Raw genomic sequence first — 288,358 nt, forward strand, 5'->3', positions numbered from 1 at the left:
GACTTGAAAGGAATTAACTCAAGCGAAACTCCACTTCTTGTCAGGACAGATCCAGAGATGCACACCGCTGAGATCTGAAGGTCCAGGGACACTCAGTGTGACACCAGCTTCTTCACAGAATAAGACTAACCCATTATCCCTCCTACACTGCTGTAGTTATTTTGTTCCACTCCTTACACCAGTTCCTTCCCAAAACTCAAAGGGGGGCGTGGTGGGGCTTACAGAGAGGATGTTGGGGACGCACAGTATATCAATTAAAGAGCTTGTTTTGTCCCCTAGGGGGGAGGTAGTACTGGTCCAAATATTTACATTAGGGCCTATCAGGGTGACGGCTGGCTGGCAGAGCGGAGAGATGGGCCATTTGCCATGGCAGAGTGGCCATTAGCCAAGCTAAATGGCCAGAAAGAATCTGGACTAGACAGGTTTACTCACAGGGCCAGTAGACCGTAGCACACAGAGCCGGGCTGGCCAAACACATACACACACACACACACACACACACACACACACACTCATGCAAGCATACACATGCACACACACACACTCATGCAAGCATGCACATGTATGCACACTCCAATGCATGTGAGCACACACACACATCACATACACACAGTTGTGTAAAGTAAGGAAGTAGAAATATTTTGTTACTGTACTTAAGTATTGTTTTAGGGTATCTTTATCTTTACTATTTATATTCCCGTCAACTTTTACTTAACTAGAAAAAATATATATAAACTCAGCAAAAAAAGAAACGTCCTCTCACTGTCAACTGCGTTTATTTTCAGCAAACTTAACATGTGTAAATATTTGTATGAACACAACAATATTCAACAACTGAGACATAAACTGAACAAGTTCCATAGACATGTGACTAACAAAAATGGAATATTGTGTCCCTGAACAAAGGGGGGGTCAAAATCAAAAGTAACAGTCAGTATCTGGTGTGGCCACCAGCTGCATTAAGTACTGCAGTGCATCTCCTCCTCATGGACTGCACCAGATTTGCCTGTTCTTGCTGTGAGATGTTACCGCACTCTTCCACCAAGACACCTGCAAGTTCCCGGACCATTTTTGTGGGTGGAATGGTCTTGGATCCAACAGGTCCCAGATATGCTCAATGGATTTGAGATCCGGGCTCTTCGCTGGACATGGCAGAACACTGACATTCCTGTCTTGCAGGAAATCACGCACAGAACGAGCAGTATGGCTGGTGGCATTGTCATGCTGGAGGGTCATTTCAGGATGAGCCTGCAGAAAGGGTACCACATGAGGGAGGAGGATGTCTTCCTTCTAACGCACAGTGTTGAGATTGCCTGCAATGACAACAAGCTCACTCCGATGATGCTGTGACACACCGCCCCAGACCATGACAGACCCTCCACCTCCGAATCGATCCCGCTCCAGAGTACAGGCCTCGGTGTAACACTCATTCCTTCGACGATAAACGCAAATCCGACCATCACCCCTGATGAGACAAAACTGCGACTCGTCAGTGAAGAGCACTTTTTGCAAGTCCTGTCTGGTCCAGCGACAGTGGGTTTGTGCCCATAGGCGACGTTGTTGCCGGTGATGTCTGATGAGGACCTGCCTTTACAACAGGCCTACAAGCCCTCAGTCCAGCCTCTCTCAGCCTATTGCGGACAGTCTGAGCACTGATAGGGATTGTGCGTTCCTGGTGTAACTCGGGCAGTTGTTGTTGCTATCCTGTCCTGCAGGTGTGATGTTCGGATGTACCGATCCTGTGCAGGTGTTGTTACACGTGGTCGGCACTGTGAGGACGATCAGCTGTCCGTCCTGTCTCCCTGTAGCGCTGTCTTAGGCGTCTTACAGTACCAACATTGCAATTTATTGCCTTGGCCACATCTGCAGTCCTCGTGCCTCCTTGCAGCATGCCTAAGGCACGTTCACGCAGATGAGCAGGGACCCTGGACATCTTTCTTTTTGTGATTTTCAGAGTCAGTAGAAAGGCCTCTTAAGTGTCCTAAAGTTTTCTTAACTGTGAACTTAATTGCCTACCATCTGTAAGCTGTTAATGTCTTAATGACCGTTCCACAGCTGCATGTTCATGAATTGTTTGGTTCATTGAACAAGCATGGGAAACCGTGTTTAAACCCTTTACAATGAAGATCTGTGAAGTTATTTGGATTTTTACGAATTATCTTTGAAAGACAGGGTCCTGAAAAATTGTTGTTTTTGCAGAGTTTATATACTTTTACTCTGATATATTTCCCCTGACACCTTCGTTACTAACTACGAAATCTAATCAATCCTGAAGCTGGAAGAAAAACATGAATCATGTTTGAAAAAAGAAGCAAGCAACGGCGCACCCATGGGTGAACTTGTTTTGCAAGGCAGTACTCGACGACATGCACCCACCGGGAGCCTGTCACTTGTAAAATAGTCATCCACTCAGCAGTACTTTGTCCAAGCATGTCCGAAATAGCACAATCATGTCTGACATCGCTTTACCACCACCACCTCCTGATGAGGACGAACAACCTTGGCCGTATCAAAAATAAATGTTTTATTTTCTCGGGATGAAGGATTCATCCTACATGATGAAATGTCTGTTATGTTTACTAAAAGTTCAGGAAATACTAGCGTTCAAGAACTCGCCATCAATTTTTTTTTAAACAACACATTGAGGTAAGCCTACTGTTAGCTTTCCAGCTAGCTAGAATGATGTTAGCATGCTAGCTAACCTAGCTAGTTAGCCCACGTTTGCTAATACAACAAGCAGTGTTAGTTAATCCTAAACCTATATAGTTCACTAGCTAGTAGCTACCTACTTTAGCTGGCTAAAATGTGCCCAGATTCGGAAGCTTTGTTAGCTAATGCAATAAATATACTAACTAGCTAGCGTAGTAGTTTCCGAATCTGGGAACATTTTAGTCCGCTAACGTTAGTCTAGCCAAATACCTTTTCTCTGAACACCCCTGGTCAAGCTAGCTAGCTAACATATTAACATTCGAATTGTAGTTAACACCCACTAGCTTAGCTAGTCGTTTTATTATTTGTGTTAGTTGATAAAGTTGTTCTTCTTACCTAGCTAATTACAGTAGACTGCAAGAAGATGGAGCTTTATTGGTGTTACAGTCCATTGGATAGACCCTGAAAGTCTCAACAGATGCTCTGCAGCCCTGGCCTGTAAACGGTTGAGAGTCTCACACACCTTTGTTGGCAGGCACCCTAAATTACATATATTCTGAGTTCAAAGTCCGGGGTAAGATTGTGAGAACAACAGACAATGGCTTTAACTTCTTGAAAGCTTTCCAAGTTGTTGGAAAAATTTAAAATAACGGGGCAGTTGATGCAGTGGGTGGTTGTGGTGAAGCAGCTCAGCCAGAACAGGAAGATGGTGAAGAGGAGGAACAAGAGAAGAGTGAAGAAGTGGAGTTTGTGGCAACGATCCTGAATGAAGATGATGGTTTTGAGTACCAGCTGCCAAAGCACAAGCGCTGTGCTTGCCACGTACTCAATTTAGTATCTACAGTTGATGCCCTGAAAGCTTACAAAAAAAAGTGTCCCGTTCAACTTTTGGCAAGTGCCAAGCACTTTGGAACAAATTAAGAAGATCCACACTTTCAGTTGAAATGGTTGAAGATGCTTGGGACCTCCAGTTGCTGCACCCGAATGCTACAAACTCCTGGTTCATGGCTGTAGAAAGACTCTTTAGGATCGTCAAAGACAAAGAGAGGTGGCTGTCAGAGTTCTCTGCACAGACATCTAGGTTTGAATGTAAGTAAGGATGATGTATTCTTTTATCATAATTTAAGGTCTTGAATGTCTAAATCTGTTGCAGTATTTCCTGACCCTTTGTTTGGGGACTAATAACTGTTTCACATATTGTATCCATACACTATCATTGATCCATTTAGTCAACTACTTATCCAGCCATTGATTACTTTAGTTAAATCAGGTGAACTAGTTAGTGGTCCCCTTTGTATAGGGTTAGGAAACACAGTATTATTGTTTTGTTTTTTCACACATTCAATCCTGCTGAACTCTTCTTCCTCACTGAGTATGCTGGCACCATGAGCCCAGTCACAAAGGCCATCAACATCCTGCAGGCTGAAACCAATGTCCAGATGGGCTGGCTTCTTCCAACAATCAACCTGCTGATCACTAAACTTGACCGAATCAAGTTGTCGATGAAATACCGATCCTCTGGTGGATGAGCTACAACTGGGACTGAAGAAGCACTTCAGCCACATTTCAAGACTCTGAGCTGATCGCAAACATAACTGCGTGATTTCTATTGTCATCTCCCTTGTATTTCAAGAATGGACTACATCAAGGACCACGTGGAAGAACCCTTGCTGCAGCTAGGTGATGGCACCAGTTCTTCAGATGAGGTGGACTTCTTCTCTGCCATGAAGACTTCTCAAGCACAAGAAAGCTCCAAACAGCTGAATGGATACCTGGCCTGTTCAGCTGATCATATGGAGTCGCTCAAGTCCGTCCCTATCTCTGAGGCTAACCACACCCTTACCTGCCTCAGCTTACTGTGAAAGGCTGTTCAGCATTGCAGGACTTGTTTTCACCCCCAGGAGAACAAGGCTGGATTCCAGAAACTTTGAAAATTCTTCAACTTTAATGCTAGCAAGCCCAAGGACAGAGATGCCTTATTCATTTTGTTAATTTACGTTTAAAATTCACATGTTATAGGTGTCCTTGTTACAAAGGCATGACCTGACACACTGATTTTTAATACAGTTCCATCAGTGGTGTCATGACTGTCCTGTGAGGATCAGAATGGGTCAGATCAGCTTGGTTATGGCTGACAGTAACCAGACCTTCTCTCACCAACAGGAGCGGGAAGGAGGGAATTGGTGTGGGGGTTTTGACACCTCACGCCCTGTCGTAAATTTAAGTAGAAGAGGATTCTCTTTTCCCCTCCAGTATTGGCGAAAGGAATGTAATTTGTTAACAGAATGTTTCCCACCGAAACTCTAACACTAAAATGGGATACTGGAACAATAATTCTAACATAAGAATGTGGGGAATGGTCAGTGGGGAGCTATAGAAAACAAAAGTCATGTTGGTTTTTATTTACTGACGTCATTAAAAATGGTAATACTGGGAAACTACAGTATATCCCCTTTATCTGTCCAGTTTCCATCCAATACATTGTGCATATGTTGGCAGTTGACGTCACTCTTCAATAACACAGACCCCAAAGCAAATCCGGGGGAGAAAAATAGGTTTATTCAAAGAGGAGATGTTATTCTGAGCGGTAGATGTTCATTCTCCCCTGTTCTCAGTGATTCTCTCTTGTGATTCTCGCCACAGAACAAATAACCCAGCCCTAGCCTCTGGTTGACCAATTAGAATTCCTTGCAATAAACCTGGGCCAATGGCCAAATAACCTGTATCCTATTTCAGGCTCAATATATAGACAAATTCTTCCCATGTCTCTGACCCATTGATCATTAATCCCCTATTACAGAAAAAAAAACTATTTCCATTGATCGTAAGTACTTTATTGACTTTTAGTCCTCTTGAGAGTTAGTACTCTATTAACCTCTCGTCCTCTGCGTTATGTATTTATCTTCATAAATATAAAAATATATATAAATATAAAAAACATGAAAAAATAAACAGTATAAAAAACATTAGCAGTAAGCATAAAATCATTCACATTAAACACCTTGCATTTCTATAAGATAAAAATAGCATATTTTACTTGCTGTTACAATAAGAAATTGATTTCAAACAAAGTTGAATAAAATAAGTATTAACAGGTGTAATGATGATGTCCCTTATGATTCCTACCACATCCTGTATTAGGTGGAAACTCACCAAAAATGTTTTTGTCTACAGGACAATAATATTCAGTCGTCCTATTGGCAAGGTAATCATTCACCAAGTCCTTTATAAGTGACCAGCTCTTCCACACTGGTATCAGTCCCACATAGATAACTATTAGAAATTATACTCTGGCAGTCTGCCGGTAGTAAGGAATTCTTCTTCTGTTCCACTGGTTGATAAGGACTTCACTAATGAACACTTCACCGTTGATATTGTATCATGTCAAGTACAGTCCTTGAGTCAAGGAATATTGCTTCAGCTTCAAATGGTAGATTCTCATAACCTGTAATGAAGGAAACAAAAAAGTGAAAGTAACATTTCCTGATTTCAAGAGAAATGGATGTTTCATGCAGATTTCCCTAAGTAAGCATGTCTGGATTTTAAGAAAAAAGTTGGTCATTTCACCTAGATATCCCTAATATGATGACTGCGGTGTACAATATATAAGCTCATCAGGTTCTGATGCTATGCTTCTTCACCCGAGATTGGCTCCTGATTGCTAATCAATCAGTTCTTTATTCTCCAGGCTCCACTTTGTTATCAAAATGGACAACCTTGCAAATAGTGACATGTATCCATCGTGATTTTCCCTGGACTTTTACTGCTGACGTCGTTATGAGAAAAACATGATAAGGACCTTCCCATTTTGGCTCTAATGTCTCTGTTACATTTTTTTTACCATCACCCACTGTCTTGGTATTACGTCATGTCTCCCCTCGGGAGTTATTCCCCACGCCTCTTTTACTTGTCTGTCTGCTTCCCCTACTGCATTAGAGAGATGCATGCAATAGTTAAGCATTTTGTCACTCATAAAGTGAACGTCTGCTATTCTCAAATCTAACGTGCCTGGTAGTGACATGGGTCGACCTGTTACGACCTCAAATGGACTCAACCCAGTGGTTTTGTTATGCGTTGCCCGTATACTACATAATACCGTAGGCAATGCATCCGGCCATGCCATCCCTTTTTGATGCATCTTTGAAAGTCTCTCTTTCAAAACTCGATTTGTGTGTTCGACCTGTCCACTCGATTGAGGATGATAAGGGCAGTGGAATTGCCAGTCTATGTTCAGAAGACGAGCTACCTCCTGACACACTTTCCTGTGAAATGAGTGCCTTGTTTGAATCTATTTGTTCCGGAAATCCCCATCTGGGAATATTTCTCAAATCAGAATTGTAGCTGTGTGTTGTGCAGTTCCTTTCTTAGTAGGGTAGGCTTCAATCCATCGTGAGAAACGATCAAGAACGACCAGCTCATCTTCATGTCCTTTACATTTGGGCAGCGTGATGTAATCAAGCTGTAGATGTCTGAAGGATCCTGGTGGCCCAGGTGCTCGTCATGTCTATACTTTCACTCGTCCCTTGTTGTTGTTTTCCATACAAATGTTGCAATTCGCCACAACAGCCTCAGCCTCTTTCCGCACACCAGGATTCCACCATTTGCCCACAAAAACGATAAAATATCTTGTCCACACCAATGTGTCCCAAAGAGTGGATCTGTGTCACCAAGTAGGGTAAGAGTGCATTTGGCGCTACACAAGGTGTATTTCCTAATCAGTTTAGGTGACAGAGGTGTTCTCTTGGCAGCTGCCTTGGCAGCTATGTCAGCCAAATCATTACCTTTACTCTCGCCTGTAAAGATTTTTTATGTGCTTTCATTTTCAAAATTGCAAACTGTCCAGGTAACTGGAGAGCATTCAGTAGAGCCATCACCTCTGGTCCATTCGTCACAGGAGCTCCCAGAGATGTCATAAATCCTCTGTTTTTCTTTTTTTGGGGTAACACCAAAAGCATACCTTGAGTCTGTGTGGATTTTAGCTGTGTTTCCTTCAGCCTGTTTGTATGCTTCTGTCAAAGCCACCAACTCCGCCACCTGTGCTGATGTTCCTGCCGGTAATGTGTCTGTCACTATCACATTGTCCATTGTAGTAACTGCCCAGCCTGCATTCCTCACACACCCCTCCACAACGCTTGAACAATCTGTGTATAAGATAAACTCAGGGTTTTCCAACGGATGACTCTTAAGTATGTTTAATATCAGGTGCTTCAAGACTTACTCAAGTAGTATTCCAATTGGTGACATTCACTTTTACTTGAGTAATTTTAATCAAGTATTGCTTTTGGGTACTTTTTCAAGCACTGCATACACATACTGTATACATGCGCACTCGCACATACTCGCAGTCAATGTAGTCAAGAGACAGTATATAGTCAAGTCGTCTTCTGACAACTTGAGAATATAGTAGGGAATGTCCTACAGAACCTAGTTCCATTATTAAGCTAATTGAAATAGTGACATTTTTAACTCTTTGAGGTACTGAGTAATATGTGCAGACCTATAGACCTTGAAGGTGTTCAGTGCTTTTAGACTTCAATTAAACATTTTCTGGCCGCCAAAGGAACACTTCCAGGAGCAGTCGCCGCTGCCCTTTCCCATTTTTCAGGCACCTCCTAAATTGATTTCATTGAAATTAAGAATTAGAAAAGCCATCATCATTCACCGGCTGGATCACTGGTTCAAAGGGGAAATTTTAAAAAAAAGCCTAAAAATGTCTCAGTCCAAAAGTGCATACATGTAGTAAAGAAGCTTGTTTCAGTTTCTTGTATTGTGGTGTAGAGTACCTCCCGCCTCCCCTCGACCCTCCTTTCAAGTGTTGTGCTTGCTACAGTAGTGATGCACTTTCTGTCTGTAATGGTTGGTCATGAATAGTCCGTCTCCCGCTTGGCCCTTCTCACTGGTGGGAGTGTGGTCAAAGCCAGGCATTAGAAATATCATTTTTTCTCTCTTGACACCAGTGGTGATTTTAGCATGTAAATGTGGTAACACTACACAACACAACATTAAACAATACATGAATTGCACTATAACGGTGACACACGGAGCCCACAAACTGTTAGGGCATACATGCCTTGTCTGGCAGCGAAACAGTTCATTCAGCCTCATTTACTGCCTTTTAAAAGAACATGTCTGATATATGGCTGACTTGTTTTAACAAATGTGGTTTCTAATGACAATTGAGATGTACAAACTATGGCATAAGGGGATGACAAGCGGATAAGAGGCAATCCGTAATTTCGATGAAGAAATGAATGAGTTCTTACAGTGTTCTCCCTGTACACCAAGTCAGAACCGTAGGATAAATAAGCAGACAATGAAAGCACTTACAATATTCAATGATTACATTTCTCTAAAACAGGTTATAGGCTACATGTGCACCACCAAGTCAGAGCAGTAAGTGAAATTAAGAGGGGTAAAGAGACCAAATTATTAGGGTGAGGCACATGGGCTACTAACACACTTACTTTCTTAGTATACATCTATAGTATACATATCTCCCTGGCATATGTGGCATAATATTTAAGCATTATTATACAATAGATGCGAAATGGCATTACTAGCAATTCAAACCGATAGTCATAGCTTTAACTTGCAATGAAAACAACTTTCTGACAAAATTAAAACGTATGATATCTAAAACTGTAGCTAGATCCTTACCCGTGTACATGGATGAAAGCTTCACGGCAGACTGCAACCCCTTTAATTACATTTTCAGAGTCAGAGAGAACCAGCATGGAACGATCGTCCTCCAGAAAGTAGTCCATCTCAACTTTTTCCCACTGACCTTTGTCGATAGCGCCTGATAATTCAGGGCAGCAATGTTATTGAGAGCAGTAGCAACATACAGTGCCTTGCGAAAGTATTCGGCCCCCTAGAACTTTGCGACCTTTTGCCACATTTCAGGCTTCAAACATAAAGATATAAAACTGTATTTTTTTGTGAAGAATCAACAACAAGTGGGACACAATCATGAAGTGGAACGACATTTATTGGATATTTCAAACTTTTTTAACAAATCAAAAACTGAAAAATTGGGCGTGCAAAATTATTCAGCCCCTTTACTTTCAGTGCAGCAAACTCTCTCCAAAAGTTCAGTGAGGATCTCTGAATGATCCAATGTTGACCTAAATGACTAATGATGATAAATACAATCCACCTGTGTGTAATCATGTCTCCGTATAAATGCACCTGCACTGTGATAGTCTCAGAGGTCCGTTAAAAGCGCAGAGAGCATCATGAAGAACAAGGAACACGCCAGGCAGGTCCGAGATACTGTTGTGAAGAAGTTTAAAGCCGGATTTGGATACAAAAGGATTTCCCAAGCTTTAAACATCCCAAGGAGCACTGTGCAAGCGATAATATTGAAATGGAAGGAGTATCAGACCACTGCAAATCTACCAAGACCTGGCCGTCCCTCTAAACTTTCAGCTCATACAAGGAGAAGACTGATCAGAGATGCAGCCAAGAGGCCCATGATGAACTGCAGAGATCTACAGCTGAGGTGGGAGACTCTGTCCATAGGACAACAATCAGTCGTATATTGCACAAATCTGGCCTTTATGGAAGAGTGGCAAGAAGAAAGACATTTCTTAAAGATATCCATAAAAAGTGTTGTTTAAAGTTTGCCACAAGCCACCTGGGAGACACACCAAACATGTGGAAGAAGGTGCTCTGGTCAGATGAAACCAAAATTGAACTTTTTGGCAACAATGCAAACGTTATGTTTGGCGTAAAAGCAACACAGCTCATCACCCTGAACACACCATCCCCACGTAAATTAACTATTTTATTCGTATTTACAGATGGTATGCAGGTTTGTTATTAAGGCACATGAACGTTCACATGTTCGGGACGGCATTTCTGCCCAAAAACGCATTTTGATTCAAATATATTTTTTACGTTCAAATGGCTCTCCTGTGAAGTCGTGACTTGCGACATATGCCTAGTTTCCTGAATCAGGTCACATTTTACATCATTTAATGAAGCAGCATGCAATACATTTTTGGACTCGCCTTGTTGTGCTGTGCTCACTTAAACAGGAAGGTGGCGCGGCAGTCCTTCATGGACAAACGTTGTAATCAAAGTCTGGCATTCTCTGGATGTATGGTGCTTTCAAAACAACTGGAAACTCTGAAAAAAACAAGGTCGAATCATGATTACGGCATTGATCTTCAGGTCGTAGCTCTAGAAAGAGGCCGGATTTACAATTCCGAGTTGGATGACTGTTCAAAATGTATTTTCCCAGTCGAAGCTTGTTTATTCTCAACACCCCAGTTGTCTTGAAACTCACTGAAGTCAAGTTTTTGCAGTTCCGAGTTAACAGTTGTTTTGAGCGCGGCATAAATCATGCTTCATTGACTGCATGGCCAATGTTGAATGTTTATCATTTTAAACTTGGAAAAGAGCCCCTTAATCCCAGATTTGGGAGCAAACAACCACTGTCACTGATTCCTTCCCACCACTCATTGTTGAATTTGCGATTTCCAACTTGTTGTGTAATGTTTATGTCCAATGGCCGATGAGCACCAATACATTTGATCTATAATTTATTTTCATATGACAAGGATTAAAAAGTAGATTGTCGACTTGATTCATGATGATGACTGCTAGCTAAGATTTTGAAAGTATGATGTTGACATAATCAGTTCAATCAAAGCTACTGTACATATAACGTGACTTGACGTCATTGTAACTGTGGCCAATGACCTTGAGCCTTCTTGGATGAGCCTTCTTAATGTAAATCTATGGCAGCACCCAAAGGGCTTGTCACACCATGATCTGTTTCACCTGTCTTTGTGCTTGTCTCCACCCCCCTCTAGGTGTTGCCCATCTTCCCCATTATCCCCTGTGTATTTATACCTGTGTTCTCTGTTTGTCTGTTGCCAGTTCATTTTGTTTGTGAAACCTACCAGTGTTTGTTCCCCTGCTCCTGTCTGTATCTTGCTCCTGTTTCATAGTCCTTCATGGTTTTGACCCTTCTGCCTGCCATGACACTGAGCCTGCCTGCCGTTCTATACCTTGCCCCAACTCACTGAATTATTGACCCCTGCCTGCCCTGACCCTGAGACTGCCTGCCGTTCTGGACCCTTTGCACCCTCTCTGGATTACTGACCTCTGTCTGCCTTTGACCTGTTGTTTGCCTGCCCCTGTATGAGAAATACACTGTCTGCATCTGGGTCATACCTGAAACGTGATGAGGCTAGAATTTTCAAGGTCTACCCTTAGCACTGAGCTAGGCTGAAACACCTACATTTTGTTGCTGCCTTACTCAAGAAAACTAAAAAGAGACCATGTTTGTATGCAGCTTTATTAACTCAAAGATACATTTTTTCTTTACATTGTTTGCAAACTGATATGACAAAATAATGCAAAACAGGAGAGCCCCCATTTTTGCCCGACTTGCCCTGAATGACGCGTCGCCACTGCTTGACACGTCGTTTGACATTTCTTAATGTCGGCTTCCAGAACCAAATGTTGTGTGTTCGATTGCCATCGATAGCTATATGTTTTGTACGATTTATGAACTTTGGCTGGCCAGGTTTCTCCATATGTTAGGTGTAAATGAGATGTGTAAGATACTGTTTAGTAGACACAGTGCACTCCTAGCCCTCATTAGTGACCTCATCACTGCCCTAGTTTTGTCGCACCTGGACTACTGTTCAGTCGTGTGGTCATTTTCCACAAAAAGGGACTTAGGAAAATTGCAATTGGCTCAGAACAGAGCAGCACAGCTAGCGCTTGGATGTACACAGAGAGCTAACATTTAAATATGCATGTCAATCTCTCCTGGCTGAAAGTGGAGGAGAGATTGACTTCATAACTACTAGCGCACAGCTCGGACACCCATGCATACCCTACAAGACATGCCACAAGAGGTCTCTTCACAGTCCCCAAGTCCAGAACAGACTATGGAAGGCATACAGTACTACATAGAGCCATGACTACATGGAACTCTATTCAAGTAACGGATGCAAGCAGTAAAATTAGATTTAAAAAACAGATGCAAATACACCTTATGGGACAGCGGGGACTGTGAAGCAACACAAACATGGGCACAGACACATGCATACACACACACACACACGATAACATTACGCACTATACACACACATACACATGGATTTTGTATTGTAGATATGTGGTGGTGGAGTAGGGGCCTGTGGGCCCATCGTGTGTTGTGAAATTTGTGAATGTATTGTAATGTTTTTAAAATGGTATACCTGTGAAGGGGTTAGGGTCCCAAAGACCCTCCCCATTATTGATTAAGGGGACCTTAAGATTCATATGTTTTGCTGCAGGCCTTATAATAGATACTGTTGCTGTGTGTCTAAAAACTCTGCCACTCTATTGCACAAGCCATCTGTAGTCTTTGTGATTAAGCCCTAGCTGTTGCAGGAGTGTGCTTGCAGGCTAGGTCTGAGTTAGACAAACTAGATAAAGAGAAGTAACCACTGTCTGGTTTTAACATTTTGATCTTATGTGACAGTGGACAATGCTAATGAATTCAGAGAAGTTACTGTACTAGGTTACCTCAGCATATTGCTGTATACATACATTGACGTAGGTGATCATACCACTAGGGAGTGATCACATAAAATCAGCTGCGCCCTTAGGTGGTGTGCAGAACTTACTCAGAAACATATAAGCTGTGTTTCCATTTTCAACTTCTGTCTGCAATTGCATTAATAAAGATTTAATTGATTTACCTAAGCTGCCTTGGCAGCAGCTATTGAGGATCCATAATAACTACAAATACAAATGCCCTGCTCTGCAGTCTGCATGGAGAAACTTCAGTCATTAATCCCTAACATGCCTTACTGTCTACTGATGCTCACCCATGACCCCAGAAGCTCAGCCCAGGATATTGCTTAAACATGTATATAGGATATTGTATTGGGTTAGATTATCCAAATAGGACGAGGATGATTTTGTTCATAAAAAATTCTAATGTAATAATAATAAAAGTAAGAAGAATACACATGATAATGATAAAGGTAATCGAATATTATGAAATTATTTCAATAGCAAAATATTTGCAATTATTTGTCCACTGAACAAATACAATTATTTTGAAATTCATCAGAAAATATTTGCACTCGACTAGAGGAGGATCATATTGTGTGGTTTATAAATCCCTTTTGAAATGAGTAGTAATTGCTATATAATACTTGCATTGTTATCTACTATATACAGATGTCAGTCATAGACTACTAATATAAGACAAGAAATAGGATTATAATGTAATCCTGTTCATCTCAATTATAGTATTTACTATGGAAGTTAACTATTTATATAGATTTTATTGAACATGTCAGAATATAATCAAGGCACATGTTAAATTCACGTAATTGCTTTTTATTTTATTTGGAATGTTTTATCATATATCATGATTATGGATATTTAATATCAATAGAATAATGAAGAATATCCCTCTTGGGTCTAATGCCATTATTATTCTTCCAATCAATGTATTTTGGACAGAATCTGCCATGATTTATTATTTGGTCATCACTGTCATGCGGTAAAATCAACTAAAGAACAAATTATAGTGACGAGACACAGGTTGTAATGCTGGTTAAAGTTTGTTTGAATTGAAGAGCTTGCTCATATTTTAAGATTACTCAGGAAAACAAGACTGGGCAACCAATTATAATAAGGATACTACTGTCAGAAGACTTGGGAAATAATGAAAGAAGTGCTTTTTATCCCCTTATTCTGCTTGATTGGGTAGGTTTGTTGTAGGTTTTCTTGAACATGCACTAGATTGCGGTTCGTTGAGCTTTTTCCAGTGGAGTATGCATGTCTGAACTCACATGCCAATCTCCCTCCAGGTATGAGAAGTGCGTGGCCTTTCACAGACCCCAGGGCGAAGCATTTTTAGAAAACGGAATTGCATATTAGAGACATATGGTGCCGAAACACATTTTGGAAATAAGCTGTCATCAAATAATCAAATCAGTCATGTTTCAGAGAGCAATAACTGAGGTAGACAAGCAGATATGGCCGGGACCCTTCCTTGTGTGGTTCCTTTGTGCTTGGTCTGCGCGTGGACAAACGCAACCTACTTACTGTTGCAATTTGTAAATTGTGGTCAACAAATGTGATTCACATAGGAGAATTTTGAACGTTAACAAAAAGTTACGTTTTGATCAGAAATTCAACAATTAACCTTAAACAGTTTGGTGGGTTTATTTCCTATTTTAATTTGAAACAAGGCATATAATTTCTTACAGGTCAGTGGTGTGTGAGATGAATTCATCAATTCTAGAAGGATGGACATTCCAGATTAACCATGCTATCAAAAGCACTGTAAAATGGCCATGTTGTTCATATAGTCCGATTTTTGGTCTGTTTTTTTTCTTCACCTTGCCAACATCAGTCTATTTCCAAATTTACTTTCATCTGTTTGTTTCCTGTCATACTATTTCTGTATTTGTCAAAATATCAATATTGTCTGTAATAAAAACACCACATTACAAAGAAGGAAAATGTAGAGGGTTATACAACACTCATATAACTGTAAATATGAGTTTACTACGTCTCCTTTCTCTAGTCAGAAGTGTGAACAGTATTGTCCCAGATAAGGCGACTGGCTGCTGATCAATTCCCAGTGGTCCAGATCTGCACTTAGATGAATTAATTAGAGCCTTAGCTGAAACACTGGCTATGTGATGCACACTATGCAAGCACTAGGAAAGACAAGCCAGGCTCCCTGTACCCTGTCTGCACTCATCCCATCAACGTCAACAGATCGCAGTGTCCTCGCAGTGGAGAACAGCCCAGCAGATAGAGAGAAGGAAAAAAAACATGCACCACTCCGTCCACCAAACCCCAGGCTCTGCTTTTTTTAACCCACGCCTCCGCCTCAGCCTGCGCCCCCGCCCGACCCAACCCTCCAATCCCAACCCAAGGCCATGCATCCAGGCTGTGCATGACAGCTCACAACATCCCCTGCCACAACTGTTTTCCCGTTGCATCCACTTCCGTGACCCTATCAGCAGCTCAAAAACCTCCCCGCCTGCATTCCCCTGATGGAGTGCGCCTCTCACTTTTTTGAACGTGTCAACCATTTCTGTGTGTGTGTGTGTGTGTGTGTGTGCGCACGCATTTGTGTGTGTATCTGTGTGTTTGCCTCTTCCTCTGTGTAAAAAAGAGGGGGAAAAGGGCCATGTCATTCTTCCACAACTTAATCAGGAGCTACACACAGGAGCGGGCTGCTGCAGCATGGACCTCCCTGATCATGATAATGAGGTCCCCTGGCAATGCAGTCATTGAAGTATAATTGACTTGTTCGTCTCTTATTTTCCTAATAGACACTCTGACCCAGAGCACGTTTATTTCGCTATGAGAAATGTCAAGAAGGATTGGAAGTTTCCTCAGCGTGCCCATTAAAACTGAAGGCATGCCACCCTGTCTCGGGCCAGCCAGGGCCGCCATTGGCTCCCCAGTTCATTATGCAGATGCCAAATGTAAATAAATGATTTCCAGATTTCCTAGGATTTGGAAGGAAGATGTAAGGAGAAAAGCTATAAAAAAGGGGACTGACTGTTCAGAACATACAACGAGTTGTTTCTCAGAGAAATAAATAATATATAGGTAATAATTATAATAAGACATGTCCCTGACTTGAAAACCTGGTGAAGCGCATTGATGTTGTTATAGCTACGTATGTCCCTTTCCTTTCACGGCGTATCAGAATCAAACAACGCCGTGGATAACATTAGGGACCAAAAGCAAGCAGCAGAGCAGTAAGCCGGGCAAGAGTAGAACCCAGAGACCATGGTCACATGCTTGTGGATCTGAAGGGGAACAGCTGTGCAAATCAGTAGTCTACCATGCTTGTTCATCCACCATGTCTTTTTGGGCCAGTCCCCAAAAAATATTTTGTACCATATACCGTATTAAATTTGTTGTTATTTTACGATATATACAGTATATTATTTTCCTGAAGAATTATGTCTTCTGTTTTTGTTTTCTTTACATACTGTACCATTTCCCTGATTTGCCTGCAGTGATTTTGTTTAATTTGTCAATTTTGGGGGGGTAATGTGCAGATTTCAAGAATTTTCGGGCTAGATCCTTGTTACAATACATTAATTTGAATGCTGCTTTATGTGTACTGTATGATATTCATATGCAATGCATTGCAAGAGATTCAGACACCCAATAATGTTGATATGACAGTGTAGAAGTTGCTTGTGGTTAACCTTGTAGAAAAGATTTCATCATGGTGTAAAAACCTAAAGTTTTGTGTTTTCCATTACTGTAAAGGTCAACACCCATGGTTTTTCCAATGTAAAATCATTGGGGTCATCATCGGTATACGATTTGCTTCTAGTGTTGTTTCATGTCCTATTAGAGAATCCAGCAACAGTCTGGGCTCTGTTCTCTTTCTCCCTGCTATATTAGCATGTATTAATGAGATGATTGTGCCTGCCCCGTGTGTCCCCTGAAATGGTATTTTCTGATCAGCCTTTGACTGATCGTGACACTGAGTCGGTGACGGTGCGGGGACATCATTAAAGTAATTACCACAAGCTCTAGTAGTTGCAGGCAAATAATTCCGCCGGGGTAATTTTTCTGCTCCACAGAGGGGGGAAAATCTCATTTTTTACCAAACATGTCTGCTGTCTGTATTGTGACAGCGATCAAAGCCAATCAGATTCCCTTCCCTCTAGTAGTATTGTACAATCTGAATAATGGCTAAAAAACAGAGAAGGAAAAAAGTGGCTGTTTTTACACACACACACACACACACCTGCTCGTACATATATGAGCATGAGAAGAATAGGATGTAATTGCAGGATTATAATTCCAGTAATGGATTGTTCAGAACTATCTGAAGGGGTTCCTAACTCTGTAAGAGGAAGGCTGCTAATTCCAGAAGGAGCACTTCATCCTATATGTACTGTGTGTCAGTAGTTTATGGAATGATCACATTTTATGACAAACACGAGGGGCTTGGTGACAATGACAAAACTCACCGATCGCATGGATATTGATGGAAGTGCTCTGGGAATGGCTGGATGGAATGGTGGCCGTTTCAGAGAAGGTTTCATTTGACCAATCCCATTTCAAAAAGGCTGCAGACGTTATGAAAGGTGCCAAAACCTTTCTCGTGCTGCAGCTTTGCTTTCCTAACATTGGTTATATATTTATTCCGCTAATGTTGCTCAGTGTTGGCAAACATGCAGTAATGACAATGATGATCATATTCCATATTTTTCAAACTGAGTTTTGATTAAACTCTCCCGAAGCCACTCAAAGGCAGCTTGAAACAGTACTTGAGCGAGCCGGGCACCTATTTGTGATATCACTGAAGTGCCCTTGTGATGGCTTTCCTCATTCGACGGTGTTCTTGGTAAACCTCTATTCAAAAAAATGAACAATCCATCTAGATGCAATTAATGCAAAATAGACCGACGGGGGAGAACTGGTGAAAGGAAGAGAGATAGAGAAACAAAGAAAAGCAATAGTCGTGTGACTGTGGAACACGGATCATCAAATGGACGTGAGTGTCAGCGGCCACTTCAGACCAGAGACTGGGAGAACAGAGTGTATCCAGACCCAGAGGATCAACCCTGAATGCACACAGGCTAATAGTCTAGCCATTCACATGCCCTATATGAGAGCACACTCTCTCTGTGTATGAGGCCAGCTTGTGATTTGGGAGGATATCTAGCGATTTTCCCCTCAAATACAAATCAAACGTTCAATGTGTTTTCATCGCATTTTCAACTCTACCGATAGTTTTGTCACAAAAACTGTTGCGTTGAATAGCAAATGTGCCTACTCTGATCCCATCATGTTGAATGAATAAATGATCTGTCTGCATTTATAAAATTGCATCACAAATGTCATTCGTTTTTTTATACTATATGACTTTGCTCGCTTAAAAACTGTGGATGGAAATGTGGTTAGTGTTTTGCAACTAAATGTGATTGTTTGGTTTTAAGCAAATACGTCTGTCATTTAATAACCCATGACTAGATGGGAGAAAAAACATACTGATCTCTTTCATAAGTTAGATCAAACAAAAGAGCAAATTTACCAACATTTCTGAATATGGACATACAGCGTTATTGACAGCGTTAAAAACTCTTCAATTGTATCATTCGTTTTCCTCCATGAAATCTCAAATCTTTCCCACAAATTATCAATTTCAGCCAAGAAAACATGCTTAGTTTCAATGACATTTTGTCACAGTGTGTGTGTGTGTGTGTGTGTTTTGGCGAATTGCGGTGGGGGGGTCACAGATGCTGTGGAGTGGTTATGCTGAACAGATGTTAGTTTGTGCCCTAGGACCTGATCTATGGCCTGGACGCAGATATCAGGAGGTCCAAGAACAGATGCCACCCGGACCACTGTCTTAACCTCATTCCTATCAGTCTGTACACACAAACACGCACGCACACACAACGTAAACTGACACAACTCAATTACATCCATAAAATCCACACTGTGTGAACCTTGCAGGAAAGAATTACAACAGAGCTACTTCAATTATTTTACAAACTTACAACAACTATTCAAATCGGTGACACGTCATTGATATCGCACATAGGAGACTACTCAGGGAGTCTACTCAGGAAGCCTACTCCTAGCACAAAGCTACCACTTCAGATCATTCAAAAACTTTCACCAACTTTTCCCTTTGTGGCACATGAAGTCATCAGTAACTCATATAAAGTGGGACAATGAGATCAGTATTTTATAATCATAAAGTGAGGTCCAAGTAAGAAAATATGTTTGGGGAATGTATTCTAATTTAACTGTGGAACTTGGATAAATTCCATGTATTGTGCAAGCAGATTAAATGTTTTATTCAGTTTGTTTGCTTGGTACAATCATTTGCTATCAAAATGGAGAAATCTTGTTTTTTATTTACTTTGACTCAATGGCTTAACTGAGGCCATATTTTATAGACTTAACACAATAGAACCCTGGAGAAGATGCATTGAATGACGAGCAAGGTCTTTAGGACAAAGTATACCACTGTACTTATATTTGAATGTGAGGATTCATGTACATGTGTTCAGGTACCTAAACTTGTGTTGGTACCTTCCCAGCTAACAACTAAAAACATTTTCAAAAAGCACTTCAGGGGAAAGTCCTTTAAATATTAAACCATGACATTTTCTTTGTTAGATGATTTCTCATGCTAATAATGTTTGAGGCCAACCACATGGGACTGTGAAATATTCCCCTTATGTTCTCATAATGTTTTTAGTTGTATTTGTGGTTGGAAAGGATGAACACAGATAGATGGATGAGGTTGGGCAAATGGCGTTGTCAAAGAACCACTGTGTACTTTTCTGTGAGTGTGTGTGTGTGTATGTATGTATTTCTGTGTGTGTGTGTGTGTGTGTGTGTGTGTGTGTGTGTGTGTGTGTGTGTGTGTGTGTGTGTGTGTATTTGTGTGTGTGTGTGTGTGTGTGTGTGTGTGTGTGTGTGTGTGTGTGTGTGTGTGTGTGTGTGTGTGTGTGTGTGTGTGTGTGTGTGTATGTATGTATTTCTGTGTGTGTGTGTTCATACGTGCATGCGTGTGTGTGCACGTGGGCACGCTTATAAGTGTTCTGTGTCTGTCTGTCTGTTACCGCCTGTCTGCCTGTCTGCTTGTGTGTGAGTGGGAGCGTGTGTTGAACATGTGCTGGCGTTCTCAGAGAAACAGCAGGGCTCTAATAAGGACTAGCCCTGGATGGCAGCTGGTAAACTCTGTCCTCAGAATAGGTGTCCTTTATCCACACACAAAGGAATGCAAATTAGCCCCGGTACAGAGTGGAGGCTGAGAACGGATCCACATGGCACACACTCTTCCACGGCTCGAGAGCCGCACCGCAATGCAACTTCCCTCAATAAAAAGAAAACAAACAGGACAAACAACAAGGCCCACCCGTACAGCTGTGTGTGTGTGTGTGTGTGTGTGTGTGTGTGTGTGTGTGTGTGTGTGTGTGTGTGTGTGTGTGTGTGTGTGTGTGTGTGTGTGTGTGTGTGAAAGAGAGAGAGAGAGTGTCTATCTGGGCTCACTGGGTAATTTTCTTCTCTATGACGAGGAGTCTAGAACCTATTCCTGCTGCTCTCTATACACTTAAACACACACACACACTTAAAGCACTTTATTCCAAACCCTACCTGAGAGCTGACTATTGAGTACCTCCTCGTGCCGTCACAGGATGCCAGTGCTTTGGTTCATTTCAAAATTACACTCTAGCTCCTTCATGGTAGTAGTCTCAATGTGTGTAAATGAACTAACTATGTTAATGTAATGCCACTTTAACCCAAAAATCTGCTGGTTTTCTGGTTCTTCTAAATATCAAGTGCTCCTCTTTACCCATATTCTGTATGTTCTACTACAGGCTAGACTGCTTCAGATTTGTTCAGCCTTTTTTAGAATGATTCCTGTTTAGATTTATTCCATGCTAATTTATGCTGGTATTCATCCAGAAAACAATCCAAGGCCTCCTGAACAACGCGATGAAGGCAGTGTAGGTAACAAAGGTTCAAATCAAATCACATTTTATTTGTCACATGCACCCGAATACAACAGGTGTACAGTAAAATGCTTACTTACAAGCCCTTTAACAAACAATGCAGTTTTAAGAAAATACTTTTTTTTAAAGTAAGAGATAAGAGTAACAAATAATTAAAGAGCAGCAGTATATAACAATAGTGGGGCTATATACAGGGTATACTGTGTCCATGCTTGTGTGTGTGTGTGTGTGTGTGTGTGTGTGTGTGTGTGTGTGTGTGTGTGTGTGTGTGTGTGTGTGTGTGTGTGTGTGTGTGTGTGTGTGTGTGTGTGTGTGTGTGTGTGTGTGCGTGTGTGTTGGATATTAGATATAGTTCGGCATCTGATACCAAACACTCCAATATTTCCCTCAGGAGGAAGTTTGTTTTTTGCTTTTTACAAGCTTTTTTGCTTGTCAAAGTCATAAAAAGATACATTCACACACACACACACACAAAAAAGACACATTCACTCGCCAAGGTGACCCATTACGGCAGTCAGTCAAAGACATCAAAAGAGAGTTGGAGCTGTTTTCTGGGTGGTGGAGGAGAAGGAGAAGATGGGATATGTTCAATCTCTAGGAGTGTCACTTTATGTAATGGGGAAGTGGTGGATGGTATTCATCCAGCTGAGAGAGTAGATAGAGAGACTTCAATGAGACGTGGGTACTTACAGCACATATGGATCAGAACTGTGAGTGGGACTGGAGGTGTGCATTGGTGCTGCTCTTCCTCATTCAGACCAAGGAAAGTACTTTCCTTGATTCAAACCTCCAGGATGACTTCAAGAACATCTCCATAATGCTACAAGACAAAACTCTCATTACATGTAATTATAGACAGCCAGCATTAAAGCACGGGGGAAGAAGAAAACCCTCCCTCCCTCTCTTTGTCCAGCCTTCAGTACTTTCATCCCCTCTCTCTGCTCTAGAGGTTTAGAGAAGGGTTGGATGGGGTGGGGTGGCTATTACCTCAGAGCAGACACTGATCATGGACACTGATGCTTTACTGCACTTCCATTCATATGAAGTGGCTCACTTGCTGGCAGCAATTACTGAAAACTGGGCCCTCTGACTGACTGGCTGACTGAGTGACTGACTCTCTGTGGTACTCCTTGTTTTCCTTTCTTGATTTTCTCCCCCGTGTTCCTTATTTCATTACATACTGTGCAACAGGTTCAGTTCTACCTGTTACAATTGTAGAATACTGATCAGTTTGTAGGTTTATATCTGTAATCTTCTTACTCTATACTCTATACATTTCTTTTAACACTATGAGCTAGTTTTCCTGGACTAAAAGCATTTTCAATTGAGATTCTCCATTGAGCTAGTTTTGTAGTCCAGGACTAGGCTTAATCTGTGTCCAGGAAATCTTCCCTATAAATTACACTGCACTATTATATCTCAGTGTAGAATACTGTTGAGTGTGTGGGTGTTGTGTGGTGTATGTGTGGTGTGTGTGTATGGCCTGCTCCCTCTCACCAGGCATTGGCCCTGCCTAGGCTGGTGCAACAGGCAGGCCTGTCAACAGCAGAGCAGAGCACAATGGACTCTTCCTCTGGCTGCCTTTGAATATGTCACTCTAGGCACAGCATAATCAACCCCATGTCACCACCAGCTGTTCCCACAGGCCAAATTAAAATAAACAACGAGGAAGGGATAAATCCAAGGTAGAAAAAGTGAGAGGGAAAGAGTAAGGAAAGGACAGCGCTTGTGCTCAGTGATACAAAAATGAAATTGTTCAGTGTCATTTGGCCTGTCAAAGCAGCCGTCTGTGAGGGCTGCATGTTGAATGGAGGAGCGGGATTAAGCACAAATTGAGCTGGCGATTGAAGTAGAAAGATGCAGACTCCTCTCCTCGATGTCTCTGTGCATAGCTACGGGAAGATGGGTGACCAGATTTAAAATACCCCAAATGCGGGACACAGGATGATTTTACGGAACATTAGTGGGACAAAACATTTGGTTGATCTCAGGGATTGTAGAACAGTTAGGAAGGGAAACTGTTCAAACGGGATTGAGTGAAGTAGCAGCAAATACAGTGGGGCAAAAAAGTATTTAGTCAGACACCAATTGTGCAAGTTCTCCCACTTAAAAAGATGAGAGATGCCTGTAATTTTCATCATAGGTACACTTCAACTATGACAGACAAAATTAGAAGAAAAAAATGCAGAAAATCACATTGTAGGATTTTTAATGAATTTATTTGCAAATTATGGTGGAAAATAAGTATTTGGTCACCTACAAACAAGCAGGATTTCTGGCTCTCACAGACCTGTAACTTCTTCTTTAAGAGGCTCCCCTGTCCTCCACTCGTTACCTGTATTAATGGCACCTGTTTGAACTTGTTATCAGTATAAAAGACACCTGTCCACAACCTCAAACAGTCACACCCCAAACTCCACTATGGCCAAGACCAAAGAGCTGTCAAAGGACACCAGAAACAAAATTGTAGACCTGCACCAGGCTGGGAAGACTGAATCTGCAATAGGTAAGCAGCTTGGTTTGAAGAAATCAACTGTGGGAGCAATTATTAGGAAATGGAAGACATACAAGACCACTGATAATCTCCCTCGATCTGGGGCTCCACGCAAGATCTCACCCCGTGGGGTCAAAATGATCACAAGAACGGTGAGCAAAAATCCCAGAACCACACGGGGGGACCTAGTGAATGACCTGCAGAGAGCTGGGACCAAAGTAACAAAGCCCACCATCAGTAACACACTACGCCGCCAGGGACTCAAATCCTGCAGTGCCAGACGTTTCCCCCTGCTTAAGCCAGTACATGTCCAGGCCCATCTGAAGTTTGGTAGAGAGCATTTGGATGATCCAGAAGAAGATTGGGAGAATGTCAGATGAAACCAAAATATAACTTTTTGGTAAAAACCCAACTCGTCGTGTTTGGAGGACAAAGAATGCTGAGTTGCATCCAAAGAACACCATACCTACTGTGAAGCATGGGGGTGGAAACATCATGCTTTGGGGCTGTTTTTCTGCAAAGGGACCAGGACGACTGATCCGTGTAAAGGAAAGAATGAATGGGGCCATGTATCGTGAGATTTTGAGTGAAAACCTCCTTCCATTGGCAAGGGCATTGGAGATGAAACGTGGCTGGGTATTTCAGCATGACAATGATCCCAAACACACTGCCCGGACAACGAAGGAGTGGAGTGGCAGTCTCCAGATCTCAACCCCATAGAAAATCTTTGGAGGGAGTTGAAAGTCTGTGTTGCCCAGCAACAGCCCCAAATTTCAATGTCCTGGAGAATGGGCCTACCAGCCAGTGTATGATCTCCAGATCTCAACCCCAATAGAAAATCTTTGGAGGGAGTTGAAAGTCCGTGTTGCCCAGCAACAGCCCCAAAACATCACTGCTCAGGAATAGATAGGATAAAGTAATCTGCATTAAAAGATTTAGATGCACTATTGAATGGCTGTTCCACTGGAAAATACCAGCAACAGTGTATGAAAACCTTGTGAAGACTTACAGAAAACATTTGACCTCTGTCATTGCCAACAAAGGGTATATAACAAAGTATTGAGATAAACTTTTGTTATTGACCAAATACTTATTTTCCACCATAATTTGCAAATAAATTCATAAAAAATCCTACAATGTGATTTTCTGGATTTTTTTTTTTTTTCATTTTGTCTGTCATAGTTTAAGTGTACCTATGATGAAAATTACAGGCCTCTCTCATCTTTTTAAGTGGGAGAACTTGCACAATTGGTGGCTGACTAAATACTTTTTTGCCCCACTGTATGTTGAATGAGCAACTAATAAGCACGGAGAGCTTCACACGTTTGATAAAATGACATATCTTTCAGTCTAATACTGCCATTTACTTACTTTTGTAGCTCTTTATCAGAACAACACATTTCACTGCACCTATCTGGTAGCAATAAAACATAAATATTTTTTAAACATGCTTTTTGTAAGTACCTTAGTTAGGCCTACTGTCCTCTTCAAGATCAGTTGGAGCAAAGATTATAGACATACTGACAAGATACAAGTCTCTCCGCCCTAATGATGTTGCCCGCGCTACAGAGGTACGCTAATACAGGACTAAGTCCCAGTGCACTACTTCTGTGAAGAAAATAAATATATCTAAAAAATACATTTTATTTTTTTATTTTTTTTCATTCAGATTTTTCAGAGGGTGCTGCATAACCCCCAGCACCACTACTTCCCACGGCTATCTCTTCTGTGTCAAAAGCAGTGCATCTCCTCTGTAGAACTGGTGGTCGACACACGAAGGCCAGAGAATTGTTATGACATGACCAAAACATAACCTGCTCTAGTCCATAATCCAGCTCTCTCTTTTACGGGATAATCTCATTGGATTTTCCCTGGTAAATTATGATGTAGGAAAACAGGCACTGTGAACATTCATCAACATTTCAGTTTCCATATAGATGTAAACATGCCAGAGTTAACAGAGAAGCTCAAAGCCCAAAGGCAAGGACATAGAGGGAGACATAAACATTCACAAGTAGCTTAAAAAAATAAGGATTTTAGCAGTTATTGCAGCTATGTTATTTGCAATGAGAAAAGAGGCTGAACAGAAGGAAAAGAAGACCACTGGCTAACATTGCTCTTGATAATTAAATAATTATAAAGAAACCTATTACAAACCTATACCGAGTGTTTGTCATAACGGTTATAGCAATAAAAGGTTGTCCTTGGAAAACTCACAAAGGACTTGAATGGGAATTTGAGACAATCCTAGACAAAAGATTTCACATGTATGGAAGCACCATGTTTCCCGTTTTTTAGGTCACAGCCAGGTTAGTTTCAAAGTAAATGTAACATTTTCTTATACCTGTTTCAAACTTCCAAAATCAAAGGCAGTATATGTGCATTTCCTTTTCAATTTACCCTCAGAGTATGTACATAATCCAGTATACAGTATAACACGTTTCAGTATATTACACGGTTCATCATGTATTGGCCTTGTGGCATGGTGACAACTCTCCACCCTCTTGTTAAGTGCCCTCTCACTATCCTCACTAGCACAGATCTCCTGTGATCTCCTGTATTTCTGAATAATACTGACAAAACCACCAAAATGATGATATATGCATTTGCCATTGATTTTATCAGTTCTCTTTGGTACTCTGGTATTCCTATTATAATGTGTCTTTTAGTACAATAGCCAGATATGGCAGGAATAAAGGACAGCCTTTCTTCTCCTTGTCAAAGGTAGGCTGTCTTCTAAATTACTTCTTCTGAAGTTAAAAGGCCATGTGGCTAATCAGTCTATTATATGGGACTAATAGATGACCAGTAATTGCAACTAATAACTTATTACTCATCTATACAAATATTCTAATAGCATGTATTTAGAAGGCAATTTCTTATATGGGAAAAGAAAAAAACCTTTTCAGGAGCCAGACAGAGCAACACAAAAAAAAACTGCCACAAAGGAACCTTACAACCTGTAGCATGTTTTTTTTTCTTAGCAGGATTAATATATAACCTCATTCAAGTCATCTGAAACCCCTGTCTCTTCTTCATCTCTACCACAGCAGCCTCCAGGGCTTTGTTTGGTTGTCCCACTTGAATGAGGCGGTGCAGGGAATTAAATATAATGTTCTCCATCCTCTTCTCTTCTATTTCCCGCTAGGCCTTTAGATAGACAGACTAGTGAGGACCAGAGGAGTGGACAGAGACACTGCATGGCCATGATCAGGGAACACAGCAGTACATTCTCACAACCTATGTGTATCCTTATCATGATCTCAGGACGGTGGATTCTTGATGCCTAGTAAAGATGTATTACTTAGGGGTATCATGTATCAGGTATCAAGGTAACACCCAGATGCAGACCGTGTCAAAGTAACAATGTTTATTACAGCAACAGGGGAAAAGGTACAGGACGGAAGGCAGGCTCAGGGTCAGGGGCATGCAGAGTGGTCAGGCAGGTGGGTACAGGGTCAGGAAGGCAAGGGTTAAATACCAGGAGGACAAGAAAAGAGAGACTGGGGAAAATCAGGAGCTGACACAAAAACGCTGGTAGACTTGACAAACAAGACGAACTGGCAACAGACAAACAGAGAACACAGGTATAAATACACAGGAGATAATGGGGAAGATGGGCAACACCTGGAGGGGGGTGGAGACAATCACAAAGACATGTGAATTTTAATCTACCTTTGGGCAGCATGTGCTGGCCCTGCCACCCGAGCAGTTGGGGGGGGGGGGGATAAGTGAGGGGGGATAAGTGAGGGGGGGATAGGGGGGACATCCCTCTTTCTTTCTACGTGTCCTTGTTTTGTATGTCGTGTTTTGTATTATTTGTTTTGCACCCAGAACTCTGGGTCTTGTTGTTCCTGTATGCTCTTTTATGTTTAGATAAGTATTGTATACCTGTCTTGTATACCTATACACCATTCTTGTGTGTGTTTAGTAAAAAATATTTGAAACAAAGTGAAACAGACAGGTGAAACAGATCAGGGTGTGACAGTACCCCCCCCCCCCCCCTCCCCCCCTCTAGGGGAGCCACCTGGCATCCTAGCTGGGCTCATAATCGGCAATGAGTGCTGGGTCCAGGATGTCTCTAGCAGGGACCCAGCACCTCTCCTCCAGGCCATTACCCTCCCAGTCAACCAGGTACTGGAAACCCCTGACTCAGAGGCAAAGTGGGATCTCTGGGCATGCGAGCAAAATTGAGCTTCGTAGGTAACTCACGGGCTGAAAGCTCGTCATTGACCTCCTCCGATACGCCATGCAGGAACATATCGAACAGTGCCTCTTGATTCCAAGCACTCGCCACTGCCAACTTGCGGAAATCCATTGCATAATCAGCTACACTGCGGTGTCCTGCCGCAGCTGGATTAGTTTCCGGGAGGCCTCTCGCCCAGAGAACGGGAAATCAAAGACCTTCCTCATTTCTCCCACGAACCCCTCTAGACTAGCGCATATGACTAGCGCTGTTGTTCCCACACGGCAGTAGCCCAGGTGAAAGCCCTCCTGGACATCAGCGTGATGAGGTAGGCTATCTTGGAGAGGTCCGAGGGGAAGGAGGTGGGCATCAGGTATACCCTCATTGCGGAGTCGCCTCTTCACTGTTAACGTTGAGACTGGTGTTTTGCGGGTACTATTTAATTAAGCTGCCAGTTGAGGACTTGTGAGGCGTCTATTTCTCAAACCAGACACTCTAATGTACTTGTCCTCTTGCTCAGTTGTGTACCTGGCTTCTCACTCCTCTTTCTATTCCGGTTAGAGACCGTTTGCGCTGTTCTGTGAAGGGAGTAGTGCACAGCTTTTTATGAGATATTCAGTTACTTGTCATTTCTCGGGAATAGTCTTCGTTTCTCAGAACAAGAATAGACTGACGAGTTTCAGAAGAAAGTGTTTTGTTTCTGGCCATTTTGACCCTGTTATCGAACCCACAAATGCTGATGCTCCAGATACTTAACTAGTCCAAAGAAAGACAGTTTTATTTCTTCTTTAATCAAGTATGTTAGCTGTGCTAACATAATTGCAAAAGGGTTTTCTAATGATCAATTAGCCTTCTAAAATGATAAACTTGGATTAGCTAACCGACATTGGAACACAGGAGTGATGGTTGCTGATAATGGGCCTCTGTACGCCTACTGTATGTAGATATTCCATAAAAGAATCTGCTGTTTCCAGCTACAATAATCATTTCAAATCAAATCAAATCAAATCTAATTTTATTTGTCACATACACATGGTTAGCAGATGTTAATGCGAGTGTAGCGAAATGCTTGTGCTTCTAGTTCCGACAATGCAGTAATAACCAACAAGTAATCTAACTAACAATTCCTAAACTACTGTCTTATACACAGTGTAAGGGGATAAAGAATATGTACATAAGGATATATGAATGAGTGATGGTACAGAGCAGCATAGGCAAGATACAGTAGATGGTATCGAGTACAGTATATACATATGAGATGAGTATGTAAACAAAGTGGCATAGTTAAAGTGGCTAGTGATACATGTATTACATAAGGATGCAGTCGATGATATAGAGTACAGTATATACGTATGCATATGAGATGAATAATGTAGGGTAAGTAACATTATATAAGGTAGCATTGTTTAAAGTGGCTAGTGATATATTTACATCATTTCCCATCAATTCCCATTATTAAAGTGGCTGGAGTTGAGTCAGTGTCAGTGTGTTGGCAGCAGCCACTCAATGTTAGTGGTGGCTGTTTAACAGTGTGATGGCCTTGAGATAGAAGCTGTGTTTCAGTCTCTCGGTCCCAGCTTTGATGCACCTGTACTGACCTCGCCTTCTGGATGATAGCGGGGTGAACAGGCAGTGGCTCGGGTGGTTGATGTCCTTGATGATCTTTATGGCCTTCCTGTAACATCGGGTGGTGTAGGTGTCCTGGAGGGCAGGTAGTTTGCCCCCGGTGATGCGTTGTGCAGACCTCACTACCCTCTGGAGAGCCTTACGGTTGAGGGCAGAGCAGTTGCCGTACTAGGCGGTGATACAGCCCGCCAGGATGCTCTCGATTGTGCATCTGTAGAAGTTTGTGAGTGCTTTTGGTGACAAGCCAAATTTCTTCAGCCTCCTGAGGTTGAAGAGGCGCTGCTGCGCCTTCTTCACGATGCTGTCTGTGTGAGTGGACCAGTTCAGTTTGTCTGTGATGTGTATGCCGAGGAACTTAAAACTTGCTACCCTCTCCACTACTGTTCCATCGATGTGGATAGGGGGGTGTTCCCTCTGCTGTTTCCTGAAGTCCACAATCATTTACAACATTAACAATGTCTACACTGTATTTCTGATCAATTTGATGTTATTTTAAATGGACCCAAAAAAATTGCTTTTCTTTCAAAAACAAGGACATTTCTTAGTGACCCCAAACTTTTGAACGGTAGTGTATGTTTTTCAGCTCTAATTTTACATCTTAAAGGGACAATCTGCACTTAAAACAATAACAAACGGCACTCCCCACCAATGTTTTGGTAAAAAGCTGAGCGATGGGGCTGGAGAAATTTAACCACTCTCAAATTCATAGACAGAGCTATGGATGCAAGGACAGACCATACTGTACATGATATCAGCATTATAGTTTAAAGTGTTTTTATGCAATACAGTGTTTGTCTACATTCACTTTGTTTCCAAACATTGGAGTAAAATAAGCTAATATTTTGGGTTCTGACGGGTATGACAGTTGAACTACGTTGATGAGGAATTTACAGAGCATTCGGAAGGTATTCAGACCCTTTGACATTTTCAACAGTTTGTTATGTTAATCAATCTACAAAACAATAACACATAAAAACAGTTTTTTTTTACATTTTTGAAAATGTAAAAAAAAAAAAAACTGAAGTATCACATTTACATAAGTATTCAGAACCTTTACTCAGTACTTTGTTGAAGCATCTTTGGCAGCGATTACAGCCTTGAGTCTTGTTGAGTACGACACTACAAGCTTGGCACACCTGTATTTGGGGTTTCTCCCATTCGTCTCTGCAGTCTCTCCAGAGACTCCTGCATTGTCTTGGCTGCTTGCTTAGGGTCGTTGTCTTGTTGAAAGGTGAACCTTCACCCCGGTCTGAGGTCTTGAGCGTTCAGGAGTGATTTTCATTGAGTATCTCTCTGTACTTTGCTCCTTCATCTTTCCTTCGATCCTGACTAGTCCCCAGTCCCTGCTGCTGAAAAACATCCCCACAGCAAGATGCTGCCACCACCATGCTTCACCGTAAGGATGGTGCCAGGTTGCCTCCAGACATGACGCTTGGCATTCAAGCTAAAGAGTTCATTCTTGGTTTCATCAGACTAGATCATCTTGTTTCTCAATGTCAGAGTCCTTTAGGTGCCTTTTGGCAAACTCCAAGCGGGCTGTCATGTGCCTTTTACTGAGTAGTGGCTTCCTTCTGGCCACTCTACCATAAAGGCCTGATTGGTGAAGTGCTACAGAGATGTTTGTCCTTCTGGAAGGTTCTCCCCATCTCCACAGAGGAACTATGGAGCTCTGTCAGAGTGACCATCGGTTCTTGGTCACCTCCCTGACCAGGGCCCTTCTCCCCCGATTGCTCAGTTTGGAAGGGCGGTCAGTTTTAGGAAGAGTCTTGGTGGTTCTAAACTTCTTCCATTTAAGAATAATGGAGGCCATTGTTTTCTTGGGACCTTTAATGCTGCAGATATTTTTTGGTACCCTTCCCCAGATCTGTGCCTCTACACAATCCTGTCTCGTAGCTTTGCGGACAATTCCTTAGACCTGATGGCTTGGTTTTTGCTCTGACATGCACTGTCAACTGTGGGATCTTATATAGACAAGTGTGTGCCTTTCCAAATCATGTCCAATCAATTGAATTTACTACAGGTGGATTCCAATCAAGTTGTTGAAACATCTCAAGGATGATTAATGGGAACAGGATGCATCTGAGCTCAATTTTGAGTCTCATAGTAAAGGGTCTGAACACTTATGTAAATAAGGTATTTCTGATTTTTATTTGTAATCCATTTGCAAAAATGTCTTAACTTGTTTTGGCTTTGTCATTATGGGGTATTGTGTGTAGATTGATGAGGGGGAAAAAATATTTCATCAATTTTGGAATAAGGCTGTAACGTAACAAAGGTCTGAATACTTTCCGAATGCACTGTAGATATATTCTTCAAGAGTCAATGGGTACATATCATTAATTTATATGTCCAAAAATGGATGTAGCAACTGCAGATTGACCCTAGTTAGTTGTATTAGTTGTCTCATTGCAGACAGATGCCACCAAGTTTGGGACTCGACACAGATGTAGTGATATAACATACACGATTGACAGGATTCACAATCCAGTCATTAATTGGCACCCATGTAGTTTCTGTGAGACTTCTGATTTGATGTGCCTGAGGTGCTTATACTCTGTTTCGCTTGCTTTTATAATATTCCCTTGTAATACTCCTACACAACTTTTCATCTTGGGTCATTCTACAAATGTCACATAGCAGTGTGTGTACAATTCATTCTTCATCTCACACAACTTTTTATCGCTTCGATTCAAGTAACACTGAACCAAGCACCAGCTGTTCCCGGATGACTTTGTGATCACGATCTCCATAGCAGATGAGAGAAAGACCTTAAAAAAGGTTAATATTCACAAGGCCTCAGGGCCAGACGGATTACCACGATGTCTACTCAGAGCATGCGCTGACCAGCTGGCAAGTGTCTTCACTGACATTTTCAACCTCTCCCTGATCCAGTCTGTAATACCTACATGTTTCAAGCACACCACCACAGTCCCTGTGCCCAAGAACGCCAAGATAACCTGTCTAAATTACCTGTAGCACTCACATCTGTAGTCATGAAATGTTTTGAAAGCTCACACCATCATCCAGACACCCACTCTAATTCACGTACTCCACCAACAGATCCACGGATGATCATCTTTATTGCACTCCACTCTGCCCTCTCCCACCTGGACAAAACGAACATCTATGTGAGAATGCTATTCATTGACTACAGCTCAGTGTTCAACACCATAGTGCCCTCCAAGCTCATCACAAAGCTAAGGACCCTGGCACTGAACACCTCCCTCTGCAACTGGATCCTGAACCTCCTGACGGGCCACCCCCAGGTGTTAAGGGTAGGTAATGACACATTTGCCACGCTGATCCTCAACACGGGACCCCTAAGGAGTGTGTGTTCAGTCCCCTCTTGTACTCCCTGTTCACTCATGACGGCACAGTCAGGCATGACTCCAACACCGTCATTAAGTTTGCTGATGACAGAACAGTGGTAAGCCTGATCACCAACAACGACGAGACAGCCTATAGGGAGGAGGTCAGAGACCTTAGTATGGAGTGCAGTGTGGAGTGCAATAGAGATTGCATCATTTGTGGATCTGTTGGTATGCAAATTGGAGTGGGTCTAGGGTTTCTTGGATAATGTTGTTGATGTGAGCCATGACCAGCCTTTCAAAGCATTTCATGGCAACAGACGTGAGTGCTACGGGTCGGTAGTCATTTAGGCAGGTTACCTTAGTGTTCTTTGGCACAGGGACTGTGGTGGTCTGCTTGAAACATGTTAGTATTACAGACTGTCAGGGACAGGTTGAAAATGTCAGGGAAGACACTTGCCAGTTGATCAGCATCTGCTCGGAGTACACGTCCTGGTAATCCGTCTGGCCCTGCGGCCTTGTGAATGTTGACCTGTTTAAAGGTCTTACTCACATCGGCTACGGAGAGCATGATCACACAGTCATTCAGAACAGCTGATGCTCTCATGCATGTTTCAGTGCTACTTGCCTCGAAGCGAGCATAGAAGTAATTTAGTTTGTCTAGTAGGCTTGAGTCACTGGGCAGCTCACGGCTGTGCTTTTCTTTGTAGTCTGTAATAGTTTGCAAGCCCTGCCAAATACGACGAGCATCGGAGCCAGTGTAGTACGATTCACTCTTAGTCCTGTATTGATGGTTTGCCTGTTTGATGGTTTGCCTGAGGGCTTAGCGGGATTGATGGTTTGCCTCCGGGTCCCGCTCCTTGAAAGCGGCAGCTCTACCCTTTAGCTCAGTGTGGATGTTGCCTGTAATCAATGGCTTCTGGTTGGGGTTATGTACGTACAGTCCCTGTGGGGATGACGTCATCGATGCACTTATTGATAAAGCCAGTGACTGATGTGGTTTACTCCACAATGCCATCGGAAGAATCCCGGAACATATCCCAGTCTGTGCTAGCAAACAGTCCTGTAGCTTAGCATCTGCTTCATCTGACCACTTATTTATTGACCGACTCACTGGTGCTTCCTGCTTTAGTTTTTGCTTGTAAGCATGAATCAGGAGGATAGAATTATGGTCCGATTTGCCAAATGGAGGGCGAGGGAGAGCTTTGTACGTGTCTCTGTGTGTGGAGTAAAGGTCGTCTAGAGTTTTTTCCCCCTCTGATTGCACATTTAACATGTTAGGTAAAACGGTTTTAAGTTTCCCTGCATTGAAGTCCCTGGCCACTAGGAGCGCCTCCTCTGGATGAGCGTTTTCCTGTTTGCTTATGGCCTTATACAGCTTGTAAAGTGCAGTCTTTGACAGCTACAAAGAATATAGATGAAAACTCTCTTGGTAAAAAGTGTGTTCTACAGCTTATCATGAAATACTCTACCTCAGGCGAGCAAAACCTTGAGACTTCCTTAGATTTTGTGCACCAGCTGTTGTTTACAAATATACATTGACCACCACCCCTTATCTTACCAGAGGCTGCTCTTCTATCCTGACGAAAAAAGCGTAAAACACCCAAGCCAGCTGTATGTTATTCATATCTCTTATTCAGCGACAACTCGATGAAATATTAGATATTACAATTTTGAATGTCCCATTGGTAGGATATACGTGCTCATAGTTTGTCTATTTTATTATCCAATGATTGTACGTTGGCTAATAGGACCGATGGTAGAGGCAGATTACCCACCCGCCGTCGGATCCTTACAAGGCACCCAGACCTACGTCCCCGATATCCTCCATCTCTTTCTTCTGCGAATGACGGGGATGAGGGCCTTGTCGTGTGTCTGGAGTAAATCCTTTGCGTCCGACTCATTCATGAAAAAATATATATTCTTCCAGTACGGGGTGAGTAATCACTGTCCTGATATCTAGAAGCTATTTTTGGTCATAAGAGACGGTGGCAGAAACATTTTGTACAAAATAAGCAACAAATAACACTAAAAAACACACACAATAGCACAATTGGTTAGGGGACCGTAAAACGGCAGCCATCTGTTCCAGCGCCATTATCAGCAGTTACAGCGGCGGGCCCCGGTGGCAATACATTTATAAAACCAAAATCTTACCTTGACTTGGAAGAGTTATAGTATTGGATAACCTTAGCCAGCTAGCTAACATAACTAGCATTCCTCTGATAGGTAGAAGGACGTCCGACGGAAGTCGTCATAATTACTGTGTAAGTCTATGGAAGGGGGTGAGAACCATGAGCCACCTAGGTTTTGTATTGAAGTCAATGAAAATAGCGGTCCTCCGGCTACACCATGGTGCTACCCTACAGAGTGCTGTTGAGCCTACTGTAGACCTTCATTTCAAACAGTGTTTTAATCAGTTATTTGGTGACGTTAATATATTTAGCATAGTTTTATCATAGTTTTATCTAAAAAGTATCTAAAAAGTATCACTTGTCACTTGCATGAGTATCACTTATCACTTATCACATGTTTCACTATTTGATTTTTTTTATGTGTAGGAAGGTCCAACCTTTCTCCTCTGAGGAGCGGGGACTGCAGTTAACATGTATACAAAATGAAATTACTGGGGTCTTTTTGATGGGTGGGAGGGTGGCGGGGGGGGGGGAGAGAATCACACTGCTTTACTAAAATTACAATATTGTAATATGCCATTTACGTGCAGGCGTTTTATCCACAACAGCGAGACAACATCATTTTATATGTGACTTCAGTGGGAATCGAACCCGCAACTGGTGTTTCTAGTGCCATGCTCATACTAACACAGGAGCACTACAATACAGAAGTACAATACAATACTGTGAAATACAGTACATGATTACAATAGAGGTGGAACGTGTAGGATCACCTTCCCCATGAGCGTGCCACCCTCCTCCAGGCCATGGGTGAGGCATGCAATGACATCAATCCAGATCTACAGTATGTCAGGCTTGGATTCTCCATTAATTCAACATAAATTATACAGCGATGTCGATGAGAGCCTAGACCAAATTCTCAAGACAAGCTTGATGCAAACTAGTGCCCGCTAAACGTTACGTTTCTTTCATTCATATAATTTGTTTCATTTGATTATAGTACACCTACGTTGTAATTATATCTGAACAATACATGATTTTTTTTGTGTCAAGGAAAGATCTCTTCAATGATCACACCTTTGATCACACATGGGATAGAAATTATGGAAATTTGATTTTCAGTCAATTTTGATGGGTGTTTCAAGTGTATTGCCTGATGTGGAAACGGTATAATGTACTGTAATGTGCAGTACTGTAGCATATTACATTCCAAGGGGAATTGTAAAACATGTATTTAGCATTTTTTGCTATTGGATTAACTGGTTGTTAAAACAACTACATTGAGAAGATACAGAATTATTATGTTTTGATGATTAAATCAATGTCCTCATGGCATTTCACAGTACAATTATATTTTGGATCAATGGTGGTGTTAAAAGATGTTTCCATGTCACGGCCGTTAAAAGAACTGGACCAAGGTGCAGAGTGTTGAGCGTACATTTTCTCTTTTATTCGAAATGACGCCGACAAAACAATAAACAATGCAATGCAATGCAATGCAATGCAATGCAATGCAATGCAATGCAATGCAATGCAATGCAATGCAATGCCGCTTAAGGCTATGTGCCATCAAACAAAGTTAACTTCCCACAAACACAGGTGGGGAAAAGGGTACCTAAGTATGGTTCCCAATCAGAGACAACAATAGACAGCTGTCCCTGATTGAGAACCATACCTGGCCAAAACATAGAAATAGAAAATCATAGAAACGCAAAACATAGAATGCCCACCCCAACTCACGCCCTGACCAAACCAAAATAGAGACATAAAAAGGATCTCTATGGTCAGGGCGTGACACTCCAAACAAAATTTATGCACAATAAAAAGTTTTGAACATAGGACTTGCTGCGTTACAAGTGTAACCAGTTTGGAGTTTTGTTCTAAGAATTTAGAAAATTCACCACATACTTTTGAAAATAGCACCAAACAATTGAAGTTAACATGGTTTGGACAGAATCGAATATGGCTGCGGTTGGATAAGACATTAAAAAGTATGATTGAGGGCTGAAAGGCAGTCTACAATAGGAATGTTTAAAGGGGAAGGGCCCCCCAAAAAACATTGGAAGAATATAGCTCCTGCTGATCAATGACCTCATTTAGAGCCAGCAGCTCTTTGAAAGGCGGTGAGACCAAAGAGGGCCGCCTCCTTTTCAGAGGGCCGATAACAAACCAACACCAGACACCCAATAAAGAGACTTCCACTTCATTTAAAAGCAATTAATATTCTTGGCTGGCCGGTGTGGTCTCTTTGGTGTGGCAGGTCTGTACACGCCCCCTGCACTGTAATGGAGTTGACTGGTTAACTTTGTGTCTGTAGCCAGTGTTGCTGCTGCCTGAGTGAGAGCACTGATGCACAGTCTGACACCGTGCTTAGATTTGGCTCAATGGGCCTGTCTCACACCCCACTGCACCCCAAAAGAGAACCTTCTCTATCTCCCTCTCCCTCTCTGTCTCACTCTTTCTCCCTCCCTCTCTACCCTCTCTCTTTCTTACTCTTCTACTCTATTTTGCTCTCTGTGTTCTGTCTTGCCCTTTGTTTCCCTTCTTTCCATTTTTCTCACTTTCTTGATCTTTTATCTTCTTTAATGCAGAAGTATAGCCCTACAGGGATAGGGTTTACATTTTAACAGTATATTATCCCAAATGATCTGTTTGGCTCAACAGCAGGCCTATGCCTCATACCAGAAATGAATGAAAGACGGACTTAGGGCTATTATGATGGACCAACTGTATGTGTTTTGAAATTAAAGTTAACATACACACCTCTGCACTGTTTTCAGAAAAGGCCATAGTTTAGTTCATCACGGACAAAATGGATAGCTTACCTTCTATATTTGTCACGCCTGCTCCCGCTCTCCGTCTCGGGCACTCAAGGGCACCAGGCTGCCCTTCAACATGTTCCTCAGTTTGTTCCCTGTGTCAGCATTGATGCCGTTATTTTTCCTGTCCAGACACTGTTCCTGTTCTGTTTCACATCCATTGTTTATTAAATGTTCACTCCCTGTACCTACTTCTCATCTCCAGCGTCGATCCTCACAATATTGGTTTATTGCTAGACAGTGAGTTAAGGTGAACATTGAGCTAAGTATTCAAATAGCGGAAAACAAAGCCAAACCTGTATAGGCCTGCCGGTATTCTGCATCTACTTCAAGGTCTTACGTTCAGACATTTCAGAGACTATAAGAGAAAAGTGAAGGTTGGGATGTCTTCCAAACAGTGGAAGTTACTAAGAAAACATGATCTAAGATTATGGCTTGAATGAAAATGTACAAATGATGGTATTCTGAGATCTCTGCACTTAGAAAATACATTCTGTATAATCAACAGGTTTTGCACGAGTAGAGATTTCCCTCCTCATGTGATGTCATGTGAGGAAATAATTGAATAGACCAGTAAAAAATCATTTAATTTCAAACTATCTGCCAATATTGTTACCCAGAAATAATTTGTTAAAAGGAAAGAACATCAAAATGGCTTTAATGCGCCTTTAAGTCTCCCATTGGTATCATTTAATGATTTACGTGAATGCCTGAGTGGCACACGCTTATCTCAAATCTGAATCTCAATGCACCTTCTAAGGCAAATGGAGCCATTTTTTCGTTTCTCCAGGCAACATAGATTACGGTGTTTATTGCCCTTTTAATTACATTTCGGTGCCATTTTAAGATTATGAAATTCGTTACCCTTTTAATTACAGAGTGTGTGGCGATGTGTTAGCTATCAGTCAAACTGCACAAAAGTGAAACCAAAACTAACCTCAATTTTAACATTAGGCTTTATTCCGAGATTTTATTAAAAGTTTAGGCATTAGGGTTACATTTGGGCATTCATTCCGACTGATTAAGGTTAGGGTTAAGGTTTGGGTTAAAACAAACACTCAAAATTCTAAATGAGTGCCTTAAGCTGAGATTGAATCTGCGATGTTCAGAGATGTAACGCATGATTTTAGCCTATCCTCAACCCTTTCGTCAAGGCCCTAGCCTGTTGTGAGCCGACTTGATGATAACATGTGCCGAGTAGTCGGACAAAATGAGTACCTTAACGGACATGGGGTATTTTCCAGATATGATTATGATCAGAGTATTTTTTGTAATTAGCCGCATCTCTCTTATGTCACTCAAACATGTGTGAGGTACTCTAAATGCTCTAAATAATTGCTCTTAATAAACCAACGGGCTAGTTCTGCTTTCTGTAAAGAAATGGGCGGGCTGTCGGTTGATCATAGTATTACGATTGGATAGAGCGCAGTTTTAACTCCATTCAGTCGCAAACTCCAATCATCGACATTCAATTTACGATTACGAATACGAGTATAGCCAGATCGGCACACCACGTAGAGCTCTTCTACCCGACCCAAGCCCGACGGGTCCCAACACTATACATTGGGTTAGGGCTGGGTAGGGCCTGTTTTTCATCCATAACTAGGGTACTCTAGTATTATTTTCAAGAATTATTCAATTAATTTTGAAGCTTCAAACTTGTCAAATATATGACCAGAACATTGTCTGAGTTGACAGGAGAGATTATTTGACAGAAAATAATGATGTTCTGTGAGTTTTGTTTGAGTTAAGAGTGACAAGATGTAGCTAGCTAACAGCTAAGAGGTCTCTCACGCTTTGTCAATGAGCAGCCCAAAGCGGGCTGTTGCTATGGATACTCACACATGCAGAGAGTGCATGAAGCCGGGTTAGTGCAGGGAGCAGGGGACAGATAGAGACGAGCAGCTAATGGAATGGATATAGTAGCAGAGGAAGTTGCTTCTGATTTTGGGTTCGTGCACGGCTGGGCCTTAAATTTGGCAGAAGCAAAGGGGGCCCGGGTAGGGTAGGGCCTGAACGTCATGGGCATGGTTAGGGCTCAGGCATCAATTTCATTCCCGTGTGGCGTGCAGGGCTCTCATTAAAGGCACTTGCATTGCCCCAAGTGGACAGTTGGAAATTGCCAAGGAAATATAATGCCAAGTGGTGCCCATAATGACTAGTGCGTAACCACTGGAGTTTGGGCTTCTTTTTTTAATCTGTAATGGAGTTGGCTGGGCCCTATTTGTGTATTATTTAAACATCTGACTGATAATACCAGTTTAAGGATGACTACCTTTGAAAATAGCTGCTGTCCTAGTAAAAGCACGTTGAACTAAATATAATAGCATACCTTGCCTTTTAAAATAAGTTATCGATGAGCCTTGGCTTCATCAAAAACCACAGATAATGATAGTGTTCTTTCACTTCAGGGAGGGAGTCCACTGAGTGTGTGTTGATTCACAGTGCATTAGCAGAGTAGCCTGGCTGTTTAATAGGCTGAGGGTAATGAGGAAATCAATGGGCCACATTTACGCATCTTTAGCCATGCCCACGCACACGCACACACACACACACACACACAGCAAAGTATAAAAGCAGACAGTAGTCCTCAAACCTATGGGCCTCATATTGAATTCTTCCTCTAAGTTAGTACCATAGTAGTGGCCGTAATGGCCCTAGAACATACCCTATAGCCATAACTGTATTGCTCATAGATTAAGCACATTGATGAGATGTTACACTCCTCTACAGTCATGTGGTCAACTGCAACCAGACAGTCGATAGCAGCCTGTAGCTGCCGGCAGGCTCCAATTGAGTCCAACCTTTGACCCACCCGTTAGTCGATCCGAACCCAACCTGGTACTTTGAGTGCCTTTCACTTGTTTGTATTTTCCCTTCTTCCCCAGTAAACAGGTTGGTCAGTACATGTTGGTAACCAGCTTTGTTTGGAGTGATCCAACCAAGGTACTCAGTCTTGAAAGTTGTAATGCTAGAATGCACAAGGTGCAATTTATTTGATTTTGTAGTGCATCATCAGTTTTCCTCTTGTCATGTCAGTCTTTGTGTACCTTAGAGAGCTATTGTAACGTTCTCAGAAATGTCCAGATCAACTAGCCCATATCAGCTAAAGTTTTTTGCTAGGTTTTTTTAACCCACAGATTATGGTGTAATGTTTGAGTCACTCAAATATCAAATGAATATACGTGAGACAAGGCAAAATGTATAGAATTGCAAGAAAATGAGCTTTAAAAACTGCTAAATGTTCTCTGCACCCCATGACAAAATGTGTAGAATTGCAGAAAATAAGCTTTAAACCTACAACTAAATAGAATGGAGCCAGAGGGGATGGCCACCGTTTTACGGGCTCCTGACCAATTATGCTATTTTGTGTGTTTTATTGCGCTGTTTTTAACTTTTTTTTACATAATGTTTCTGATATCATTTCCTATGACTGAAAAGAGCTTCTGGACATCAGAACAGTGATTACTCACCTCTGTCTGGACAAGGATTTATTCATTTTTTTACCCCCTTTTCTCCCCAATTTCGTGGTATCCAATTGTTAGTAATTACTATCTTGTCTCATCGCTACAACTCCCGTACGGGCTCGGGAGAGACGAAGGTCGAAAGCCATGCGTCCTCTGAAACACAACCCAACCAAGCTGCACTGCTTCTTTACACAGTGCGCCTCCAACCCTGAAGCCAGCCGCACCAATGTGTCGGAGGCTCAATAATACGCCTCTACCCTCCCTTCCACTGGAAAATGTGCAATCACTGAAAAATAAATGGGAAGAGCGCCGTTCAAGACTATCAATGTGACATTAAAAACTGTAATATCCTATGTTTCACCGAGTTGTGGCTGAACAAGGACATGGATAATATACAGTTAGCTGGGTTTTCTGTGCATTGGCAAGACAGAACAGCAGCCTATGGTAAGATCTGTGTCTCTATATTACCAACAGCTGGTGGGCGATCTCTAGGTTTTGCATGCCCGCGTTGGAGTACCTCATAATAAGCTGTAGACCACACTATTTACCAAGAGAGTTTTTGCATATTTTCTTTCTCTGTCTATGTACCACCACAAACCGATGCTGGCACTAAGACCACACTCAACGAGCTGTATAAGGCCATAAGAATACAAGAAAATGGTCATCCAGACACGTCGCTCCTAGTGGCCAGGGACATTAATGCAGGAAAACTGAAATCCGTTTTACCTCATTTTGACCTGCATGTGACATGTGCAACTAGAGAGAAAAAAACTCTGGATCACCTTCACTTCACACACAGCGACGCATTCAAAGCTCTCCTTTTCCCTCCATTTGGCAAATATGATCATAAGTCTATCTTCCTGATTCTTGCTTACAAGCAAAAACTCATACAGGAAGTACCAGTGACGCGCTGAATATGGAAGTGGTCTGATGAAGCGGATGCTGAACTACAGGACTGTTTTGCTAGCACAGACTGGAACATGTTCCAGTATTCATTCGATGGCATTGAGGAGTATACCACATCAGTCGCCGGCATCATTAATAAGTGCATTGGCAACATTGTCCCCACAATGACCGTACGTACATATCCCAACCAGAAGCCATGGATAACAAAGAAACATCTACACTGAGCTAAAGTCGAGAGCTGCAGCTTTCAAGGAGTGGGACACTAATAAGAAATCCTGCTATGCCCTACGACGAACCATCAAACAGGCAAGTTTCCAGACAGAACTAAGATCTACTACTACTACACCTTCTCTGATGTTCGTCAGATGTAGCAGGGCTTGCCAACTATTACAGATTACAAAGGGAAACCTAACCGCGAGCTGCCCAGTTATGCGAGCCTACCAGCTAAATCCAATCTATGACTGCCCTCGAGGCAAGCAACACTGAACCAAGAATGAGAGCACCAGTTGTTCTGGACAACTGTGTGATCACACTCTCTGTAGCCGATGTGAGTAAGACCTTTAAACAGGTTAACTTTCACAAGGCCGTAGGGCCAGACAGATTACAAGGGCGCATAATCAGAACATGCGCTGACCAGCTGGCAAGTGTCTTTCCTGACATTTTCTACCTCTTCCTGACCCAGCCTGACCTACATGTTTCAAGCACACCACCATAGTCCCTGTGCCAAAGAACGCCCAGGTAACACGACTATTGCCCCGTAGCTGTCACATCTGTAGTCATGAAATGCTTCGAAAGGCTGGTCATGGCTCACATCAACACCATCATCCCAAAACTCTGGACCCACTCTAATTTGCATACCGCCCCAACAGATCCACAGACATCGCAATCTCTGTTGCACTCCACACTGCCCTCTCTCACCTGGACAAAAGGAACACCTACGTGAGAATGCTGTTCATTGACTACAGCTCAGCGTTCAACACCATAGTGCCCTCCAAGCTCATCCCCAAGCTAAGGACCCTGGGTTTGAACACCTCCCTCTGCAACTGGATCCTGGACTTTCTGATGGGCCACTCCCCAGGTGGTGCGGGTGGGTAACAAAACATCCGCCACGCTGACCCTCAACATAGGGGCCCCTCAGTGGGTGCGTGCTTATTCCCCTCCTTAGTCCCCTCCTGTTCACTCACGACTGTGTGGCCACGCATGACCCCAACACCATCATTAAGTTTGCTGACGAGACAACGGTGATAGGCCTGATTACTGACAACAATGAGACAGCGTATAGGGAGGAGATCAGAGACCTAACAGTGTGGTGCCAGGACAACAATATCTTTCGTAAACTTGAGCAAGACAAAGGAGCTGCTCGTGGACTACAGGAAAAGGAGGGCCGAGCACTCCCCCATTCACATCGACTGGGCTGTAGTGGAGAAGGTCGAGAGCTTCATGTTCCTTGGTGTCCACATCTCTAAGGACCTATCATGGTCCAAACATACCAACACAGTCGTGAGGAGGGCACGACAATACCTATTCCCCCTCAGGAGGCTGAAAATATGTGTCATGGGTCCTCAGATCCTCCAAAAGTTCTACAGCTACACCATCGAGAGCGTGCTGACTGGTTACATCACCGCTTGGTATGGCAACTGCTCGGCATCTAGGACCTGTATACTAGGCGGTGTTAGAGGAAGCAGGTAGAATGTTCTCTCTGCTACCGGATGCAAGCGGTACCGGAGCGCCAAGTCTGGGACCAAAAGGACCCTTAACCTTTTCACATGTGAGTTCCAAATATCTCTAACGGTCACCTCAGCGACTGTTGTTTTATGCACGTGATGTCAGAATGCACTCACTTTTTTCGAAAGGTGATTATGCAACAGGACACATGCGGCCTGCTAATTATCTATAGGCTGTTTCAACTTGTCTTTTCAACATTATTTTCCAACAAGTTATATTTTCTAACAACAGTTTGAATAGAGGTGTGTTCCACCTCCTCATTAATTCACATAGAAGTAGCCCATTTCAGTGTTGCGGACAATTTATGTTTGAGGCTTTACTGAGCCGGACAAAACTTCGAGGAGAGCCTTTCCCCATTTATTTCACAAATCAAGTATGCAGACGTTTGCACAGATTTCTACGAACTGGCAAATTTTCTGGCTTGCGCTCACAATATTACATTGTTTTTTTCCCCTTACAAATAAAAACTTTGGACATCTGTGCGTTCCTATCAAAGTAAGTGCTTTATTTTCTGTATATTATGTTGCCGTTTCTACTGTAGCATACAGTATGTATGTATGGAGCATAATGTATTTACAGTTTTATTCACATGTTTTCAAGTGCTGGTTACAAATAATGCATTCTGATTATTGCATAGATTGTAATGTACACCTATGATGTGTGCAAAATAGTTTTTTGCTATTTTGTTGTACTGATTCTAATGAGCTAATGCTAAGCTATTTGCCAGCTATGTGTGGAGCCATGTTAGTTGACATACAATGCATTTTGGGTTTCATGTAAATGTCTGTCAGACCAAAGAAGTTATAATGAGGTGAGCGAGGGTTTGTTCATTTTTCGAGTAAACTTCCGGAAGTGAATGAAGGGATGTGAACAATGGTAGATGACACACCCCCTTTAACATGCATACAATAAACAGACCAAACTCATCTTGTCTCCTCTTATTGTCTTTGGTTGATGTGAAAAAACAAACATGGCGGAGTGCACAAACTACCCATCGTTGAATTATTTTCAATTTCTAGAAAGTGTTTTACTCAATTATTTCGATCAATGGTGAGTTCACCCATGATGTGATTAATTATAAATAGTCATTGCTTTAGCTAATTCATATTGTAGTTTCTGTCAGCCAAGAGTTATAAAAATATGCCTGCTTGTGCTAAGTCTATCTTTCCACAGTTTGCGCTAGGACAAATGTAGACTACATTTTCCCTGTTTAGATAATTGTGTTATGCTGTAGATACTTCTGGGAATGTCTGAACATTACATCCAAAAATAAACTGGTCACACATTCTGGACTTAACTTCGTATGGGCTGTGTTTGTATAAAATGTTTCAGTGTGGCCAGCAGTCTGGCGAGCTCAAATGCTGACTGTTGCCTCAATCGAAACTGGCCGTTCTAAATAAGCATTCTAATCACATTGGTTGGAGCGTATGCTGCAGGGACCACTGTAAAATGATCACACCCAATTTGTTGGTATGCGTGAAAAGGTTAACAGATTCTACCCCCAAACAATAAGTGGGCTGAACAGGTAGTCAAATGACTACCCAGACTATTTGCATTGTCCTATCGATTCTTATCTTTTGCACTTACTCTCTTGCACAGGCTCGATGTACACTTACTGGACTCTAACCACGTACCCACACATACTACACTGACACTCCAACACTCACACATACATATGGACCAGTGGCAGCCACTGCCCTTTTATGGTGAGGGAGTATGATTTTTCTTTGTTTGTGAGCACGACCTTATTTCTATTACAGCATATTGGATGACTGTTATTCATTTTCCATTCACCCAGTTCAATGTAACAGCCGTAGGTTTAGGCTACGGCAGTACATGACACTTTCATTTCCCTATACCCATCATGAGGTTGCTACAACTAAGCCTATGAATGAACGTTTACAACGTAAGGTGGCAAGAAAAGTATTTGAAACCTTTTGAATTACCTGGATTTCTGCATAAATTAGTCATAAAATATGATCTGATCTTTATCTAATTGACAGCAATAGACAAACACAGTGTGCTTAAACTAAAAACACACATTATTGCATTTTTCTTGCCTATATTGAATAAATAATTTAAACATACAACGTGTAGATTGGGAAAAGTATGTGAACCCCTAGGCTAATGACTTCTCCAAAAGCTAATTGGAGTCAGGAGTCAGCTAACCTGGAGTCCAATCAATGAGATGAGACTGGAGATGTTGGTTAAAGCTTCCCTGCCCTATAAAAAACACTCACAAAATGTGAGTTTGCTATTCACAAGAAGTAGTGCCTGATGTGAACCATACCTCGAACAAAAGAGATCTCAGAAGACCTAAGATTAAGAATTGCTGACTTGTATAAAGCTGGAAAGGGTTACAAAAGTATCTCTAAAAGCCTTGATGTTCATCACTGCACGGTAAGACACATTGTCTATAAATGGAGAAAGTTCAGCACTGTTGCTACTCTCCCTAGGAGTGGCCATCCTGCAAAGATGATTGCAAGTGCACAGGGCAGAATGCTCAATGAGGTTAAGAAGAATCCTAGAGTGTCAGCTAAAGACTTACAGAAATCCCTGGAACATTCTAACATCTCTGTTGATAAGTCGCCACTGCTGTCCGAAAACTGATGTCTGAAGTTCGCAAAAGAGCACCTGGATGTTCCACAGTGTTACTGACAAAATATTCTGTGGACAGATTGAACTAAAGTTGAGTTGTTTGGAAGGAAGGAACACACAACACTATGTGTGGAGGAAAAAAAGGCACTGCACACCAACATCAAAACCTCATCCTAACTGTAAAGTATGGTGGAGGGAGCATCATGGTTTGGGGCTGCTTTCCTGCCTCAGGGCCTAAATAGCTTGCTAAAAATGAATTCCCAAGTTTATCAAGACATTTTGCAGGAGAATCTAAGGCTATCTGTCTGCCAATTAAAGCTCAACATAAGTTGGGTGATGCAACAGGACAACAACCCAAACACAGAGGTAAATCAACAGAATGGCTTCAACAGAAGAAAATACAGTTTCTGGAGTGACCCAGTCAGAGTCCTGACCTCAACCCGATTGAGATGCTATGGTATGACCTCGAGAGCAGTTCACACCAGATATCCCAGAAATATTACCAAACTGAAACAGTTTTGTAAAGAGGAATGGTCCAAAATTGATCCACAACTTTGGTTGAGGTTATTTCTGCTGAAGGAGGGTCAACCAGTTATTAAATCCAAGGGTTCACATTCCTTTCCCACCCTGCGCTGTGAATGTTTACACGGTGTGTTCAATAAATACATTAAAATGTATAATTGTTTGTGTGCCATTCGTTTAAGCATATTGTGTTTGTCTATTGTTGTGACGTAGATAAAGATCCAATACAATTTTATGACCAATTTATGCAGAAATCCATCTAATTCCAAAGGGTTCACATACTTTTTCTTGCCACTGTAGCGGTGCACACAGGTCGAGAGTGACATTTGAGGTGACAGACAGTGACACATTCAAAACCTTGCACACCCTTGCCTGCATCTAGCTGATTTAGGGTGTAATCATTAGTCCAACAGTTGCAAACATGAGTTTATATTGAACAAATTCAGGTATGTTTATATTGTTTTGTTCCATTTGCTTCCGTTTAAGAAACATTTTTTAACACTATCGGCGGAATGAATACACCCCTTATCACGCGTAAACACAGTTCACTTTCATAGCAGCCACTTTATATTCCTTCTTGCATTTATGTGCTCTCCTCCTCTCACTTTTTCCCTTCGCTTGTGGGCTTCAATGCACAACTCATCAGCTGTATGTGACCAGGCAAAAAATACTTTCCAAGCCAAACCATATCATAACCGCTACACACAGCCTACATCATTGTCACTATAGTACCTAAAGTAATGTCATATCCAACATAGCTAATAGATCTAGAACTATAGAACTAACACGTTAGTAAACCCACTACACTTTTGCAGTAACATTACAGTGTACAGTCAGTAAGCGGTTTAACACTTACACTGGTGGGCCCCAGTGGCAATAAATTAGTAAAACCAAAAGCTTACCTTGACTTGGAAGAGTTCAGTGTTGTGTTGGATAGTCATTGCCAGCTAGCTAACATAGCATCCCACTGCTTGAGTAGGTTAAACTAGCTAGCTGCATTTGCCTGCTAAGTAAGTGAAAGTGAAAAAAATGACACTCTCTCTTGTTCAACTACTGTCTTTCTTTCTCTTTCAGTCAAATACTCACCACATGTATGCACTGCAGTGCTAGGTAGCTGTAGCTTATGCTTGCAGTACTAGATTCATTCTCTGATCCTTTAATTGGATCGACAACATGTCAGTTCATGCTGCAAGAGCTCTGACAGGTTGGAGGACGTCCTTCGGAAGTTGTCATAATTACTGTGTAAGTTTTTGGAAGGGGGTGAGAACTATGAACCTCCTAGATTTTGTGTTGAAGTCAATGTACCCAAAGGAGGATGGAGGCTAGCTGTCCTCCAGCTACACCATGGTGCTACTCTACAGAGTGTTGTTGAGGCTACTGTATTTTGTTCATTGCAAAATATTGTGTTTTAGTATGGTTTTATCTAAAAAATGATCACTTTTTAAATGTTTTACAATTGAATTCTTATGAAATCACTGAGGAGGATGTGTCACAGATCACCCCGGTACTGATGCTCATTCTGTTTACCAGTTCCGGAGGTCTACGCCACTGGCTTTCTAGGCTTCACTGAAGAGGATGCATTATCATCAGCCCGGACTGTCTTATCTGATTACACACACCTGGTTCCCATTTCCCTTGATTAGTATGTTATAAATGTGCCCTCTGTTACCTCTGTCTTTGTTGATAATTGTTCCCATGTCTGTTGGTGGTGTGAGTACCTATGCGTTGGTGCAGCTGTTATGCTGCGTGCTATATGCAGTTGAAGTCGGAAGTTTACATACACTTAGGTTGGAGTAATTAAAACTTGTTTTTCAACCACTCCACAAATTTCTCGTTAACAAACCATAGTTGTGGCACGTCGGATAGCACATCTACTTTGTGCATGACACAAGTAATTTTTCCAACAATTGTTTACAGACATCATTTCACGTATAATTCACTGTATAACAATTCCAGTGGGTCAGAAGTTTTCATACACTAAGTTGACTGTGCCTTTAAACAGCTTGGAAAATTCCAGAAAATGATGTCATGGCTTTAGAAGCTTCTGATAGGCTAATTGACATCATTTGAGTCAATTGGAGGTGTACCTGTGGATGTATTTCAAGTCCTACCTTCAAACTCAGTGCCTCATTGCTTGACATCATGGGAAAATCAAAAGAGGTCAGCCAAGACCTTAGAAGGAATTATAGACCTCCACAAGTCTAGTTCATCCTTGGGAGCAATTTCCAAATGCCTGAAGGTACCACGTTCAAACAACAATACACAAGTATAAACATCACTAGAGATGAATGTACTTTTGTGCAAAAAGTGTAAATCAATCCCATAACAACAGCACAGGACCTTGTGAAGGTGCTGGAGGAAACAAGTACAAAAGTATCTATATCCACAGTGAAACGAGTCCTATATCGACATAACCTGAAAGGCTGCACGGCAAGGAAGAAGCCACTGCTCCAAAACCGCCATAAAAAGCCTGACTATGGTTTGCAACTGCACATGGGGACAAAGATCGTACTTTTTGGAGAAATGTCCTCTGGTCTGATTAAACAAAAATAGAACTGTATGGCCATAATGACCATCGTTATGTTTGGAGGAAAAGGGGGAGGCTTGCAAGCCGAAGAACATCATCCCAACCGTGAAGCACAGGGGTGGCAGCATCATGTTGTGGGGGTGCTTTGCTGCAGGAGGGACTGGTGCACTTCACAAAATAGATGGCATCATGAGGGGGAAATTATGTGGATATATAGAAGCAACATCTCAAAACATCAGTCAGGAAGTTAAAGCTTGGTCGCAGATGGCTCTTCCAAATGGACAATGACCCCAAGCCTACTTCCAAAGTTCCAAAATGCCTTAAGGACAACAAATGCAAGATATTGGAGTGGCCATCACAAAGCCCTGATCTCAATCCTATAAATAATTTGTGGGCAGAACTGAAAAAGCATGTGCGAGCAAGGAGGCCTACAAACCTGACTCAGTTACACCAGCTCTGTCAGGAGGAATGGGACAAAATTCACCCAACTGATTGTGGGAAGCTTGTGGAAGGCTACCCGAAACGTTTGACCCAAGTTAAAAAAATTAAAGGCAATGCTACCAAATACTAATTGAGTGTATGTAAACTTCTGGCCCATTGAGAATGTGATGAAAGAAATAAAAGCTGAAATAAATCACTCTCTACTATTATTCTGACATTTCACTTAAACTACAGTGGTGATCCTAACAGACCTAAAACAGGGAATTTCTACTAGGATTAAATGTCAGGAATTGTGAAAATGTATGTGAGTTTAAATGTATTTGGCTAAGGTGTATGTAAACTTCCAACTTCAACTGTACATTCACATTCCTTCACACGCTGCTGGGGGGGCGGGATGTTCCCCAATGCTGGAGGGGGGCCTGAGTGAAAAAGTTTTAATCTGGCCCACTGCTGTTTCAGCACACTCTCTCCTCTATATTTCCTGTCCTTTCCAATACAATATACCAAATGAAAAACGGAAACGATTCAGGAGAAAAGCATTTGCAGTGTGCCAAGTTAATGTAACCATCAAATTAGATGGAACGGTACATCCAAGGCTGGTTCTGGACACTGCAACTGTGTATTCTTTGCACAATTTAGTGCTGTTTTGTGTTGAGGAAAATGTAGCCCTTACTATTTTGAGTCTATGTGAGTGTGTATGCAGTGTATCTAGTGGGTGACCAGTTGTGTATGTTTACTCTACCTGCGCTCTCCTGTTTTACCTGCTCCGGGAGAGCCAGTCTGTCAGCATCAGCAACAGCAGGAGAGCAGTCACATCACATCCTATCTCTCTGACCTCAGATAGACACAACACTGACATAAGGGACAGATGTTTCTATGAGATGGATTCTCGAAATACTGTGGGGGGGGGCTGCTTGTGTGTGTGTGTGTGTGTGTGTGTGTGTGTGTGTGTGTGTGTGTGTGTGTGTGTGCGTGTGCGTGTGCGTGCGTGCGTGCGTGCGTGCGTGCGTGCGTGTGTGTCTACTTGCTTATTCTGTATGTGTATGGACTAGATCACGCTTTGTGTGAGGGACACACAATGCACATTAGCGTTTTCAGGCCTGGACGAATGCGAATGCATTCACATTATTCCTCACATCAAACAGGGGTAGTGAGGCCCATATGCCGGCTCATTTGCAGCTGAATGTGGGAGGCAGTGGGGATGGAGCTCTGTTTAGCATGTGTTTATTTGTGGATGCGGCCGTGGGATAGAGGAGGAGATGGTACCAGTGAGCCACAGCTGGTGTGTGCCGCCCCCCTACCTGCTGGTGCATCAGGTCTGACTTGGGATGACCTTAACACAAACTAGCTGTCACCTCCATACCGTTTATTTTTATTTAACCACCAGTCAGTTAAGAACAAATTCTTATTTACAATGACGGCCTACCCCGGTCAAACCCTCCCCTATCCCAGACAACACTGGGGCAATTGTGCGCTGCCCTATGGGACTCCCGATCACGGCCGGTTGTGATACAGCCCGTGATCAAACCAGGGTCTGTAGGTACACCTCTAACACTGAGATGCAGTGCTTTAGACTGCTGCGCCACTCGAGATGCCAAGGTGGATCACTATCAGTCTCAGAGGTACAGTGAGTGACATGAGTGACATGAGTTATTCTGATGTGAGTGAGGATGGGGCAGGTGTGCTTGGCATGTGTTCTATGAGAAGCGCAAACAGTATGGTAATAGAAGAATTTTAGACTGAATCGGAAGAGGAAAACAACATGTAAATGTGTGTTCACTGTTGCCTCTGTATATATATTGCGTGTGTGTGTGTGTGTGTGTGTGTGTGTGTGTGTGTGTGTGTGTGTGTGTGTGTGTGTGTGTGTGTGTGTGTGTGTGTGTGTGTGTGTGTGTGTGTGTGTGTGCCTATAGACCCTCAGACCCTCGCTATCCAGTGTATGTGTTTGACCAGCATTGTGTGTTTACTCTACCTGCACTCCTCTTCTGTTTTACCTGCTCCAGGAAAGCCAGTCTGTCAGCAGCAGCAGGAGAGCAGTCACATCACATCCTATCTCTCTGACCTTAGATAGACAGAACACTGGGCTGAGAGCTCACTGCTTCATTGAGAGGGACAGGTTCACCCCATAGAGATAGAGGACTCTAGATGGATATAACCCGTTTTAGCATGGACATTGCCATCGAGGGCTTCCACCATTTTAATGTAGTCAACTGGTGGGGATTCCTATAGGTTTGGAGTGATCGGCCCATGATCAAAGCATTGTCTTCTCCTTTAAATTTGGTTTCCTATGGTTTGTAAATGGCTTTAAACTATATCACCACCATCTAGTGGCCACAGTAGAATTAATGACACACAAGATTTGGTTTAGGACTCCAGCACTGCGGGTGCAGTAAATCACCATTATTAGCTTTATGCTTTTTTCAAACATAAAATAAGAAAATGTAGTACTTTAAAATGGAGAGTACGGCAATCAAATTTTATTGGCCACATACACATGGTTAGCAGATGTTGTTTCGAGTGTAGCAAAATACAGTATATGCATATGAGATGAGTAATGCAAGATATGTAGACATTATTAAAGTGACTAGTGATCCATTTATTCAATTGGCCAATGATGAGGCTGCAGCCTCTCTGTGTTAGTGATGGCTGTTTAACAGTCTGATGGCCTTGAGATAGAAGCTGTTTTTCAGTCGCTCGATCCCAGCTTTGATGCACCTGTACTGACCTCGCCTTCTGGATCGTAGTGGGGGTGAACAGGCAGTGGCTCGGGTGGTTGTGTCCTTGATGACCTTTTTGGTATGCTATCATCAGATGCCATAATAGCACAGATGCAAAGATGAGTCCTCTATCTATCTCTGTGGTTCACCCTGAGACATCAGCTGGGAAAAGACAGCTAAACCACAAATAGAAATAAAAAACAGTTGTTTTTTATATCAATTAAATGCAGATCTACCCACACATGCAGAACCGGGCACTTAGTTCCACCAGTTTGGTGGCAGTGTTCTTTCCTGAGAGGAACTGTGTCCTTCCTTTTTTTAGTAAACATTCGGTTGATACAGCGGCAGGTAAGGTTGGCCTTCCTGGTTTGACTGAGAGAGGACCAATACTGGTGATACTGAATGCCCCTGAAGGAGATTGTCTCTGACTCTGTGCCAGTGCAGGCTGCTTGTTATCTTTGTGCTCGCTTGTCCTTGCTCTGCTGTCTTTCCAACAACATGTTCCTTTCTCCCTGCCAATTGTGTTTGTCTCCACCACGACCTCTGTTCGTGTGTGTGTGTGTGTGTGTGTGTGTGTGTGTGTGTGTGTGTGTGTGTGTGTGTGTGTGTGTGTGTGTGTGTGTGTGTGTGTGTGTGTGTGCACGTACACGCACGTGTTTGCGTGTACTTGCAAGCTTCCTCTTTCTGGTGGTGAGGTAGGTGTAGTATCGCACCTCGCCTTCGTCTTTCAAGTGGCTTGAATCTGTTGACGGCCACTGTATAAACATGAATGTGTACAATAATTAACCAGAATTCTGCTTTGTGTTCATAGAATGTTTTTAGGGTCATGTTCATTAGTTAATTTGCTTCAAAACGTTGTGCAACAGAAAACAAATAAAGCAGTTTCTTATTGGACAAGTTCTGATAGTACTTCCATGTTTTCCTCAATTTCAGACCATTTTCTTGTGTCCCGTGCCTAGTGAATATAACCCAAGATCAGGATGTTGTGGATGAGAGACGCTGAGGATGTGCTGAGGTTGTAGTTCAACGTTGATCATCATGGATAATGGTGGATTGCATTTGCTATATGTAGCGCCTCCTTTCTGGTATTGTGCCCATCACCAAGGTGTAATGGCACCCTCCTACAGATACACCATCTTAATTTTACCCTGCTTCTCACAGCAGGAAAATAATCCTGCAGCAACAGGAAATGTGAATTATTATATGGATCATAATTAATGGACATTTTGTTGGGGTTGATGCATTTTTCGTTATTGCAAATCAAGTCTGACATTTTTAATTGGAAATTACAAACTTCGGAAGCATTTTTAACCTCTACAGGATCGGTGTTCCAGCGTGGGACGGTTGAGCTAACATAGGCTAATGTGATTAGCCTGAGGTTGTAAGGAACCCAAAAAAATCCCAGGACATAGACATATCTGATATGGGCAGAAAGCTTAAATTCGTATTAATCTAACAGCACTGTCCGATTTACAATAGCCATTACAGTGAAATAATAATAAATAATAAATAATATCATGCTATTGTTTGAGGAGAGTGCACAATTATGAACCTGAAAATGTATGAATAAACCAATTAGGCACATTTGGGCAGTCTTGATACAACATTTTGAACAGAAATGCAATGGGTCATTGGATCAGTCTAAAACTTTGCCCATACACTGCTGCCATCTAGTGGCCAATGTCTAAATTGCGCCTGGGCTGGAATAATACATTATGGTCTTTCTCTTGCATTTCAATGATGGTACACAATAAAACATGATAATTTGTATTATCTTTTACCAGATCTAATGTGTTATATTTTCCAACATTATTTTCACATTTCCACAAACCTCAGTGTTTCCTTTCAAATGGTATCAAGAATATCCATATCCTTCTTTCAGGTCCTGAGCTACAGGCAGTTAGATTTGGGTATGTCATTTTAGGCGAAAATGCAGAAAAAAGGGTGGATTGTTTAAACCTTGAATACACCACAATTTGCATTTACTGCTGCACAGGAAAATTCCCTGCGCCAACACAGTGATCAAATTAAAATAGCAAATCTGTACCTGTGTGATGCATAGTGGTGGACATTTTGCACCATAATGCCCACCACACATCAACAATTGCAGTAAGAGAGATACTTTGGCAAATATGACCTCGAGATAAATTCATCTGTGAGGTTAATATCGATTGGCCCCTTCATCAGTGACATTATGGTGTACTAAGGATGTGCATCTCTCCTTTCAAGCACAATTCTATGCACATCTAAATACATCACTGTCTGCCTATATGTAGCCATTCTCTGTGGCTAAACTCCTCATAAGGGATGATATTTTAAATTGAATTTGATTTATTTCACCTTTATTTAACCAGGTAGGCCAGTTGAGAACAAGTTCTCATTTATAACTGTGATCTGGCCAAGATAAAGCAAAGCAGTGCCACACAAACAACACAGAGGTACACAGGGAATAAACAAACGTACAGTCAATAACACAATAGGGAAAAAATATATACAGTGTGTGAAAATTAGGTAAGATTAGGGAGGTAAGGCATTAAAATAGGCCGTAGTGGCGAAGTAATTACAATTTAGCAATTAAACACTAGAGTGATAGATGTGCAGAAGATGAATGTGCAAGTAGAGATACTGGGGTGCAAAGGAGCAAAAATATATATTTTTTAAATAACAATATGGGGATGAGGTAGTTGGATGGGCTATTTACAGATGGGCTATGTACAGGTGCAGTGATCTGTGAGCTGCTCTGACAGCTGATGTTTAAAGTTAGTGAGGGAGATATGAGTCTCCAGCTTCAGTGATTTTTGCAATTCGTTCCAGTCATTTGCAGCAGAGAACTGTGAGGAAAGGCGGACAAAGGAGGAATCAAATCAAATCAAATTGTATTTGTCACATACACATGGTTAGCAGATGTTAATGCGAGTGTAGCGAAATGCTTGTGCTTCTAGTTCCGACAATGCAGTAATAACCAACAAGTAATCTAACTAACAATTCCAAACCTACTGTCTTATACACAGTGTAAGGGGATAAAGAATATGTACATAAGGATATATGAATGAGTGATGGTACAGAGCAGCATAGGCAAGATACAGTAGATGGTATCGAGTACAGTATATACATATGAGATGAGTATGTAAACAAAGTGGCATAGTTAAACTGGCTAGTGATACATGTATTACATAAGGATGCAGTCGGAATAAGCTTTGGGGGTGACCAGTGAAATATACCTGCTGGAGCGCGTGCTACGGGTGGGTGCTGCTATGGTGACCAGTGAGTTGAGATAAGGCGGGGCATTACCTAGCAAAGACTTATAGATGACCTGGCGGCAGTGGGTTTGGCGATGATTATGAAGCGAGGGCCAGCCAACGAGAGCAACCAGGTCGCAGTGGTGGGTACTATATGGGGCTTTGGTGACAAAACGGATGGCAATGTGATAGACTGCATCCATTTTGTTAAGTAGAGTGTTGGAGGCTATTTTATAAATGACATCGCCGAAGTCAAGGATCGTTAGGATAGTCCGTTTTACGAGGGTATGTTTGGCAGCACGAGTGAAGGATGCTTTGTTGCGAAATAGGAAGCCAATTCTAGATTTAATTTTGGATGGGAGATGCTTAATGTGAGTCTGGAAGGAGAGTTTACAGTCTAACCAGACACCTAGGTATTTGTAATTGTCTACATATTCAGAATCGTCCAGAGTAGTGATGCTGGACGGGCGGGCAGGTGCGGGCAGTGATCAGTTGAAGAGCATGCATTTAGTTTAATTTGCATTTAAGAGCAGTTGGAGGCCATGGAAGGAGAGTTGTATGGCATTGACGCTCATCTGGTGGTTAGTTAACAAAGTGTCCAACGAAGGGCCAGAAGTATACAGAATGGTGTCGTCTGCATAGAGGTGGATCAGAGAATCACCAGCAGCAAGAGCGACATCATTGATGTATACAGAGAAAAGACTCGGCCCAAGAATTGAACCCTGTGGCACCCCCATAGAGACTGCCAGAGGTCCGGACAACAGGCCCTCCGATTTGACACACTGAACTCTGTCTGAGAAGTAGTTGGTGAACCAGGCGAGGCAGTCATTTGAGAAACCAAGGCTGTTAAGTCTGCCGATAAGAATGTTGAGATTGACAGAGTTGAAAGCCTTGGCCAGGTCGATGAATATGGCTGCACAGTATTGTCTTTTATCGATGGCGGTTATGATATCGTTTAGGACCTTGAGCATGGCTGAGATGTACCCATGACCAGCTCGGAAACCAGATTGCATGGGGGAGAAGTTACGGTGGGATTCGAAATGGTCGGTGATCTGTTTTTTAACTTGGCTTTCGAAGACCTTAGAAAGGCAGGGTAGATCTGTAACAGTTTGGGTCTAGAGTGTCTCCCCCTTTGAAGAGGGGGATGACCGCGGCAGCTTTCCAATCTTTGGGGAGCTCAGACGATACGAGAGAGAGGTTGAACAGGCTAGTAATAGGGGTTGCAACAATTGCGGCGGATAATTTTAGAAAGAGAGGGTCCAGATTGTCTAGCTCAGCTGATTTGTAGGGGTCCAGATTTTGCAGCTCTTTCAGAAAATCAGCTATCTGGATTTGGGTGAAGGAGAAATGGGGGAGGTTTTGGCAAGTTGCTGTGGGGGGTGCAGGGCTGTTGACCTGGGTAGGGGTAGCCAGGTGGAAACCATGGCCAGCCGTAGAAAAATGCTTATTAAAATTCTCAATTATCATGGATTTATCGGTGGTGACAGTATTTCCTACTTTTTGGAGTTTGTGCTACAGGATGCAAATTTCTGTTTGAAAAAGCTACCCTTTGCTTTCTTAACTGCCTGTGTATATTGGTTCCTAAACTTCCCTGAACAGTTGCATATCGGGGAAGCTATTCGACGCTAATGCAGTACACCACAGGATGGTTTTGTGCTGATCAAGGGCAGACAGGTCTGGAGTGAACCAAGGGCAACATCTGTTCCTGGTTCTACATTTTTTGAATGGGGCATGCTTATGGTGAGGAAAGCACTTTTAAAGAATAACCAGGCATCCTCTACTGATAGAATGAGGTCAATATTCTTCCAGGATACCCGGGCCAGGTCGATTAGAAAGGCCTGATGTGCTCTGACCCCTCTAGAAGCAGGTAATACACTGCTGTGGCTGTATCCTACTCAAATGAAATAGTAAGATTCATCCCCCTGAAGCATAAAGACGTGTAATTCACATCCCCTCCTGAGGAGTTTGGAGTATATACTCTGATAGGTGCTGACTTCCCAGATGCCCTAGAAACGAGACATGTCTTCAACCAAAGTACAGGCAGTTGTGTTAGCTGGCATCGCAGAGCATCACTATCAAATTGTGTCATCCATGGACAGATTTGAGGCAATATGCACACATGCATACATACACACACACACACACACATTATTGTGCACATACGCACACATTCACACGCACACAGATGCCTGGGGTTCTGTGCTGTTGTGGTGTATTTCTTATGCTCTCACACTGTTACTTTCTCTTTCTCCATCAGATTCCCTCAATAGGAGCAGTTCAACAAAGCCAATGAGATTATATCTTACAGAGAAATCCAATGAAAGAGAAGTACATGTTAATACAAAAAACTCATTTTGATTCACCTGAACTTTGTCTCACTCTAAGCTCAAGGTTGCTTCACAAATTAAAATTGCAATTAATTAATTTCGGTCTGTTTGGCCTGTTAGTTTTCTTTGTAATTATCCTTATCAGATTTAATTATCAAAAAAATATGTTGACTGTGTTGTGCGTGGCCATTTTGTGTGCCTGGTTTGTGTGACTCCAGGAGTAAGCAAATTGAGAGAATTTAATCAACTTATTTTTGACAGACTTAGTGGGTGAACAAGAGATTTTCAACATAACCAAGATTTTTTCAACTGTTGATAATAGATATAAGCACTGATGCTTGCAAGTGTATCGGTGGTGGTTGTATAGTGGATTCAATGAGAGAGATCAGTCTCTGATAAGGGAGGAGAGTTGCCTGTCAAACACACACATTTGTGAAGCATTTATGCAATGCTTATGAAGAGTTTATTAATGTCCTATAAAGCATATATATATATATATATATATATATATATATATATATAGAGAGAGAGAGAGAGAGAGAGAGAGAGAGAGAGAGAGAGAGAGAGACATTTTTTTTAATGCTTTGGAACACTTGATTTCTAGTAAAATTGTTAAATACCTTCAAATAACTGATATTAAAGGGTCTTAAGTTTGATCAAGCATTTTAGCCTTTCACTAAAAATTCTGAAGATAGTCCACCAAGTGCTCTTGTTCTATCAGCAACAAATGAGTAATAGTTTTTTTTTATGGCTGCATAAGCCCTGTGGGACCGTGAAGTGCTATTTATATTCTGTATCTTCCTGTGTGGATAACACCTACGACCCGTACTATTTCATCCTATATACACGGTTCTCCTATTCACAGTATGAACTGTTAGCCCTCAGTGTTTTCCCATGGTACCACCTGAGTGGGTCTTCTTTTCTGTACCTGCACTTCTCCTCTTTCTCCATTCTCCTCCTTCATGACAATATGTCTTCCTCGGATGAACTGAAGACATGGCATTGATCGAATGCACATCTTTCTCCGAGAGTTTTTCCAATTGTGCCTACCAAGGTCATTATATTCCTATGTACGTACCAGCCTTTAAAAAAGTCTGAAACATAGAATTTTCTCTGACTGGTTTTACAGGGCCATGTTTTTCAGATTCGATGGTGGTCTAGTTGTTTGGTTGGTAGGAATGGACAGCCACATGGATTTGGATTTTGGCTGTAGTTCCAGGGCCGAGTGTCAAATTCTCTCAATGAAACTCGTTCTAGTGTCCTCACTAATGAACGACACTAATCGATTAGAACGCTGGTGGGAGGGGGTGGGTGTTAGCAGGGTGTTGGACTGGGAGGGTGAATATGGTCTCTAGCCTCATTCCAGACCGATGTGGCCCACAGCACAGAGAAAGATGGGAAAACATACCGTATTGTGAACCCAGTGAAACATTTATACCAGAATATATAGCACAGCTATAGAACAAAAGGCGAGCTTACCAGTGTACAGAGAGCATGTTTGCATATGAATAAACAGGAATGGAAATAGATACAGAGGCACTCTCCAACATGCACCACCTCACAGGCACACAAAGAGATCAGGTGTGCACAGGCAAACACTCATAAACAAAGAAAAGCACACCGATGCCCTATATAATACTGGAATGCAACACATGCATATGCACACGCAGACAGAAAAATAAGCACTCCACCTACAAAAAGCAAACACCGTCGATCACAGTCATTTGAAACCACCACTAGAAAGATATTGAAGATGTTGCCATAGAAATAGAATGGCCATGGCTTATGGTGTAAGCCCAAGTCTTTCACATGTCACTGCCATGACAACCTGCTAAATGTGACTGGTAACAACAGAGGACTGAAGGAGACTAAAGACACTGTGTTTGTGTGCCAGGCCAGCCAGAGACCGACAGACAGAGCCAGGTTGTTCAAACTGAGAATCAGTCAGCAGGCCACGTCAAAACCACGCCAGTCCTTTTCTATACATAATGCGCTGAGATGAGTAAGTGAGATGACAAATGACTTCGAGAAAACCACTAAAGGAATTGAAAGTCTTAGATTTCCAGGCTAAATATTTCAAAAATGTTAGATTTCCAGTAAAATAGTACAATTTGCCTATAGTCAAATTTCTATGACATATATGTTTTGTGAGTAGGTTATTGCTTTGTAAAGACTGCAATTCAACTGCAGTATATGCAAGAGGAGGGATGTAAAAAAAACAGAGCACACAATATCATGACTAAGACCAAGTCAAAATGGACAATAATGGTGCATACTGTAAATTGCCTCTAGTCTGAATGGCCATCATCTTCTTATTTTATCTCCAGTTTTGTGATTGCAGGCAATATGCCAGATTCAGTAGACAACCGTCAGACACCGCACTGGGCTTCGTTTCCCAGAGCCTTCGTAGGGTTAAGATCATTGTTAGAACCATCTTAAAATGTATCTTTAGTAGCCAATCTTTTTTCCCCAGAGCCTTCGTGAGCAACGTTACTCTTAAAAATCTTAGCACATCTATGAGTGATGACAACCTGGGTGATCCAGACATCTCGTAAAGCAGCCAAAGTGAATCGTTAGATGGTTTTTGCCAATCCGCATAACTTTATTCACAGAAGATTTCTGCTAAACAGAATCAAGATGTTTAGGCTAGGTATGCAGGTCTGGTTGATGTGTTTTCATAAGGTTGAGAAGGTTTTTAAAGATCCACTGAACATGCATATTGGCACGTGAATTTTTCTGTTGCTCGTTAGAAAAACAAGATTTCAGTCTCAGAGGTGTGTTGCCTGACCAATTCTGTGTTTGGTCAATGATGTTTGTTCACCATGAGAAGCCTATTTCACTTTCTCAAAACCCCCAGAATGAATCTAACTCAAGAAATCTCTAATTCATTTTGGCACTTTTGCCGAGGATGTTTAGTTGCTCAGTTTTACATCTAAGGTGCTTGGTGCAATTTCTCAAGTAAAGAAATGTGTGACGTGTTGTCTTGTGTAAACAAAGTCGGAGCTGCTGGGCAGGTCTGTCTCATTGTCTATGCTATTGGATCGAGAGCAATCACCACAGCTATTTACCCCATGTTAGTGGGCAAGTGAACATTGTCAAATCAAAACCCAACCTTCATTAACCAATTGTGACACACAGACGTTCCAAACTCTGTTTTTAGACACAACTGATTTTATCCTATTTAAACTTTGTAGTACATTTTGACACTAGAATAACTGTTTCTGACTCATGTACACTGAACAAAAACATAAACGCAACATGCAACAATTTCAAAGATTTTACTGAGTTACAGTTCATATAAGGAAATCAGTCAATTTAAATAAATAAATTAGGCCCTAATCTATGTATTTCACATGACTGGGAATACAGATATGCATCTGTTGGTCACAGATACCTTTAAAAAAAACATGTAGGGGCGTGGATCAGAAATCTAGTCAGTATCTGGTGTGACCACCATTTGCCTCAAGCAGTACGACACATCTCCTTCGTATAGAGTTGATCAGGCTGTTGATTGTGGCCTGTGGAATGTTGTCCCACTCCTCTTCAAAGGCTGTCAAAGTTGCTGGATATTGGCGGGAACTGGAAAACGCTGTCATACACGTCGATCCAGAGCAATCCAAATATGCTCAATGGGTGACATGTCTGGTGTTATGCAGGCCATGGAAGAACTGGGACATTTTTAGCTTCCATGAATTATGTACAGATCCTTGCGACATGGGGCTATGCATTATCATGCTGAAACATGAGGTGATGGCAGCGGATGAATGGCACGACAATGGTCCTCGGGATGTCGTCACGGTATCACAACATCAGCAAACCGCTCACCCACACGACACCATACACACTGTCGTCTGCCTGGTACAGTTGAAACCGGATTCATCCATGAAGAGCACACTTCTTCGGTGTGCCAGTGACCATCAAAGGTGAGCATTTGTCCACTGAAGTTGGTTACGATGGCGAAATACAGTCAGGTCAAGATCTTGTTGAGGGCGCAGATGAGCTTCCCAGAGACGGTTTCTGACAGCTTGTGCAGAAATGATTTGGTTGTGCAAACACAGTTTTATCAGCTGTCCGGGTGGCTGGTCTCAAACGATCCCGCAGGTGAAGGTCCTAGGCTGGCGTGGTTACATGTGGTCTGTGGTTGTGAGGCCAGTTGGACGTACTGCCAAATTCTCTAAAATGGCGTCAGATGTGGCTTATGGTAGAGAAATGAACATTCAATTATCTGGCAACAGCACTGGTGGACATTCCTGTAGTCAGCATACCAAATGCACACTCCCTCAAAACTTGAGACATCTGTGGCATTGTGTTGTGTGACAAAAATGCACATTTTGCAGTGGCCCTTTATTGTCCAGATCACAAGGTCCACCTGTGTAATGATCATGCTGTTTAATCAGCTTCTTGATATGCCACACCTGTCAAGTGGATGGATTATCTTGGCAAAGGAGAGATGCTAAATAACATGGATGTAAACACATTTTGTGCACAACATTTTAAAGAAATTAGCTTTTTTGTGTATGGAACGTTTCTGGGATCTTTTATTTCAGCTCATGAAACTGTTGGATTTGGCGTTTTTTTTCAGCATAGATGCCACATTGGCCGTTTCGTAGATTTTTAAACGCAGTCGCTCGAGCCATGTTTCTAACGAAGGCTGTTGAAACACCTCAGCTACTAAAAATACATCGTAAGAAGGTTCTAACGATAATCGTAATGCTAAGAATAGCACTAAGACGCAACATGGAAGCACAAATCACATGGAGAGACGTCAATTGCATCAAAATGTGCATGCGAGAGCAGAGAACAATTCACATACACTGCCCTTAATTATTGTTGTGTGTTCCTCTTTAACTCTCCTTATATGTCCTACTGGAGCCACCATACCTGCCTGCTCTAAACAGTTGTTACGTTAGCTCACCAAGGACAGTTGTAGCTAATACACCTGAGCACTTTATAAATCATTTAGCTAGTATTTTCTTTACTGCATAACAATATTCTCTCTTGAAATCTGAGTTCTTTGAGTTTCCCAGCCATAGCCTGCCTAGGCTATATGTCTGTGATCGAAATCAAATCAAGGTAATGTTATTGTTTTCAAATATGTATTATTGGCACTGGCAGTATTATTATTACCAACACTAAATAGACACATTTTAACTATACATTTCACAATTCCAGACTTAATGTATAAACAGTCTATTTTCTGGGAATTTATCTGCTAAGTTCACCAGCATTGCTTTGCGTAGAAGTGAGAAAAATAGACTTGCCTTCTAATTTTACAGCTATGATGCTGTTGGCACTATTGACTCTCACGGCCTCTCTGTTTAAATAAAAAATCGGTCGGGAATGACACAGCCTGGGATTGAACCCGGGTATGTAGTGACGCCTCAAGCACTGAGATGCAGTGCCTTAGACCACTGCGACACTCGAGAGGCCACGGCCCCTCTTCTCTCTCATTCACTACTGTTCATTCTAATTCCAGTGTGTTAATGTGTGTAAAATACAGTTTTCGTTTGATTTGAGCTTGACCCAACACAACGTACCATGCTCGTTTCAAAGTAACTTCTTCTATGACATAATGGCTGTCCGCAAACCAATGTTAAAGGTGCATTCCATCACCTACCGTGCTGGAGTGTGTGGTCAAATCCTCCTACCTAACTCAGTACTTCTAAGAAAATAAAAAAGAGCCCTACCAACTTCTAATAGAACCTCCCCCATTCCCCAAATACCTTCCAAACCCCCCAACCTCAATGACCCTAAACTTCAATCTTTCCCTCTCTTGAACATACTAAAAACAATATAACACATGCTCCAACATTTCATTAACCATATCATACCAGTCAAGAACCATTCACATGCTTGCCAACCAGATGTAATGAAGAGTTCAATGTACAATGTCCTAAGCGCAATCGAGCAAACACCACCTCTTCCTTCCTAATCTGACCTTTGAATCTTGGTCCACAGACATTTCTTTTAAGGCTTCTGGTGGCACAGTGGTCTAAGGCACTGCATCTCAGTGCTAGAGGAGTCACTACAGACCCTGGTTCGATCCCGGGCTGTATTGCAACCGGCTGTGATCGGGAGTCCCATATGGCACCTGACAATTGGCCCAGCATCATCCGGGTTAGGGGAGGGTTTGGCCGGGGAATGCCGTCATTGTAAAATAAGAATTTGTTCTTTACAGAATTGCCAAGTTAAATAAAAATATATTTTGAGGGCATATCTATGACAGCCCTTTGGCTCAGAGTCCCATCTCTTCTGCAACACATCTATCAAAATGGCTCTAATCTTACATTTGGCCTCACCTTTACCCAGTGAAACATTAATATCAATTGTATCTAATTTCAAAGCTCTTTTGGCTAACTGGTCTATAATTTTATTCCCTTCCACAACAGAATGTGCTGGAAATCTCATTACTACACACATTCTCTCAATTCTCCATAATAACATGAATACCTCCAATAGTAGGTCACTCCTGTTAGATTTACCAGATTCAATACAGACAGAATCTAAGCATATTATAATTGCTCAGATTCTAACAGGTTGTTATAATTATAACAGGTTGTACGTCCTCCACCCACTTTAGGGCAACTACTATCGCCATCAGTTCAACTGAGTATACTGGCAGTTCATCTGTTAGTCTTCTACATATCTTCACATCAAATTCAGAAACGTAAACACCTGATTCTGTGCGCCCACTATCTGGGTCCTTGGATCCATCTGTGAAAGTGGTAAAAAAGCATACAAACTTCACCCAATGTAATTGTCAACCAGTTTACCTATATCACTGACATCTGACCAATATTTCCTTTTCACTATCAAGGTTAGATCAAGAACAAGATCTGGGAGTAAGCATGGAGGAACATTCCCTATCATCACAGAAGGGCCAACCTCTAACTCCTTCAAACCACTCTCATCAGCAAGCTTTCCAACTGTCCAACCAAAACCACTGCCTTGTCTATTAGTATTCCCAACAGTCATCTAGAACTGTAGCAGTGGGATGCTCAACCTCACAGCCTTTCAACCTAACCCAATAAGCTAATGATTTTTTTTACGCCATATATCCAAAGGCATCTCACCTGCCTCCACTATTAAGACGCATACAGATGTTAATTCACCAGATGTTGATTCACCAATTCATATCCTTAAAGTATTCAGACCCCTTAACTTTTTCCACATTTTATTATGCTACAGCCTTATTCTAAAATGTATTAAATAGTTTTTTCTCTTATCAAAACAGGTTTTTAGACATTTTTGTAAATGTACAAAAAAAAAGGAAATATCACATTTACATAAGTATTTAGACCCTTTACTCAGTACTTTGTTGCAACACCTTTGGCAGCGATTACAGCTGTCTTCTTGGGTATGACGCTACAAGCTTGGCACACCTGTATTTGGGGAGTTTCTCCCATTCTTCTCTGCAGATCCTCTCAAACTCTGTCAGGTTGGATGGTGAGCGTCGCTGCACAGCTATTTTCAGGTCTCTCCAGAAATGTTAAATCAAGTTCATGTCCAGGCTCTGGCTGGGTCACTCAATTACATTCAGAGTCTTGTCCCAAAACTACTCAAGCATTATCTTAGCTGTGTGGGTTGTTGTTCAGTTGGAAGGTGAACCTTTGTCCCAGTCTGAGATCCTGAGCAGGTTTTCATCAAGGTCTCGCTGTACTTTCCTCCGTTCTTCTTGCCCTCGATCCTGACTAGTCTCCCAGTCTCTGCTGCTGAAAAACATCCCCACAGCCACCACCGTGCTTCACCGTATGGATGGAATTGGCCAGGTGGTGAGCGCAACGTTTGGCTATCAGGCCAAAGAGTTAAATCTTGGTTTAATCAGACCGGAGAATCTTGTTTCTCATGTCTGAGAGTCCATTAGGTTCCTTTTGGCAAACTCAAGTGGGCTGTCATGTGCCTTTTACTGAGGATTGGCTTCCTTCTGGCCACTGTACCATAAAGCCCTGATTGTTATCTCATCTCCAAAGAGGAACTCTGGAGCTCTGTCAGAGTGACCATCGGGTTCTTGGTCACCTCCCTGACCAAAGTCCTTCTCCACCGATGTGTGCCTTTCCAAATCATGTCCAATCAATTGAATTTACCATAGGTGGACTCCAATCAAGTTCTAGAAACATCTCAAAGATGATCAATGGAAACAGGGTTTTTCCTGTTTTTGCTTTGTCATTATGGTGCATTGTGTGTAGATTGATAAGGAAAAACATGAATGTAATATATTTTAGAATAAGGCTGTAATGTAATAAAATGTGCAAAAAGTAAAGCGGTCTGAATACTTTCCAAATGCACTATATATACCGGATTGGAAAAGTTAGAGGTCAGTGCTATTGGTCTATAACTATCAGCACATGAAGAGTCCTTGCCAGGCTTTACAAAAGGTAATATTACAGCACGTTTCCAACCAGAAGGTATAACCCCCTCACTCTAAATCGCATTAAATAATCCCAGGAGAACATGTATGATCTCATCAGGTAGATGCTTAAATGATGCATAGCACAACTGATCATGACCTGGGGCTGTGTATCCACAGCCTATTAAGGCTGAACGCATCTCATGTATGGTAAAAATAGCATCCAAAGAAAAGTTAACAGTATCCCTTATACACATTAACACGAGCATTTCAAATCTCACACCTGCATTGCTTATATACTTCACTCAAAGTAACACCACTATGTACCCTAGCAAATGTTTTCCCCAACAAGTCAGCTTTTTCTTTATCAGTTGTTTGACCCACAATCAAAACAGGAATTCGAGTGGACTTCCTTCTTCCAGTCATCTTCTTCAACATAGACCCTACATCCCCCAGCTCAGTACCCCTGCCTATTGTAGAGCAGAACTGTCTCCATGCATTTATTGTACATTATTGACTGTGCGTACTAAAGCTCTCTTTCTTTGGAAATCAAGTAGATTCTCAGGAGTCATATTCCGACGCAACACTCTGTAATCCCTATTTCTTTCTCGAATAGCCGCAGTGCACTCTTCAGTCCATCAAGGCGCCACCTTCCTTTTCTCACCCACTTCACTCACTGGTACATATTTGCAGCACTCAAAATCAGAGAGGTCACAGAGGCAGCACATACATCAACCGGCCTCTCTAAAGACAACTTGTCCAACAGACTTTAAGCAATGAACACCAAACTTTTCCAAGTCTGCTTCATGAAAGCCCCATCTTCTGAATGGTACTCTATCTGGAATAGTATTATCAAAGGTCATGGTATACGAAATCTATAAATGATCACTTCCAACAGTAGAATCATTCTTTCCATACACACATACAGTAGATGCAATAGAGTTATAGAAGCCAGTCCAGGCAGGATGTAACCTCTAACAACATTAACTCTTGTAAAACATCCATTGTTAAGACATACTAATGCTTCCATCATATCTTCCACAATAGTACCATTAGTATCTGTATGTTTGCTTCCCAATAAACTACTGTGTGCATTAATGTCTCCGCACCATATCTCTCAAGAGCCCAATTCCACTGATATTTAATCAAATATTGCTACAGATAGTTGATGACAAGGCCTGTAAAAATGTTGTAACTTAATATTCCTACCTGCACTGTAGATTTCCACCATCACACATTGATATTCAGATTTGAAAGGTATATTACGATATACAAGACCTTCCCTTATGAACGTAGCACACCCACCACCCTGTCCAGTTGATCTACCATGTTTCTTGAACACATATCACATCAGGTTTGATACTTAAACGTTCAGGAGTTCTAGTATTCTTAAACTCCTGACCGTTAGCAATAAGGCTTCTGGCATTCCACTGAAGGATAACAAAAACCATAACTAATTATCATCATACTGAGACATTCCATCATTAGTATTGTTAGGAGTCAACATATCAACAATCATGGCGACAGTAATATCTGTTACTCCTAAATACTCTGTTGTTGCTTCCACAATGAACTTCAACTTGGCAGTTCTTCCTTCCACAAACACAATCAGATTGGTAACCTTTCCAATGAAGGCTATAAAGTCAATCTGATTAACTTTTAAGATGTCCTCTGAAACAACACATTTGTGAGAGCAATATTTCTGAGCAGGTCTTCTATCTGTGTCTGGACCAACATAAGCAAAATTTTCTACAGTAGGTCTACTTATTCCAGTAGTAACCCTATTATCTCCATCATTCTGCCTAATAGTTCCACCAATCTATTTTGCGGCCTCTGCATAAGAGACCATATGAGTGAGTTTATTTTCTCTTGCCTCTTTCTGCACCTGGCATCTACCAAATGCTGCACTGTGTTCCCCCCCAAATTACAACATTTAACCCTGACATTGTTCCCATATTCGCCATAATCATGTTCCCATCCACACTTGACACATATTTTCTATCCTTTGCACAGAGCCGCTACATGTCCCATTCTATCAAGGCACAAGGTGAGACCCAAATGCAGACACAGGAGGCAGATAGTTGGAGTTTTACAATGTTTATTAATCCAAAAAGGGGTAGGCAAGAGAATGGTCTTCTCTTCGTTTGATCACGTGGTTTTTCAAACTTCGTGTAGTAAAATGTGAGATCCCACTGATTTCGCCATGGTTCTGGTGCTTTCTTCAATTCTAAGCTGCTTTTAAATGCCGACCTCTACTTGACACCGTATTTACAATGTATTTAGGATTTTTTCATATAGTGTCACCTGTTTGGTAGCTTAGCAGGTAGAGTTGGGGACAGGGACAAGTTCACTCTCAGACCACAGTGAATGGGGTTGAATCCTGCCGACGGCATTTTATTTTGAAAATAGAGACAACACACTTTATGCACATTGTTGTTCAAACAATTTGTTTTATTTAGTAAAGTATAAGCTTCTATCCTAAATAATGTCATAGATTCACAATTTCTGACAGCAAAAAAACAACATTTTTCACTTCAAAAAAAGGGAAGCACGATTGAAGGTGCGAACCTGTAACAGTAGCTAACAGAAAATAGGCGACTAACCACTGCGACACGGATATATGATATATTGTGCAATAAACGTCTATATGAACATCAAACCCTGCTTTTCGTTGCTGACCAGCGGATATCACTAATTTGCATTGTGTTAAAAGCTCAGAGTAATGAACCGGTTTTCAGGAACAATTGGTGGAATCCCCAAAGGCTTCAGAAAGCCTCGGTTTCCCATCACCAGCCACCAAGGCTTGGGAAACGAGGCCCTGTTCAATTATTTTGGTGCCAATCTTTTTAAAATATTTTTTTTCACATTTACACCTACGACCTGGCCAAGATAGAGCAAAGCAGTGCGACACAAACAACAACACAGAGTTACACATGGAATAAACAATGGATAGTGAATAACGCGGCAGGGTAACCGGAAGGTTGCGAGTTCAAACCCCCGAGCTGACAAGGTACAAATCTGTCGTTCTGCCCCTGAACAGGCAGTTAGCCCACTGTTCCCAGGCCGTCATTGAAAATAAGAATGTGTTCTTAACTGACTTGCCTGGTTAAATAAAGGTAAACATTTTTTTTTAATTAAACGCAATAGGGAAAAAAAGAAAGTCTATATACAGTGTGTGCAAATGGCGTGAGGAGGTAAGGCAATACATAGGCCATAGTAGCGAAGTAATTACAATTTAGCAAATTAACACTGGCGTGATAGATGAGCCGATGGATGGTGATGTACAAGTAGAAATACTGGTGTGCAAAAGAGCATAAAAGTAAATAAAAACAATATGGGGATGAGGTAGGTAGATTGGGTGTGCTATTTACAGATGTGCTATGTACAGCTGCAGCGATCGGTTAGCTGCTCCGATAGCTGATGTTTAAAGTTATTGAGGGAAATATAAGTCTCCATCTTCAGCAATTTTTGCAATTCGTTCCAGTCATTGGCAGCAGAGAACTGGAAGGAAAGGTGGCCAAAGTAGGTGTTTTCTTTGGGGATGACCAGTGAGATATACCTGCTGGAGCGCGTGGTACAGGTGGGTGTTGTTATCGTGACCAGTGAGCTGAGAAAAGGCAGAGCTTTACCTAGCATAGACTTATAGATGACCTGGAGCCAGTGGGTCTGCCGACAAATATGTAGCGAGGGCCAGCCGACTAGAGCATACAGGTCGCAGTGGTTCATCTTCAGGAGAGGGCCGCTGACATCTGAGCGGTCTTAATGTACTTCGTATTCATTCGCTTCCTCCCACAGGCTCGCACTCATTCGGCAGTCAAACGTCATCCATGACAGAGAAACGGAACCAGCAGAGAGCCTCGTCATAATTACCTTCAGTATAGCTCAGGGCCTCATTTCCCAGTTGTGATGGAACATAAAGCATTACGATAATCGTACCAGTTGCATCATTATTTATGAGCCAAATTTTTAAGAGTGTTTCCCAAACAAGCATGTAGAGAGAACCTTTGCTAAGAACTTCGTTAGACCATGTGTCGATACTGATAGGATCAAAAGAAAAGCAATGCCGCTCTCGGATTGGCCATCACTCATATCTTACCTTAGTATTATAATTATTCCACAATAGTGACAAGGGATCAGCTCCTAAAGAGATACAACCACCTATGGCTGCAAATATTGAGGTGGCTGATTATGCATACCCAATAATAATGCACTAAATCACAAATTGGGTGCATCATTGCAAGTACTTTGGCAACGTTGTATTTGTCGTCAAGCAGCGAGTCCGGGACATGGTAGCACGACCAGTGACCAGATCAGGGTTCCATAACTGCAGGCAGAACAGCAGAAACTGGATCAGCAGCACAACAATGTAGCATGTTCGGTGAACAGATCAGGGTTTCATAACCACAGGCAGAACCGCAGAAACTGGATCAGCAGCACGACCCAATAGTGTGCAAATTCAGCCTGCAATTCGGGGCGTTACTGCATGTGGAAATTCCTCCATCTGCAGGGACATCTGCAGGAACACCTCTTCCCTGGGGGGGGGGGGAAAGGACACTGTCTTCCGGTCGCCCCCGCCTCCCGCTAGCACAGGAGGCTGGAGCGACACCATGTGCTAGCTGGCTAGCTAGAGTTGTTATCGACACCGTGGCGTCCCCGCCTGCTGTGTGCTGGAGAAAACAGTGCCTGACAGGCGGGTTGGTGAAGAACAATGTCTACCGGTCACCTCCAACTCCCACTTGCACAGCAGGTGGGAGGCTAGGGTGAAATTGTGTGTTAGATAACTAGCCAGCTTGCTAGTTAGGGACACCCTGTGCCTACTGTGTATCAGACAAGCTGACTAAGTTAGCACAATGTCCTTCACTCTCTCCTGCTGAAAACCTGCCCTTGCCATCGTTAACAGAACTGCGGGAAAACAGTTCCGACAGGCAGAGACAAAGGACACTGTCTACCGGTGTAAAGCTAGCTAGCTACCATGATCACCACCTTCTGTGGGGTTTATCAGTGGCTGGCATCCAACATTATTGTTCATTAACGCCACCTACTGTACAGGAGTGCCCCCACCTGTCCTAGCTAGACCAATAGAACCATACATTCCTGTAGATGCAGGAATGCCCACATGCAGAAACGCCCTGAATAGCTGGCAGCAATTGCACCCTTCTAGCACAGCCAGGAGTCATCAAGCCAGGTAGTCCTGAGGCATGGTAAAGGTCCTCTGGGAGGGGGGAGAGAGAGAGAGAGATGGGAGATTTAGAGGGAGCATACCTAAAATAACACAGGACACCAGATAAGACAGGAGGATTAGGCCTACACCAGATATGACATAATGATAAGCACCTCAATAGCCTATTTGCAGCCATAGGTGGTAATATCTCTCTATGAGCTGATCCGTCGTCAGTATTGTGGAATAATTATAATGTTAAGGTTTCAATGGAGAAAGCTAATTTGAGAACAGCGCTGCTATTTTTTCGATTCTATCAGTATCGACACATGGTCTAGCGAAGCACTTGGCGAACCTTCTCTCTGCATGTTTGTTTGGGAAAGGCTTAAAAAGTTGGCTGTAAATAGTTATTAATCTGGTACGATCATCATAATGCTTACATTACATTGCAACTAGGAAACGAGACCCAGAGCCCTTTAGCAAAGAAACGGTAGACAGCGGGAGTCGTTAAAACGTCTGATAGGTTTTTGTTTCAAACTGGGAAAACCAAATAAGAGGGGTTTGTTTTATAGATTTTTTTTATGCGTGTTATTAACTTTATACTATTTTAGAACTATATCTGCGCCTCAATGCATCAATATTTTTGTTCTAAACCTTTTCTGGATCTCACCTTTTACCCAAATAAACGTATTTTTCCCTTTTAAATGTTCCTTTTTACAACAGGCCATAAATCTGACCTCCTGATATTTTAAGATTATATCTGCTCTTTCCATGGAACAAGACATGTTCCGACAATTCACTTTTACGCACAATGTAGGAAGGAACCATTTTCACTGCACGGTTAAAACTGTTCGTTATCTCTATAACGAAAAGTTGACATTATTTCGTGAATAGTGCATGTTGTCGAAAGTTTAGCTCTCTATCAAGATTGAGGTTGATTTCATTTCATTTCCAGGCAGGCATTTCAGCACACAGCACACATTCACGGACCATGTTTATTTATTTTCCTAATTAAATTCCGATTGTTTTATTTAAATTTGAATGAAATGTATCCAGTATGTATCTAGAAGCCTACTTGTTGCAGACCCCACATGTTTTTATTTGTTTTATTTAACATGGATTTTGTTGAATCTCTTACTTGTTGGATCAGACAATTGGTTGAAAACCATTTTGATGATAACGATGATGATGATGATGATGATAACCTCTTTAACCAAATATAATATTGTATTTACAAATGTAAGAACCCAGTAGGCCTACTTATACACGCCCCACCGCTCGTCGGCGAGCCAATCATTCTCCTTACTGGCTACACCATGCCCTACAGTGGTGAGATGTATTGCAGGTTTACTGTAATACGCACAGCCAAGCGTTTCGTCTGGGTGCGATTGCGTCCTCAGAGGAATTCAGAGGTCACCCCATTTGAAAAACAAGAACAGGAAATATAGTGACTAACATCCTGATGATAACTCTGTCTACAATGTAGGCCTACAAGTGGAAATGATTAATTAGTGCACTAACCATGGCAGTTAAAAGTGAGGGGAATTGTGTTTATGTGCATTAGTTAGCCTAATAAACAAGTAGGCTTTAGAGTAGACTATATATTTGAATCAAGCAAGTTACAAACAATTTCAAAGTTTTAAATTACATTTATTAAAAAGGAACAACTCAGTGAACAAGAGGGAAATATTGTCAATATACAATATCACTTATGAACAAACGTACAACACTTTTTCACTGAACAGTGAAATATCATATTCTTACATTTGTACATTATGCTTTTTAAATCAGATGTTATTTTCTACTATAAACAAGATCCTTAAATAATGGATTGGTACTAACTGCTATAAATATTTGCTGTCCTTCTCAACTTTGTCCTAAAACAATGAAATGCCCTCGCAAGAAAGTGCAACATTTAAGTTATTGTACTTCAAATGAATAAAAAAAATATCAGTAAGTGTGATATTCCGTGTTTAAACACTTGACCTACATGGCTTGATAATGAATTGTTCATAACTGTTTTAAAGTGCAGCCGACCTCTATTTGGGGAACATATTGGCTACCAATTAGCATATAAAAAAGAAATGCATTATCATCAGCTGTGATATTATACAATTCTGAAATCATACTGCCTATACTTTGTTCCATCTGAAACGAATAGACATTGTTGTAAAATAAAAGGCTGTCATTTGAAACTTGTCTAGTCCTAATCTGATTTTTTAAAATAAAAAACATTTACATTTTCAATAGCTTTAAAACATACATAAATAACTTTCGTTCCTTGGGGGAAACATAAATTACACGGAAATCTGTACAGGTAACCTGTAACCATTTCACAAAACATTGTGCCGTCTTTGCCATAGCCCCTATTTGTGTCAAAATCTCAATTAATCATCTATTTTACTGGATTCTTGGTCGCTCTGATCATCGGTGAAGCATACATCTACGTCGCTGTCATTGTCGCTCTTTTGCTCTTGATCCTCGAATATGCCCTCGGTTTTGTCCTCGGCTTTTTTTATTGTTTGTCCAGGGTGCCTTGATTTGACATGACGCTCCAAATCCCTCCGGCGCACCAGTACCTTGCCACAGAACTCGCACCTGTACGGGGTGTTCCCCTCCGCGTGCAGACGGATGTGCTTATTCAGGTTGCTGGGGTCACCGAAGGGCCGAAAACAAACTTTGCACTTCAGTGGTTTGTACCCTGTGTGAGTTCTCATGTGGATCTTGAGTCCGTATTTCCGAGAGTACAGTTTACCACAGTAAAGACATAAGTGTCCCTTTTTGGGCTTCCCTGAGCCTGTGTTAGCAGTGGGCATAGAGTCGAGCCTGACTCGGTTCTTTTCGACGGCTATTTCAGACAACTGTTGAGTGTGCATGGCTATCTCCCTGTCAATGTTGGTTATTGAACCCAGGTCTTGGTTGAGTGCAGGTGCGCCAAAGTAGGACATAGACTCCGGGTATTTTAGGAGATTGCTAAAATGGAATTTCAGTGGGTAGTAGGGTGAACTATAAAGCAGCTCGCCATTGTACACGGTGAATGGCATGAGGGGGATATTGCAATCTCCATTATATGGCTTGACGCCATCGAACTGAGGCAGAGAAAACCTCTCAATTTGGAATCCAGAGGACATCTGAGAGTAACGCGAGGGGGACAGTCCAGAGTGCATCCGGCTCTCCACGTGCTTGAAAGCCGATGTCTCATCGAAATGAGGTATTAACGGAAAACCCCTGATGGCGTTTGCGCACGGGACCACGGGAGATGTGGAATCTAATGGATGGACGCACTTGGAGGGATGGCTTCCGGTTAAAGGTTCATTCAAGGCTCGCGTCGATTTCATGTTCCCCAGGAGTTTGCTGAAGCCTAGTCCATTATGCTTCCCATTAGTTTCCTCTCTGTAGACGTCAGCCGCGGGGACCTTGGATTGGCCCATGGGCTTGAATGCAGAGCGCACGCCTGGGTGGAACCCCATGTTGCTCAACATTGAAGACGTTGCGCCAAGGCCCATGAGATGTCCGTGGTTTCTGGCCGAGGTAACGCTCATGTCAAGTGCTCTGTCCTGCTCCTCAGAGCTGGGTTTCTTTGCTACCCCCGCTTTGTTGAGGAAGGGTGAGGAAGACACGGTCCGTCTGACAGAGTCTGAGATGGAGGTGTTGTGGCCGTTCCTGGGCGAGGCCGATGTGTTGGGAATGTCCCCGGATTTGGGTGACCTGCTGAAGCTGTCTGTGCTCCTGGCCTGCTCGCTGTTCACAAAGCCCCGCCCGTTGCTCAAAGCGCAGTGGAAATGGACGTGGGCCTTGAGTGTGTTGGGATATTTAAATATTCTCCAGCAGTACCAGCAAATGTAGCGTTCTTCACCTGTAGAGAAGCAGAGAGACATGATGTTAATATCGATGGGTCTCGATATTCGTTATTCTCCCCACTTCTGTCAATAAAGCACGTTCAATCTTGAACATTTGTGTTACTACACATTTCTATCTATTTCTTTGTGAGAGTAGAAGCCTATTATTGGGTGCTTTATGACTGATGTTCCATCTGCAGACGCTCCCAGTGGCCTATTAGAGTAACCTCAAACTGTACTGTTATTTTGTGCCACATGCAAATCTTTTCCGTTTCCTATTTAAATATTTTGGATAAATCCATTGAGATGAATCTACACGTTTCCAATTCGGGTTTTGAATAGGCGGCAGAGTATATTAACCCTATCCACCTCATCAAAGTGAGCAATGACACAAGTTGAACAATAGGAGGTCAATTATATAGATGTAATGATTTTGTAATCCTTATAGGGCTGTTGTTTATCATCGCCATCAAAAGAGCAAACGCCCCGTCCAATCTGTCGCTCCGAAACCAATACGTTGGATAGGGGGACTTTCTCTGTGCTCTTTCCCGTAGAAGTGACAGCAGCTGTTGCTTGAAATCGCGAATCGCCATAGACAATAAGGCTGGCCCATCTGTTAACGCCAAATAATAGGACGCGTATGTCAAGGAGCGCACGGTGTATTGGCCAGAGAGCAGCAGAAAGTGCTTCGCCGCAAATCAGGGCAATATACATCCCACATAAAAGTTAGCATTCATTAGATAACAATGCCTTATGTAGCCAGCTAATTTACCGTAAAGTACCTTTTTTGAATTAATTTTCTTTTGAATACATGAATATTAATGAGGCGATGACATTTGTTAACCTCTGTCCCCCATGAATTACTATCGTCTGCTTTGAAGTTGTTCAAACACGCCTATCCCTGTTTTTAAATTGCGGGTTTCTTCCGTGTGCCTGCCACTGTAATTAGTTTAACAGTCGAATATAATTTTGGTAGGCTATATCTTGAAAATGATTGTCAGGCCCTCCATTTCTCATGCCTAATTTTTCTCAGACAGAGTAATTACACACACAAACATATTATAGATAGAACCGAATAGGGTTCATTATTGGCACCCCTAAAGGTTCTATATAGAATCCCTTAAGGGGTACCATAAATGCAACAACCATAGAACCCTTTTTCGTTCTATCCAGAACCCTTTTTTTTCTAAGAGTGCAGTAATAGATCGGTATTGGTATTTGGTATTTTATTAGAATCCCAATTAGCTGTTGAATAAGCAGCAGCTACTCTAATATAGTCTAGGCATTATAATTGAATCTAAACACAGTTATTGTATTTTCCTGAGTAGGCGGTATCCGTTAGGTGTAATCTGATTAAAACCGGATTATTTTGCTGGTGATCATATGATTAGGCTTTAATTTGACAAGCCTATAAAAGCCATGGCATCGATGCCACTGTTTGAATATCCAGATTATTATTTTTTTTTTGGGGGGGGTATTATTATTATTGTTATTTTCTGTTTATTACACTAGCACAACGAAGCCTAATAGGTGATGGTTAGGCCTATTGCTGGCTGTTTTACACATTTACATTTTATTATTGAATTGTTCAACATGAAATTCTGTCAAGACCATTTAACTTGTAATGTATATAAACCCATCAAATGACCCCGAAATCGAAATGAATGCTCTGGGGGTGCACGTTTGTCGACCGTGAAAATATAGGACTTACAACCCTTCCACAGAAATGGATTTTTCTAGTTGGACGCCAAGGTTTGGACAGTCACTTAACTGTGCAATGATGGAACTCACAAAATGTCAATGCCAGTAAGCAGCCTCATCAGGCCTATACTGTAGCCTAATCCATTTCTATTCAAACTTTTGTTTGGACAATACCACATAATGATATATGTGGATTTCGATCGTGCATAAGCGTGTTGAACCAGCCTGCAAACAAATATCCATGATCTATTTTTGGCTACTTTTCTAATCGTTTTGTATGGTTATATTACAGAGTCATTCTACAGTTTTCTTACCTTTCTCGTCGTGTGTTGGAGTGGCAGTGGTAGGGATGTCGTACCACTGGGCCAGAGTGTTGGAGTACCACACACTCAGCTCCTCGCCTGCTGGGATCTCCGTCAGCACACGATAGAAAATCTAACGTAAAAGGGCAACTAACTGTTTCAGCTTGAGTTTTTTTTTAAATCAAATGACTTGAGCTTTATGCATTTTAAATTAAACACAGTACTGACCTGCCCACCAGGTAGATCTGAGACAGCCTCCAAGTTCTGTTCTTGACTGTTTCTGGCTGCCCGGATACACCCAATCCAGTCTGGCACATGGCAACCTGATTCATCCACGATTTCCCCCCTCAGCAGCCGAATCTAGATCCACAACATGGATGGTTCAACGTTAGAAATTATGCTAATAAGGCCTAACATGCGATAAAATCACAGCTCACTAAAAGTCCGGCAGCCGCAGTTTATAATAGTTTATGAATAAATCATAAACAGAGTTGCATATTTGACATTGCGACGTCACGCTTGACTGCAATTGGAGCACTAAACAAACTTGGTTTCTTTTCGTATAGGCTTAGCACATGTACATATTCAAGGATTTCGTTTTAGAAATATTGGTTTATTAAATATTGAATTAATTGTTTGTAAATATGATTGTAATTATGACCAATGGCTAAATGACAGGCTTACCTTGAGGTGTGCCAATGCGTTTAATGCGTCTTTATCCGCGATGTTAACCAGCGGTGATAATTTACCAGGGAGAATGACACATAATTGAGTTGATATGGGAAATGAATTTGAGAAGTGTCAAAGGGTTTCTAAACTGTTCAAGCAAATTAATGAATGAAGCGTGACATTTGACACGGAGATTGCACCTGATGCATCACATGAAGCCCAGGGCGATGCATTTAGCCGCATCAATCACAAACTACGACAGCAGGGTGTAGGCCTTTTCCTATCTTAAAATGCAGTTATAATGTAGGGTACTTATCTATTGGTTTGTTAAGGACCATAAATTCACCAATAAACAATTAGCCTGTATAAAACAATTATGTTAAATCAATGAAAAAACATTACATTAAAACAGAAATAGCAGCCATTTCTGATAGTTCCATATTGTATTAATAACGATATGTTTCAATAATGTTATTTTATATGTTCAATACATTTCTATAGGCTATATTTGAGTATTTCTTATTCATGTTGTTATTTTATAACTCGAGGCTGTGTTCTATGATGTAGCATCTTTCCATGGCCGGAGTGCATTAAAATTAAATTGGTCATTTGAATAACTTGCCTACTAGCCTGTGAAATTTAAAGTGGGCGAGGAAATGAAATCTCACATAGCACCCCAGGTCGCCCTATTAGGGCGGTTAAGTAAAGGCACAGAGTGACAAGTCGTCCCACTAATATTACTCAATTATTTCCAACCTGACAGCACGAACCAATTAATAACCGAAGGCCCAATGAACTATGACAGGTCTGGTTCAAAAATGTTTTTAAAAAAAAGATCACTGTGTCCCCTTTACCTGCCCTGATAATTAAATGTAGGTCCTATATAAAGAAAATAATGTTTTCGAAATGCATCCATTATTCATATCAGTCTTATACATAAATAATAATATGAGTAATATAGGCCTAAAGGTGATAATGATGATAATGGAATGACTTGTCATTAAAATAGGAGAATAACATTTTTTCCCCCGTTAGTTTGTAATTCAATTCTGAAGCCTGCAAAAATCATCCTACAAAAAGGAATAAATCCTATGTCATGCCATAATAAAACTGTGCTTACCTTTTTCTTGGTTACCACCTCTTTGCGATCAGTAACGTATTTCCCTAGTTTGAAGATACCCTGCACCGGTCCTATCCGCAGGCCGGCCGGGATGCTGCAGTCTGCAAACACACTGATAGTGGATGCCCGAGTTGCTTGCATGGCTGGCTCTGCGTTCAGTGGTTTGAGAACCATGAAGACCACGCAGTGACTGATTGAGACAAGAAGGAGTCAGAGAGATGAGGACAGGCCAATCTCCGCCCGCAAAGTGATGCGGTGGCGTATGTGATCCGGCTTTTCTAATGGAGCAGCAAGGTACCCCCTCCACACATTAACGCGCAAGGGCGAGCAGTATGCGCGCGGTGTGAGAGAGTTTGCCTCTTTCGGCAGCTGTGGGGAGAAAACGGGCCGAGATGGTCACATGGAGACTTTCCCTCACCCTTTTGCACATAATGAATTGCTGCAAAACCGCCATCAGACAATGGGCCAGGCGACCTTCCCATCCCCAAAATCCAATTTGTCAAGGGCAAAGAAAAAAGAGTGCAGAATCAAAGGTCTGGAGCTACCATTAATCCTCAGCATGTGGCTTTGTACCCCAGACAGCTCCGATATTTTAACTGACAAATCCACTGTATAATTTCTCCATAAATTCTCCCCTTTTTATTGTTCCTTTACAAACCCGTTTTTGGAAATCAGTCACTACTTTAAATCTACTTGGCTGCGTTATTTTGGGTTTATATACTTCAAAGCACTTTATTATCTCCGTTTGGCTGCATTGTGTGTCCCTAGTTTAACAAAAGGAGCAGGAATGCTTGGAAGACTTGTTAACTTCTATTGACTCCCGGCGTGTGCCGGGTTGAGATCGGGCAGGTACCAGAACCACCAGAAAAATAGCAACAGCTTTCAAAATAACCACCATCTTATCATTTCACACTTGTGGGTTTTCTTGTCACGAATTCACTCCAGACGTTTTAATTTAGATGTGACATGGCACGACACAGACCTTCATAACTTTAACTTTAAGTGGCCACATTTTTGAGTTTGATCATTTAAATTTCATCCAATTATTTATTTCAAATCAATCTTATTTTAAGATGTTTTTTAAAGTTTTTTTTATTCATCCTTTATTTTAGCAGGGAAATTACGTTGAGACTGGTATCTCTTTTTCAAGTGAGCCCTGATATTTTAAGAGCATATTTTGTATTTTACATTATTATATCATAATGTATATGTTTGTTATAAACTTCCATTTTCTTTTCTTTGTATTGATACATTCAAATACGAATCAATACATTAGGCAATAAACCATTTATTTATGCTGTGTTTTTCTTAGGCTACTATTTGTAGTAGATTTACTGGCTATTGGATGCTCAAATCCTCTGAATGAACTTTCATTGTTTTACGTGGGAAAACTTCACTAGTTCTACTTATAAGCTACAATAGGCATGCCTATATTATGAGTATATTATTAGTATATTAGGCTGAGTATAGGCCTACTCAGTATTTTGTACAGTCTAAATTCCATATACGACATTTATAGGCCTATTATTGTTAGGCCTACTTAATATCACAAAGTCAAGTTATGTGATCTCAAAAAAAGTTAAATAAACCTCCAGTCGCTTTTTCACCGCAGGTTTTAAAACTGCGATTGATCCCTTGATCATCTGTCGTGGAAGTCTCAACAGAGGGCAAGATAGTGAGAACAATAACATGTGGGCGATAAATTCAGGCCATGAACATGTCCTGCTAACCTCTGCCCTGGCGACTCTGGGATGACACTGCGCCATAATTGAGGGGGGTGGAGATGGGGTCTCTCTCTAGCCACGTAACGGTATCCCACTGCTCCATTCTGTAAGGCTTCTCTTCTCCCAGCTTCACGAGTCAACGAGCGTGAACGACACGCGAACAATTTCATCAATAGGCGTATGCAAAGTCCGGCTGTGCGGAGGGTTATTTATTAATGTTGCCATTTGTGACTGGTTCCCATCCACCCGGGAATAACGGGTCCGGCCTCCAAATCTCTCACACCAGTCGGGCCGATTCTCATTCGTATCCTGTGGCTCAACGTCGAAGTTCTCAAAGTGAAATTAATTATTCTCAGAGGGGGAACGGGAGACATTTCCTTTCTGTTTGCTAACCCTCGAAAAGTAAGGGTGAATCCCATTCCAATGCGCGCACTGAAGCAGAGTGAACAGTCAAAGGCGAGGTGTCAGAAGTGAAAGCAGTGTTCGAAACAAATGAGATGGAAAATTAAATGAAATTAAATACCTTGACAGCCGGCATTGTCCTCCTCTTTTTAAACGACACATTAATTACATGGTCTCAGCTTTATTCGAGAACAGTATTGCGGAGTCAATCACAATATTCCACAAAACCTTACTCTCTTAACGAATTTCGCATCTCTTTAATGATTTCAAATAACGACCACTGAATAATTGGAACTTGAGCGGAGGAAGACGTTTTTATAGGAGTTGGCCTATTTCGCTTTGCCCGGGACCTCCAGATTAGAGTGCCAGCACTTCAATTTTACAATCCCATGGTAATGTGGGGTTTTGATTTAACAGGTTGGCCCTTAATGAGCCATGAATGTAGAGGGACAACCAGTGTGTAAAACAGCGCAGTTACGGGGACCAATGCCCCACCAGGGAACTCAATTCATGCTCCTTAACTACCCGAGAGTGCCAAGGGTTCAACACACATTCTTCTGGACCGGTTACAATACCATTTCAGTCCCACCTGACTCCCTGGAAAAATAAGTAGACCATAAACTTAGTTCAGGCCTTTTCAAATAACCAAATCATTGTTCCATTTATACTTAGCCTGGTAGGTAATTTTTTCCCATGTATAATCATGTGTTGGGTAGAGGGGGTAGCATTGCATCTTATGCACAATGATTATTATATTTTCTTACTTAACCTTCATTTAGATTGTCTCTTTGATGCTTATTGCTTTTACTTTAGCATGTTCAGTGTGATGAAGTGCAAAGACGAAGTTTCATACTTCATACCATCATCAGTGTCACATTATTGGCCCCATGTTCGGCTAACTGACGTAATGACATTTTGTGAAATATCATGTCATTCTGGTACTTTTCCAACACAATCACCTGACCTCAACCAACTTGAGATGGTTTGGGATGAGTTGGACCGCAGAGTGAAGGAAAAGCATCCAACAAGTGCTCAGCATATGTGGGAACTCCTTTACGACTGTTGGAAAAGCATTCCAGGCGAAGCTGGTTGAGAGAATGCCAAGAGTGTGCAAAGCTATCATCAAGGCAAAGGGTGGCTACTTTGAATAATCTAAAATATATTTTGATTTGTTTAACACCTCTTTGGTTACTACATGATTCCATATGTGTTATTTTATAGTTTTGATGTCTTTACTATTAATTTGCAATGTAGAAGAAATAGTACAAATAAAGAAAAACCCTTGAATGAGTAGTTCTGTCCAGACTTTTGACTGGTAATTTATTTGTAATGTTTAAACAGGACAAATCTGAGGGGGCATGTGCCCCTGTGGCACCTATGGGCAGGACACCACTGGCATGGACTATAGCCAGGTCCACTGGGGGAACAAGTGCATTTTCATAAAGAGCATGCTTTAAAGAATGAGAGCAACGTATTTTCCTTTAATAATTTCACACTTCAGACATAGCCTATCCCTTTTAATGACAATATTACCATGATGATGTTTTTCACTTTTAGGAAATTCCACAGGCTTTATTTAAATGTACTTTTCCATCTAAAACGTGGAAAATGTATGCACAAAGGGTGGACCAGTTGCTTTGCAGATAGGTGATGCGGGACGGACTCGGATTTGAACCCAGACTAATATTCAAAATCGCATTAAAGAGTGGCGAAATAAGTGGCAACTGATTCGACGCTGTTCATGCGTGCTCTAATTTTAAAACGCTCCCTTTTTAGAGGAGGGCTGGTCCATTTCAGCATTCAAAATCCTCAAATAAGTTTTCGCCGGGTTTTGAACCACATTTCCCTGACTTTAACTCACTTGTCTCGGTTGAGGAGACCCGGATAATGGGGTGTAAATTTGTTTGAATTGAACATTTGTTTCGGTGTACCTTATAAATTCATACCTTTTCTCACTCGACCGCCTCAGAATGAAACTGTCACTCTATTCGATTTTCTCTGCTGTTGAGCGCATTTAAGCACGAGCTCTATTTGTGAAGTTCATTCCTAGGCAAATGTATTCAGGGAGCGTTCGAGATGAATAGCGCGGCGTGTCAGCCGCCCCTAATTGGGATTAAGGCACTTAAAACAATCAAAAAGTGACAGAAATTCGCAGGTTTCAAATAAGTCAAACGCTTGTCCTTCCAGCGCACTCAGAGCTTTATGTTTAGGCAATAATTATGAAATATTATGGCATTTTTAAAATGTTTTGTGTGGAATAGCCTATGTCGCGTATGCACGTTTTTCGCTGGATGCCTGATGTGTATGTGTGTTTTAGCCTTCTTGCTTCTCATATGCACTATATGTAAATCATTTTAATTAGTCATTGGCTGCTTATCAAAGGTAGGACTAAAACACATTCATCAAAAAAAGTTGCACTCACTTGCTGCTGTCTGCTCATTTAAAAAAAGATCACCACAAATTATATTAGGAAAATAAAATGTTTCCATGTATATATTTTCAAGATTTTCTTATTGCGGAAATACTAAAGGATCTCAATGAAGGTATAGAGGAAGTGAAAATAATATCATATATTCTTGGAATTGTTAATCAACAAGGAACGTGCATTTCAGTAGCCTACATATATTATATGTTATTATTATATTCTCATAGGTCTAATTGTTAGTTTAGTTTGCATAGGCCTACATTTGATTGATTTGACTGACATTCATTTCTTAATTTATCGTACAGGACTATTAACAACCGTTTTAATGTTGTGTCTGTCAAGCTTATAGCCCAAATTAATTAATCAATAGAAAAATCCATGAAGTCAATTGTTAAGGCATCATTTGGGGAGAAATATGAGTATTTACACAAATATAAGTGGGATCTTTATTTTTCATTCACAATGAGGACGATCTTCCTTGCTCGAGTAACAACTGATAAACGTCAATATAGCTGACCTTTTCTCTATTAAATGCATTAGGCCTACATGGAATATTATATATTTCAATTGATCATGCACGTGTCAATATAAGGGATGTAACAGGCCTATTTTTAGGATACTCAAGTATTTTGTCTACTTCAGAGAAATTCGATAAATGTCAAAGTGCTTTTGCTTTTATTTGTCTATTTTTCAGACATTTCTCAAAGCCGGTCAAATTCGGGGGACTTTATTCCAATAGCATGATTTATAGGCCTTATAACAAAGTTAGTGCAGGAACTTTGCATAAGTATAAGCTACTTCAATTGACTAGATTTAGTCTACGTTTTCATTGTCGTTCTACACAGTAACGAACTGGTTGTTAGTGGAATAATATTTATTGTATGATATTTATACTGAACAAAGTTATGAAAGCAACATGCAACAATGTAAAATATTTTACTGAGTTACAGTTCATATAAGGAAATCAGTCCATTTAAATACATTCATTAGGCCTTAATCTATGGATTTCACATGAATGGGAATACAGATATACATCTGTATGGTCACAGAAACCTTAAAAAAGGTAGGGGCATGGATCAGAAAACCAGTCAGTATCTGGTGTGCCCACCATTTGCCTCATGCAGTGCTACACAGCTCCTTCGCATAGAGTTGATCAGATTGTTGATTATTGCCTGTGGAATGTTGTCAAATTCCTCTTCAATAGCTGTGCGAAGTTGCTGCATATTGGCGGGCACCGGAACAGGTTGTCTTAAACGTCAATCCAGAGCATCTCTAACATGCTCAATGGGTGACCTGCCTGGTGAGTATGCAGGCCATGAAAAAACTGGGACATTTTCAGCTTCGAGGAATTGTGTTCAGATCCTTGCACCATGCGGCCGTGCATTATCATGGTGAAACATATGAGGTGATGGAGATGGATGAATGGCACGACATTGGGCTTCAGGATCTCGTCAGGGTATCTCTGTGCATTCAAATTGCCATCGATACAATGCAATTGTGTTCGTTGTCAGTAGTTTATGCCTGCCCATACCATATTCCCACCGCCTTTGACATCATCAAACGCTCTCCCACACGTCGCCATATTTATTTACATTTTTTTATTTTACCTTTATTTAACTAGGCAAGTCAGTTGAGAACAAATTATTATTTTATACACGTGATCTGTGGTTGTGAGGCGGGTTGTATGTACTGCCAAATTCTCTAAAACGTTGTTGGCTTATGGTAGAGAAATGAACATTCAATTCTCTGGCAAAAACTCTGGTGGACATTCCTACAGTCAGCATGCCAACCACACTCCCTCAAATGTTGAGGCATCTGTGGCATCGTGCACATTTTAGAGTGGCCTTTTATTGTCCCAAGCACAAGGTGGACCTGTGTAATGATCAGCTTCTTGATATGCCACACCTATCAGGTGGATGGATTATCTTGGCAAACGAGAAATGCTCACTAACAGGGATGTAAACATATTTGTGCACAAGATTTTTAAGAAATAAGCTTTTTGTGCATATGGAACATATTTTATTTCAGCTCATAAAACATGGGACCAACATTATACATGTTGAGTTTATATTTTTGTTCAATATATATTCTGCCTGTTTAATATGTTCGATTTTGAGCAGACGATGGAATGTGCTTGACAGAACCATGGCTAGCTCCGGTTTGTGCCTGCGCCACATCAACGCATCTTGACGCAGAGGTCACTCGCAGGCCTCTGGCTCCTTCTTATGTCTTAATTATATTGATAATACACTGCATCCCATCATTTTGATGAAGGCTATTGTTCGCTGTTTTTCTATTTCGCAAGTCGTCCTACAAGATCCGAGTCTCCTTTAGGTTGGATGCACATTAAGTAGCGAACAAAATAGAATCTAATGACATGAATCAAGGCCAATCAAAATCGAGAGAACGTCTGTCTGGCTCTTCCTCATTAGAGCGCGGGATTGACAGTTCTAGGTTCAAATAATCTCCTGTTCGCTTCTACATAGAAACAACAAGAGAGTGAGAGTCCTGTATACTGGATATTAATTGCGCCTGTGTTTCGATGGGATGAGCTTGTGGAAATGATGACCCAGGGACATAGGCGGCTATTGATTCATTCGATATATGCCTACATTATCTCGTGCATGATCCTGCATCATCCTGATAATTTCTGCATTAAAATGATTTGAGCTGGATTAGAACCCATAGCCTACACATATCCTACATTCGTATTTTACAAATGCATTTGCATCTTACTGTAGACACAGCAGGTTTTTCTTTGCGCTTGGCTACATATTAAGTAACATACCCCCAACTCTGAAATTGTATTTACAACAATATAAATACAATTAGACCCTCCCCTAAATGATCCAAAAATGCTACATATTTTCGTTCATGATCACAAGTCACTACATTCACAAACGGCGTAATAAAATACACATTGAGAGAACAAAGCTGAGTATAAAATAAAATCACATCGAGAGAACAAAGCTGAGTATCGACCTCAGCTACCACAGGCCTTGCTCTTCAGATAATTGGTATATTTTTTTTATCTAATGTATAGTTTTCTTTAGAGAAACAGAATGAGAGAGATGCATTGAGAGGTAAACACCATATATTATAGATTTTATTCTATACCCATAGGCCTGAAAACCTTTTCAACTTCTCAAAAATCTTCAACATTTGAATTAGATTTCTCTTTTGTATTAAATACAAATTGACCTAAATTCATGGCAAAATACTCCTTATTATCCACAAACAGCAGCAAGTGTTTCTTTTCCTTCACTCCCACATTTATATTTTCTAGGTTTTGAGGAATGGCAATGTCAAAACACTCCCTGCCTGTAGCCAACCAGCCAGAGTCTCAGTTTATCTTGAACACAACTAGGTGAGTGAGGTCTCCCAGATCCACTGACGCTACAATTCAATTCAATAACACAAGAGCGCAGGTGCATTCGCATATATGACTAGAATCATGATACTATTCTGATATAGTACAACCAGTATTCTAATCTCAGTTGTGTTGTATTTGCGTGGATTGGTGTTGCATGACCTTTAGATGCTCCGATCTGCCTCATGTCCTCTGTGCTGTTGGTCCTCTCCATCATGGGACGCAGACTGTGTTTGGCATGTGCTGACGAGACCCAATCACTCCCGATCAGTGGTAGATAGAAAAGGTGTGGATATGGATAGAATGGGGACATGGGACGCCTGTGTGCCTTCGCTTCGCTGCAAGACCGAAGCTGTATGATGGCCCCTCGAGAGGATGTCAAGGGTGAAGGACCCCTCAGGTGACTCTCTTTCTTTACTCATTCCTCACGTTACCTCTCCTTCACTCTCTTTTTGCTCTATTGCACCCTACCTCTCCACACGCTCATACAACCTGTAGGCCTAGTGTGCAGCGCAAGGACCACCTCATATATTCAATGTGAGTGGGAGAACGAGTGTGAATTTGTGCAACATGGAATGTGTGTAATTTAACCTCTCCACGGTACCATATTGATTGTGGTTTTCATTGTGCCTTAGGGGGATGTCACAAAAGCTTATATGGAAATGTGTTTCAGGGTAACATTTTCTATGATTCATCGTGCACAAAAGCATTATGTAGCCTAATAACTAAACCAAACTAGACATAATGTAATGAATGAAACAGCAGACACAACAGGAATTGATTGCTGAGAGTTTTATTTGCTGCTTGTTGAGTAGTTGTGTAATGCACACAGAGGTTCTGAATATGTGGTTCAAAGGCACATCACAAGAGCCAAAAGGGTACTACTTGACTAGGTTGCAGGGTCATTCATGGTCTCATGTCTTGGTCAAAGGTCAGAGACCAGACATGAGCCGTCAGTGCAAAGCTCCAGGGGCGTGAGGGGTTAAGGGGTGAGAGAAGGTTACATGGTCATTCACGCCTATTCCTCGTCCGAGTCATCGGCAGCGCCAGAGATTATGTAGGTTTGCTCCGTTGTGTCGCTTTCCAGTGTCTCATCCTCTGATTTAACTGTTCTAAGGGAAGTAAAAAAATGAACTGGTTGAATAAGTTTCTTTACAAAGACACAATGTGAAGAAAATGTTTTCTACTGTGTTAAACTGTGTTAAACATTCTAACCTAACAATGTTCTGTCCTAACAATGGTCAATGATAAGCCTACATTACTCTCATTATTGTTTAAGTGCAGGTTACTTTTACCTGATGAGCACCGTCCTCCTCTCCGTCATCTCCACTGCCTGGTCCTCGTGGGAGTACTCCATGGAGGCGCCGTACCCATATTCACCTGCACCATTTCCCATGCCTCCTCCATTGCTTCCAGGACCCATGGCTCCAGCACCCATGCCTTTAGCACCATTGCCTATAGCACCAATTCCTCCACCATCCATGCCTCCACCCATTCCTCCAGCACCTGTGCTTCCAGCTCCTAGGCCTCTAGCACCCACGCCTCCAGCACCTTTGGCTCCAATTCCTCCAGCTCCCATTCCTCCACCACCCATGATTCCAGCTCCAACCCTGCCTCCAAGGCCATGGCCTCCTGCACCCATGCCTCCTGCACCCATCCCTCCACCTAAGCCTCCAGCTCCACCCATTCCTCCACCACTGCCTCCAGGTCCAATGCCTCTAGCCATGCCCACACTCATCCCAGCGCTCATGGAGCCTGAGCTGCTACTCATTATGGACATGGTCCCAACCATGGTTGTGAGTCGCAAGTCCTCACCCTCAATCAGCTTCCTATGAAAACAGAGAAAAGCCGTATCAATGGATCAGAATCAAGAATATGACATTACCACAAATGCACTCTTCTAAAGGTTATTTACATGCTCTATATGATCCTATCTAAATCCATTGCACTAAACCTGGCACCACCTGAGTGGTACCTCACCTGTAAGTTGTGATCTCAATCTCTAGAGCCATCTTCATGTTCAGAAGGTCCTGGTATTCACGCAGGTGTAGAGCGATTTTCGACTTGGTGGATTTCAGCTCCTCCTTCAGGGCCTCAATTCTTGCCTGTGATGTCAAAAGAGCAAGCTTGAGTTTGCACCTTAGTAGGCTACAGATGAAAGGTTCAACACCAACCATACATATGCAGCCTACTTGGATTTGAACTGTGTACAATCAATTCAGATATATTTAATGGTTGAGTTCTGTAGTAAACCGGACTGATCGAACATGCTCACCTGAAGATCCTCCAGCTCTTTCTTGTACTTTTCCTGTGCTTCACGAACTTGTGCCTCCAGAGCCTCATTCTTGGTTTTCAGAGCTTCCAGGCCACGCTCTTTGTTTAGGATCTTCAAAAGGTTAGGAAAAATACAATAAAAATGCATTATTCATTCACATTTTGATTGAGGAAAAATGTCCATTGCCATAGGCTACAACTCTTATTTAGATTTAGCCTCAGTAATAATAGTTCATGTGTCACATTTTACAACCATGTAGGAATATCTTCATCAAATAGCCTAACTTACATCCTTCTTGGCGCCAGAAACTTCTTCCCTGACACTTCGAACCATATCCACATGTTTTGTCGTCTTGTTGTTCAGGTCTTCAAATTTACTTTTATACCAGGAATCCATTTCCTAGAACATTTAGGGGCCATGAAACACATATTCTGGGGGTCACGCCTTGAAATGAATGACTGTTGTATGTATACCGTCCAGTTAATTATAAATAGGCCTAGGCATACCTGTAGATTTTTTGCCGCAATTTCGTCATACTGAGCTTGGATTTGTTTGAGAGCGCCTGAGAGGTCGGGGAGGTCATAAGCGCTCTGGGCTGAGGAATGGGCAGCATATATCATTTTCAGTAGCTCTTCAATTTCCTGAGAAAGAAAAAAAGGTTCAATTAAGTCCAGTGTAATACTATTTTGGGGTTTATATGGTCCCACCACTAGTGTTGTGTTGATATTTTTGGAGTTAAAACGACACTAATTGGAGTAAATATCCAACTCTCATAGTTGCTTAAATTGAATTCCACATATTGAAAAACACATATTGAAACAATGTAAAAACATCTACCTGCAACAGAGCATGCTGGGAAATATGACAGCGGCCCCTCCCACATATGTGGATAACTCCATAGATTTAACTGCCTGTCTCTGGTTACTCTTAATGGAGTTAAAAGCACTTCATCCCAATGAACTCCAGTTATCAACACAGGAAGAATATCACTCTCTTGAGGGTTAAGATAACTCCTATAAGTGAATTTAACCCACATTTGTTTAAAACACTGATTACAACTATCCTTGATTTACTGTTTAGCATTTTGTCCATTAGCTAGAGTTGGTACAGGTCGGTCCAAATCAATCAGTGCACGCTATACGGGACCTACCGCTTTGTGCACCCTCTGAAGGAATTCAATCTCCACCTCCAACTGCTCAAGCTGTTTCTCCAGGGCGATGCGCTGAGAGGTGGCTCTGTCCACATCCTGAATACCACATAGCGGCACACAATGGCGTCAATGGCACTTTAATGTGTATTAGGCAATTTTGGCTAAGATTATACAGTGATTAAACAACCTCTCACCGGACGGAATGCTTCTATCTCCATCTCGACCCGCCTTCTCAGCTCAACTGCCTCCTCGTATTTGACTTTGGTTATCTCCAGTTGACCTGCCATGGCCTCTTTACCGGCTAAAGCTTGGTCCTGTAAACCAAAACACAGATTAACCTTTATTGGGGTATAAAGGTAACAAGCCGATAATAAATGATAGGCTGTGTCAGCCGTGTCACCATATTGGACACATTCTAATTGTCGCTCTCTTCCATTCTTTCTCCCTCTCCTCCTGTGTGTGTGTGTGTGTGTGTGATTTCTGTTTTCTGCAAGGTAAACAAGAAAAACAGGGATAGTGATGACGTGTGGATTAAGCCATTCCGTCTCACCCGCTGCCTTCTCATCTGATCTGCAATCCTCTTCAGATCTCTCAGCTGATCCTCATAGAGTTTGCGCAGGCCCGACGGCTTCACGAACCGGTTCTGGATGCCGTCAATCTCCATCTCCAACAGCTTGTTCTGCTGCTCCAGGGACCGAACCTTTTTAAGAGAATGACAATGGCAGGGTATGAATTATCATCAAGTTCGCCAGGGCCCCCCACTTGAATATGCTCGCTGCCCAAATAAGTGGGAATAATGAGCGCCTCCGTCTCCACAGCCAGAAGGCGCGTTTCTCCACTGCAGGCCTGTATGGCACACTCAAGCAAGCGTAGTCTAATCAGACAAATTCCATCAAATAAACATTGTTCCCCTACGTTAAGGGCAGCAGAATATCGCACAGATGTTAAAGAATATTGGCAGTGGCACTGAGGCAATGTATCCGGCCAGAATCTACACACAATTGCACATGCATGTTGAAGAACAGATATGTGTAGGATGTAGCTTACTAGAAAGTGGGCTCTCTCTAATTAGAAAAGGCACTAAACAACAAGTTCATCCCCATATGTTGCGTGAAGTAGTCTGTGCGCGCACACCTATCCAATAAACTGTTTGTGTGCACTAGCCTTGGCGCCTTGTGTGTAAGCAAGCCTGGTGAGTGCTTACCTTCTCAATGTAAAGAGCAAGTCTGTCGTTCAATACGACCATCTCCTGCCGCTCACCACTGCGCGTGCTGAGGAATTCTTTGTTCTCGGCAGCAGAAGCGTCCAGGTCCACCGGGGCCCCGTTGCCATAGCCCACACATGCCATGGTTCCCACATTCCCGCTAAAATGACAGACAGTTCAACACTCACCGCTTGACCTGGAGATAACTGACGTCACTTTGTTATTCTGTGAACATCAAGGCATAACGTAAACATTAAACGTTTTAAAGGTTATTGTCACTTGCACGTCATATCACAGCCACATGGTTGATCGATGGCCTGTCAAATAATATTTTATTAATTTCCAGGTGCCACATTTGTTCCTACTCTGATGTCAGATGCAAAAAAAAATGTTTTGGCTGCGCTGAAGAAGTCTATATCCGTCCGCTAATACAGGACTAGTAAAGGCCAGTACTTCTGTGATAAAAAAAAATACAAAATGTATTTGTATTTGAGTGTTTAATAGCATTTATAACTTGAGTCTGATAATTATCTGATAATTATCTGACAATCTGAAGCCTAATACTTGCTTGATATAAAGTATGGTTTGCTGTTTCTTGAAATACTTTGCAAATGCAACCTATTTCTACGTGAAAATTGAAATGGTCCATTCATTAATTGTACTAGTCACGCTTATCCAAAGAAACTTACTGTAGTGAGTGCATACCTAGTGCATACCTATTCATACTTTTTTGTACTGGTCCCCCGTGGAAATCAAAACCACAACCCTAGCATTGCAAGAACATGCTGTACCAACTGAGCCACATCATCATAAACCACTTGATGTCTCAGTGTACTCAATTACTGTATTGTGCATTGTTTTCCTTCATGGTGATAGAAAGTCTACAGGTACAAACCTAGATGACCAGCCAATACAGTAATGTACATTGACATTAACTGGTTTGTAAGGATGGTCATTTAATACTTCTCAAAAAGTGGTTGTTTTCCATGTTATTTGATCAAGAAAAATATTTTATTTGATGTGGATGTTTTGTGCCTTTGCCTATGACTTTGCACCTTTTGATGTAAATGTTTGAGGACAGGGTTTTGTTCTCTATTGATTCCATTAGAATGACAATCACAGAGAAAGGGAGAGGGCAGCAACTCTTACAATTCCATCTGTTGAATCCTTCAAAATACTGTTCTTAATTATATGACACTCTTTTAAAAACATTTTTTTATACAAAGCATCATTTATATATATATATTTTTAATTCTGACTTTTCAGCACCCATAAATCCCGCAGCTATGGCCCACAGCTGTTACAAATTAAAATAATACATTTTAATAAAATTAATTTTGTTCTCATGGATATGAGCTATTTGCTATTTTGCGGTTTTTGAAATGTATTGAATTTAGTCTCTTGTTTGTTTAGGCCTACCTACTTGTTTATTTATTGATACCTAAAACCTACAATTCACAATAATATAAAGAGTTGTAAAATGATTTAGATGCCAGGCCTGTAGGCTAAGCTTTATGTAGAAAATTGACATAGGCCTTACTTTTTTGACAACTAATAGTTTCTCTATTAGTTTTAATCAATTGATGCCTTCGAATTGCATCAAATATACCTTTAGAAATAGGCTAAAGCTGCACAATAAGAAACTATTAAAACTGTGGTTTGTGTAAGAGAGGGGGAGGTGGTGGATTATACATTGTCTGTGGTTCCACTATCTATAGCCTCAGAAGAGCAGTAAGGGCAGGGGAGGTACATACACTGTTGACAGCAACATATAATTTATCTTGTACTGTAATAATTGCATGTATTTTGATGGTAATGTAACACGAGTAGTTTTCTGTAAATTCACAAATAGAATACTTGTGGTGTATCAGCAGTGTGTAATCTCACATTATCTATTTAAGATGTTACCTATGTTTTATCAACTGTATCTATATAACCTCCATTACCCACTACTATGCCAAACCGAACCATACTGTGCGTACTGGGCTTGAACATTTGAGTATAGCCACAGATGGAACAATGAACCAGATATTTCACTGGATGTATAAATGTGTAGCATCCAGTTAGCGTTTCCACTCACTACCAAATATGGTAATGAAAGGGAAAGGGGGATACCTAGTCAGTTGTCCGCATTTAACCCAACCCCATTGAATCAGAGAGGTGCGGGGGAGCTGCCTTAATCGACATCTACGCCTTTGGCGCCCAGGGAACAGTGGGTTAACTGCCTTGCTCAGGGGCAGAACGACAGATTTTTACCTTGTCAGCTCGGGGATTCGATCCAGCAACCTTTCTGTTACTGGCCCAACACTCTAACCACTAGGCTACCTGGGAGAAGATGGAGAGATGGATTTGGGCAGACATTCCGCACATTTTCTCCTCGATGAAACATTTGATCTTAATACAGTTTTCTGTTTCCAAAACTAGAATCTGTAACAAACAGAGTGGACCACGTTTGGTAGACTTTATCTTTTGCCAAAGTTTCTAAAAAATGGCATTGTTTAGAAGGAGTGCAAGGGCCAATTGAGTTATTACACATAGGGACTTCAGAGAGTAGGCATTCCCCAACTGAAATAAATGCTCAAATGCACCAGTAGGATCTCGCTAGCTCATGCTTGTTCTGTCCACTATAATTAATTTGCTCCCATTGGAAACGGCAGGCTGTGGTCTATCTTGGGTTAGTTATAAAGATCTTTGCTATAGCCCTTGCAACTATGGTGGAGGCAGAACCAGGCCAGCTCAGTACAGCTCAGCTTGGCTTAGTTGTGTGAAAAGGCTGTTAGTGTACTAGGTGTACAGGGTGGAGTGAGCGTCTTACCCAGACATGCGGGCGTTACGTGAGGTGGAGACGGTCCTTCTGCCCATGGTCTGGGCCTGCATTCTGCTGGCTCCGGCACTGGGCGAGTAGTTGGCTGACTGGTGGCGGTTAACTCTCAGTGTTGGGGATGGGCTGGACACCCTAACCTGGTAGGAGGATGAGCTGCTGATGTCCTCAAAGTGGCGTCGGTAGGACGAAATCCTCTCAGGGCTGCGACTCATGTTGGCGGCTGCTTGGGTTTGCCTATGTATGGGTTCTCTGGAGGTGGTCAGTCTTCACCTATGGGACCTCTGCTGCTTTTGTTGTACACTAGCTCCATCGCCAAGGCTTTTTATACTCCACACGGCCTGGCTTAGCCCAACCCAAAAACATGGCCTGGCCCAACCCAACTCATGAGCCAAGAACTCTGGAATCTCTAACCTCAGCACTCCACTGGGCCAGACCTGCCACGACATTCAGAAATCTGCCAGCAACCTGAGAGGATCTGAATATGGGCTATGGAACAGAAAGGTAGATAGAACACAGGCAGCACTAGCAGGGCCCATTAGGCAGTAGGCACGTGCAGCAGCAGTCACTGATGTAATCTGCTCTGATGTGGCAGGGGGCTTTAATTGCACGCAGAGCACAGGGGGTGACCCGATGAGGTCAGGCTGGCTTCAGAGGGACAAGGGGCTGCCTGAGATTTGACATAAATTAGTACTTATTACTCTGGTCTGTTTTTTACATTAAATAAAGGATATGCAGAATTATTTTTTGAATTAACTGCTTGAGAGAGAATCAGGGAAAATGAAGAAGCAGGGGGGTTTATCTGAAGTTCACGCTTGATGTGGCAGAAGGATGTGAATGGAATAAACGGTAGTCTGGTCTGGCCAGGGAGTAGCTCCTACTACAACACCTATAAGGCCACTCAGCCGGTCAGGGTGTCATCAAATAGACATGGTCCTGACAAGATACTGCCTTCCTTGACCCTAAACCCTCATTGGCCACTAACAAACCAAACTCCCCAAACATATTCACAAGCATAGACAGCAAGTACATACATTTGAAGTCGGAAGTTTACATACACCTTAGCCAAATACATTTAAGTTTTTCACAATTTCTGACATTTAATTGAGTAAAAATTCAGTCTTAGGTCAGTTAGGATCACCACTTTATTTTAAGAATGTGAAATGTCAGAATAATAGTAGAGAGAATTATTTATTTAAGCTTTTATTTCTTTCATCACATTCCCAGTGGGTCAGACGTATACATACATATTTGGTAGCATTGCCTTTAAATTGTTTAACTTGGGTCAAACGTTTTGTGGAGTCTTCCACAAGCTTCCCACAATAAGTTGGGTGAAATTTGGCCCATTCCTCCTGACAGAGCTGGTGTAGCTGAGTCAGGTTTGTAGGCCTCCTTCTGCCCACAAATTGTCTATAAGATTGAGGTCAGGGCTTTGAGATGGCCACTCCAATACCTTGACTTTGTTGTCCTTAAGGCATTTTGCCACAACTTTGGAAGTAGGCTTGGGGTCATTGTCCATTTGGAAGACCCATTTGCGACCAAGCTTTAACTTCCTGACTGATGTCTTGAGATGTTGCTTCAATATATCCACATACTTGTCTGTCCTCATGATGCCATCTATTTTGTGAAGTGCACCAGTCCCTCCTTCAGCAAAGCACCCCCACAACATGTTGCCACCCTCGTGCTTCACGGTAGGGATGGTGTTCCTCGGCTTACAAGCCTCCCCCTTTTTCCTCCAAACATAACGATGGTCATTTTGGCCAAACAGTTCTATTTTTTTTTCATCAGACAAAAGGCTGTGGTCTATTCTATTGGACATTTCTCCAAAAAGTACGGTCTTTGTCCCCATGTGCAGTTGCAAACCGTAGTCTGGCTTTTTTATGGCGGTTTTGGAGCAGTGGCTTCTTCCTTGCTGAGCAGCCTTTCAGGTTATGTCGATATAGGACTTGTTTCACTGTGGATATAGATATTTTTGTACCCTTTTCCTCCAGCATCTTCACAAGGTCATTTTCTGTTGTTCTGTGATTGATATGCACTTTTTGCACCAAAGTACATTCATCTCTAGGAGACAGAACGCATTTCCTTCCTGAGCAGTATGACGGCTGTATGGTCCCATGGTGTTTATACTTGCGTACTATTGTTTGTACAGATGAACGTGGTACCTTCAGGCGTTTGTAAATTGCTCCCAAGGATGAACCAGACTTGTGGAGGTCTACAATTTTTTTTCTGAGGTCTTGGCTGATTTCTTTGGATTTTTCCATGATGTCAAGTCAAGAGGCACTGAGTTTGAAGGTAGACCTTGAAATACATCCACAGGTACACCTCCAATTGACTCAAATGATGTCAATTAGACTATCAGAAGCTTCTAAAGCCATTACATCATTTTCTGGAATTTTCCAAGCTGTTTAAAGGCACAGTCAACTTCGTGTATGTAAACATCTGACGCACTGGAATTGTGATACAATTAATTATAAGTGATGAAATAATATGTCTGTAAACAATTGTTGGAAAAATGACTTGTGTCATGCACAAAGTAGATGTCCTAACCAACTTGCCAACACTGTAGTTTGTTAACAAGAAATTTGTAGAGTGGTTGAAAAACGAGTTTTCATGGCTCCAACCAAGTGTATGTAAACTTCCGACTTCAACTGTACATACAGCATCAATACATGTGTTCCCTATTACAACCTATGCACCACTGAAGTCAGGCTTCTCAAATGAGCTACACTTGGCCAGCACTGTATATAGAAGATAGCAAACCTTCTGCTGGCCTGCGTACTATACTCAGGATTTCATGGTTCCCACTCACTATTTTCTTGAGCCACTGCCAAAGTCATAAAACTGTCAAAGATGGTGACACTTTATTTTACAGTGATATTTCTACAATAATTATTGTACATACAGTGTAGGTAATGAATACTCAATGTTATACTGTACGTATAGCAGTAAAACGATTCACAATAAAGGGACCATCTCACAGCTGTTTACAAAAACAGTGGCGTAGTGTAGGCTTTGTTGTTGTTTGAACTGCAGATTGCCCCTTTAAGTACAGCAAAACAATGGCTATTGATTGACAAGAATAATCACACATTAAAGTGTTACCTCAAATACAGTACATTGGACTCCTGTCCTATAGGCCTTATGCCTGATCTGACAAACTGCAACATTGTAACATTGTAACACTTTTACGAGAGATTCACAGAGTTTTTGTTGGTAAGATTCTTTCCATTTAACTCAGAGCTTGCAGGCGTGTGGGATGTGGAGGAGTCTTCTCTGCATATCTCAGTGATGAGAACAGAAGCTAAGTATGCCCACAAGCGCAGTTCAACAACTAATCTAACTATGACATCACTCATCCATAACATACTCGCTCCATTGCACAAGGGTGCACTGTGCCGGAGCCATATATAGAGAGATATACAGTACCTTCAGAAAGTATTCACACCCCTTTACTTTTTCCACATTTTTTTGTGTTACAGTCTGAATTTTAAATGGATTACATTTAGATTTTGTGTCACTGGCATACACACACACAATACCCCATAGTGTCAAAGTGGAATTATGTGAAGAAATTTTTCCAAATTCATTTAAAATGAAAAGCTGAAATGTCTTGAGTCAATAGGTATTCAACTCCTTATTTATGGCATGCCTAAATAAGTTCAGGAGTATACATTTGATTAACAATAACATAATAAGTATCATGGATGCACTCTGTGGGGAAAAAATAGTGTTTAGTATAATTGTTTAATGACTACCTCATCGCTGTACTCCACACATATAATTATCTGCAAGGTCCCTCAGTGGAGCAGTGAATTTCAAACACAGATTCAATCACAAAGACCAGGGAGGTTTTTCAATGCCTCGCGAAGGGCACCTATTGGTAGATGGGTAAAAAAAAAGCAGACATTGAATATCTCTTAGCATGGTGAAGTTCTTAATTACACTTTGGATGGTATCAATATGCCCGGTCACTACAAAGACACAGGCGTCCTTCCTAACTCAGTTGCCGGAGAGGAAGGAAACCACTCAGGGATGAGGCTAATGGTGAGGCCAATGGTGACTTTAAAACAGTTTAATGGCTGTGATAGGAGAAAACTAAGGATGTATCAACAACTTTGTAGTTATTCCACAATACTAACCTAAATTACAGAGTGAAAAGAAGGAAGCCTGTACAGAGTACAAGTATTACAAAACATAAAACATGCATCCTGTTTGCAATAAGGCACTAAAGGGAAACTCCAAAAAAATGGGCAAATATTTTTTGTTGTTGTCTTGAATACAAAGTGTTATGTTTGGGGCAATTCCAACACAACACATCACTGAGTACCACTCTTCATATTTTCAAGCATGGTGGTGGCTGCATCATGTTATGGGTATGCATGTCATCGACAAGGACATAGAGAAACGGAAGAGAGCTAAGCACAGGCAAAATCCTAGAGGAAAACCGTGTCCCGTCTGCTTTCCAACAGACACTAGGAGACAAATTCACCTTTCAGCAAGACAATGAACTAAAACACAAGGCCAAAAACACTGGAGATGCTGACCAAGATAACATTGAATGTTCACGAGTGGCCTGGTTACAGTTTTGACTTAAATCTGCTTGAAGATCTATGGCAAGACTTGAAAATGGCTGTCTAGCAATGATCAACAACCAACTTGACAGCGCTTGAAGAATTTAAAAAAGAATAATGTGCAAATATTGTACAATCCAGGTGTGCAAAGCTCTTAGAGACTAACCAATAAAGACTCACAGCTGTAATCGCTGCCAAAGGTGATTCTAACATGCATTGACTCAAGGGTTTGAATACTTATGTAAATTGTATATTTCGGTATTTCATTCTCAATAAATTTGCTAAAATTCTAAAAACATGTTTTCACTTTGTCATTATGGCATATTGTGTCTAGATGGGGGAGAACATTTTTAATTTAATCCATTTTTAATTAAGGCTGTAATACTAGTCAACGGTTACTAATACTTTCTGAAGGCACTGTAAATTACTATGGCTCTGCATTGTCCTAGAGAAGACGTCAAATTGTCCAAAGATATTTCTTACTTTCTGTTTTTGGCTACGTACCCTTTCATGAACAGGGGTTGGGTCAATTCCATTTATATTCAGGAAGTAAACAGAAATTCCTATTCCAATTTGCCTCAATGGATCTCTATGCGAAAAATATGTAATTGGAATGACAAGTTACCTCCTGAAATGGTATTGGCCCCAACCCTGGTGATAAATTAGTTCAAGATGGCAATTCAAATAAACAGAGAATGCTGAGCCAGGAAAATTAAGAAGACACAGACATTGTTGCTTCTGAAGCAATTCTAAATGATCTGCCTCTCATTATTGGACCTGAATTGTGTTTATGGTGGGTTTTTAGTTGGATGAAGTGGAGAACCACTAGGTGAATAGATGCCCACGGCTATGTATTTGTGTACAAGGACTGATGAATTTGGCAACAAACTTGACACATCTGTCATTGATGACAAAGGAACTAGTGAATGCCTTCTGGAGGTTGTGGCAAATTCATATAGAGAGGTATTGGTTATTTGAAGTGGTTATTACATACAGTATATCCCCCAGTGCACCAGCTTCCTACATGGTAGGGATTAAGTTTCCAATACTTTTTTTCATAGCAGACAAATATCCTAATTTAATTCAGTTATATAGCATTTTATATGGTCATGTCTGTTATTTAATGAGAACATGTATTTCCCTAGTAAATAATGTTCTTTGCACCTTCCTATATATTTTGCCTAGTTTCCATTGCTCGATCCTCAGAAAACCTTTTTGACAATAAAAAGACACCGGTAAATCAATGTGTTTATTTCATACAAAGCTAAATAAAATAGTTTATTTGATCAGTATATGCAGCACCAACCTACCTACCTACCTATATTATATCCAATAAATTAGCCTTCAACGCATGTTGTATTCACCAATGCTCATATTTACATCACAGGAGAGACCTGGGCGACGTTGAGTAGGCAAAAATTATGGAACGTTGCAGATAGAAATGTCACGAATTTATGTAATTCAATATTTTCCATGTCAATCAAGTTCATTGTATAAAGTCCTTTTTACAACAGCAGTTGTGTCACGTTCTGACCGTAGTTCTTTTATTATATCTTTGTTTTAGTATGGTCAGGGCGTGAGTTGGGTGGGTTGTCTATGTTCGTTTTTCTATGTTGTGTTTGCGTTTGGCCTGGTATGGTTCTCAATCAGAGGCAGGTGTCGTTAGTTGTCTCTGATTGAGAATCATACTTAGGTAGCCTTTTTTCACCTGTGTTTCGGGGGTGGTTATTTTCTGTATGCACCGTACAGGACTGTTTCGGTTTCATTTCGTTCTCGTTTATTATTTTGTGTTCTGAGTTATAAATAAATATAATGAACACTTACCACGCTGCGCATTGGTCCTCCAATCCTTCTTACTACTCCTCCTCAGAAGAGGAGGACGAGAATCGTTACAAGTTGTCACACATCCTCTTCTGGCTGTACCGGGTAGAGATTTATAGTAAAGGCATTTAAGACCTGATTGTTTTTCAGTTCATAGTGTTTGTCAGACGGATGGATAAACAGACAGAGAATCATGTCTATCCTACACAATATATTTCTATCTGCACGTGTCACAATGTTGTGCACTGCTGAACGCAGCCCAGATTAAATCTGAAGCCAAAACATATCGCCAGATTACCATATCAGCTACCTACAGTACCCTGCACAAAGTGCAACGTTAACAGTGACATACTCCACCAATAAAAACACTAATTTGGAGTTGATGATTAACTTTATACAACAGGTGGGTGTAATCCTGGATTCCGATCAGTTAAAACTGCATTCCAGCCGGTGTCTATTCCACAAGTTACCAGCAGCTAAATCTATGGTGTTGAAAAGCCTATTTACTTTGTTCCATCTGACTGTGCAATCCACTGTCTCATCAGCCCAGCCACACAATTTATACACTAGATCTACACTGTAAAAAAGCATGTAGACATCATCTCCCATTTCTTTTAGACTAACAATTGGTTTTTAACAGTGGATATTTGTATTAACCTTGCTGTCTCTCCAACATTTGCTAAATTGTTTCAATATTGAAATTCAATCTCCAGCTATCCCATAGTAATGAACGTGTCGGGAGTAAGGACGAGACAAAGACTGGCCGCTTTTCTCAGCCAGTCGAAATCACAAATCAGCATAATTTCTATGGATATATATACAAGGAAATGTCAATAGAAAAAAACAAAATGGAGCTGGTTTGCCGTCATTGCAGCTTCAGTTTGAAGTGAATGTTAGTAACAAGTAATCTAACCTAACAATTTTACAACAACTACCTTACACTCACAAGTGTAAGGAATAATGGCTGGCGATGGCTGAACGTTTCACAGCTATCTCTTCTGAATAGTGGCCTGGCGTGAGAGCAAATACTGGATGATAGCGGGGTGAACAGGCAGTGGCTCGCAGGTGGTTGTTGTCCTTGATGATCTTTTTGGCCTTCCTGTGACATCGGGTGGCCTAGGTGTCCTGAAGGGCAGATAGTTTGCCCAACGAACAGTTCTTGTGCTGACGTTGTTTCCAGAGGCAGTTTGGAACTCAGTAGTGAGTGTTGCAACCGGGGACAAGTGGTTTTTACGCGCTACGTGCTTCAGCACACGTCAGTCCTTGATGATCTTTTTGGCCTTCCTGTGAGCTAGGTGTCCTGATGTGGCCTACGTTGTTTCCAGACAGTTTGGAACTCAGTAGTGAGTGTGAACCATTGTTGCTCCTAGACGTTTCCACTTCACAACAGTTGACTGGGGCAGCTCTAGCAGCTCAGAACTTTTACGAACTGACTTGTTGGAAAGGTGGCATCCTATGACGGTGCCATGTTGAAAGTCACTGAGTTCTTCAGCAGTCATGGCAACGGAACATTTAGAGTACGTCCATAGACAAAAGGACTTAACGACTGGGTCGATACTCTGGCAACCGAACTGAAAGAACGAACGACCAGCCGACTTGGGTAGTAACCCTAGATTTGTGTCGGGACTATATCTCGTGGAATAATTCAATAGTATGAATAAATTCATCAAAATAATGTTTAATGAAAATATGTCAATCATTATTTGAACGTGTTGGTAACCCATTGTATACAAATGATAATGCCCTCGAAGCCGGTGTTTGGAGGCTATATTAGCATGGTTTGCTAATAATACCCGTGGCAATATATCCTCCAAACACTGGCTTCTCTGGCATTATCAGTTAATTAAAATGAGTACCCGATGTGTTTGACAGTGCTCTTCTTGAGGCTGGAATGACATTTCGGTTTGCTAAAATCCATGTAATCGCTGCAGCAAGCCTCGAACATGCTTTCTGAGCCATGTCAATTTTGACCCATTAACTAAATCAAAGGTTTCAAAACGGCACTACCGTATTGTTAAGCGTGTTCACTGCTCCAGCACGGTCGTTTTCTTATTCTTCTTCTTTTGGTTTTATGACGAACTACACTCAAACGATGTGTTGTCGCCACCAACTGGGCGGGGGTAAAACATTTACAAAATAAAATTCAACCCCTCCTCTCAGCCTCCAGTATTTATGCTGCAGTAGCTTATGTGTCGGGGGGCTAGGGTCAGTCTGTTATATCTGGAGTATTTCTCCTGTCTTATAGTCCTAGTCCTGTGTGAATTTAAGTATGCTCTCTCTAATTCTCTCTCTTTCTCTCTCTCTTTCTATCTTTCTTTCTTTCTCTCTCTCTGAGGCCTGATGACGACTTGCTGTCTCCAGTCCACCTGGCCATGCTGCTGCTCCAGTTTCAACTGTTCTGCCTGCGGCTATGGAACCCTGACATGTTCAACGGACATGCTACCTGTCCCAGACCTGCTGTTTTCAACTCTCTTGAGACAGCAGGAGCGGTAGAGACACACTGAATGATCGGCTATGAAAAGCCAACTGACATTTACTCCTGAGGTGCTGACCTGTTGCACCCTCGACAACCACTGTGATTATTATTATTTGACCCTGCTGGTCATCTATGAACATTTGAACATCTTGGCCATGTTCTGTTATAATCTCCACCCGGCACAGCCAGAAGAGGACTGGCCACCCCTCAGAGTCTGGTTCCTCTCTTAGGTTTCTTCCTAGAAGCCTTCTGGAACCTTCTGGTTCTGGTATTTATAGGGAGTTTTTCCTAGCCACCTTGCTTCCACACCTGCATTGCTTGCTGTTTGAGGTTTTAGGTTGGGTTTCTGTACAGCACTTTGAGATATCAGCTGATATAAATCAATTAGATTTGATTTGAACTCTAAGCGGGAAGCGAAAATGTACATAAATCCACACGCACTTCAACAAAAAAAGTAACAAACATATATACATTCCCGTCCCTTCAGTCTTTCAAAAACTAAAATACCCTACTCAGGCAGAGAAAGTAAGTGCATACTTGGAGTGTGTCTGAAAGTGGGCATTGCAAAAAAAAGTGGGTGGATCAACAGCCATGGGTGTAACATCAGTGGGTGGATCAACAGCCATGGGTGTAACATCAGTGGGTGGATCAACAGCCATGGGTGTAACATCAGTGGGTGGATCAACAGTGATGGGTGTAACATCAGCACTCCATTATTGGTTAGACCAGCCATAGCCAGGTGCACCGTGGCTTAATGTCAACCGGAGCGAGCGGACCAACGGAGAGTGCCATCACTTACCCCTGGTTCTAGGGCTCCTTGTGTGCCTGCTTGCTTCTTAAGTTGTTCTTCCTCCCTTCTGCAGATCCAGAACCATTCCCAAACCCAATCCAGATCCCATTGGCCGGTCCCAGCACCAGACCACGAGGTGCGAAGGAGGGAACAAACACCCGACCTTCACCCGGAGCAAGTGGACCACAGGGGAGTGCCACAATTGACCTCCAGGTCTAGGGCTCCCTTGTGTCTGCTTGCTCTTCAGGTTGTCTTTCCTCCCCTCTACAGATCCCGACCCAGCCCCAGGTTCCTGTTTTCTCAGAGGCCCACAGTCCAAGCACCAACCCCTGGTTTTCCAGCCCTGTTACGACCACAATTTCTAACCTGGCCCCAACACCAACCCATGTTTTCCTGGTCCCAGGCCCAGCACCAACCCCGGACACAGCACTGACCAACCAGAACTGTCACCTTCATCCAGCAATTGCCAGCTCAACCCTTCCTTTCCCCAAAGACACATTGTGGACTGACTGACGGACTGAATTGACTGACCGATTTTTCTCATTCCTTTTTTTATTTAATGATTCCTTCTTTACTTTTGTTTGATTGGATGACCATTTGGTTTGATTAATTTTAATTGATTACTTATAGTTTGAATTGTTGATTATTTTGAATTTTGAATTAATGTTGGACTGAATTTTTACTTGTTGAACATTTTAAACTGTAATTAATTTTGGAATAACTCTTGCTGCTGGCGATTCTCTTATCCACCTCTAAGCAGACAACACCATTCTGTATACTTCTGGCCCTTCTTTGGACACTGTGTTAACAAACCTCCAGACGAGCTTCAATGCCATACAACTCTCCTTCCGTGGCCTCCAACTGTCCTTAAATGCAAGTAAAACTAAATGCATGCTCTTCAACCGATCGCTGCCTGTACCTGCCTGCCCGTCTAGCATCACAACTATGGACGGTTCTGATTTAGAACATGTGGACAACTACAAATACCTAGGTGTCTGGATAGACTCCTTCCGGACTCACATTTAGCTTCCTATTTTGCAACAAAGCATCCTTCACTCATGCTGCCAAACATACCCTCAATAAAACTGACTATCCTACCAATCCTTGACTTCAGCGAAGTCACCCAACTAACCCATATTGTTTTTTTCTTCTTTTCCTTTGCACCCCAGTATCTCTACTTGCACATTAATCTTCTGCACATCTATAACTCCAGTGTTAAATTGTAATTATTTCGCCAATGTGGCCTATTTACTGCCTTACCTCCCCAATCTTACTTCATTTGCACACACTGTATATAGACTTTTCTATTGTGTTATTGACTGTACGTTTTTTTATTCCATGTGTTTGTGTCGCACTGCTTTGCTTTATCTTGACCAGGTCGCCGTTGTAAATGAGAACTTGTTCTCAACCTCCCTACCTGGTTAAATAAAAATGTTTACATAACAGGTTAAGATAACTAATGTAGCAGGTTATGAGAATGAACGTAGCTGGTTATGATAATTAACGTGGCAGGTTAGGATAATGAGGATACGGTTAGGAAAATGGTTAGGGTTAGGTTTAGCTAAATGTAGCTCTTCAGATGCAAAATCGTTCAATCCCAGAAAGTGTTCAACTGCAAAACAATCAAGTACCGTCCTTCTGACTAACATGCGCAACATTGCACGTGTGCAAAAGACAGAAAAGCGCACTTCTCAAATCAAATATGTAGTATGTTTACACAAGCATACGCTGATCATACATATTTTCTTAAGCATATAGCTCTATAATTTACTTTCCTTCCATCACAACTTCGCTTTTCCTGCTAGCTGTGTTTAACCTGAACGAGCCACCGTATTGCGTCACATGTTGACTTCAGCAATTTGACCATGTGACTTTTTGTGGTTTCAGATGCTAGCTTTTGATGTTCCCGACAGTTTTAGAAAGTCAAAATTATAACTGAAACTGTATTTTGCGTTTTGGACACTAGCTACAAGTATTATATGGACTCCATTCGAGTTTCTTGTCGTGTATGACCTACAATAAAGTTATTAATCGTTTGAAATAAGCTACGACGCTACAGTGTGTTGACATATTAGCTAGCTAGCTAACCGGCTAGCTCATTGGCCAGTTTAAGGGCAAAATCAAAGAGGTGAGTTGTTTGACGTTAGCAACATTATATTTTTAAAATCTTCATAGGCATTGTGGCATGCCAGCTAAGTAGCTAGTAGTAAAAAGCTTTAAAAACCACGAACTCCCAAGTTAACTTGGCCAGCTAACGTTACAGTATATAGGGCGACCAATTTGACAGTACTAGTAGCTACCTGTCACGTTAGTTAACTTGTCATGCACTGCGTTAGCTAAACGTCACCGTTGCTTGACTTGGTTTTATATTGTTATATTAAGTGTAACCCAGTTAAAATAGATTTGGAAACCTAATTAAACGTATTGTTTTCTGTTTTTGTAGCTATGGCCTTATACAAAATAGAGCTGTGTCATATGCTTTTACATCATGTTGAAATTGATGACTTTATAAATTAGTTGAATAAACCATTGTCGACATCTTTACAGAACAAAACAGATTTCAGCTATTGTCGTTTAGATTATTGTGTGTGACTGTGCCCTTCTAACGTTAGTTCACGCTGGAGACCAGGCATCATCAGTCTGGCCACTTTACAGCTTTTACCCACACTAGATTAAACTAATTCTAAATTTGGTGGCAATTCAAGACCATGACTATGTGATTCTTTGAATCTGGTGGTGTGTTGGGGCTGGGCTGAAACAAAAGCCTGCACATACAGCAGCCCATAAATGCCAGAGATGCCCAGTAAGTAAGTAACCTTGCACAAGTTAGAATATATATCCTGTTTCTGTAGCTTGAGGCAGGTTGTTGAACAAGTATATCCCCTGGACATGACGCTAGTCTATCGCAGGTCCTTACCCCCAATCTATCTACTTAATGCGGGGTGCCAAGCAGAGACACACTGGGTCCCATTTTTACTGGCTTTGGTATGACTCGGTCAGGGATCGAAATCCCAACCTTCCAATCTCAGTCGGACACTCAAACCACAAGGTCACTGAATTGATTAGAGTTGCCCAGCCCTATACTAAATCATGCAGCAAAGCTCTTAGATTTGCCTTCAATGTTTTCTCTTGGCCCGGTCAGTTTTGGGCACTGCTTAAAACCCAGAGTAGTATTGATATTCCTATGTTTCTCCAATCTACAGCTACAGATGCGGCTAAAGGATCCCTTCTCCTTGAAAGCTGCCGACATGACTAAGCGGACTAACAAGCCGAGGAAGCCTCGAGATGAGGAGTCGTCGGACGAAGTTAGCGGTAAGATCATGGGAAGCTCATGCTCCCTGTTGTGATGAAAAAAACATGTTTCTATATAGGCTGCCTAAAAAAGTTTAATTGACCCAATAAGCCTTCCGCATGTTCTGCTCTAGTAATGGCTAGTCCAATCATGTCTGATTCATTCTATGGCAGGGGATTCGTGTAGTTCAGATTATGCCTTTATTTGACATCTATTGTAAATCATGGTCATTAAGGGATTTGTAGATGCTGGGTTAGCGAGCAAAATCAATGTGACTTTGTGCTCCTCAGTGCTGACCTGCCAGCATGTCAGCAAGGCGGTAGACCTGAACTCAGTCAAGAAGGCAGTGACCTCGAGCATGTGGTCGATGTGTTCAGATTGCCTGAGGGAAAGGACTATGATAGATGGAGAGCCAGCCAGTGGCCACGACATCCTCGTATGCCTCAAGTGCGGCTTCCAGGTGAGCTTGGATTTTGAACACTTTTATCTAAGGTGGGAGGATGAAGGTTTTGTCAGTATTTTGATGTATGAATTGCTGCACTTGACATGTGATTCAGAAATGAAACCCTGTTTGTTTCATTTGTAACAATCTAACCGGCAAAGTGTATGGATGGTGGTGTATGGATGGTGGTAGCCTATCTAAGAAATGGTGATCCAGTGATCTTTACCCCTTTCACAGGGCTGTAGCCAGTCAGAGAGCCAGCACTCCACCAAGCACCACCAAACCCTCCACCCTGAGTCCCATTGCATCACCATCAGCCTCGGCACCTGGAAGGCCTGGTGAGGACCCTACAGCAATACATGGAACATACATATTATAACAGGACAACACATTTTTTTTACAGCCATTCTGCCGTTCCAAATAGGCTGATGTAGCACTATTCCTGTCCCTTTGTGTTCATTGTAGGCAGAGGATCTTGAACTGAAAAGTTATTTGAATATTTACGTTTTGCCTCAGAATATCTCCAGTAAATGTTGTGAGCAGTAGTTATTCACACCACCTCAAAGGAATGACAATTCCGTATTAGTAAGCTGATGGCTTTGTTTGCTGCTCTCTCTATCTCTCCAATTCGTTCACAGGTGTTTTGAATGTAATGAAGAGCTCTCCACTCACTGCAATAAGAAGGCTTTGGCCCAGACCCTGGACTTTCTACAAAAGCACTCTGTCAAGGCAGCCTCAGGTAACACATTCAACACACCTGACAAGGCCACGGGTTGCCAGCCACTCAATGAAAGGTGATCAATTTTAGGTATATTTATTTGTAGACTAAGAGAACAGCAGGCTACCACCTGAAATGAAAAGGGGTAGGTAAACAGTGCTATACCGCACAAGGTGCTGCTACAACTCCCACTTCTTTTTAAATTGAAATATTGATGTTTCTTGGCTTTGACAAAGGCGCTGGACTGAATGAAGAGTTTAATAAATGAGAACCGCTATCAAAAAAAAGCATTTTATCTTCTAGGCTAGAGCCTAGATTTCCAAGAAGCCACTTCAGCTTCCTTTCACTTCCATGTATTTTTAGTGCAATTACTAGTGGTTTTTACAATATGTGCTAATACATAGAGATACAGGTAATTACTGAATGCAGAAACCCTCTGTGGAGACTCTTCTCCTCTACAAACGTACATTGGTGCCTGTAACTCCATTGATGTTCACCTGAAGATGTGGAATTGATTGCAACACACCAACTCCACCTGGTGGACAAGGCTTTTTGGATTCGAAAATCTAGACACCTTTTTCTTTGCAGCTGTGGCCTATAACATTGTTAACTAAGGAAGTGCATCACTTCTTTCATGAAAGATTTGATACGCATCTAACTGCATGGGCTCCGATATGGTACAGGAACGATGCGTTTTAGTTAGAAACGATTTGGTTTGATTAGGGGTGCAAATTAATGTGAAGCAATTCGATGCACTAAAATGTATTGCATTAACACATTTCTATTAGAATTAATTTCTGCTGCTGAAGGGAGCCCCATAACTGGATCTGTCTGAGGTTACTTCTCTAAGCTGTGTGGCCCCCTCTCTCTCCCTCTCTGTGTGTGTGTGTGTGTCCATGGTGTGTGAGTGTCCATGGTGTGTATAGGCAGCTGAGCCCAGACTGAGCATCTACCACCCCACTATCAGATTAGGGGTGGTGGAAATGTATGCTTTTTGTCCCTCCACTTTTATTCTGAAATCACCATCACCAACTAATTAACTTGTAATTTTTACAGATTCAAAATGTTTTGAGCTAGTACTATGTCAATATTTATATTTAGAAATTAGCATGGCATTTAGCCAATTAATATTATGCAGCTTTGGATTTTACTCTGTCTCGAAAGCGAATGGTTTAGACAGGGTTCGTCAACTAGGTTATATCTCGGGCCAATTTCTTTCCTGAGCTAATAGTCTGCGGGCCAGAACATAATTAGTATATAAGTATATTAGCACAATTAGTTGGTCTACACTACAAATTGAACAACATTTTTAACACATCTGATTAGTACATAATAAATTCAGTGACAATAACATAATAATTTTCATCTGATCACGCTCATAAAATCCCCATGCCGCTATTCAATTATTATTTTTGTCTTTCTCTGTGTGTTGATTGGTGGGGGAAAATCGGTCTACGTAGCCTACTGTAGGCTACACTACTTTTCCTAATGTCAACATTTGTTCTGAACAATTAGCTTGATAATGTCGCTCTCAAAAAGTATCAAAAGAAAAGTGGATAATGAAAATGGAAGTTTCAGGGAAGAATGAACAGAGAGAAATGCGTTCATCTTACCATATTTTCCCAATGCCAAGCCAGTGTGTCTTAGTTGCAATGAAAATGTCGCTGTTTGCAAAGAATTCGATCTCCGACATCATTATGAATCTCAGCATAAAACTTTCAAAGTGGCCTTCCCGCCCCAGACAGAGGCCAGACACAAACATTGAAGCCTTAACTGCAAGTTACGCACACTGCTTTTTGGGCTGACGTATTCTGTCACTTAAACCGGTTAAATCTGTCGTTACAAGGAAGAGGGAAAACTGTTGTGGACATGGTGGAAAAACTTGAGGCCTTTACTTTGAAGTTTGAGTTGTTCGATTTGGACTTGTCATCTGGAAGGCTACTGCACTTCAGCACACTGAAGAAACTACTGCACTCCGCAGTATTGTCACAGAGGTGGTGGAAGATTTCATCAAGCACCTGAGGGACAACTTCTCCACCAGATTTGAAGTCTACAGCAAGCCCAAAGATATCATTGTGTTAGTACGTGATCCTTTCACAGTCCGCCCAGATGGAGACTTCTCCTCCCTTGCTAAGAAAACCATACTCTCGCTGGATGAGGCCTCAATTCAAACTGAGCTGATTGAATTCCAGACATCGAGCCAAATCAGGGATGCACTCAGGAGTGCTGAGTCCTTGTGTGTTTTGGGTGGGATGCTCAGAGAAATACCGCACAATAAAGAAACTTGCATTTTATGTGCTAACAATGTTTGGATCGACTTACACCTATAATAGTACTCATTTTCCTCTATGTACGCAATATAGACTCACGACCGGGAACCGGCTTTCACATAAGTCAATCGAGGTCAAAATCACATCCATCTCACCCGACATCCACAAGATCGTGACCGAGGGAAAATACAACTTTTCCGATTGAGTAAGTAGCTTAGTGGCCTATATGACTGTATTTAGTAAATACTAACATTATCGTGAGTGCTTATCCAGGGATATTTAGGTCTCAAGCTGACAGTATTTTCTGTTTGTTCTGTCGTTACGGGAACAGGCTATCCCGATACAGACATTCAGACGTTGCCTTTTTTTCTTTAAATTATTGTTTTTATTTATGCTACATTTTTGTCCTGTTAGGCCATATTTTTGTTGTTGTTGTGAAAGATGCTGTTAAGCGTCATAGTCTAAGCCTACCTCAGCCAGTTGTTATTTTACATAGGCATAGGCTCGGAAGAAATAGACTTCCAATTAAGCCCCCTTGTTGTTTGTGAAGTCAAATTAAAATGAAGATGATTATTTAAATGAATTACTCGACTGGTGTAGTTTTTCTCTGTATGTTGCTGTGCAACACTTGTTATGCAAGTTAGCAATATTTTCAGCACCAGGCGCTGTTCACCTTCTATTGATTGCACTGCGGTTGCAGTTTTACGTTTCAGCAGCACAACAAAATGTTCCACTGCCTGCTTTATTAGTTGACTGTCTCCTGCATTCTCTCCTCATGAATTCGGTTCAAATTGAACTTTTTCATTATTTAGGTTGGGTAAATTCCTTCTTGGGACATTGCATTTGGGAGGTTTTGCATCTCGGGTGCGAGATAAAAAAGAATAAAAAAATAAAAAAAATATCCACTCCCGTAGGCTACACAACTCCGGTAAAACATGCAGTACAATTGTCTACAGCGCTTTTGGTAACAATGACCTCTAACAATTTACATTGGTTGTCACTCAACTAAAACAGCACTGTGTGCACAGTTGTTATCTGACAGTTGTATGCACTTACATGCATACAAGTTCGATAGGCTACTGAACTGAAGGAGAGGACTCTTTAAATTCTTTTTGTTATAAAACAATATGAGTAAAACACATCATTAGTGAAGGCGATTCTTAACATTTGAATGGGTTTTCTGACCGATGCATGCGTAATTTGGATCGGTTTGTACTGCAACAGATGCACTCATATCTTACGCATCAGTCCCCGGTTCAAATGTTTATTGGTGAGTCATTACATCCCTATTGTTAACCATCATGTTCCGTGTAGGTCAATAATCCTCTGAGAATGTTGCATGTAATAACAGAGGTATTACTGTGCAAATATGTCAACTAATAATTTGCTGTGGTTGCATCAGGTTCAAGAATGTTCAAAGCTTTGTTACAGCACATTTCTGCATTAAAATATGCACTGAGGTGTGTTTTTAAGTTGACGAAAGCTGTGATGACCTCCCCATTCATGTTGGTCAGGGCCACAGTATGGCATAACGGCTGACATCACTGAAATGAAAAGCTGCTGTTTGGAGGCCACACAGGTGGCAACAACTGAAAACTTTGGTAAATTCTTTTCTGAAGGGGCTTGTACAGGATTCAAGTCCTTGGAAATTTCTGTATTCCGTCTTTTCTGCACTCGCCATGACTGTTTCATGATTCTACCTCTTCACAAAAGTGGTTTTGTAGCCTAGCCATGCGTATCCCAAACTGTACAGACCAAGCCAATTCCACCTTATCCCAGCCAGCTGAGCCACCCTCACCCAGCCCACCACATTCTCCTAGACCCCCGCCCCCATCTCCCATATGGTAGATTCACATTCCTTGTGATGCCCTGTTTATTAAAGTTCCCTGGCCTAAAGACTACCAACTGCCCTTACTGAGCTGCCCTATGGATGTCTCCTGCCTGTCCTGAGCCTCCTAGCTCTGCTGCTCTTCCTCCCGCCTGCCCCATGTTCATGTCCAAGCTTAGGCTGGTCCACCACAGTCAGTCAGGCAGGCTGTAGTGTTGCGGGAGTGACGCTCCAGTTCCCCGCCTGTGCCGCATGGCCACACTCATTAGTGGCATTATTCGCTTGAGCGACGCTCCCCGGCTGGGTTCCCTGAAGAACGAGAGCAGCTGTGTGGGGTCCGGCCACTGAGCTGAGCCCCCCTCTCCCACAGTCCCTCCCACCTCACTGTGCCCCCTGTCCAACGCTGCATGTCTCAGCACCTCTGGGAAGGGCCTGTGGGGCATGCTTGTGGGAGCCAGGGTCCAACAACGACGACTCCAAAGTGCTGGAGATTAACAGCTGCAGCGCATTCCCAGGGATGAACACACTCAATGACTGGACACACACACACAAATTCCTTCAATTGACAAGCATTTCACTATACCCACAATAACATCTGCTAAACACGTGTATGTGACAAATCAATTTTGATTTGTTTAGAATTGTATAGAATGTGTGAATAGGTACATTATGTATTTTTTTGGTATCTGAGTATGTGTTGGGCTTTACAAGTCTCTTCCTGTGTCTTAGAAATCACAGAATGGTGCTGTACCTCCAGTATTATTTCCCCAGCTTCAAGGGCACTGCGGTTTGAACATACCAGTATCCAATTAGATTCTCCAGTCCTCCTCTGACTTGCCTTAACAAAGCGTACAGGACTACACAGAACTGAAATTCCATATTGTTCCCTCATAAATTACTTTCACTCTGGTTGTGATGGCAGAGCTGGGCATTCCTTTTCAAGAAACATGGTGTTCTCTCTAGATAATTTCCTGTCACCCATCTACTCACTCAGTGGAATAGACAAAACCTGTGACTGATGCATCGCGCATGTCGATGTCCCTGATCCTTTGTTTTTTGATCAGGACCTTTGAGTCTGTGGGGGTGGCAGGGGTCCAGTGTTGAGGGGTCACAGAGGGTGAACACTGCTGGACGCCAACATCCCTTCCCCTTTACCTCTACATTACCTGTTACCTTTCTTCCCACCTGATTGTTCCACACCGGCTGGGAGAGAAAACAGGCGGCCATTGTTGCGGTGAAAATGGACTGCTGCTGTCAGATGGGGAGCTGGTGAAATTGCATTTCTGCTTGAAGGCCAGGTTTTAGGCAGAGTCTGTTTTTGTATTCTCCTTTTACCATAGACGCCAGGCACAAAAGAGCCCCAGCAAGAATTTTTCTAAATCCATAATAGTTTTGTACAACAACAGCTCAGGGAAGAAAGAAAATCTATTAACTGTACTCTCTCACCAACAAGGCCTTCAGCTCAAGTACCAGAGTCCCACTAAAAGGAGACATGACCTCAGGGAGCTAGTCTTCGGCTTGTAACACAGCTGGGGTGTCTTTGTGGAGGAAATTAAAATGTTTCCTTTGAATAGGCATCAGAGCTTGGTGCTCGCTGCGTTTTGCCCATTATTTTCTGGTAGTGAGAAATGTTTCCCCCTCTCTTTGTTATTAGTGTACTTGCAACAGCAAGGACACACACAATTGTATGGAATCTTTACTTAATACTATTATACTATTATATATATTGTTTTACACATGCTTCTCCTACATATACCAAAACCGATGGCTATACGTTTAATAGATTGGTTGTGCTTTTTGAGCTGATACATTTTTAATTACATTTCTAAGACCAGCGTACACTCTCATAACGTCTCTATGACCACAATATTTCTGTATTTTATGGTCAATAGACTTTTTAGAAGTATAAGAACCACAGTTCGATTTCTAAAGCTGATGACATAGAAATGGGGATTCTTCAATACCAAACAAGAGAACCCATGTCAACTTTGTTAAAGGGACAGTGCAGTCAATAACATGATTTTCCTGTTTTCTTAATGATATTTCACCACTATGAGGTTGAAATAACCTATGATAATGCCATTTTACTAGTGTAAGAGCTTTTTGTATTTGAATTTCAGCATGTTTAGGTGGGATGGAGTTTTTGGCCCCAGCATGACATCACAATCTGATCTGATTATTCTGACAAATAACCAGTCATCATTTATTTGCATAATGTATCCTCCTACTTTGAAGGGGTAAGCGGCGTCGGCTCTAGACTAGAGTCTAGTTGATCCTATCTGCCAATCAGGGCTGTGTATGTAGAAATGTTGAAATTTGTATCGAACATACCGACGCGATCAGTGTGACGACCCTCCCACTCTGTCTGCCGAATTCTTTCTCTTTGCTCTTGTTTTCCTTAATAGGATGTCGGTGGGCGGAGCATGGAGGGACCTCAGAGAAATGGGACACACCTGGGCTCGGGTGTGTCCCAGGAAAAATGCACCTCTTCCCCATTTGTTGGGGGAGACTCTCTCCATGCAGACACTTTTTTTGTGGCCTTTTGGTTGTTTGCTTTGGCACCTTTCAACACCCGCTTTATCACATTTATGCATGCAAAACACTCACTTACATTACTGATTACACACACTATTGTTAATAGTATTTAGTTTACTTTATTTAATAAATATATTTTGTTATTCCTTGTCTCCACGTTGTCTCCCTTTTGTTATGAACTTTGAGCCGGTTCGTGACAAGTGGGGGCTCATCCAGGTTAATAAGGTTGGTTCCTAGACATTTTTGGTGTATAGCATTTTGTTGCATTATGAAGGACTAATACTAGTGTCATTTCGCTTACTAGTATGTGTGTTGTGTTTGGGAGAAAACGTGGAGTTAATGTTAAATTCTGTAGGTGCTTTTTTTGCATCTTTTGTTAGTTTTTGAGTTTGATGCCCAGTACTGGTTGTTTGTTTTTGGTTAGCTTGCCACTGCGGTGGATAGTTTGTGTGCTGCGTTGGAGAGAGAACATTGGTTAGTTTCCAGGCCCCTGTCCAGCCTGGAAACTCTTGCTCTACTCACTGTTGGGACATCGGTCTGAGGTGAGTACAATCGGCTGTGTACCTCAGCGGGAGATTTGGATAGGGTAGTGATACTTGCTACCCGGGGCTGTAGCCTTTTTCCCCTGTTAGGCTTAGCGACATGTTTAATTTTGGAATACGTTGGGCATGGTTATTTTGTTTTATTTTTGTGTGGTGTCTGTGGACTGAGCAGTTGTCTCAGGGGCACATCCGTGGCTTGGTGGAATCTGCCAGCGTGCTAGGTGGTTTATTTCCTTGCCAGCAGGCTACAGTGCGTAATTACCCACCGCAAATCTGCACGAAGACTAGGGTTGAGTTATTGTAGGTTTTGGGGAAGCTCCATATATATCTCATCTCTCTTCTGTGGTGCCCAGTGTGATTGTCACTTCTCTTGTGGTCTGGTGTGTTCAGCAGAGGGGAAGAGCGAGAGGAAAGATTTTTTTTAATTTATTTTTTATTTTTACATCTGACTGGCTTTCCATCAGAGGAACTGTTAGAATTATGTACTTAAGAACAGCTGTTGAAGATTGCTGAACACTAGAAGGTTGAAATTAGTGATAAACGTCTAAAAGATTCTATTAGGTTAATATTAAAGGCCAATTTGATGGAGAGTGATATTCTTGAAGTTACCACTGTGGCAGCCTCTGCTGAGGACTTGCCGTCTCCCCGTAACGTTACAATGGCCGCTCCATCTGTTAGTCCTAGTAGTCTTCTTTTTGAACAGCAGAAAGAACTGCTTCTGTTACAGCTAGAGTATGACCTTGAAAAATATGTAAAGGAATTGGAATTTAAACAGGATTTGGAGCGTGCTAAAATCAAGCTGCAACAAGAGCGGCTAGAGCTGGTTAGGGAAGGTAAGCTCTCAGGGGAGAGTTTGCTCTGGGAAGGCGACCCAGATTTACCTAGGGGTCGTTCCTATTTTGGTCGTGCCCCGGACACATTTGATATCGTTGGGAACTTACGGTTGTTGCCTAAATTTAATGAGAAGGAACCTGAGACATTATTTTTGTTATTTGAGGAGTTGGCCTGATTCTTACCCCACTTTAATGTGGCAGTGTGTGTTGACTGGTGAAGCGCAGGAAGCATATTCTGCTCTTGGTGTAGCTGACAGTGTCAGTTATGATAAGGTTAAAATGGCTGTGTTACAGATTTATGAATTGGTCCATGAGGCTTACCGCCAACGATTTCGAACTTTAAAGAGGGATAATAAACAGACTCATGTTGAGTTTGCGCAAGTGTTATCTTCACAGTTTAATCGCTGGTGTTCCACCTCTGCAGTTATGACTTTCCAAGGGCTGTGTGATCTGATTATGCTAGAGCAATTTAAGGACACAATCCCTGATCATATAGCCACGTACATTAACGAACGGAAAGTAAAAGACTACCGCTGCGGTTTTGGCGAACGAGTATGTTTTGACTCACAAATGTGTCTTTGCAGAGCCCCGTATTTGGAGTGAGTGGGGGCGTTTGGAGAGATTTGGGCCTCGTTCACCGAGATACTTCGGTTCACGGGCAGAGTTTCATTCAACTAGCGTTGAGCCTGACTCCCGTGGTAAATTTGACTTTGGTCAAGAGTGTCACTACTGTCAAGGTTCAGGTCATTGGAAAAACGGTTGTCCTGTTCGCAGGGCTAGGGGTAAATTCAGTATGTGTGCTTACGTTAAATCTAAGCCTACGGTGTTGGCTGTGCCTGTTCCACATCAGTTCACTCCTGACATATTGTCTCGTGCCCAAGGTGATGTGAAAGTCCATATTGGCCCAGACTATTTACCTTTCATTACGGAGGGTTTTGTGTCTATGTTAGGGAGTAAGGCTCTAGTGCCAGTTAAGATCCTGAGAGACACAGGTGTCTCTAAATCGTTTGTGTTGGAGTCTGTGTTACCCTTCTCTGCTGAGACTGACTAGGGGGAATAGTGTTCTAATCAGGGGAATAGGTTTGAACACTCTTGTCAGTCACATTGCTTAAACTGATGTTGGATTGTGGACTGGTGAAAGGTGAGGTTGTTGTGGGGGGTGCGTCCTTCATTGCCAATTGAGGGTATCAACATTATCATTGGGAATAACTTGGCTGGTGAGCGTGTATGGCCTGTCGTTTATCCATCTCTAGTGGTTTCCACTAAGCCGTCATTTGTAGGGATTCCTGATGAGTGTGCAGAGTTTCCCAGAGGTGTTCTCTGCGTGTGCAGTGACACGTTCTATGAGCCGTGGTGACCTGGTCGCTGCTCCGGCTAACGGGAATACCACAAAGAAATCTGTCACTACTTTCCCTGTTATCCCGTTATCTATACCCCGCTCTGGTCTAATCAAGGCACAACAGGCTGATCCCACATTAGAAGAGTTGCGTGACCAAATTGTGCCTATAGAACAGTTGGGAGATGTCGCCCATGGCTATTTTCTGCAAGAGGATGTCCTGATGAGAAAGTGGGTGTCTCATGGTAGTTGTTTTCTGGGGGAGGTGATTAGTCAGGTTGTTGTACCAGTTAAGTTGGTTTTGACAACTTCCCACAATGACATTGCTGGACATATGGGTGTGAGGAAAACCTACAATTGCATATTAAGACATTGTTTTGGGCCTTGGTTGAAGAGGGATGTTGCTAAGTTCATCCAAACTTGTCACACCTGTCAATTAACTGGTAAACCTAATCAAGCTATTAAGCCGGTACCACTGTGTCCTATTCCTGAACTCAGCCAACCTTTTGAGTATCTGATTGTTGACTGTGTTGGTCCTCTGCCTCATTCTTTACAGGGTAGTAGTTACCTGTTCACTGATGTGTCAGACCACTAGGTTTCCTGCTGCCTATCTTCTCTGGCCTATCACAACTAAGTCTGTGCTAAAAGCTTTGACTCAGTTTCTCTCACTGTTTAGAATCTCTAAGGTCATTCAGAGTGATCAAGGATCTAATTTCACCTCTAATCTGTTTGGTCAGGTTCTCCCAACAGCTCCATATTAAAGACAATTTGTCTAGCGCCTATCACGCGCAAAGTCCAGGAGCGCTGGAATGTTTCCATCAAACACTTAAGTCTTTGTTGAGAGCTTATTGTACTGAGATGGATTGGGAGGAGGGGTTGCCTTGGTTACTGTTAGCCGCTAGGGAGGTTTCACAGGAGAGCACGGGGTTCAGTCCAAATGACCTTGTGTTTGGACATGGGGTTGCATGGACTTCTATCTGTTCTCCAGGATGACTGGAAGTCTCCCGAGCCACCTCAGTCCCTGTTATCGTATGTGTGTGATTTCTGGAGACGCCTGTACGCCGCTGGTGAAATGGCTAAAGAGAAGCTATCATCTTCACAGGAGAGGATGAAAGGCCTATTTGATCGGCGAACTGAGCCTCGTCACTTTAGTCCGGGTGACCAGGTTCTTGCTCTGCTGCCAATTGTTGGATCTTCTTTTCAAGCCAAGTTTCAAGGTCCATATATGGTTGTGTGCCTGTGCACTGAGCATTTAAATGGCAAAAGGTGGCTCAGGGAAATAAATGATACAAATATACATTTAGAGTTATTTTAATGAAAAACACAGTGATGATTTCAAAATAAAATGAAAACGACTGCGTACAGGCTTTAATATGGCTGCTCCCACCTCAATCTTGCCATTCATACAAAATATATTGGTTACTCTACTATTGTTTCAGCGAAAACTTTAGCTTTCTTGTTACTGGTGTAATGTATTTTTTGTATTTAGAAAGTTGCTTGCCACAGTGGAACAGAATGTTGTACCTGGTGAAAGCTAATGTTTTTTTCTCTTGACAAATAAACACAATTTGTACTATAGAAATATTTCCCTCCCAGAAGAGACAAATACCATATTTTGCAATGCATTCCATTTATATAATGGAGCTAGACACACTTTCTCTTTTTGACATTTTGGTTTGATGTGTTCAGCCCTTTTCATCTAGGACCTTCAACCCTGAGAAAACAATGTATTTATTCTCTGTGCCCATATACATGGCATCTCTCAAAGGATACAACTCAACTCTTACCATGTGGCATGTTGGAGAACCCTGTAGTGTTACAAGTTGGCTAGATGTTCTGTTTTTGGGGTCCCTGGTCAACCCATAAGAACCTTGTTTAAATCCAGGGTTCCTGTTCTACATGTGATGTAGTGTTGGTCTACAGTCAGTCCAGTGGGCAATGTCCATAAGAAAACATATTTTACCCTGGTGGTCCCTTTTTATGAAGCTAATCAAGGGTGCTTCTGTAGTTTTTCCCACCACTGCACACTAATGTAGGCAAGCAATGTTGCCAGCAACAGCTTGGAAAGTGTGTGTGTGTGTGTATTTGCGTGTGTGTTTTGTATGTGTAGATTTAACATGGCAGTGGGCTCTTTTGGCCTCAGATGGCAAGAAAGCAGGCTTTTCATGCCCTGCAGTCACAACAAATGTACAAATTAAGACATTTGGTGTTGCTCAGCCTTCCCCTTGACTGCCCGTTTACTGCTAAATGACGAGAGCTGTCCTTGGCTCTCCACTACGGTCCCATTCTAAAATGGTGAAATTAATCAAACAAGTCTCTCTGCTTCAATGTTTTAATGTGAGGACACTGCTTCATAGGCTTTTGAGGAAGTATGTCAAATGAGAGGTCATTTAGCTTGTCTGTTGATCAGTTAGGTTTTGGATATACATTTTTCTTTAGCCTAGCCCTATGCTGTGGCTGGTGTAGTCAAGTTTTCAACCATAGTTACAATACTCTGCTCTAGACTAATAGGTACTGTAGTGATTATTTTATATGTCAACATCCCGAATATGTTTCATACAGCGCGTCAATCCAGTGAGTCTTGTAAATTCAATTTATAGTTCAAAATAGTTTGGTGTAATGGCGGTATATTTGATCATATGAATAACCTCTATCGTCTTGACAAGATTTGCAATTTATTTTGTGAACAATGGGTTTTTTTTTAGATTACAAAGGCATTACAACAACAAAAAAATAGCATTTTCCTCATTTTTAACCCCGCCACCCTAATCCCTAGCAACGCATACTATAAAAAATTCCAACGTAACCACGTCCTGAAAACAAGCCAACCATTTCCTTATATGAAGGTCATGTGGTGGCAACCAGTGCTGAACAAGTTTTTTTTTGGCAGCAGTCAGCCAAATCTTGCACTGTTTGTTATTCAGCTGCATACCTGATCCGTCATTAACAGAGGAATTTGTTCAAGGGGTACAGTTTTCTCAATCGTGTCAGAGAGAATACCGTCCTCCAGAACTCATCAGGACAATCCCATATCATATGTTTATAGTCTGTTTTGGAGTCTGTTTTGCATGAAATCTTACAAGTGTTGTGAAGTATGACCAATGAGCTTCAAATGTATTAACTGAACGTTTGGGTTCTTTGAGTGAAATATATTCTCCTAGACATTTTCCCAATCAACAGCCTCATCAGTATTCATATCCTAAAACCCACGCTTTAACAATTGAAAGATCTTTCCGCTTTAGTAATTGAAGATGAGAGTAATTAACTGACACATCAGAGTGAATTTTTACATTCCTGTCCAATCACAGCCTGCCTTCCCAAACTCATACCCCATGGAGCAGATGCTAAGCTACATGACTGTTTGGCTAGAACGGACTGGAATATGTTCCGGGATTCCTCCGATGGCATTGAGGAGTACACCACATCAGTCATTGGCATCATCAATAAGTGGATCGACGACGTCGTCCCCACAGTGACCGTACGTACATAAGCCATGGATTACAAGCAACATCCGCACTGAGCTAAATGCTAGAGCTGCCGCGTTCAAGGAGCGGGACTCTAACCCGGAGGCTTATAAGAAATCCCGCTATGCCCTCCAATGAACCATCAAACAGGGAAAGCGTCAACACGGGACTAAGATCGAATCGTACTACACCGGCTCTGACGCTCGTCGGATGTGGCAGTGCTTGCAAACCATTACAGACTACAAGGGGAAGCACAGCCAAGAGCTGCCCAGTGACACGAGCCTACCAGACGAACTAAACTACCTCTATGCTCGCTTCGAGGCAAATGACACTGAAACATGCATGAGACCAGCTGTTCCGGAAGACTGTGTGATCACGCTCTCCACAGCTGATGTGAGTAAGACCTTTAAACAGGTCAACATTCACAAGGTCGCAGGTCCAGACGGATTACCAGGACGTGTACTGTGACCAACTGGCAAGTGTCTAAACTGATATTTTCTCCCTGTCTGAGTCTGTAATACCAACATGTTTTAAGCAGACCACCATAGTGCCTGTGCCCATGAACACTAAAGTAACCTGCCTAAATGACTACTGACCCTTAGCACTCACATCTGTAGCCATGAAGTGCTTTGAAAGTCTGAAATGGCTCACATCAACAACTTTATCCCAGAATCCGTAGACACACTCCAATTTGCATACCGCCCCAACAGATCAACAGATAATGCAGTCTCTATTGCACTCCATACTTCCCTTTCCCACCTGGACAAAGGAACACCTATGTAAGAATGCTATTCATACACTACAGTTTAGCGTTCAACACCATAGTGCCATCAAAGCTCATCAATAAGCTAAGGAGCCTGGGACTGAACAGCTCCCTCTGCAACTGGATCCTGGACTTCCTGATGGGCTGCCCCCAGGTGGCAAGGGTAGGTAACAACACATCTGCAACGCTGATTCTCAACACAGGGGCCCCTCCTGTGCTCCCTGTTCACTCATGACTGCACGGCCAGGCATGACTCCAACACCATCAATAAGTTTGGCAATGACACAACAGGGGTAGAACTGATCACCGACAATGACGAGACCGCATATAGGCAGGAGGTCAGAGACCTGGCCATGTGGTGCAAGGACAACAACCTCTCCCTCAACGTGATCAAGATAAAGGAGATGATTGTGGATTACAGGAAAAAATGGATCAAGCACGACCCCATTCTCATCGACTGGGCTGTAGTGGAGCAGGTGGGAGCTTCAAGTTCCTTGGTGTCCACATCACCAACAAACTAACATGGTCCAAGCACACCAAGACAGTCGTGAAGAGGGCACGACAAAACCTATTCCCCCTCAGGAGATTGAAAGGATTTGGCATGGGTCCTCAGATCCTCAAAAGGTTCTACAGCTGCACCATCGAGAGCATCCTGACCAATTGCATCACCGCCTAGTATGGCAACTGCTCGGCATCTGACCATAAGGAACTACAGAGGGTAGTGTGAACTGCCCAATACATCACTGGGGCCAAGCTTCCTGCCATCCAGGACCTCTATACCGGTGTCAGAGGAAGGCCCTAAAAATTGTGAAAGACTAGAAAGACCACCCTAGTCATAGACTGTTCTCTCTGCTACTGCATGGCGAGCAGTACCGGAGCACCAAGTCTAGGTCCAAGAGGCTTCTAAACAGCTTCTAACCCAAAGCCATAAGACTCCTGAACACCTAATCAAATGGCTACCCAGACTATTTACATTGCCCCTCTCCACACCACTGCCACTCTGTTGTCATCTATGCATAGTCACTTTAATAACTCTACCTACATGTACATATTACCTCAACTAACCGGTGCCCCCGTACATTGATCCTGTACCGGTACCACCCTGTGTATAGTCTCGCTATTGTTATTTTACTGCTGCTCTTTAATTACTTTTACTTTGATTTATTTTTCTTATCTGTATTTTTTAAAACGGCATTGTTGTTAGTGGCTCGTAAGTAAGCATTGCACCGTAAGGTCTTCTTCACCTGTTGTATTCGGCGCATGTGACGAATAAGATTTGATTTGAGTTTCAATACATGTATTTCCCCTGGATTATCGACCCCTTTTGCAGACCAGACTTGACTCAAATGCTTCAGTACCTGAAGTAACAGCCTGGTTATGCCACAGAGGAGTATGGAGATGCCTCTTCCAGTTACCACCTATTCACTTCTCAACCCTCCTAAAATCATATTTTGTATTGGAGATAATGGGACCATAATATAACATGCATTTCTTGATAGTTATACCAGAAAATAACACATAAAATAACATCTTGTAATCTAATAGGAAAAACGAGTACCTCCTCAATAGTTCTCCAAGAGACTGATGTAGACTGATCGAACCATGATCTAAGTCGGCGTAACTGGAAAAACTGTTGGTAAATATAAACATTTGGTTATGCAAGTCCCCCATCTCCCTTAGGTCGTTGTAGTACCTCAAACAGGATGTTTGGAATGACAAAGGTATTTACGTACAGGTTTATCAATCCTTACCCAATAACCTAGTGGCGGAAAGAGAGGGATCATCATTGTTTAGGAAATGAATACTCATCTTTATGGAAGCAAACCCTTGTTTGTAAGGAACCAGGCAACTTCTCCCAAATGTTTAGATCTTGTTCAACCTCTTTTGTAAATTTTCTCATAATGAAACTTCACCAAACCATGCAGAGATGTTTTGTGTATTAAAGATGCACTATGCAGAAATTGCTCCGCCATTTCTTGGTTGCTAAAATTCTAATAGTTTATTTTTATTTTTTAGTTAATTTCAGTTTATGTGACAAAACAAGCAAGTATAGTGTAGAAGATTATTGTACCATCTAAACCACTGTCAAATATAGTTTCCAATAACCAAAAATATTGTATTTTCATCTGTTTGGATGTGGTGTACAAGGCCGAAAGTAAAAGACACAAAAACAAAACTTAAGAACGGGAAGCATAGAAATAGCGCACATAGAACAGCTCTAATACACACATTTCTATGTGAATTTGGCCGTGTCGCCATAAAAAGTTACATATTGCAGCTTTAATGCCCAAATAAGTGGACTGGGATTTAACAGGATTTGTTGAGTGAAGTGAAACTTTCTTGGCCGTTTCATTGATTAACATTTAATGCTAATTTATATCCTGACATCAATTTGTAATATTGAGTTCTCAATATCTATCATATCTAAGAGGATATCATACATGTATAGAGATATGAGATGATGATTTAATCGGTATTGGAGAAGCAATTGCATTCTGCCTCATGAGGCTCTAGAGAGAGAATGAATGTCGGGGAAAACCCGTCGCCTTGTCTACATCCACGAAAAATAGGAAATGGACTTGATTGAATGTCATTTGTAGACATCATGGCAAAAAGTTTAGCGTACGAACCATATCCATAAAATGCTTTCCCAAACCAAATTTCCTTAAATCCGCCAACAATACTGCCATTTGAGCCTGTAAAAAGCTCTTTTGGCATCTAGTGACAGCACAGCGCACGGTGTGTCCAACTGTTGTTTCATGTATTCCGTGCATTAAATGATGGACTTAGATTTGCGCTATTGAATTATTGCGATAGTAGCTTGTGTCCACAAATTCCGATATAAACGAAACATCATTTGGTCCAATTCCTTTAAGGTTTTTGGAGATGTTTAAAAAATATATTGTTTCATAAAGAAAGCAAACAATAACCATTTTTTTTCTCTCACTTGTGTGAAAAATAGCTGGGAGTCGAGGAGGGAGTCAGCAGGAGGGGGGCAGACAGGGATCGTGATCGTTTAGTCTGCCCTGGGGACAAGCTCCACAGTGTCACTGCTGCCCATATTCGGTGGCTGAGCAAGGAGGGCCAGGTGGTGGTTCCCGAGCGCGGCACAGTCAAGCGTGGACACAGCGCATGCTGACATTTTGCCTTCCCCGACTGCTGCAGGGGGAGGAAAAATCTGCTTTTCCATATGCTTGTGCTCGTTGCACCCCTTTCCCGGGTCACTGGCAGATGGATCCCTGAACATTGTTTACCTTCAGTGGCAGTCCCAGATGAAGAGTGTGTCCATTGGCATTCCCATTCTGTCCAGTTTTCCCCTCTCTCCTTAGCCAAGGAGCCGGACGGAATACTCTCTCTCACACACACACACTTGTATAAAAGGTACATTCTCACAAAGCTACATACCCATCTCGTCACATATTCCCCATCGCTTACAGATTCCAGAAAAAAAATGTATCGTATTTCTCTAACTTGTTCTCTCATTCTACCAGAAACTACCCTGTCCACACTTGTTTGCAATGTGTTGTGTAGTGTGACCATATGGGCCCCTCCCTGATGTCTGTTTAGTTCCAGACAGACAGACCTCCAGATGTTTCCAGTGTGGCGGCTGGAGGGACAGATGCTTTTGGCTGGACTGGGTTGGACCAACACTCCATTCAATGGTCCCAAGGCGGAACCCCGCCCCGCTTGGTCACCGAGACCATCACAGTGCCAGTAAAAGAACATCCATCTGCCATAAATCAGAGTAATTATCATCAATATTTGATGTTTGACATTCCCAGTCAACGTTTTAGCTGGATCACAAACTGATTCTGTGGTGGCAGAGTTGATCTAGGGGGGAGGTTAGGGGGGGACCATCCACATCCTCAGCTTGCCATAGTTACACACTTGTCCTGATCTCTGTTATGGGTTTACAAACTGGGTCATACTCAATGGTAGTGATTGGGGGGGGGGGGATCATGATATTATATTGATATTTGACTAAATATACATTTGTAAAATATATTTATACTTGGTAGCGGTAGCTAGCGCTAGTCAGCTGTACTTGCGCCAAAATGTTTCATCCTATAGCTTGTTCTTCATCTTTTTAAAGTGAGCCAACATGTTTTCAGTACTTGTATTCTTGACTGATCAAAACTACTTTTCTCATGGTCTCTCTTGTCCCTCTGCAGCAGACATATTCTGTATAGTGAGCAATATGTTTGGAGCATCAAATCGCAATAAAATCACAGTATCGAATCACAATACATATAGAATCATGAGAATCGCAGGGAGAATTTCTTCAGGGAGCATGTGCAAGGCCTATGTGGGGGTTTTTTGAGGAGAGAAATGGTGGGCAGGAGGGTCGGTTGTTTTCACAATGAAAACTTTGGGCTAAGGGTCATGTCGTCCATGTCTCTCTCACCTTTCCCTTGTCATGCTGGGTGAGAGCCGGAAGCGGACTGGCCTCATTGGCTTTTTATCAGGGCAGCAGCAAGGGGTCCACTGCTAACTGAGCCGTCTGTCTGGAAGTGCTGCTGACAGATACCAGAATACATGGTCCTGAGACCTTAAGGTAGCTTAACCTCCTCTAACCAAGCACATGCTGGTTTGGTTTACTTATGGTACATGCAGCTATAACAATCTCCATTTGATACCATTTATATGGTGAAATAGGTAGGTACTGCAGGTAGCCCCGTATCCTGTCATCCAAATAATAACAATGTCATATAATTATGGTCATAAAGATAATGTCATGTACTGACATTGAGCACCTAAGATGATCACATTTCTCATGTCTTCCCATTTAGAACATTTCAAATCAACAGAGAGAGACTGACAAAGGCATGGCCACCCACCTTTTCCTGTCTCTGGTAGTCTTGTAACACTGATTAAGGTACACATGAGAAGTGTGCGTTAATTCACTGTTAAGCAGCTTGCTGTCTCCCGGAGCATGAAAGAAAATGGATAAATTGTGTAAGTGGTGTGAGTTATGGGTTGGGGGAGGGGCAGGAAGGCAAACGGGCACAAAGGCTGCTTTCTCATCTCAACAGCATTGGGTCCTCTCACTTGTTTTGTTCATTAATGCCTAATGTGACGGAACAGCACTTGTCTCTCCCTCCACAAATGACACTGATGACAACAGAATAGGAAAGGATGGCCTGTAACGTTGGTACTAGGTCCTAGCATGACAGGTGTATGAAATCAAGCGCACCGCCATGCAATCTCCATAGACAAACATTGGCAGTAGAACGGCCTTCCCTGAAGAGCTCAGTTACTTTCAACGCCGCACCGTCATATGATTTCACCTTTCCAATAAGTCAATTCGGCAAATTTCTGCCCTGCTAGAGCTGTCAACTGTAAGGGCTGTTGTTGAGAAGTGGAAACTTACAGGAGCAGCAACGGCTCAGCCGCGAATCTGTAGGCCTCACAAGCTGACAGAACGAGACCGCCGAATGCAGAAGAGCGTTGTGCGTCTGTCCTCTGTTTCAACACTCACTACCAAGTTCCAAACTGCCTCTGAAAGCAATGTCCGCACAATAACTGTTCATTGGGAGCTTCATGAATTGAGTTTCCATGGCCGAGCAGCCACACACCATGCGCAATGCGAAGCGTTACCTGGAGTGGTGTAAAGCTTGCCGCCATTGGATGCCAGGAAAACGCTACCTGCACGAATGCATGGTGCCAACTGTAAAGTTTGGTGGAGGGGACAATGGTCTGGCGCTGTTCTTCATGGTTCGGGCTAGGCCCCTTAGTTCCATTGATGGGAAATCTTTATGCTTCAGCATAGAATTACATTATAGATGATTCTGTGCATCCAACTTTGTGGCAACAGTTTGGGGAAGGCCCTTTGCTGTTTCAGCATGACAATGTCCCCATGCATAAAGCGAAGTCCGTACAGAAATGGTTAGTCAAGATCGGTGTGGAAGAACTTGATTGACTTGCACAGAGCCCTGACCTCAACTCCATCGAACACCTTTGGGATGAATTGGAATGCCGACTTCGAGCCAGGCCTAATCCCCAACATCAGTTTCCAAACTCACTCTAATGGTCTTTTGGCTGAATGAAAGCAAGTCCCCGCAGCATCTAGTGAAAAGCCTTCCCAGAAGAGTGTTATATCAGCGAAGGGGCGACCAACTACATATTAACGCCCATGATTTTAGAATGAGATGTTTAACGAGCAGGTATCCACATACTTTTGGTCATGTAGTGTATCTTCTGCGTGTGTTTTTGTGTTTGATTTCATCAAGACAACCATGTATACTTAATGATGTCAGATGTGTCAAGAATAAGTATCTTATTACTCTTAGGGGCCCGATTTGCCCTGTGTTTCAGTGAGAAAGGTTTCTGACTTTCCTAAAGTGTTTCTTAGCATTACATCCCCCTCGTTTTGTAGATAAGAATTTTGTAGAGAGATGTACTTAGTTTGTCTCAGCCAGCCATACCCCATGCTTTGAGTGTTAGACCAGTGCACGGAGCTGTCAGCCTCCTGACTACTCCCCAACTATAATCCCTCAGTCCCTGCTGGCCTGCTCTGCACTGACGACTGCCTCCCTTCTTGCTGAGTTGGGACGGTCATGGAGGAGTAACAGCTGGACCAGAGAGCCGTCTCTCCCTAAACAGCGGAAACTTCTCCAGCTGTCATCTGCTCTCTCCCACATGACTCATCTCTCCTTCCAGCTGTAGCCCTGGCCTCCCGCACTTTAACCCACTTCCACTGCAGAAGACCATGTTTGCAGTTTGCTCCGGTGTGTGTGTGTGTCTGTGTGCTGCTTGGACTGGGACTGGCCCCCACTAAGAAGCTACCCCAGCACATAATGGGTTAAATGCAACCCCTGGCTCCCTAAACAAACTATTAGGCTCTGGTCTCACAGGAGATTGAGAGACACTTTAGGTGTTGTTTTTTCTCTGGCGACCTCAGAGAACTTGGTTCGTACGTAAAGTTTCAAAATGCCTTTGCTGCACCAAGCTACATCGATATGGACAAACTCTCTTGCAAGGTGACGCCATGCGAAGAAGAAAAAAAACGTAACACATTTTCACTGCACTTGACATACTAAACGAACAGTAAGTGCATCTTAGCTCAAACGTTTGTCAGTGCATTCGGAAAGTATTCAGACCTCTTGACTTTTTCCACATTTTGTTACGTTACAGCCTTATTTAATTATTTTAATTTTAGAAAATCCCTCATAAAAAAAACAAAGCCATGAGGTTGAAGGAATTGTTTGTAGAGCTCCGAGACAGGCTTGTGTCAAGGAACAGATCTACAGAAGGGTAACAAAAAAATGTCTGCAGCATTGAAGGTGCCCAAGAACACAGTGGCCTCCATCATTCTTAAATGCAAGAAGTTTGGAACCACCAAGACTCTTGCTAGAGCTGGCCTCTCCACCAAACTGAGCAATCGGGGGAGAAGGGCCTTGGTCAGGGAGGTGACCAAGAAGCCGATGGTCACTCTGACAGAGCTCCAGAGTTCGTCTGTGGAGATGGGAGAACTTTCCAGAAGGACAACCATCTCTGCAGCAATCCACCAATCAGGCCTTTTATGGTAGAGTGGCCAGATGGAAGCCACTCCTCAGTAAAAGGCACATGACAGCACGCGTTGAGTTTGCCAAAAGGCAGCTAAAGGACCATGAGAAACCAGATTTTCTGGTCTGATGAAACCAAGATTGAACTCTTTGGCCTAAATGCCAAACCTGGCACCATCCCTACGGTGAAGCATGGTGGTGGCAACATCATACAAAGTACAGAGAGATCCTTGATGAAAACCTGCTCCAGAATTCTCAGGACCTCTGACTGGGGCGAAGGTTCACCTTCCAATTGGACAGCGACCCTAACCACACAGCCAAGACAATGCAGGGGTGGCTTCGGGGCAAGTCTCTGAATGTCCTTGAGTGCTCCAGCCAGAGCTCGGCCTTTAACCCGATTTGAACATCTCTGTGTAGCTGTGAAGCGACGCTTCCCATCCAACCTGACAGAGCTTGAGAGAATCTGTAGAGGAGAATGGGAGAAACTCCCCAAATACTGGTATGCCAAACTTGTAGCGTCATACCCAAGAAGACTTGAGGCTTTAATCGCTGCCAAAGGTGCTTCAACAAAGTACTGAGTAAAGGGTCTGAATACTAATGTAAATGTGACATTTGCAAACATTTCTGAAAACACGTTTTTGATTTGTCATTATGGGGTATTGTGTAGATTGATGAGGGGAAAACTGTAATCAATTTTAGAATAAGGCTGTAATGTAACAAAATGTGGAAAAAGTCAAGGGGTCTGAATACTTTCCGAATGCACTGTACATTTCACCTGCCTAATACTTGCATTTGAAAATGTCAAGTACTCATTAGTAATCGAATACAAACCATGAATCGAGTGCTCGCGTCCAACTCTAATCTACAGTTGAAAATGACAAAAACCTTGTATATAGGAGTAAAATAACTTTTCCTTTTTGTGCCTTGCAGGAACAACATCGAAAATGATCAAGCTTAGAGAGGAGCCCAGCGACTATGCAGACCAGTCAAGAGGGAAGAGTCCGGTCAACAACAGCACACTGGTCCCGGTCAAAGGCATCAACAACCTCGGAAACACCTGCTTCTTTAACGCAGTTATGCAGGTGCGGTCATTATGAGATTGGTTTGTATACCGTAAACATTGACGAGGCTGCTTATGAAATGCAACCGTAGGGAAAAGGTCACGTCGAAGAGAGTCTTTACCGCGGGTGTACTAAAGGTCATTGCATACCTTAGAGAACTATTTTTAACTTGTCAGTAATGTCCAGATCAACTAGCCCATGTCAGCGAACATTTTTTTGCAGAATTTGTTAGCCCATAGATATTTTTGTCATGTTTGAGTCACTCAAATATCACATGAATAAACCTTAGACATGGCAAAATGTATAGAATTGCAAGAGAATTTGCTTTAAAACTGCAAAGTGTTCTCTGCACCCCATGACAAAATGTGTAGAATTGCTGGAAATAAGCTTTAAACCTGCAACATTTTCTCTCCCTCAACAACCCTGGTCTGGGGAACAGTGTACTGTAAACATGTCGGCTGGTCAAACTGGCATGTCGGGTGCTGCTCCTCCCGATAGTAAAATACCATAGCATACCAGCCTTGGGCTCCCGAGTGGCGCAGCATCTCAGTGCTTGAGGCGTCACTACAGACACCCTGGTTCGAATCCAGGCTGTATCACAACCGGCCGTGATTGGGAGTCCCATAGGGCGGCGCACAATTGGCCCAGCGTCGTCAAGGGTTTGGCCGGTGTAGGCCATCGTTGTAAATAAGAATTTGTTCTTAAACTCGACAACGCATGAAAGGCTTGTATAAATGTCTTTAAAATACAGCAGTATAGGCAAGAACAAGTTATGCATATATAGTACAAGGGTATTTTATATGCGTATGTGTGACTCATCTATCCACGGGAGAATAGGACTGGTATGGAACACGTTCTCTATGTTCCAGTGTGTGTTGGCTGTCTAGTCTTGGGGAATTGAAACTTTCATTCCCTTCCCCTTTTCCGCCATTTTGTTAATCACCTGGAGCTCTCTCGTGATTGAAACCAGACCGAACATTCTTCCTTTACATGTTTTTTCCCCCTCTCTCTTTCTATCCTCATTGTCTCCTTCAAAATTGCAATTTTGCTGGTGAAACAACATAATTGTCAGAGAAAAAGCTCACCCTGCTGATGCCATTGTGTCTTTTCCATAGCAACTGTCTTCATTGCCAGGATGTGACAAAACAACTGTCGTTTGAAAGGGAAGAAAGAGATGATGCAGTAATATGATGGGACAATGGTGGCTCTGGGCAATCCCTTCTGTGTTTCAGTCATAGCTCATCGTTTCTTTGGAAAGGGCTTTTTTAGCATAATGATATTTAGGCTGACACCCGCCAGTTTCTCAGAATTAATAGAGATTTTTTCAATTGTAGACTCTCCAGTTTTACCATTCTTTTTTTTTTTGCATTTGTAATTTTTTTATGTTTTTATTATTTTTTGTGAAGGGATGATGACATAGAAAGGAAGGAGTGCAGTAAGATTTTAATTCATGATTCTTGTAACTGATAAGAAATGATTATGTCCTGTCCATGCAGGTGAAAAACTATGATGACTAAATTAATGGTAATGGATTAATAGTGGCTGATTTCTGTCCATCAGAATCTGTCCCAGACTCACATGCTGAACGATCTGATACAGGATGTGAAGGAGAAGGGACACAAGCTGAAGATCTGCCCCCCTGCCGAGTCAAATGTGGTACGTTCCACGCTCATGTGCTTGGTATAGTCCAGTCAACCACTATAGTATTATACTGTACATGGCACAGGAAGACACATTATTACTGTCTATATGGGTGGTTATTTTTAATATTAGCATAATAGGCTATCGTAAATAACCCCCTGACTCATTGTAGCCCACCCCCCACGTCTCCAGTCATCTGTAGAATAAAGTCAAGCCCCTTCAGGCTTTCCATGGTAGTGCAACACTCTATGAAATACATGCCTTGTCTAACACTCATGTGTTCTCTCGCTCACTCTCTCTTTTCCTGGGGTTGTCCTTCAGGGGGCGTTGATGGTGACTCTGCCCAGCCCAGAGCCCCTGACCTCGGCCATGTTCCTCTTCCTACACAGCATGAAGGAGTCTGGGAAGGGCCCTGTCAACCCCAAGACCCTTTTCAACCAGCTCTGCCAGAAGTAAGAAGCTATGTTCTGCATGAATCTTTATTTTATGTGTTGGCCCTCTTACAGCATTAGTGTTGATGGTGCCGGAACCCAGTATACGCTATTGTATGGGCATGGGTGTTGACTTAGCATGGACCAGCACAGGAAGCAGGTTAAAATATTTTTTATGAAAAGAGCATATGAGTGCTTCCCTGTATGGTGCCAGAGGAGGCACTACAGACCTGTAAAAGGTTGGCTAAAGCTTTCATAATTATATTCTCTTTCCTTGTGTACTAATGACAAACTTTATCACCAAGAGATATCAATAGTTTTTGTTACCATCAATTCTTCCTTACCACTGCGCAACATTGTAGAAACATTGTGCTGTGGTTGCGGCGTCGACGATGCATCAATGTTAGACACACAGCCTCATATGCAGACAAGCTGCCTTGCTCCCAAGGTTAGAGGTCAGTGTGCCCCAACTGGTCTGGCACTTCTCCATTGCTGTGACAACAGTCAACCAAACGGTACATGCAGAGGCCACAGCTCTTACCTGCCCTGTTGTCAAGCTGCCATGGCGACCACTTCAGAGAAGAGGTTGTCTCAACCTGCTGGACCCTACCAGCACCTGGTCCATCCAGTCTTCAGTCCACCTTGCTCCCCAACGCTGTTCAACACTAAACCATTAACACCAACGCACTCCACACAGAACGAACAGTAGACCTCACTGCACAAAATGGCTCTGATGCGATCTGCTTCCAGCTGCAATCAAAACAGCATGGCATGTCCTTGTTCTCTTTAACACGCCTCACCTCCTGTGTTTGTGTTTGAACTTGAGGATAGTAAACCGTCTGAGTGGCTGGCCCGGCCAGCCCTCCCAGTTTCATAGTGAACGCTTATGAACACGGTCACCTTTGAACATGCTGAACGGTTGGTTTAGGTCTCTCTTTGAACGTGTGGTGAATGGTTGGTTGGCTCTTGTTGTTGGAACATGGTGAACGGCTGGTTTGGCCCAGGCTGGCCGTAGTGTGTGGGGCCTGTTGGGTTAGGTAGGACCAGGCTCTGTACAGTCGGCTCTGTCTGGGTGGGATGGGGAACGTTCGGGTGGCTGGAGCGCGGAGACGGTCGGCCGCCTGGGTGCCTCTGGTGTGTCCCGGTACCCAGGCTTTCATCTGCCCAGGTGTGTGTGTGTGTGTGTGTGTGAGAGCAATGACACCCCTCACCTGGTACCACCTCACCCTGCAGTGCATATGCACTCAGCCGGGCATACACATAGGCACAACACGCACGCATGCACGTACACGACACACATTCACCCAGTAGACCTCATTTCATGCCCTTCCTCACGCTCACTTGCGCATTACACAGACCCATGCCTTTATTCAAACCCTTCTTCCATGCACACATTCACCCGACACCTACAAATGCACGTGCTACACACCTCATCCCGTGTTTCTACACACACATATGATTTGCCATCGCTCTCCCGTCCTTCGCAAACAAACTCTACATCTCTCTCCTCATTCTGTCTGTAACTGCATGTCAGTGGGGCAGGGTCAAGAGTGGCTCCTCTGTACAGGAACATTCTCCTGATGCTGATAATGATATTTCTCCTGCCGCGTGTTGACCTTCGGGATGGCTAAAGCCATATACACACTAGGCTGTGTGCGTGTCCAATCCTCGTCTTTATTTCCCGAGGTCTCCTAGCTCAGTGGCGTGTTGCCGGCCCTGACCTGAGAATGTGCACCCTAGTGCTTAACAACACACTGGTTGGTTAAACTGGCTACTTGTGTAGGACCCCTGTGTGTGTGTGTGTGTGTGTGTGTGTGTGTGTGTGTGTGTGTGTGTGTGTGTTTTTTTCCCATTGGTATTTAAGGCAGATTGAGCCTAGTGTGTTGTTGTGTTCACCATTAACCAGCTGAGTCACTCCCTGTCTGGCCTGCTCTTCTGGCTGCCCCACTATACCCAACGCCAGGCCCCCTGTGCCAGCTGGACGGGTCAGGCTCGGACCAGCGCCAGGCCCAGTGGTTTGGAGGGTCAACACCACACACACTGTTTCTGGTGCCAGTGAGAGACTCGGCTTGTACTCAGACCCACCACTAGGCCTATGCTGCTGTGGTGGGGGATGTGTGTATGGCGCACAAGAGGAAAAAGCTCTACAATTTATTCTGATAAAAAAAATTAAACAAATTGTCATTGTCAAGTTTAATCTAGAGAATCTTGCCTATGTTTACACAGGAACACTTTTACCTCCCTTTTTCCTTACACTAGTGTTCAGTTATGAAATAATACACGTACACACTTGCACAAACGCACTCTGCGAACGCGCGTACACACTGACTTTCTTTCATGACTTGTAGGCAAAAAAAATGTAAACTAACCTGTGTGTAAGTCCAACCGCAGTAGGAAAATAGCAGGGTTCAACAATGAGCAGGCGGCCACACAAAGGCACATGGCCACACAGGTCTGAACATGCATGGAAGATCTCCTGCAGCTGAAGCGTTGAAGAGCAGGCATTCTCTCAAGGAAGGTCACATTCAGCTGGTCTCACAATGCCTGATATAAATCATGTCCACAGACCTTCAGCTGCCTATGCAAAGGCATTCATTATATTTCTGATGTTCCGCGTCGCGCTTTTGTCTGTCCCTGTGAGGAATAGTCTATATGTGCATCAAAGCTGAGAATGAGAAACGGCTTCCATCTCAAGGCCATCAGACTGCTAAACAGCAATCGCTAACTCAGAGAGGCTGCTGCCTACATTGAGACCCAATCACTGGAAACTTTAAGAAATGGATCACTAGTCACTTTAAACAATGCCACTTTAAGTAATGCCACATTTTAATATTGTTTACAAATCGTACAGTATATACATGTGATATGAGTAATGTATCTTATACCATCTACTGCACCTTGCCTATGCCGCTCAGCCATCGCTCATCCATATACTTATATGTACATATTTTCATTCACCCCTTTTTAGATTTGTCTGTATTAGGTAGTTGGGGAAATGTTAGATTACTTGTTAGATTTGTCTGTATTAGGTAGTTGTTGGGGAAATGTTAGAATACTTGTTAGATTTGTCTGTATTAGGTAGTTGTTGGGGAAATGTTAGATTACTTGTTAGATTTGTCTGTATTAGGTAGTTGTTGGGGAAATGTTAGAATACTTGTTAGATTTGTCTGTATTAGGTAGTTTTGGGGGAATTGTTAGATTTGTGTATATTAGGTAGTTGTTGGGAATGGTTAGATTACTTCTTAGATATTACTGCACTGTTGGAACTAGAAGCACAAAGCATTTCGCTGCACTCGAATTAACATCTGCTAGCCATGTGTATGTGACCAATAAAATGTGATTTGATTTGAAAAGATTCAATACGCTCATAAATTCATAAATGTAGGGGGGGGGGGGGGGCTGCATTCAATAATGTGGGTACGACAGAAGAGAAATAGACCTACACTTATTGAAAGGAATGTCTTTCATAATTGATTGCATGTGACCCTGTGAATGTGATTACATGGGAGTCAGATAAGTGTTGATTTTTTTATGTTATAGATGTTGTTGTTTTTACATGCATGATAATGAGTGTTTTTACATGCTTATGCTAGATAGATACAGTAAGTGGCTTTTTATGTAAATGTGTGTGTCAATGTGAAAGCGACTCAATGTATATGATTTATATGTTGTATTGAAAGTGTGTGTGTGCGCCCCTCTGCCTGTCGAGGTGGTGCAACGTGCCGGGGTTGCTTTGCGTCTGGTACTAACTCATCCGCTGTTAATTGTATTAGCACCGCAGCTGTCTGCATTGGTCAGGGCCAGATTGGGAGCAGCGCTACAGGGCCCTTCTGCCTCTCTTCCACTGGGATGAGCTTCCAGACGGCGCCGTTCCCACTGATCCCATTGGAGCTGCTCGTCTGCCTCGTCACCCGTCGCTGCTCCGTGTTCCGTTCCCGGAACAAAATACCCCAAGACTGCTGCGTGCCTCTGTCTGTCTGTCTTTTAATCCCAACTATCACTGTGTGCCGACCAGATACTGTACCAGTCTGACCCGCTTTGTGTTTGAGCTGTTAGATAAGCAGAGTTGGGGATGAGTGTGTCTTGAATACAAGACACGATTTGCTTGATTAAAAAGCCATATTTCTACTGTAATCCCCATTGTAATTTCCATTTTTCATATAAGAAAACATGCTTTAAAACACTAATTTTGTACACGTTTGAAGGAAGATATTCCATTATGTTTTGGCGTCTTTAAAGGGGATGAAATGAGGGACACGTGATTTCCCCCCCTCCCTCCGCCACCCTTGCGTGTGGCAGAGAGAGGGCAAAAGGGACAGAGGTAGAGAAGGGGGGCTGAGTTGGTCCTCTAGACCTCCTGCTCATGACCTGTGTTGGGGGCAGGTGGTCATTCGTCTCTCCCCGAGCTCCAGTCACCCATTCTGGGGCTTGACGTCAACATCCATCAGCACATGGCAGAGATGATCCAGACTGTAGGCCCATCCACTCTGCTGCCAGTTAGAGGATGAGTACCTCTGTTCTGATTGGGTCTGGGAGCTCGCCAGGAAGAATGGTTCACCAGTTCAAAGGGGTAAATCGTTTGGTTTCATTTGCATTGCAGGCCAATCTTATTATGACATCAGATCAGGATGCTATACCTGGGACAATGAAGCCCCTACAATGGCTTTTAGGAGGACCCATTTCTCTGGAGAGCTGCTCAGGGGCGTTATAAAATAGGACATACAAAAATGTAGGCTGACGCCCTTAGAACAAGTACCAGTATTCCGGTTATCCAGTGATCAAGACGGTGATCATTGTTATAGATGGTCAGATGCTAAACTGGTATCAAAGAGGCAACGAATGTACTTGCCCTCCTCTATGACCCTGTGCACTCAGAGAGCATTGGGTTAGGAGTGGTCAGTGGTTCTCTCAGGCCAGCTGCATGTTGTCCTGCCAGCCTGTCAGGCCAACCTGTTCTGTGGCTGACGCTGCCCAACAGGTTGTGGTGGTGGCTCTTGCCCTGGCTGCACATCTGTCTCTACATCTGTCCCTACATCTGTCCTGCTGTGGCCAGGGACAGGTTCAAGGAGAGCCCCCTCCACGAGCGCTGGGGCATGAACACGCAGGATGTCCACTGGCACAATCACCATACGTTTTCTCCCGTAGTTACATGTACTGCTGGGGAATGATAATGATGGGAGATATGCGTACTCTAGACAGTAAAGTGCTTTCTATTGAAGAAATACAGAATTGGCTTGCACAGTAGGCTGTTGGTAAGCCCTACAGCCATTTTCACCTGCAATGTCAGATTTAATTTGCAAATACTTGCACAGGTCTTAAAGTTAGCTACGAAAAGAAAGAAATTCCATCAAATAATCAATGTGTCATTGTTATAAGAGACGCCTTTAACAAAATCAGTCATCTTCTTTACTTGGAATCTTGCTTAACACATGAAGCCAGAAGAAGGTCATTGTGTGTGTGTGTGTGTGTGTGTGTGTGTGTGACCCTAACTGGTTTAAGCACCAGAAAGCTGCAGAGAGGAAATTGAATGGATGAACCAACGAAAAGTCCTTAAAAAAATAATGGCCTTTCTCCACTCTCATTGATGTCTCTGTATGCACTATTGATACAGCTGATTGCTTTACGCATGTGGTTGATTGCTTTGTGCATGCTTGTTTGAGTGTGTGGGTGGGTGTTTGTGTACCAATGATTTATGTTTGCCTGTCCTAGATTTACTCATTTTATCAACTATAAACAACGCACATGTGACTGGTCTAGCTTAGCGATAGAGCTGCCAGCTTCGGTCTGCTGTCCACCTCTAACTTTCATCCCTCTCAACTCTCTCCCTCTCTCAAGATCTCTGTAAAATTTTTAAATAAAAAAAAAAAAAACGGAATTACATTTACACGAGTGTGTGCGTATGTGTTCTGACTAAACTGTGTTCTGTCCGTCTCACCAGGGCTCCACGCTTTAAGGGCTACCAGCAGCAGGACAGCCAGGAGCTGCTCCATTACCTACTGGACTCCATGAGAGTAGAGGAGACTAAGGTGAGACTATAGACCCACGTTACAAACACCACATCCTTCTTCCACTCAGCCTAGTACCATGGCCCCGTCTCTGTGCCAGTGGCTGTGTTTGAGATCCAGACTGACCCATCTACAAATCGTAAAGAGTAGTTATTTAGGAAGCCTATATATATATATATGTTTTTTCTACTAATATATATATTTTTTCATGTAGATCAGTCAAGTGACTGAGCAGAATGTATGCTCTCAAACACACCCTGTGAAGTATGAGTATGATGACATAAAGCCATTAGTCTCTCTGTCAACGGTGTCTATGATAGCTGTAGCCAAGCTACATGTAGGGTGGTGACCATGCTAGTAAGAGTACGCAAAGAACAGGCAATGTTTTGATTGCAATTGAGAAGAACACTTCAATCACCAACGTAGAGCAGGCTGAAAGCTTGTGGATGACAGTGTGCAGGGTTTGGTCTTTGCCTTTGCTTCTCAGGCCAGCCATTGTCTTTTAACCTTATGGTACCATATTTTCTGGCAAGTGCAGACTGCCCCCCTTCAGCAATTAGGGGGAGCCCACTGTGGGCCCGGCCCAGGGCTGAGTCAGTTGTCCCCTCGGCCCCACCAGCGACTCAGCCAGCCCCAAAAAGAGAGGAGAGTAGCGGGTGTGGAGTGGAGTGGAGTGGAGTGGTCAGCCCGGGGCCTGGGACAGGGGGACAAGGGTACAGGCTGGGACTCCCCCCTGGTTCTTTTTAAACTTGTGAACACTGACAGTTGTGCCACTTACAGGACTTGCAAGTGGCACGACGGGCGTCATTGTGTGATCTGGGAAACACGCAGCTGTGGGTCGCCCCATTGTGCTGGAGGGTCACCCCCCCCCCCTTCCCCCGAGAGGGAGGGGTAAAGGGGGGAGCTGGCCCTATTCATGCATTCATTATACATGCGCTCAAACGTAAACACACGCACATACGCTTATATGCATTTGACATCTACTGTCTGATGAATTTACAATAAATATACCTGCAAAAATGTGTAATGGGTTCGCACTCAAACAGATTATTTTCACTGCATCAGGGATGGCGTACACAGACGTTTCACTGCATCAGGGATGGCGTACACAGACGTTTCACTGCATCAGGGATGGCGTACACAGACGTTTCACTGCATCAGGGATGGCGTACACAGACGTTTCACTGCATCAGGGATAGCGTACACAGACGTTTCACTGCATCAGGGATAGCGTACAAAGACGTTTCACTGCATCAGGGATAGCGTACAAAGACGTTTCACTGCATCAGGGATGGCGTACACAGACGTTTCACTGCATCAGGGATGGCGTACACAGACGTTTCACTGCATCGGGATATCGTACACAGACGTTTCACTGCATCAGGGATAGCGTACACAGACGTTTCACTGCATCAGGGATGTCGTACACAAGACGTTTCACTGCATCAGGGATGTCGTACACAAGACGTTTCACTGCATCAGGGATGTCGTACACAGACGTTTCACTGCATCAGGGATGTCGTAAACAGACGTTTCACTGCATCAGGGATGTCGTACACAAGACGTTTCACTGCACCAGGGATGTCGTACACAGACATTTCACTGCACCAGGGATGTCGTACACAGCGTTTCACTGCATCAGGGATGTCGTACACAGACGTTTCACTGCATCAGGGATGTCGTACACAGACGTTTCACTGCATCAGGGATGGCGTACACAGACGTTTCACTGCATCAGGGATGGCGTACACAGACGTTTCACTGCATCAGGGATGGCGTACACAGACGTTTCACTGCATCAGGGATGGCGTACACAGACGTTTCACTGCATCAGGGATGGCGTACACAGATGTTTCGGCTTTACAGCCTTCAGTGTGTAGATACAAATGCGGTTTTGAATTAAAAGAAAATTGTAAAGAACTGCCGATGAGCAGCAGTTGCGTCTAATCAGGTTTGCCACTCATCAGCCATAAATTTACCTGGACAGCATACACAACCCAACAAATAGTGTATACTCATAATTTTTTCGGTCTATGACACTTACACATTTTATTTACTCAAAACAGAATTCTAGATACACTCATCGTGTTTAGCTTGCACCAACTCAAATGTCCTCACCTGCATGGAATCAGCCCAAACAAATGTGCAATAAAACACACACACATACACTGAGTGACTGGCCATTTCTCCCATAGCCTGTCACCACCAACCTAGGAGGCCTAAGTGTTTGTTTTGATTGGCCATTTAGTATCAGAAGTCTAAATAGGCTAATTGCACACAGTCAATTATCACCAATTAGCTGAGACGTTAGGTACAGTAATGCTCCCACTCAGGGCATGGCCTGTGCTGGCCCATCTTAATTTAGTTTACACCCCTCCAACCTTCCCTTCCTCACCCCGCTTCTCTCACCCTGAGCCTACACACTACACGTTGGGGGATCCTGATGGGGATTAATTAGTGTGGGGCTCAGCAGTGTCTGACTAGGGAGAGGTGGGCAGGGGGGCTGCAGAGCTGGGATTAACCAGGCTTTTGACCTAAATAGCCAGTCCAGTGCATGGGTCCGGGGACAATAGGGGCGACTAGTCGGTTACACAGACCACGGCCAATTATCTATTGATTGGTGCTTTACTGTGTTGGTGCCTCTTCTTCTACTAGCCGACACACTCACTGACCATGTCACCTTCAATCACTGCCCACGGCCACGCCACCGAGACTGTCAGAGACGGCTGGCTGACACACTCCACACCAACACATGCGCAGTGTACACACACACACAAACACACAGAGGAGAAGTACACACACACACACACACAGAGAGAGAGAGCGAGATGCAAGTGCACATTCAGATACTCTGGAAGAAGTTTGTATTTGTTTACTAATGTGTATTCACAAACACACTCATTTTTGTAATGGTTTCAGTACCTTGGCTTCCCATGGTAGCTGTTATATGAATCACCCTTTGTTGTATAAAACCACCATTTTGTAGTCCTGCATTTTTCCATCTACTTAAGTTGCATTCATATGAGATCAATGTAGTGTTTGACATTCCCAGCGGATCAAAGCGGGCATTCTGAAATCCTTCAACAACCCCACAGAGAAGACTGCAGATGATGAGACCAAACGCCAAGTCAAAGGTTCCTGTTCCATTCTGACACTCAGTAGTTTTGACCTAAATCAATAGTGCCATCTTGTGGCGGCTTTATGTACTGTTCAATGGCTTACTATGGAAAAATACCTCAACATTTACATTTACATTTAAGTCATTTAGCAGACGCTCTTATCCAGAGCGACTTACAAATTGGTGCGTTCACCTTATGACATCCAGTGGAACTGCCACTTTACAATAGTGCATCTAAATCTTTTAAGGGGGGGGGGGTGAGAAGGATTACTTTATCCTCAACCACAGGAGGCATGTTTCATGATTTAAACATAAGGATTGATTAAAGTACATTTATTCTGAATGATTGTAGCTGAATGTTGTTGTTTTTAGTTGCCTCACCTTTATTTCCTCCTTATCTCAGCATACGGGAAGGAGGGTGTGAAGATGAACTTTGTGGATCGCATATTTGTGGGGGAGTTGACCAACACCATCATGTGTGAGGAGTGTGAGCATGTAAGTGATTCATTGCCTGTCTATTCTGTTGAAGGTTACTGGAATCTGGGTGTGTGTGGTCAACCACTGAACAGTTTGGCTGTATTCCTTAATACTTAATGATTAATTATACAAATACAGTTATATTAATAAGATATGCAATTTAGCAGATGCGTTTATCCAAAGTGACTTACAATCATGCTAAATACATTTTATGTACGGGTGACCCTGGGAATCGAAAGCACAATCCTGGTGTTGCAAGTGCCATGCTCGACTGAGCCGTATGTTTTGTGTGTGTCATACACAGTTAAACCATTTTAAACCACTTCTCAATGAGCAGTGTTCATATTTCAGTAAGACTATAGTTGTTCCCAGCTGAAAGCCATGCTGTACTTTGATTGTGAGTGTTATGGGTGCCTGTCCTCTGTCTCCCACAGATCTCCACAGTGAAGGAAGCCTTCATTGACATCTCCCTGCCCATCATTGAGGAGCGGGTGAGCATATATTTGCATTAGCTTTGCAATAGTGTCCAGTCCAGAATACTGCTTCTGCCATGTTGATCATATGTGATACGTGTACAGTATGTTGGTTTCATCTCTGTCTTTGTGTCATGTCCTGTTGCTGTTCAGATGTCCAAGCCGTCCAACCCGGGCAGGACTGGGAAGAGCAGTCGGGAGCAAGAAGCTCACATCTCCCACGGTGACGAGATGCTTTCCGCAGCGCTCAATAAGAACAGCAGGAAACTTAGCGGACAGGTGTGTGTGTGTGTTCTTTGTGTCTGCGTGTAAGTGTAGTTTGAGTCAGTTGGTGAGTGTGTTTTGCTGACTGTGTGTGTGTCTACCTCCCTCAAAAGCAGCAGCAGGGCCATAAGTCCCCTGGCTCTGTGGAAGAGAAGGGGGCAGACAGCCCCTCGGAGGAGTCCCCCTCCGTAATGGCCCGTGCTGCAGGAGTTTCCAAAATGGCCGCCACCAGCAGCCTATCTGATGGCAGTGAGAAAGACTCGGGCCCCCAGGACAGCAGCAATGACGCCGACAGCGAGGCCTCGGAGAGCGAGTGGACCCCCCGGCACTCCTCGGGCCACAGCCATGGTGGCAGAGGGTCCACCCCTACCCAGTCTCCCACCCTGTCCGCCCTCTCCCCCAGGACCCAGCATGGTGGTGCTGTGGAGCAGCTGGTCAGTGCAGTGCATAAGATTAACCTGGGACCTGATTCAGCGGACTCACCCTCTACACACTGTCTTGAGGACCAGGTGGAGCCCCAGCCTCAACATCCTCAACAGTCTCCTCACTCCCACCACCAGGGGGCATTCCAGGCCCTGTCCCACAGCTATACGCCCTGCTCCAAGGAGTGCTCCGTTCAGTCCTGCCTTCACCAGTTCACCTCGGTGGAGCTTCTGATGGGCAACAACAAGCTGTTGTGCGAGAGCTGCACGGACCGCCGGCAGAAACAACTGAGGAAGAGCACCTCAGCAGGTTAGTTAGAACACATACACCGTTTGATAGAGAACTTGTGCTGGTTTGAATTTTTATATTTGACCTTTATTTAAGTAGGCAAGTCAGTTAAGAACAAATTCTTATTTACAATGACGGCCTACCCCGGCCAAACCTGGACGATACTGGGCCAATTGTGCTATGGGACTCCCAATCACGGCCGGATGTGATACAGCCTGGATTTGAACCAGGGACTAGTGCATGACCGCTGTGCCACTCAGGAGCACTCGATAACCACTATTGTTAAAGACAATTTGTTGAGATTCTGACCTGATAGTGACAGCAGTAGGTGATATGGAAATGTGTGGCTATTCGGCACCTATCCATGTCATGCATTTACACAGATATTCAGATGCAGACATTTAGGCTACACTGACTTGTAATCAGGCAGAGCAATCATGTATTTGAAAAATTCTCATTCACAAAGTGACATTGTGGTGTCTGTATGTGCTTACAGACAGTGGTGTAAAGTAATTAAGGAAAAGTACTTTAAAGCACTTTAAGTCGTTTTTTTTAGGGAATCTGAACTTTACTTAACTATTTAGGTTTTAGACTACTTTTACTCCACTACATGCCTGAAGAAAATAATGTATTTTTTACTCCATACATTTTCACCGACACCCAAAAGTACTCATTACATTTCCAATGCTTTGCAGGACTGGAAATGGTTAATATAAAGAATGTGAAATGATTTATACTTTTACTTTTGATACTTAAGTATATTTTAGTAATTATCTTTACTTTTGATACTTAAGTATGTTTAAAACCAAATACTTTTAGACTTTTACTGAAGTAGTATTTTACTGTGTGATAGTCACTTTTACTTTAGTAATTTCTTATTAAGGTATCTTTTAGTTTTACCCAAGTATGACAATGGTGTACTTTTTGCACCACTGCATACAGAGAAGAAGTCTGACAAGGTGTACACCAGCGCTCGCAAACAGATACTGATCTCTTCGCTGCCCCCGGTGGTCACTCTGCACCTCAAACGCTTCCATCAGGTTAGCATATTTTTTCATGCATTATTGTACACATCTTTACGTTATTGTATATGATATATCATGTTCATGTGAATAACGTTGTGTTCTCCTGTTTATCTAAATTGTTGTTGTGGTCATGGTGTAGGCTATTACTGTGTCTTATTGTGTGTTGATATCTCTGGGGTTGATTTGTGATTTTGATTGTGTGTGTGTGGTGTGTGTGTGTGTGTGTGTGTGTGTGTGTGTGTGTGTGTGTGTGAAGGCAGGGATGAACCTACGAAAAGTCAACCGTCACGTCAACTTCCCTCTCATCCTGGACCTGGCTCCGTTCTGCTCGGCATCCTGCAAGGTACTAACTCTTCTTCACATGAAAACAGGGACAATATCTTTACTAAAAACCTTGAAATGAACTGAAATAAATATGGGTCCTTGGACACTGTAGCTCAAGTACTTATCAGTATTTGTGCTTGTAATGAATAGTTGAAAAGATAGAGGAGCATCTGAGCTATTGCTATCTGTCTGAGCTCTTGGCACTGCTGACTGTCTCATCCTGAGTTCATTTTGGGCAGAACCTGGTGGCGGGGGAGCGTGTGCTCTACAGCCTGTATGGCATCGTGGAACACAGCGGGTCGATGCGCGGGGGCCACTACACAGCGTATGTAAAGGTCCGCTCGCCCCAGAGGAGAACCGAGCAGCCACAGCGCAGAAACCTGGCAGGTATAAACGGTCTCTTTGTCTGTCCATAAAATACTCTCTATTCCTTTTCCGATTTTGTGTTAAGAGTCTATGTCAATACGTTTACTTAAAAAAAAGATGTATATATCGACCAAAGCATCGAATTGTATGATTGTAAAAAGTATGTGTCGCCTGTACATACAAACTCACTGTATTTGTGTGAAGGCCTCACTCCGCGTAACCTTGAAGGCGGCATTTATGAGAGAAATAGCGCTGTAGTGTATATAGATGTCCAGTGTTATATAGATGTATTTTCTCCTGTCCTTGCTCAAGGAGAGCGCCTGCCATTCAGCGACGCTCAGCTGTAATGAAAATGTCTTTGTGACAGAGGTCTGTGTGAGTAGTTGTCCTCGCTGGTAATTAACTAGTATAGAACTTGAGGTGACATTGTCTTGGCAGCATTGGTGAGCCACCATAGAGGGGTCAAAAGGACCTCGGTAACCACCGCTGTCGTCCACCATCCATCTCCTCACGTCAACACATCCCTTCTTACAAACGCTCTTCTTTTTTTCCTTTCATTTTCTTCTCACTGCTTTTCCTTTTCTCTTTCGCTTCAATGCATGTTTTCCTCACCCTACTGTTAACCTTCCGTCAGGTAACGGCTGAAATGCACTACGCGACTTTTGTCCGGTCTACGGGCTCTAACCATCAGAGAACCTCTGACATTTAACAATTCAGTCAAGCCAAATCGTAGTGTACACCTGGCGGCCTTAACGGCTGTACAATTCGAAAACGCGCACTTGTTGATAATGGCTGGTTTTTACGGCCGAATGTATTCAATATGGGCTGTGGCACTACGTTTTACTACAGTTTGCTCCGATTTCCAAAAATGCGCCAGGATCCTGTAGATCAGGCTAAAAACCTAATGTCCGTCCAGTTTAAGTTTAAAATAAGACTTAGCACAAACACTAAGTGTAGTGTTGTTACAATTATGAAATGTGCATGGGCCTAATTTAATTGTCTTACCTACATACCAGTGTTGCTATGAACGTCTTTGTCCATGCTGCTCCTCATTCTGTCACCGTTTCTGTGGTAAGCTAGCCACAGTCATTGGTTTCTCACAGTAATGGCTCCTAGAAAATCTCCATCTCTTCCCATTAACCACAGACCCTTACTGTGTTTCAGGTCCAAGGGAAGCAAGCAGTGCTACTCAGTGTCAGTGGGTTTATGTAAGTGACACCAATGTCCAGACGGTACCAGAATCCAGGGTCCTCAACTCTCAAGCCTACCTGCTGTTCTACGAGGAGATGCTGTGACTGCCAGAGCACGGAGCTACCCAACAATCGTTGGTCTCTCAGGAGACCGGAGAAGAGGGGGGGGGGGAGAGAGAGACCTGCTTTGGGTATACCGCTCTCTAAACTTTGACTCCCAAGAGCATGAAACATGGCAAGCACTACATGATGGGATTTGTAGGCCATCAGGGACATGCATTACATTGATGTATACTGGACTGCTCAGCATTGAAGGGTTACCACACTCTTTGTGTCTCAGTCCACTTACTGAACGTCCCCATACAGTTGCTCATACCTCTGTAGGTGAAAGAGACTGAGTGAGAAAGCGAGAGAGTGGCAGAATAGTATGTTTAATTAGCACAAATTATACAGAAAAAAATGCTATGTTATTTATATTTTACAGCCTGCTGTGGTGAATACGAATTGTATTTTTTTGTAGAACATGCGAATGTGTGACTATCATTAAATGGTGATTGCCAAAGAGTTTTTGGTAGAAGAAATAATATAAAATGATGGAAAACATACACAAAAGACTTAAGTGCCAAAAGAATGTGATCTCAAACTATTCCTGAAAGGAGAGGTCCATAATGTGGCAGGCCATCCGAGTGTGTTTCAGACCAATACATTACTGTGTTGGTCGGCACTTTTCAATTCTATCTCTACGTTTGTGCACCGGTGTGCATATTTAAATCTCTAACCACACGTATTCAAACACATTGCGATGTTTAACAAAGGGACATTGCTACATATATGATTGCCAGCTCGCCGGACAATAAACAGTCGTTTTCATTTCATTAGTCTTTTTATCCCATACTTTCTGCTGTAGTTAAACTAAAGGCAGTGAATGTGTTGATCAATCTTCAGATTCAAATGTGTCTCACCATTTATGTTAATCGTTCTGCAAATATTTTTTGGGGGGAATGAAATGGAGATATTTTATCTGTCGGTTGTTGGGACATTGCCAAATTATTCTGGTCAAGTGAAGGATTACTTTAAGTAAAGATACGGTTTGATGAATTTCTTTCAAAACAAATAAATACTCAGTGCCTACACTCTAGGATTATTACGCTTCTGCATGTTAAGAACAAATAATTACGGTGAACACATATTTGCTTACAGACAGCTTGTGTGAAATGTATATGCAAAACCATGAGAATTTTGTGTTTTTACCGCAATACTAAACCCTATATAGATATGGTGCCTCAGGCTACAGTGTTTATCTTCAGGCGTTCTTTTCCTTCTGAAAATGTCATTCGATTTCAATAAGGAACTCGGTACACCGTTGGGTTATGTGAAATCATATATATCGAAGAGAATAAATCTAATTTATGAAATGGGAAACCAACAAGGCTCAGCTTACATGTTCTTATTTTGGTTGGATGTTTGAATCCTCTCTTCTCCCCCCAAAGGAAAGTACTTGATAGTGGATGAGTACGGCTGTTGTTTTCGCACTGGAATTTGTATCATCCCTCTTTACTGTGTGAAGACTGTGCCGGCCAATAGTCAGGGGCTGTCACAGTGAATCCCATAGTTGCCATATTCACTCTGTCGGTGGTGGCGATGTGCCATGACGGGTGCAAAGCAGTGCTGTTTGAGAAACATGTCGTGAGCTGGTGAAGAGGAGGTGGGTGTGGAATCGGGAAAAGGGCAACGTCTAAAAGTATCCCATCTTCCACCCTCCTGGTCCCATACACTGTGACATCCCAATCAAGCTGTTAAAACATTAAAACAGAGTGTCAAGCCACCCACCAACAACACAGCACTTTTTTAAAATGTATTTTTAAAAGCAGGGGCCCTCGCTTGGGGACATTCTCTTGAAGGATGAGATATGATTTTAATCTCAGTTAATGAAAGGGCCTCGTCCTCTTTCCTCTGTCACGGTGGTCATGGAAACCAGTGACAAGGGACCGCTGCAGTGTTCATCTCTTACAACAGTACAATACAAAGGGACAGTGCTCAGGCTCAAAGTAACATTTAGTCACTGTCATGGAAGGCCTGTGTGGCAGAAATAGAAGTGTGTCCCCTTCAAGCTTGGAAGTGTATTGCCTTCAGGGCACTGGTCACATGATACCAAGAGTTTTGTTTCTGACAACCATGTTCTCTGTCAGAATATGTGTTAGGCGACCTACAGTACATGGGTGTTTATTTTAGTCTATAGTGTTATTGTCTTGACTTGTGTTTCAAATGTTTATTTCCAAGGTTTTAAGACGATCACAATACTGGATGGGATTCAATCAATTGAAGATAAGGGGTTTTCGGATAGAGCCAATGTGCTCTGTCCCAGACAGTCCACCAGATGGCTGCATGCACTGGATACAGACAGGTGTTTGCCATTGGAACTGAACAGGACCGCGTGCAGTAGGAAAACATCCATCTTTTTAATAGCCAACCACAAAAATGACAGAAATGACAGGCTACAGATCTTGTCTGAGATCAATAAAAAATGACCTGGTTTCGAATGCAATAGCTTAGGCCTACTGAAAGAGAGTAGACACACAGATTGTTTAATATGACTTCTATCTAACCTGGAAGAAAAAACAAAAAAAATACTTTCCAGTGGCATTGACTCTCTCGTTGATAAAGATCAGGCCAATAGCCTTATTTGACATCCTGTGTCCATCGGTTCTCACTGGGCTCTTTCCCCTCTGGTCATGCTCTCTATTTGGGTGCACTACCGAAACAGGGAACTGAATGGGGAGGTTCAATTCTAACTGTGTCCATCTATAATTACAATATGGATGTATTTGTATTTGTATTTCTAGACCCCCTTGTCCCCAGCTGCTTGCTAAATATTGCTAAATAAGTTCAGGTCCGAAAAATATAAATGCAATAATTATTGATAAATAAAGTTAGTTTTTTTATTCCTTTAATGTTCTTGCCAAGCAATGCATGTTTCATCTTACAAACAACTGATGCAATATTTTATCAAAACAATTCCCCCTGAAAATAGATTACATTACATTGTTTAAAAATATATATAAAATGTTCTAATGCAATGTTTGGACGTTTCAAGTAAAATCAGTTGTTTAGTCCATGAGCCAGACCCCCAAATTTGGACCTTCACAGGCTCACTCGGGGTGATGATGTCTCATAGTGGTTTACTTGACGGTCTATGGAAATGTGTGATAGCAGTGCAGCAATGGGAGCTTTCTCTGTGTTGTCACTCTTTCATCTCGCCATCTTTTCTTTCATTTCTCCACTTTAAGACAATTCACTGTGTACAAATCTAATGAAAGAAACATGAAAAATAATATTTTCATGTCATTCTTTAAAACGATGAGACAATTTGATTTGATTGAATCTTTATTTAACTAGGCAAGCCAGTTAAGAACAAATTCTTATTTACAATGATGGCCTACCAAAAGGCCTCCTGCGGGGACGGGGGCTGGGATTAAAAACACACATCACGACAACACTACATAAAGAGAGACCTAAAACAACATAGCATGGCAGCAACACATGACAACACAGCATGGTAGTGACACCACATGACAACAACATGGTAGCAACACAACATTGCAGCAGCACAAAACATGGTACAAACGTTATTGGGCACAGACAACAGCAAAAAGGCAAGAAGGCAGAGACAACAATACATCATGTGAAGCAACCTCAACTTTCAGTAAAAGTGTCCATGATTGAGTTTTTGAATAAAGAGATGGAGATAAAACTGTCCAGTTTGAGTGTTTTTTTGTAGCTTGTTCCAGTCACTAGCTGCAGCGAACTGAAAAGAGGAGTGACCCAGGGATCGGTGTGCTTGTGGGACCTTTAACAGGATTGGTGGCAAATCTGATATGGCAGGAAAACATTTAAGATTTTACCCTATGACAAACAATGGTTGTATACAAGTTATTGCTCACATATCCCCTTTCATCAGATATCATTGGAAAGCTTAGATTCCCAGCTATCCATCAGACACATTTTCAGAATGTTCAGGTCAACAGAACGTTGACCTTGAGTCCAGGGTACATATCATAATTACCTCTCTAGAAATTGCTTTAAAAAATAAATCCTGGTTCATTTCAAAATGAGTTTCAAGTGGTTCTGAAAGATCATGAAATTACCTTTGAAATTATACACTGCTCACAAAAATAAAGGGAACACTTAAACAACACAATGTAACTCCAAGTCAATCACACTTCTGTGAAATCAAACTGTCCACTTAGGAAGCAACACTGATTGACAATAAATTTCACATGCTGTTGTGCAAATGGAATAGACAACAGGTGGAAATTATAGGCAATTAGCAAGACACCCCCAATAAAGGAGTGGTTCTGCAGGTGATAACCACAGACCACTTCTCAGTTCCTATGCTTCCTGGCTGATGTTTTGGTCACTTTTGAATGCTGGCGGTGCTTTCACTCCAGTGGTAGCATGAGACGGAGTCTACAACCCACACAAGTGGCTCAGGTAGTGCAGCTCATCCAGGATGGAACATCAATGTGAGCTATGGCCAGAAGGTTTGCTGTGTCTGTCAGCGTAGTGTCCAGAGCATGGAGGCGCTACCAGGAGACAGGCCAGTACATCAGGAGACGTGGAGGAGGCTGTAGGAGGGCAACAACCCAGCAGCAGGACCGCTACCTCCGCCTTTGTGCAAGGAGGGGCAGGAGGAGCACTACCAGAGCCCTGCAAAATGACCTCCAGCAGGCCACAAATGTGCATGTGTCTGCTCAAACGGTCAGAAACAGACTCCATGAGGGCCCGACGTCCACAGGTGGGGGTTGTGCTTACAGCCCAACACCGTGCAGGACGTTTGGCATTTGCCAGAGAACACCAAGATTGGCAAATTCGCCACTGGCGCCCTGTGCTCTTCACAGATGAAAGCAGGTTCACACTGAGCACATGTGACAGACGTGACAGTCTGGAGACGCCGTGGAGAACGTTCTGCTGCCTGCAACATCCTCCAGCATGACCGGTGTGGGGTGGCACAGCCCTCCATCACCTCATTTGCTCACATCGCATATAGACTTAGTTTTCTACTGTATTATTGACTGTATGTTTGTTTTACTCCATGTGTAACTCTGTGTTGTTGTATGTGTTGAACTGCTTTGCTTTATCTTGGCCAGGTTGCAATTGTAAATGAGAACTTGTTCTCAACTTGCCTACCTGGTTAAATAAAATTTTTTACCTATTCCAATACATACCACTATTTCCATCCTGGCCTCAGATGTATATTCTCTTTTCTTCAGTGTTAATTTCAAGGGAATATGTCTTCCAGTGTTGGGGAAGCTACTCTGAAAACAGTTAACCAATTACTTCACATTGGAAGAAGTTAAGCTACACTAATGCTACCCTTAAACATATATAAAGTAGTTAGATTTAGCATACCTATCTGAAATGTCATAGAATACAAATTGCAAGAACCGATCACTCTGGTGTCAGATGTTAACAAAATGTGATATTTAGCCTATTTAACAAAACATGTTTCAATTGAGAATTAGGCAGGTCTGATGCAAAAAAAGAATGGAAATTATTGCCTACTTTACCCATATTTTATTTTTGGAGAAAAAAAAGGAATGTGTAGTTCCAGTAAGCTACACCACTACATGGCAAAGTTAACTACAGAAATTTAGTTCAACTACTACCAAATTACAAGTTGAACTACATGTAGTTCACTACTCCCATGTGATGTATATAAGGATGTGAATATATCAATAGTGTGGAAATATTATTTTGGTATTCTATTGGTGTCTTTCCTATATATAACTTGTTTTATTTTTAATTGAATGTATATTATGCTGTTCGTCACTTTGTCATATATTTGTACATTTTATGTCGATTCCAGGAACAGTAGCTGCTGCATGTGCAGTAGCTAATGGGGATCCTAATAAACTAAACTCCCCAACACTGCCTTCAGACCACCGGTGTGTGTGAAACTCACAATAAGATTCCACCTACTGAGTCCTCTCTTTCCCTGGGTATGCTGCAGTATCAACCTCTTAGTCTTACACATAAAAAGTTGCCCACTAGTTTAGTCTATATGCAATCACTTGCTGACAATAACCTCCATGGCTGTGGCCCAAATAACACCCTATTCCCTGTAGAGACAATGGCTGCGTTTACACAGGCAACCCAACTGTATTTGTTTCACTAATTGGTCTAAAATATCTGATGTGAAAAGATCAAAATCAAATCAAATTGTATGTCACATGCCCTGAATACAACAGTGAAATGCTTACAAGCCCTTAATCGACAAAGCTTTAAGAAGTTAAGAAAAAGTGTTCAGTAAAAAATTTAAAATACAAAATAAGTAACAAATATTTAAACATCAGTAAAATATCAATATGCACATTTGAAGTCGGAAATTTACATACACCTTAGCCAAGTACATTTAAAAACAGTTTTTCACAATTCCTGACATTTAATCCTAGTAAAAAATTCCCTATTTTAGGTCAGTTAGAATCACCACTTTATTTTAAGAATGTGAAACGGCAAAATAATAGTAGACAGAATGATTTATTTCAGCCTTTATTTATTTCATCACATTGCCAGTGGGTCAGAAGTTTACATACACTCAATTTGTATTTGGTAGCATGGCCTTCAAATGGTTTAACTTGGGTCAAATGTTCCCGGTAGCCTTCCACAAGCTTCCCACAATAAGTTGGGTGAATTTTGGCCCATTCCTCCTGACAGAGCTGGTGTAACTGAGTCAGGTTTATAGGCCTCCTTGCTCGCATACACTTTTTCAGTTCTGCCCACAAATTTTCTATAGGATTGAGGTCAAGTCTTTGTGATGGCCACTCCAATACCTTGACTTTAGAAGTATGCTTGGGGTCATTGTCCGTTTGGAAGACCCATTTGCGACCAAGCTTTAATTTCCTGACTGATGTCTTGAGATGTTGCTTCAATATATACACAACATTTTCCCTCCTCGTGATGTCATCTATTTTGTGAAGTGCTCCAGTCCCTCCTGCAGCAAAGCACCCCCACAACATGATGGTGCCACCCCCATGCTTCACGGTTGGGATGATGTTCTTCGGCTTGCAAGCGTCCCCCTTTTTCCTCCTAACATAACGATGGTCATTATGGCCAAACAGTTCTATTTTTGTTTCATCAGACCAGAAGACATTTCGCCATAAAGTACGATCTTTGTCCCCATATGCAGTTGCAAACAGTAGTCTGGCTTTTTTATGCTAGCCTTTCAGGTTATGTCAATATAGGACTCGTTTTACTGTGGATATAAATACTTTTGTATCGGTTTCCTCCAGCATCTTCACAAGGTCCTTTACTGTTGTTCTGGGATTGATTTGCACTTTTCGCAACAATGTACGTTCTTCTCTAGGAGACAGAACGCATCTCTTTCCTGAGAGGTATGACGGCTGCGTGGGCCCATGGTGTTTATACTTGCATACTATTGTTTGTACAGATGAACGTGGTACCTTCAGGCGTTTGGAAATTGCTCCCAAGGATGAACCAGACTTGTGGAGGTCTACTTTTTTTTCTGAGGTCTTGGCTGATTTCTTTTGATTTTCCCATGATGTCAAGCAAAGAGGAGCTGAGTTTGAAGGTAGGCCTTGAAATACATGAACAAGTACACCTCCAATTGACTCAAATTATGTCAATTAGCCTATCAGAAGCTTCTAAAGCCATGACCACTTTCTGGAATTGTCCAAGCTGTTTAAAGGCACAGTCAACTTAGTGCATGTAAACTTCTGATCCGCTGGAATTGTGATAAAGTGAATAATAAGTGAAATAATCTGTCTGTAAACAATTGTTGGAAAAATGACTTGCGTCATGTACAAAGTCGATTGCCAAAAGTATAGCTGGTTAACAATAAATTTGTGGAGTGGTTGAAAAACGAGTTTTAATGACTCCAACCTAAGTGTACTTCCGACTTTAAATGTACATGTAGGTAGAGTTAAAGTGACTATGTATAGATAATAAACAGAGAGTAGCCGCAGTGTAACAGAGGGGTCTGGGTAGCCCTTTGAGTAGCTGTTCAGATGTAAACACAGCCTAAGACCAGCACAACTGTGGTGAGACAAATTCAATTTCAGAACATTCACTTTAAAATATTTACAATTACTCTACTAAATCAAATTTGTGACAAATTGTTACTTGGAAATAGCCTGTAATATGTACCAGACGAATGACATTACATAATTTCTGCAGAATTGTTTTAGCCCTCCTGTTGTGTTCGTTTCATGTTAATTAGTTATGTATTCCCAGTCCAAAATCACCGCCCCATTATAGCTGATCATAAATCCATAACAATACATATATTATCACCTAAAGTTGTGTTTGATCTTTTTTATCAACTTACGTTCTTGTGAACATTACAAGTTTTGTACTTATATTAGCAGTTTATGGCCTGTAGGCCTCATTGACCTGAGCTCATACAACTCGTTTTTTAGGAAAAAAAGCATAATGTATGGATTATTTTGACAATAACAAATACTCAGATGAAACATATTGTTCTATTTTTCAAAGACTACTTTGGGTCAAAGTTTAACAAGGACTCTCCTCCTCACCAGTGTCATGATCAACGATATGATCAAGACCCTCACATATAGTATATTGTTTGGTCATTGTGCTGCCACAGAATTAATTGTGAGCAAGGCCTCAAAAAAGCTTTATATACCAGAGTTGCTAGAAAAGTTCTATATATTATTGAAATAATGTTGCAATTATTTGTGAGAATGCAAACAGGTGTGATTCCCGTGGGGGCCAAGAAAGGGAGTGAGGTGTATGTGTGCTCAAACACACATGCATGTGGGGGTCTGGGAGAGGAAGTGTGTCCATCTGATGAATGGGCATGCGCCTGAACTCAATTTTATACACTAATTGTAGTCTCACTAATTCATTTCTAATGACCGGTCATTTTTAACCGGGAACACCACTGGTGTACAAAAGTTAAATAAAACACTCAAAATGTAATGAAAATCATCAAAATGTATTTTGTGTGTTCAGATGTCCTGTGTGGACAATTTAAAAAATATATTTTTATTTATTTATCCGTTATTTTACCAGGTAAATTGACTGAGAACATGTTCTCATTTGCAGCAACGACCTGGGGAATAGTTACAGGGGAGAGGAGGGGGATGAATGAGCCAATTGTAAACTGGGGATTATTAGGTGACCGTGATGGTTTGAGGGCCAGATTGGGAATTTAGCCAGGACACCGGGGTTAACACCCCTACTCTTACGATAAGTGCCATGGGATCTTTAATGACCTCAAATCATTGAACCTTAATGACAATCAGATTAAATTAACTACATTTTTCAGAGAGAAAACTTGTAAATTGGTCCAATATGATATTTGGCCCTAATTTACTATCAGTAGGCCTACTTTTGGCCCCATAGAGCCCACAATGGTTTGTGACGAGAGTTGCCTCTGTGGCTGCCAGCCAGACTACTTCCAGGTCGTAGCCATTTTGAGTGCTCGACGGCGAAGACGAACCAAGTTGGAGAGGTGGGAATCGCTCAAGCGTGTTATGATGTTTAGTTTGTGTCCATTCTCCTGATGCTATAGTAGATGATGTTAGCTGCTGTTCTTTGAAGCAGTATTCCAAACTATAGCTAGCAATGTTTTTACTTTCCAACCCAAATCTTGAAAACAAGCAAACTGGCGCTAGCTAAGTGTTAGCTGGCTAACGTTAGCCAGTTTCATTTCGCACCGAGCCCGGGGAATTTGGAAAACATTGACTGAAGAAGCAGACGAGTAATGCACAATCTTTTAGATACACATGCTCGCGTTATATAATTTTATCCACATAGATATCACAAATGTACTGCATGCAATGTAAATTAAATACATTTGTAGTATGAAGTGCCAACGTTCGCTAGCTAGCACCACCCAGCAAACATCCATAGCCAGCTGAGCTAACTTAGCTAACGAACATTCATGCCCCTAACTCCCGCTAGCTAACTAGCTAGCCACAATTACGCAGATCTCAATTAGCTTTCAAGGTTAGCAATTTAGCTGAGCTTTTTTTATTAGCTGGTTTCTGCACTGTCAATAAAAAGCATCTGCATCGATATCAAACTAACGTTACTTGTTTGATCTGATTTCTAAATAGCCACTGGCTACATAACTAGCTTGCTAACACATTTATTTATATTTATTTAACTAGGCAAGTTAGTTAAGAACAAATTCTTATTTTACAATGACGTCCTACCACGGCTATTCATCATTATAAGTACAGTTCATATTGAGAATATCATTATTCACTCACAGTACTGTCATATGCTTTTGTCCCACATTGGCAGGCTCCAGGTGTAGGAACTACAGGGTGAAAGATGTGGGACCAGGGTGGACAGCCCTGGCCACAATGGCCAATGAACCAGCAGCAGTGGATGCAGTCCTTCCAGCACCAGCAAGATCCAAGTGGGTGACATCACCTGTATGCATGACAGCTCAATCATTGCATTACTTACAATTTTACAAAATGACACCCTAAGCAATGCTTCTCTTGTTGTCTTTCTGTGTTGTGTAGGCCAAGTGGACTGGGCAGCACTGGCCCAGGCCTGGATTGCTCAGAAAGAGTCTACAGGCCCTACAGTGGACCAGCAGAACATTCATCCTAATGGACAGGACATCCCTGGCATGGATCCTGTGATGCCTAATAACCATGGCTCCTTCCAGGGTGACACCAATTTTGGCAGAATGTGGCAACCTGGTAAACTCTAAACATAATTTTCTGGGGATGGAGAATATCTATGTCCGTGATCAGTTTTCTCACGTTGCAAGACCATCATGCTTGCTATACTCAGTATGTACATAATTTGTCTTTATATCTCAGGGATGGAGTGACTTTACCGATGTACTCAAACAAACATGTCATAGGCGAATTTCACATCCATTACATTAACATAGCTGTGCCCCAATCAACTTAGTTCCCCTGCAGTCCAGTAGTTTAATGTTAGAATAGCATGACTGCAAGTGTACGTTTTGATTTTTGAATGGTCTCTTGTAACACAAGCCTTTTGGTGGGCTTAAAGAGATCCTAATGAACAATAACAATGCACATGTGTTGTTGTTTACAGAATGGGGGATGCATGGTCAGCCCCCTCCGCCTCCCATAGACCAGGCGTGGATCCCCCCAGGAACAGGACCCATGGGGACTGGGCCTATGGATGTGGTGGCTCCCTCTGAGGACAGCAACAGCCAGGACAGTCTAGAGTTCTCTGAAGGCCACCACAGGGTCTTCCCCCAGAACAGCCACGGCTTTGGGGGTCAGCCCGACAACTACGCCATGAACCCAATGGCCATAAACCAGTTTGATTATCAGGTACACACACACACTTACAGTAGAGTTTCATGGCTGCTCTGTCATTCAACTAGTTTGGATGGTCCTCATTTCTCATTGTCTCGCCCTCTGTAGCATGGGGCGGCTGCCACCTACGGCCCCACTCCCACAGGGTTCCACCCTCCATACTGGCAGCAGGGTCACCCACAGAACAGACGGGACAGGCCCCCAGGCTTTAGGGACCGCCAGAGATCCCCCATCCAGATCCCCAAACAAGATGCTCCTGCTGCTGCCCTCGGTGAGCATCTTCACCAACACACGGGTACAAAAACGTCCTCATTAAATGGGTGGTGATCAGGATTTCATCCTTGGACACTTACTGCTGTAACAGAGGCACAGGCTTGCTTCAACTCTCTTTCCGTTCATACCCACACCATCCAAAATGTTGTATCTCACCATGTTTTGTATCTCAGTATTGCTCTCTACTTTTCTTAATTAGCTTTCCCAGGCACGCAGGAAAACAGACACACACACACAGCATCCAATGACCTGGCACTCCTCTCAGATGCGGTGAAGAGGCGCACCTTGCCGGCCTGGATCCGAGAGGGCCTGGAGAAGATGGACAGGGAGAAACAGAAGAAGCTGGAGAAGGAGCGCATGGAGAAACAGCTTGCCGAAATGGCTAAAGATGAAGACAAAGAGAGTGACACAGTGGACGAGGGAGGCGATGGGCCTCGTTTACCCCGCAAGAGTAAATTTGTAAGCATCAATCTTTTTGGTGTCATGGTGTCATGAATCCCATTAATCTTATGAACAGAACAATGAGTTGAAAAATCCCCCAAATAATTTCATTATATTTCTGTAAAACTGTGACACTGGTGAGCTTTCAGGAGGTCCTGTTGTCGTGTCTTTGTATATCTGACCTACCACCCCTTTCCCTCCCCTGTAATAGGACAGTGATGATGAAGAGGGTGATGAAGATGAGAGGGAAGATGAGGACCGGGTCCTGACCAGGAAGCAGGAGCTGGCCAGCAGGAGCCCGTCACCTCCACTGGAGGACCAGAGCGAACCAGAGATGAACGAGGAGGAGAGAGAGTTCCAGCTGGTTAGTTTTGGCCTACAGCTACTATTCTGACACATTGGGGTGCGTGTAGGGCTGGGCGATATATCGAATTCTAATGAATGTTCTTACGCAATATTCTAAATGCCTGTATCGCAAGAATCTACTTTTTTGTAGGCTACTCATGGCATTTTCTTTTTAAAGTATTGTCTCTTTTGCTCCTTCTGTGCTGTGTGCACCTTCCCATTTACACCAGAGATCTGTATATAATGACGAGATGCTCATGTCTCCTCCCTAACAATGGGAATCGTCCCAAGGGCGGGAAGGCATGTGAAAAGCTTATGTCTAAAGTAAACCCATAGTAACGCATTGGGCTGATTTTGGACAGATTTTGGCGAGAGCGAAACCGCTCGCTTCGCATCTCCCTCTGTGTTTACACACACACACACACCAAGCCCCTCCGCCAGCCACTCACAACAACAAAGATGAGCGGTCACTTCTTCATCTCTGACAAGCGGTTTCAACTTACTATTTGGATTTGAGGTTTGGTCAAACAGAATCGGTCATATGGACACCGAAACACATTGATACATTATTTTACTGTAATAAAGAAGTTAACCTATCTAACAATAACCTTTTTAGGTCTCAACTCCTCAAATTGCATGTAGAGCACACACTACTAAAATGGAAAATGAATGCTCAGTATGTAGGCGTGGCATTGCGGAATCACTAGCAGCATTGTAGCCAAATACCATTATACTAACTGTCTGTGTGTGTTTTATACATTTGCAATAAGCATAAAACACTAGTTATATAAGGAATTGGCAATTTGTTCTCATTCTGAGAAATAAGGTATGCCATTCTCAACAAAATGAACAGGCTAGCACGCTGTTCAAACATTTGGAGACGGACAGAAGTGTGTTTATAGCAATTCAACTGTTCTGCCTTGTTAGCTAGAAAATAGATTAAAGTTAACTTGAAATAGAAAGATGAGCTAGCTACTCACTAGCACGTGGTCTTGTGCTTGAGAGATTCTTTGAGACCTGCGTTCATTTTCTATAATGCCTGCTACAAGAAGTTAGTCATTTTTAGTGAATGTGCATAATGCATGGTTCTGGTTAAATTTGTAACAAAAATTACATTTTAATAGACAGACTTGAATGCCAGATCAGTTATTATTGCAAGTTAAACTATTGATAAAATATTTAAATTATTAGTGGGTTGTGGAAGGCTTACATTTAGCCTAGGTATAATTTCACAAGCCATGAATTCATTAGCTCAATGTATTGGACCTTTAATTGTGCAACACAGTTTATTTGGAGAAAACATAAACAAAAAACAATTAGATGTACAGTTGATGTCGGAGGTTTTCATACATTTAGGTTGGAGTCATTAACTCGTTTTTCAACCACTCCACAAATTTCTTGTTAACAAACTATACTTTCGGCAAGTCGGTTAGGACATCTACTTTGTGCATGATGCAAGTAATATTTCCAACAATTGTTTACAGATTATTTAACTTATAATTCACTGTATCACAATTCCAGTGGGTCAGAAGTTTACATACACTAAGTTGACTTTGCCTTTAAACAGCTTGGAAAATTCCAGTACATTGTGTCAGGGCTTTAGAAGCTTCTGATAGGCTAATTGACATAATTTGAGTCAATTGGAGGTGTACTTGTTCATGTATTTCAAGGCCTACCTTCAAACTCAGCTCCTCTTTGCTTGACATCATGGGAAAATCAAAAGAAATCAGCCAACACCCCAGAATTTGTTTTTGTGGACATCCATTAATCTGGTTCATCCTTGGGAGCAATTTCCAAACGCTTGAAGGTACCGCATTCATCTGTACAAGCAATATCACGCAAGTATAAACACCATGGGACCACGCAGCCGTCATACCGCTCAGGAAGCAGACGTGTTCTGTCTCTTAGAGATGAACATACTCTGCGAAAAGTGCAAATCAATCCCAGAACAACAGTAAAGGACCTTGTGAAGATGCTGGAGGAAACGGGTACAAAAGTATCTATATCCACAGTAAAACGAGTCCTATATCGACATAGCCTGAAAGGCCGCTCAGCAAGGAAGAAGCCACTGCTCCAAAACCGCCATAAAAAAGCCAGACTACGGTTAGCAACTGCACATGGGGACAAAGATCATACTTTTTGGAGAAATGTCCTCTGGTCTGATGAAACAAAAATAGAACTGTATGGCCATAATGACCAATCGTTATGTTTGCAGGAAAAAGGGGGAGGCTTGCAAGCCGAAAAACACCATCCCAACCGTGAAGCTCGGGGGTAGAAGCATCATGTTGTGGGGGTGCTTTGTTGCAGGAGGGACTGGTGCACTTCACAAAATAGATGGCATCATGAGGAGGAAAATGATGTGGATATATTGAAGAAACATCTCAAGACATTAGTCAGGAAGTTGAAGCTTGGTCGCAAATGAGTCTTCCAAATAGACAATGACCCCAAGCATACTTCCAAAGTTGTGGCAAAATGGCTTAAGGACAACGAAGTCAAGGTATTGGATTGGCCATCACAAAGCCCTGACCTCAATCCTATAGAGGATTTGTGGGCAGAACTGAAAAAGGCCTACAAACCTGACTCAGTTACACCTGCTCTGTCAGGAGGAATGGGCCAAAATTCACCCAACTTATTGTGGGAAGCTTGTGGAAGGCTACCCGAAACGTTTGACCCAAGTTAAACAATTTAAAGGCAATGCTACCAAATACTCATTGAGTGTATGTAAACTTCTGACCCACTGGGAATGTGATGAAAGAACTAACAGCTGAAATAAATCTCTACTATTATTCTGACATTTCACATTCTTAAAATAAAGTGGTGATTCTAACTAACCTAAGATAAGGAATTTTTACTCTGATTAAATGTCAGGAATTGTGAAACTGAGTTTTAATGTATTTGGCTAAGGTGTATGTTAACTTCAGACTTCAACTTTATATATCGTGAATCGCTTATAAGTTTGAAAAAAATATATATATAATTTTTCGGCCATATCGTCCAGCCTTATGAGGTTGTCTTTTGTTATACATTTTTTTCATTTATGTTATAGAGCCCTGATGCTCAAATGGCAGCTCTGAAATTTGTGGCCCTGTTCACTATTTTCAATTTGTAAGAACCATCCTATTCAAGACTGCAAAAATTGCCCTCTTGACAAACAAATGATTAACATTAACTAATGTCAGAGCCTTTTCTCACATTTCTCTCCAAAGATGATTGTGACTAAAACTCTGCTGACGGAAATCCTGCTGGAGGTCACCAACGAAGAGATCCAAACTGTGGCCAAAGAGACACACCGCAAAGCCACCAAAGGTCTGCTTACCCCCATCTCCTCGAGACCACGCATCATCTGTGCCTTTCACAAAGACATCATGTTTAAGCCTGTTTTATATTGTCTGAAAACGTCACTCAATTCATCTCCGTAAGTCAGGGTAATTGTGTGGCAAACTTGGAGTATTTTCAAAATGTGTTCATATGCATCTTCGACCATTCTCTGCTAATGCAACGGAAGAAAAAGAAAATGTCCCTGGTAAAAAAAGACAGCAGAGCAGCTGGTGTATTTAAAACAAAACAACAGTAACCTAAACTGTTTTCCCTGGTTCCTGCTCCTGAAGGTCCTTCTGAATGACTGTGTTTCTGAACCCATTGACTTTATAACAAATGCTCACCTATAGATCAGATTCAAGTGACTTGTCCCTGTTTATCTGACACTAGTGCATTAGTACAGAGTGGTTCTGATCCCCCATTCCAACTGTCTTGACTTTGAATGTGTGTGACAGACTTTGTTTGTTAACCCCTTCTCTTCTCTCCGTTTGTCTCTTTTATTTTTTGGGGGCCAAAGACCGCTCTTGTGAATAGTGCATTATCTGTGCCCCCCTTCTCTAGAGACTTCTCTATGGTGGCTGTCTCTATGGTGGCTCTATGTGTTTTAACATGTTGTTCCTGTTGTTGATGTGAATCAAAGCTCCTGCCAAACAGCTGGCACAGTCAAGTGCACTGACTTCTCTGATCGGCATTGGTGAGTTCGCCCTCTTTTCTTCCAGGCGGGGGGGGTAAGAATCAGAGCTCAAACCCCTGTCCCCTCACTGCTTTAGTAGCTCAGAAGAGTGACTGAGGCAGCCGAAGGGAAGGGTCCACCTCACAGCTAGGGTTGCAAAATTCCCCAAACATTTCCAGAAATATATATTTTTTATTCCAGTTGGAAGGGAATAAGCTGTCTGTGAGGGAATCCTCCTACCTGGAATTGTTCTACTGAGATTTCTGATAAAACTGGGAATTCGGGGAACGTTTCTGAAATTTTGCAACCCTTCACAGCACAGTTTGAGTGTCTTAGCCTTACTAAGTAATTTCTTATCAGAACACTAAAGAGCATGCCATCTCACAGTAAGTGAAGTGTCAATGGGTTTCTAGTGTGTAGTTAAGTTGAAAACATAGACAGTGGCTGCGTCTTTGACGGGAAGCTTGGTTGGGTATATGGCTAGTTGCTGCGGTCTTGCTCAAAAAGCTGGGGGCTCTGTTGTGGCAGGTGGACTTGGTGACTATGGCTCGGACTTGAGTGAGAACGAGGAGGAGCACAGTGCCCAGGCGTCCGAGTCCTCTGACACAGACGAGGAGGAGCTGCACCACCGTATCCGGGAGAAGATAGACGCCTTCCGACGCAAGGAGAGGGAGCTGCAGGAGAGACAAGCGCAGGAGGCGCAGCACGCACGTGGTGAGGGAACTAAACGCAATATCAATTAGCAGTGGTGATGTTGTCTTTTGAGTTTAACATAAATGTTTTGTTTTCTGTGTGTCTCCCAGAAGAGATGGCGCTGGACAGAGTGAGCAGAGAGAGGGGGGATTATGACGAGGGCCAGTTAGAGAGCCTCCACAAACAGGAAGTGAGAGAGAGGGAGGCGGAACCCACAGCAGAGAGACGCAGATCCCGCAGTGAGACTGAGGTTATCAGCGAGGTCAGGCAGGCGGGCCGGGGTAAGGAGCGTGGCGCAGGGCGGGGCACCAGTGGTTCCCCCAGCAACGGACGCAGCAGCAGCTCCCATTCCAGCTCCAGCAGCGCCAGCAGCCAATCGTCTTCCTTCTCCTCATCATCCTCGGCCTCCTCACGCTCCTCTTCGCGCTCCTCCTCGCCCCGGAGGAAGAGGAGGCGCAGCCGCTCCTCCTCACACAGGGCCCGTGTTGGTGGCCGGCGCAGCCACAGTCGCAGCTCCCACAGACGTCACGGAGAGCGCAGCGTCGACAAGGCCCGAGAGAGGAGGAAGGGCAGCCGGAACCACAGCGCAGAGCGCTTAACCCGCCACCGGAACCGTAGCCACTCTCGAGAGCGAAGGGTCAGCAGAGGAGGCAAGAGCAGGTCCAAGGACAGGGCCAGCCGCAGCAAGAGCAGGGACAAGGAGAGGGACAGAGACCGGAAGAGGAGTAGGGAGCGCAGGGACAGTCACAGCCGCAGCAAGAGCAGGGACAGAGACCGGAAGAGGAGCAGGGAGCGCAGGGACAGTCACAGCCGCAGCAAGAGCAGGGACAAGGAGAGGGACAGAGACAGGAAGAGGAGCAGGGAGCGCAGGGACAGCCGCAGCAGCAAGCACAAGCAGAAAGCCTCCAGCAAGGATAGGGACAGGAAGAAAGACCGGAGCGACAGCCACGACAAGAAGGAGAGAGAGAAGAAGAAGGAGAAGGAGAAAGAGTCAGATAGGAAGAAGCAGAAAGCCAAAGAGAAAGAGAGGGAAAAGGAGAAAGCGAAGGAAAAGGAGAGGGGGAAGGAGAAAGAGAGGGATAGGGATAGGGAGGTGAGCTCTGTGGTGGCGGAGGAGAGCAACGCCAAATCCAAGAAAAGGAAAGAGAGCAGCGATCACACAGACCCTCAGGGTGACAAGCACTCCCATCAGGGTAGCAAGGCTAGCAAGAAGGGCTCTGCCAAATCTAGCAAGAGGTACTCTGACTCAGAGTCGAGCAGGTCCCCCACCCCCGAGCTTAGCAAGGAAAAGAAGTCTAAGAAATCCAAACGTAGTCGCTCAAGATCAACGGAAAAATCTCACAAGTCTGGTAAGAAGGCAAGCCGCAAAAACAAGTCTAAGTCACGATCAAGGTAGTATTCCATTTTTTACCATCTCTTTTTCTGTTGTATCATGTTGTGTGTGTCGTATTTGAGGCCTACTGCCCAGTAATATTTTTTTAGCACAACTTTCCTTGTTTTCTGTCAGGGCTCAAGGCTACCTTACAAAGTGAAATAATAAATATTTTCATGTGTTAAAAAAAAGGAACCATTTGTAGCCAAGTTTCTGTTCCTCAGACTGTCTCTGTAGTGCCCACTGTTGGCCATGTGCAGCATATCAATCCATTTGAATGCCTTGTGTGAATGTCGTAACTGTTCTTCCCAAAGGAGAGTGACCAAGTTCATTCGGGAATCAATGCAATATATTGTCCTCATGATGAGCTGATGTTAACAGGGCCCCAGTGAGGGTGTGTTTATTTTGCCTGTGTGTCATTTTGCATGAGTGTGTGTGAGAGTGGTGCAGCACCATTAATGTTCCCCTTTGCGTCTCTGTTTCAGGTCCACGTCTCCCACCAGGCGCAGGCGTTAAGGAGCGCAGGGCTCCCTGATCTGTGCACTTACATTTAAATTCCATGAGTTTAACAGGCTTGTCTCATTATAGAGGCAACGGTGTAGGTGACCTCTCCACTCCCACCCCCCCACCTTCTATCTTTGTAAATATGTGATTTTTAAGTGCAAGTTGGCAAACAGGACATTTTGAATGCTAGGTTTTTGCCTTCTATCATGCAAAGCTCGGAGGCTTTGTAGTCAGTAGAATCTTGGAAAGATGTCATTTTAAAAAGCTTAACAGAATAAACGTATTCATGTAAATTGTCCAATAAAACTGAAATGATCCCTTGTTCTGGGTATTTTCTTTGTCTACTGTATAACTGTTCCCCGATGATGATGAACTCATCCAGGACTGCATGGGAAACACAATTTATGTACCACACTAAATGCATGACTGAAGTGTTGAATGTCACTCATTTGTTAGTGGAGTAGATGCATTTATTTAAAAAAATAAAATAAGATTGACATGTGTGCAACTGACTTTCAAATCATTACTTTATGATTTTTTTGAGGGTTATCATTAAACCTGCAGTAATTTGGATTGAGTGCAATTGATAACATGCCATTATTAATTGCGTTTCATTCATATAATTTGGAATAGTCTTTTAGAAATTCTAATGGCAAAGAGGAACATTTTTGTATTTCAGCTATATGAACACTACAAATTCACCATATTTTATATATACTGAACAAAAATAAACGCCACCATGTAAAGTGTTGATTTGATGAGTTGAAATAAAAGCTTTTTCTCTCATTTTGTTTACATCTCTGTTCATGAGCATTTCTCCTTAGCCAAGATAATTCATACACCTGACAGGTGTGGCATATCTAGAAGCTGATTAAACAGCATGATCATTACACAGCTGCACCTTGTGCTGAGTACAATAAAAGGCAACTCTTAAATGTGCAGTTTTGTCACAACACAATGCCACAGATGTCTACATTTTGAGGGAGTGCGCAATTGTCATGCTGACTGCAGGAATGTCCACCAGAGAATGTAATGTTAATACTGCCTCTTTGCCTATGCCCTTCCAGGTCCACACATGGCTGCACCCCTGCCCAGTTATGTGAAATCTATAGATTAGGGCCTAATTTATTTATATCAATTGACTGATTTCCTTATATGAACTGTAGCTCAGTAAAATTGTTGAATTTGTTGTGTTTATATTTTTAAGTATATATTACTGGCACAGTCCAATTTCAGCTTTATGTTATGCATGAAATATACAACAATACAGTACACAAGATTTATATTAGCCTGAATTCCTGCAGATGGCGATATTGACTCGTTTAATCTTACCGTCCAAAGGGAACGTATGCAGCCGGCTATACATGTATCCCCCGTGGACTGACCAGTTCATACATAACACTTTCTCCATTCAGCTGAAACAACTATCGCCATCTGACAGTGTTTGATTTAGTGTTATATGTAACAGGGTTGGTTATGTTTCCACTTGCCTCTAAAGAAATGTGTATTTAATGTTCAAGCATTCTTATTGGTTAGTTCAACTCTTATGACAATAAGGTGTGTTGTGATCGGCCCCGCTTGCAGATAGGGGGAGAACGTGAACGTCTTCCCAGTATGAAAATGTGATGCAAGGGGTAGGTCATGTTCTGACTACTATTTTACAATGTGTACAAGTTTGCTGTACGTTACTGATTTATACATGTGTGGGTATATGGTACCTGTTAGGGATTGAGGGGCTTTCTGGGATGTGCTTTGGCATATGATTGCTGTAAATAAGTGTGTTAGCTAGTTTACACCGATGTAATGGTCACATAAGCCACTGTTAACACAGTTGTCTTCATGCTACAGATTTTGCCATCAATACCGTTAAGCCCTGCACAACTAACGTGCTGTTTCCCATTTAACAACAGGTATTTACACATGTTATATTTTGTATTGTATTTTCGCCCAGTATGAAAATTATGCAAGGGATTTAGCCATCAATATTAAGCCCTGCACAACTAACGTGCTGTTTCCCATTTAACAATTGCAGAAATAAATGGATGCTCAACTGGGACCACTGGCCGAAATGATTTATTTTGAGAAAACACAACGCATGGAGAGTACATATACATCTGTTACACTGGTGCCGTGACCCGGATCACTGGTTGCTGCGGAAAGAGGAGGTCAAAAGGGGGGTGAGTGTAGCCGATGTGAAATGGCTAGCTAGTTAGCGGTGGTGCGCGCTAGTGGCGTTTCAATCGGTGACTTCACTTGCTCTGAGACCTTGACGTAGTGGTTCCCCTTGCTCTGCAAGGGCCGCGGCTTTTGTGGAGCGATGGGTAACGATGCTTCGAGGGTGACTAACGTGTGCTGAGCGTCCCTGCGTCGCGCCCAGTTCGGAGCGAGGGGACGGACGTAAAGTCTATACTGTTACATATACACTATGTAGACACCTGCTCGTTGAACATCTGAGTCCAAAATCATGGGTATTAATATGGAGTTGGTCCCCTCTTTGCTGCTAATAACAGCCTCCACTCTTCTGCGAAGGCTTTCCACTAGATGTTGGAACATCCAGCCAAAGCTCTGCAATGCGCATGGTGATCTGCTGACCACACTGCTAACGTCGCGTCCACGGGCGATGCTAAATGCTTTCTATTTGTGACGCTTCAAGTACTGCAAGTCCCGCCTCTCGAGAGATTACTAGAAAAAAGTGGTTTACCCTTTTATCTGTGGCTTAATTGTCGGAGTAGAGGATCTTGTACATTTCAGGTAAAATAACAACCCAATGTTGATATCCCAGGACAAATTAGCTGGCAACAGCAAGCTAAATTGCTATAAATGTTTAATACTTTTCGACCTGTCCCCAAATTAATATAGTTGGTTCAGAGTTCGTTATGCGCGCGATGGTGGCTTTCTGTGCTCGGCGTACCTGCTTCACTGGGGTGCTGTTTCTCCTAGAAGTTTCCACTTCACAATAACAGCACTTACAGTTGACCGGAGCAGCTCTAGCGGGGCAGACATTTGATGAACTGACTTGTTGGAAAGGAGATTACATGGCTGTGTGTTTGATTTTATACACAATGTCAGCGACGGGTGTGGCTGAAATAGCCGAATCCACTCGTATGAAGGGGTGTCCCCATACACAATAAATAGAAATGTATGTTCAACACCAATCATCAAAATGTATAACCCCCACCTTACAACAGGCTACGTTACAGTTGTTTAATCGTTGATATATTACTGAACTCAGTGTTGGTTTAATTGAGTATTTATACACTAATAATTTGGGACTGGAGTAGATTTTGCCAGGGAACCAGTAGCCAGTAGGAACTTTCTATGCACAGCAGTGTTTCCACTCGAACAGTAAGATAATGAGTACACCACGGTCACATTGACCTGTCTGTTTTTTACATTTATATTTGTGTTCGGTAGACATGTATTCAAAGAAGTTTGGACGTCTCATTTTAGGGTTTTGCACCCGCTGTTCAACAAGTGTGGTGAATGGCACTCCTACTTCAACTCGGACTACAGTCAGCTGGACTTCAGTATGTAAACATCACACGCAGTTTCTGGAGCGTCGCTCTCAAATGGGTTTCGCGCATGTGAGGTATGGTACAATTACATTTTAGTTTGCAGATGTGGTATGAGGGTCTTAGCGATTGCACGTGGACTCAGTTTCTCTAACTAACGCCATGCTAACGGAAAATGGTTTCGTTCCAGGTTGTCTTTTTGCAGTCGTACTGAGCATCTCAGAAGGGCGCTGCGTGGTTTTTTAATCACTAGACAAGAATGCAATGCAAACGGGGAGGGGCCTACGTGAATAAAAACTAGTTTTCGTTGCCAAACGTTTTGCCACTGTGTGCACTAATTATTACACCCCAGGGTTGTATTCATGATTGCAAGCATTAGAAAAACGGATTATTCCAAATACTCTCCAGTGTTATGTAGACTGTTTAGCTTCTGTGTGTGCCATGCCCTACCGACAAGTTCACGACACGTCATGTAGATGTGGTGATCGCGTCACGTGTCAGTTTGCGTGTAACATGCTGACCAGACCTGACAATTTATGCACCAAACCGGCTGCGCGCGTGCGCTATCGTGCATAACTGTATTTTGTCCCCCTACACCAAACGCGATCACGACATGCAGGTTAAAATATCAAAACAAACTCTGAACCAATGACATTCATTTGGGGACAGGTCGAAAAGCATTAAACATGTATGGCTAGTTAGCTTGCACTTGCTAGCTAATTTGTCCTATTTAGCTAGCTTGCTGTTGCTAGCTAATTTGTCCTGGGAATAAACATTTGAGTTGTTATTTTACCTGAAATGCACAAGATCCTCTACTCTGACAATTATTCCACACATAAAACCACCAACCGACTCGTTTCTAGTCATCTCTTCTCCTTCCAGGCTTTTTCATATTTGAACTTATATGGGGCGGCAGCGTAGCCTAGTGGTTAGAGCATTGGACTAGTAAGGTTGCAAGTTCAAATCCCCGAGCTGACAAGGTACAAAATCTGTCGTTCTGCCCCTGAACAGGCAGTTAACCCACTGTTCCTAGGCCGTCATTGAAAATAAGAATTTGTTCTTAACTGACTTGCCTAGTTTAAATAAAGGTAAAAAAAAAAAATGGTGATTGGCATCTACACTTTCATAGTATTACCACAACAACCGGCAAAACAGTTTGTCTTTCAATCACCCACGTGGGTATAACCAATGAGATGGCACGTAGGTACCTGCTTCTATAAACCAATGAGGAGATGGGAGAGGCAGGACTTGCAGCGCGATCTGGGTCAGAAATAGGAATGACTTCTATTTTAGCCCTTGGCAACCCAGATGCTCGTTGGTGTGCAAGCAGTGTGGGTGCAATAATAGAATAATACGGATTTCTATATTTATTTTGTGACTCTCGAGCACCCGACGTGTCCGGTCTGCATGTTAAAAACATCTACATGTGTTTCACACATTAGTTTAAGGGTCTGTTAATTTATTATTAAAGATCAACCCATGAACGGCTTACAAACGTCTACATGATTTTGCAAAAAATATTTTTCATTGCCATGGTAATCTAATCAATTTAATTAGTCGATTTTTGATAAAATAGGGCTATCACCTCAATGCAAAACTTATTAGGCTAGTTGATATCGCAGCCAGCCACTATTACTGTGTAGATATGCCTATTTCTCACATCAATACAGACACATGAGCTTCTTTGTTGGAGGTAGCCCTATTCAGAAACAAGAGGTTATCAGACACAATCACTGTCACCATGAAATCCTTAGGCTATACATTTCTGTGGCGATGTCTTATGGTTAAAAGCAGGGTTCAAATTGAGGGTGTGTGTGAGGATATAGGCCAAACCCTTGTCATAGAGAGGCAAAAAGCATATGCTACTACTTGTTTTCTTAGCCATAGGAAATGGTCCTATGGTCCAGATTATATAAAGCAATCTAGGCTATAACAATGAATAACTCCACGATTATTTCTGCATAGTCTACTAGCCAATAAGTCTTGCTCAGCCTCAACATCACAGGAAAATGATGGTTAATTAAATGCTCTGCAATTTAGAGATAAAAACATTTTATTATTCAGGAGAATTCCATTGAATCAGGCTATTCATTTCAATGCAGTTGCGTTCTTACACATATCGTTAGACTAAACGGAACCGAAAACACCCCAGTCTGTTCTGATCACAGATCATGATGAAGCCTGAACATTTCAGCTGTTTGTCATCGATTTAGCCCACAAGCACCTACAGATTTGACACACATAAAGACCTTTATTTAATCTGGATTTGACAAACAAAAGCCTGATTATCAATTGTTATCAATTAGGCTAAATGTATTCCTATTAATTTGCATATGCTAACCATTGCGATGAATGTTATGCTTAATCTTATGATTTTTATGAATAAACAGGCATCAGGGTAAAAATATATAATTTCAATGCCCCTCCCCACACAGTAATGTTGCTTACCTTACAGATCAAAATCAGCCAATTTCCACTCCGTTTGTATGCAAATACATTTGATTCATACACTGGCTTGTCTGGCTGGCATGTTTTAATTTTAACAGGCCTTCCCTTATCTACACTGAAGTAATATTAGTCCTCTGATTTAGCTCATTAGTACACCCTTGTGGTTGAACATTTTACATTTACATTTAAGTCATTTAGCAGACGCTCTTATCCAGAGCGACTTACAAATTGGTGCATTCACCTTATGACATCCAGTGGAACAGTAGTGCATCTAAATCTTTTAAGGGGGGTGAGAGGGATTACTTTATCCTATCCTAGGTATTCCTTAAAGAGGTGGGGTTTCAGGTGTCTCCGGAAGGTGGTGATTGACTCCGCTGTCCTGGCGTCGTGAGGGAGTTTGTTCCACCATTGGGGGGCCAGAGCAGCGAACAGTTTTGACTGGGCTGAGCGGGAACTGTACTTCCTCAGTGGTAGGGAGGCGAGCAGGCCAGAGGTGGATGAACGCAGTGCCCTTGTTTGGGTGTAGGGCCTGATCAGAGCCTGGAGGTACTGAGGTGCCGTTCCCCTCACAGCTCCGTAGGCAAGCACCATGGTCTTGTAGCGGATGCGAGCTTCAACTGGAAGCCAGTGGAGAGAGCGGAGGAGCGGGGTGACGTGAGAGAACTTGGGAAGGTTGAACACCAGACGGGCTGCGGCGTTCTGGATGAGTTGTAGGGGTTTAATGGCACAGGCAGGGAGCCCAGCCAACAGCGAGTTGCAGTAATCCAGACGGGAGATGACGAGTGCCTGGATTAGGACCTGCGCCGCTTCCTGTGTGAGGCAGGGTCGTACTCTGCGGATGTTGTAGAGCATGAACCTACAGGAACGGGCCACCGCCTTGATGTTAGTTGAGAACGACAGGGTGTTGTCCAGGATCACGCCAAGGTTCTTAGCGCTCTGGGAGGAGGACACAATGGAGTTGTCAACCGTGATGGCGAGATCATGGAACGGGCAGTCCTTCCCCGGGAGGAAGAGCAGCTCCGTCTTGCCGAGGTTCAGCTTGAGGTGGTGATCCGTCATCCACACTGATATGTCTGCCAGACATGCAGAGATGCGATTCGCCACCTGATCATCAGAAGGGGGAAAGGAGAAGATTAATTGTGTGTCGTCTGCATAGCAATGATAGGAGAGACCATGTGAGGTTATGACAGAGCCAAGTGACTTGGTGTATAGTGAGAATAGGAGAGGGCCTAGAACAGAGCCCTGGGGGACACCAGTGGTGAGAGCGCGTGGTGTGGAGACGGATTCTCGCCACTCCACCTGGTAGGAGCGACCTGTCAGGTAGGACGCAATCCAAGCGTGGGCCGCGCCGGAGATGCCCAACTCGGAGAGGGTGGAGAGGAGGATCTGATGGTTCACAGTATCGAAGGCAGCCGATAGGTCTAGAAGGATGAGAGCAGAGGAGAGAGTTAGCTTTAGCAGTGCGGAGCGCCTCCGTGATACAGAGAAGAGCAGTCTCAGTTGAATGACTAGTCTTGAAACCTGACTGATTTGGATCAAGAAGGTAATTCTGAGAGAGATAGCGGGAGAGCTGGCCAAGGACGGCACGTTCAAGAGTTTTGGAGAGAAAAGAAAGAGGGGATACTGGTCTGTAGTTGTTGACATCGGAGGGATCGAGTGTAGGTTTTTTCAGAAGGGGTGCAACTCTCGCTCTCTTGAAGACGGAAGGGACGTAGCCAGCGGTCAGGGATGAGTTGATGAGCGAGGTGAGGTAAGGGAGAAGGTCTCCGGAAATGGTCTGGAGAAGAGAGGAGGGGATAGGGTAAAGCGGGCAGGTTGTTGGGCGGCCGGCCGTCACAAGACGCGAGATTTCATCTGGAGAGAGGGGGGAGAAAGAGGTCAGAGCACAGGGTAGGGCAGTGTGAGCAGAACCAGCGGTGTCGTTTGACTTAGCAAACGAGGATCGGATGTCGTCGACCTTCTTTTCAAAATGGTTGACGAAGTCATCTGCAGAGAGGGAGGAGGGGGGAGGAGGATTCAGGAGGGAGGAGAAGGTTGCAAAGAGCTTCCTAGGGTTAGAGGCAGATGCTTGGAATTTAGAGTGGTAGAAAGTGGCTTTAGCAGCAGAGAGAGAAGAGGAAAATGTAGAGAGGAGGGAGTGAAAGGATGTCAGGTCCGCAGGGGAGGCGAGTTTTCCTCCATTTCCGCTCGGCTGCCCGGAGCCCTGTTCTGTGAGCTCGCAATGAGTCGTTGAGCCACGGAGCGGGAGGGGAGGACCGAGCCGGCCTGGAGGATAGGGGACATAGAGAGTCAAAGGATGCAGAAAGGGAGGAGAGGAGGGTTGAGGAGGCAGAATCAGGAGATAGGTTGGAGAAGGTTTGAGCAGAGGGAAGAGATGATAGGATGGAAGAGGAGAGAGTAGCGGGGGGAGAGAGAGCGAAGGTTGGGACGGCGCGATACCATCCGAGTAGGGGCAGTGTGGGAAGTGTTGGATGAGAGCGAGAGGGAGAAGGATACAAGGTAGTGGTCGGAGACTTGGAGGGGAGTTGCAATGAGGTTAGTGGAAGAACAGCATCTAGTAAAGATGAGGTCGAGCGTATTTCCTGCCTTGTGAGTAGGGGGAAGGTGAGAGGGTGAGGTCAAAAGAGGAGAGGAGTGGAAAGAAGGAGGCAGAGAGGAATGAGTCAAAGGTAGATGTGGGGAGGTTAAAGTCGCCCAGAACTGTGAGAGGTGAGCCGTCCTCAGGAAAGGAGCTTATCAAGGCATCAAGCTCATTGATGAACTCTCCGAGGAACCTGGAGGGCGATAAATGATAAGGATGTTAAGCTTGAAAGGGCTGGTAACTGTGACAGCATGGAATTCAAAGGAGGCGATAGACAGATGGGTAAGGAGAGAAAGAGAGAATGACCACTTGGGAGAGATGAGGATCCCGGTGCCACCACCCCGCTGACCAGAAGCTCTCGGGGTGTGCGAGAACACGTGGGCAGACGAAGAGAGAGCAGTAGGAGTAGCAGTGTTATCTGTGGTGATCCATGTTTCCGTCAGTGCCAAGAAGTCGAGGGACTGGAGGGAGGCATAGGCTGAGATGAACTCTGCCTTGTTGGCCGCAGATCGGCAGTTCCAGAGGCTACCGGAGACCTGGAACTCCACGTGGGTCGTGCGCGCTGGGACCACCAGATTAGGGTGGCCGCGGCCACGCGGTGTGGAGCGTTTGTATGGTCTGTGCAGAGAGGAGAGAACAGGGATAGACAGACACATAGTTGACAGGCTACACAAGAGGCTACGCTAATGCAAAGGAGATTGGAATGACAGGTGGACTACACGTCTCGAGTGTTCAGAAAGTTAAGCTTACGTAGCAAGAATCTTATTGACAAAAATGATTAAAATGATACAGTACTGCTGAAGTAGGCTAGCTGGCAGAGGCTGCGTTGTTGACTATGTAGGCTAGCTGGCAGTGTCTGCGTTGTTGACACTACACTAATCAAGTCGTTCCGTTGAGTGTAATGGTTTCTACTGTGCTACTGTGCTGCTATTCGGGGCTAGCTGGCTAGCTAGCAGTGTTGATTTACGTTACGTTGCGTTAAAGAACGACAATAGCTGGCTAGCTAACCTAGGAAATCGCTGAAGACTACACAATTATCTTTGATACAAAGACGGCTATGTAGCTAGCTATGTAGCTAGCTACGATCAAACAAATCAAGCCGTTGTACTGTAATGAAATGAAAAATGTGATACTACCTGTGGAGCGAAGCGAAATGCGACCGGATTGTTGAGTGCGGAAGTTCTGTTACGTTAAGGACGACAAATAGCTGGCTAGCTAACCTCGGTAAATTAAGATAATCACTCTAAAACTACACACTCTAAACTACACAATTATCTTGGATACGAAGACAGCAAAGACAACTATGTAGCTAGCTAACACTACACTAATCAAGTCGTTCAGTTGAGTGTAAGTTGTGCTGCTAATCGGTAGACGGTGGACTAGCTAACGGTAGACGTTAGCTAGCTAGCTAGCTGCAGGGCGGTGTAGACTGCGTTAGGACGACGAAATACGATAATTACGCAATTATCTATGATACAAAGACGGCTATGTAGCTAGCTAAGAAGAAAAATTGCTAAGATTAGACAAATCAAACCGTTGTACTATAATGAAATGTAATGAAATGTAATACTACCTGCGGACCGAGTGCAGATGCGACCGCTCGCTCCAACCCGGAAGTTGACATATCTATTGTATGTCTTATAATACAACAATGTTGAACTAACAAATACCATCAAGGGATACGTTACAGTTTACAATAATGAACATCTTACGAAACAGCTGTGAAAACCAATCTGGCAATATTTTACATTTAAATACACAAACTTTGATACTTTTGTTGGTACAAGTGTGTTGATTTACTTTCAGATTTGTTGTACAATCACATGGCAATCATAGACTGAAATACTGAATTCTGGTGTTTGGAATAGAGGAGGTGGGTATTGTGTGGCTGGGAGGTTCTGCCGGTCACTTGTTTTCATCAGGTAGTCAGTCTTGGAAGAGGGAAACTGCAAAGTACAGGTGCTGCTGCCCAGCAGTGCTAGTGTTTTTAGCTAATCTGTGCATCTCACATTATGGGCCCAGTATGATAGTTGTCTTGCTCTTTCTTAGCAAATAATGACAACATGACAATAACAGGAGCTGATGTAATGAAAAGTTGGAGGGTGGTTGGTAATGGAGGACATCTGGTGGATCCATGTCTGGGTATTAGGCAGAACCCCCTAGGTCATGGAGAACAGGAGCAGAGTTAACAGAAAAGGGAAGGAGAGACTTAAAAAAGCAAACGCACAGGTTAAAGGATGATCAGGTATGTAAAAATACAGTTATTGAATGATTTAAATGTTTGATTAGACATGCAATAATGTTAATGGCAGACAGAAAAGAAAGGATACATGTCAATTTATTTTTCTGTCAGTGGGGTTGATAAGGGAGGCAAGGGATGGTCCCTGGAAAAGATGGAGAGATGAGTTGTGAGAGAAACTCCGGGGTGGTGTCATACACCTTAAGAGCACCTACCTGGGTGTAGTTGAGGACTTGGTGGACTGTATATTCTTTAGGGTTAGGTTTTACTTAGCACTGCGTGTTCTCTCCCAGGTGCTTGTAAGGGCACAGATAACAGACCAGTAGGATGCCAGTTGAGGTTGTTTAATGACGCTGATTTACAGAGCAGTAACGGCACAGCACAGTGTACGGCTTGACAAGTGTGTTAACTAAGAGTGTGTGGTTCTGAAATGTGGTAAATGAAATACAATAGTAAATGTCAGGTGTAGGTTTAATACAACCTCCAATTACATAAGCTCTAAATAATGGCTACAAGTGGTTCTGCTGCACAGGGCAATACAACATGGCTGTGACTTTACTAATGAATGATCAGAGGAGTGCAATTACTGAGCAGCACTATCATCCTCACACAACTGCATGAACTTGAATGTATAATGCATCCCCAAGGCTCATTGCTAACAAAATACCCACATAATCAGTATACATCCATATAACCACAGGGCATATATATAACCACAGGGCATATAAGACTTAAATGCTAATGTTAAATGTCTGAAATGAGATGACAAACAACAGGGTTAGCAAGCTTACAGTTGCTTGCTCGCGGTAAACGTGCTCATTGGCATATAACAAAGGAGTGCGTCGACAACACATGAATTGTAAGAAATATGAACTCACATTTCTGAAGGACGCACACTGGCTAAAACAAAGAATGCTAACTATATAGGTAATCACAAGAGATGGCTGGAACTTATCACGGCTTGTGTACTTTCTCTAGTTACTTCCTTCACCTTAGAGATCGCCCAGCATGCTCTGCTCCACATCACTGGTGGGCGGAGCTACAGCTCTCCTATGATGAAGTAATATTTACTCTCAATAGTCTTTCCTACACTGAAAGTGGCGGTTATTTAATGTGACCCAGTGGTTAGCTTTGAAATGGACTATTTGGAGAAACTCCTGGACCAGTGTTGGTACTGCTGACAGCATGGCGATGCCACCCACCACAAGGTGGCAAATGCAAATTATTATCATCTGAGGTTTTTAAATTCACCTTAATGGAATAGAACCCAGCTAGGAGCACCAAGCTTTCCCGGGTCTCGTCTTTCGTCCTTTTTCCAAGCCAAGTCAATCGCCCGGATGTCGAAGCATTTGGTCCCTTTTGATTCTTCTCTGGTGGCTCCTTTTTCTCATGCGCCCTATCCATGTTCATTCTCACCTTGATTATAATAGAAATAAATTCAATTATATTTCGTATTATTACAAATGTATCTCTTGGAAGGCCAGAAAATAAATGAACAGCAGACGATGTTTACCTGGTCAAAAACCTTAGGTCAGATTGCTCAGATGAGAACGTTTAAAACCATGGCTAGAGAGAGACTGTCATCGAATACAGCAAAGAGCTGCTGTTTTTATGAGTGAGTTCATGTTTAAGTTCTTACTCAGCACTGTTAACACTTTGTACTCAACACTTTTTATAAGCCATAAAATGCGCGTTTTTCCTATTTCCGCTCAGTGCTACAACAAGCAGTGCAGCAGTAATGAATGAGTAGGAAAGTGTATCTATAGGCTTGCGTTTGTTATTAGCGGCTTGGGTCTTTTTTCTCTGTTCATAGGAGTAACAGCATGAATTTGTGCATGAGGCAGAAATAATGTGGTGCAACTCGAGTTTCACCATCAGCTGGAAGACGGTGTCCCTTTTTGGTCAGTGTCAGTGGAGGAAAGGGAGAGTGACCATCAGATGCAGGCACCATCAGCCCAGTAAAATAAATAGCAAATTATTGAAATGTATGCTCACTCAGCTGTGCCTCACAAGTAATACAACAATGGTGTGATCATATAGCCCACCTGGAAATATATATATATTTTTAAATGTCCCGAACAACAATGCATTGGCAGGTATATTCAAGCAACCTCAGTATGCAGTGATAATGTATTGGGCCTATAGGTTACTGCACAAATCTCATTGCTACAGTACTGTTGAATAGGCTTACAGTTTCATACTTCAGGATCGGTGGGTCCCCTGCGGGACGTTAAGCTAACGTAGGCTAATGCGATTAGCATGAGGTTGTAAGTAACAAGAACATTTCCCAGGACATAGACATATCTGATATTGTCAGAAAGCTTAAATTCTTGTTAATTTAACTGCACTGCCCAATTTATAGTAGCTATTACAATGAAAGAATACCATGCTATTGTTTTGGAGAGTGCACAGTTTTGAACATAAAAGTTATTAATACACAAATTAGGCACATTTGGGCAGTCTTGATTCAAAATTTGGAACATTGGATCAGTCTAAAACTTTGCACACACACTGTTGCCATCTAGTGGCCAATATCTAAATTGCACCTGGGCTGGAATAATACATTATGGCCTTTTATCTTGCATTTCAAAGATGATAGGAAAAAAAACATTTTTTGTATTTTTTTGTACCTTGTATTATCTTTTACCAGATCTAATGTGTTATTCTCCTACATTCCTTTCACATTTCCACAAACTTCAAAGTGTTTCCTTTCAAATGGTACCAAGAATATGCATGTCCTTGCTTCAGCACCTGAGCTACAGGCAGTTAGATTTGGGTATTTCATTTTTGGTGAAAAATTGAAAAAAAGGGTCCAATCCTAAAGAGGATTTATTAAGTCATGTTATTAAAAAACCAGAGTGGTAAGATCTCAGCATACATTTTGACTCAAAGTGATTTTGACCCAAAGGTTGATGACTACTGCTATAGTACAATGGTATGTAGGGGTAGTGTATTACAATGTAAATAATATTGCTTACGTGTGTATATTTTAATTGAAAATGTAATTCATCCATTAAATAATACTAGCACATCAAATTACGTTATTGTACACTAGCCTACTCCGCTATCGACACAGGAAATAATATTGCCTATGTGCTTTCAACAATACGTTATCAACACAATATCAACTAAATGTATTTTCAAAAACCAAATTTGCCTTAACACAGTAGACCTAAATATTTCCTAACGATAATCACAACTTAAATATAGCCTACTTACTCCTCAATTGGATCATGGACATCTTGAATTCTTTTCATCGTCTAAAAGGAAAATATCTGGGGCAGACACTTGAAAATTGCTTCTGCCACTTGTAAAATAGACATTCTTTTTTTTATGTTGCTGTCTAGCTCTCAAATACCATGCCAGACTCTCACTCTATGAACGTTCACTGCTAACACTAAAATTAAACATTTTACATGTATAGTTGGTAGGGACATCCCAAAGATCCAGATTTGCAAGGACCATCTGGGAAAACTGCTTTATTCGACTGAAGGGATATCCCAAGGATCCCATTTAGCACCTTTTGAACTCCTCTATTCTTCTGAAAGCCATGGACACAAACTCTTATTGGTTGTCTGATGTAGGCTACTGGGAACTGGTAACAACACAGTCTGATTGGCTAACAACATTTAGATCCGTATACAGCGAGATGCCATGAGGTGTTGAAGGAAGGACAGATTACCTGTAGATTGGACATAATCTTTTCTACGCCATTAGCGATAACAGGAAATACACAAACTGTAGGCTACACTATAGCTCAAGGTGGTTATGTCAGAATGTCTGCTTGCACGGAAAAATAGTATGTTTCTAACATTTATGGTTGAGATTTAATTAATATAAACTATGCACATTATGACTTTCATTAACACGCGACGCAGATGTTAGTAAGGGGTTGGTGTCATGTCAGTCAGACGTTCAATGCTAGGCAACAGCCACATGGCTGTACAGTTGCCTAGGCTTATGTCTCTTATCACCCCCCCATAGGTTTCCATAAAAAGTAGGAGAAAATGCTTATCATCTGTGGTAGGCTAAGTGATGCCTGTAATTTCTTATTTGTAAGGTGGTGTCATGTTTACCATTGAAGCTGCTTCACTCAACTCTTCCTCACTCTCCACCGCTACAGAGTTTAGCTAGCTTCTTAGTTAGCTGTAAAAAATGTTTATAATCGCCTTAGCCTATTTAGCTAGCTCAAACCAAACAAAGCCAAAAGAAGGAGAGTAATGAGCAGCAGCGTCAACCACTGAGGCCGCCGCCAAGCCTAGCGGCAATGATGGTGTCGAGCTCCACATGCAGAGCTTACCCACCCTTCCACAAGCGCCACAAGGATAACGGCTCCACAGCCCCGCCACCTCCGACTGTTCCTGATGGTCTTGGAACAGAGTAGAAAGCCCAGGTTATCTTATAATCCTGCCCAAGCTGCAGGTTTTCAATCCAAAAACTTTAATTTAATAGCAACTGGTTCATAGGAAGAGAGTGGCTGGAATACTCTGTTACTGCAGATGTGTCATTTTGTTTCCCATGTCGAGAGTTCTGTGTTGGGGCCAATGCTAACGCAGACAAGGCCTTCACCCAAGCTGGGTATTCTAAACTAGAAGCATGCTATTGATGGTACCAAAGGATCTGACACTGCTCGCCCAAATATTTATATATTCTTAATTCCATTCCTTTATTTTTAGATGTGTATTGTTAGATATTACTGCACTGTTGGAGCTAAAAACACAAGCATTTTGCTACACCCGCAATAACATCTGCTAAACATGTGACAAATACAATTTGATTTGATTTGCTAGGCACGCATTAAGCAAAGAGCATTTGAAATACACTGTGAAAAGAAACTATTTTGAAGTGTTATGGGAACATTGGTGTCAACACTTTTTAGTGACGGGCAGCTGGCAAGAAATCACACAATTTTGGCGATTGTGGACATCATTGACTTCTTTAATTCAAACCAGTAGCCATTGAGGGGGACATTGGACATACAAGTCGAGTAAGAGGGTGGCAGTGGACTTTGTCTATGATGGAATATACTCTCCGAATGACGAGGAACTTGGCAAGGTGTTTAGCACCATAACCCACAACGCCACATACATGTCACACAATATTCAAAATGAAATCACAGGGCTCATGAGGGGGGCTATATCCACTTTGACAGATGTGTTCAGTCCGCACAGAAGAAGCATGCTACACCCTAGGAAAGTTCAACTAATCCAACTGGCATTTGAGGGGAAAGATTTCGGGTAGAATAGAATGATCGATTACTGAAGTTCCACAGAGCATCACAGAGGCTGAAACTCTTCTGAAAAGGTAAACAATCTAGCTGGTTGGTTTTAATCATATAGCCAGTGGTGTCATTTCAGCAAATGGGCTTTCAGAGGTCTTTCTGTAGTGTGTAGGGCGCTGTCCATGGTGCTGATAGAGCGCAGTGGCGATTTCACACCAACCTGTCACTTCTTTCAGCATTTAATTTGCATTATTTTGGTAAGACATTCATATGGGCTGTTTGTAATGGGTGAATTACCCTATCTATCTTGTAGCCTATATTTATGACCAAAATAGCCTTGTTTAAGTGTGTAGGGCACTGTCCATTGTGCTGCTACAGTGCAATGGAGATAGGCTACAGATTTTGCACCAACCTGTCACTTCAAAAGCACTCAATCAATGGTCTCGGAGTCTCAGCATTTTAACTTGATGTTTAATGTAGTATAGCATGATATAAGCAGAATTCAATATAATTCCAATGCAGGAACACTCCAAAATTGTGTGCCCTCACTGCCCCTGTAGTCAATTCATCCTGTTGTTGGGTCTGGTGTGTGCACTAACGAATATGACCCAGGCATTGTGAGATCTACGTTGTGTAACTGCAATCGAGACGACCTGGGACGTCCCCAATGTCTAATACATGTCAGTATTTGAGTGCTTGGTGACAACTGTTTTGCATCTGTAGGATTCGCTCTGCCTCCAAGACCACTGTGGACCCAAATGAGGTGAAGAGGTTCCAGCTTCTCGCCAACAAGTGGTGGAATGAGCAGGGAGACTTCGCAGCCCTCCACTCAATGAATGACCTCAGGGTGCCTTTCATACGGTGCGTGTGTGTATGCCTGTAGTTTATTCACGCAATTGCATATTAAAGATGCCACAATCATCCACCGATTTAGGGCTAATTTAGACGTAGAATCCATGTGAGAGTCAGTTACAATTCTTCCCAGATCCACCTGTACCCGAATACTCGAGACCTGAGCGGGTCTGGCTCCATAATTCTAAATTAATGTCATGTGTCTGATATTATTGTCACGGGTCTATGGGTATGTGTAATTTGAACTGACGTGTCCAGAAGAGCCCATACAGATCCGAACACAGAGAGTGAGAGATTTGTTAAATTATGATAATGCTCTCGCTTTTCACGAGAGTGGCCAACAACAAGGTACATACGCCAATCATAAATCATTAAAGCGGCAATAAGCTACAGTCATAGAGCCTATTTTTGCAACTGTAGGATGAGAAAGCACATGCACTGCAACCACAGTTAGCCTAGCTAGCTAACATTAGCTAGCTTAACTAGCTTCTCCCGGTTTGATGCAGTTAAAACAGGTACTACTTAATCATTGCTATGGCAGCTATTAGTCTACTATAGGGGGTCGGCTTGGTTGGTTGCTGTCTCCCTCCTCCCCGTGTCACTCACAGTATGGCCCGGCCCCTCCCCCACCTACTAGAGAGGCACCTCTCTGAGCTAAAATGTCAGAGCCTAGGCAGTACAAGTTATTGACAGACCCCAGTTACATTGAGACAAGAAGCTCAGAAGTGAGAAATGCCTGAAGTAGGTGTGAGGTCCAAAATATATATATACACTATATCACAAAAGTGAATGCACCCCTCACATTTTTGTAAATATTTGAGTATATCTTTTCATGTGACAACTCTGAAGAAATTACACTTTGCTATAATGTAAAGTAGTGATTGTACAGCTTGTATAACAGTGTAAATTTGCTGTCCCCTCAAAATGCTCTACATAAAGATGGCCTGGGCTATAAGAAGATTGCCAAGACCCTGAAACTGAGCTGCAGCACAGTGGCTAAGACCATACATCGGTTTAACTGGACAGGTTCCACTCAGAACAGGCCTCGCCATGGTCGACCAAAGAAGTTGAGCGCACGTGCTCAGCGTCATATCCAGAGGTTGTCGTTGGGAAATAGACGTATGAGTGCTGCCAGCATTGCTGCAGAGGTTGAAGGGGTGGGGGGTCAGCCTGTCAGTGCTCAGACCATACGTCGTACACTGCATCAAATTGGTCTGCATGGCTGTCGTCCCAGAAGGAAGCCTCTTCTAAAGGTGATGCACAAGAAAGCCCGCAAACAGTTTGCTGAAGACACGCAGACTAAGGACATGGATTACTGGAACCATGTCCTGTGGTCTGATGAGACCAAGATAAACTTATTTGGTTCAGATGGTGTCAAGCGTGTGTGGCGGTAACCAGGTGGGGAGTACAAAGACAAGTGTGTCTTGCCTACAGTCAAGCATGGTGGTGGGAGTGTCATGGTCTGGGGCTACATGAGTGCTGCCGGCATTGGGGAGCTACTGTTCATTGAGGGAACCATGAATGCCAACATGTACTGTGACATACTGAAGCAGAGCATGATCCCCTCCCTTCGGAGACTGGGCCGCAGGGCAGTATTGCAACATGATAACGACCCCAAACACAACTCCAAGACGACCACTGCCTTGCTAAAGAAACTGAGGGAAAAGGTGATGGACTGGCCAAGCATGTCTCCAGACCTAAACCCTATTGAGCATCTGTGGGGCATCCTCAAATGGAAGGTGGAGGAGTGCAAGGTCTCTAACATCCACCAGCTCCGTGATGTCGTCATGGAGGAGTGGAAGAGGACTCCAGTGGCAACCTGTGAAGCTCTGGTGAACTCCATGCCCAAGAGGGTTAAGGCAGTGCTGGAAAATGATGGTGGCCACACAATATATTGACACTTTGGGCCCAATTTGGACATTTTCACTAAAAGGTGTACCCACTTTTGTTGCCAGCAGTTTAGACCTTAATAGCTGTGTGTTGAGTTATTTTAAGGGGACAGCAAATTTACACTGTTATACAAGCTGTACACTCACTACTTTACATTGTAGCAAAGTGTCATTTCTTCAGTGTTGTCACATGAAAAGATATACTCAAATATTTACAAAAATGTGAGGGGTGTACTCACTTTTGTGATATACTGTGTGTGTGTGTGTGTGTGTGTGTGTGTATATATATATATATATATATATATATATATATATATATATATATATTTTTTTTATTTTTATTTATTTATTTATTTAATAATGTATAGGGATGATACAAGGGCAGATGATATGGAAAGAGTTGATTCTGCCATGGCAAATCTGAGGGTATTTCGATTGATAAGATATGCTATATTCTTCACAGCTAATCAGTGCTTTATCATTCACCCAGCCTGTAGTAGCAAATCCCTTTCCTTCCTGTTTGTGACCCGGCGGTGATGAGTCTGTGGTGAGTGTGACTGAGGGATGTCAGACTCAACACTGATGTGTCTCTGCCCTCAGGTTGTTTAAACGAGGGGACAACAGCACTGATTTGGATGGTTTAGCATCAGAAGCCTCCTTCTTTGGGGGGGATATTATTTGTTTATTTACTTGCGCTAGTGTAGCTTGCTAGCAGAAACCAGAAGGAAGCGCAGCGGTAGGCTACATGGTCCCTCATCAAAAGCATTAGAGTTGTGTGGTGAGATGGGCTGGATGGGTAGTGTTAGAGTTTCTGAAGGGCGTCCAGGCTAAAGCTCTCTCCCTGCAGCCCACTCAGGCTTTCTCTTCCGCTCTCTGTGCCAAGGCTGTGGGAGATATAGTGGCAGGGCAGTAATGAAGGGGACACGTGACTCCTCGCCCGCTCCATGTACATCTTGCCTGGGGGGACAGCAGCCAGAGTGTAGGGGATGGAGATGGGGGTCAACGGAGGGGAATGGAGATGGAGGGGATGGTGCTGTGAGATTCAAGTTGTAATTTAGCTGGGGGATTATTGGAGGGCAGCGTTTGTCCTGACGACTGTGTAGCCAAGGGGATTGTGACAGTAGGAGGTGTTGGGAAACATGGAGAGCACACACACAAACAGACTAGGGATAGGCAGGAATTTGACATTTTTTGACTGTTCGAGTTCTTGAATGGGAGAAAAAAAATCCAGACGTGCAAAGCTGATAGACATACCCAAGACGACTCAAAGCTGTAATCGCTGCAAAAAAAGCCTTTTACAAAGTATTGACTCAGTGCTGTGAATACTTATGTGATGAGATATTTTGCAAATTTCCAAAAACATGTTTTTACTTTGTCATTATGTCTCAAGGCTTAAAAATCATTCTTTCACTTGTCTCCTCCCCTTTATCTACACTGATTTTAAGTTGATTTAACAAGAGACATCAATAAGGGATCATAGCTTTTTGTTAAACATATATATATTTTTAATTTAGGGGGTAGATCAGATTTAATATTGTGGCTTCTATCAGTAATTCTCTGCATCATTTCCAATCCCCCATGTATTTGTTTTGGTGAATATACAGTACCAGTCAAAAGTTTGGACACACCTACTAATTCACAAGTTTTTCTTTATTTTTTAAACAATTGTCTATGTTGTAGAAGAATAGTGAAGACATCAACTATTAAATAACACATGGAATCATGTAGTAACCAAAAGTGTTAAACAAATCAAAATATATTTTAGGCTCTTCAAAGTTGCCTTGATGACAGCTTTGCACTCTTGGCATTCTCTCAACCAGCTTCACATGGAATGCTTTTCCAACAGTCTTGAAATAGTTCCCACATATGCTGAGTACTTGTTGGCTGCTTTTCCTTCACTCTGCGGTCCAACTCATCCCAAAACATCTCAATTTGGTTGAGGTCGAGTGATTGTGGAGGACAGGTCATCTGATGCAGCACTCCATCACTCTCCTTGGTCAAATAACCCTTACACAGCCTTGAGGTGTGTTAGGTCATTGTCCTGTTGATAAACAAATGATAGTCCCACTTAGCGCAAACCATATGGGATGGCATATCGCTACGGAGTGTGGGAGCTATGCTGGTTAAGTGTGCCTTGAATTCTAAATAAGTCACAGACAGTGTCACCAGCTTGTCGCTCCGGTACCGCTTGCTGTGCGGTAGCAGAGAGAACAGTCTGACTAGGGTGGCTGGAGTCTTTTGACAATTTTTAGGGCCTTCTTCTGACACCGATTGGAATACTGGTCCTGGATGGCAGGAATCAAATCAAAGTTTGTCACATGCGCTGAATACTTACAGTGAAATGCTTACTTACAGGCTCTAACCAATAGTGCAAAAAAAGGTATTAGGTGAACATTAGGTAGGTAAAGAAATAAAACAACAGTAAAAGGACAGGCTATATACAGTAGCGAGGCTACATACAGACACCGGTTAGTCAGGCTGATTGAGGTACATGTACATATGGTTAAAGTGACTATGCATATATGATGAACAGAGAGTAGCAGTAGCGTAAAATAGGGTTTGGGGTGATGGGTGGGACACAATGCAGATAGCCCGGTTTGCCAATGTGCGGGAGCACTGGTTGGTCGGCCCAACCTTGGCCCCAGTGATGTACTGGGTCGTACGCACTACTGTCATTGGAATTTCATAATTCCGTTATGTGTACATTAATTAAACCACTCAGTCTATTTATAAGAATTTGTAAGATTCTTATTTGCATAAAATAGACAGAGATCAGTCTTATCAAAATTAGATCATAGTATTTATTCTCGGAGCGCACTCCCATGTAAACACGAACAACAGTTTATATACAAAATATGATGTCATAGGTTATAAAATGTCCTTCCTCCTAACGACCAGGACAAAGCAGGTTCAAAAGTTTATTCCAACCTCCTAGCTCACACACACTATTATCAGGATTAACTTCTGGAGTCTTTACCTTCATCCATCACTATTTAGAAGACCGTTCCAGAAAATGGAAAACCCAGGAAAACACTCGCTGCCTTATCTAAACATCCCAGAGCTAAGTTGAGTCGGTTCAACCACAGGTTAACGATCCTTTCTGCTTACTTAAAACCCACAATCCATTCCTCCCCAACATAGCTGGAATGGTACTTATTATGTTTAATTACCCCCTGTTTCATGCTACACAATCCCTTCCTTATGAATTAACATTATTAATCAGATATAATAAAACAGAGTTTATTTAGTTATAGTTCTATTTAAAATGTAGATATTGTTTAGTCATTATTCATAAAATTCCCAACAACTACCCTCTTGTAGTGCCGTGCGGTCGGAGGCCGAGCAGTTGCCATACCAGGCAGTGATGCAACCTGTCAGGATTCTCTTGATGGTGTAGCTGTAAAATCCTTTGAGGATCTGAGGACCCATTGCCAAATCTTTTCAGTCTCCTGAGAGGGAGACTAAGTAATTGTTCTTAACTGACTTGCCTAGTTAAATAAAGGTAAAATAAAAAGGGAATAGGTTTTTTTGTGCCCTCTTCACGACTGTCTTGGTGTGCTTGGACCATTCTAGTTTGTTAATGTGGACGCCAAGGAACTTGAAGCTCAACCTGCTCCACTGCAGCCCCATCGATGAGAATGGGGGCGTGCTCGGTCCTCCTTTTCCTGTAGTCCACAATCATCTCCTTTGTGTTGATCACGTTGATGGAGAGGTTGTTGTCCTTGTACCACACGGTCAGATCTGACTACCCTCCCTATGACATTTTGGCCAATGCATTACAATTAAAAAACATACCTTTTTATTTACATACATATTCAGACCTTTTGCTACCTGACTCGAAATTGAGCTCGGGTGCATCCTATTTCCATTGATCATCCTTGATTGGAGTAAATACAATTGATTGGACATGATTTGGAAAGGCACACACCTGTCTATATAAAGGTCCCACAGTTGACAGTGCATGTTGGAGCAAAAACCAAGCCATGAGGTCAAAGGAATTGTCAGAGACAGGATTGTGTCGAGGCACAGATCTGGGGAAGGGTACCAAAAAATGTCTGCGGCATTGAAGGTCCCCAAGAACACAGTGGCCTCCATTCTTAAATGGAAGAAGTTAGGAATCGCCAAGATCCTTTAGTGGCCCATCCAGAGACTGGACTTGAACCCGATCGAACATCTCTAGAGAGATCTGAAAATAGCTGTGCAGCGACACTCCCCATCCAATCTGACAGAGCTTGAGAGGATCTGCAGAGAAGAATGGGAGAAACTCTTCAAATGCAAGTGTGCCAAGCTTGTATCGTCATATCCAAGAAGACTTGAGGCTGTAATCTCTGCCAAAGGTGCTTCAACAAAGTACTGAGTGAAGGGTCTGAATACTTATGGAAATGTGATCTGTTTTTTATGGGGTGATATGTTTTTTTTGTGGAGTATTTTGTGTAGATTGAGAACAAATAATTTAATCAAGTTTAGAATAAAAGCTGTAGGGTAACAAAATGTGGGAAAAGTCAATGGGTCTGAATACTTTGAATGCACTGTATGGCTTTGGGGATGGGGTGGAAAGAGTGGTAGTGTGTATTCACAGTGTGACCTCTGACCTCTTTCAGGGATAATCTGTTGAACGCACATGGTGGGCGGCGCCCGGGGAAACCCCTGGCAGGGCTCAGAATACTGGACGTAGGCTGTGGAGGGGGGTTGCTCACTGAGGTAAAATGTGTATTTTTTTTGTGTGTATGAATGCGATAGATCTGCAGTCTGATGCTGCTGTGGACAACTGACTCTTATCCCCATACACCTGCTTGGAAATTCCATTTTTTTAAAAAATTGCAAGCTATCAAATCAGATTTAGCTTCACTTTGAATGTAGCCTGTACAGTACAATTCTGCTTGTGATGCAAACATTTTCCTTGCTCTACCAGTTGCTAATAATGTTTGAAATGTCAAATACATTCATATTTCTTCTCAATTTCACTGGTCAGTTTGGTGGAAAAGGACAGTTGGTTGTTTGTGTTTGATAACTTCACATCTACAAAGGATTGCATTTGTTTTCTTGCTCTTATTTGAAGTGAACACATACCAGCAGTTTTGATTTGAGGAGACAACTTCAGGTCTGATATAGCTCTCTATCACACAGACAGAAATACACACACACACAGTCTGTTAGACTTTGGACTGTATGAGTCCGTCTCAGAGGATCGTGTAGTTAGGGGAATTATTTTCAGAAGACATCAGCTGTGGAAGGATGGAGATTGGCTGCGGGCGAGCAGGCAGCACTAAGGTGTAAACACGGGTGTCACCAGCATATGAAAATTGACTACCCTATCTCTGTACCCCACACATACAATTATCTGTAAGGTCCCTCAGTCGAGACGTGATTTTCAAGCACATATTAAACCACAGAAACCAGGGAGGATTTCCAATAACTCACAAAGAAGGGCACCTATTCGTAGATTGGTGTAAATAACATTTTAAAAAGCAGACACTTTGCACATGGTGAAGTTATTAACTACACTTTGGATGGTGTATCAATACACCCAGTCACTACAAAGATATAGGCGTCCTTCCTAACTCAGTTACCGGTGAGGAAGGAAACTGCTCAGGGATTTCACCATGAGGCCAATGATATTAATGGCTGTGATAGCAGAAAACTGAAGATGGATCAACAACAATCGTAGTTACTCCACAATACTAACCTCAATGGCAGAGTGAAAAGAAGGAAGCCTGTACAGAATCAAAATATTCCAAGACATGCATCCTGTTTGCAATATGGCAACAACAAAAAAGAGGAGAGCGGAGTAGCAGAAGTGGCAAAGAAATTAACTTTTTGTCCTGAATACAAAGAGTTATGTTTGGGGCAAACGCATCACTGAGTACCCCTCTTTATATTTTCAAGCATGGTGGCTGCATCATGTTATGGTTATGCTTGTCTTCAGCAAAGATTAGGGGGTTATTTAGGATTTTTTTTAAATTATGGATTAGAGCTAAACACAGGCAAAATCCTAGAGGAAAAGAAAATCCTGGTTGTCTGCTTTCCACCAGACACTGGGAGAAAAATTTACCTTTCAGCAGGACCAACTTAAAACACAAGGCAAAATATACACTGGAGTTGCTTACCAAGACGACATAGAATTTTCCTGAGTGGCCTAGTTAGTTTTGACTTAAATCCGCTTGAGGATCTATGGCAAGATATGAAAATCATTGTACAATCCCGGTATGCATATATCCTGAAGACTTACACAAAAACACTCAGCTGTAATCGCTGCCAAAGGTGATGCTAACATGTATTGACTCAGGGGGTTGAATACTTATTTAATCAAGATATATTAGTGTTTTACTTAAATTCTACAATTTAAAATGTTTTTCTTTGGCCTTGATATAGGGATCATTGACAAAATTTGACAATTAAATATATTTTAATCCCACTTTGTAACATAACAAAATGTGTAAAAATTCAAGGGGTGTGAATACTTTCCAAAGTCACTATGTATAAACTCACTTTCTCCCAGCCCTTGGGTAGACTGGGGGCAGATGTACTAGGCATTGACCCGGTGGCAGACAGTATTGGGACAGCGGAGGTACATGCGTGGCATGATCCAGACCTGCGTGGCAATGTGCGCTACCGTGCCATCACTCTGGAGGAGCTCTCTGAAAAGGGGGGGCACGGAGCAGGGCAGTTTGACGCAGTGGTGGCCTCGGAGGTGGTGGAACATCTGGCTGACCTGGAAACCTTCACACTCTGCTGCAACCAGGTGCTCAAGGTGGGTCATGTGACTTGTCTCACATTCCACACACTCATGACTGTTCTCTCTGAGAGAACAGTCGCTTCATTGAGTTATCCGTGGTGTTTGGGTGTGCGTGATTTGTACTATCGACTATCTTTTGTGTTGACCTCTTTATCGGTCCAAGGGCCAGATGCCTCCAATCTCCTGGGTCAGTGTGTTGGAGGACAAATTAGTTGAAAGAGCACAAATCTTCCTAATCTCCTCTAATACCATTGCATCCAGATTCTCACTCTCTGGCCCAAATCTCTCAGCTGCTCTTTTAACACTGACCATCATAAATTATAATTTGTTCTGTACAATGTCATGTTTTAAAATAGCTTCATTGGTTGAGATGTAAACCAGCTCTCATCTCTCCATGTTAGTTGTGTGTACAGTCTCTGATGTGTTATAGATGAAGCATTCAAAGCCTGTCCCCTTTACCTGATCTTTCAGTAGTTTTTCTTCTTCTATTGAATTCTTATCTTATCAAACCTGTGTTGCTGCCTCTCAATTGACAATAATAGAGCCATCCGACGCAACACACATCTGTTGGATCACATTCATTAGTGTACACAACAACAACAAAAACATTTTGCAACGGAAAAGGAAAATTAGCATTTCTTATTGGACCAGGTACCAGTCTGGGTAGTCTCTCCTGGTTTGGTGCCAAGTGAACACAGCCCTGGGTTGTAACGGTCTCCCTCCTGTGTGCAGCCAGGAGGCTCCCTCTTCATCACCACCATCAACAAGACCCAGCTGTCGTACGCCCTGGCCATCGTGGCAGCAGAGGAGGTGCTACGCATCGTGCCCAGCGGGACCCATGACTGGGACAAGTTTGTCAGCCCCATGGAGCTGGAGCGCCTGCTAGAGTCCAGTGAGTCTGCCTGCTCTTCATTCACATGCTGCTACTTCTCTTCCTCACTCTCCTCTTAGCTCTTTCTACTGTCCCTTTTGGTATTTTACTATTGTGCTGGTGCCTCTTTTTGAAGGCATACTGGTGTCTATGTTTGGCTGTCTCGTTCTTTCATTCTCACTTTCCAATAGGTTTGTGTGTGTGTGACCCTCTGTCTCTCGCTCTCTTTCTCATCCATTCTCGCTTTCTGTCTTTTCAATTGTCCCATTTTCTTATTTCTCATCTTCTTTCTCACCCATTCTTTCTCTATCCCTCTCTATTTCTCTCTGACCTATTCCTCTCGATCTCTACTCCGTCCCAGATGGTTTCCATGTGGAGTCTATCCGAGGGATGCTGTATAACCCTCTATCAGGGGCCTGGAGCTGGACAGAGAGCACCAGCATCAACTACGCCCTGCACGCGGTCAAACTCGAGGAGGAACCGAACCTTGACGAGGACGACCCCGAAGACCCCACCGTGATAGTGGCCCAAGCTAAGGCCAGACGCTGGTACAACTGACTTGACCGCGGGAGAGAGTTGTCATAAGTGGTCTGCTGCAACACAGATCCTCTGATCTCTGAAGGGAAAGGCAATGGACCTGAAAAACACAAAGCATTTGAGAAAGTTATAGTTCAGTGCTTGATACAAATACATAGTGTTTTCTTTCAGCCAGGCCATGATTATTCTGTGAGTTCACAGCATAATGAGTCCATCTGAATTGCGTGAACTGTTTAAGCTTTCAAGGCTTGTCATTACAATGTCATCTGTTATGGTAGAAGTGTTCATCACCATGATTGACATCTCAGGTCTCTGATTTACTATTGAGCAAGATGTTTTCTTCAAAAATACAGTCACAATGTCTGTTCATCAAAATCCATTGTATGGATATTGTTTGTCTTGACATGCTTATTATGTCCTCCATTAGGAAATGAAATGGTTTCCTTTAAGATTCTCTGATCTGACGATTATTCCTCTCTAGTGTCATTTCAACAGTGTGAAGATATAGTCCAAATCAGTGATGTGGTGTTTCAGTTGTAAATCCTGTGCTGAAATTCAGAATCTGAGGGCTTTTTATATTAGAAAAGTCTTTAGATTTTCTGTCCACATATTTCCTGCTAATCCCTGAAATATAGGAGGGGGAGATCAGGCTGCTTCGGCCTTTTCTTGCTCTCTTTCTCTCTACTCTGTAGCCATGGTGATTTTGAGATTATAATTGGCTTCTGGCTGAACTATTACATAAGACCCAAACAAGCCTCCAACTAAAATCATGCTTGCAAGTTATTATTCAAAACAGACACAATCATTGGCCGGATGTTTCAAGAAGTGCAGTCACAGTAGTGTATTTGATCCTCCACAGATGGACCGTGTGTTTCTTTCACGCCCAGGACTATGCTGAAATGTAAAAAGGTATATATTTTTTTTACCCTCATGACACAAATATTGTTATTCTAGTCACATGCCCCACTGGCTTCTAACAAATTGTATTTAAAAGCTGCTCATTTTATGTCCAACTTTGATTATGGGTCGATGTAGGCTGTAGAACAGTCCAGGGCTGGTTTTCAGTCACATACTTAAACAGAATAAGATTGCTCTGCCATAAATTTAGCAAACCAGGATGAACATGTACAATTTGTCCAATAGACTGTAGTCTACCTCCATTGACGTGAGCGCCGCTGGAGTGCACACGCTTGCAGTATGGCTGTGCAGTAAGGATATTGGATATATAAGCAGGAAGCTATAATAAACGGATTATTGAATACGATTTCAGAACTACAATGAATCTGTTTGAAAAACATTTATTCTGAGGTGCGATGCTGACCCCGAACCGGTTTGGGGAAAGCAGAGCGCATGGTAGCAGGCGGCACTGGGTTGGCACCAATAATTTATATATACACTCGATGACTGATAGGCCCCCATGCCTCCATCTTGGCACTCTCCCACCGTTGTAAAAAAATATATTTTGGAAGCTATAGAAATCCATGTATTAATGTATACATTAGTGTTTGCCTCGTTTATTCTATTACATACACCGTAATGCACTTTTAAATTATTTATGTGAGCTTAACATAAAAAATAAAAACATTTTCTTCCAAGTATATCTTTTTTTTTTTTGAGAGATTAATGTTACGGTCCCCACTACAACAAAAAAATACTTAAATACATGTAATTTTGTTCTTAACATTAAATTGAAATACTGTAGAATTCCATTCATTCCTATGAAGGACTGTTCCAACTGGGGAGTGCCAATTTGCCCGACCGGTGGCTTCAAAGCCTCTCAATGGCCAATACATAGTAAAATCAATCTAGGGTTTATATACATTGTTGGTTGGCACTAGCCCAAGACTGAGGGGTACCAGTGATGTAACTGAATTTACATTATATAATTCTTACGAAAGCGCAATCCAGTTTTCAAGCGAAGTTGTTTCGCAATATTAGGTATGGTCCAAACAATCACAACGGAAAGCACATTGGTCGCATGTATTCTCCAAGATGAATGCCTTTTTACACTTCCGAAGTTACTGCAATGTGAGTATAACCGACTTTAGCTAAAGTAGCCAAAAGCATGCACCTGCTATGCAAGCACGTTGTTGAACATGCACCAGTAGTTATAGCACTCGAAGAGTGTGTTGTGCATTCAATAATGGCTAAACACTAAGCCTAAATGTTGCTATGGAGATATTGCAGGACTTAGTGACAATGAATAGTGAAATTGCCCATATAACATTGCTCCAAGAAAACAACACAATTGCTTAAACCATTTAATTTGCATTTCGAAATCAATGTAAATGCAATGTATTTTACATATGTCTTTATAATCATGATATAAGGCCTGGCCTATTGCCCTATATTAAAGCCTTCGTTTTTTAAAATGATTTCAAATCAAAAACCGCATAAACCCAAACTATCCCCATCAACTTGTGTGGTGGTTTTGTTGTCATGAGGCTCAGATGTTAGGGAAGTACTCAGTCTGCCACTAGTTTCCATTGGAACAGACAAAGGCTCCGAGGGCTGGCGGAGGATGCCGAGCTGGGGGTGCGGGCACCATCAGGCCGGAATATGTATATTTCTAATGTTTGGCAGATAGCATATATTAAATAGCATATCGCCATGCAACATAGGACTGTTGTGACATATTGATGAAGCCGAGAGTGGTTTGCGAGAGAACGCAGGCGCCACGCGGCGATTGATAGAGTATGTGGGGGTCTGGTTTCGCCTCGTCCCGACCGTGTGTGGTTGAACTCGGGCGGAATCACAGCCTGCCCTTGGGGATATGTGGCTCCGACGAGCCTCACTCTCTATATGGCTATATCGTCGCAATCCCTTTACAACAGGACTACGGTGGGACCATGTCGGGATTGGGGTCGGATTCCTGGTGGAAGAAAACCATCTATATCACCGGCGGTGCCCTCCTCGCTGCTGCTGCCTACCTATTACACGAGCTGCTCGCCATCAGGTAGGCTACAATGGCAAAAATATGCTCCAATGACACAATCTGCAAGGGTATTGGTTCACATGATCAAATGTGTGCATTTGTGTGATGCTTAGGCTGTGTTTGCGTAGGCTTAATCTACTATATTCACAATAATGATCTAACTTTATAAAATAATTCATACCCTCGGGGATGGGCTGAGAGTGTGTTTCCTGGGGGTGCGCACTTGCTGTCACTTTTGAACAGCTGCTCTTGACATCTCTGAAAAACTGAATATTGCTGTCGTTTGTTTACCTTTGTTCATATATTCGCGGAATCATCCCTTCCTGCACTGTAGGCTAGAATGTGCAGCTGTTTGATGATATAGTCCCCCCCCCCCAAGGAGGCAAGGACAGGAGATGCAAAAATATTGGAATGTGGAAAATTACGCGTCAGGTCTTATGCCATATCCTGAGCGTAAATATGAATTTCTCTAGCACTGCAGCAGTGGTGTCAGAATTACCTTTACTAACCTCTCACGTGAGCTATTTTAAGATTTATGTTTAGTGAAAGCGGACGTTTGTAGCCTAATGTTGAATGAAATGCGTCTGTTTTAATCTTTGAGAAGGAAGATTAATCCAGGCCTATTGTTAACATAATGAATGGGGCTCCTGTCCCCACACAGTCGTATCTCAAGCATTTAGGCGTTTTTGGTACATTCTGTAACAGTGGCTCCATATAATCTGTCACAGGAATGGCATTGCATTTCCTAATTTGGAAACATTGCTGAATCACGTCGCATAAACCTACTATTATCATGCTTCTACCATAGAAAACTACAGTTTGACTGTAAACCTGCAGCATGTCTGTTCTATGCAATCCCTTTGAGTAATTATTCTCAAAGGAACTCCCTGTATCTACCCCTGAATACAATAGTGTTTCTTTTGCACGGTCCAGAATTTCCGCGACGTAGCCTGCGTCGTTTCGATGGTTTCAACACCACAGTTGTGTGGAGAGCGACATTTTGTGGGAATGTGAGTTGTTTATTCTGTCGTAGACTGTCCTGCGCAAGATCATTGTACCGAAAACCTATCCTATACATTTGATTAGCCAAAGTAGGCTATCATTTATATACATGCATATTTATTTCCATAAATTCAAGTCGAATTTCAAGGTGTTACAAAATGCCTGCTGATGTAACTGACTTTGGATGGAGTCCATTCCTGCTCTCTTGGACATATGTAGGCTATAATTCATTACATTCATTTAGGTATGAACTAGAGTAATTGCAAGGCAGCATGCCCCTGTACTGTAGGTTATGTTTAATTATTAAAGCCAAAATTTATGTCAGTGTCAGTCACCCACCATTAAAAACTGTGGGGTGGAAATGCAAGGACCCTTATCAGATTTTCACAAGCATGATTCACCTCACAGGCCTTGATTTCAAGGGTAGTAGAGGATTGAAATAGAAGTTCAGACAAATCCCAGAGTTTTCCTTTTCCTGCTGTAGGCCCATTGAATACCATGGAGTCAGTAATATGATGAGGACTTTACCATCTCATTATTTATCTCATTATTGTGAAATTGTGTATTGTATCTGTGTATACTTGTGTGCATGAGTGTTTAGACTGGTGACTTAAATATAGTGAAGGGACAGGTTGTTCTAGGGCAATTCAACGGTAACAGAATTACGCTTTGACTTAGATTACACACACACTTCATGGAAGACTTCCCTGCACCAAAAATAAATACCCATTTTGCAGTTGGCCTAGGCCCTGGACTTCTAGAAAAGAAGTCATTTTAAAATGTATGCCAACCAAAAAAAAACATTCATTTCGAAGTTTAACAAACCATACAACTTTATGCACAAAGACAACTTTGATCAATTTACACAGAACATTTCACAAAATCACATTTACTGGAAGAACTGTGCAGATGCAAAGTCTTGTAACATAAAAATCTCCCTCAGTTTTTAATGCAAAAACGGTTAAATATCTACTCAGAATTAAGATTTTAAAAATTCTGCAGATAGAATGGGGTGTCAGCTATGACATGACACCTTGAGTTAGAATTGTTTTGTTTGTTATTGTACTACAGTTGCTGAAGTGGATTTACAACTGGTAATATAGTTACGGTAACTAAATTACATCATGGGTCCATGATCTGTACTATACAAAAATGGATAATTATGGATATATATACATGGCCTGATGACTCCTTGCTGTCCCCAGTCCACCTGGCCGTGCTGCTGCTCCAGTTTCAACTGTTCTGCCTGCGGCTATGGAACCCTAACCTGTTCACCGGAAGTGCTACCTTGTCCCGGACCTGCTGTTTTCGACTCTCTCTCTCTCTCCGGCTGTCTCTAACTCTGAATGATCGGCTATGAAAAGCCTACTGACATTTACTCCTGAGGTGCTCGCCTGTTGCACCCTCTACAACCACTGTGATTATTATTATTATTATTTGACCCTGCTGGTCATCTATGAACATTTGAACATCTTGGCCATGTACTGTTATAATATCCACACCGCACAGCCAGAAGAGGACTGGCCACCCCTCAGAGCCTGGTTCCTCTCTAGGTTTCTTTCAAGGTTCCTGCCTTTCTAGGGAGTTTTTCCTAGCCACTGTGCTTCTACATTTGCATTGCTTGCTGTTTGGGGTTTTACGCTGGGTTTCTGTATAGCACTTTGTGACATCAGCTGATGTTATAAGGGCTTCATAAATAAATGTGATTGATATATGAATATCATATTTTCATGGTGCTGTATCCTGAATAGGTAAACACATGTAGAAATATGCAATATCCTTCTTTTGCATATTTGGGTATTATTCTACACACTGAATATTATTGTGTTGACCTCCACCCCCAAACAAAATCACATTTGGTTGGTCCGGACCAGACCAAATCCGAAACCATCATAGACGTCTATGTTTGGACATCACAGTAGAGCACAGCACATTACAGTAGAGTTCAGCAGAGTACTTGTGTGCTCTACTGTACAGTATAGTACTCCACTTTTCTTTACAGTACTATTCTGTACTCTATTGTTCTCTACTGTGCTGTACTGTGCTTGGTTCAGATTTGGTCCAGCCAGGGCAGAATGACCAAATTCCAACTACTTTTCAATGTTCAATGAGGATGCTTATTACAGTAAGAGCCAGGAGATGTGACATTAACTGGAGAGAGAAAAAAATAGAGAGAGCAGCAGAGAGAGAGGAAGGTGTTGTCCAGACTGTTTTCACAGTCTTGCTTTGACCTGAGATGCTGTAAGACCTGAGACGCCCTAACAATGGGAGTTGTTGTCCAAAAGGCGGGAAGACAGGCAGTCTGCTTATCGGTATCATGGACAGATTTTGACAGCAGTAAAACCTCTCTCTTCACCTCTTCCTCTCTGATTTGACCAAGAGGTAACAGAAAGGGAAACACAGTTATGTGCTGAACATTACAGTATGCCAGTTGAAGGGAGGACTGTAGCAGGTGACCCAAGTGTGATGTGTGACTAGTATGATTTCCCATTTAAATTGCAGTAATTCCGTTACTGATTTTGCAATAATTCAGTTACCGATTTGGTAACAGAATTACGAGTTTTAAATTACTTAATTCATAGACAAACTTGATATCAGTAAAAACACTAACTAATTGGTAGGTCTACCTATACTTGTTACTTCTGTGAAATGTCATTATCCTCCCTCATTATGGAGAGAAATTAGCAAACATCTTAAAGATATGTGGGTTTTTGGTAACGGAATGTACAGTGGGGCAAAAAAGTATTTAGTCAGCCACCAATTGTGCAAGTTCTCCCACTTAAAAAGATGAGGCCTGTAATTTTCATCATAGGTACACTTCAACTATGACAGACAAAATGAGAAGAAAAAAAATCCAGAAAATCACATTGTAGGATTTGTAATGAATTTATTTGCAAATTATGGTGGAAAATAAGTATTTGGTCACCTACAAACAAGCAAGATTTCTGGCTCTCACAGACCTGTAACTTCTTCATTAAAAGGCAGCTCTGTCCTCCACTCGCTACCTGTATTAATGGCACCTGTTTGAACTTTTTATCAGTATAAAAGACACCTGTCCACAACCTCAAACAGTCACACTCCAAACTCCACTATGGCCAAGACCAAAGAGCTGTCAAAGCACACCGGAAACAGAATTATAGACCTGCACCAGGCTGGGAAGACTGAATCTGCAATAGGAAAGCAGCTTGTTTTGAAGAAATCAACTGTGGGAGCAATTATTAGGAAATGGAAGACATACAAGACCACTGATAATCTCCCTCGATCTGGGGCTCCACGCAAGATCTCACCCCGTGGGGTCAAAATGATCACAAGAACGGTGAGTAAAAATCCCATAACCATACGGGGGGACCTAGTGAATGACTTGCAGAGAGCTGGGACTAAAGTAACAAAGCCTACCATCAGTAACACACTACGCCACCAGGGACTCAAATCCTGCAGTGCCAGACGTGTCCCCCTGCTTAAGCCAGTACATGTCCAGGCCCGTCTGAAGTTTGCTAGAGAGCATTTGGATGATCCAGAAGAAGATTGGGAGAATGTCATATGGTCAGATGAAACCAAAATATAACTTTTTGGTAAAAACCCAACTCGTCGTGTTTGGAGGACAAAGAATGCTGAGTTGCATCCAAAGAACACCATACCTGCTGTGAAGCATGGGGGTGGAAAGATCATGCTTTGGGGCTGTTTATCTGCAAAGGGACCAGGACGACTGATCTGTGTAAAGGAAAGAATGAATGGGACCATGTATCGTGAGATTTTGAGTGAAAACCTCCTTCCATCAGCAAGGGCATTGAAGATGAAATGTGGCTGGGTCTTTCAGCATGACAATGATCCCAAACACACCGCCCTGGCAACAAAGGAGTGGCTTCGTAAGAAGCATTTCAAGGTCCTGGAGTGGCCTAGCCAGTCTCCAGATCTCAACCCCATAGAAAATCTTTGGAGGGAGTTGAAAGTCCGTGTTGCCCAGCAACATCACTGCTCTAGAGGAGATCTGCATGGAGGAATGGGCCAAAATACCAACAATAAGTGTGTGAAAACCTTGTGAAGACTTACAGAAAATGTTTGACCTCTGTCATTGCCAACAAAGGGTATATAACAAAGTATTGAGATAAACTTTTGTTATTGACCAAATACTTATTTTCCACTATAATTTGCAAATAAATTCATAAAAAATCCTACAATGTGATTTTCTGGATTTTTTTTCTCATTTTGTCTGTCATCGTTGAAGTGTACCTATGATGAAAATTACAGGCCTCTCCCATCTTTTTAAGTAGGAGAACTTGCACAATTGGTGGCTGATTAAATACTTTTTTGCCCCACTGTATATATGCCTTAATTTCTCAAAAATATAGAGTCTTCACTTTCATTTGACAAACAATTTCACATGGTTCTATGAACTTCACATGTTGGTGCTCATCGGTCCTTGTATGGAAATTCCATCTGTAACACAGAGCTCAGGGAATTGAAGACTAGTTCCTCTCGCTGCTGTGTCACCATTATATAATAGGCACCAGGTGAGACCCTATCCTCCCAGTGAGATTACTAAGAGCCTGAAACAGAGATGTAACTAATCCTACTCTCTCCTCTCTGATCTCCAATCAGGGTGAGTTATGATATTGTTCTCACAACACAAACTGACCTGGAAATAGCTGTACTGTTGTCACAGAAACGTTGATGACTTAAAGTGGCTGCCACAGAGATAAAACAATTGTTTTCAAGTATTTTATCTCATGGGGCTCCCACCTGTGTACTAGTTTGCTGTTGTCTCAGTATAGCACACCTTTTCAGTTGGCCTTTTTCTCCCTGGGTGTTTTCTAGGAAGGAGCAGGAGTTGGATTCTAAAGATGCCATCATCCTCCACCAGTTCTCCAGGCCAAACACGGGGGTCCCCAGCCTCTCACCATTCTGCCTCAAGATGGAGACCTACCTACGCATGGTGGACCTGCCCTACCAGGTACAATAGCCTGTGTATGATAAAGTAGAACTTGAAAAGTAGAACTGGTTTCCTGCACACAGATGAAGCTTACATTCCTGGACTAAAAAGCACTTTAAATGGAAATTCTCTTTATGCATGTTGTTTTATGTCCAGGGATTAATCTGAGTCTGCGAAACCAGTCCTACATATTCAGAAACAACTAGAGTGTGTCAATTTCCCAGTGCTGAACCCCATTCTGTTCTCCCCCTTGCAGAACTACTTTGATGGGAAACTCTCTCCGCAGGGCAAGATGCCATGGATTGAGTATAACTGGCAGCAGGTGTCGGGGTCAGAGTTCATCATTGACTTCCTGGAAGAGAAGCTGGGCGTCAACCTCAACAAGAACCTCAGTCCCCAGGAAAGAGCTGTGTCCCGGGCTGTCACCAAGATGGTGGAGGAGCACCTCTACTGGTGACTCAGTCAATTAATATAACCCCTTGTCCTCCACTGCTACATTAGTGACTCCATATATGTCACAGCCGTTCCCAAATTGCTCTCTACCCTCCCCCTTGGCCCTTAAGCCTTGATGTTAGCATGTCTGAAGAGTCTAGATAGGTACACTATATATACAAAAGTATGTGGACACCCCTTCAAATGAGTGGATTCAGGGATTTCAGCCATACCCGTTGCTGACAGGTGTATACAATCAAGCACACCGCCATGCAATCTCCATAGACAACTAGTGGCAATAGAATGGCCTTACTGAAGAGCTCAGTGAATTTCAACGTGGCACCGTCATAGGATGCCACCTTTCCAACAAGTCAGTTCGTCAAATTTCTGCCCTGCTAGAGCTACCCCGGTCAACTGTAAGTGCCGTTATTGTGAAGTGGAAACAACTAGAAGCAACAATGGTACAGCCGCGAAGCGGTAGACCACACAAGCTCACAGAACGGGACCACCAAGTGCGGAAGCGTGTAAAAATGGTCTTTCCTCGGTTGCAACACTCCCTACCGAGTTCCAAACTGCCTCTAAAAGCAACGTCGGCACAAGAACTGCTCGTCAGAAGCTTCATGAAAAGGGTTTCCATGGCCGAGCAGCCGCACACAAGCCTAAGAACACCATGCGCAATGCCAAGCGTCGGCAGGTGTGGTGTAAAGCTCGTAGCCATTGGACTCTGGAGCAATGGGAAAGCGTTCTCTAGAGTGATGAATCACCCTAACCCATCTGACAATCCAACAGACAAATCTGTGTTTGGCGGATGCCAGGAGAATGCTACCTGCCCCAATGCATACTGTCAACTGTAAAGTTTGGTGGAAGAGGAATAATGGTCTGGGGCTGTTTTTCATAGTTCGGACTAGACCCCTTAGTTCCAGTCTTAACGCTACAGCACACAATGACAATTTAGACGATTCTGTGCTTCCAACTTTGTGGCAACAGTTTGGGGAAGGCCCTTTCCTGTTTCAGCATGACAATGCCCCCATGCACAAAGCGAGGTCCGTACAAAAATGGTTTGCCGAGATCGGTGTGGAAGAACTTGACTGGCCTGCATAGAGCCCTGATCTCAACCCCATCGAACACCTTTGGGAGGAATTGGAATGCTCACTGCGAGCCCAGGTCTAATCGCCCAACATCAGTGCCCGACCTCACTAATGCTCTTGTGGCTGAATGGAAGCAAGTCCCCGCAGCAATGTTCCAACATCTAGTGGAAAGCCTTCACAGAAGAGTGAAGGCTTTTATAGCAGCAATGTGGAGAACAACTCCACATTAATGCACATGATTTTAGAATGAGAAGTTTGACAAACTTTGGTCATGTAGTGTATAAGCAGTGTAGTGGTAAAGTTCCCACCATATTGCCTCCATCTTCAAGATCTGCAAAGATTGAAGGGTTTAGTGCCAAGGGGAGGGTTGGGAATGAATTGGGACCGGCTAAGGTCACTCACTATAGTATTCCCAAGTTGTCATCCACAGCTACATTACGGATTTACTTACAGTAAATGCCTGGGAGTCTACATTATCGGTGAGTCACTGTCGGGCATCTGTCCTGGTGAGGCTTCTGCTGGGAAGTCACTGATACTGCATCCCAAATGGCACCCTATTCCTGATATAGTGCACTTCTTTGTAAGGAACAGGGTGCCATTTTGGACGCAGCCTGATCCTTTCCTGGTTGGGGCCCAGGGAGAGGTAGTCTGATGAATGACACATTTAAAAGCATTTGTTTCTGTGCATGAATGTCAAAGAAAAGAGGAGGGAGTGCATACTTGCTCATCAAGCTCTTTTCCGCAATATTTACAGGGTGAGATATCAGTCAGTGGAGGGAGGGGGTGTCATAATATTGCTCTGCAGCTGTAGAGTAAGGGTCATTCATATAACTCTCATTTCCACTACCTTTCTCTCACTCTCTCTTTTCTCTCGGTTTTTCTCCTGTCTTCTTTTTCCCTTATCACCTCCTTCTCTAGTCTCTCTCCTCTTACCCCCCTCACAGGCTAGGTTTACTATTGATTACATTATTTATGGCTGTGCAGGACTATTGGGCTGCTTGTTGCTCTGTTTGGCCAGCTGAGGTTAGCAGCATAGGTTACAGCATGCTGAGATCATATACAGCTCTTCAGGCTGGTAAATTATTGATTGAAGTTGCTATGACAACATGGAGAGGAGGGCTGCTCTGTGACAGAAATATGCCTCAGGGCCCAGATTCACAAAACCTTCTTTAGAAGACATTTCTTCTTAACTGCAATTTTTTCCTTAGCTATGGACTTATGAAGAAAGCTAAGCAAAGTTGATATTCCTCAAAGGTTGTTGGAAATTTCTTGCGCTATTTCTTATAGCTAAACCCTCATCTTAAACTCAGGTCAGTGAGAGAATAAGATCATGAAAGCAATTGAACATGTTTTATTCACACAAACTTCATCTGAAAGTTTCAGTATTGATTATTTTAAACCCAAGAACATGTCTTAGAACAGTAATCTCTGTAGGAAATATGTTAACATGATTACTAGCTAGATAGCTAGCTAAATCGGTTGCCTAGCAACAAACAAATTAAGAAGATATTTGAGAAGTTCGCAAGAAAATCATAACATCTAAAGATATTGTTGAGGAATTGCACTTACGAATTGTCTTATGAACTTTTTTTTTTTTCTTAAGAAGGTTCTTATGTTTTTGCGTAAGAAGTGTTTTGTGAATCTGGGCCCTGGTATGTAAGATTGTGCTGGTCACAATGTACGTGTACTGTATATTAGATCCAATGTTTGGTTTAGTAAATTAGTCTTCCATTCCTATTGTGTAGAGCTCAAGTTGTTATAATTAAGGGCACTGTTTAATGGTATTGAAAGCATTTAAATAGTTATTATGATTTGATCTCAGGTCTGTCTGGTTTTTACTTTTGTCCTGATAACTGAAGGTGAAAGATTAATTCAGAATGTCTCTGATCTCATTGCCTTCTTAGAGTGTTGGAGCAGGAGATGGTATGGTAAAAAAAACAACAACACATTATACAGTGGCAGCAAAGATGTTTTTTGGAACTAACCCAAGATAGACCACAGCCTGTCGTTTCCAATTGGAACAAATTAGTCATAGTGGGCAGAACAAGCAAGTAGGGGGTAGATCCAAGCACGAGATACCGAGATCCTGTTGGCGCATTCTAGCACGTATTTACATATTTCCGTTAAGGAACGCCTACTCTGTAAAGTGCAAGTGTGCAATAACTCAATTTGCACTTGAACTCCTTATAAACAATGCCATTTTTTAAAACTTTGGCAAAGGGTCAAATCTAAAAAACTTAGTCCACTCAGTTTGTAATAGATTCTAGTTTTGGGAACAGAAAACTGTAGACCTATATTGGTTAACGAAAATCACGATAAAGAAAAAGATATACCTGTTTCATTTAAGGATCAAAATATTTACAGCTGTACTATATATATATATTTATTTATTTATTTATTTAACCTTTATTTAACTAGGCAAGTCAGTTAAGATCAAATTCTTATTTACAATGACGGTCTACACTGGCCAAACCCTAACCCGGACGACGCTGGGCCAATTGTGCGCCACCCTATGGGACTCCCAATCACGTCCGGTTGTGATACATCCTGGAATTGAACCAGGGTATATAGTGACGCCTCTAACACTGAGTTGCAGTGCCTTAGACCGCTGCGCCACTCGGGAGCCCAAAAGTTGGGAAGAGATTTTCGATGTAGCGATTCCATTGCACATGGTTTATGAATTGACACGCAAGACGAAGCTGGATTCAAAACTTAAAACGTTTCAATTTAAATGATTATACAAAATTCTTGCAACCAATATAATGTTATATATATATGGGGGATACCACCTTCCCAGCTCTGCAGATTTTGCTGCAAGGTGGCAGAGTCATTAGATAATTTATTTTGGTACTTGTCCAGATGTAGCTAATTTTTGGTCACAGATCCAGGAATGGCCGAAGAATTGAAACATTTACCTGGAGCTAACTCTCCAGATAGCACTACTGGGTGATTTGAAAAGTCGATCAAATCGATTAATAATATAATAATACTTTGTAAATTAAAAAAATATTTTTTTGCTAAATCTGTCTCAACTATGAGAATAGAAAGTGTCATAACTTTGTGAAACATCACAGCCCAGTTGAAAAATATGGCAAGATAACCAATGTAAAAAAATACTGTGTCTGAAAAATGTGTGTATGTTCAGAACTTTTGTTAAACGGCAGTTAAAAAATATATGACAAATAGAAATCAAGCTGGATGGTCTTCAGAAATGGATGGGAGGGGTTGAGGGTAGCAGAAGGAAAGCAAACAAAAGATAACTATTGCAAAATAGTTTGTGTCCATAAAATGTATATAGTATGTTTAAGCTGGAATTAGAAGCCTAAGTACGATTAGTGGAAAATATATTTTAGAAAGATATGTATATACAGTACCAGTCAACAGTTTGGACACACCTACTCAATCAAGGGTTTTTCTTACTTGTATTATTTTCTACATTGTAGGATAATAGTGAAGAAAACAAAACTATGAAATAACACATGGAATCATGTAGTAACCCAAAAAGTGTTAAACAAATCAAAACATATTTGAGATTCTTCAAAATAGCCACCCTTTGCCTTGATGACAGCTTTGCACACTCTGTGCTTGACACCATCTATCAAGCATGGTGGAGGCAATGTGATGGTCTGGGGGTGCTTTGGTGGTGGTAACGTGTGTCACGGACGTCCTAAGAAGCGGACCAAGGTGCAGCGTGGTGGGCGTACATATTCTTTTTTTTTTAAATGATGTCGCCAACAATAAACAATACAAAACGACCGCGAAGCTTACAGGGCTAAGTGCCCTTAACTTTGTTAACTACCCACACTGAAGGAGGGGAAAAAGGGCTACCTAAGTATGATTCCCAATCAGAGACAACGATAGACAGCTGTCCGTGATTGAGAACCATACCCAGCCAAAACATAGAAATAAAGAAACAGAAAACAGAATTCCCACCCCACATCACACCCTGACCTAACCAAATATAGAAATAAAACGTCTCTCTAAGGTCAGGGCATGACAAAGTGGGAGATTAGTACAGGGTAAAAGGGATCTTGAAGAAGGAAGGCTATCACTCCATTTTGCAACTCCATGCCATACCCTGTATGGTGCTTAATTGGAGCTAATTTCCTCATACAACAGGACAATGTCCCAAACCACAGCTCCAAACTATGCAAGAACTGGTATTCTGTCTAATGGAGTGGTCAGCACAATCACCGGATCTCAACCCTATTGAGCTGTTGTGGGAGCAGCTTGGCCGTATGGTATGTAAGAAGTGCCGATCAAGCCAATCCAACTTGTGGGAGGTGCTTCAGGAAGCATGGGGTGAAATCTCTTCAGATTACTTCAACAAATTGACAACTAGAATGCCAAAGGTCTGCAAGGCTGTAATTGCTGAAAATGGAGGATTGTTTGACAAAGCAAAGGACACAATTATTGTTCAAATGAAAAATCATTATTTATAACCTTTGTTAACGTCTTGACTATATTTCCTATTCATTTTGCAACTCATTTCATGTATGTTTTCGTGGAAAACAAGGACATTTCTACGTGACCCAAAACTTTTGAACGGTAGTGTGTGTGATTATATATATCTGCAATATAAAAGCAGTTATTGAAACCGATGGAGGGTTTTCTCGCTGTTCTGTACTTTCTCTCTGCTTGCTGTCTCCCTGCCACCCTGTTTTAATGCCTACTGGGCTGCTAGAGGCCTACAGTTTATATCAGCCAGCCTGGATTCACCTGGTCAGTCTATGTCATGGAAAGAGCAGGTGATTCTAATGTTTTGTACACACAGTGTGAGTGTTTTCATATGATTACACTATACTACCACTGGGTTAATAACCTGTATTATGTTTGTGTAACTATACAAGACAATAGCTTACTGCCAGTAGACAAGCTATCTGTGTGTTTCTATATAAGACTGTACTATAACCTGTATATTTGTGTTTCTATACAGGACAATAGCCTATTGCCAGTGGGTAGACAACCTGGAGGAGACCCAGAAGATGCTGCCAGTCACTGGTCCTCTCAGTGACATGCTAAAGTGGATCCTCGGCCACCTGAACAGCAGCATGGTGCAAAGGGAGATGTACGGCCATGGCATCGGACGCTTCTCCAAGGAGGAAGTCTACAAGCTGATGGAGAAGGACATGCACACGCTGGCCGAACTGCTCGGTATGTATGGAGGGGTACAGGGGGGTGGGAGGTTAGGGGTAGACAGAGGGTTAATCCCAAATCAACCCTTAGACACTACCCTTAGGCCTAGGCTCTTGTGTAGATATGAGAGGATCGGACAGGTGTAAGCAATATAGCAACAATTCTACCTGGCCTATCAGAGGGAAGAATGGAGCAACAACCATATTACTTGCAGTGATCCAATCCTTTCATATCTGCACAAGTGCCTAGGTGGTAGGGACTAGGGGATGATTTGGGATTCAGGGAGAGACTAGGGGCAACTGAAGAACAACTGATGACGTGGCCAATTTCTTAATGCTCTCACAGTATTGTCAGAGTGTTGAGGAATTGGCTACTGATGATGGAGATATGAGGAACAAGGGTTAAGGAAGGCTTCCTAATGATCCGGTATCGATTATAACACGGGGTCATTTGAAGTTCACTGTAAGATTTACTTTGTCGTGGGGTATGTCCTTTATGCATAGATCCATTTGACCCTCTTCCACTCTAGCGGTGAGATACTGTATGTGCACTGTGCTTCCAACTACAATATGTGTTTCAAATGTATTTTAGTAGGGAAAAGAGCAGAGAATGTCTATTGATTTTGGCGTAAAATTTTTGCAAGGTCGTATACTATAGTGTAATATGTGCAATCTGAATTTACTTTAACGCTTTGAATATAACTACTATCACGTCAAACTGTTCTCCTGGTTGTCTGGGTGTTTCTCTGTGGGTATAATGGTAGTTGGTGTTGGTTGGTTGGTGTTGATAGTTGGTGTTGATAGTTTATTTTCTTATTGAATATTTAAAACATACAATATACTTGCAGTGAAGTCGTTCAACAACTACATCACATTAGTCATCTAACAGCCTCCCATTCAGAGCGCCACACATAAGCAACCAGGGTCAATGCCCAGCTCAAGGGCACGTCGACAGATCTCCTATCAGCCCTCCAAGACCCCCTCCCCCCACAGTTCCCCAAGAGCTGCCCCTCAACCATCCAAGTACCCCCCGAGAAAAAAAGTTCCATTCCCCATAATTTCATTCCCCACCCCCCCAATGCACCAACAAAATGAACAAAAGAGGATAAAAGAGAAAGACAAAGGAAGACAACAATGCAAAAAGAACAAAAGACATCAAGCTCAACAAAAATCCTAACAGCAAGGCCAACTGAATATGTTTGAGTGCATGTATGGCACTATTTACGTGTGTGTCCGTGAATGTGCACGTGAATGTGAGTGTGTATATTGCATGTGTACAAACACCTGCACAGCATCAAATCAAATCAACATTTATTTGTCACGTGTGCCGAATACAACAGGTGTAGAATGCTTGCGTACAGGCCCTAACCAACAGTGTGATTTTTAAGTAAAACATATGTATTCGGTGAATAGATAAGCAAAGAAATAAAAACAACAGTAAAAAGACAGTGAAAAATAACAGTAGCGAGGCAATATACAGGCACCGGTTAGTCGGGCTAATTGAGGTAGTATGTACATGTAGGTATGGTTAAAATAACTATGCATATATGATAAACAGAGAGCAACAGTAGCGTAAAAGAGGGGTTGACGGGTGGTGGGTGGCGGGACACAATGCACATAGTCCGGGTAGCCGATGTGTGGGTGTACCGGTTAGTCGGGCTAATTGAGGTAGTATGTACATGAATGTATAGTTAAAGTGACTATGCATATATGATAAACACTGTAAACCTTTTACACTGTAAAAACACTGCCCCTCAGTGTCATTCAAACATACTTTTTGTTATGTTTTATTTTGACTTTATTTTACTTTTCTCTTTGACCGTCATTCTATCCCCCGCCCAGCAACTCCACTACCACTTGTCTCCAATTCCACATCCCAACCCTCAGCTTCCCTCAGCCTCATCCCACTTATCTCTGCTGGCCACCTTCTTCGGATTTCTATGCACCATATACTATTTTGCAATCTGTATGGCACAGCTGTCAACATCCTGGTTCTCAAATGAAACTGGTATACTTTCCTATTTATGCTATTTTTATTCCTCCGCCAGTTTTGATCCTTTATATTGGGCAGACAGACCAGTTCCCTACCTCCTCCCGCTGCCACCTGCTTCTTCCATTTTTGGGGTAATGCTGTAATCAATTGGTTGTAATCTTGAATTGAGCCTGCTCGGCCTCCGACCGCAAGGCACTACAAAGGGTAGTGCGTACGGCCCAGTACATCACTGGGGCCAAGCTTCCTGCCATGCAGGACCTCTATACCAGGCGGTGTCAGAGGAAGGCCCTAAAAATCGTCAAAGACTCCAGCCACCCTAGTCATGGACTGTTCTCTCTGCTACCGCACAGCAAGCGGTACCAGAGCGCCAAGTCTAGGTCCAAGAGTATTTTAAACAGCCCTACCTGCATGTACATAATTATCTTAATTACCTCTACACCGGTGCCCCCGCACATTGACACATTGACTCTGTACCGGTACCCCCTGAATATAGCCCCGCAATTGCTCTTTAAATATTTGTTTTTCTTAAACTTTTTTGTTGTTGGTATTTTCTTAAACTGCATCGTTGGTTAATACGGGCTTGTAAGTAAGCATTTCACTGTAAGGTCTACTACACCTGTTGTATTCGGCGAGTGTGACAAATACAATTGGATTTGATATGGGATGTGATGTAGTGAGGGTATGTATGATGTCTGGATAAGAGTAAGACTATAATGTGTTATGTCCAAATAAATAATAACCCAGCCAATTTGCATGGTTGAGTGTCTGTGTGTAACATGAAGTGAGAATAGCATTAATATTCAGGGTGATACGTGTAATCCCTATCCTATCACCATCATAGTTGCATCATAAGTACCTTTTTACATAATTGTCATTGAATAACACATCCCAGCATTTCCACTGCAATTGACATTCACATGATCATGAAAGAGACCTTTGTTACAGGAATTAAATTCCTACATGTTTTAATACCCAATTAAAATGAAACACTCTGTCAATTCCTAAGAATTTGTAAGGCTCTTATTTGCATAAAATGGACAGAGACCCGTTTCAAAATCAACCAGCAGCGTTTATTCTCGAGAGTACTGAACATGATACAGTTTACCACAGGTTATAAACTGAAAATGACATCATTAGTTTTCGAACTGTCCCGTCTCTTCTTCACCCTGGTACAAAGGCTGTATAGTTCTCAAGCCTTCCCACATCGTCTCTCCTAATTTAGATAATTTATGACCCGAGCCAAGGTCTGCCTGTGTAGATAAGCATTCTAGCCAGTCTGGCGATAAGTTCATTCATTTCTACCAAGGAACAGACAGTCATTGTTGGAATTCTTGATTATATTTACACACATTATATTCAGTACTAGGATTTTTTTTTAACTCATACATCTATACAGCAACATAATAGTATTCTGATTAGTCAGTCCTGATTGAAATGTATACATAATGAGTCATTATTGATAAAAAATGATTAAATATTATAGATCCAATCACACATCTAGTTTTATTAAAATATTAAAAAGCATACTTCTATTTTTATTAGAAATATTTATTGTTATCAAAATATCACCTAAACATAACCCAATTATTGCATTCACACTGACTGTTTTTAGGCCAACATCAGAATCATAACTCTTCTCATCAGAATTTTCGTTACAATCTTCATCGAAACAAGAAACAACCTAACATCTCTAAATATCAAAATGCTCTAATCAAAAACATAAGTTCCTCGCATATGAAGAACCCGGATTCATTCATCTATTTAGGTTTGAGGCATGTATCCATCATTCCACTGGTCAGATCTTGGAATCAGTCCATATCGCACCATCTGTTTTCTCAATGATTTCCCCAGAGTCCTGGAAATTAGATATCATACACAATGAATTAGACAATAGCCACAAAACTAAACCAGTTCACACAAAACTAAAACAGTTACACAGATGAAGGTAACCCATAATACAGTGATCCATTTTCATTTTCCATTTTTCCATTTTCCAAACATACTATCAACCCAATTAGTCAAAGAAAGATCCACCCCAGAGTTTTCTGCCAAACCGTGAGCCAGGGTGGTCAAACCAGCTGAGGCTTCGGTCACTGATTCGTCCGGAGCTGTGCCATCGAGAAACAAATCATCTACACCCACTCTCACCCTTTCCAGCCAACAAACATATCCAAGATGTAATGAATGAATTGGCAGAATATAATTCATCTCAATACATCTCAATATAATTAATCCAGTTCACATTCTTATAATACTTAACTCTAATCCTGCTACGATCTGATTTCTTGCTTTGAACTCGTCTGATATCCCCCGTAGAACCCCAATGTTATCAATATATACTCTCTCGTCAAAAGACCCAGATGGAGTACTTATTTTCTTCCGTTTGGCCAACTTCATTTCTTGGAGTTGAATGAGTGTGAAAGGCATTCCCAAATGTACAAGGGAGCATAATCCTGTCCAATCTGTCGGTAAAACCTAGCCCTAACATCATTACCCCACACAATCTCCAGATGTTAGCCCTGGCCCACTTTACCTTATTGAATTCCCCAGAGTTCAACCAACCTGTCAAATTAGACACGGTCTCGTCAGTGGTAATATTCTCTGTCCAATTGCAGGTACTAACTTCCCCTACATTTTTCCCAAGAGTACTGTACCGGGCCAAACGGTAATAATCTCCTCTGGTCACTGTAAAGGGAGGAAGTCTTGATTTAAAGGGAACCTGTGGATATAAATAGTGCAAATCAATGCAACTGTCATTATCTGGCATTCCTGCTTTCGTGAACAGCTTTACCATACTGGCCTAACCTCCTCTACCCGGAACCGTACTAGGGTGTCGACCAAAAACTGGTCATATCCAACATACCATAACCCTAGATCCTCTTTCATTACTTTTTAAAGGGTAAGGTGTATCTTTATGCAATTACATCCCTCTCTCTGGATTACAGTCAAAAACTCTCACCTTCACTATACTCCACCTCCTTCCATTTATTTTTTTATTTTTTATTTCACCTTTATTTAACCAGGTAGGCTATAGTTGAGAACAAGGTCTCATTTGCAACTGCGACCTGGCCAAGATAAAGCATAGCAGTGTGAACAGACAACACAGAGTTACACATGGAGTAAACAATTAACAAGTCAATAACACATTAGTGGGTGAGTGGATTCATATAGCCCTCTCTCTCCGTATGAGCTATGACCTGTGTCCACGACCAACATGGGGACCTGCACCGATATATACCATAATGGCTTAGAGTCCTAGACTACCATGTAGTTAGAGACCCCATTTGGTCTACATAAAACTCCATTGAGAGATCCTTCCCAACCTCTTCTCTAACTTCCTGTCTACCCAGATCTAGGGATCTCTTATGCTTGTTTGGAATAACATCCTCATTGTCAATTACCACTCTCCGCTTACTCAGGTGGGACGTGCTGTATCAGGAATATGGCACCCACGATAAGACAGCTCAGACAAACAGCCCTCCGATGAAGCACCACCCTTTTCCCAGAAAACATATCACCAGCAAGAGGCCAAAACACACCTTCACTTCTATGAACGCTCACAGCTGGGGAAAAGTCGGGTATAAGGGAATCTTCAGCAGGAGTTTGACCCCCCTTACCCTAAAAGGTTGCGGTTCCTCTCCTACCTATGTGATTGTTCGACAGTGTCAGTGTATCCTACCCTCCTACAATGTGTGATACGCACCCCGGGAGCTCCTTCGGCTATCCTCACCGCGACGGCAGTCACCAGGAGTGCTTGGTCTGGCCCCTCCCCACCGTGCTGCTTCCCGTCTATCCTCACCGCGACGGCAGTCACCAGGAGTGCTTGGTATGGCCCCTCCCCACCGTGCTGCTTCCCGTCTATCCTCACCGCGAAGGCAGTCACCAGGAGTGCTTGGTATGGCCCCTCCCCACCGTGCTGCTTCCCGTCTATCCTCACCGCGAAGGCAGTCACCAGGAGTGCTTGGTATGGCCCCTCCCCACCGTGCTGCTTCCCGTCTATCCTCACCGCGAAGGCAGTCACCAGGAGTGCTTGGTATGGCCCCTCCCCACCGTGCTGCTTCCCGTCTATCCTCACCGCGAAGGCAGTCACCAGGAGTGCTTGGTCTGGCCCCTCCCCACCGTGCTGCTTCCCGTTTATTCTCCTCTGGGACTGGGTTGAGTGAATCACCTTATCCTGTAGTTCACCTGTAGTGCATACATCTTGGACATACAGGCTTGGTTAACAAACAGTTTCTCATATGTTCTATCTGATTATATCTTTAACTTCTATGCCTACTTGTTAGCTAAATTCTTTTAAATTTATTTATTATTAGCCACTACAGTGCCTTGCGAATGTATTCGGCCCCTTGAAGTTTGCGACCTTTTGCCACATTTCAGGCTTCAAACATGAAGATATAAAACTGTATTTTTTTGTGAAGAATCAACAACAAGTGGGACACAATCATGAAGTGGAACGACATTTATTGGATATTTCAAACTTTTTTAACAAATCAAAAACTGAAAAATTGGGCGTGCAAAATTATTCAGCCCCCTTAAGTTAATACTTTGTAGCGCCACCTTTTGCTGCGATTACAGCTGTAAGTCTCTTGGGGTATGTCTCTATCAGTTTTGCACATGGAGAGACTGACATTTTTTCCCATTCCTCCTTGCAAAACAGCTCGAGCTCAGTGGGGTTGGATGGAGAGCATTTGTGAACAGCAGTTTTCAGTTCTTTCCACAGATTCACGATTGGATTCAGGTCTGGACTTTGACTTGGCCATTCTAACACCTGGATATGTTTATTTTTGAACCATTCCATTGTAGATTTTGCTTTATGTTTTGGATCATTGTCTTGTTGGAAGACAAATCTCCGTCCCAGTCTCAGGTCTTTTGCAGACTCCATCAGGTTTTCTTCCAGAATGGTCCTGTATTTGGCTCCATCCATCTTCCCATCAATTTTAACCATCTTCCCTGTCCCTGCTGAAGAAAAGCAGGCCCAAACCATGATGCTGCCACCACCATGTTTGACAGTGGGGATGGTGTGTTCAGGGTGATGAGCTGTGTTGCTTTTACGCCAAACATAACGTTTTGCATTGTTGCCAAAAAGTTCAATTTTGGTTTCATCTGACCAGAGCACCTTCTTCCACATGTTTGGTGTGTCTCCCAGGTAGCTTGTGGCAAACTTTTAAACAACACTTTTTATGGATATCTTTAAGAAATGGCTTTCTTCTTGCCACTCTTCCATAAAGGCCAGATTTGTGCAATATACAACTGATTGTTGTCCTATGGACAGAGTCTCCCACCTCAGCTGTAGATCTCTGCAGTTCATCCAGAGTGATCATGGGCCTCTTGGCTGCATCTCTGATCAGTCTTCTCCTTGTATGAGCTGAAAGTTTAGAGGGACGGCCAGGTCTTGGTAGATTTGCAGTGGTCTGATACTCCTTCCATTTCAATATTATCGCTTGCACAGTGCTCCTTGGGATGTTTAAAGCTTGGGAAATCTTTTTGTATCCAAATCCGGCTTTAAACTTCTTCACAACAGTATCTCGGACCTGCCTGGTGTGTTCCTTGTTCTTCATGATGCTCTCTGCGCTTTTAACAGACCTCTGAGACTATCACAGTGCAGGTGCATTTATACGGAGACTTGATTACACACAGGTGGATTGTATTTATCATCATTAGTCATTTAGGTCAACATTGGATCATTCAGTGATCCTCACTGAACTTATGGAGAGAGTTTGCTGCACTGAAAGTAAAGGGGCTGAATAATTTTGCACCCCCAATTTTTCAGTGTTTGATTTGTTAAAAAAATTTGAAATATCAAATAAATGTCGTTCCACTTCATGATTGTGTCCCACTTGTTGTTGATTCTTCACAAAAAAATACAGTTTTATATCTTTATGTTTGAAGCCTGAAATGTGGCAAAAGGTCGCAAAGTTCAAGGGGGCCGAATACTTTCGCAAAGGCACTAAGTGTCCTATCCTAGACCACAAACTTACCCATCCCCCTTTTGATACCTGGCTCTGCCCAGGTAACAACCTTATCTACCCTTAATAATAACTTAGGTAAGATTAGTAAATTATCCTTATGTTCTGACATTATCATGCATGTCCAATTCTCCCTTTGGCATCCATTCATTTTTATCCTGTACCAATTCTCTGTCAAGTGTTTTATCTACTTTTAAGAGGTATCTGTGTTCATTTCCTCTCTGCTCTGTAACAACTGTGTTGCTTCCAAATTTTAACTAAATGTCTCACTGTTTGGCTTTATCTAAACTCATGGATTCTTTTTAGAAAAACATGTCTATGGTGTCAATTTCTAAAGTCCTTATATAGGTTAATTAAGGTTCTCGATCCTATCCCTAATCCTGAATCTCCACAGATGTCATATATCCCTGTCAAACTTTAATACTATTTAAATAAAAATATTCAAATTGTTTAATTAAAGCCAAAACGAATGCTAAACATATCCTATCTCTTTCCTGTGTTAATGAAATCTCTCATTCGGGAATCCACTGTATTTTATCTAAAAATTACATGGGTTAACCTTAAAAATCAGTCACATCAATAATTGAATATATGTTTCATAGTTTGAGATACCTTATGTACCGTAATTTACCATCCCTAAGAACTGCAACTTATTTTCATAAATCATTTTTATGCTTATAAAATCACCTTTCTATCATGTATGTTCCTGCCCTATTGGCTTAATAATGGTGTCCTGTCCCAACCTCAAAGGACCACCCACCCCCATTTATTATCGATGATTAATATGATTTCTGTTCTTGTTGCAGTACTATAAACTCCATTTATAATAAATTTACTTTAAAAACCGAGTATCTCCCATGACTACAAATTCATTATTCAAATGGCTCCCCCCTGTGGCTGATCAGACCAACTGGGAGAGCCATGGAAGCTTGGTCAAAAGTTACACCACCCCTTTACATTCGTTTTCCATACCGTATTAGACATATTAAAGAACCCTTTATCTTTAAACATTTGTATTCACTTGTCTAATTAAAACTCCTAATATTCCATATGTGAGTGTACCCCTTTAAGATATCTTGTCTCTGGGAACAGGGAAATCCCCTTAACCCAAACGTTTACTACAAAAACAAAACCTAATAATTATGTTATCCGCTCAAATCATTCGTTTTAAATTTCCTCGATGTTTCATGTAACTCACATTCAGTCTTCCTTCAAATTGTCGCCCCAAATACTTTACACTCAAACAACTGTGATAAACGTGCACTGTCCCTTTAAAATAAAACATGTCCCATCCAGCCGTACTCTATTGTAAACCTTTCATTGTTCCCCGTAATGAAAACAGATCATTTTTAGAATACGTTAACTTCTTGATCGAATTCACTGGCGTTACCAAACCAAAAATCAATACCCGGGAAACAACCACAACTTTTTACGATTCAACTATTCTTACCTCCCTATATTATTGCCAAATATAGCCCAATGGAACGCCTAGCAATTCTGTTGCATCTTTTCAGACTATCCCTACGATATTCTGCTCCTTTAAAAAAAATGTATTTGAAACTTTTAGCCACTTTTGAAAAGTAACTCAAAGCTATAATGCACGCATTTTCCCTCTAAATGCCACAGCCCATTTTCTCTGTCATAATTTGAGGAACGTTGTTGTGTAGTCAACGTAATGACGCCGCAAATCAGCCTGCCACTTGTCAAATATATATTCCCTATTCAGATTGAGTTCTCCTTTAAATTCTATCGACAAAGTAAAACCAACCGAACTTCTCAACTTTCTAAACCCCAACATTTAAACGTACCATGTTCTGTGCTAAATTTATATCGTATGTCAGTCGATTCATAAAAAAATACAACATCCTGGTGGCACAAAACTTTATCGTATCTCTCCGTTATTCCCTAAAATTAATCAGGTTTAGGTTACTTTCTCTTCTATGATACATTTATTTAAATACGACTCCCATCTCAATACATTATTCCAGCAGATCATTTTGGGCAAAATACAGTATTATATCGAAATTGTCTCGCCATTATTTTGAATGAATTTTTCTTTCAATTCAACCTAAACAACATATTAAACATTCAGTTCATATCTTATACAAACACTAGCGACCATATTTTTCCAGGCAAAACATACAAATAGATGAATTACAATCTAAAATCAATTTTAGTCTATTGGTGTCAAAGCTGAGATACGAACCTTAGTGTCCCGCTATTGAAATGATTGAGTTTCCCCGGCAATAACTATATTATTATAATTATCTGTAGTCGCAAACTCCGGCACCGAGAATTCCCAGAAAATAGTCCTAATTTAAACCCTTCCTGACTATTTTAGTAGTATCAGCTTCTATTCAGGTTCTTTGTCTGAGTCAAATTTTGGACGTCTCCCTTTCTTTTCCTTTGTTCTCAGCTCCCTTCCTTGCCTCGGCTAACCATATCCTAGCTGTATTTAGCCCCTCTGCCCGTTGTTTATCTGCCTTGTCTTCACTAACCCTATTTATTTGTTTAATCATTGATTCCAGTTTTTCTTTATTTAAACGTTCATCAAATTCGTACTTGCTCCTCCATGTTTGGCTAAAATAGGTGTTCCTCTTATCATCTTTCTGCATATATTTCTATTTGTGTTTTCTCCTTTATGGAAACCTTATCAATAGCTTTGACTGTTGAATCGGATATTAGGTCTTACCTATACAACTATAAGCCCAGGGGTCGTAAATCCCTAGTTAACATCTTATATCAGGTTGTGTCAGAGGGCTTTTAAAGTACACTAATATCGTTATCTCACTTCGCTATATTAGGCTTCCCTCTCGCCTGGAACCTCTTGTCTATAGATTTGGCTTTTATCCCATTCCTCTAGATTTTGGTTTCCCTCTCCTCCTCATTTGGACTTTATTTCAGTACTATTTGTTGAATCGGAACGATGGTCAATACTCCCAGAGTTTATCTTGTCCGAAAATAATTCCCTTCCTGTCTCCCCACGCCTAGTTAATATCCTATTTGTACAAGATCACCGTCCTATCCCCCAGCACCTATTTAATATCCCCTCATCTCGGGCGAACATGCCTCTCATGATTAAGTTTAGTTTATTTACGGTAGTGCACGTTACCGCAGGTTTTTTATGAACCTGCCCAGTGTATATCGGTTATACAAAACCCAGTGTATGTTGGTCATACAAAACCCCGTGGGAATAGTAAAGCTCCCATTATTGATCAATTTAAAAAAAAATAGAACATCAAATCAAAGATAACTTAAATCATTCCCCCCAGAATCGAGAATATAGGCTACTGACCTTCTCGCCGACTGGGAAAAGCAATGTTCGTTGGATCAAGTCACCATCCCTGTCGGTCTGGGGTGTACACCGGCCTGGTCTTTATCCTCAATTCAGAGGCCCGGTCTTAAATAACGGGACCAGCCCGCTCGTGCACGATTTTCGGGGCGTACGACCTTCAGATGACAGAGACGGGTATTTTAGATCCCGGTTCGAAGGACCAATTGTTACAGGAATTAAATTCCTACATGTTTTAATACCCAATTAAAATTAAACACTCTGTCAATTCCTAAGAATTTGTAAGGCTCTTATTTGCATAAAATGGACAGAGACCAGTCTCAAAATCCATCAGCAGCGTTTATTCTCGAGAGTACTGAACATGATACAGTTTATCACAGGTTATAAACTAAAAATGACGTCATTAGTTTTCGAACTGTCCCGTCTCTTCTTCACCCTGGTACAAAGGCTGTATAGTTCTCAAGCCTTCCCACATCGTCTCTCCTAATTTAGATAATTTATGACCCGAGCCAAGGTCTGCCTGTGTAGATAAGCATTCTAGCCAGTCTGGCGATAAGTTAATTCATTTCTACCAAGGAACAGACAGTCATTGTTCTAATTCTTGATTATATTTACACACATTATATTCAGTACTAGGATTAAAAGAAAATTCATACATCTATACAGCAACATAATAGTATTCTGATTAGTCAGTCCTGATTGAAATGTATACATAACTAGTCATTATTGATTAAAAAAATCCCTTAACAACCTTGCATTACCATAGAGGGCAGCAGGGTAGCCTAGTGGTTAGAGCATTGGGCTAGTAACCGAAAGTTTGCAAGTTCGAATCCGCGAGCTGACAAGGTACAAATCTGTCATTCTGAACAAGGCAGTTAACCCACTGTTCCTAGGCCGTCATTGAAAATAAGAATTTGTTCTTAACTGACTTGCCTAGTTAAATTAAGGTGAAATGAAAGATAGACAGCTTCACTACAGTACAAATGTATCCTGTACAATATTTTATTATTCCCCCAATGTCCCTATTCTGATATCTTCCCCTTGCTTGTTGTAAACATAGATAAATATGTAGACAAAGACCTATAAAAGCTAGATAAACAAAAAAAAGTTCTCAACAATTGAGAGGGGAGAAGAGAGAGAGATCAAGTGTGTGTGTATGTATAAGTCCGTATGTGTAAGCGTGCATGTAATTGATTGCGTGTGGGTTCATATCAACTTCGTAGGGTTCAGATATTTTTATAGTCCCATACTTTTTTTTTCGTAACCTGACGTCCCCGTAGAATTTAGTACAGCCATGGTGTTATGAAGCTGTCTTGGAAGAACTGTCCATCTATAAAGAGTTTGTCCAAAATGAGAAAGGCACGCTTACCCCTCTCCCGCCTCTGCTCTGTACAGGATACAGCCTCTTGCGGCGTTCATTTGCTTCCCGGGGAAATTGGTCATTGAGACCGAATTTCGTCCCTTTAAGCTCACTTCCCCTGCTTTTGATCAGCTCCTTTCATTGGCAGTGTTCAAACTTTGCGATGATAGGTCGGGGGCTCTTGATCTTGTCGCTCCAAGTCTGTGCACTCGGTGGAAAGCCACCTTATTTACAGTCTCTAGAGAGGAAATTTCAAGGCAGATGGCATGAACTCTCTGATCACCCCCTCTGGATTATTGGATGCGTCCTCAGGAATCCCAGAAAATATGAGATTTTCACGCACGCTACGGCTTTGTATGTATAGTAGTGACTCCCTCATCACCCTGTTTTCCCTGAGTAGACAATCCATGTTGGAATCGAAGGTTACCTTGGCTGTGAGTGCCTTGTTCTCTCATTGGAGTGTGAGAATTTCACTCTGGCTAAACTCCGAACTCCCACGCAGCCCTGCTGATTCATATCGCGTGATTTCTGATGATGTTCTCAATTATATTGACTGATTGGATCTGTATGGGGTGACTTTTCAAGTGTTGCATGGATTCCAGCAAGAGCACTATCCTCTACTTAAACGGTAAGTAAATCATCCTCTTTTTTTGTTGGGTTAGAGCTATTTTGTGAGTTAGCCGGATCTTTCCACGGTGGAGTATGTTGTTCCTCCATAGCATAAAGCTGTTGATACTCGTCGATTTCCCTCATGATCTCCTTAGTATCCAAGTTAACTCTGAACAGCAACCAGTTGTCTTTCCCACGACGACAGAAGATGTAATCATGAGTTGCAAAATACTCGATCCCACTTAAATACAAAGTTGCTTTCGCTGTTTTGCTTGTAATTTCCAAGCTGCTCCGTGAAGAGTCTGAGGCACTCAGCAGGCCTTTCTTATGGTGTTCTCTTGACTGATAGTTGGTTGATATCTGTTACCGAACCCAGCTGTTCATCTGTTCTGCAGGAGATAAGAAGTACTTCATGGGGCCTAAGATGTCGACAGTAGATGCTGCTGTGTTTGGTCACCTGGCCCAGGCTATGTGGACACTACCCGGCACACGTCCTGAACAGCTCATCAAAGGTCAGTTCAATCTCTCAGCCTCTGGTTGAAATGTTTTACTCATACTCACAATACCAAAGCATCATTAATTGGTTGATTTTGAAAGTGTGAATTGTGATTGTGCTATTATTGTGTTATTATGTTGTTATCAAGATTGTATAACAAATTATATGTACCTAATGTATTGTTCTATAGATTTAAAGGCATGTGTGGAATAGGATGCAATGGCCTCGTTTTTTTTCTCCAGGTGTACTTGCCTACTTCTTCCACTAGATGACAGTGAAAGACTGTAATGTGCAGTTTTGTTGCACATTTAACTAATCATGGTTTGTCTTTGGAGAACAGAGACAATCAGAGACAAAAGACCAGTCTCTTTTCATTTTTCGTACTGTACAAAATCAAAGTCTGAGTATGAAATCAGAGGACGCTCTGACACTGATGTACATTTTTCCTTGAGTACTGACGTTGGAACCTGTGCTTCCTCTATCCCCTGTCCACTGTGGTTTAGGCGAGCTCATTAACCTGGCCATGTTCTGTGAGCGCATGCGGAGAAAGTTCTGGCCTGAGTGGTTCGTGGACATAGAGGACGTGTACTATGACGGAGCAGACACTGACAGCAGCGAGGGCTCTTCTACAGGCCTGATGGACTTTGGCCTGTTCTCCCGGACAGACACCATGGAGGAGAGCGAAGCTTCTGACAAACACACACACTCACACACTCACTCCCCCGATACGGACCACTCGCTGTTCGACTCGGACGTGGGCACGGGCTCGGACAATGGGCCGCAGCTTAAGTGTGAACCTCCTAATCCTGCCCCTTCCAGTCCCAAACCTCCCAACCCTTGACCCATCCTTACCAAGGCAGGTGGAGTGGGTTTGGCTGAGGCAGTCAGACGGCCCGGGAACTCCAAACTAGTCAGGGCGCTGCTATCTGGATTGGCATCATAGAGCTGCGGAACACAGAGGCACAGTTCTCGCTTCTCCTGCTGCCCCTCCCTCTCTTCCAGAGATCTGTGCTCACACATGGAGGCGCAGTTATATTCCATGATGACTGAAAACTATATCCTAACACTGTAATATCAGTGAGCTCCGACAAACTGTGTGTTTGTATGCAGAGCGTATAAATCGAACCCCGTGTTACATGTGTTACAATGTGATTTCCTCACCCCGAGTGATTGTGACATTGCCAATATGGCACTATCACAGACATTGCCTTATTTGTGTCAGTTGTCCAAGGCTACAGGCTAGTGTAAAACGTCATGAGAGAGATTGTTGGTTGAACCAGTGAGTGGAGTGTCTGTCCATGGAATACAGACAACATGGCTGTTTCTTTAGAAATGTAGCTAGTGAAAGAGAGACGACGATGATGATGGTAGCAGAAACATGAAAACACTGGAGTTTTTAGAGAAAACCGAGGTCAGTCATTTTGACACATTGTAAAGTGTGATATATAAAGAGTCTTTGACTTGGGTGGCTGCTCTAGTCTGTGTCTTACTAACGGTGGGCTATTCTACCAGTAGTCCTATGGTTTGTGGCTTGCTGCTGAGCATCAGCCATAATCACTGGCCTTTCCATCAACTCTGTGTCTAACTTCACTCTAGTAAAGGAGATTGGGATACGCAAAAGGAACTGGAGATGGAACATTCTTGTCGGAGTAGAGCCGACTCTTGTATCTCACCACTAGAGGGTGCTGTATCTATACATTCATCCTGCTGTCTATTTAGCTCTATGGTCTCGAGTCCTGTCGGTTTCTGCCACTTGGAATGTTAAAGGCCCAATGAAGTCAAAACGTGATATTCCTGTGTTTTATATACATTTCCACACTATGAGTTTGGATTGATATTGTGAAAATGATGATAAGGCCCTTTTAGTGTAAGAGCTGTTTGAAAAGACAGAGCTTTTCAGTCTGTTTTGGTGGGATGGAGTTTTGGCCTGCCTGGTGACATCAGACCAATAAGAATAGACCATAAAGAAATAGAGTTCCAAACCTGTGCCAATAACAGCTTAGTTTTCAGTTTTCCCCACCCTCACCCAGACCACTTCCAGACAGTCCTAGCTAAATTCTTGCTTGAGAATTTGCTCTTTGCTAAGAAGCTGTTTTTCTTTCTTTTTTACCATTTTAATTGAAAACAGTCACAGTAAGGTACTTAAATATTACACAGAAATGATTTGATATTGAGATAAAAACAGCTGCATTGTTTAATGAAATAATAACAATAATACAATGCATTCGTTTTCACTTCAGTATTAACACCATACGAATACAGAAAGTTGCTGAAACAGAATGGAAAGGCCCGTTTGTAGCAAGTAGTGTTATCCCTTTACGTGTGTGTGTGTGTGTGTGTGTGTGTGTGTGTGTGTGTGTGTGTGTGTGTGTGTGTGTGTGCGTGTGTCTGAGAGAAAGAGACCGGAAGGATGATAGTGGGTTGTAATATGACTACATTACCAGGTATGATATAAGCCTTAGTGCACAGAAGTTATGAAAAGAGGGGTTGAATGTGAATCGTGAATGCAGATTGATTTTTGCTTTCTTTACTCAGTAACTCTCAACTTATTTGAAAACAGTGAAACCAGCACTTTGTTTTTATTTGTGATTAACTTAAGTTTGCGATGTTTTATCGTTTGTATCTTTATTGCTCTCACGGAGAGATTTTTGTTGCATGTTGTTTAAAATGGGCAAAACTAATGCACCTAGGACGCTGGGGATTGTCGTGATAAGATGGTGAGGCCAAATGAATGGAATGAGACATGTACATAAATGACACAGGTCACTGGATGTCTGTGTGGTAGCTAGGCTTTCAAGTTGAACTATTGATAGGTGTATCAGGATGACCTTGAGAGAAGATCATGTTTATTCGCAAAGTTGCAATGTCAAAGTAAATAGTTGTTTGCAAAGGCACATGGACAAAAGACCAAATAAAAAAGTAAAATGTCAATCTGCTAGGATTATACTCACCCTACCTCCCAATGATGAAACATAAAATTGCAAAACAATGGGGACCAAGACACGGATCTGTCTAAACCTTTTCTCAATTGTCCTTTAAGTGTCTTTTAATTAGACTTTTTGTGTCTGTAATTGAGCAAATATCTTTGAGGGTGTTTGATTGAATTGCATTGTCTTATTGTTGAAATTATTTTATTTTAGAAGTATGGGCAGACCAGACCTGCAATGAGAGAACAGCAGAGGAGGCGGCATCATATGGGGCAGAGCTGCCTCCAGAACACGATTCATCCCCCAAAAAACGTCAACCTGCGTTATATTATGGGATGCGTTTTTACCATGCTACATATGGATAACTCATTATATCAGTGCGACTACTTTGTCAAGCTATATTAGAACAGTGTATGTCCTGTTAGTGGAAACATTACATTACAGGGAAATGTACATAAGTGTGATAAACTCATGAATTCACTGTAACATACTGACAAACTACCTATGAATGTCCAATTATGATAACCCGTAGGTGAGGTGGCTGTATGACTGATTACTCTCAATGATTTCATTAAACAATAGCTGTGATATAAAAAAGGATCTGTGTATGAGTTGTGTTACTGTGTGTCTGAATGTTGGTATTTTATACTGTAAATGTACTACATTTGCGTATTCAGTATTTAGAATAATTAATTTCCCAATGATTTTCACCTCTAACATTATTTGCTTGTGTGCATATATTAGTATTCTACATATTAGTACCCTATATTATTACTCTGCATTTATTGTGTGTGCTTGGGTCTGTGTGTGTTTAGCGTGTGAGCCATAGTGTTTTCAATCAGGCTAACGAGTGGCAGGCATCCAGGCGCGGAGGCGGGCTGATTAAGGCTCTGCCAGGAGCTGGAGGCAAGGAGGGGATTAGAGGAGGAGGAGAGAAGGCCGGGGAGAGGGGGCTGTGTGGTGGTGCTGGGCTGGGGGAGAGAGGGCCACGGATCAGGAACCAGGATCCCCAGGGATGGAGCAGGTGCAGGCTGCGAGCGAGGCCTTTGGGCCCAAAGGGACACACAGAGCTTAAAACAATCTGCACAGCTCCTTTTTTAAATTTTCCTGTTCTGAAACATCCCACCTCTCTCACTGCCTCTTTCTTTCTCTGTGCCCCCTCTCTTTCTTTTTCTCACTCTCTCGCTCCTTAGCCCTCTCCCTCTCTTTCTCACGCTTAACAGATCAGCACTCCACAAAGAGGGATAAACACAGAGAGGAAAATTAAAAAGGGAACTCCCCTGGCACACCAAAACAAATTAGAGCAAACAAATTACACTGAGTCAACACACAAACACTGGAGCATCTGTGGCTCTGGACTGACTGAGGGGAGCTGGTGGCGTCCTCAACCTCAGACACCACCATTACAGCCACCATACAGTACTGTACGCTCTCTCAAACCAATCCACACACTACACTCTCATAGAGTTACACTAACAAACTTTAACAGATTAACTCCCAACTATTATATTTACAACAACAACAACAACAAAATCTAGTTGGTATACCATGAATGTGAATTCACGACTAGAGAATGAATCTGAGATTGTTAGCTCAGTATATTTAAGAGTAGGCCCATACACAAGAAGTATGAGAAGTTAGTGGTATGTTAGTATTACAGGGAAAAAATGTGTCGGTTTCAAAAAGTGTTTGTAAGGAGTGAGTTGCACAATTTGTGCTTGAATCGTAATGTGGGTGAATTCAAGTTCTAATATATGATACATATGTTATGAGATTTTATGATGCTTTTTAAGTAAGATTTCTGTCTGTACATTTCACTAGCCATGGCTAAATTAACTGTATATCAACATATTCAAGCATATTGATCTGTTCCACTGTGAGTATGAATGTGTGTGGTTTGATGGTTTTGGCTGGCCCTTCCCTTGGCCCTCTGGCAGTGGCAGTGACCCATCCATCTGCCTTCCACTGTCTGTCTGGGGCCCTGGGGGACAAGGGCCACTATGGCCTCTGGGCCAGCTGGTCATCCTCCAGAATCAGCCCTCCTCTGCCAGGTGGGTCCCAGTGGGCCCCGATGAACCCCGGGACACGCCACAGTACCTCCACAACGAGCACAGTACCCCCACACCCAGCCGCCCGCCGCAACCCCCACAGGCTCAGGTGTTCCCCACAATGCCTGGGTTCAGGGGGACTTGACACCAACAGGTGGCACTGTTTTCTTTACTAATTACAGCTTTATTTATTCATTGGCATGTGGAGGCTTCCAGATGACTTTGGCCGCCCCGCTCGTTCACAGGATACATGCCAGTGTCTCTCTCTCTGTGTGTGTGTGTGTGTGTGCGTGCGTGCATGTACAGTACAGTCAGAAGTTTAGACACACCTAATCATTCAAAGGTTTTTCTTTATTTTTACTATTTTCTACATTGTAGAATAATAGTGAAGACATCAAAACTGTGAAATAACACATAGAATCATGTAGTAACCTAAAAAGTTTTTTTTTTTAATCCAAATATATTTTATATTTGAGATTCTTCGAAGTAGCCACCCTTTGCCTTAATGACAGCTTTGCACACTCTTGACATTCTCTCAACCAGCTTAATGAGGAATGATTTTCCAATAATCTTGGAGTTCCCACATATGCTGAGCAGTTGTTGGCTGCTTTTTCTTCGCTCTGCAGTCCAACTCATCCCAAACCATCTCAATTGGGTTGAGGTCAGGTGATTGTGGAGGCCAGGTCATCTGATGCAGCACTCCATCACTCTCCTTGGCCAAATAGCCCTTCCCAGCCTGGAGGTGTGTTGGGTCATTTTCCTGTTGAAATCAAGTGATAGTCCCACTAAGCGCAAACCAGATGGGATGGTGTATTGCTGAAGAGTGTGCCTTGAATTCTAGATAACTCACAGCCAATGCCACCAGCAAACCACCATCACACCTCCTCCTCCATGCTTCACGGTGGCAACAACACATGCCGAGATCATCCATTAACCTATTCTGCATCTCACAAAGACATGGAGGTTGAAACCAAAAAACTACAATTTGGAATCATCAGACCAAAGGACAGATTTCCACTGGTCTAATGTTCATTGCTCGTGTTTCTGGGCCCAAGCCAGTCTCTTCTTGTCATTTGTGTCCTTTTGTAGTGATTTCTTTGCAGAAATTTGACCATGAAGGCCTGATTCACACAGTTTCCACTGAACAGTTGACATTGAGATGTGTCTGTTACTTGAACTCTGTGAAGCATGTATGTGGGCTGCAATTTCTGAGGCTGGTAGCTCTAGTGAACTTACCCCTCTGCAGCAGAGGTAACTTTCGGTCTTCCTTTCCTGTGGCGGTCCTCATGAGAGCCAGTTTTATCATCGCGCTTGATGGTTTTTGCGACTGCACTTGAAGAAACTTTCCAAGTTCTTGAAATTTTCTGAATTGACTGACATTTATGTCTGAAAGTAATGATGAACTGTCATTTGTCTTCACTTATTTGAGCTGTTCTTGCCATAATATGGACTTGGTATTTTACCAAATAGGGATATCTTCTGTATACCAACTCTACCTTGTCACAACACAACTGATCGGCTCAAACGCATTAAGAAGGAAAGAAATTCCACAAATAAACTTTTAACAATGTACACCTGTTAATTAAAATGCATTCCAGGTGACTAATAGTGGCTAATTTGAAGAATCTGAAATATAACATATATTTTGATTTGTTTAACACTTTTTTGGTTAGTACATAATTCCATATGTGTTATTTCAAAGTTTTGATGTCTTCACTATTATTGTACAATGTAGAAAAGAGTTAAAATTTAAGAAAAACTCTTCAATGAGTAGGTGTGTCCAAACTTCTGACTGGTACTGTATGTGTTTGTGTTTGTGTTTATATACAGTGCCCCCCTGAAATTATTGGGACTGTGACAAATGTTTTCTTCTTTTGTTTCTATACTCCAGAGGTTTGGATTTGAAATCAAACAATGACTATGAATTTAAAGTGCAGACTGTCAGCTTTAATTTGAGGGTAATTTCATCCATATTAGGCGATACATTTAGAAATTACAGCACTTTTTGTACATAGTCCCCCACTTTTAGGGGACCAAAAGTATTGGGACAAATTCACTTATGTGTATTAAAGTAGTAAAAAGTTAAGTATTTGGTCCCATATTCATAGCACGCAATGACTACACAAATGTGTTGGATGCATTTGGTATTTGTTTTGGTTGTGTTTCAGATTACTATGTGTCTGGTTTCGCTTTTGCCATTTGTGCTCATAACTAAATGTGGCACTTGTACATATTGTATGAGCTATATGGAGTACCATAGAGGGTCTTCATGCAACAGAGTGTGTGTAATGTTTTGAGTCAGCGCTTAGGTTTGATTTATAGACTGTCATGGTAAACCTTAAGAGCATTTTGCCACTCTATGAGTCTTTCATACGTGGCTCTATCAGCAGATCTAGTTGTTTCTCTATGTCGTTGGTCTGTGGGGATGTTTCAAGCAAGCACTAATATACTTTGAGGTTAGTGACTCTAATGTTGACTTCTCCTCTGGGGGAAAGAAAAAGAAGGCAGAGAGAAAGTGAGAGAGCAAGACAACTACATTTACATTTACATTTAAGTCATTTAGCAGACGCTCTTATCCAGAGCGACTTACAAATTGGTGCGTTCACCTTAAGACATCCAGTGGAACAGCCACTTTACAATAGTGCATCTAAATCTTTTAAGGGGGGTGAGAAGGATTACTTTATCCTATCCTAGGTATTCCTGAAAGAGGTGGGGTTTCAGGTGTCTCCGGAAGGTGGTGATTGACTCCGCTGTCCTGGCGTCGTGAGGGAGTTTGTTCCACCATTGGGGGGCCAGAGCAGCGAACAGTTTTGACTGGGCTGCGCGGGAACTGTACTTCCTCAGTGGTAGGGAGGCGAGCAGGCCAGAGGTGGATGAACGCAGTGCCCTTGTTTGGGTGTAGGGCCTGATCAGAGCCTGGAGGTACTGAGGTGCCGTTCCCCTCACAGCTCCGTAGGCAAGCACCATGGTCTTGTAGCGGATGCGAGCTTCAACTGGAAGCCAGTGGAGAGAGCGGAGGAGCGGGGTGACGTGAGAGAACTTGGGAAGGTTGAACACCAGACGGGCTGCGGCGTTCTGGATGAGTTGTAGGGGTTTAATGGCACAGGCAGGGAGCCCAGCCAACAGCGAGTTGCAGTAATCCAGACGGGAGATGACAAGTGCCTGGATTAGGACCTGCGCTGCTTCCTGTGTGAGGCAGGGTCGTACTCTGCGGATGTTGTAGAGCATGAACCTACAAGAACGGGCCACCGCCTTGATGTTAGTTGAGAACGACAGGGTGTTGTCCAGGATCACGCCAAGGTTCTTAGCGCTCTGGGAGGAGGACACAATGGAGTTGTCAACCGTGATGGCGAGATCATGGAACGGGCAGTCCTTCCCGGGAGTAAGAGCAGCTCCGTCTTGCCGAGGTTCAGCTTGAGGTGGTGATCCGTCATCCACACTGATATGTCTGCCAGACATGCAGAGATGCGATTCGCCACCTGGTCATCAGAAGGGGGAAAGGAGAAGATTAATTGTGTGTCGTCTGCATAGCAATGATAGGAGAGACCATGTGAGGTTATGACAGAGCCAAGTGACTTGGTGTATAGCGAGAATAGGAGAGGGCCTAGAACAGAGCCCTGGGGGACGCCAGTGGTGAGAGCGCGTGGTGAGGAGACAGATTCTCGCCACGCCACCTGGTAGGAGCGACCTGTCAGGTAGGACGCAATCCAAGCGTGGGCCGCGCCGGAGATGCCCAACTCGGAGAGGGTGGAGAGTAGATAGTAGTAGTAGTAGTAGAGAACTAGATCTGCTGATAGAGCCAAAGGTGAGAGAGAAAGAAAGAAAGAGAGAGACTAAGAGTTCAGGCCTTTATACCCAGGCACAGAGCACAGACGGAGACACCACTATGGACCAGGCCCTATCATGGCTTCCCTTCTGTTGGTCCATTATCTCTCTCCCCATGCGACACTCCCCTTCCCTTCTTCCCTCCATCCATCCTTCCCTTCCCCTGGATGTTATCTTCAGCTGCTTATGCCCTAATACCCCAATTGTTGGGCTCTAAAAACAATAATTAGCAATCCCAAATGAGACTGAGGGGCAAATTTAACAGCTTTTTTCTCATGTTTTTTCCTTCTTTTTATCTTCTCTTTTTTTCTGAAGAGCAGAGGGATATTGGCAAAGCCTCTTTAAACTCTCTGGCTTTGCGGGGGATTATTTTTGTGCCGAGATCCTGGCGGGTGTTTCTGTTTTTTCCCTTCCTGGTTGTGGTGGCAGACACGCTAGGTAAACAGTTTGTGTCACACTTGATTGCGTTTGAGAAATTAAAAAATGAGGGGATGATAATGCGTCGGGGATGGGGACACTGACACCGTAAGACCTGGGCTCTTTGGGGACCAATGGAACGTGCCTTGACAGAGTGGCCCTCGCGGCCAGAACAATGCCGGGACCCATCCTTCAGAGTACACTCCCAGTTCCCAGTCTCTAGCACTATCTACGCTAGACCATCTGTCTCGCTCTCTCTTTCTCTCCTCCTCTCCTCCTCTTTTCTCAGCCTGGAATGGCAGTGGATTTGAATGTGTTGAATGTGGCTCAATTATTCAGCTGTTTGCAAACACGGTCAGGCTGGAGGTGTGTGTGTGTGTGTGTGTGTGTGTGTGTGCGTGTGCGTGTGCGTGCTGCTGATATTGCAGAATTCCCCTGGTGGTGAAGGTCTGTGTCATTCAGAGCTCAAGTCTAGAGAAAACACATTATCTTAATTACTTGTCCTCTGTGCAGTTTAGTAAAGACTTTGGAGGTGTCTGAGGGTTTAAATGCACAATAGTATATTTCAGTCTCCATGGTTTATACCGAGATGTTTCACAGTTGTGTTGGATTATAGTAGCCCCAGATGTTTGGATGACAGTTTACAGTTTGCTTCTATCGTCAAAATGGTTCAGTAGTCAGACCCACTACAGTTGAAATGGTATTAGAACTCCACAGAGGGGTATATAACAGGGCTCTCCAACCCCAGGTGTACCTAACCTGGTTCAGCTTGTTAACCAGCTAATTATTAGAACTAGATGCACTAGATTAGGATTGGAGTGAAAACCTACAGGACAGTGGCTCTCCCGGAACAAGGTTGAGAGCCCTGGTGTATAAAAATATAGTACAGTTTGGTATGAGGACCTATAGAGGGCAGTGTTTTACCACAGAACAGTGACCTGTTGGCTAGAACCCCGCTGACCCCACTAATGCCAGAGAAGACATGTGTAGAGGACTGTACTGCACTCACATTTAAATACCCCCCAAAAAATTCTATGTCCAATCACAGTGCATTTATACCTACGTGCCTCGCCCACCTGGGTTGTATTCACTAGGCACTACGACTAAAACAGGGAGGGACAACCTGTATTTGCCCAACAAGAAAATAGTTTCCATTTACCATGACAAATGTTTCTCTACGTTTTGCTACAGTGTGCACTACTGAATACGACCCAGGTTTCTCCCCTTGTCTCCTGTCCTTCTTGATCTCTGATCTTATCTGTCTGGATAGAGTGATACAAAAGAATGGCAAGAAAAATTATTCCATCTGCTCCAAGTCCTCTCAGATCATAGAGACCCTTTATATCAAACCTTGTTATTAGCTTTCAATGGGTGGTAACTCCACCAGTTATCTATGGACCTTTGGTTCAGGTCTGAGCCAAGGTGGCTTTACAGTACCCTTTTCACACTATGGTATCGTCCTGAAACGTGCTGTGAGAGTGCAGTCCAGTTCGACACAATCGTCTGAAAAAAAGGAACTGGTAGGACTTTACCGTTTACCGAGTTTACCGTTCTGTTGTCACCCCCACAATTTTTTATTTATTTACCATTAACACCACCTTCAGAATTAAATCTTGAATGCCTTAACAATCAAAAAAAAAAATTATCTCACATAAACAAATTTGTGGGGGGAAATTATTTGCATTCCGCAATTTCGTAGGAGGTAAAACGGGATACAGGTTACACAGCCATTGTACCTGTCACATATTGCAGTTCTGTCACGAGGGACCGAACCATATCAGTCTGCCTGGAGCGTCGCGGGCCTCCCCTAATATATAATCTGTTGTTACTCTGTCACCGCGAGGAGCTCGTCGAGCCCTGGGAGACGCTACAGAAATTCATTAATCTAATTAAATACGCCGTATTGCCCAAATGAGACGCTGCCCTGGCTTTGCTGCAGGATAAGTGCAAAGTAAGGCTTTATTCCACAAGAGAAGCATACAGCCGACTAGCACTAACGCTAACACGCTTCATTAAACTCTCAATGACCTATTGTTTCTAACTAGTTTGTGGTGTTTTAATGTGAATCTACAGGAGGTTAAATGTAATCTAAATTTTCTAATCTACTGGTCCATTACCAAGGAGTCAAAATGTTATTGGTTTTGTGAGTAATAAGACTTTAAATGGCACTGATAACACTCCCGAGGGGTAGTAGTGGGGTTTCAGCTGTGTAATTGAATTCAGCTTTTTTTCTTTCTTTTTGGGGGAGAGAAAGGGGAAGCAATTTCTGTTGCGCTCAGTCACTCAGGTCGTGGAGTGTCTCTCTTCGGTTCCGGTTGGATCACACTCTCCGTGCTCCGCATCCTCTTCTTACGCCCGGGTCACCATGACAACCTATTCAGAAGAGCGTTATCTGAAGATGCCATAGGAGTGTGTGTACGTGTGTGTGTGCGTGTGTGCACGCGCGTGTGTGTGTGTGCGTGCGTGCGTGTGTGTGTGTGTGCGTGTTTGTGTGCGCGCGCACACGCGCATCTGTGTGTGTGTGTGTATGCACACACTTACAGTACATGTGCGCTAGTGTGGGTGGGTGTGTTTTTGTCCTATGCACTTCCCTGTGCTGCCACCTGGATCCAGATAAGCCAAAGGATTTATCACCCAGTGAATTGCCTTTGGGTGGTGGAAAAAATGGCTCCAATACATTCTCACATGAAAACGCTGCGAGGTTAACGAGTGCCAAATTCACAGAGGACTAAATCTATTAGGAGTTTCATGGACGGAATCAATCAACATGCACCACTCTGATGCACTGATTTGTCATTTTGAAGCATTGCCTATTTGAATTCCAAAACACAATCTGCATGGAATGTTTCGCTTTGATTTTGATTGGCTCTTCATCAATGAGATGGAAGGAATTGAACTAATTCGATTTCTATCATGTTACACGTTTATTAGCACGGGCTGTCTGTAGCAGTTGACTGCTGTTTCTCACTCTGTTATGAAGCTGGAGTCTGTTTTCAAGTCTGTCAAAATAGCAAAACAGCAGAATACTTCTAGCAGGGGTTATTGCACATCACCTATAGTGGGGTATTGGCCTATTGCTTAGTTTTAGTCTCATCAACAACTGACTTACACCTGTTTTCCAAATGTTGCAACCCTCCACATCCACATTCTGTTGTTTAGAAGTACAGTACTCTCTATTGTTGACATTGATCTGTTTTGACATAAAAACTTGTGAGGCACTGTGAGTGGAGGGGTTGCTTGCCACATTTCATTCTAGGTAGCAAAGGATGAGGAAGAGGTAGAGGGGGAGGGGGAGAAATAGTAGTTAGTAGAAGATCACTGAGATTGAGTGATGATGAAGTGTCCAGTAGCAGGCCCTGGTTCACTAGAAATAGCCTGTTTTCATGTTAGCTCAGGCTTGTCCTCTCTGGGATGTGTGGTTTGGAAAGTGGATTACATTTTTTCCAATCGTGTTGGTGCAATATTCACAAGTATGTGGTGTTCACAACGCTTAGTACAAAACTCAAAACAGATCATCAAAAATGCAGTTCTTTCAAAACTCTAAGCACATTTTCCATTGACTAAATAAACACACAATCATACACATACACTTTTTCACGAAATGTAGTCAGTGTTTCATCTAGAAATACATGTTTCACATTGCAATACATGCTCATGTAAAGGAATTGCTTTTCACAAATCAATGCTCATGTTACTTTTGATATGATTGTCTTCTCATTTGTTAAAATAGATTTGACTTCATCTGACTGTTCTTAATTGATAATCACCTAACTATTTTGGTTAAGTGGTGTGTCTGGTTTGTCTGACAAACTGGTTTGTCTACAACCGATTTTGAGAACTACATAACGTAAATGTATGTTTTGATATAATTTTTTTTTAAAAATCTGATATCGACAAGATCAGCTATGTACTGTATTTAATGCATCCCCTAAATGCTGACCACACCGCTTGTGTCAGGTGCGCGAGCATTGCAAAATAAATGTAAACATCATTGCACCCACACTGCTTGCACGCTTCAACGAGCGTCTGTGTAGCCAGGCGCTAAAATAGAACTTGGTTCTATTTGTGACCCTTGACCCGCTGCAAGTCCCACCTCTCTCATCTCCTCATTGTTTTTTAGTAGCATATACCCACGTGGGTGAGATGAACTGAGGTCCACACTCCAGTCCAGTTGGTAGTGATAATGCACCTTTAATACACCTGGTAGCCAACCGCTATATAATGTCCAAAGAAGAAGAAGAAGCCGGAAGGAGGAGAGATGACTAGAAACTAACTTGGTTTACCCTTTTATCTGTGGATTCGTTTTCAGAGTAGAGGACCGTGTGCATTTCAGGTAAAATAACAACCCAATTTTTATATCCCAGGACAAATGATCTAGCAACAGCAAGCTAGCTAGCTAAATTGCCAGAAATGTTTAATGGTTTTCGAACTGTCGCCAAATGAATATAGTTGGTTCAGAGTTTGTTTTCACATTTCAACCTGCTTGTCCTGATCGTGTCTGGTGTGGGTGGACAAAATCAACATGTGCCCGATGGTGCACGCAGACGCACTTGCGCAAGTGGTCTGGTCAGCATGTTATACAGTACTTGTATCCAAAGTTGCAGTTTTTTTTGTTGATGGGGGCGTTTCACACTGTTTTACTAAATTGACATTGGCCGATGCAGTACTGTAAAACTATAATATATGCCATTCACATAGCAGGCGTTTTTATCCAAAGTGACAACAGTGAGTCCACACATTTCTGTATGTGACCCTAGTGGGAATATAACCCACCACTCTTGCGTGTTGCTAGTGCCATGCTCTTACTAACTGAGCCACACAGGACCACTACAATACATAAGTACAATACAATATTGTAAAATACAATACATGATTACAATACAGGTGGAAGGTATGATCGCCATCCCATGAGCATGCCACCCTGCTCCAGGCCGTACATGAGGCATGCAATGGCATCAATACAGACCTATGTCAGGCTTAGATTTACCATGCCAGGTGCATGAACAATCACCACCTTCCGGAGACACCTGAAACCCCACCTCTTTCAGGAATACCTAGGATAGGATAAAGTAATCCTTCTCACCCCCCTTAAAAGATTTAGATGCACTATTGTAAAGTGGCTGTTCCACTGGATGTCTTAAGGTGAACGCACCAATTTGTAAGTCGCTCTGGATAAGAGCGTCTGCTAAATGACTTAAATGTAAATGTAATGAACAATGGGATGTCGATGAGAACCTATGGCCAAATGCTCAAGACAGGCTTGATGCAACCTAATGCCCGTTAAATGTTATGTTTCTTTCATTAATTTGATCTGTTTCATTTAATTACAGTACACCCATGTTGAAATTATATCTGAACAATGCATTTATTTTTGCATCAATGATTGTGAAATATGTATTCAATGACGCCTTTGATCACACATGGGATAGAAATGATTTTGATTTTATATTTTTGATTTGTAGTGCAAGTCTATTGCCTAATGTAAAAGCAGTGTAATGTACATATAATATTCAAAGGACAATTTTGAAACATGTATCTTGCATTTTTTGCTATTGGATTAACTGGTTGTTAGAACATCAATGTTCTCATGGCATTTCACAGTGAACTGGATCAATGGTTGTGTGGTGAAAGATGTCTCCAAACAAAATGACTGCACAATTAAAGGGTTTGAATATGACTTTCTGTGTTACAATAGTTACCAGTTTATAGTTTTGTACTAAGAGTTTTGAAAATTCACCACAAAACTGTAATGTGTGTGTGTGTGTGTGTGTGTGTGTGTGTGTGTGTGTGTGTGTGTGTGTGTGTGTGTGTGTGTGTGTGTGTGTGTGCGCCCACTGGGCACAGATGTCAGTTCAACGTCTAGTTTTGATTTACATTTGGTTGGGTTGTCAACTAATGTGAATTCAATGTGAACTCAACATAACATTTCACCCTGTCATTGGATTTAGGTCAGAATTTGGGTGAAAAAAAGATGACATTCACTTCCGTTGATGACTTTTTGCAAATCCAATAAGTTGTCCATGTTGATTCAAATCAAATCAAATCACATTTGATTTGTCACATGCGCCGAATACAACAGGTGTCGTAGACCTTACAGTGAAATACTTACTTACAAGCCCTTAACCAACAATACTTTAAGAAGTTAAGAAAAAAATTGATAAGTAAAAAATGTCAAATATAAAATAAAAGTAAATAATAAACAGCAGCAGTAAAATAATAAGCGAGGCTATATACAGGGGGTACCGGTACAGAGTCAATGTGTGGGGGCACCGGTTAGTCAAGGAAATTGAGGTAATATGTACATGTAGGTAGAGTTAAAGTGACGACTATGTATACATTATAAACAGAGAGTAGCACCAGCGTAAAAGAGGGCTCTGGGTAGGCCTTTGATTAGCTGTTCAGGAGTCTTATGGCTTTGGGGTAGAAGCTGTTAACCTCTACAGGATCGGTGAGTCCCCCGTCGAGACGGTTTAGCTAACATAGGCTAATGTGATTAGCATGACGTTGTAAATAACAAGAACATTTCCCAGGACATAGACATATCTGATATGGGCAGAAAGCTTAAATTCTTGTTAATCTAACTGCACCGTCCAATTTACAGTAGCTATTACAGTGAAAGAATACCATGCTATTGTTTGAGGAGAGTGCACATTTATGAACTTGAAAATGTATTAATAATCCAATTAGGCACATTTGGGCAGTCTTGATACAGAATTTTGAACTGAAATTGTCACGTCCTGACCATAGAAAGCCTTTATTTTCTATGGTAGAGTAGGTCAGGGCGTGACTAGGGGCTTAGTCTAGTTTATTATTTCTATGTGGGGTTCTAGGTTTGTTTTTCTATGTTGGTGTTTGTGTATGATTCCCAATTAGAGGCAGCTGGTAATTGTTGTCTCTAATTGGGGATCATATTTAAGTAGCTGTTTTTCTCACCTGTGTTATGGGATATTGTTTTGAGTAAGTGTATGTAGCACCTCTGTTGTCACGGTTTGTTGTTTCGTTTGTTTGTTTATTGTTTGTTTTGATAAGTTTCACAATTAAATATTACGTGGAACTCAACATACGCTGTGCCTTGGTCCGACCATTATTACGAACAGCGTGACAGAAATACAACGGTTCATTGTATCAGTCTAAAAATGTGCACATACACTGCTGCCATCTAGTGGCCAAAATTGTGCCTTGGCTGGAATAATACATTATAGCCTTTCTCTTGCATTTCAAAGATGATGGTACAAACTTTATTTTTTATTTTTTAATAATTGTTTTAATTAATGTAGGAGAATATAGCACATTATATCTGGTAAAAGATAATACAAACTTCAAAGTGTTTCCTTTCAAATGGTATCAAGAATATGCATATCCTTGCTTCAGGTCCAGAGCTACAGGCAGTCAGATTTGGGTCATTTTAGGCGAAAATTGAAAAAAAGGGGCGGTTCCTTTTAAGAAGCCCTTTTGGTCCTCGACTTGCCTCTAAGGTACCGCTTGCCGTGTGTTAGCAGAGAGAACAGTATATGACTAGGGTGGTTGGAGTCTTTGACAATTTTTAGGGCCTTCCTCTGACACTGCCTGATATAGACTGGCTTGTGTGCGTGTGTGGTGTCTGTGTGTGAATGTGTGTGAGCTGTCATATGTGACACTGAGTAACACTCACTCGCTAGCTGTTCAGTTTTGGAAATATGTCTGGTTTACATTTCTCGAAGAATTTAATATCGTTAATTGCAATTATAAATTATACTTTAAAATGTACGTGAGTTTGTTTCAAGCTGTGTGGAAACCAGGGTTTCAGGGGAGAACGAACGTGAAAAGTAGAGAAGTCGTATTATTGGTGAGGAAATAACAAGCCAGAAATGCATTTGTCTTGCACTGCTTCATACCCCTCTCTCTCTCTCTCTCTCTCTCTCTCTCTTTCTCTCTTTCCCTCTCTGTTGATGGATGACAACCTTCCTGCTCAGTTGCCTTGTTTGTCTATTGTGGCGGAGCAAAGTGACCATGGATAGACAGGAGCAGAAAAAAACCTCTCCCCAAGCTAATAAGCAGCATTATTCAAATAAAGGCTGTGTTGTCAGAGCAGAACTGTCTACAGCAGTGTACTCTACATCACTTGTTATCTGAGCTGCTTCCTTCAGTGGACACAACATCCTCTTTTTGATTTTGCAGAAATGTACTCCATCTACCACGACTTATAGAAAAGTACAATAGCAACTTTTATGCTGGACACTACTCTGACTGGTTCAACATTTAGATTTTGCTTGTCAACATTTAGATTTTGCTTGCTTTTGAAATGGAGTATAATGAATAACTACACAGTCATAACTAAAATAACCCCAGTGTTGTTAATACCAGAGTTGAACCAAAGCCACACCCACCATATCACAATTCCCAGCATGCTCTATTGCAGGTTGACTTTCCAATTGTTTGTTTCAATATCTATATTTTTGCTTGTACATTGATTGATTTAATGTTAACATATTCGCTAAGGATCTTACTTGGCGAAATCCACAGGACTGAAAATGGATGAACACAACAACCATGTCTCCATCACTAATAAATACTGTCATGAGTGGTAACTCTACGATTCACTCGAAAGGCAAAATATATGCAATATATGCAAATAAGGCTTTACACTAAGCAGTGAGTTAATGTAGTACTCTCCCATTGCTTATTAGGGTCTACACTCTCAGTGTCAAATTTAACACTATCTGTTTTCATTTAACACAAGGGAATTTGCTGTGTGGTAAAGACGTGACACCTTAAGGGGGTGTGCTAAAGTATTTGGCTTACCAGGTTACAGTACTTTTACACCCTTACATTGTTGTCATACATAGTGTCCTAGATCACAGGTGGTCACTGAGCTAAAAGCACATAAAACTACTTCAGGAACTGCAATTTCACACAGTTTGTCGATGGCAGTGATGCGGCGCATGGCGAAAACCAGGAGCAGAGCTTTGCTTTCAATGGCTGCAACAGTTGACAGGAGGAGCAGTGGAGAAGAAAGGAGGAGAGAACTGGTCTTTGTAAAAGCTCATTTTGGGGGGGGGTTGGTGGGTGTTAGAGGAAGCTCTTCAGACAGAGCCCCATCTCTGTCTGTCACAAATCATTTCTGCTCGGGCAGTGAGGAGAGGCGAAATGTCAAAATATTTGAATAAATTCCACAGAAGCCTGTTGAGAGGGAGGAGGAGGGCAAAGGAGGGAAGAGAGGTGTAATTGTTGTCAGTGGTGGGGTGGATGGAGGTGGTGAGGAGGAGAGGACGGGTGGCATTTGAAATAGCCCTCACAGCTGGAGGTGGAGAAATATGGACTAAATAGGAACTGGCCAACATAGTTGTATTACGGCCTGTTTTGACGACCATGTATCTGCCGTGTTTGGATATGACTGAGAATCTTCAGTATTAAACCTCTGTGGCTGTTTATCCACCCTTTCACCGATGTACCGTTACATAGCAACAACGTATTTTCTGGCTTTATCTTACTAATTCCCTAACCCTGACCATTTGTCCATACCATTCTACTGACCACAGCCCTCCACTACCAGCTAGAGTGAGTCCAGAGAGAGGGAGAGAGAGGATGACAAACATAATCCCCTCTGCGCAGCCATGTTAACCTTTTGGATGGGAGAACCTCCAGGAGTGTGTGGTGTGTTAGTTCACTGGGAGTAGCTAAGCGCCTGCTGTGAGGTTTGTGGTGTAACGTGTGTCCTCTGTGTCTGAGGCTGTCATAGCGACGAGTCGACGACGCACTGCGTCAAGGCTGCTCTGCTTTACGGTATAAGAGCATCCCTGAGACCTTGAGAGGTGAGAGAGTTTTCCTGTACCAGGACTGGTGTTTACTGTAACCCTGGCTCATAGCAATAGAATGACTAGATAAGAATGCCTACTCCATGGATGAATTGGGAGGATGGGAGATGCCCTGGTACACTGCATTTCTGAACTAAAAGGAAAGTGGGAGGGGTGGAGAGACGATGTTGGGAGCTCAATGGAACAATATAAGGAACAATACAATATTATAATTGTCAATATGGATCACACTCTGTGGACGGTTTATTGGATTTAGACTATTAACGATATTGCATGCTGGGGTCTCGCATAGGCCTATACTCAAGTACCCACCACCCCCCAAACTCAAGAAACCCCCCCCCCCCCACTCAAGAGCTCATCATCGCTGACAAAAACCAACTGTGGGCTATTTTTTAAATCTCTTTTGTTTTCACCATGAATTGTAATGGATTTACATCACAAGCACATTTGACTCTCCTTCCTGTTCTAGGCATGACATTTGAATGTGTGTGTGTCGACCCTGCCGTGAGCTGGAACAGTGCCAAGTTGATACACAGTATATCACCAACCTAATGAGCTAATGTTTGGTCGGCTTTCTTTTTCTTTATACCCCCATTGATGTTCAGCTGTTAGGTGAAAAGTAAATGAAGAACAGGATCTGATAATAACAAAGGTCTAATGATGGTTGTTTGTTAAAGACTGATATGCTCTTTAGTGCATTTAATAATCTCTTTGTTTAGAGGATCTCTGGGGTCTATGAGAAGTTGCAGGGTCAGAGTCTCCTCTGTGTGCCTGTGAACTCTTTAACAGTGTATTTAATTAGGCTTCTAATCAGCCACGAAACACAAAATAAAATGAAACATTCTGTGTCTGTTTACTTTGCACCCCAACCCACCTCCTATTTGCATGTACCAGGCAAAAAAAAAACATTTATTGAAAGGAAAGATCAAGGTCATGACTTTTCATCGCAACCAATTTCCTGAAACCAATGAAAGAGTTAGCGGTGAAGATCAGTTGTAGGACGCGCGCTGGAAAACAATAGCAGAAGGAGATGACAGCTCTTCGGCTATCTTGCTGTATTTCTTCCTGTGCTAATTATATTTGCAGATTCTGTCATTTAGACAAAAGCCTGAGAGCTTTTGTAATCAGGGTGAAATATTTCAAATGCTCTTTAGATAGTATTGCCATCCTTTAAAACTGGAGTCAAATGCTAGATATGGGATCATTTTGATTGGGAGGTTGGAATTTTAAACTTAATTAATGGGATTATATCTTATAAATGATTACAAATGATGGTTGGCTCTGATGAATGGTGAAAGGTATGGCCTAATAATAATGATTGTTTTATGCAAAGGCTATTGCCGCCCTCAAGTCAACATTTGTTTTGTTCTTGGATTTGGACAAACCTTTACTAACAAAAGTGGAACTTCTGCTAAGCATTCTCAATACACATTGAAGTACAGTTGTAGTCGGAGGTGTACATACACCTTAGCCAAATACTTTTAAACTCAGTTTTTCACAATTCCTGACATTTAATCAGAGTAAAAATTCCCTGTTTTATGTTAGTTAGGATCACCACTTTATTTTAAGAATGTGAAATGTTAGAATAATAGTAGAGAGAATGATTTATTTCAGCTTTTATTTAATTCATCACATTCCCAGTGGGTCAGACATTTACATACACTCAATTAGTATTTGGTAGCATTGCCTTTAAATTGTTCAACTTGGGTCAAATGTTTCAGGTAGCGTTCCACAAGCTTCCCACAATAAGTTGGGTGAATTTTGGCCCATTCCTCCTGACGGAGCTGGTGTAACTGAGTCAGGTTTGTAGACCTCCTTGCTCACACATATGCTTTTTCAGTTCTGCACACGAATTGTCTATAGGATTGAGGTCAGGGCTTTGTGATGGCCACTCCAATACCTTGACTTCGTTGTTCTTAAGCCATTTTGCCACAACTTTGGAAGTATGCTTGGGGTCATTGTCTATTTGGAAGACTCATTTGCGACCAAGCTTTAACTGATGTCTTGAGTTGTTGCTTCAATACATCCACATAATTTTTCTTCCTCATGATTCAATCTATATTGTGAAGTGCACCAGTCCCTCCCGCAGCAAAGCACCCCCACAACATGATGTTGCCACCCACATGCTTAACGGTTGGGATGGTGTTTTTTCGGCTTGCAAGCCTCCCCCTTTTTCCTCGAAACATAACGATGGTCATTATGGCCATACAGTTCTATTTTTGTTTCATCAGACCAGAGGACGTTTCTCCAAAAAGTACGATCTTTGTCCCCATGTGCAGTTGCAAACCATAGTCTGGCGTTTTTATGACGGTTTTGGAGCAGTGGCTTCTTCCTTGCTGAGTGGCCTTTCAGGTTATGTCGATATAGGGCCTGTTTTACTGTGGATATAGATACATTTGTACCTGTTTCCTCCAGCATCTTCACAGGGTCCTTTGCTGTTGTTCTGGGATTGATTTGCACTTTTCGCACCAAAGTACGTTCATCTCTAGGAGACAGAACGCGTCTCCTTCCTGAGCGGTATGACGGCTACGTGGTCCCATGGTGTTTATACTTGTGTACTATTGTTTGTACAGATGAATGTGGTACCTTCAGGTGTTTGGAAATTGCTCCCAAGGATGAACCAGACTTGTGGAGGTCTACAATTTTTTTTTTAGGTCTTGGCTGATTTCTTTTGATTTTCCCATGATGTCAAGCAAAGAGGCACTGAGTTTGAAGGTAGGCCTTTAAATACATCCACAGGTACACCTCCAATTGACTCAAATGATGTCAATTAGCCTATCAGAAGCTTCCAAAACCATGACATAATTTTCTGGAATTTTCCAAGCTGTTTAAATGCACAGTCAACGTAGTGTATGTAAACTTCTGAAATTCACTGGAATTGTGATACAATGAATTATAAGTGAAATAATCTGTCTGTAAACAATTGTTGGAAAAATTACTTGTGTCATGCACAAAGTAGATGTCCTAACCGACTTGTCAAAACTATAGTTTGTTAACAAGAAAAATGAGTTTTAATGACTCCAAACTAAGTGTATGTAAACTTCCGACATCAACTGTGGGTGCCCTTCTTTGCAAGGCATTGGAAAACCTCCCTGGTCTTTGTGGTAGAATCTGTGTTTGAAATTCACTGCTCGACTGAGGGACCTTGTGTGGGGAACAGAGATGAGGTAGTCGTTCAAAAATGATGTTAACTATTTGCACACAGTGAGTCCATGCAATTTATTTTGTGACTTAAGCACATTTTTACTTCTAAACTTACTTAGCCTTGCCATAACAAAAGGGGTTGAATACTTGTTGACGCAAGACATTTTTTATTAGTTTGTAAAAATGTTGATGTCAATTAGCCTATCAGAAGCTTCTAAAGCCATGACATCATTTTCTGGAATTTTCCAAGTTGTTTAAAGGCACAGTCAACTTAGTGTATGTAAACTTCTGACCCACTGGAATTGTGATATTGTGAATTATAAGTGAAATAATCTGTAAACAATTTTTGGAAAAATGACTTGTGTCATGCACAAGGTAGATGTCCTAACCGACTTGCCAAAACTGTAGTTTGTTAACAATACAGTTGTGGAGTGGTTGAAAAACAAGTTTTAATGACTCCAAGTGTATGTGAACTTCTGACTTCAACTGTATATCAGATTAAAAAATGCAAAGAATGCTCTTCTTCGTCTTCAGTCCTTTTTGTTTTTTTCCTCCTAGCATCTCCTCCTACAACCTCACTAAAAGCCTCCTGTGCCCTTGGTTGTAACGCAATAGGTGTATGATTTCAGGTGAGTGTGTGTGTGTGTCTTTTGCTGTGTTTCTGTGCCATTCCACTCACTTTCTTGACTTTTCCTTCATCTTCTCTTCTAGTCTTCATATTGATACAGTATACACCTACCCTCCTCTATTATTCACTGCATTCACTGTTTTTCCCCCCACTTACACATTACCTCCTCTCTTTTCAACCTCAGTCTTTCTTCACCTTTCTTTACCCTCTGTGTTTGTAGAGGAGACCTTGTGCAGCAGCCTGTGATGTGACTTCAGTCGAGCATCATGCTGGGGTGATGTGCAGCATACATTTGTTAACACCTGTTGGGATATCAAATGCATGTGAATAATAAACATGCTGGCACCTGGAAGTCAAGTTTCTAAGAACTGGGACGTTTGACCGCTGACTTATTTGACGTGAGAAAAATCAAATATATATATATATATATAAATATATATATACTATTTTGACATTGTCTACCATTGTCTGTTTTCTGTATTCAACTTCGATGAGGGTTGGTGAACATACTGAGTGCACCCTATCTATTTATATGGTAAGGCATGGCATTGGTCAGATTCTATGCTAATGTCGAGGGGGATGGGCACTAGGCATGACTGGATGTCCTATGCACCCCATGAGATGTTACCCCATGTGGCTTGACTAAGGCTGCCTGGGAAGTTGAGCATGGCTATAACAATGCAGAGTGGCTTCTCTCTCTACTGTCTGTCGGTTTCCAGGGGAAATGGAAGGAAGCCTGTGATGTGACTTCCGCTTTTGGACGATAACAAGGCTACACTCCCTCTGAACTTCTCCTCGACATTTACTGGATTGGTTGAACAGTGCAGAAGAGAATCTCCCCCGACAACCCCCGACAACCCCCCCAGAATGTGGGGCCGGATCGGGAGGTGGTACTCACTAAGCAAGCAGCGTGACGTCCTTTACAATGGTGCCGTGACCCAAACCTACAGTTGCGCTCAGCTCAACGCTGGGGTCGCTGTTGAGTAAGTTTTAGGGGTGAATGTAGCACATGGGGATATGTGAAACTTTCTCCTCAGCTTGAAGTGTCCCTACTTGCCCCAGCGAATAGCCAGCTTGAAGTGTGGCACCGACCGGTAAGACGCTTCAGGAGGGTGATCACATGTTCTAGTAAGGCAGAGGTCCCGAGATTGCGCCAGGTATGGCCCGAATCGGGAGGAAGTGGTACTCGCTAAGCAAGCCAGTATTTTACATTACGTTAGTCTGACCCCCTCTTTAGCCTCTCCACAGAGGCAAGAGAGGGGCAGATTCATTATTTAACTAAGCTTCTGACAGCTGGGGCAAAGCACAGGGACAGAAATGAACTTTTTTTGTGTGTGTGTCTATGTGTGTGTGGTCATTTGCATTTGTGTGTGCTCACCCATGTGTATATGCATGTGTGCACAGTGGGCCGGAACAAAGGCCTGACAGTAGACAGGCTAGGCGGCGGCGATGCCTAGAGGAACTGTCAATCACAGAACTGGCAGCCCCGGTGCCTGCTGGCTCCAAATCATCCCCCTCCTCTCTCGTTAACTCTGCAGCTGGATGGACACCAGCTTCTCCTCTGATACTCTCCTCTGTTCCAGTGTCTTGGTAATGTACCTCAGCCAGTGTCCAATGACCGCAGCTGTCTCAAAGCCTATTCTAGGGATAAGAAATAATCAAAGGAAATTATTACAATTTTTAACATATAATATAATTGAACGCATTGAATTGTTCTCCTTTCTAATTTTTGTCTGACAAGAAAAATATGCTAATCGTGTCAATTAATTTCTGATGCCAAATATATTTGGCTATTTGAATTGAAATCAAAGCTTCAAAGATAAAAAAGTTTTTGATGTTCATGAAAATGATGTATTTTTTTTTTTTTTACAAAAAACCCCCAAAAGGTTCAAATTGATAGAAAGAGAGAAATGCAGCTCTGTTAGTCAAAGGTAATTAATCGGCTCTCTTCACCCACAAAGGACGCCTGCTAATGAGAGCTTGGCTTGTGATTGGCTGCTGAGGGTTCCGTAGAGACCCACTGCTCTTTTGTGGTGACAATAGGGCCTCAATGCACCAGAGAGACAAAGTGACTGGACAAGTCATTCATCTATGCAAATTCTAGCCAAGACATGACCAGAAGCATACATTAATATCTCTCTCTCTCTCTTTTTTATGTGTGTGTGTGTGTGTGTGTGTGTGTGTGTGTGTGTGTGTGTGTGTGTGTGAGTGAGTGACGGACAGCCAACAATGCAGTCCCTCTGCCTTGAGAGGTCAGAGGCAGGTTGTGGCAGGAGAGTGCTCTGTTAGGAGAGGATAAATGTCACACCACTACATTCTCAGTCAATTCTGACAGACAAATGTTTTATTCACACTTTTTTAAAATTCCTGATTATAATCACACACAACCAGAATAAATATATTTCCAGTACAAAAGACTATAATTCCCACAATGCTCTGCTTCATAGGCATTACTACTCGATGTAAACAGAAGTGGTTAGAACAAAAGTCTGCCGTTTTAGGATTTCTGCAAAAATAATCTCAGATATGGAACAAAGACAGTCTTGCTATATGAATGCTTAATTTGATCTACTGTTAACGTAAGTACATATTAAACCTTGTTATGTTTGTTCTTATTATTGAGTCTGCCACAGTAGTTGGTCGTTTGCTAGCTAGACAAATCATGCTAGCTAACGTTAGCTATCTGGCTACAATATCCACTTACATGTTATTCAGTTACAAACGTCATATTATCATGTCTTCTGAATATTAGATTAAGTGAGCATTTGCATCCATTTTAGCTGAAATTATATTTATTTTTACTGGTTTATTTTTTGGTCCACCATATGTCAAGATAATCACAGCTAACCTAGCCACATTCCTGGGTGATTAACGTTAATGTGTGTTCCATGGTTTCTCATTAGCTAGCTATACTACATCACAAGAACAACTAATTAACGTAACAACAACAACGACGTAACAAGCTATATCTGGCATTGCTGCAATGGCATGTTCTGTCGCTAGTTGACAGATGTTTGGGGTAGGGTTAGCTTAGCTAGCTATGTCAAGAATTTGTGGAAACTAAAGGGATTCTAGCTACAAAAATTGGCTGGGGTGGGGGTAGGCCCACGGAGAGGGAAGTAGAGGAAAGATAATTTGACACACATCTGTGAAGGAACATCTAAAGCTTTGATGTTTCAGCTCAACTTTTAAGTATTGTTTATCAATAATACAATAATTTTACTTTTTGAAGGTATTATCTATCTGGTGCTGAAATGTTTTTATCCTTTTGCCAGTATCTTTGCAAGGAAACTTGCTTTCCAATCTGTTGGTTTGAGACTAAATTCATGTGGTGGAGCAGGCTATAATTTCTGATTGCTTTATGACATTGATATAGCCTAGGCCTAACCAAAGAGGAAGATTGTGTTATTGGAAAACCGAATGGTTAGGCAGGAAGTACGACAGCAGTTCTTCCTCATTTTAGTCATGTAACATTAAAGCCTAGGCTAGGCGTTTTTGTGTAACGCTGAAACTACAGTGTGAACTTCGATAATAACATGAGTGGTGTGATCTCATTGGGGGAGTGCTTTGTGTGCTATCTGACCAAAAACGGAGGGATGTACTACATTTAGCATTTTAGTCATTTAGCAGACACTCTTATCCAGAGTGATTTCTAGTAGTTGAGTGCATACATTTTCAGAATGTGTTTTCTTCATACTGGTCCCTGTAGAACCCACAGTCCTGATGTTGCAAGCACCATGCTCTACCAACTGGCTACACAGAACCACAGAATCAATAAGTAAGCCAGCTATCTGGTTCATTAGAAAAGCTCAACTAAGAAATATGGTTTTGGTTGTTGGGTCAATCAGACCATGCCTATTTCAAGCTCATCTTAAAAAATAAAATGTAAATGTTTTTTTCAGAATATTTAGACAAGTTAGCTGGCTAACTCATTGATCTTGCTTTGTAGTATATCCCTCTCCTTGAGCCCATTTGCTATTTACCTCCAACCAAAGTGACATCATCAGGACTAGTTATCAAGGAGAGTTAGCCCATTTTCTCCACCGTGTGGCAGAGTGGTACTGTAGCAAACATCTGTTTGGTGTGAAGAAACAGACAGCAAACCAAAAAACATACATACTGCTAAGGTAGAGAATAATACTCAAACTGTTGTAGACTAAAATATATGATGTCAGTTTAGGGAGTAAATGTTGTCATAAGGGGGTTACATGGAGAAAGTCTGACCTCTGAAATGAAAATGGATGGCCCTCCCTCAAGCAAAATCTATTTAACCTAAACCCTCCCTGAATGCTTTGAAAAACAAGTGACCCTCCCCTAAACTCCAAATAATAATTAAAACAATATGGATAGCAGAGAACATGTCTACCATTTGCCTTCACTTCTTTGACTTTTTGTCCTGTTAGCGTTACATGGCAATGCAGACATTTTGATAGTGCTCAGGGCTGCGAGCCAGAAGGTTGTGGGTTCACTGTGGAGAAGAGTAGGGGTGGAAAGATCTCACTTATAGTAAAAACATTGGGTGAATCTATCATCGTATTTGCTGGCTTACATTTGTCTGCGTGGGTAAGCATACTCTGTCTGGGCAGGCCTAACTTTTGAAAGTACCAAGCTCAGATTCCTAATTACGCCTCAGATGTAATTATTAATAGGGACAGTTTCTGTAATTTGTGTGGTATTAAAATGACATAGAATGACGTGGAATTGCATGCCAAATCAGTGTGTCTTGTTTGCAACGAAACTGTCCCTGTTAATAATTAATCTAAGACTTCATTAGGAATCTGAGCTTGGTACCTTCAAAAGTTAGGCCTACGCAGACAGAGTAGGTCTACTCACGCATAAAAATGTAAGTTTTAACTGCTGGCTACTCTTCTTTCGTGGCTTAACCTAATGAGAGAAGGTTACAAGTGTTTCCCTAAAAGCTGTCTGGGTTTAAACATATTTTATTGTTCAAAAAGTGAGTAGCTTAATCAATTGATGGTGACAATTAGATTACTTCCCAAGTAAAGTCTAGTTTTTGTTTCTTCGGCTATAGAAGGTTGTAGCTCAGCCTCTGAATGTCAACTAAACAATGATATTCCCATATGCATCCGAGTCACGTCTTTCCTCTGTATTTTACAGCTTGTTTCTAGCATAAAACATTGCGGACCAAAGCGCTGTTATACAGTGCCTTCGGAAAGTATTCAGACCCCTTCACTTTTTCCACATTTTGTTACGTTACTGCCCTTATTCTTAAATGGATTAAATTTAAAAATCCTCAGCAATCTACACACAATAGCCCATAATTACGACGTAAAAACAGATTTTTAGAAATGTATTAAAAATACAAAAACGGATACCTTATTTACAATAGTAATCAGACCCTTTGTGCATCCTGTTTCCGTTGATCTTCCTTGAGATGTTTCTACAACTTGATTGGTGTCCACCTGTGGTAAATTCAATTGATTGGACATGATTTGGAAGGGCACACACCTACCTATATAAGGTCCCACAGTTGACAGTGCATGAGAGAGCAAAAACCAAGCCATGAGGTCGAAGGAATTGTCCGTAGACCTCTTAGACAGGATTATGTCGAGGCACAGATCTGGGGAAGGGTACCAAAACATGTCTGCAGCATTGAATGTCCCCAAGGACACAGTGGCCTCCATTCTTAAATCAAAGAAGTTTGGAACCACCAAGACTCTTCCTAGAGCTGGCTGCCCGGCCAAACTGAGCAATCGGGGGAGAAGGGCCTTGGTCAGGGAGGTGACCAAGAACCCGATGGTCACTCTGACAGAACTCTAGAGTTCCTCTGTGGAGATGGGAGAACCTTCCAGAAGGACATCCATCTCTGCAGCACTCCACCAATCAGGCCTTTATGGTAGAGTGACCAAGTCACCTAAAGACTCTGACCATGAGAAGCAAGATTCTCTGGTCTGATGAAACCAAGATTGAACTCTGGCCTGAAAGCCAAGCATCACGTCTGGAGGAAACCTGGCACCATCCCTACTGTGAAGCATGGTGGTTATCATTGCTGTGGGGATGTTTTTCAGCGGCAGGGACTGGGAGACTCGTCAGGATTGAGGCAAAGATGAGCGGAGCAAAGTACAGAGAGATCCTTGATGAAAACCTGCTCCAGAGTGCTCGGGACCTCCGACTAGGGCAAAGGTTTACCTTCCAACAGGACAATGACCCTAAGCACACAGCCAAGACAATGCGGGATTGGCTTCGGGACAAGTCTCTGAATGTCTTTGAGTGGTCCAGCCAGAGCCTGAACTTGATCCCGATCTAACATATCTGGAGAGACCTGAAAATAGCTGTGCATCCCCATCAAACCTGACAGAGTTTGAGAGGATCTGCAGAAAATAAATGGGAGATGCTCTCCAAATACAGGTGTGCCAAGCTTGTAGTGTCATACCCAAGAAGACTCAAGGCTTCAACAAAGTACTGAGTAAAGGGTCTGAGTACTTATGTAAATGTCATATTTCCGTTTTTTTTTATAAATGAGAAAAAATGTCTTAACCTGTTTCTTTGTCATAGTTTTTTTCCCCCAATCAATTTTAGAATAGGGCTGTAACCTAACAACGTGGGAAAAGTACTTTCCGAAGGCACTGTTTTAAGACGACAAAGACGGCCTCTACTTTTTGACATTTTCTTTAATAAAAGGCAGGCTTATGGCACCTTCTCATACCCCCTCAATTTGAGTCTTGGATTTAACTTAACAGCCCTTCACTGACATGGAGGTAGGCTATTTAAAGAGTGCATGGTGGGTGGAGTAATTGAACGACCAAATCTATGGACATATCAGCCTATAGCCTAAATCTGTCTGTCAAACAGGTAGGCCTTCCTTTTATTTCTTAAATAGGAAGAAATAGGCTCTAACACAAAGCCCTCTTGTTCAAATGAAGATTGAAATTAATGTTGCAATTATTGATTGTGCCACAATGCTTCAAGTTTCAGAACCCCAGTGGAAGTTACTTGAATCTGGCTTATTGTGAGGTCAAGCACTCAATAACATCATGAGCAAGAAACATTTAGTTTTTAATCAAATCTATTATTGTAATAGCAAGCTATAAAGTTGACTTCGATCCATTACTTAGACAGATACATTTGCTTATTTGTGAAGAATTTGTGAAGAAATAAAAGAATATGCCCAAGGTTTTACTACTAGCACTTGAAGATCAATGGGGAATCTTTTTCTGTCTTGCTTTTCTAACTCTTGCCTTGTGTGTCTTTTTGTCTCTTTCCCTAACCCACAGGTCCTGTATGTGGCTAGGCCTGTAGCCTGCGCTGTGTTGAGCACGACCTCCCGAGCCAGGCGGGCTTCTGGGGCCTCATCCCACAAGCCACACCCAGCCCACTGCTCCCCTGACCCACTGTTCCCTATGCTAACCCTTCTGAGCATGTTTTACTATATCTGTCTGCGGCGCCGGTCCAGGAGCGGAACTCGGGGTGAGGCGCTGACCAGCAGGCGGGCCGTGGAGTCAGGCCAGCGGGCCACCCTGCCCATCAGTGTGGAGGTGGAACAGTATGCCAAAGGTATAATCTTTCACCTGCTATTGTGCCCTTGAGAAAGGCACTTAGTCCAACCCCTTAAAATAGCTCCAGGTGTGCTGCACTGGAGCTGACACTGTGCTCCTCCCAAAATGTGTGTTTGTGTGCTTTTGTCTGGTGGATTGGGATCAGATGGACTAACCTTATCCTATCCTATAGAGGTGCTGGACTTCAGCTCCCACTACGGCAGTGAGAACAGCATGTCGTACACCATGTGGAACCTGGCCGGCATGCCCAACGTCTACCCCAGCTCTGGGGACTTCACCCAGACGGCCGTGTTCAGGGCCTACGGGACGTGGTGGGAGCAGTGTGCCAGCGCACCTCTGCCCTTCCGTCGCACGCCCAAGGCCTTCCATAGCCAGGACTACATCGAGCTGGCCTTCGAGGAGCCCGTCTACCCCACAGCTGTGGAGGTGCTGGAGACCTACCACCCGGGGGCCATTGTCCAGATCATGGCCTGCTCCCTCAACCCCTTCTCTCAGAACCCTCCCACAGACATCAGGTAAGGATCAGTGGTGGTATGGGACTTGGGTTGTAGAAATGTAGTTTGACAAATCTTCTATTGTGAAATCTCTGCTTTTCATCCATAGCCACTTTCACACCTTCCCTATATACCACTCTGCATCCCACTGCTTTCTTTCTTCTGAAGCTAAGCAGGGTTGGTTCTGGTAGGTCCCTGGATGGGAGACCAGATGCTGCTGGAAGTGGTGTTGGAGGGCCAGTAGGAGGCACCCTTTCCTCTGGTCTAAAAAAAAAAGATCCCAATGCCCCAGAGCAGTAATTGGGGTCTTTCGAATGGGATGTTAAACGGGTGTCCTGACACTCTATGGTCACTAAAGATCCCATGACAATTATCGTAAGAGTAGAGGTGTTCACCCTGGTGTCCTGGCTAAATTCCCAATCTGGCCCACATACCATCACGGTCACCTAATCATCCCCAGCTTACAATTGGCTCGTTCATCCCCCCTCCTCTCCCCTGTAACTATTCCCCAGGTCGTTGCTGTAAATGAGAATGTGTTCTCAGTCAACTTACCTGATAAAATGAAGGTTTAAAAAAAATATATACCGTAAAACTTAAGTTAATAGCCGGGATTGTTCGTTTACTTCAATCTCTCAACACAACCGGTGCGTATTTTGAGACGGGCTTCTATTTGAGTCAGTCGTCTATTTCCTTAATGCACACGCTTGCTCAATACAATTTTGAAAAGACTACCACATTGTTTGTTGTGACCATTATAATAACAAATCTATCGCAGGTCAGACTTGCAAAGACTAAGCTGCCTATCATACACTCCAATTTTGCCATTCAGCACCATGGAGAGCGGTACCGGTAATCACAAGCCGTGTTTTCTTTTTGGTGGCGCCATGGTTAGCAACGATGACAGCATTTTTAAAGAATGTTTTTAATGCACATGACTGTAGTAATATCAAAGCTGTGTCCATGGTAACCTCAAACAATTCATTTACACCCAGGGTTTATTTGAAACAGGTGTTTATGTGCTGAAATTTGTGCCGATGCCCGGCTATTAAAAGGGACAGGCGGCTATTTGAGACACCGTTTAATTGGAGTTTTAGGCATCAGGATATGTAACAGACTAGCGTTTGTGTGTTTACAGTCAGTATTTGTGTGTGTGAGCAAATTAAGGACTGATTGGGCATAGAGTGAGTGTGTGCATAGTCTGTGCAAAAATAAAAATGTAATACAAGGTTCAATGCAGATAGTCCATGTAGCCATTTTGTTATCTGTTTAGCAGTCTTATGGCTTGGTGATAGAAGCTGTTCAGGAGCTTGTTGGTGTCATACTTGTTGCCCAGGTACCAGTTGCTGTGTGGAAACAGAGAGAACAGTCTATGGCTTGGGTGCCTGGACTCTTTAACAATTATCTGCGCCTTCCTTTCACACCGTCTGATATAGAGGTCCTGGATGGCAGGGAGCTCTGCCCCAGTGATGTACTGGGCTGTCCGCACCACCCTCTGTAGTGCCATGCGATTGAGAGAGGTGCAGTTGTCAAACCAAGCAATGATGCAGCCAGTCAAGATGCTCTCAATTGTGGAATGGAGTTTTTCTATTAATTAGTTAATAGACCAATAAGATAGAGTTCCAAAACTCTCTGCCAATAACAGCTAGTTTTCAGTTTCCCCCTCCCCACTCAGACCACTCTGACAGTCCTAGAAAAAGTATTGCTTGAGAAACTGCTCTTTGCTAAGAAACTATTTTGTTTGTTATCAATTAAAATGGTCAAAAGTAATCACAGTAAGGTACTTAATTGTTACACATAAATGATTTGATATTGAGATTAAAACGGCTGCATTGGACCTTTTTAAGGTCATGGGTGCACATTTCTTATGTTATTTTTACAAATGGGTAGTCCTGGGACTCTAACCCATGCCTGGCGTTGCAATTGCATGCTCTAATAACTGAGCTACAGAGGACCACAACTAAATTCATGTTTGTACTCTATGGGCTGGTTTCCCGGACACAGATTAAGCCTAGTCTCGGAATAAGAAGCACTTCCACTTAGATTCTCCATTGAGCACGTTTTATTAGTTCAGGACTAGGCTTAGTATGTGTATGGGAAAACTGCCCTGAATGTCTCAGACTAAAGAGTGGTGAGTGCGTGTGTACCTCCTGAGAGGTGTACCTCTGTCTGTCCCCAGGTGGGAGGTGTTGTGGGCTGAGGAGCCCACCAAGGTGCTGACCCCCCAGGCCAGGCAGTTCTCCCCCAGCATCAAGCAGCTGAGCTTCCCCACCAACTTGATCCGCGTGGAGGTCAACAGCTCCCTGCTAAAGTACTACACAGAGCTGGACGCCGTCGTCCTGCGCGGCCAGAAAGAGAGGCCCATCCTCTCCCTTTATAAGATGCCCAGGATCGACATCTGTGACCTGAGTGACAGTGATGAGGAGCTGTCTGACCCGGGAGCCTCCTTCCGACAGGCCGGGGATGGCAAGCACATTAACCTGGGGAATGGATACTTCGATAAACTGCCCTACGAGGTAGGGAGAATACGCTATTAGACACTCACATATACTACAACACTCGTATATGGCTGCTGGCTGCATTTTCTGTCCACGAAACAGCAATAGTTGCAGGACAATTGCAAGATGTTGTTTTCCAAACAATTCTCGCTTTGGTTTTAAAGATGGACTATGCAGAAATCGCTCCGCCATTTCCTGGTTGCAAAAATGTGAATAGTTCGCCTGATTTCAGTTTGTGACTAAAACAAGCAAGTACAGTGTAGAGAATCATTGTACCATCTAAACCGCTATGAAAAATATTTTCCATAACCAAAAATATTGTATATTCAGCTGTTTGAAACTGGTGTACAAAACTGAAAGTAAAATATGCAGAAGTGAAACTTAATGGAAGCATAGAAATGGCACACATAGAACAGATATAATGCTTCTTATACTTGCTTTTAATGAGAATGACAGATCTATAACATGTGATCTAGATTTTTTTTATGTGAATTCGGTCGGGTCACCCAAAAAGTGACATAATGCAGCTTTGAGTGTAGTCCTGAAAATGTTTATGCTTAGGATATCTTGGGCAGTTTTTGCACTTTGCGAGGACTTAATTGGACAAAAGATATCTCCCATAGACCTAAACATACTGGCTTGGACCCATGGAGATATTTGATATTATGCTTAGTAATTTTCATGTCATAAAGACATGTCATATTCTCTAAGACAAGCTTAAAAACACTGGCTATTCTCTTGGTTTTATGTACTACTCTCCAGACCGGTGTGTGTGTGTGTGTGTGTGTAATACAATATAGCTATTATCTGCTTGCTGATACACTGTGTTCAACAGGGTATTGTTTATTCACTGCACACATACACACATCTATTCTCTCTCTACCTCTGTCTTACTGAGAGAAGCACACATCCATATTGCACAAACAAGCAGATTCACTGCCACACTGAAACTCACTGCCACAAGAATATTGCTTTGTGTGTGTGCCACATACACTTTTTTTATATTAATCTGCTCTTCCTGACATCATCCCGTCTGTTTACATTTGTCTTGCTTTCTTTCTTGCTTTCCTTATCCCTCTCTCTTCCTCCATTATTTATATTTCTCTCTCCCTCTACCCCCCTCTCCCACCATCCTCCCTTCTCTCTTATTCTCTTTCTGTAATTATCTCTCCCTCCCTCTCCCCCTGCAGTTGATCCAGCTGATAGTCAGCCACCTGACCCTGCCCGACCTATGTCGCCTAACCCAGACCTGTAAGCTACTCCACCAGCACTGCTGTGACCCCCTCCAGTACATCCAGCTGAGCCTGCAGCCATACTGGCCTCGCCTCAGTGACACCTCCCTGGGCCACCTGCAGGGCCGCTGCACCCTGCTCCAGAGACTCAACCTCTCCTGGACCGGCAACCGTGGAGCACTCACCCTCACTGGCTTCAGCAGGTGAGTTATGGGGTTGGGGGGCTAGAGGATCTGGACATTTGTGGTTCATTTGTCTCCGTCTTCAGTGTGGCATGTGTGTGCCCATCACTTCTGTTGATTTCAGGGTGAGGAGCCATCTGTGTAAATATTGGACTATAAATTGTACCTTTCTGTATTTTACTTGTGCTAAAATGTTTATTCTACTGAGCCATTTACTTTATGTTCATATTCTTACCTTTTATTATTTATTGTTGCATTGTCGAGAAGGAACCTGCAAGTAAGCATTTTTTAGTTGTTCGGTGTATACCATGTGTATCCCGTATATGCAACTAATAAATCTTGAGACTGAAACTAACATAAAGTTGTCAAATCCGGAACTTCCCTGTTAATATTGTGTTGCCACGCCACAACACAGGTCTTGACTTCCTCCCCTTCCTCCCCCTCAGCTTCATGAAGGCATGTGGCGGGAGCCTGGTGTGTCTGGAGCTGTCGTGTTGTCACTTCCTGAGTGAACCGTGTCTGGAGGTCATCTCCCAGACGTGTCCCGGGCTGCAGGAGCTCAACCTGTCCTCGTGCGAACGCCTCCACCCCCAGGCCTTTACACACATCTCCAAGCTCACCCAACTGCGCCGGCTAGTGCTCTACCGCACAAAGATAGAGGTACAGTGCCTTCTGAATGGAACCCTGGACTTATTCCAGATTTTGTTGTTACAGCCTGAATTCAAAATTGATTAAATAAAAATACAAAATCACCCATCTACACACAATACCCCATAATGACAGTGAAAACTTTTTGCAAATGTATTGAAAATTAAATACAGAAATATCTCATTTACATAAGTATTCACACCCCTGAGTCAATACTTTGTAGAAGTACCTTTTGGCAATGATTACAGCTGTGAGTCTTCCTAGATAAATATCTAAGCGCTTTTCACACCTGTATTGTGCAACATTTGCCCATTTGTTCCTTTCAATATTCTTCAAGCCATGTCAAATTGGTTGTTGATCATTGCTAGATAACCATTTTCAGGTCTTGCCATATATTTTCAAGTAGATTTAAGTCTAAACTGTAACTCTGCCACATTCACTGTCTTCACTGATTTTGCCTGTTTCTTAGCTCCGTTCCATTTGATTTTTTTTTATCCTGAAAGACTCCCCAGTCCTTAATGATTACAAGCATACCACCACTATGTTTGAAAATATGGAGAGTGGTACTCAGTAATGTGTTGTATTGGATTTGCCCCAAACACAACACTTTGTATTCACAACAAAAAGTGAATTGCTTTGCTACATTTTTTGCAGTATTATAGTAGTGCCTTGTTGCAAACAGGAAGCTTGTTTTGGAATATATTTATTCTGTACAGGCTTCCTTCTTTGCACTCTGTCAATTAGGTTAGTATTGTGGCATAACTACAATGTTGTTGATCCATCCTCAGTTTTCTCCTATCACAGCCATTCAACTCTAACTTGAACTGTTTTAAAGTCACCATTGGCCTCGTGGTTTCCTTCCTCTCTGGCAACTGAGTTAGGAAGGACGCCTGTATCTTTGTAGTGACTGGGTGTATTGATACACCATCCAAAGTGTAATGAGTAACTTCACCATGGTCAAAGGGATATTCACTGTCTGCTTTTACCCATCTACCAATAAGTGCCCTTCTTTGTGAGGTATTGGAAAGCCTCCCTGGTCTTTGTGGTAGAATATGTGCTTGAAATTCAATGCTCAACTGAGGGGACCTTACAATTATCTGTGTGTTTGGGGTACAGAGATGAGGTAGTCTTTCAAAAATCATATTAACTTTTACAACCCAAACGGCCGTCAACGGCCTTTCTTTAAATTACTGTAATGCCACGAACGGCCTTGTTTTTCTAACAATATCTCTGTCAATATTGAAAAATGAACTTTCTAACAACCTGTTGTCATATTGCCGTGGCTGTTGTCATCAACCGGAAACAGGGTATGCTGTCATTTTGACTTAAAAAAAAAAACTTCATTACTGAATATGACATCGCAGAAGCAGACATGACTTTTCACTGTGAACGAGGCTTTATCTATGTTGGTTGGTGATTCGCACACGTCCTTGCTCTTCGAAAAGTGATAAGTAAAACAGCAGTTTGGTTTCTTCAATGTTTGATGCTGTGAAACTTGGGGAATAGCTCACAGATTAGTAAATCATCATTTGGTTGCACATCCGTGCCAGTGGTCAAGCTCGACTGATTGCTCTCTGTCTCATGGAAATAGTTGCAGTGTTTAACGTTAGCTGTATATAGTCAACTAACTAGTTGCTTGTTTTCTCTTGTTTCTACCAATGTAATTATATGGAAACTGCTTGCTACAGCTAATTAGTTAATCTGTCAGGCAAGAAAAGTTGTGTGTAGCAGTACATTTGGACAGCGCTCACGAAACGTCAACCTCAGCTGTCACTTTCACTACTATATACAACCTGCTAACTAGCCACTGCAATGAAGGCTAGAGTAAATTGTGTTTATCTGTTGGTCTAAGGTTATGGTTTGCTAGGTGCAGATAGCCAGCTAACACGTTGCTTGTTTTGCCCCGTTTCTACCGATGCAGTTAATTTGGAAACTGTCCCAGCTTCGTAACAAATCACCTAACATTGGTGAACTCTGTAGTTAGTCTCAGGCAAGAAAGCAGGAGTTGATTGGAGGAGAGAGAAAGTGTGTGTGCGTGCATGTGTGGAATGGGAGGCGTGTAGCTAACTTTATCACACAATTTATTATGGACACCCCTTATTAGGAAGAGAGTGTGTGTAGAGGAAGGAAGAGCGAGACGGGGAGAGAGATTATGTTCCTGACTACAATTGTATCCTATTTGTTGCTCCTCTCCTCTCCCTCTGTTACTGTTCTTCCAGGTCAGTGAAAGTGAGGGAAGTGATGTGGAGAGTCAGGGCTCAGCAGTAAAAGGCAGGGAGGAATAGGAGTTAGAAATAATTGGAGGGATAGAGATGTGAAGAGGAGGGAGACAAGAGTAGAGGGAGAGGGGGCACACCCGAGAGGGGAGCCTACACTTCCATGGCGTGTCTGCCTTAAGTCCCACCATTCACCCTTGTACCACACAGCCTGGGCCTAAAGTGACAGTGGCATGTGTTTTGGAGTTGTTTTTAAAAGTAGTAGGAACTTCTATCTGTTCCAGAGCTTGTAATGGATTACAACAAGAACGTGGGCGGGGGTTGACCATCTTGACCAACTGAGGAGCTATTACAATGTTGGACGCACAGGTAGAAAATGGTGGACGTATGTGCTCAACATTGCCATCATAAGCGTACATTTTATGAGGGATCCTGCAAAGGCCCCTTCCCAGAAAACACAGGCGCTGGTCCCTGAAGGCATTCAAAATGCTGCTTGTGCATTCACTTTGATATTGCTACAGTGGCAGGAAGAGGGGAGACGGGTGTGGCACCAGGGTGTGTGGACCAAGATGTAGCTCATTTGAAAGCAGGTGAAGTTTGAAGGGCACAAGAGAGGGTGTTTTGTGTGTATCCAGAGTGGACGCAGTGTAAAAAATGGGAGATATGTAGAAACCTCCGTTTGGGTGGTCTATGCCACTTTGCAGGATGGGGCCATGCATCTAGAAGTTCCATGTTGTAGGCTAAATGCAAACGCTAAAGTGACAGTATGAAATATGAATTTGTCCTACAAGTCTTTTGTCTCTGAACAGTTGTTGTGTTTTGTATATTCTCTTTTTCCGTCTCTATCTAATACTTGTTGCATTCACTGAATTGTCAAAGTAGGCTACTATTTCTACATTTTGTGTCAGCCCTGGTCTGTACTAAATCTTATTGAGAGAGGTTACCTACATTTTGAATAGTTGTTTGCATTTCTACATTGTTACAGAAGTAAGAATCATTGTCAATCAAATGGACTACTTTGTGTGTGTGTTTTGAAATAGTTTCTGGATATTGTCCTCTGATCACATTTTGGATCATTTGATTTATTCATATGTAAATAATATTTATAAGTATGGGTTGTGCTTGGTACATTTTTAAGTGAGTAATTCAGTCAGATGTACTGAAATGTAAAACTCTAGTTTTTTTTGTTGTGTTGAGTGTTAATCGTTTTTTGATAGTGTCTTTACACAATGGAAGACAAAATTAGTGTTATTCCCATTGACATGAATGTGGTGTCATATAGTTTTTAAAGAGCCCAACCTATTCATTAATAAGTTAACTTGTAATTGTCATTTTGTTCTTTGTTTTGGAGCTATGTCGGTTTGTTTGAAATGTGTGAGAATGAGCTTTATCTTGAAAATTCTCAGTAATCTACAGCAGCCTTCTAGAATTTATATTGGGGTTTAAAGGGTTAAACACTATTGCACACAGAGTGAGTCCATGCAATTTGTGATTTGTTAAGCAAATGTTTACTCCTGAACTTATTTTGGCTTGCCATGAACAAAAGGGTTGAATACTTATTGACTCCAGACCTTGCGGGTTTTAATTTTTAATTATAATTTGTAAACATTTTGAAAAACATTCCACTTTGACACTATGGCGTATTATGTGTAGTCCAGTGAAAAAAAAATCTCAATTTAATACATTTTAAATTCAGGCTGTAACACAATAAAATTTGAAAAAAGCAATGGGGTGTGAATACTTTCTGAAGGCACTGTATGCTAAATAGGGATGCTAATTGGTTAGCCACCAAAAATGCATTTGACCGGTCATGCTTATCGGTCTGTAGGTTAATTTGCATAATTTACTGGAATTAAATTGGCAAGTGTGTATTTTCGTTAGCCATAATCATGCATCTTACTTATCACACTCGTACATCATACAGAGCCTAGTCTGAGGAGCGGAATGGCCTGTCAACTGTCAGACAGCTCGAGAGCAGCTCCTCAAAAAGCTGGTAGCCTACTGGAGTGAAACATCCTTTTATAAGCCCAGTCATTGCGTAACAAATAGCACACGATTGCATTTAGAATTGTTAACTGTTTTGATGGCCACACTTTAAAAAGAGTTACAATTTGTATTTCTCAACTCGTAATTAAAGCGAGCCTCCCATTTGCCATTCGAGTGCATTGGCTATAGTCAACGGTAGGCAGGCTACTAGCGTGTCACCCACCACTTTGCAATGTAAGCATGAGTTTTTTTTTTTTTTACATTGATTTTTTTTTAGTTAACCTTTATTTAACTAGTTAAGAACAAATTCTTATTTACAATAACGGCCTACCCCAGCCAAACCCTAACCCGGACGATGCTAGGCCAATTGTGCGCTGCTCTGTGACTCCCAATCACGGCCGGTTGTGATACAGCCTGGATTCGAACCAGGGTCTGTAGTGACGCCTCTAGCACTGAGATGCAGTGCCTTAGACCGTTGTGCCAATTGTTTGAAACCTGAAAGTTTTACTTCCCTGTAACGAGGAAAGTCTTACCCTGCTTCAAAGTAGCCTACCAAAAATCCAACCATAGAAGTGTGGAGGCAATTATTTTATGAAGACTTCATGCCATTAAACAGCATTTCTCTCCTGTTCTATTGGTTTTCATATAAACTTTCTTTGATTGTCCAGAAGCCAAAGGAACAGTCCTAGTCATATTAGCAACCATCCTAGTTGTTGCTATTAGATTCCCCCTCTTTCTAAATTTCTAACAGAGATTTGAGTGATTTGAGATGTGGCTCAATTGGTAAGAATGTGGTAAGAGCATTTATTTATTTATTTATTTTTCATAGGAAAGTCATTCTGACACTAGGGTCTCTTTTACAGATGAGCCTTCCATAAATACATCAAACACATACAATATACAAAATTACAAACCATATTAAGAAAAACAGACCCATTTATCAACATAGATGTCTCCGATCATTACTCTGAACTAACCAAGTGGGACCAGAACATCTCGTTTCAGAGAGCTCTGTACGTTGTTCCACATGTTATTGACTGTACGTTTTATGTGTAACTGTGTTGTCGTTTTGTGTCGCACTGCTTTGCTTTATCTTGGCCAGGTCGCAGTTGTAAATTAGAACTTGCTCTCTCAACTGGCCTACGTGGTTAAATAAAGGTGAAATCAAAATCAAGGGCTCAAAACAACTAAAAGCAGCTTTACCCAACTGTGTGGAGACCGAAGGGGCGTCCAGTGTTATCCAAGCCTGAGACCGGGTTTGGTCATTTGTATGTCTAAATTGAATTAATGATAGATGCATACGACGTTTCTGTATGAGTGCTTTGTAGATAAACACAAAGAAATGCTGCTCTCTCCTTACATACAAAGAGGCCCAACCCACTTTTTGATACAAAACACAATGGTTAGATCTATAACAGTCAACAAAAATAAACCTGAGGGCACAATGGAAAACAGCATCTATTGGTTTATGTGTAGATGATGCTGCATGCATATAGATAATATCCCCATTATCCCAAATAGACATAAGTGGCCTGGACAATTTCCTTCCTATTAACAAAAGTGTTTTTCCTGTTAAAGAAACCAACCTTGAACTTCACCATCTTTACCAGCTCAGTGCCATGTTTTTTTAAATGACAGTTTGTCATCAAGCCAGATGCCAAGATATTTGTAGGAAGGAACTCGCTCAATTTGTGACTACTGTTCATACCAGCAATTACAAATTCCTTTAAATCTGGGTTATGGGACCTAGAAAAAAAGCATGTGTTTTGTTTGAATTTAGTACTAGCTTTAGATCCAATAGTGTCCTCCGCAGTGCTTATAATCAGACTTCAAGTGTGAAAAGGCTTGGCCAACAAATGGTTCAATGGAACACTGTTTCATCTGCATTTTACAGCATTACCGATGTTATTTATATAGATTGTAAACAGTAGTGGGCCGAGTATCGAACCTTGGGGCACCCATAACTTAAGCATGATGCCGGCACTAAGGTTGTGGATTCATTTCCCACAGAGATCACGCACTAAAAATGTATGCACTCACTGCATTGTCACTTTGGTTAAAAGCGTTAGCTGAGTTGCATATACTGAGACGATGTTGTAACACAAGTTATGCCTTATTTTTAGGCTAATGCACATGGGTATATTGGCGGTGTGTATGGGTTAAGAGGTAGTTGAGTTTCCTATTAGATGCATGACCTGTGGATGGCATCATTGTGGTTTACGTAGGACTAATTCTCTGCTGTCATCATTTGTAATGAACTCAGAGCTCGGGTCACTGTTCTCGCCCAGGCTTGCTACAAAACCTTACAGAGCATTTCTGAGTATTGTTTTCATGTTTCAGCCTTTTCCTAAGGCAGACATCATACTGTAGTCTTTCCAGTGCAGTGAGGTTAAGGTCTAGGCTTTCGGGTTGTTTACTGCAGGCTGTGTGTGTGTGTCTGCAGTCCTATGTTGTCCAGCCCTGTTGTCTGTCATTAAGCTGTCGCTGGTATAATTAAATAGTTCTCTGACTGTCAAAAGGCAAAGAAAGAGACCACAACACACACACACGTACACGTTCAAGATATTTGCTAAAGTACACGGCACGCACACTCAATTGCCATTCGGTGGCATGTTGACAGTTCCACATTGACATCTCACCTCTATCCCTGTCTTGCAATGGTGGATAGGTGATAAGCAAATGTATTTATTTACGTTTTGAAATGTTATACTACCCTAATACTGTTGTTGTGTGTTTGCCAGACCAAGTCATCTTGGAGAGATATTGAATAACATGGGTAGACCTGTTTTAATGTACTTTTTGAAGTGACACCTTTGACACACATTCCTGAGTCTCATTTTACTGTGTGTGTACAAAAAGGGGTGCAATCATCATATTTTGGGTGAGTTGATAGAAACTTAACTCCGTGACATTTTCTCTCTCTTGCTTTGTTTATGTTGCTGCAGCAAACAGCCATGTTGAGCATCGTAACGTTCTGCATTGAGCTGAGACACCTCAACCTGGGGAGCTGTGTGATGGTAAGATTCCCCCCACAAATGCACTCACTATCATACCCTTCTCTTGTGCCAGATAGACATTTATAGGATCAGCTTAACTCTTAACCACAATGAGGTCACCACCCCTATGTTCTCCTTTCAGATAGACGACTATGACGTGGTGGCCAGCATGCTGGCTGTCCGCTGCCGCTCACTGCGCTCCCTGGACCTGTGGCGCTGCAGAAACCTGACGGAGCGCGGCCTGGCCGAGCTGGCTGCAGGATGCAGACTATTGGAGGAGCTGGACCTGGGATGGTGCTCCACACTGCAGAGCAGCTCGGGCTGCTTCCAGCACCTGGCCCGCAACCTGCCGTGCCTGAGGAAGCTCTTCCTCACCGCCAACCGCACCGTGTGCGACTCAGACATTGAGGAGCTGGCTGCCAACTGCCCCGCACTGCAGCACCTCGACATATTGGGTGGGTACTACCTCCCCCTTTCTTTCTTAATCTATATCTCTTTCTCTCGGTCTCACACAAGTTTATATAAAGTCATTTTATGTTCACACCTGATATTTGATATAGTATTTTACTTGGAGCGTTTATAACACAGTATTCACTATTATTTGTCTGTAATTGCCCATCTGATTAATCTATGTATTTCTGAGTGGTCACATTAATGTTGCTCACTCATGTGGTATGTTTGTGTTGTTGATTGACAGGCACCCGGATGGTAAGCTCCTCTTCCCTGAGGAAGCTGCTGCAGGCGTGTCCTAAGCTCCTCCTCCTGGACGTGTCCTTCTGCTCGCAGGTGGACGCCCGCATCGTCCAAGAGCTCTGCGGACTCTTCCCCAAGGTGGCCATCAAGAAGAGCTTTACCCAGTGACCTCGCTCAGCCCCACCCTCACACAGGGGCAGTGACACAGGGACACCAGGGGGAGGTGCTAATTTAGACTAGCAGGGTAGAGTACTACTGGATTTCCAGTGGGTAGAATGAATGGGCCTGATGGCTGAGAGCACTGAGGCCTATTGTAATGTGGACTGAATGGTTAGGAGTGTTGTGTTGTGGTGCCCTAAGCATCAGCTGAACACCTCACCCACACCTCAACACAGTCTCCTCGTGTCAAGCCGCTGAATGCAAGAAAGAGTCTTAAGAGTAAAACTGGTTGAAATCAGGGTCACGGCTGCCAAAGCCACTGGATTTCATCATTGGTCAGCCGGTAACTGACACATCTGGTGGCTGCTTGTCATCTACCCCCCTGTGACGCATTTAGTAAAAGGGGTGACCTTAATGTTGCATCTGAATCTGAAATCTCAGGGTTTTTATTTTGTTTATATTGTTTTAATTTGTTTTATTTATTTTTGTCAGCGAAACATTTGAGTCCTGTTTGATTTCCACTGCCACAGTTTGTTCTGAGACAACATAAATTATGGGAGTTCATAAAAATTACATTTGGCACTGATACTGAGACAAAACATTTTTGGGGTGTATTTGATGTTGAATATTGTGCAAATTGTATGATTGTAAAATTATATCACTTTCCTTAATTATTTATTGATCTTGTAGTATATTATTGCACATCTCCAATGCTACGAAGCATTTCCTTTAAACTGAGACTCAGCGATACGAGCAGCAGTGTGAAACAAAGCTGTTGAAGAATAAACGCTATACAATAGGCTGTACTTTTGAGCACCCACATTCCCATACTGAGCATCTTCACATGTGCATGGGAGGTCGTTTCACTCTCCTGCAAATGTGATAGTCGAGGGGCAACTACTGCGGAGTAGATTAGCCTCTCTTATCCCCTCTCTTCACTATCTTTGTTGTTGTGGATATCGGCCTGATATCGGCCCTTCTGAAATGTGTATAGCTGAATCTACCTTTATGCAAAACCTGAAGTTTCATTTTGAGCACATGCTAGCTAGTATGTGAAGTATTTTTGTGCCTTATATTCATGACTGAATGTGGTGTCCATGTGTGTCAGTGATTTTGTAATGCTTTGCTTCCTGCCCTCTACCAAAGTTACTAGCAAATCCCAGGTCCCTCACTATAGCTTTATTTGACCAGTGAAGAAACCCATGCAGATCTGTCATCTTGATTGACATATGCAAAGCCATATTTATTTTAAACAGAATCTTATCTCTATCTTTCAATTCCCTTTTTATTAAGTGGCAGTTATGTGAATGTCTGCTTTTTGGATTACATTTTCTTTTATCTGTGGAAACGTGGTCTGGTCACACTGAAATCACTAAAGTAACCTGCACAGGCAAACTATTGAAAAACAGATTAATGTTAACACTCGTACAATGAACACCCACACAACAAACACACACAATCTGTCATCCTGCTACACAAATCTAGTTCCTCTCCTTTGTCCGGTCACTAGTTGACAAAAGTCACCACAATTTTCACATTGTAATGCTACTTTTATTTAAAGGCATTTATTTATGTGGACCTGCTATTTTTTGCAGTGATTGACCTTTCCCAGTTAGTTTTGGATGTGTGCGTGTGGTCAAATTTTGTGCCATTTGTAAAAAAAATTAGTAATGTACCCTTAACTAAGTGTGAATGTCAGGTGTGGTGTCATCAAGACACGCCGGCAAATAACCGCTCTAAAGTATTGAAAAAAGGTTGCACCTCTACTACGACAAAACTGGGTTCTTTAATTTTAAATAAACAGCAGGTTGATGACTGAGACTACATATTTAACCCCAACTGTATATCCATTGAAATGCCAGGTTTGACCGCCCAGTATTTATTTATGGCTCATAGTGTACATTGTGCTGACATCACACCACCTTGTTTTGATCACTCTTTAAATAGAAAGGTGCCATACAGTGTTCTCTGGCTTGTCCTTTGTAGGATAATTCTTCTTGGAACCATTTCACCCAACATCGAACCCTAAAATGACAAGTTTCTTTACATGAAAAAGGTTTGATGTAGAACCCTTTTTTCTGAGGTTCTTTCTCATGAGCGGTGACTCAACAGAAATAACTATATTGAAGGGTAGGGGTAGAGTCTTCTTGCCTTTTCTTGCATTTTTTTTTGCCGACGCTCTTTCGTTTGCTACGAACTTCAGTCTGAGATTGCCGTCATTGAAGTCGTTTGTGGTGATGTCAAATTGAGGGCTGTTGTACCAAACAAAGTAATCAGTGATTGGATCACCTCTAACCAATTGGAGTAACAAAGCCATTGACACATTTTCACCCATTTACCCATAGGCTTTACACACGTGTATTCTGGCTCTTGCTCAGCCCATCGGTTTCTGGGACCAATCAGAACGGTTAGAATGTTTTTTCCGTTCTAGAAATTGTCATGGAGTTACTCAGATCCAGACATTGCAGAGAAGGAACTAATGTCTGTGGGCGTGGCAAAGCATTAGGCCAGAGCAAGGAGTTTGGGTAGCCAGGCAAAGGGTCGTCTTGTGTTTTTGGAACAACTAGAGGCCATTAGTCAGGTTGACTGGAAGTTCAGCATTAGCCTTAAGCCTCTGCCGTTTTACTGCCTATTAATACTACAGGGAGAAGTGACATACTCTTGTCTCCTTAATTGCCTTTTAATAAATAGTTTGTGCCCGGTTTAATGATGTATATTGTGGCCCTGTAATGTGCCCTAATGATGGAGAACGAGGCGGCTGCCGGTGAAGTATTCATTTGGACTGCCTCCCCGATGATTACTGATCCGCCACTACCACGCCGCTGCCTGTCGTCGTCCCCCCACACACAAGACCTGATTCATGGAGACTTTCTGCTCGATGCAGCGGCTTGATTTTTCACTGTCATGCTCTACTATAATCCTAATGCATCCGTAGGGGATCCTCAGCAATTAGTTTAGCTTGTATTTGTTTTGCAAGAGCCAGGCCAGATGAATCTAGAAGTAAAAAGTCTGGATGAAATGATTGCCTCTTAAATTAAAAGTTCTGAAGTCAATTTTTTTTTAAACCCTAAACAAGGAAGGAGCAGATGTGAACTTTCCCAACAGATGATGTTGAACTATTGTGGTTACTGCTGGTCTAACAAGCAAATATCTAAGCATGGCATAATGAGAGCTTTCACACTACTGAGCTGAACCAAACCAAGCTTGGCCTGGTTACGGATCCATCATAGTTGCTAGAACTAGGCGGAAAAGGTCAGATCTTGTTGGCACACTTGCGTGAAAAAGCAGTGCATGGGGTCAGTGATGTCACTGTTGGAAATTTCCCTCTGTCCAAGCTATAGTTTTTTCAGAAAGGTGGGGTTCCTTTGATGTTCAATTTATGGTTTCCACTAGTTACCACAGCCAGAAATGGGCTATATATGATTTTATGATTTATAATACATGTTTCTGTAGGTTGCCAAACCTTTTGTAGTTTTTTTCAGACACAAATGAAACGCAAAAATGTTCAAATTAAGATTACAGACATTGTTATGCAACATAATTACATTATTAAACAATTCCGCAAACATAAAATAACAGTATTATCTCTTGTAGGCAGATTCTGCGTGTAGACCAAAGAATCAGTTGGAACTGAATGGGATGCTTGAGATGACAAGCAGCAGAAGTTCTGCTTTTTTGTTATTAGGATGTTTTAGGATTGGGCGAAGGCAGTGCTTAAACTGCTTCAATTCAAGTGCTTTGCGCATGGGAGGGTTGCTTTGGCTTTGTGAGGGTGGAGACTTTGGGAGAAATATATTCAGATTCTCTTTAGCCAAAATAGATGATGTTTTGACAGTGTCAGAGGTGGGACTGCTTTTGAGCTGTCAAATCCAGAAGCAGCTCCCAGCGTTATACCTAAAGCAGACATTGCCATTGGCTGCACCGAGTCGCTTTAATTAAGAGAAATGCCATACAGCCATGTTTACAAGTCCGAACACTGGAATGTTCATTTGTATCTACACCTCGATTAGGCTGATAGAAATCCTCATGGTCACATTTAATGGTTTTCAATTTGAGCGTCATTATTTCTATATAGCGTACACTTTCACGTTCTGAACTTCCAACGCAAGTGGGGTGGGTGTGGCTTCGTGACAATGATCACAAGAGCAGCTCCTTGCCAATTTGACAATTCCAACACAGTTCCACCTCTTACACTGCCAAAACATCAGCTATGCGGGTGTTGGCTATTGCTGGTTAGCGCTTGATCTGATTGAATCTAGGCCTTCGTCTTTGCCGAAACTCTCAACTTATAACACGTTTTGGCCCAGAATTTAATCATGCAGCTGACCAAATTACACAATATTTTACTTCTGGGTTAACCGAGATTACATAAATTAACATAATTATTACAAATGACAACGTTGTTTACAAGGACGATCACCCTTAAGCATCGCAAAGTCCAATTGTATGAATTGGAATTAGTAACATTTTTTTTTGCAGGACGTAACATATATGAAATGAATGACGTTACACACAATTGTGCAACATTTTGGGGGCCCGTTTATACAAAACCTCTGTAGCATCACTTTAAGGGGAGCAGTACCTGCCACAGAAGAGGATGTTTTGAGTATTGTTGTGGCGGATGAAGAACAGAAAGGGGTGGTCTGCTTTGAAGGTACGTATATTTAACATTACTGATCAGGGAGACCGCCTTGTGGCAGCTGCAGCCTTCGGTGCCTTCCTCATTCACCTCTACAAAGGCCTTGTGTACCACCTCCGACATCTCCAGGTTGTTGTTGGGTGACGTACCTGAGAAATTGCTCCTGAACTCTTAAAGGAGTCCATCATGCCCATGCTGACCAGAACTGCTTTTAGGTCGCAGGTCTTCTCCATCTTCAATCTGGGGAAGTGCATATGTCCCACCTGGTCCATGCAACAAATGTATCATACATGAGCTCCCTCTCCAGCTTCTCCAGCCCAGTTTGTCCTCTATCTCTTCTGGGAGCATGCTCAGATCACTCCAGAATCTAGCAGTTGACCTCAGGGATTAAGGTCAAGCAGAACATGCTCTCCTGATACATAATTTTCACTGGTTTACTCTAATTTCTTCTCACCTTGAACTGATCTTCTCTGGTGGATCTCTCCTTGAACTCCTTGCCTCACTTGCAATAAATGGCATTCACCAACAAGTTTTGGTTGTTGACAGCTTCCTTTTGCAACCGGTCCTGGAGTTTTCCCTCTGTCTTTTTATCCACCCAGTTAATATTAACCCTAGCTGCCTCTGCATTGGACTCAAAGTTGACAGACCTGGCACTGTAGTACTTCCTAGTTTCACAGAGAAAAGCTTTTGTAAAGGCTTTGCCAGGTTCCGTGCATAGGGGGTAGTGCGTACGGGGCCCAGACAGGAGTTTTCTGAACACCTCAGCTTTGTGGCGGGGCAGGGTCTCTAACATCCGTGCGGCAATATTGCCCCTGGCCCCTTCAAACTGGCGGTTAGCCAGGCTCAGTGTGTATGGGGTTTGTCATTGTTCAACTCAGACAGGAGTTTTTTTTAACCCATCATGGATGTCACCATCAGCTTTGTGGAGGTGCAGCGCCTCTGATATATGTGTAACAGGATTGCCCTTGGCCTCAAGGAATACCATAGCCAAAGCAGAGGAGAGAAGATGTTTCCTTCGCTGTTCCTCTCGCTGATCTTCTCGAAGAGATTCAGTGAGAATTTGTTGTTTGACACAGACAGAGATGCCATCGTAACTGTTGTGAGCAACCGGGAGGAACTGAAAATGAACTGATGTGAGACTTATAGAGCGGGGTGTGGTCTCAAAGGTGAAGAGGAAATGCGTTCAGGTCAAAAGTACAAGGGTGCCAATCTTTCTTTCAAAGCAAAGCCCACCGCTGGTGTGCATGTCCAAAGAGCTCTATGTTCATGTCATTGAACGCCTGGAGTTTGCTTAACAGCATTGGCACTTTGATTGGAACTGGTGGTATGGTCAGGTGACATGAAAATAGAGCTCTTTGGCAACATGCACCAGTGGTGGGTTTAGCGTTGAAATAAAGAAGCATAATAAGAAAAGAACCCCTATTGTAAAAAATGGGATCTTTGATGTTATGGGTCCATTTTGGTTCCACTGGTCCTGGGGCCCTTGTTAAGGTCAATGGCATCAAGAACTTTACCCAGTACCGGGACATTTTAACCAAAAACCTGGTTGCCTCTGCCAGGAGGCTGAATGTTGGCCTCAAGTGGATCTTCCAGCAAGACCATAGCCTCAAGCACACATCAAAATCCACAAAGAAATGGTTAATTGACCACAAAATGTTGCAATGGCCATCTCAGTCTCCGGACTGGAACCCTAATGAAAAACTGTGATTTGAATTGAAGAGGGCAGTCCATAAAGCACAGAGGAAGGATATCCAGGATCTGGAAAGATTCTGTATGGAGAAAATGGTCTAAGATCCCTCTTAATGTGTTCTCCAATCTCATAAAGCATTTTAGAAAAAGGCTAAGTGTCATTATTCTAGCAAGGGGGATAAAATAATATAATTGTTTAAAAAAATGTATCATACAATATAGCTAAGTATTTGTATTATTTTATATGGTCTTTTTTTGCTCATCTTTAGAGAGAGGGAGAGAGATTCAACCTAACCTGCCTGAGGGAGGCCTCACCATGACAGTTGTCTGTATGTGACTTTGTGTCCTCTCTGATTACCCAGCATTGATTTGGAAGGAGACCAGACTGGGTGGGACAACAATGCATGTATACGGTGTAAAGACAGACAAATTGCTAACATCATGCCTTTATTATTATTATATCCATTTTAGATGGGAGAATTTAAAAATAACATGTATATCCACCCCCTCCTTCTTTTCAGCACCATATGCTTTTATCTTGACAATTAGGATCATAAGAGACATTGAACCATTAAAATGCTGTTAATGTTTCTGTTGAGGAGACAGCCAGTGAGTGCTTCCCAAATTGCACCCTATTCGCTATATAGAGCACTGCTTTTGATCAGGGACTATAGGGCTATGATCAAAAGTGGGGCACTATATAGGGGATAAGGTGCTATTTGGGACACAGCCAGTAAAATGAAGGCATGTGAGATGGCCATGCTGATGAGCAGTGCTTTATGCTCTGTGAACAGGGCCAGCAATTAGGCTGAACAATTACACGCTGAAGGGGAGACATGCTTCGCCCCACTGATCAGCAAAGTTCACACAAAGTTATAATTAAACAATAACTTGTTTACAAATGAACACACAAACATTTGTGTACTTAAGGGCGCACAGTGTAGTTAGCTCAGATGCGTCTGAGTGAGGTTGAAAAACAACAATGTCAAATGGTGGAATTATAGGAGCTGGTGGAATTATGGGCGCTGGTGAGCCTTTGTCACGGTTATCTAAGGGAGAGAGAGAGGGAGTGAGAGAATCATCCCACTGGGCACAAACATCTAGATTTGGTTGAGTTGTCAACTAAGGTGAATTCAATGTGAAATCAACAAAACATTTGACCATTTCATTGGATTTAGGTTAAAAGTTGGGTGAAAAAAAATACTAAATTCCAATCAGTTTCCCACGTTGATTCCCACGTCATCACAATGATTTGGAAACAATGTTGATTCAACCAGTTTTTTCCCAGTATTTGACTAAAACGTAATAATTTGAAACCTTTGCTTACATTTGTATATGATCATCTCTCTCTATTATGTGTGGGAATACTTATGAACAGATATCCAAAATTAAAATCACTTGGAGCTGATTTCCTGGTGTTTTTACAGTATTTTATGTCCAACAATGAAAATTCGAAAAAATGTCAATTGGGGAACCCTGCTGTAGGCTATGTACCTCGGGCATTTACACAATGATCTATACAGTGCCTTTGGAAAGTACTCAGACTGTCACGGTTTTCATATGGTGAAGGAGAGTCGGACCAAACTGCAGCGTGTCAATTGCGATTCATGTTTATTTAACAAATGTAAAACACTACTAAACACGAACACTACAAAAACAATAAACGAAAACCGAAAACAGCCTATACATGTGTCATCTAACAAGGACATCGAGACACTCAGGACAATCACCCACAATACAACCAAAGAATATGGCTGCCTAAATATGGTTCCCAATCAGAGACAACGATAAACACCTGCCTCTGATTGAGAACCACTCCAGACAGCCATAGACTCTGCTAGATAACCCCACTAGCTACTATCCCAATACTTACACACCAAAACCCCCAGACAAAACACACCACAATACAAAAACCCCATGCCACACCCTGGCCTGACCCAATACATAAAGATAAACACAAAATACTTAGGCCAGGGCGTGACTCAGACCCCTTGACTTTTTCCACATTTTGTTACGTTACAGCCTTATGCTAAAATTGATTCGATAAAAACAATTCCTCAGCAATGTACACACACTACCCCATAATGACAAAGCGAAATAAGGTTTTTGGAGATTTTTTTTGCAAATGTTTTTAAAAAATGAAACAGAAATTCAGACCCTTTGCTATGAGACTGGAACTTGAGATCCTGTTTCCATTGATCATCCTTGAGATGTTTCTACAACTTGATTGGAGTCCACCTGTGGTAAATTCAATTGACTGGACATGATTTGGAAATGCACACACCTGTTAATATAAGGTCCCACAGTTGTCGGAGCAAAAACCAAACCATGAGGTCTAAGCAATTGTCCGTAGAGCTCTGAGACATGATTGTGTCGAGACACAGATCTGGTGAAGGGTACCAAAACATTTCTGCAGCATTGAATGTCCCCAATAACACAGTGGCCTCCATCATTCTTAAATGGAAAAAGTTTGGAACCACCAAGACTCTTCCTAGAGCTGGCCACCCTGCCAAACTGAGCAATCGGAGGAGAAGGGCCTTGGTCAGGGAGGTGACCAAGAACCCGATGGTCACTCTGACAGAACTCCAGAGTTCCTCTGTGGAACATCTCTGGAGAGCCCTGAAAATAGCTGTGCATCCCCATACAACCTGACAAAGCTTGAGAGGATCTACAGAGAAGAATGGGAGAAACTCCCCAAATACAGGTGTGCCAAGCTTGTAGCGTCATGCCTAAGAAGACTCAATGCTGTAATCGCTGCCAAAGGTGCTTCAAGAAAGGACTGAGTAAAACGTCTGAATACTAATATAAATGTGATATTATTATACAAAATATATATGAATTAGAAGAAATGTCTAAAAAAAATGTTTTTGCTTTGTCTTTAATGCGGTATTGTGTGTAGATGGTCCCCCCCCCCCCCCCCCCCATCAATATAATACATTTTAGAATAAGGCTGTAAAGTAACAAAATGTGGAAAAAGTCAAGGGGTCTGAACACTTTCCGAAGGCACTGTGTACACTAACTGACTAATAGAAGGTGCTGTGTTGAAGCCACCTTACCTCCATCTTGGCACTCCCCCATCCCCCTACATTTGTTTTTGCCACGTTATTCTATTACAGATACTTTTAAATGATATATATATTATTTATTTATTTTACAAATATATAAAGATTTTCCTTAAAGTATAATTTTTTGAGATAACTAATGTTACTATCCCCACTACAACAAAAAAACAACTTAAATACATGTAATTTTGTCCTTGAAACATTTAATAGAAATACTGTAGAATCACATTCATTCCTATGGAGGACTGCTTCTACTGGGGAGTGCCAATGGCCAAAACATAGCATCAGCAATCCAGTTTTGTACTGTATTTCAAGTTCTAAAAGTAGCCTTATTCTAAAGTATCGTTTGGCACAGAAAGTGAAAAAAGAACACAGAGTTGAGAAAGAGGACTCTGTAATCATCAGTAATCTCTGCTCACCTGATATAGTCCAGCCAATAAGAACCAAACCTCAGATTGTTCCACTTCATGATATAGGTATCACACTTGGTACACTAATACTAGATACCTTTAAGAACATATTAAATATTGGAGGCAGCAGGGTGCGAATTATGAGGGAGCCAGTCAACTCCCCTGAATGAGACATTAGCTCCCCTAAATGCAACAAAAGTCAAACTTGGGGGGGGGGGGTCTCTAAGTAATGTTAATTTAACCATTCTCCTATTTGTTCAAATGCAGTGGTAAATTTGAAAATAAATGCTTCCAAATGAAACTAACACCCCCAACCCTCTGTCATGGTTTAAACCATGTATTTCTAGGTGGCTGCACAAACGTCTCCCGGTCCACTGCCTGTCCACTCAGTATAAAAATAGCCTTTATTCTAATGCATTAGATTTATCCATTTATTTATCATTGTTTGCTTTTTTCAGTCAGCTGTTTAGAGAGCCGTGCCAGCCGTATCAGCCGTGCCAACCGTGCCAGCCGTGCCAGCCATGGCCAGCCGTGCCAGCCGTGGCCAGCCGTGCCCAGCCGTGCCCAGCCCAGCCGTGCCAGCCGTGGCCAGCCGTGCCCAGCCGTGGCCAGAAGAAGTAGACCATGTATTTAGCTTCATTCATTTTTTTATTTCTACTTTGCACATTCTTCCATTGCAAAACTACCATTCCAGTGTTTTACTTGCTATATTGTATTTACTTTGCCACCATGGCCTTTTTTGCCTTTACCTCCCTTCTCACCTCATTTGCTCACATTGTATATAGACTTGTTTATACTGTATTATTGACTGTATGTTTGTTTTACTCCATGTGTAACTCTGTGTCGTTGTATCTGTCGAACTGCTTTGCTTTATCTTGGCCAGGTCGCAATTGTAAATGAGAACTTGTTCTCAACTTGCCTACCTGGTTAAATAAAGGTAAAATAAATCAAATAAATAAAAAAATTCACACACTATTTTTTTCATCATCGACTGATGATGATGGTTGCCAATATCACTAGACTACTAGCCTACAGCTAGACACCAATGTGCATCCAATCCATCCAACATGAATGACAATAGGCCTATAGTTGACTCTTTCGGTTAGAAGCATTCAATTTTGCAATGGCATAGGTCTACATTATTTTGGACTTGTGTGCCCATAAGAACTGTTTTCACAGTGAAACATCATGAAATGCAACGTAGGCAGAGTTACACTTGCGTTTTCCAGATCTCCAAGATCCAGGAATTGTACAGGGTTTAAGTTCAATGTTCTAATTCAATTGTTAAATGCTTATAAATGACTAAGAACACTGTCATAAATGCCATTAAGGAAAGAAAGGTAGTGTTTTATGTCACAGGATCTGTGAAGACTCCAAGCATTCAACCCATAAATTATGGACAACTCATGAACTACGGTGTAAACATGTTTTGATTCAACTACCTGCTCTGCATGTGTTCATGTATGTAATATTGCCTCAGAGGGTAGGCTACCGATAGTGGTGTAGGCCAAGTGGAGGGTAAACGCAGATTATCCACCTTTTTCAGAAAAAATGCATTGAAACTCCCTCACGACGCCAGGACAGCGGAGTCAATCACCACCTGAAACCCCACCTCTTTAAGGAATACCTAGGATAGGATAAAGTAATCCCTCTCACCCCCCCTTAAAAGATTTAGATGCACTACTGTTCCACTGGATGTCATAAGGTGAATGCACCAATTTGTAAGTCGCTCTGGATAAGAGCGTCTGCTAAATGACTTAAATGTAAATGTAAATGAAAGTACAGGGAGTGTTACTATTTTCACCCCAACCACCAATCAGAGTTTACCAAAACATTTGTACTACTACATCACTGGCTACCGGTAGTATGCATTGACGATAAACTCAAAAAGTGTGCCTAATGACATTCAGCGATTGCCATTGATTAGGGCTACATTAATTGATGTGTCATGCTGACAAATGGAATTTTTTTGTAGACTGACAAGTCAAGAACTCCTGAAATGGGGCTGAAACTCACAGGAAAAACGAAATGGTCACCCTAGCACTTTTTGTGTTTGCGTAACAGATGTCTATTTCCATTCCTCAAATGGCTTGAGTGTACGTACATGCATTGCACTATTTGGATGATTTTGAAGTGGAGAAACATACACCGGTAGCATACTTTTTGAAGTGATTTGTTTGACAATCAGACGAAATCATCATGACTGGTTGTGTTCATGCCACATTAAAAGGTCATTCATTTGTATTATAAGGGCCATAACCCCCCCCACCCCTTACATGTCACTTTAGGTGAATTGTCAAGCAGAGAGACCCATTTCCACCTCTACTCAAAGTAAGTAAAAGTCTAAACGAAGATGTCCAGCCATCGCAGATTTAACCTATTATACTCAGTAGTGTAGTGCAATATTTTTAGGTGCCTGAGCGTTAAAAAAAAAAAAATTACACCATCATTTCTCAATCAAAGTTTGCCCCGTATTTGCCCTGTTGAATAATATCATTTTATGCGCATAAAACCCATCATCCAAATGCAACGTCTACCTATGCCGACACACATTGTATTTTAATACCCTCAAACACCAAATTAGGCCTACCTAATTTCGAAATAGGCCATTGTGTATGACAACTATTTTTGTTTTACAGGTTTACAACCTGCGTCTGAATGCCAACCATAACCATTTGATCTCAATCGGTTTCATGAGAATATGTATTTAGATCTGTTCTTGAGTGATACTGAGTAAATACTCCATGAGCGGATTTCAGAGCAGATGATATTAACGAGCTCTTGGTTTTAGAAGAGGGGTGGACATAACCTAGCGGGATGTCTGGGGGTCCTCTCCCAGAATGTTTTGGGGCATCTAAAGCTAATTTCCTGTATTTTTACACAATCCAATATGCCATCTCCATTTAGAACAAAAAGAAAGCAAAAATTCCCACAGTCATCGAGCTAGGTAAGAGATCATTACTACGTATGTTTAAGTGATTAATAAGACTGAAATTGATCAAAGGTAACTGAAAAATAAATATTGTGTTATTCCTTTTAACCAATACCCTGACAAATGAACAAACCTTCCTAAATAAGCCTATGATCTGGCCATAGTTTACTATGTTGCCTAGAAATAGGCCTAAATATTGATCATTCATATTCAGTGGCGATTTTAGCATGTAAATCTATGTGGGGCAAGAACAAAAAGTGGGATGCATGCCAGCAAAGCCACAACACTAAACAATACATTAATTGCACTCAAATGGTGCCCATAAATTGTTAGGGCCTACATAAAGCTATCCCAACAGCAGAGTCCAAACAGGCTATAACTATTCGACAGATAACTAGAGGCTAGAGATGACCTAGCTGTAGAAGCTACTAGCTAGTGTAGCTTATTCCTTCACCTCAGTCGAGAAGGAATGACACATTAGCTAACATTACATGTCAGGTTACAATAATAGCTCAGCACTGCGAATAAACACTAGTTTTTTTCTGTTAAGTTAAAAATCAGTTACCTTGCCAGCTACATCAGTCTACTAAAGGGTAGCCAAATTCTGCTCTGCTTGCTTTTACAACTCGGTGAAAGAGCGCAACACATACACACTGAACTTTTCCCAACTCTCCAGTGCTGGTCCAGCCAGCCTTCCAGAAGCTTTGCCTTCACACAGCATGTCAGCCTGCTCTGTGGTTGCGGACTTGTGGACACAACTGGTCCTAAATCTATCTGTCTGAACACTCCAAACAGTCTACCTGACAGCTCGTAGGTGTCTGCATGGTCCTAAAGCACCCCGTTGGCACTTTTTGTATCACATTGCAATGATAAAACTGGGGGGGGAACAAAAATACAATTTCAGAATGTGGGGGGGACATGACCCTGTCCCCAGTGAAAGTTGCTCAGCTGAGCAAGCTACAGACTAGCCTACCTGTATTGTTTCCATCAGAGCATATTTATTGTTTGCCGCTCGTTGTTTAGTTTTCGCCGCATCATGAGAAAAAAACGCAACCATTCAGCACAATCATCCTTAAATCTCATAAGAAATTACTTGGTGTTTTTGGTCATACAGTAATGTTATAGTATGCTATTATTTTCAGGCTGTTATGCAGAATACTAATCATTCATTAAGTGATGTGAGACATTAATTCATCGCTCCAGTGAGCTCCGGCAATACTACACTCTTGATTATACTCAGGTTTCCAAAATGACCACCAACCAGCTCCAAAGGGCCATAATGAACAGGATTCACATGGTCATATGTCAATAAAGAATTGGTAGGCCTACATACAGCCCAATGATGGCTTAAAATATTTCAGGGGTTCTGGAGAACACAAAAATATGGCCCAAGTTTGCCAAATACTGTGTTGTGTCTTTGGCTATGCCGGATTAAGTGCTATGACATGCTATTCTATAAAATAATTTATCCGTAATTAATATCACCTGATTGAGCTAATCATGTAAATGTAATTAACTAGAGAGTCGGGCACCACAAAATAATATTTATAGAGCTGTTATCTTCCAAATAAACTCTTAAAGACCTAGTAATATTTTACATCAATAGCAGTCAATATCAATCGTCGTCTTAATTCAGTCTCATCTGAAAGTTGTAAATTCTTGGTCATCTGCACGAACCCTGACTAACAATCTGAATCAGCAATACAAAATTGGGTTTAATTATTTATTTACTAAATACCTAACTAATTACACATACACATAATTAAATCATAAAGGAAAACGTCCCTAGCGGGCGGAACAGATGTGACAGCATGTTACACAAAGGAAAAGGGCTGGGTTTGAGTGAAAGAGCGGGAAGACGGAGGGACACAGGGAGAAGCTGTACTATCGTAAATACAGTATCTAATGCATTCTAAGTTACCGCCCATTTGGAAAAGGAAAATGCAATAAATATTTACTCTGAGCTGCGCTTCGGTAGGTTGGTGGTAGATGGAAGGCCGTGTTGCCCAACCGAGTCCTTTGAAGACTGTCTCTGGTTGTCAATTATAAAAGTTGTAGTAACGTCGTTGGGTGATAGACGGGATACTCTGTCTGTTCCTTCCTAACCCTCGTTGCATCTGCTGTTGCTAACTCAACGGCTAGGAGGTATCACTTCTGTAGTGAATAAGAGTTCAAAGTTCATACCATTCGCAACCAAGCTCACGTTGATGTTAGCTTCATTCTGTAGTTATTATCTGAACCATTCTGACATCGGACCGTCGTCCTACATACTCGGAACAGGAGGTTATATTGTCGTCAAGGGCTTATATAGGAAGGGAGAGGAGGGCGTATTTTAAAAGTTTTATAGCCCATGTCCCTTCACAGGGGCGGGCCACTGATTGAGCAGAGCCCTGTCTTATGAAAACCCAATTCTCACATTTTAGAAGCTAAAATCACATTTCATCCCATCACGAATAATTTCATATTCAAACATTTAAATTGAACAACAATTCCATGTGAATCCGATAACTCTGATGTGTAGACTTTCCACTGTAGAGTTTATGTCATCTTATCATTGATGAGAACGTCTCAGATGACAACCGAACTGACATCATATTCATTAAGTACCACCGCATATGTTCAATTGTTCGGATTACCAGAATATAGTTAATTTCCCCCCACCTACTGATGTTCCCAGAGTCTCTATGTTAACCAAGGATTTTGCAAATGTAACCTCAGTAGGGTAGAGAGAGGAAAAAGGGGGAAAGAGGTATTTATGACTGTCATAAACCTACCCCCCAGGCCAACGTCATGACAACTGTATATGTATTATTTAAATAATTGGTAGGAAAGGTGTGAAGTGCCCAAAAATCTAGCAAAATGACTAATTCTTAAATGTACTTTTATCTACATTTTGGAACTATGGACATGAAGCCATTTCAATATTACTCTACTTAAGTGATAATGCACTTGAAGCCGGTGTTTGGAGGATATATCGGCATGGGCGTTGTTAAACCCGCGACGAAGTCGAGGGCTGGCAAACTGTGCCAATATATTCTCAGAAGACCGGCTTTGAGGGCATTGTCACTTTTATACAACGGGTTACCAACATTTTCAAATAATTATAAATGTTTTCATTAAAAACGTTATTTTGATTAATATATTCATACCATTTCATCCTTCCACAAGATAGCCGGTTGGTCGTTTGTTCTATTGGTTCGGTTGCCAGGGACGGGACCCAGTCATTCAGTCTTTTTGTTCAGAAGAGCTAGCCAACAACACAGCTAACACAATCACTTCAAACTGATGCTGGAAAGACAGCAAACTAGCTGTTTTACCTGCTTTCTATTGATAGTTTTGTATATATCCATAAAAATGATGTTGATTCATGATTTTGACTGGCTTAGAAAAGCTGCCTGTCTGTCTCATCTCGAATCCGGACACATTCCTTACTATGGGACAGCTAGATATCGAATTTGAATATTGAAACAATGTTGCAAATGTCGGAGAGACAGACCGCAAGGTTTATACAAAAGACTCAAACTAAATGTTAGTATGTATAGGTATTTTTTTCTCCCCTTTTTCTCCTCTTTTTCTCCCCAATTTTGTGACATCCAAATGCGATCTTGTCTCATCTCTGCAACACCCCAATGGGCTCAGGAGAGGCGAAGGTCGAATCCTGTTCTCTCTGAAACATGACCCGCCAAACCAAGCTTCTTAACACCTGCCCACTTAACCTGAAAGCCAGCCGCACCAATGTGTAGGAGAAAACACCGTCAGCCTGCAGGCGCCCGGCCCGCCATAAGGAGTTGCTAGAGCGCGATGAGCCAAGTATAGCCCCCGCGGCCAAACCCTCCCCTAACCCGTGCACCGCCCTATGGGACTCCCAGTCACGGCCGGTTGTGAAACAGCCTGGATCGAACCCGGGTCTGTAGCGATGCCTCAAGCACTGTGATGCAGTGCCTTAGACAGCTGTGCCACTTGAGAGAAATGGTCATCTAAAAGAAATGTGAGATAATGTCTAGATGCTTTTTGCAGTGGAGATCAAGTTCATAAATTGCCTGGCTGGTCTGATGAGACAGTGGATTGCACAGTCAGATGGAACAGAGTAAATAACCATTTTAATGTCGTAGATTTAGCCGGTGGTAACTGGCTGGAATGGAATTTTAAGCAATCAGCATTCAGGATTAGACCCACCCATTATATAACTTGATGTATGGGACAAGATACAAAGGCTACCATTACTAATTATGCAAGCACTGTTTGGTACATGTTATATAATTCTAATCCACAGATATCATACACTATTTTGAAATCATCAAGAGCATGCTGAAATTGTATCTTCTCAATCGAAGGATCAAAAATATTTTAATAAATCAGTGATTTGGTACATTTTTCAAATACATCTTAAAAAAAACATACATGATCCATTTGATTGTATTTCCCACACTACATTGAACATTTTAAGTCATCATTAGGCTTAATATGCCACTTACTAATTAAGTTATGGCCAATTCAAATTACAGAACTGTAATTTTAGGGGACAGGTGTGTGTAACGATGGGAAGCATTCTCTTTTATTCTCTGTTCCCAATGCACTAGACAACCAGTTCTTATAGCCTTTAGACGTACCCTCATCCTACTCCTCCTCTGTTCCTCTGGTGATGTAGAGGTTAACTCAGACCCTGTGTGTCCCCAGGCACTCTCATTTGTTGACATCTGTAACCGTAAAAGCCTTGGGTTCATGCATGTTAACATCAGAAGCCTCCTCCCCAAGTTTGCTTTATTCACATCTTTAGCACACCCCGTCCTAGCCATGTCTGAATCCTGGCTTAGGAAGCCAACCAAAAATTCTGAAATTTCCATCCCCAATTACAACACTTTCCGTCAAGATTGAACTGCTAAAGGGGGCAGAGTTGCAATCAACTGTAGAGATAGCCTGCAGAGTTCTATGCCCAAACAGTTAGAGCTTCTACTTTTATAAATACAGTTGACAGCCCAAACAGTTGAAATACAGTTGAAGTCGGACGTTTACATAAACTTAAGTTTGAGTCATTAAAACTCGTTTTTCAACCACTCCACAAATGTCTTGTTAACAAACTATAGTTTTGGCAAGTTGGTTAGAACATCTACTTTGTGCTTGGCACAAGTAATTTTTCCAACAATTGTTTACAGACAGATTATTTTCACTTATAATTCACTGTATCACAAATCCAGTGGGTCAGAAGTTTTACATACACTAAGTTGACCGAGCCTTTAAACAGCTTAGAAAATTCCAGAAAATGTCATGGCTTTAGAAGATTCTGATAGGCTAATTGTCATCATTTGAGTAAATTGGAGGTGTACCTGTGGATGTATTTCAAGGCCTACCTTCAAATTCAGTGCCTCTTTGCTTGACATCATGGGAAAATCCCAAACAATCAGCCAAGACCCCAGAAAAAAATTGTGGACCTCCACAAGTCTGGTTCATCCCTGGGAGCAATTTCCAAACACTTGAAGGTACCACGTTCATCTGTACAAACAATAGTGTGCAAGTATAAACACCATGGGACCACTCAGCTGTCATACCACTCAGGAAGGAGACGTGTTCTGTATCCTAGAGATGAATGTACTTTGGTGCGAGAAGTGCAAATCAGTCCCAGAACAACAGCAAAGGACTCTGTGAAGATGCTGGAGGAAACAGGTACAAAAGTATCTATATCCACAGTAAAACGAGTCCTATATCGACATAACCTGAAAGGCCGCACAGCAAGGAAGAAGCCACTGCTCCAAAACCGCCATAAAAAAGCCAGACTATGGTTTGCAACTGCACATGGGGACAAAGATCGTACTTTTTGGAGAAATGTCCTCTGGTCTGATGAAACATAAATAGAACTGTTTGGCCATAATGACCATCGTTATGTTTGGAGGAAAAAGTGGGAGGGCTTGCAAGCCAAAGAACATCATCCCAACCGTGACGCATGGGGGTGGCAGCATCATGTTGTGGGGGTGTTTTGCTGCAGGAGGGACTGGTGCACTTCACAAAATAGATGGCATCATGAGGCAGGACAATTATCTGGATATATTGAAGCAAAATCTCAAGACATCAGTCAGGAAGTTAATGGACAATGACCCCAAGCATATACTTCCAAAGTTGTGTCAAAATGGCTTAAGGACAACAAAGTCAAGGTATTGGAGTGGTCATCATGAAGCCCTGACCTCAATCCTATAGAACATTTGTGGGCAGAACTGAAAAAGTGTGTGCGAGCAAGGAGGCCTACAAACCTGACTCAGTTACACCAGCTGTGTCAGGAGGAATGGGCCAAAGTTCACCCAACTTATTGTGGGAAGGTTGTGGAAGGCTACCCGAAACATTTGACCCAAGTTATGCAAATAAAAGCAATGCTACCAAATACTTATTGAGGGTAAGTAAACTTCTAACCCACTGGGAATGTGATGAAAGGAATAAAAACTGAAATAATCATTCTCTCTTCTATTATTGACTTTTCACATTCTTAAAATAAAGTGGTGATCCAAACTGACCTAGACAGGGAATTTTTATTAGGATTAAATGTCAGGAATTGTGAAAAACTGAGTTTTTACCTGACCAATTTGCCCTCTAAATACACCTCTGATGTTTTCAACCAGGATCTCAGTGATCACTGCCTCATCGCCTTTGTCCATTATGGTTCCGCGGTCAAACGACCACCCCTCATCACTGTCAAACGCTCCCTAAAACACTTCTGCGAGCAGGCCTTCCTAATGGACCTGGTCTGGGTATCCTTGAAGGATATTGACCTCATCCGGTCGTTCTTTGCCTGGTTCTTTGCCTGGTTGTTCTTTAAAAGTGCTTTCCTCACCATCTTAAATAAGCATGCCCCTTAACAAAAATGTTGAACTAAGAACAGATATAGCCCTTGGGTCACTCCAGACTTGATTTCCCTTGACCAGCACAAAAACCTCCTGGGGCGTACTGCATTAGCATCGAATAGTCCCCGTGATATGCATCTTTTCAGGGAAGTCAGGAACCAATATACACAGTCCGTTAGGAAAGCAAAGGCTAGCTTTTTCAAACAGAAATTTGCATCCTGCAGCACTAATTCAAAATGTTTTGGGACACTGTAAAGTCCATGGAGAATAAGAGCACCTCTTCCCAGCTGCTCAGGCTAGGAAACACTGTCACCACTGATAAATCCACGATAATCGATAATTTCAACAAGCATTTCTCTACGGCTGGCCATGCTTTTACCTGGCTACCCCAACCCCGGCCAACACCTCTACACTCCCGCAACAACTGGCCCAAACCACCCCCTCTTCTCCTTCACCCATATCTAGACAGCTGATGTTCTGTTAGAGTGGCAAATTCTGGATCCCTACTAATCAGCTGGGCTAGACAATCTGGACACTCTCTTCCTAAAATTATCCGCCGCCATTGTTGCAACCTCTATTACTAGTCTGTTCAACTTCTCTTTTGTATCGTCTGAGATTCCTAAAGATTGGAAAGCGGCCACGGTCATCCCCCTCTTCAAAGGGGGATGTCTAGAGCCAAACTGTTGCAGACCTATATCCATCCTGCCCTGCCTTTCTAAAGTCTTTGAAAGCCAAGTGAACAAACAGATCACCGACCATTTCAAATCCCACCGTACCTTCTCCGCTATGCAATCCGGTTTCTGAGCTGGTCACGGGTGCACCTCAGCCACGCTCAAGGTCCTAAACGATATCCTAACCGCCATCGATAAAAGACAGTACTGTGCAGCCATCTTCATAGACCTGGCCAATGCTTTCGACTCTGTCAATCATCGTATTCTTATCGGCAGACTCAATAGCCTTGGTTTCTCTAATGACTGCCTTGCCTGGCTCACTAACTACTTCTCAGATAGAGTCCAGTGTGTCAAATCGGAGGGCCTGTGTCACGTCCTGACCTTAGTTCCTTTTTTATGCGTTTATTTTAGTTTGGTCAGGGCGTGAGTTGTGGTGGGCATTCTATGTTTTGTGTTCTATGTTTTCTATTTCTATGTGTTTGGTCTGGTATGGTTCCCAATCAGAGGCAGCTGGCTATCGTTGTCTCTGATTGAGAACCATACTTAGGCAGCCTGTTCTCCCACTATGGGTTGTGGGTAGTTATTTTCTGTTTAGTGTTTTTGTTGCACCTTACAGAACTGTTCGTTTGTCGGTTTGTTGTTTTTGTTCCAGTATTCATCTTTATTAAAATTATTATGAATACGTACCATGCTGCACTTTGGTCCTCTTCTCCTTCTCCCGATGACAATCATTACAGAACTACCCACCACCAAAGGACCAAGCAGCGTGATGAAAAGGGAGTCCTGGACAGGTAAGCAGCGCTATCTGGAGTATGAGACAACCTGGGAAAAGATAGAGAGGTGGTCGGTCGACCCAGAGAGTGTGCCGGAGCCCGCCTGGGATTCTCTAGAACAGTGCGAGGAGGGATATCGGAGAATGGAGTTGGCGACACAAACAAGGCAGCCCCCCGCAAGTGCCATGCGAGAGTGGGCATCCAGTGTTGTGCCAGCTCAGCGTGTTTGGTCTGCGGTACGCCGTTTTGGCACAGGGTATCCTGCGCCGGCGCTGCGTGCTGTGTCTCCGGGGCGCTGGGAGGGTGCAGTTCGCCCTATGCCTGCCCTCCGCCCGTGTCGGGCGAATGTGGGCATTGAGCCTAAGGGAGAGGTGCGAGTGGTATGCACCAGATCTCCAGTGCTCCCCCACAGCCCGGTTCAACCTGTGCCTGTACTCTGGAGGGTCCGGGCTAAGGTGGTCATCCAGCCTGGAGGAGTGGTACCAAGGCTGCGCACCAGAGCTCCAGTGCTCCCCCACAGCCCGGTCCATCCGGTGCCTCCTCCATGCACCAGGCCTCCTGTAGGTCTCCCCAGCCTGGTGGGTCCTGTGGCAGCCCCACGTACCAGGCTGTCTCTCCATCTCCTCCCTCCAGAGTCTCCCTCCAGTCAGGAGCTGCCAGAGCCACCCGTCAGTCAGGAGCTGCCAGAGCCGCCCGTCAGTCAGTAGCTGCCAGAACCGCCTGTCAGTCAGGAGCTGCCGGAGTTGCCCTTTACTCTGGCGCTGCCGGAGTCGCCCGTCTATTCGGGGCCCGCTGCAAGGGTCCCCGGTCCGAGGTCGGCGGCGAGGGTCGCTGCTCCTAAGGCGCCACATAAGTGGGCCAAGACTAAGGTGGAGTGGACAGATACCGCAGACAGATACCCACCCAGAGCCTCCTGACTATCCTACCGATCCTTGACTTCGGCGATGTCATTTACAAAATAGCCTCCAACACTCTACTCAGCAAATTGGAAGCAGTCTACCACACTGCCATCCGTTTTGTCCCCAAAGCCCCATGTACTACCCACCACTGCGACCTGTATGCTCTCATTGGCTGGTCCTCGCTACATATTCATTACCAAACTTATTGGCTCCAGGTCATCTGTATGTCTTTACTAGGTAAAGTTCCGCCTTATCTCAGCCCACTGGTCACCATAGCAACACCCACCCGTAGCACGCGCTCCAGCAGGTATATTTCACTGGTCATCCCCAAAGCCATCACCTATTTGGCCGCCTTTCCTTCCAGTTCTCTGCTGCCAATGACTGGAACGAATTGCAAAAATCACTGAAGTTGGAGATTTATATCTCCCTCACTAACTTTAAGCATCAGCTGTCAGAGCAGCTTACCGATCGCTGCAGCTGTACACAGCCCATCTAACCAACTACCTACCTCATCCCCATATTCGTTTTTCTGCTCTTTTGCACACCAGTATTTCTACTTGCACATCCACATCTGCACATCTGTCAGATGTTAATTGCTCACTCAATTCTAATTACTTCACCACTATGGCCTATTTATTCTCTTACCTCTTACTTCATTTACACACACTGTATACAGATTTTCTATTGTGTTATTGACTGTACATTTGTTTATCCCATGTGTAACTCTGTTGTTGTTTTTGTCGCACTGCTTTGCTTTATCTTGGCCAGGTCGCAGTTGTAAATGAGAACTTGTTCTCAACTGGCCTACCTGGTTAAATAAAGGTGAATAAAATAAAATAATAATAATGTAGTTGATGTTACTTCATTGACCCACTGGAGGACCTTGAAGGGCCCCAACCAGGGGCTCAGCTTCCAGCAAGGCAGGCCGAGCGGGTGGTTCCTGGTGGAGAGCCAGATGCGATCACCAGGATGGAACACGGGAGCCTCACTGCTGTGGCGGTCCGCTTGCTCCTTTTGGTGGGAGACGGCACATTGGAGCCTCACGTGGGCAGTGTTCAA

General features: G+C 42.3%; 7 protein-coding genes, 2 long non-coding RNA genes and 1 pseudogene across 19 annotated transcripts; 6 read left to right on the forward strand and 4 right to left on the reverse strand.

Annotated features, from left to right (window-relative positions):
* Positions 1–63,078: 63,078 nt before the first annotated feature.
* On the forward strand, positions 63,079–67,612 carry LOC115142099 (uncharacterized). The gene is made up of 4 exons (XR_003865461.2): positions 63,079–63,250; positions 64,567–64,635; positions 64,758–64,902; positions 64,995–67,612. It is a non-coding gene; the product is annotated as an uncharacterized LOC115142099 (long non-coding RNA).
* Positions 67,613–73,317: 5,705 nt separating this feature from the next.
* Positions 73,318–80,147, reverse strand: LOC115142100 (PR domain zinc finger protein 13-like). The gene is made up of 4 exons (XM_029681570.2): positions 79,314–80,147; positions 77,753–77,884; positions 77,537–77,657; positions 73,318–75,538 (listed from the first exon to the last, which is right to left on the reverse strand). Exons 1-4 carry the CDS (start codon positions 79,485–79,487, stop codon positions 74,070–74,072), a joined length of 1,896 nt encoding a protein of 631 aa, XP_029537430.1. The 5' UTR covers positions 79,488–80,147; the 3' UTR covers positions 73,318–74,069.
* A 7,896-nt stretch (positions 80,148–88,043) lies between these two features.
* Positions 88,044–94,899, reverse strand: LOC115142257 (glial fibrillary acidic protein-like). The gene is made up of 11 exons (XM_029681704.1): positions 94,679–94,899; positions 91,864–92,023; positions 91,210–91,359; positions 90,854–90,973; positions 90,660–90,755; positions 90,016–90,150; positions 89,798–89,908; positions 89,510–89,620; positions 89,215–89,339; positions 88,530–89,063; positions 88,044–88,346 (listed from the first exon to the last, which is right to left on the reverse strand). Exons 1-11 carry the CDS (start codon positions 94,897–94,899, stop codon positions 88,253–88,255), a joined length of 1,857 nt encoding a protein of 618 aa, XP_029537564.1. The 3' UTR covers positions 88,044–88,252.
* Positions 94,900–106,200: 11,301 nt separating this feature from the next.
* On the forward strand, positions 106,201–148,089 carry LOC115141396 (ubiquitin carboxyl-terminal hydrolase 45-like). Of its 3 annotated transcripts, none has more exons than XM_029680208.2 (18): positions 106,201–106,470; positions 107,546–107,654; positions 107,925–108,094; positions 108,314–108,414; positions 108,715–108,815; positions 130,801–130,952; positions 132,492–132,587; positions 132,894–133,024; positions 138,942–139,029; positions 142,061–142,142; positions 142,530–142,621; positions 143,038–143,094; positions 143,230–143,355; positions 143,454–144,072; positions 144,994–145,091; positions 145,333–145,419; positions 145,640–145,787; positions 146,931–148,089. In XM_029680208.2, exons 2-18 carry the CDS (start codon positions 107,552–107,554, stop codon positions 147,059–147,061), a joined length of 2,382 nt encoding a protein of 793 aa, XP_029536068.1. In that variant the 5' UTR covers positions 106,201–106,470; positions 107,546–107,551; the 3' UTR covers positions 147,062–148,089. The 3 variants fall into 3 exon arrangements, with proteins under 3 accessions (XP_029536068.1, XP_029536069.1, XP_029536070.1); XM_029680209.2 differs by having other exon boundaries at positions 143,457–144,072; XM_029680210.2 differs by lacking the exons at positions 106,201–106,470; positions 107,546–107,654; positions 107,925–108,094; positions 108,314–108,414; positions 108,715–108,815 and adding an exon at positions 124,411–126,110.
* Positions 148,090–156,343: 8,254 nt separating this feature from the next.
* LOC115141397 (arginine/serine-rich protein PNISR-like) lies at positions 156,344–166,193 on the forward strand. Of its 3 annotated transcripts, none has more exons than XM_029680212.2 (12): positions 156,344–156,449; positions 157,247–157,364; positions 157,474–157,656; positions 158,024–158,268; positions 158,362–158,524; positions 158,726–158,985; positions 159,179–159,331; positions 162,519–162,618; positions 163,271–163,324; positions 163,832–164,017; positions 164,107–165,388; positions 165,854–166,193. In XM_029680212.2, the coding sequence occupies exons 2-12, from the start codon at positions 157,277–157,279 to the stop codon at positions 165,882–165,884; spliced, it is 2,745 nt and encodes a 914-aa protein (XP_029536072.1). In that variant the 5' UTR covers positions 156,344–156,449; positions 157,247–157,276; the 3' UTR covers positions 165,885–166,193. The 3 variants fall into 3 exon arrangements, with proteins under 3 accessions (XP_029536072.1, XP_029536074.1, XP_029536073.1); XM_029680214.2 differs by having other exon boundaries at positions 164,110–165,388; XM_029680213.2 differs by lacking the exon at positions 156,344–156,449 and adding an exon at positions 156,471–156,698.
* A 2,362-nt stretch (positions 166,194–168,555) lies between these two features.
* LOC115141398 (ubiquinone biosynthesis O-methyltransferase, mitochondrial-like) lies at positions 168,556–194,022 on the forward strand. Of its 3 annotated transcripts, XM_065000151.1 has the most exons (7): positions 168,556–168,623; positions 169,323–169,461; positions 182,597–182,734; positions 189,216–189,315; positions 191,114–191,365; positions 192,083–192,242; positions 192,583–194,022. In XM_065000151.1, the coding sequence occupies exons 2-7, from the start codon at positions 169,442–169,444 to the stop codon at positions 192,777–192,779; spliced, it is 867 nt and encodes a 288-aa protein (XP_064856223.1). In that variant the 5' UTR covers positions 168,556–168,623; positions 169,323–169,441; the 3' UTR covers positions 192,780–194,022. The 3 variants fall into 3 exon arrangements, with proteins under 3 accessions (XP_064856223.1, XP_029536078.1, XP_064856222.1); XM_029680218.2 differs by lacking the exon at positions 168,556–168,623 and having other exon boundaries at positions 169,224–169,461; XM_065000150.1 differs by lacking the exons at positions 168,556–168,623; positions 182,597–182,734 and having other exon boundaries at positions 169,224–169,461.
* A 99-nt stretch (positions 194,023–194,121) lies between these two features.
* LOC115141399 (failed axon connections homolog) lies at positions 194,122–225,169 on the forward strand. The gene is made up of 6 exons (XM_029680219.2): positions 194,122–195,714; positions 201,511–201,646; positions 201,882–202,078; positions 208,082–208,299; positions 221,896–222,012; positions 222,500–225,169. Exons 1-6 carry the CDS (start codon positions 195,455–195,457, stop codon positions 222,835–222,837), a joined length of 1,266 nt encoding a protein of 421 aa, XP_029536079.1. The 5' UTR covers positions 194,122–195,454; the 3' UTR covers positions 222,838–225,169.
* On the reverse strand, positions 211,322–219,896 carry LOC135559652 (uncharacterized). 4 transcript variants are annotated; one of them, XR_010458486.1, is made up of 3 exons: positions 219,535–219,896; positions 213,977–214,473; positions 211,322–212,128 (listed from the first exon to the last, which is right to left on the reverse strand). It is a non-coding gene; the product is annotated as an uncharacterized LOC135559652 (long non-coding RNA). The 4 variants fall into 4 exon arrangements; XR_010458488.1 differs by lacking the exon at positions 219,535–219,896 and adding an exon at positions 218,446–219,524; XR_010458487.1 differs by lacking the exon at positions 219,535–219,896 and adding an exon at positions 217,690–219,524.
* Positions 225,170–247,217: 22,048 nt separating the features above from the next.
* LOC115141400 (F-box/LRR-repeat protein 4-like) lies at positions 247,218–267,223 on the forward strand. 2 transcript variants are annotated; one of them, XM_029680220.2, is made up of 9 exons: positions 247,218–247,358; positions 252,015–252,294; positions 252,469–252,811; positions 254,967–255,303; positions 256,476–256,720; positions 257,146–257,359; positions 264,495–264,566; positions 264,688–265,000; positions 265,243–267,223. In XM_029680220.2, the coding sequence occupies exons 2-9, from the start codon at positions 252,141–252,143 to the stop codon at positions 265,404–265,406; spliced, it is 1,842 nt and encodes a 613-aa protein (XP_029536080.1). In that variant the 5' UTR covers positions 247,218–247,358; positions 252,015–252,140; the 3' UTR covers positions 265,407–267,223. The 2 variants fall into 2 exon arrangements, with proteins under 2 accessions (XP_029536080.1, XP_029536081.1); XM_029680221.2 differs by lacking the exon at positions 247,218–247,358 and having other exon boundaries at positions 252,212–252,294; positions 252,471–252,811.
* A 2,740-nt stretch (positions 267,224–269,963) lies between these two features.
* Positions 269,964–270,829, reverse strand: LOC115142259 (leukocyte elastase inhibitor-like; annotated as a pseudogene).
* Positions 270,830–288,358: the final 17,529 nt, after the last annotated feature.

This window comes from Oncorhynchus nerka, linkage group LG14, assembly GCF_034236695.1.
Source record: "Oncorhynchus nerka isolate Pitt River linkage group LG14, Oner_Uvic_2.0, whole genome shotgun sequence".
In the NCBI taxonomy this organism is placed as follows: Eukaryota; Metazoa; Chordata; class Actinopteri; order Salmoniformes; family Salmonidae; genus Oncorhynchus; species Oncorhynchus nerka.

What these genes read in the sequence shown, in the direction of transcription:
- LOC115142100 (XM_029681570.2), bottom strand. Translation starts at nt 79,487, where the DNA reads ATGGTTCTCAAACCACTGAACGCAGAGCCAGCCATGCAAGCAACTCGG. An exon ending in CAGATCTACCTGGTGGGCAG is followed by an intron (nt 77,658 to 77,752) that starts GTCAGTACTGTG and finishes CTTTTACGTTAG; the next exon opens with ATTTTCTATCGTGTGCTGAC. An exon ending in TCCAACACACGACGAGAAAG is followed by an intron (nt 75,539 to 77,536) that starts GTAAGAAAACTG and finishes GCTTCTCTACAG; the next exon opens with GTGAAGAACGCTACATTTGC.
- LOC115141396 (XM_029680208.2), top strand. Translation starts at nt 107,552, where the DNA reads ATGCGGCTAAAGGATCCCTTCTCCTTGAAAGCTGCCGACATGACTAAG. An exon ending in TCTTTAACGCAGTTATGCAG is followed by an intron (nt 130,953 to 132,491) that starts GTGCGGTCATTA and finishes TCTGTCCATCAG; the next exon opens with AATCTGTCCCAGACTCACAT. An exon ending in TGTGTGAGGAGTGTGAGCAT is followed by an intron (nt 142,622 to 143,037) that starts GTAAGTGATTCA and finishes TGTCTCCCACAG; the next exon opens with ATCTCCACAGTGAAGGAAGC.
- LOC115141397 (XM_029680212.2), top strand. Translation starts at nt 157,277, where the DNA reads ATGTGGGACCAGGGTGGACAGCCCTGGCCACAATGGCCAATGAACCAG. An exon ending in CCAGCACCAGCAAGATCCAA is followed by an intron (nt 157,365 to 157,473) that starts GTGGGTGACATC and finishes TGTGTTGTGTAG; the next exon opens with GCCAAGTGGACTGGGCAGCA. An exon ending in TACCCCGCAAGAGTAAATTT is followed by an intron (nt 158,986 to 159,178) that starts GTAAGCATCAAT and finishes CCCCTGTAATAG; the next exon opens with GACAGTGATGATGAAGAGGG.
- LOC115141399 (XM_029680219.2), top strand. Translation starts at nt 195,455, where the DNA reads ATGTGGGGGTCTGGTTTCGCCTCGTCCCGACCGTGTGTGGTTGAACTC. An exon ending in TGGTGGACCTGCCCTACCAG is followed by an intron (nt 201,647 to 201,881) that starts GTACAATAGCCT and finishes TCCCCCTTGCAG; the next exon opens with AACTACTTTGATGGGAAACT. An exon ending in GTGGAGGAGCACCTCTACTG is followed by an intron (nt 202,079 to 208,081) that starts GTGACTCAGTCA and finishes GTTTCTATACAG; the next exon opens with GACAATAGCCTATTGCCAGT.
- LOC115141398 (XM_029680218.2), top strand. Translation starts at nt 169,289, where the DNA reads ATGTATTCAAAGAAGTTTGGACGTCTCATTTTAGGGTTTTGCACCCGC. An exon ending in CTCAGGGTGCCTTTCATACG is followed by an intron (nt 182,735 to 189,215) that starts GTGCGTGTGTGT and finishes GACCTCTTTCAG; the next exon opens with GGATAATCTGTTGAACGCAC. An exon ending in GGAGCGCCTGCTAGAGTCCA is followed by an intron (nt 192,243 to 192,582) that starts GTGAGTCTGCCT and finishes ACTCCGTCCCAG; the next exon opens with ATGGTTTCCATGTGGAGTCT.
- LOC115141400 (XM_029680220.2), top strand. Translation starts at nt 252,141, where the DNA reads ATGCTAACCCTTCTGAGCATGTTTTACTATATCTGTCTGCGGCGCCGG. An exon ending in GGTGGAACAGTATGCCAAAG is followed by an intron (nt 252,295 to 252,468) that starts GTATAATCTTTC and finishes CCTATCCTATAG; the next exon opens with AGGTGCTGGACTTCAGCTCC. An exon ending in TCGATAAACTGCCCTACGAG is followed by an intron (nt 255,304 to 256,475) that starts GTAGGGAGAATA and finishes CTCCCCCTGCAG; the next exon opens with TTGATCCAGCTGATAGTCAG.
- LOC115142257 (XM_029681704.1), bottom strand. Translation starts at nt 94,899, where the DNA reads ATGAGTCGCAGCCCTGAGAGGATTTCGTCCTACCGACGCCACTTTGAG. An exon ending in TTGCTCTTTACATTGAGAAG is followed by an intron (nt 91,360 to 91,863) that starts GTAAGCACTCAC and finishes TCTCTTAAAAAG; the next exon opens with GTTCGGTCCCTGGAGCAGCA. An exon ending in ATCAGATGAGAAGGCAGCGG is followed by an intron (nt 90,974 to 91,209) that starts GTGAGACGGAAT and finishes TTTGGTTTACAG; the next exon opens with GACCAAGCTTTAGCCGGTAA.